The 283445-nt window shown below is 51.7% G+C and overlaps 5 protein-coding genes across 8 annotated transcripts in view; 3 read left to right on the forward strand and 2 right to left on the reverse strand.

Annotated features, from left to right (window-relative positions):
- RPS7 (ribosomal protein S7) overlaps positions 1–2559 on the reverse strand; it is a 6598-nt gene extending 4039 nt beyond the window's left edge. The window contains exons 1-5 of the mRNA XM_036873273.1: positions 2417–2559; positions 2130–2213; positions 1960–2031; positions 1633–1776; positions 201–265 (exon numbers count right to left, since the gene is read on the reverse strand). Of these exons, the coding sequence (XP_036729168.1) occupies positions 201–265; positions 1633–1776; positions 1960–2031; positions 2130–2204 (356 nt within the window). The 5' untranslated portion in view covers positions 2205–2213; positions 2417–2559. The remainder of the gene's footprint in view (positions 1–200; positions 266–1632; positions 1777–1959; positions 2032–2129; positions 2214–2416) is intronic.
- Positions 2560–33366: 30807 nt separating this feature from the next.
- On the forward strand, positions 33367–46674 carry RNASEH1 (ribonuclease H1). The gene is given in 8 exon segments (XM_036873598.1): positions 33367–33553; positions 34764–34879; positions 38001–38165; positions 40165–40261; positions 41084–41138; positions 41500–41584; positions 42079–42203; positions 43331–46674. Coding segments are annotated over 8 exon segments (828 nt in total). The 5' UTR covers positions 33367–33422; the 3' UTR covers positions 43385–46674.
- Positions 46675–60050: 13376 nt separating this feature from the next.
- ADI1 (acireductone dioxygenase 1) lies at positions 60051–72043 on the forward strand. Its single transcript, XM_036872750.1, has 4 exons — positions 60051–60559; positions 62318–62437; positions 69650–69829; positions 71034–72043. The coding sequence occupies exons 1-4, from the start codon at positions 60440–60442 to the stop codon at positions 71151–71153; spliced, it is 540 nt and encodes a 179-aa protein (XP_036728645.1). The 5' UTR covers positions 60051–60439; the 3' UTR covers positions 71154–72043.
- An 8225-nt stretch (positions 72044–80268) lies between these two features.
- Positions 80269–144791, reverse strand: TRAPPC12 (trafficking protein particle complex 12). Of its 3 annotated transcripts, none has more exons than XM_036872747.1 (12): positions 144678–144791; positions 135236–136453; positions 127881–127997; positions 117186–117299; positions 115872–116010; positions 103323–103435; positions 95363–95435; positions 93219–93292; positions 89680–89778; positions 84965–85065; positions 81403–81490; positions 80269–81262 (listed from the first exon to the last, which is right to left on the reverse strand). In XM_036872747.1, exons 2-12 carry the CDS (start codon positions 136445–136447, stop codon positions 81020–81022), a joined length of 2373 nt encoding a protein of 790 aa, XP_036728642.1. In that variant the 5' UTR covers positions 136448–136453; positions 144678–144791; the 3' UTR covers positions 80269–81019. The 3 variants fall into 3 exon arrangements, with proteins under 3 accessions (XP_036728642.1, XP_036728643.1, XP_036728644.1); XM_036872748.1 differs by lacking the exon at positions 144678–144791 and adding an exon at positions 144236–144655; XM_036872749.1 differs by lacking the exon at positions 144678–144791 and adding an exon at positions 143382–143564.
- Positions 144792–148536: 3745 nt separating this feature from the next.
- Positions 148537–237846, forward strand: EIPR1 (EARP complex and GARP complex interacting protein 1). Of its 2 annotated transcripts, XM_036873761.1 has the most exons (10): positions 148663–148717; positions 153944–154027; positions 163042–163174; positions 179476–179638; positions 203754–203913; positions 219056–219155; positions 230930–231066; positions 233517–233684; positions 234895–235062; positions 237149–237460. In XM_036873761.1, the coding sequence occupies exons 3-10, from the start codon at positions 163088–163090 to the stop codon at positions 237321–237323; spliced, it is 1158 nt and encodes a 385-aa protein (XP_036729656.1). In that variant the 5' UTR covers positions 148663–148717; positions 153944–154027; positions 163042–163087; the 3' UTR covers positions 237324–237460. The 2 variants fall into 2 exon arrangements, with proteins under 2 accessions (XP_036729655.1, XP_036729656.1); XM_036873760.1 differs by lacking the exon at positions 179476–179638 and having other exon boundaries at positions 148537–148717; positions 237149–237846.
- The last annotated feature ends 45599 nt before the right edge of the window (positions 237847–283445 follow it).

Consider the following 283445-nt stretch of genomic DNA (forward strand, 5'->3'; position numbering starts at 1 on the left):
CCTCCAGAGTCACTTTTAAAACATTTCGCATGTAATTATAGAAAAAACTAAGTCACTTGATGAAAATTCCCACGTGAATGGATCTCCTATGTTATCAATGTTTAATTTTAGAAGCCTACTGCAACCCTGACTGTAAACAACACACGCCAGTCAAGAATTGTTGACAAGAGTGGTACGCTTTTCATGCTGATAAAACTTACCTCCTGGGACGTTTCTGCTTATTTTTTGTACGGCTTTTTCGAGTTGGCTTAGGCAGTATTCTCCTCTGTAAGGTAAAAATTATCACGCAACAACAAAAAAAAAGACCGTAAGTAAGCTGGCAGAAAACTAAGCACGGTCAACCTGCTTTAAAAACCAAAGGACTCAGTGGCTGAATAAATTCCAAGCCCCCGAAAGCCGAACAACCCAGACCCAACAAGTTACTGAGAAATCCTCTCCAGTACCCCGACTTCTCAGTAATTCTTTCAGAATCCATGGCTCACATTAAAACGGAACTGGACCGTGGTCATTTTTAAGTCTTTTGTCATTTACAGACAGTTCTGGGTGTACTCTGATGATTTTGCAAATATGTTCCTATAAAAGGGTTTCATCTTCAAGAAATTCATGGAAAAGACTCTGACAAGTACAGGTTTCTGGTAACTGACTGTACTGCTGAACTGAATGAATAAGCATTTTCAGAACTCTAATGAAAAACTGATGAACTCCTAAAAGTGCTAACAAAAGATCAAGATGAAAAAAAAAATTAATTACATGGGACTGAGTGAACTGATGAGGATGAGTATAATTTGTGTGACTTTCTGTCTGAATTTAAAAAAAAAAATCCCACAAGGACACAGAGGCAAAGAATATACAAGTCAATTTTCACTGCAAAGTAAAGGAGCTGTTACAGTGGAGGATTACTGGACTGAATGTCAATATTATGACATAGTATGAGTGTGTTTCATGTTTGGTAATTGCAATCATTGTTGCTTTTGTTGCGGTCATCCATGTACAATGCTTGGTGTCAGTCTATTTATCTCTTGTAAAAATAAAATACAGTGTGTGTGTGTGAAAAAAAAAAAAAAAAACGGAACTGGAAAAAACCGCTTGCTCCGTAATACGACGGATCTCCCAAAGATCACACCCCTTTTCACGTTCCATCTGGCCCACTACCCACTACAGGTACTAAGCCAGGAAACCACTCCGTAATTCCTCATCAGCCGGGCACTTAATTTCTACAGATTTCTGTTTGCAGCAAGGCCAGACCTAACTTTAAAAACAACACGACACAACACGAAACCCTCTCGGCCGTGCTCCGCTCCCCGCGTACCATCTCTTCGCACCTCTCTTCCTCCCCACACCTACGTCTGCCTCACCAGGCAGGGAAATCGCGCCGAGTCTCAGACAGGCAAGTCCGTCAGGCTGAAAACTCAGGCTCACTGCAAGCGCACGTGTCACCGCGGCCACCCGTGTGCACCCCCGGCGCACCGACGGCGCTGCACACACAGAGCCGCCCTCGCGGTAACAGCAGCCGTGCGCCGCCTCCCTCTAGCCCAGCGCGAGCACCCTAACCTCCGGGAACAGCTTCTCCACGCTCGCGAGGGACGCTTAACGGGACTCGCGAGACGGCGCGTTCAGCAGCCGCACAGCTACCTGCGCGATAAAGACAACGTGCTTCCCGCTGAACTTCTTCTCCAGCTCCCGCACGAGCCGGACCTGGATTTTCTGGAAAGACTTCAGTTGAGGAACGGGAACGAAGATTATGATAGCTTTCCGACCGCCACCAACTTCAATTTCCTGGGGAAGAGAGAACAGAGAGGCGCGCGCTCTCTGAGGCCCCAGGCGCCGGCCCTCCCGGTCTGGCCCCGCTGAAGCGGTAACGCGCCGCGCCGACCCCGTCACACGCTCGACACCCGAGTCGCCGGGGCGTCCCGACAACTGCACGTGCCCCGACGCCCCCCGGGAGGGACCCCACTGTACCTTGGCGGCCGTGATGTTCAGCTCCCGCAGCTGGGCCTTGAGGTCCGAGTTCATCTCCAGCTCCAGGAGGGCCTGCGGGAGAGGAGGCAGGAGCGCACCCTCAGCGCCCGGACCCCGGACCCCGGACCCCAGACCCCGGCGCGGCCTCTGCGCTCCGCCCGCCCCCTCACCTGGGAGATGCCCGACTCGAACTCGTCCGGCTTCTCGCCATTGGGCTTCACGATTTTCGCGCTGGAACTGAACATGGCCGGCACCTGGAAGCACAGAGCGCTCAAGCCGGGCGGCCCGCGACCCCGCCCACCCGCCCGCGCGGCCCGGCCCCGGTCCCAACCCCAGCTCTCCCCGCACACGCCATCGGGGCCCGCGGGCCGGGTAATCGGCCGCATCCCCACCCGGGGACCCCAGAGGTGTGCCCCTCAAAGCCGTCGGACCACCACGGCGGCAGCGGACAACATACCTTGACCAAGCGGCCGACGCTCGCTGCCGCCGCCGACTCCAGTAGGCTTAGGAAGAGGCCTAGGTCTCGCGAGAGTTCGTTAAATCCCGGCGGCCGAGGGGAAGAGGCGGGAATACCGCGAGTCACCAAACCGGAAGAACCACTGAGAAACGGTGGAAGCCTAGAGAGTCCCAGGAAGAGGCTCCGGAGGACCAGTGCGTTGGCTACGCTCTTCCCCCGCGAGAGCCTCCTCTTCTGGGCGGTTCGCGGGAGTTTTTCTGCGTTCTCTGGAGGTTCGAGGCGGTAGCCGGGTGGCCGGGCCGGAGTGTGGGCGGGAGACCCGGGCCCGAGAAGAGCAACCTGGGCTATCCCTGAGGTTAGGACGTTTAAAAAAGGCTAACCTAACACGAGGAAGGGGCTTCTCTGGCGGCTCAGTGGTTAAGAATCCACCTGCCAATGCAGGATACATGGGTTAGAGCCCTGGTCAGGGAAGATCCCACATGCCGCGGAGCAACTAAGTCCGTGCGCCACAACTACTGAGCCTGCGCTCTAGAGCCCGTGAGCCACAACTACTGAAGCCCACGTGCCTAGAGCCCGTGCTCCACACAAGAGAAGCCACAACAATGAGAAACCCGCACACCACAACTAGACAAAGCCCACACGCAGCAACAAAGACCCAACGCCACCAAAAATAAATAAATAAAACAAATAAATTAAAAAACAAAAAACACGAGGAAGCTAAAGTCCCTGCTGAAGCAATGGGAAGGAGTCACAGACTTGGATGCCAGTTCTGCGTGTAGAGAACCCAAAGGATGACATTTGTGAAAGCTCTTTGGAAACGAAGTGCTTTACGAATAAATGTGATTTTCAGGCCACACGTGGCTCTCGTATTGACCGCTTGGTGCGGCCGACAATTCTGAGACATCTGCGAATGGCGGTGGTGGGGCGGCCTGACGCTGGAGGAGAACCACCCCAAGGGGTGAAGACCTGGGGGCCAGATGCAGGACGCGCGATTCCAGGAAGAGGGCCAGAGCGGGGGAAAGATGATTGGGAAGAGTCGGGGCTCGAGCTGGAGAAACGGATGTGGTCAAGGTGTGGTGAGAGATGGCGAATTGCTTTAGAATGGGCCAAGAAGTCAACAGAAGAATGTTTTGTTGGAAAAGTGCCTACCGTGTGTGTAAAGCACTCCCTGCCCTAGACAGGAGCCAAAAATGCAATTCACAAATAATTGTTCATGCGAGTGTTCCGTGCTAATACTGCCCTAGGTGCTAGTTATAAGGGAAACCCACTGGATCCTTGCCCTCGCGAGATTGCAGTTTAGTGAAGATGGCATCCCATAAATTGTATGGCTAAATATATAATGATGAATTGTAATAACACATAACAGTAAAATGAGTAAAGGTGGCCAGGAGGATTCATGCTTTAAGAAGCCAGGGAATTCTTTGGAAGAGATGAAATTAACCTGCAAGGTGGAAGAGTAGTCACCAGGGAGAAGGGCATTTCCGACGCAGGGAACTACTTGTGCCACATTATCTGGCAAAGGGGAGATAACTTAGTCTACTTGAGCTTCAGTTTCCTCACTTGTCAAATTTAACAGCAATTATCTACATGGGCCGGGCGCTGTGGAAAATGCTGAAAACAATGCACTAGGTGATCTCTAAGATTTCCAGCAACTTTAAATAAGCTAAGATGGTGTTCATCTCAGATTTTTAAAGCTATATATGCTTCTCTAATAATGTTTCAAAAAAAAAGGCAACTAACTATCTCACTGGAAAATTAAGAGTCAGCTTGGGACTTATTCAAGAGAGAAAGTATAGCTGCATCTGCAGTCTTATCTGGGCAGCCATTCTGAACCCCCTTGATGAACCATTTCCATCTCAATGCTCTACATGCCTTTTCAGTCCGGCTTCAGTGTCAGCCACTCCACCAAAGCAGCACTCCAAAAGTGCCTTCAGTAAAGTACTTTCTGGTTTCCAGTACTTTGATGAGAGGAGTGGTGAGAGAGGACATCCTTGCCTTGTTCCCCATCCCTCGGGGAAAGCATTCTGTCTTTCATCAGTAAGTATATGATGTTCACCTTAGGTTTCCATAGATGTTCTTTATTTATTGAGGAAGTTCCCTCCCATCCCTATTTTCTAAGAGTTTTTATCATAAATGGGATTATGCATTTTATGCATTGATTAATCACGTGAGTTTCTCTTTTTAGCCTGTTAATATTGTAGACTACATTAATTGATATTCAAATATTGAACCTACCTTGAATGTCTGGAATAAACCCCAGTTGGAAATAGGATATAATTCTTTGTCATATTACTGGGTTCCATTTACTAACATTTCTTATGAGGATTTTTTTATGTCTATGTTCACAAGGGACATTGGTCTGTAGTTTTCTTTTTTGTACTGTTTTTGTCAGGTTTTGGTATTAGGTTAATACAAGCATCATAAAATCAGTTGGGAAGTGCTCCCTCGTCTTTTATTTTCAGAAAAAAATTGTGTAGAATTGGTGTTAATTCTTCAAGCATTTGGTTGAATTCTGCCATGAAATCATCAGCACCTGGAGATTTCTTTTTCCAGGGTTTTTACTATTATGAATTCAATTTCCTTAATAGTTACAAGGTTATTCGAATTATCTCTTTCATATTGGATGAGATTTGGCAGTTTGTGCTTTTAGAGGAATTGGTCCATTTCATTTAAATTGTTGAATTTATGCAAGTAGAATTGTTCATAATATCCCCTTACTATCCTTTTAATGTTCATAACAGTAAAAGATACCTTTTTAAGTAGGTTTCATGGGGAACCTTCAAGTCAATACATTATTTCCAGTTCCTGTAAGAATGAAAGTACTACCTGGAAACAGAGCATGTACCCCCAGGGTTAGTTTAGCAGAAGAGCAGGGACATGATAAATGAGGTATAAGAGAACATTTGGGCAGTGATTGGGAGAGTGGAGTCTGTTAGGGAGGACAGCAAAGCACCCCTTCTTTAGGAAGATTTGACCTTCCAGAGGTCAGAGGAAGGTCACTCCATACCTAGAAAGGAGAGGTTTTCAACAACAGGAGAAAAGAAATATAGAAAAAGTATAGATTGGAGGCACTGGAGTCAAATTTTGCTTAGGCCTCTGCCTAACTGAAATACAGTTCTAAGTTGTTTATTCAGGAGAGGTGCCGTTATGAACACAGAGTCCTTGCCATACTGGAATACAGCAACACCTTCGTTAGCTAATTGAGCATAAATAGCCCACATCTACCTTACAGTTGGTTATTAAATTGGCATCACTGTCAATATATCAACTTCTAACAAGTACCTCAATCCATTGTCTTGTAAGCCCTTTGCAAATGGAAATAACCAAAGGGCGACCAAGGGAGATGAGGTCATCCCCGCTTGCTACATCAGTATTAGATGTAATTGTACTGCATTGTTCATCCAGGCATGAAGTTAACTCCATGTCCACTCTGAAAGGCACAGCATGTGCAGAGGCTTAATGACAGCCATTTTCCTGCACACTCAGGGCCCTGCTCAATTGCTGGCATCAGTCACAGAAGCAACATAATGATGCCTTTCTTCCCTCCTAGCCTCAGGCTGCATTAGTTTTCCTGCAGGGGAAAGCCTTGGCTGTGGGAGGAATAGGCACATTACAACTAAGACATGCCTGCTGACCAGGAAGGTCAGGAAAGCCTTAAAGTGGTGCAAGTAGGTGAAGCATGCAATGAAAAATGGCTGTATTAGGAAATCCAGCTGCAAACCCAAATGTTAAAAAGGTATTTTGTCCTTTCTTCCTACCCCCAAGAATGCTACTGAGTGAGCATCTGGACAAGGGCATGAGGGAGAATTGAGGGGCCCCAGGACACCAACCCAGGCTGACCTGGACGCTGTGAGCAGAGGTCGAGGTGGCCTCTGTCCAGTGGCCTGTGTACAGCTGATGAGGAATAGAGTCAAGTGCCCATATTTCAGGTTGTTCCTCCTTCTTCCAAGGGAACAGATGCAGCATCTTCGTCACTTCAAGCATTTCTTTTAGTATTTCAAGAAACAATCGTGTAACAAAACTTTCTTAAAACTAACAACTTCTTGTAAATCCAATTAACATATATTAAAGAACCTAAAGCTTTCTTTAGATATACCAATACTAAAACTAGGTTTCACCTAAAAATCATTAGTCTAAATCTATTACTCAGATACATATTTCAAATAACTGCCAATGGGCTGTCACTCTAAACAGACCAAACTATCCCTTACATATGGTTATGAGAGAAAGACCAAGTATGTACTCTTTCTCCCTTGACTGAAAGTTATTTGTACAATGGGTCTAACTCTCATAGACATTTCTATACAAAATTCTAGATCTTCCCGGACTGAAAACTACTTACCAACCTGAAGACCAGTTGATTGATTTATCTACTAACAGATTTAAGACAGAGGCTGCCTAGATTCTTATTCATAACCCTCATGGCATGTGCTGAACTTTTAAAACTTGGAACCTGAGAGAATGTTGCATGTGTACGTTTAATAGGTGTTTTTAATGTAAAAAACACAAACACATGGAGGCTAAACAATACATTACTAAATAACCAAGAGATCACTGAAGAAATCAAAGAGGAAATCAAAAAATACCTAGAGACAAATGACAATGAAAACACGACGATCCAAAACCTATGGGATGCAGCACAAGCAGTCTAAGAGGGAAGTTTATAGCTATACAAGCCTACCTCAAGAAACAAGAAAAATCTCAAATAAACAATCTAACTTTACACCTAAAGGAACGAGAGAAAGAAGAACAAACAAAACCCAAAGTTAGTAGAAGGAAAGAAATCATAAAGATCAGAGCAGAAATAAGTGAAATAGAAACAAAGAAAACAATAGCAAAGATCAATAAAACTAAAAGCTTGTTCTTTGAGAAAATAAACAAAATTGATAAAACTTTAGCCAGACTCATCAAAAAAAAGAGGGAGAGGACTCAAATCAATAAAATTAGAAATGAAAAAGGAGAAGTTTCAGTGGACACCACAGAAATACAAAGCATCCTAAGAGACTACTACAAGCAACTCTATGCCAATAAAATGGACAACCTGGAAGAAATGGACAAATTCTTAGAAAGGTATAACCTTCCAAAACTGAAACAGGAAGAAATAGGAAATATGAACAGACCAATCACAAGTAATGAAATTGAAACTGTGATTAAAATCTTCCAACAAACAAAAGTCCAGGACCAGATGGCTTCACAGGTGAATTCTATCAAACATTTAGAGAAGAGCTAACACCCATCCTTCTCAAACTCTTCCAAAAAATTGCAGAGGAAGGAACACTCCCAAACTCATTCTACAAGGCCACCATCACCCTGATACCAAAACCAGACAAAGATGCTACAAAAAAAGAAAATTACAGACCAATATCACTGATGAATATAGATGCAAAAATCAACAAAATACTAGCAAACAGAATCCAACAACACATTAATAGGATCATACACCATGATCAAGTGGGATTTATCCCAGGGATGCAAGGATTCTTCAATATACGCAAGTCAATCAATGTGATACACCATATTAACAAGTTGAAGAATAAGACAAAATTCAACACCCATTTTGATAAAAACTCTCCAGAAAGTGGGCATAGAGGGAACCTACATAAACATAATAAGGGCCATACATGACAAACCCACAGCAAACATCATTCTCAATGGTGAAAAACTGAAAGCATTTCCTCTAAGATCAGGAACAAGACAAGAATGTCCACTCTCGCCACTATTATTCAACATAGTTTTGGAAGTCCTAGCCATGGCAATCAGAGAAGAAAAAGAAATAAAAGCAATACAAATTGGAAAAGAAGAAGTAAAACTGTCACTGTTTGCGGATGACATGATACTATACATAGAGAATCCTAAAGATGACACCAGAAAACTACTAGAGCTAATCAATGAATTTGGTAAAGTTGCAGGATACAAAATTAATGTGCAGAAATCTCTTGCATTCCTATACACTAACGACGAAAGATCAGAAAGAGAAATTAAGGCAACAATCCCATTCACCATTGCAACAAAAAGAATAAAATACCTAGAAATAAACCTACCTAAGGAGGTAAAAGACCTGTACTCAGAAAACTATAAAACACTGATGAAAGAAATCAAAGATGACACAAACAGATGGAGAGATATACCATGTTCTTGGATTGGAAGAATCAATATTGTGAAAATGACTGTTCTACCCAAAGCAATCTACTGATTCAATGCAATCCCTATAGAATTACCAATGGCATTTTTTACAGAACTAGAACAAAAAAATCTTAAAATTTGTATGGAGACACAAAAGACCCCGAATAGCCAAAGCAATCTTTTTTTTTTTTTTAATTTTATAGCTACTTTTATTTTTATTTATTTATTTATTTTTGGCTGTGCTGGGTCTTCGGTTCGCGCGAGGGCTTTCTCTAGTTGCGGCAAGTGGGGGCCACTCTTCATCGCGGTGCGGGGACCGCTCTTCATCGCGGTGCACGGGCCTTTCACTATCGTGGCCCCTCCCGTTGCGGGGCACAGGCTCCAGACGCGCAGGCTCAGTAGTTGTGGCTCATGGGCCCAGCTGCTCCGTGGCATGTGGGATCTTCCCAGACCAGGGCTCGAACCCGTGTCCCCTGCATTAGCAGGCAGATTCTCAACCACTGCGCCACCAGGGAAGCCCAGCCAAAGCAATCTTGAAGGGGAAAAAATGGAGCTGGAGGAATCTGACTCTCTGACTTCAGACTATACTACAAAACTACAGTAATCAAGGCAATATGGTACTGGCACAAAAACAGAAATACAGATAAATGGAACAGGATAGAAAGCCCAGAGATAAACCCACACACCTATGGTCAAGTAATCTATGACAAAGGAAGCAAGGATATACAATGGAGAAAAGACAGTCTCTTCAATAAGTGGTGCTGGGAGAACTGGAGAGCTACATGTAAAAGAATGAAATTAGAACCCTCCCTAACACCATACACAAAAATAGACTCCAAATTGATTAAAGACCTAAATGTAAGACCAGACACTATAAAACTCTTAGAGGAAAACATAGGAAGAGCATTATTTGACAGAAATCGAAGCAAGACCTTTTTTGACCCACCTCCTAGAGTAATGGAAATAAAAACAAAAATAAACAAATGGGACCTAATGAAACTTAAAAGCTTTTGCACAGCAAAGGAAACTATAAACAAGATGAAAAGACAACCCTCAGAATGGGAAAAAATATTTGCAAATGAATCGACGGACAAAGGATTAATCTCCAAAATATATAAACAACTCCTTCAGCTCAATATTGAAAAAACAAACAACCCAATCCAAAAATGGGCAGAAGACCTAAATAGACATTTCTCCAAAGAAGACATACAGGTGGCCAAGAGGCAAATGAAAAGCTGCACATCACTAATTATTAGAGAAATCAAAGCTACAATGAGGTATCACCTCACACCAGTTAGAATGGGCATCATCAGAAAATCTACAAACAACAAATGCTGGAGAGGGTGTGGAGAAAAGGGAACCCTCTTGTACTGTTAGTGGGAATGTAAATTGATACAGCCACTATGGAGAACAGTATGGAGGTTCCTTAAAAAACTAAAAATAGGACTTCCCTGGTGGTGCAGTGGTTGAGAATCCACCTACCAATGCAGGGGACATGGGTTCAAGCCTTGGTCTAGGAAGATCCCACATGCTGCGGTGCAACTAAGCCCATGTGCCACAACTACTGAGCCTGCGCTCTAGAGCCCATGAGCCACAACTACTGAGCCCATGCACCACAACTACTGAGCCCATGCCCCACAACTACTGAAGCCCGCGCTTCTAGAGCCCGTGCTCCACAACAAGAGAAGCCACCACAATGAGGAGCCCGCGCACCACAACAAAGACCCAACGCAGCCAAAAATAAATAAATAAAATAAATTTATTTTTTTAAAAAAACTAAAAATAGAATTACCATACGACCCAGCAATCCCACTACTGGGCATATACCCTGAGAAAACCATAATTCAAAAAGACGCATGCACCCCAATGTTCATTGCAGCAGTATTTACAATAGCCAGGTCATGGAAGCAACATAAGTGTCCATCAACAGACAAATGAACAAAGAAGATGTGGTACATATATATAATGGAATATTACTCAGCCATAAGAAGGAATGAAATAGGGTCATTTGTAGAGACGTGGATGGACCTAGAGACTGTCATACATTGTGGATAAGTCAGAAAGAGAAAACAAATATTGTATATTAACGCACATATGTGGAATCTAGAAAATGGTACAGATGAGTCGGTTTGCAAGGCAGAAATAGGGACACAGGTGTAGAGAACAAACGTATGGACACCAAGGGGGGAAAACCATGGCAGGGGGAGGATGAATTGGGAGATTGGGATTGACATATATACACTAATATGTATAAAATAGAGAACTTATAAGAACCTGCTGTATAAAAAAAAAAATAAAAATCAAAAAAAAATAGGTGCTTTTAGTCTCACAGTCACAACTTATTCTACTGATATTTATGTTAGAAAATACCTGCTAACTGGTTTTTATGCATTTGCTAGTTTCTTTATTCTTTAACTGTACAATAAGTAGGTCAGTAATACGGTGATTGAGTAACAAGCCTCAAGAGAAATATGATGTGTCTTATTCTCTGGCTTTTAAGGTACTTTGTTAACCTTTTTCTGGTGTATCATCATGGACTCCTGACTTGTATTCACTTTATAACAACCAACCTCAACCACTATTCTCCTTCAATGTTCAAATTGTCTTACTCAGTTTGGGCCAGAAGGAGCCCCTTTTAAATCAGTTCCCGTGTCCTGTGATTGCCATTAATCTCTAAGCATCTTCTCACTTTCTGGCATAAGGAGGTGTTCCAAGCTCATTTTGTACTATTCTGTCTCAGACATGGGATTAGCCTTTTCTCCAAAAAGCCTTGCTTCCTTTTATTAAAAAATGATATTGGAGGCTGGAATTTCAGTACTAGGGTGCATCATGGAGGTCCTCTTACACCACTTCAGTAGACAGGGCTAGAAAAGATGCATTTTTACAATAGTTTTTTTCCTATAAAGCCATGAGTTCATATTGATATTTCCAGTCCAGTTCTAACAGAACAGTTCCTTTTAATATCCTTGATTATATAATTGTATCTCCTTTTATAATAAACATCTTAAACATGAAAGCACAATTTACCTAAACATGTAAATACAATTACTTACTTGCTTTATCTGGCAGTATGAGAGAACAAATTCAAAATAACAATTCAGGGCTTCCCTGGTGGTGCAGTGGTTAAGAATCCGCCGGCCAATGCAGGGGACACGGGTTTGAGCCCTGGTCCGGGCAGATCCCACATTCCGTGTGCACCACAACTACTGAACCTGCGCTCTAGAGCCCACAAACCACAACTACTGAGCCCACGTACTACAACTACTGAAGCCCGCACGCCTAGAGCCCATGCTCCGCAACAAGAGAAGCCACTGCAGTGAGAAGCCCGTGTACCGCAATGAAGAGTAGCCCCCGCTTGCCACAACTAGAGAAAGCCTGCACACAGAATGAAGACCCAACGCAGCCAAAAATAAATAAAATAAATTTTTAAAAAATAACAATTCAATATTAATATAAATCATACAATTGTTACTGAACCAAACTTGGGTCTGCTCAGCTGCGTGCAGCAAAGCCAATTTACTGACCCCTGGTTGTGGTGAAGGAAAGTACAGCATTTATTGCAGACACCAAGCAAGGAGAATGGGTGGCTCATGCTCAAAAGAACCAAACTCCCTGATGGCTTTCAGGGAAAGGTTTTTAAAGACAGGCTGAGGGAGAGGGTTAAGGGGTGCATAATCGACTCATGCATGTCCTTTTGATTGGTCGGTGGTGAGGTAACAGGGTGGCATTTTAGGAGTCAACGTCATCAACTTTCTGGTTCCATTCTATCTTGGGGCTGCATGCCGGCAGTCAGCATGCATGCCAGTGGTCAGCATGCAGTCAACTTCCTCCACCTGGTTGGGGTTTTAGTATCTGCAAAACAACTTAAGAATGTGCGTCAGACTTATCTTTACCTTTGAAACAGAACTGGGAGTTCTTGTGACTGATATATTTTTTAAGTTATGGATGTTCTCCTGCCTGACTGTCCTATCTTTGTTTCTGCATTCTTTACTTCCCCAAATATTAACTGCTAGGGCCTGTTCTTTGTTCCACATGTAGGAGCCTAGGAGGTCACAGTGTATTTCCATAGCCTCTTTTCCCAATTAATAATAAGCGAGGACACAAACAGGTCTGTCATTGGGAACGCCTCTACTGGGCCTGCTCGGTTTCAGTTCCCCCTTTTCTTTGACTCTTTTCCATCCTGAAGGGAGCAGGGGATGGGACAAAAAAGAGAATAAAGTTTTAAATAAAGAGGTTAATCATAAACTCAGCAGGGGAACTCAGTTTTGGGGGAACTTAATTTCACAATTGCTTAATAAAACTCAAAAATTTTCTAGTAGGATTTGCAGTTTGTTTGCTTTGTTCCACATTATGTCTCATTCTGGTGTGTATTGAAATTTCTCTGATAGAGAGTTTGGGTCAATCATTTGAGATTGTTTTCACTTTGAGGATCTTTTTAAAAAATATTTATTTATTTATTTGTTTGTTTACGTATTTTGGCTGCGCCAGGTCTTAGTTGTGGCATGCGGGATCTTCGTAATGGCATGCAGGGTCTTTAGTTGCGGCATGTGGACTCTTAGTTGCAGCATGCATGTGGGATCTAGTTCCCCGACCAGGGATCAAACCCAGGCCCCCTGCATTGGGAGTGCGGAGTCTTACCCACTGGACCACCAGGGAAGTCCCCACTTTGGGAATCTTGACATCCTAACAACTAATAGTTCTAAGGTCATAGAACAGGGTAGTTTTCAGCTAGACAGAAGACACAAGAGTTTATTTTACCTCCAGTTAATGGAAAGAACTTCAACAACTCAGTCTCCAAAATTCTTTAAATGTGTTCATTTAGCTATCATCTAACATCTATCATTTTGTCAGTATACCAATGGCTAAATGCATGTACAATGATGAGGAATGGGAATTTTATTTTTTTTTGGCCGTGCCACACAGCATATGGCATATTATTTCCCTGACCAGGGATGGAACCTGTGCCTCCTGCCATGGAAGTGCAGAGTCTTAATCACTGGACTGCCAAGGAAGTCCCAGGAATGGGAATTTTAGAGTCTCTGGTAGAACTAGGTTGTTATTTGCTCCAAACCAGAACTTTATCTTTTTATCAAATCAATAATTGTTGAATTTCCTATCTTGTTTTTCCTTTTCTGAAGCCAACTGTTGGGCCTCTCTAGCCAGTTTTTCTAAATTATCATTTGGGGAAATAGCACTTTGGACCATGACAGAGGTTTGGCTGCTCTTGCCCTTTTAAGGGCAGCATTCATTGCAGGAATACCAGCAAGGTGTTTTCCCCTAGCTTCCAGAGAATCAAGTTTATATATACTACATATTCTTTATTCATTGATCTACCAGTGGACAATTAAGTTGCTTCTTTTACGGAACCAAACTTGGGTCTGGAGGCTGTCTTTTCCACATTGTGTATTCTTGCCTCATTTGTCATAGAGTCATTGACCATATAAGTGTGGGTTTATTTCTGGGCTCTTTGTTCTGTTCCATTGATCTACGTGTCTGAATTTGTGCCAGTAGCATCCTATTTTGATTACTGTATCTTTGTAGTATAGTTTGAAATCAGGGAGCATGATACCTCCAGTTTTGCTCTTCTTTCATAAGATTGTTTTGGCTATTCAGCGTCTTTGTATTTCCATACAAATTTTAGAATTGTTTCTTCTAGTTCTGTGAAAAATGCCAGTGGTATTTTGATAGGGATTGCAGTGAATCTGTAGATTGCCTTGGGTAGTATGGACAATTTAACAATATTAATTCTTTCAAGCCATGAGCACAGCATATCTTTCCATTTGTTTGTGTCATCTTCAATTTCTTTCATCAATGTCTTATAGTTTTCCAAGTACAGATATTTACGTTCTTAGATTTACTTCTAGGTATTTTATACTTTTTGATAAGATTGTAAAATGGGATTGTTTTCTTAATTTTATTTGATAGTTTGTTGTTATTGTATAGAAACACAACAGATTTCTGTATATTAATATTGTATCCTGCAACTTTACTGAATTCACTAGTGAGTTCTAGTGGTTTTTTGGTGGTGTCTTTATGATTTTCTATGTATAATATGATGTCATCTGCAGACAGTGACAGTTACTTCTTCCTTTCCAGTTTGAAATCCTTTTATTTCTTTTTCTTCTGTGATGGCTGTGGCTAGGACTTCCAATATTATGTTGGATAAAAGTGGTGAGAGTGGGCATCCTTGTCTTGTTCCTGATCTTAGAGGAAATGCTTTCAGCTTTTCACCCTTGAATATGATGTTAGCTGTGAGCTTATCATATATGGACTTTATTATGTTGAGGTATGTTCCCTCTCTACCCACTTTGTTGAGAATTTTTATCAAAAATGGATGCAGATTTTGTCAAAAGCTTTTCATGCATCTATTGATATAATCACGTGATTTTTCTTCAGTTCATTAATGTGGCCTATCATATTGATTAATTTGCAGATATTGAACCATTCTTGCATCCCCTGGGATAAAACCCTCTGATCATGATATATGATTGTTTTAATGTTTTGTTGAATTTGGTTTGCTAATATTTTGTAAGGACTTTTTAAAAATCAATGTTCGTCAGTGATACTGACCTGTAATTTTCTTTTTTTGCAGTGTCTTTGTCTGGTTTTGTTATCAGAGTGAGGCTGGCCTTGTCGAATGAGTTGGAAGCCTTCCTTCCTCTTCAATTTTTTGAATGGTTTCAAGAAGATAGGTTTTAACTCGTTTAAATGTTTGGTATAATTCATCTGTGAAGCCCTCTGGTCCTGGCCTTATGTTTGTTGGGAGTTTTTTGATTACTGATTCAACTTCATTGCTAGTCATTGGTCTGTTCATATTTTCTATTTCTTCTGATTCGGTCTTTGGAGATTATATGTTTCTTGGATTTTATCAATTTCTTCTAGGTTGTCCATTTTATTGGCGTATAATTGTTCACAGTAATCTCATGATCCTTTGTATTTCTGTGGTGTTGGTTGTAACCTCTCCTCTTTCACTTCTGATATTATTTTGGGAGGGGCTCTCTTTTTTATTTCTTGATGAGTCTGTCCAAAGGTTTATCAATTTTATTTATATTTTCAAGAAACCACCTCTTAGTTTCATTAACCTTTTCTGTTTTTTTAAGTCTCTATTTCATTTATTTCTGCTCTGATCTTTATGATTTTCTTTCCTTGTACTAACTTTGGGTTTTGTTTATTCTTCCTTTTCTAGTTACTTTACATGTAAGGTCTGGTTGTTCATTTGAGATTTTTCTAGTTTCCTGAGGTAGGCTTTTATCATTATAAACTTCCCTCTTAGAACTGCTTTTGCTGCATCCCATAGATTTTGGATTGTTGGGGTCCATTTTCATTTGTCCTCATTGATTCTTCAGTGACAATTGGTTCTTAATAGCATATTGTGTAGCCTCTTTGTGTTTGTGTGTTTTTCCAGGTTTTTCCTTGTGCTTGATTTCTAGTTTCATACCATTTGGGTCAGAAAAGATACTTGATATGATTTCAGTTCTCTTAATTTATTGAGACTAGTTTTTGTGGCCTACATATGATCTATCCTGAGAATGTTCCAAGTGCACTTGAAAAGAATGTGTATCTGCTGCTTTTGGATGAAATTCTACATATATATCTTCACCTGGTCTAATGTGTTGCTTATAGCCAGTGTTTCCCTATTGATTTTCTGTCTGGATAATTTGTTCATTTATGTAAGTGGGGTTAAAGTACCCTACTATTATTGTGTTACTGTTAATTTCTCCATTTATGTTTGTTAATATTTGCTTTATGTATTTAGGTGCTCCTATGTTGGGTGCATATGTATTTACATTTGTTATATTCCATGTTGGATTGATCCGTTTGTCATTATGTAATGTCCTTCTTTGACTCTTGTTACAGTCTTTGTTAAAGTCTATCTTGTCTGATTTGAAGTGTTGCTTCTCCTGCTTTCATTTTGTTTCCAGTTGCATGGAATACCTTTTTCCATCCCCTCACTTTCAGTCTGTATGTGTCTTTAGATCTGAAGTGAGTCTCTTGCAGACAGCATATAAATGAGTCTTGTTTGTTTTTTTTTTTAAACAAGGACATTTTAAATTTATTTATTTATTTATTTTTGGCTGTGTTGGGTCTTCATTTCTGTGCAAGGGCTTTCTCTGGTTGTGGCGAGCGGGGGCCACTCTTCATCACAGTGCGAGGGCCTCTCACTGTTGCGGCCTCTCTTGTTGCGGAGCACACGCTCCAGACGCACAGGCTCAGTAGTTGTGGCTCACGGGCCTGGTTGCTCTGCAGCATGTGGGATCTTCCCAGACCAGGGCTCGAACCCATGTCCCCTGCATTGGCAGGCAGATTCTCAACCACTGCGCCACCAGGGAAGCCTGAGTCTTGTTTTTGTATCCATTCAGCTACCCTATCTCTTTTGATTGGAGCATATAATCCATTTACATTTAAAGTAGCTATTAATAGGTATGTACTTATTGCCATTTTATTGTTTTCTTGTTTTGTAGTTATTTTTTGTTTCTTTTTCTCTTCTTTTGCTCTCTTTGTGATTCAATAACTATCTTTAGTGTTATGTTTGGCTCCTTTTCTCTTTTCTTGCATATGTATCTATTGTAGATTTTGGTTTGTTGTTACCAATAGATTTATGTATAGCCATATATAGTGAAGTCCCTTTAACATTTCTTGTGAAGCCAGGTTGGTGTTAAGCTAAAGTCTTTCAGTTTTTTCTTGTCTATAAGACTCTTTATCTATTCTTCAAATCTTAATGATAACTTTGCCTGGTATTCTTGTTTTTGTTCCTTTCATCACTTTAAATACATCATGCCACTCCCTTCTTGCCTGCAAAGTTTCTGCTGAAGGGTCAGCTGATGGTCTTATGAGAGTTCCCTTGTACATAACTAGTTGCTTTTCCCTTTCTGCTTTTAAGATTCTCTTTTTATCTTTATTTTTTGCCATTTTAATCACAATGTGTCTTGATGTGGTCCTCTTTGGGTTGATCCTGTTTGGGACTCTCTGTACTTCCTGGACCTGGATGTCCTATTTCTTTTCCCAAGCTAGGGAAGTTTTTCAGCTATTATCTCTTCAAATAAGCTCTCTGCCCCCTTTTCTGGCATTCCTGTAATGCAAATTTTATATGCTTGATGTTGTCCCAGAGGTCTCTTAAACTGTCCTCATTTTTTTAAAATTCTTTTTTCTTTTTTATGTTCAGCTTGGTTGGTTTCCACTACTCTGTCTTCCAGTTTGCTGAGCCATTCCTCTGTATCATCTAATCTACTGTTGTTTCCTTCTAGCGTATTTTTTATTTTAGATATTGTATTCTTCAGCTCTGTTTCTTTCATTCTCTTTTTTTAACTCTTTGTTAAACTTCTCACTGTGTTCATCCATTCTTCTCCAAGTTCTTTGAGCAACTTTATGATCATTACCTTGAACCTTTAAATAGGTAGATTGATTATCTCCATTTTACTTAGTTCTTCTTCTGAGATTTTATCTTGTTCCTTCATTTGGAACATATTCTTCTGTCACCACATTTCTCCTAATTCTGTACTTTTATTTCCATGTAGTAGGTAGGTCTGTTACATTTCCCAATCTTGGAAAAGTTGCCTTATGAAGGAGACGTCCTATAGGGACCCTTCCTATAGGACCCTCCCCTCTGTTCACTAGAGCTGTATGCTCGAGGGGTGCCTCCTCTGTGGGCTTGTGGGCTCTTTTGTTGTAGCAGGGCTGACCATTGTCAGCACACTGGTAGGTAGCGCTACCCCCTGCCCTGTAGCCCTACCTCATGCAGAGGCTGCTGGTCTGCTGGTGGGTAGGGCCTGGTCCTGGCACAGCTGACTTTGGGGATTGGGGGTCCTCAGGCTGGTGCCATCCCACTGGTGGGTGGGGCTAGGTCCTGGGGTTCTTGCTTGTAGGGCTCAGAGGGTCCCAGGACTGATGCTGGCCCGCTGGTGGGTGGGCAAGCCTCTGTTGCTAATAGGCTAGAGGAAAGACTCCAAAGTGGCTCTTGTCAGCACTAATGTCCTTGTGGTAGAATGAGCGCCCCAAAACTGGCTGCCACCAGCATCTTTGTCTGCAGGGGGAGTCTCAGTTGCCTCTTGCCTCTCTGGGAGGCTCTCCAAGATCAGCAGCAAGTGGCTTTGACCCAGACTCCTTTCAAACTACTGCCTCTGTTCTGGGACTTGTAGCATGTGAGCTTTTGTGTGTGCCCTTTAGAGTGGAGCCTCTGTTTCCTATAGCCCTCTGGCTCTTCCTGTACACAAGCCCTGCTGGCCTTCAAAGCCAGATGTTCTGGGTCCCGGTGCGGACCCCAGGCTGGGGAGGCTGATGCCAGGCTTGGACCCCTCGCTCCTTGGAGAGAACCTCTGTGATTGGATTATCCTCCTTTTGTGGTTGTCTACCCAGGGGTGTGGGTCTTGACTGTACCACATCTCCGCCCCTCCTACCAGTCTCACTCTGGCTCCTTCTTTATTTCTTAATTGTGGAAAATCTTTGTGCTAGTCTTCAGGTCATTCTCCTTGACCGTTTCTCTGTAAATAGTTGTGATTTTGCTCTTCCTTTGGGAGGAGGTGAGCTCAGGGCCTTCCTGCCCCGCCATCTTGGCCGCACTGCTAGTTCTCCCCTTCCTTTTCATGTAGAAAAAAGGAAAGGAGGGGGGGGATCTGATAACTGGGAATGCCCATGGGCAGGTGGGTTCTGCAAACTTTTCTTCATGGCCTTGAAGACCATGTCATCTGGTTCTTCCCATAAAATTGGGTCAGGGTTGTTATTGTTCAGTAAAACATATAGAAGTTTGGCCATAAGAGAGAAATTTGGAATCCATTTCAGCTGTAACTAGCTGGCCCAAGAAGACCTCTCAGCTGGTTAACTTATGACACCATGAAGCCTGTCTGAATCTAAGTGTAGTCCTTGCTCTGATATCAGATGCCCTAAGTATCGAAACATGGGTTTGGGAAAACTGCCATTTTTCTTGGCAGTCTTATATCCCTTTCTGGCAAGTAGATTCTATCTTCCTGTGAAGAGGCTTGAAAAGGAGAGCAAAGAAGCAAATCTACATATTGCAACAAAGTAGAACCTTTAGGGAACTTTTATTTTATATCATCCAGATCAGCCTTAAGGATTTGTGAGAAATAAGGACTCTCAGTAAAACCCTGAGGCATTCCTGTCCAGGTGAATTGTTTTTTTCTTCCAAGTGAAGGGAAAAGGGATTGGCCTGTTTCATTGACTGGAATACTAAAGAATGCACTTGAGAAATAAAATATTGCCTGCCATATCATAAACAAATGATGTCACGTCATCAGCCATTGCAGCACACCTCCGAAGGTGAGCAGTGAGTCCCTGAGGGAACTCGGGAAGGAAACAAAGAATACCTGCCATCTAGCAGCCATCGACTGCAGCCACTCCCGAAGGTGAAACTCAGCATGGTGAAAACAGAGGATACTGGACCCAGGTATCTGAGGTAGCTGAGGTGCATATCAAAGGAATGATGTCAGTTAGGCCCAGACTCTTGCATCTTCCCATGCATAGAAAAAGTGCTAAATTCCTTAACTTGAGATATCGTTTTCTTTTATTATCAGTAATCTTTTGTTCCTACACGTGCCCTTTGTTGCAAAACTCCTGTATATCCTAACTCCCCCTCACCTCCTTGGAGCAGTTCTGTCAGGGTTACTTGAGATGCTGCCTCCCGGGCTTGAAGTCCTCAGTATGTCCGCCAACTAAAACAGAAACTCTCAACTTTTAGGTTGTGCAATTTTTTAGTTGATACACTGCATAAATCAATTACAGTAAAGGATTTACTTCTGGTGGGAATGGATGTATGAGGGTAGGAGCAACAGGATGTTGAAGGATAACAGTGTTGTTTATTGCCTGGAGGTCCTGGGCAAACCTCCACCCTGGGCCTTAGGGAGTGTTCCAGGGACCAGTACAAGGGATAATGAAGTCTTGAGATTTGTAATGCGCTTTGGGCTTTATGCCTCGAGGCTTCTTTACTTAGAATATTGATCAATTCTGGGAAGAGTTTTTTTTGAGGGATCTATTTTGATGACAGATTCACTGTGAGTTTTGCCAACATCAGTTGGAGATTTTGCCCATAATGAGGTTGGTAGCTGATTCATAGGACAAACGATCAGTGTTTTCAGGATCAGCTCTAGTATCATCAGAGAGGGAACAAATAAAGACGTCAAAGTGTCAATAATTCTCCTGATTGGTTACTGTGATGACTACTGTCAAATTCTAGAATTATTCCCACCTTTGAGAGAAAGAAATTCTGGCATGATACTTCTTTAAGAAGTCTCCACAGAATAAATAGATAGGAGCGGAGGAACTACGATTGAAAGGGTATGTATTTCTCAAAGAGTCTAAACAAGAGGAATAGATTCAGACAACAGGAACCTGTTGAGGTCATTAGAGATTCCACTATTTGAACTGTTTAGTGCTCCGAGGCAGGGGCTGTTTAAGTAGTGAAGTTTGAGCACTGAGCGTGTGGGTCCAGCGTCCTTTAGGACTGGAAGTAATTCATCCCGAATCTGCAGAAATGTTTCTCAAGCTGATTAAGAGGGAGGATTGGGAAGAGCCCCTGCAGTTCCTTGGAGCCCCCCATTGGAACTGGGAGGATGTCAGAAAGACTGAGGAGGGCACCTAAATGCTTTAAATTTGTAATAGTCTCCTTCCAATGTCCTGGATCTTCGCATAATAGCAGAAACTAGAGTATTTGGTTTTTGTTAAGGAGCCTTCATTTGCTGCAGTTGAAGATGAAGAATTTTGGGGTCCTGCTTGGACGTGACTCACCTAGTGTGAGAGAGCTGGTCTGCAGAGTAACTAAATCTGGAGTAGACATGGTTCCCCATCCCATCCTGGTGCTTTTTACTAGAAGGGAAAAAATCCCAGTCAGCCCATTAATCAACATAGAGCTAAAAGCTACCCAGGTGGAATCAAGAGATCTGAAGGAAAACCAGAATTTAAAAAAAAAAAACAATCTGAGGGCTTCCCTGGTGGCGCAGTGTTTAAGAATCCGCCCGCCAATGCAGGCGACAACGGGTTTGAGCCCTGGTTCAGGAAGATCCCACATGCCGCAGAGCAACTAAGCCAGTGCGCCACAACTACTGAGCCTGCGCTCTAGAGCCCGCGAGCCACAACTACTGAAGCTGTGCGCCTAGAGCCCGTGCTCCACAACAAGAGAAGCCACCGCAATGAGAAGCCCGCGCACAGCAACAAAGAGTAGCCCCCGCTCGCCACAACTAGAGAAAGCCCGCGCACAGCAACAAAGAGTAGCCCCCCGCTCGCCACAACTAGAGAAAGCCCACGCGCAGCAACAAAGACCCAACGCAGCCAAAAATAAAAATAAACAAAAAAATAAATAAATAAAACAATCTGAAGTTGATTGTAATACTCATGAGCAGATTTATCAGATTTTTGTGTGCAAGCCTGAGTTTTTGTTCCATTAATAGGCTTTGGGAAAGCCCTAGGAACTGCTCAGTGAAGTCGCCTAGTGATTGCTCCAGCCTGACCATGTAAGTTAGTGGGCTGATACCTCAGCTGTAATTCTAGAGACCTGTCAGGATTTTCCCCATCAGTGGTCCTTCATGCAATGCTGGGCTGGCCTTCACCGATGAGCTTATGAAGGAGCTGATGTAAGTCAGGAACCAGGTTGATAAATTTGAACGACTATATTAAATTCCTCAGCAGATCTGTGAGAACCTTCAGTTACTTTGGGAAATCTTTGACCATGGCTCACCGTTCAGCCTTAGTCCAGGGAGTGTATGAAATTAAGGGTTTAGACTTTGGCTCCTCAAAAGCCTTAATTTCAAAGGACGTTTCTGACAAGTTCAGAGGAGAGGGGGTGGGAGAGTTTCAGAGCAAAAGAAAAGTTCGAGGAGAGAACTAGTGTGAGGGAACTGAGGTGTAGAGGAGGGTAGGTGGCACAGAAGGGAAGGAGGGAGGTGGAGGCAGGCAGTGTGGCCACGAGGAGGGCCGAGGGAGAGACACGAGATGGGTGCCAGAGGGGAGCCTGAGGCCAAGAAGCCAAGAAGAGGAGCCTGAGGCTTCTGGGCCACTTTCTCTTCCTCGAATCACTGTTGCCTCAATTGATCATAAAATCTTATTTTGCAGAGAGACAATTTAGACCCATGATAATGTTGGGAAGCCGCAAAAATGCCAATTAAAATAAGCTTTCCACTCAGTTTTGGAAAACTTGAGCTATTTTAGTCCAATTTGGTTGTGAGGAAATTAGGTTTGGATTCAAAAGTTTCCCATAAGGGCCATTGACATTCTAGACTGCCTTTGGTCAGATCGGTCCATTTAGTTAGAAACACACATGAGGGAGGCATGCGGTTTTTAAACATAAACCAGTGGAGTCCTGTACAGGGGGTTCCTCAAAATACTCAGTTACATAACTGGGATTCCATTCCTAGAGGTTTTCCTCTCCAGTAAAGGACAATTTTCAAACAGCTTAAATGGTTTACAGCACAAACTGCTCAATTCAAACAGCTTGCAAGCCAGTCCCAGCCAGTCGTAAGGAGACAGCGTGGTCCTGGAGGAGCCAGCTGAGGTCTGTTCTTCAGCCCATCTTCAGGAGGCCGCCCTTCTGAAGGACAGGCCAAAGGCTGAAAACCCAGCACTGCTTCCCCTGAAGCAGTCCCTTCCCAAAGGAATGGGGGCAACAGCATTTTCAGCCAGCTTTGGTTGAAACAGTCTGACCTCAAGATTAGACCGAAGAGCCAAATGAAAACTTATACAGAGCAAGGCCTTAACTGGAGAGATGAAACCTTTAAATAGATCCTGAATAAAGCCTGGAGAGCTTCAAACACAACAGGCCGTGAGCTTGGATGCAGGAGAAGATGTACCTTCAACTCCAGGGTCAGCAAGAAAAGCAGTGAGCCCAATGGGGCAATGTGGGTACCACCCTCGTCTGCTCACCCAGAGGTGTTGGGAATCTTCTCCAGTCCCTGTAAGGGCAAGAAAAGTGATGACCTGAAACAAATAGACTGCCAGGTATTTCTCCAGCAAAGATGGGTTTATTCAGGATCAGCAGAGAGGTGGTGCGCCACGCGGAAGCCCCTGCATGGTGAGGGAAAGAGCACTTTTATGGAGAGGAAGAGGGAGGCGGGAGGCTGTGGTAGGCAGTCTGTGGCTTTTCGTTGGCTGAGTCCTTGCCTGGAGAGAAGGGGAGTCCTTCTTCCTGTTGGGCTCTGCCATTGTTGCAGTGCATGCGAGCTCCCCGTTCTGGTCTCCCAACTCTATTTAATTCTGCCAATTAATTCTTTACACTGGGTAGTTCTGGTCCAGGACAGAATACTGCCAGGGCAGGGAGCACAGTTAAACAAGCAAGATCTGTTCTCCTTTTAAAAAGTTACTTCTTTTTTTTTTTTAAATTTATTTAATTAATTAATTTATTTATTTTTGGCTGCTTTGGGTCTTTTTTGCTGCACGCGGGCTTTCTCTAGTTGCAGCAAGGGGGCCTACTCTTTGTTGCAGTGCATGGGCTCTAGGCACGCAGGCTCAGTAGTTGTGGTGCATGCGTCATGTGGGATCTTCCCGGACCAGGGATCGAACCTGTGTCCACTGCATTGGCAGGCAGATTCTTAACCACTGTGCCACCAGGGAAGTCCCTAAAAAGTTACTTCTTTATTGTATAAAAGTCCCCATGAAAAAGGATGCTCTGTTGGGAATGCTTTATCTCAGCTCTGTGAGGCAGAAAGCCTAGAGGTTGGTTGGGTGAGAAAGCCTGGACTTCAAAGTCATTCTTTCCCCTCCAAATCACACCTCCCAATGTTAATAATAAAGTGACAGAAGGAGAGTTACCAATGGGTCCTTGAAAGTAAAATGAATTTATGGACCTGCCTGTCTGATCAAGAATTAATGGATTGAATTTAACCAGAAGGTTTTTCTCTCCCCTCCACTTATTGCTGGCAGGGTTTTTATTATTATTTTCTATCAGCTAGCGTAAGAAGCATGTGAGTGAAATAAATGTGCAAGCCTGAAATGAATGTGAGAATATTATGCATTTAATTGAACCAAGGTCACTGGCTTCTTCTGGAAAGTCTCAAGGTCACTCTTCCTATATAACAATATGTGACCTTTAGACATCGGTGACCTATCAGTAGATAGAAGGTAATTGCTCACATATTACTATTTAAATTATAGAAATATTTACACTTTTGACTTTTATCATAAACTGATAATTTGCTCATCTTCAATATATTTCATCAAAAGCAACATCATTCTTCCCATTAATCTTCATGAAACATGCGCAGGATGAAAAGCATTGGTGTGCCGTTGAGGACATGCTGTATTTCGACCATGTCAGAGGGGCACGTGCAGTCAGTGGACATGCAGAGCCACCGTGCACAGCGGCATCATCTCCATTTTTTTTTTTTAATCTGTGCTAAGTTGGCTAGTTTTAGTAGCCATTCTTCATCCTCTAAGCACTTAGCAGAATATGGCCTGCTGTGTTTGTGAAAGTACCCCTGCGGTTCACCATTCAGCTCGGACACCCTGTTGAGAATTCTTCATCTGCTAAGCCCTTGGATTTCTTTTTTCTTTTTTAATTTTTATTTTATTTATTTACTTATTTGGCTGTGTCGGGTCTTAGTTGAGGCATGCAGGATCTTCGTTTCAGCATGCGGGATCTTTTGTTGCGGCGCGTGGGCTCTTTGCAGTGTGCGGGCTCTCTAGCTGTGGCACGTGGGTTCAGTAGTTGTGGCATGAGGGCTTAGTTGCCCTGTGACATGTGGGATCTTAGTTCCCCAACCAGGGATCAGAACCCGGATCCCCTGCATTGGAAGGCGGATTCTTAACCACTGGACCACCAGGGAAGTCCCTGTCATCTCCATTTTTCAAAGCACAGAACAGAGACGTTAAGCAACTCACCAAATTTATACAGCTAGAAATCGTGCAGCTGGAATTTGAAGTCAACATATGTGAACTTCATAGCTCAGGGACAGGAGAGCAGCAGGATTGGGGACTGAGTTGCACCTGCAATTCCTCACTTCCACCACCCAGGCCCCCTCAAGTGCGCTGACATCCAGCGCCCCACAAGACCCCCACAATTCCACACTCAGGGAATCTGACCCCCACTTGCCAAGGGACTGAGGTCAGGAAAGCTGCTTGACGAAGCCTTGCAGAAATGATCCTCAGTGTCACTCTGTTGCTACCACTGTTCTCGTCTACAGGTCCCTGTTAGGTGGACCTTGGTGACCATCTTCAAGGGCATCACGTAAATGGGTTAAATAAATAACAAAAGTCCATTGTCTCAGGAAGATTGCAGGTAAAAAAAAAAAAACATAGATCAGTACTTGATCTATGTTTTCTGGGCGACAGAGGTGGGGGGGCGCATTTTGTACTGCTCTTCAAGCTGAGGGACAGGCTGGTAGACTGTTTCTACAACTAGTAGAAACCCGGTAGTGTGGTGGGCAGGGGCTCCCAAGGGCATTTGATGCCCAGGGTGGGTTATTATCTTTACACCCTCCCCTAGTCGACAGAAGTATTTCTGATTATAATCATGTGATTATCATTAGTAATCGTTAGTTTCTTTTTTTAAAAAAAACCATAAACTCTTTTATTATTTATTTGGCTGCGTTGGGTCTTTGTTGCTGCGCGCGGGCTCTCTAGTTGTGGTGAGCGGGGGCTGCTCTTCATTGCAGTGCGTGGGCTTCTCATTGCGGTGGCTTCTCTTGTTGTGGAGCACAGTCTCTAGGCGCACGAGCTTCAGTAGTTGCAGCACGCGGGCTCTAGAGCACAGGCTCAGTAGTTGCGGCACACAGGCTCAGTAGTTGCAGCACGTGGGCTCTAGAGCACAGGCTTCAGTAGTTGCGGCACGTGGGTTCAGTAGCTGTGGCTCGCGGCCTGTAGAGCGCAGGCTCAGTAGTTGTGGCGCACGGGCTTAGTTGCTCTGCGGCGTGTGGGATCTTCCCAGACCAGAGGTCGAACCCGTGTCCCCTGCATTGGCAGGCAGATTCTTAACCACTGCGCCACCAGGGAAGTCCTTTTAAAACTAATAATTAACATTCAAAAAGATGAATAAATTTCAATTTTAATGATATTTATCAACTTTAGTAAAATTTTTAATGTACAAACTAAAATCTGCACTTTAACAAAAATACTTCACCTTGTAGTTCTCACTGCTCTCTTTCATTGTTTTAAATTTTAAACATAAGTGCTGACGTAGAATGACAAGTGAAGTAATGGAAGTTCAGTCCTACTTCTTTGTGTTTACAGTCATGGCTTACAATCATTTTTTTTACTTCCAATATACTTTTTAAATGCAGGAGGACACAGTGCCCCAGGGGTTGGACCGAACCATGCTGAAGCAAGATCTATACTTCTAACCCACGTGAACGTATTATAGCTGAGTGTGCTTGCGTTGGAACCAACTGTATAACTGGGAGAGGTCTGGAATTAACTTCCATGTAAAATATAATGTTTGTGAAACGTGTTGACCTTAAAACAATAAAACAGCCAGTTATTTTACCAGCAAAACGCGTTTATTTGGGAACAGTAAAGAATTGCAATTCAAAACTTGCAACCCTTGGGGAACTAGAGGCAAGCCCTAGGAACAGAGGAGGGGGAACGTATTTTATAGAGAGTAGGAGAACTGGGAAGGGGCTCTTCTGAACTAAGAGCCCATTGGAGGAAACTGGGAGTTTGAAGTGTAGTGGCTTCTCATTGGCTGGGCTGTTGCCAGGCAAGGAGGAATTCTTTCCTCCCTTCTGCTGGGTAGTAAAGTCACAACCATCTTCCTGCTGGAGTTGCAAGGTAATTCTCTTCCTGTTCAGGCTGCAGTTGTTTTAAATGAGGGTTCCTGTTTATTCATTTCACAAAAGGTAGTAGTGAAAATGGGAAACTACACCATTTCTAGACCAACAAGAGAGGTTTTCTTCTGGGAGGAGTATCTGCCACTGACAGCGTTTGGAAACTTTGGTTGGGTTTTATTATCATTTTTAAAATGCTCTACAGAACAGGCGCCTGGGTGCTGCCTGCGCCCAGGGCGAGGCTCCCCCACCCAGGCATTGGTGTCACGGTGGGGCGCGGGGGTTGTGTGCTGTGGGATGACGAGAAATGTGACGAGGTGGAAATCAGAAGGTGACACTATGGTAAACCACATCTGCGTCCAGATTTTGTGCGTGTCTAACTCCTGTGGTGGTGAGGGAAACTCACGGTCTCAGGGTGTGAGCAGTAAGGTCCTGCATGCCCTGGGGATCCTAGCACACCGTGAGTGGGCTGCCATCCAGTGAGCGTCTGGCTACGATGGGCAGACCCCTGGAGGGGGACCCGTGCTTGTTCTCTCCCCCTTGACTAAAGGCAGCAAAATGAGGTCTCCGGCTACTGCTCTGACCTTACTGCCCCTGGATTCCCTGTTGGTGCTACTCGTGGCTTCAGATAAGAGCCAGAAGATTTGGGTTCAATGTCCAGTTCCAAAAACTAACTAGATGGCTTTGGGCAAGTCATTAAAACTCCCTGAGCCTCTTGTTTCTTCGTTTATTAAATAAACATAGATCTGCCTGTTGACCTCACAGGGTGCGGTGAGAAGAAGCTCACAGAGTAGCAGAATGGAGACGCGTGGCCGGCTCCGGGGGGGAGGGGCGTCATTCAGCAGTGTCTCAAACCTGAGCGTGCATCACCGTAACCTGGCGCTTGCTAAACCACAGCGTGCTGGGCCCCACCCACACCGTTCTCATTCTGCAGATGTGGTGCAGGTGCATCCGTCCTGACAAGTTCCCAGGTGATGCTGTTACCAAGGGCCGCTCTTTGAGAACGATGCCTTAGGGTTCCCAGGGCGGGCGTTGGACTGCGGTCTGAGCCCTGGCTGCACCCTTTCTATCTGCATGGCTGTGGCCAAGGTACTTAATCACTTGAAATCTCAGCTTCCTTCTCTGTAAACGGGATAATGTTAGTGTTGGGGTCGGTCATGGCTGTGTGTACACTACTTAGTACAGGGTTCCTGAATGTCACTTCTGACAATGTGAAAGCGATTCTATGGCGTCTGTATACTCCTGGGTATTAATAAACAACAAATACTCATTTCTGAAGCAAGAAATGGCTTCAGAGAGTTATTATCCAAAATCAAACATTTTGGGAACACCCTAACATGTTTTACAGAAACATGATATGTAGACTGGTAGAAATTTTTTATTCAACAAATATAATTTGCAGGAAAATGTAAATTGGAGTTACAAGCACATAGTTTGAATATATGATGTTACATGTGTTCCTAGTTGATCTATAATTTTGCTAGGTGCATGCAGTTCTAAGATTTTGGCCTCAGGACTCTGCACTTTTTAAAATGATTGAAGACCTTGAAGAATTTTATTTATGTGGGTTATGTCTATTGATATTTACCATATAAAAAATAAAACACAGAATTTTCATGCCCTCTCTGGGCACACCACCCTCCCAGCACCTCCACGTGTTCAACAAACCTGACCAGCTCTCTGAACTCCATCGCTTAAGTATTTGACAGAGGCTTCCTCATGTGGGCATGATGGATTATTACCTCAGTCTCCAGCCCCCTTCCCTCCCCAGAGAACAGAGGATGGAGTTGAAAGTTCCAACCCTCTGACCACGGCTTGGTCTTTCTGGTGACTTGAATCCATCAAGGAACCCACCAAGAGTTGTCTGCTTAGAACAAAAGACGTCCTATCACCCAGGAAATTCCAAGGGTGGTGAGATAACAAGGTATAAAAATGTTTAACTTTCAGAGGTAATGTCAAGGACATAAAGGTCAAAAACAAAACTTTAAAACTCTTAGTGAAACATACAGGGGAATCTTTTTTATGGGCAGTGGTTCTCAAAGCGTGGTCCCTGGGGCTTCCCTGGTGGCGCAGTGGTTGAGAATCTGCCTGCCAATGCAGGGGACACAGGTTCGAACCCTGGTCTGGGAAGATCCCACATGCCGCGGAGCAACTAAGCCTGTGCACCACAACTACTGAGCCTGTGCTCTAGAGCCCGTGAGCCACAACTACTGAGCCGGCGTGCCGCAACTAATGAAGGCCACGCATCTAGAGCCCGTGCTCTGCAACAAGAGAAGCCACCTTAGTGAGAAGCCCGAGCACTGCAACAGAGTAGCCCCCGCTCTCCGCAAATAGAGAAAGGGCCACGCGCAGCAAGGAAGACCCAACGCAGCCAAAAATAAAGAAATTAAATTAATTTAAAAAAAAAGTGTGTTCTCTGGCCAGCAGCGGCAGCAGCAACTGGGATTTATTGAGCAGGCACGTCACAAAAAGAACCCAGGTGAGGAAACGCTTTTGATGAAATGTCCATTGTCACTGGTGATCAGAGAAATGTACATGAAGACCACAGTGAGACACCGTTGACACCCACTGTCATAAATTAAAAGTCTGAAAACTCAGTTATGGGGAGAGTAGGGTTCTGCAGGCTCTCTGAGAATTTCCTGCTGAAAGTAAAAACTGGTGCAACTACTTTGCCAAAGTGTGTCACAACTTCTAAGTCCCCTTCTGATACATCGAGAATTGATACCCTTTAAAAGCTTGTTCCTGGGCTTCCCTGGTGGCGCAGTGGTTGAGAATCTGCCTGCCAATGCAGGGAACGCGGGTTCGAGCCCTGGTCTGGGAAGATCCCACATGCCTCGGAGCAACTGGGCCCGTGAGCCACAACTGCTGAGCCTGTGCCTCCGGAGCTTGTGCTCCGCAGCGGGAGGGGCCGCGACAGTGAGAGGCCGCGCACTGCGATGAAGAGCGGCCCCCGCTCGCCGCAACTAGAGAAGGCCCACACACAGAAACGAAAACCCAACACAGCCAAAATAAATAAATAAATAAAATTAAAAAAAAAAAAAAGCTTGTTCCTGATTGACCACTTGAGGAAGAGGGCTCCCTACCACATTACGACTGATGTCAACAGAGCAAAACGACATCATGTCCTGTGATGACTGGTAGACAAAACCCCACTAACTGTTATAGCGCACTTTCTTCGACATCTCTTACCTGCATACTCCTCTTTCCTATTGCCCACGTTATTTCTTTTTATCCCTTACGACAATGGTCAAGTACCTGTCTCATGTGTCTAGTAATTCATTCCCCTTCCTAGAGCAGAAGCTCTGTGTCATCTCACCCGTGTCTACAACAGTGCCCTTCACGAACTCAAGTCACAAGAGCAATTTAAACTTTTCTAGCTGTCGCATTTAAAAAGTAAAACAAAAAATAAATAAAAGTAAAATGAAACAAAACATAATTTTAAATATATTTGTTTAACCCAAGATAGTCAAAATATTATCAGCTCAACATGCAATCAATATGAATCAATATGAAAAATTAATGACTTTCACCTTCTTTTTATTTTTCACAGTCTTCAAAATCCAGTGGAATTTGGATTAGTCCCCTTTCACATGCTCAGCAGCCACATGTGGCCAGGTCTAGAAGAGTGCCTGGTATATTGTTGGCCCTCAGTAAATGCCTATGGAATTTTTCAGTGGACCCTGAGAAACAGCAGGTGGTTCCGTTACCCCTCATGTACAGACTACAGTGGAAAATGGCAATAGCTATTTCCATACGAGTATATGTTATATGCCATATGTTACATGCCAGGCAGTAAACTATCCACTTTGCAAACTTTATATTTCACCTAATATCTCAATTTAAAGAAAACCCTTTTGCAGTGGGAATTTTCATTCCCATCATTCCCATTTTTCAGTTGATGGAATTAAGTCTCCAAGGGCTATGGATTTTGACTGAGGGCACATATCCCCTGGTAGGCATCTTCTGACTCTGGTCCAGAGCTCAGTACCTTATTGAGAATGGGCCAGTTTTTGCCCAGGATAAGTAAAAATCACACACTGCGAGCCAGAGATTAAGACAGAAAACATTTTCATATGAGTAATCAGTCAATGAAATGCCAGAAGGAACAGTTTTGTAATTGTAGAAAGCCGCATGGATGATTGTCTGAACATACTCAGATAATTCCAAACTACAACTTTGTAGGGACTGTGAGTATTCTGTGATAAGGGACCACAGGAACTTCCCTGGTGGTCCAGTGGTTAAGACTCTGTGCTGCCCCTGCAGAGGGCACGGGTTCAATTCCTGGTCGGGGAACTAAGATCCTGCATGCAGTGCAGTGGGGCCAAAAAATAAAATAAAATTAATTAATAAAGGACCACAGCCAGCTAATTTACATGAAAAAGCAAGTCCTAAGTAGGTCTGACCCCAAGGTCAGGGGGATAGGGTCAGGCAGCACTTTTCCATGGGCCCAGCCTCTCTCCTCCCCCAGGGAACACTGCGGTCGACAGCTATGTCTATACCCTACACAACTGTCATTGTTTCATATCTGGCTGAGGATCCCAGGTCTTTCAGAGCTTTGAAGTGAAGACGTTTGCTTTTGGCCCACTACCCTGACTTACTTCCACTTCAGCTTCCTAATCAGAAATCAGTGCTTCCAGGTGCCACCTGTGTCCATAACTTAACCTGTGTCACCAGGAGAACATGAGCTAGTGATGCCTCTAAAGAAAAGCAGGTCAGAAAGAAAACTTCCAAGGCCTGGCGTGTGCTATACCGGAGGCTACAGGAGCTCCAGAGCCCCGGGCAGAGGGGGAATGAATGACCGTCAAAAGAGGGCTGCGGTCATCCTGAGAGCAGTCACGGGGGCATCCCTAGCTTTCATCATATATCTGCAGGAGAAGAGGTGAGATGATCTATCATTAATTGATTTTTAAGGACAACCTTTTGAAAGAAGCTACCTTGAAGTGCAATAAAGATAGGGATGAGGAATGGACTAGAGCCAATTTAAATTTAAATTAGGAAAGTTGAAATCTTTCAAATGGATGTTCATTGAGTTCACAGGCAAGAACACACTGACCACACCTTTGCTGTTCCTTCTTCCTGGAATATCCTACTTCCTTCTCTCTGCCTAACTCACCTGAATGAACTCTCCTTTATCCTTCAAAGCCTTACTCAGGCACTATTGTGTTCCCTGGCCCTCCAGGCAAGGGTGCTCACTCTCCCCTGCCTGCACACACTTTGCTGACGTCCTCTATTTGTTCACAGGTCTATCTCGGGATTCCTTGGTGCTCAGACTGCCTTAGTCAATTCTGCATCCCCCAGGGCTTGGGTAGCACACAGTGCGTGTTCGATAACGTTTGTTGAACTGCAGACTTCAAGAAAATTAAGTAAAGTTAGTTTGAAAAGCAAGACGTGTCAATGGAGAGGACTTGGAAGTCAGTTTGCTTACAGAGCAAAATGTGAAATACTGGGCAGAATTCTAAGACACTGCCTTTCCAACTAAATTTTCCCCTTGGGTCGTAGCGCGTTAAGTATTGGACATCCTACTGGTTACACACCGGCCTGGGTGGCGTGGGGAAAGGGCCACCCCCTTGAGCGGAGCACCGAGGCGGCGGTGGGATGCAGCGCTCACACCCCCTTCCCCCTCTCCCTCAGCGGCACCCACCCCTCTTTTCCCTTTGTGAACCCCATTGTCTTTCCGGCCACGACAACAGCGAGCCAGTAAGCCAGCCCATCCGCGTGCTTGGCCAGTCCTGAGTACACCCCGCACCGCGGGAGCGCCCCAGAACCACGGGAGGCCGACGTCGGGGCCCGTGGCCGGGCGTCCGATGCCCACCGCGCAGAGCCTGCAGCGCCACCGACCGCGGAGAGCCACCCGAGCTGCTGCAGGCGGCGGAGACTGGGCGAAAGCCGAGCCGCTTTCCCACCCAGCCCGACCGGTCCTGCCCACACCGCCCAGACCCCCGCCCACCCTGGGCCCCGCCCAGGCGCCCCTATCCCCGCCTCTGCCCTCCTTAGGCCCCGCCCCCGGGACCCTCCGCCCAGGCCCCACCGTCTCACTGATTTACAAGAAATTGACGACAATCAGAAAAGCGCGACTCCGGGCCCCGCCCCCTAGTTGCGTCATCTCCCTGCGCCGCCGCCGGAAGTCCGGCATGAGTGATGACGGCTTGTGGCCGGCCTAAGGGGATCTCACCGGTGGGCAGTGAGCGATGACCAGGCTCCTGGGCGTGGCGCACAGAGTGGCTTTGGCTGCCGTGCGTTGCAGTGGCCGCAGCTGCCGCGGGCTCGCCATGTTCTATGCCGTGAGGAGGGGCCGCAAAGCCGGGGTCTTCCAGACCTGGTGAGGGAGCCGCGCCTCCCCGGGAGCGGGTTAGGGTGGCCGTCGGCGGCCCCGCGGCGGGGAGGCGGCTGCCACCCCCGGAGCGCACGGCCCTCGGCCTGGAGTCGGCGCGCGGGGGCCGTGACATGGGAGGCCTCGACTCCGCTTCGTTTTTGCTGGGAGTGTCAGAAACGCCACTTACAGTCTGGGGTGGCCAGAGGCCTCTACTTAATCCTTTTTCCCATCTGTCACAATGAAAGAGTTTCCACAGGGTTACACGTGGTGGAACTCAATGCCTCATCTAATCTTACGGGTGTTTTTAGAAAGGGAAGGTTTTTTAAAATTAATTAATTTATTTATTTTGCCTGCTTTGGGTCTTCGTTGCTGCGCGCGGGCTTCTCATGGCGGTGGCTTCTCTTGTTGCGGAGCACGGGCTCTAGGTGCACGGGCTTCAGTAGTTGTGGCTCGCGGGCTCAGTAGTTGTGGCTCGCGGGCTCAGTAGTTGTGGCTCGCGGGCTCAGTAGTTGTGGCTCACGGGCTCAGTAATTGTGGTGCATATGCTTAGTTGCTCCGCGGCATGTGGGATCTTCCCGGACCAGGGCTTGAACCTGTGTCCCTTGCATTGGCAGGCGGATTCTTAACCACTGCACCACCAGGGAAATCCTAAAAAGAGAAATTCTTGTAAACTAATGTTTGTATCCCTATAACAGTCCTTTGAGGTGGGTGGGATTATTCTCATTTTTGGGTGTAGTTACCGTGGTCAAGAAATTCTTGGGGCTAGTAAGTGGCAGATGTAGGACTTGAACCAGGTGTTATGACTCCATAACCAGGACTCTTCCCACTGTATGATATCAAGGTTTATTATCAGTCTTTGTGAGTGTACGTGAGTGCATAGTGTTTCCCTGTGCAGCTAGGCTACTGAGGAAGAAGCATCTCAGAAGCTGGCCTTTCTGTTGTAATGAAATGATTGAAGACCCCCAAATTCTCGTATGCTTTGAGGAAAGCCTTACGGTGCAGGTGTATTGTCTAGCTGGCACCTAGCATGACACAGGGTGAAGGGTTGGACGTGCAAGATAAGACTACAAACTGTAAGGCGTGACCCTTTGCCCCCAAGGAGCTGACGGCCTCAGCCCTTGTCACACTGTTCCCAGCCTAAGACAAGGATCCGTGAAAAAATAGGGTGACAGAGGGAGGCAGGAGCTTAACACTTTGTTTTGTCACTTTGTTTCAGGGATGAATGCAGAGCCCAGGTGGACCGGTTTCCTGCAGCCAGATTTAAGAAGTTTGCCACAGAAGAGGAAGCCTGGGCCTTTGTCAGAAGCTCCGCAAACCCTGATGGTTCAGAAGGTAGTCACGACTCACATCATTGTAACATTTTAACCTATTCAAAGCCTTTCATATCCCAAGTGTCACTTGATCTGTATAGCTACTCTGTCAGCAGATAGAGAAGAATATGATTGTTTCCATTTTTCCATTTTACAGATTAGGAAACAGGCTGAAAGCAGTTTAGCGTAATGACTCCTGTTGGTAACGGTATTGGGGACAAGCCAGGACTCAGATCTCCTGTTCCATTCAGTGTCCTCACTATACTTAATTCCATCTTTTAAAAATACTTATTCTTGGGCTTCCCTGGTGGCGCAGTGGTTGAGAATTTGCCTGCTAGTGTGGGGGACATGGGTTCGAGCCCTGGTCTGGGAAGATCCCACATGCCGCGGAGCAGCTGGGCCCGTGAACCACAACTACTGAGCCTGCGCATCTGGAGCTTGTGCTCCGCAGCAGGAGAGGCTGCGATGGTGAGAGGCCCGCGCACCGCGATGAAGAGTGGCCCTCACTCGCCACAACTAGAGAAAGCCCTCGCACAGAAACGAAGACCCAGCACAGCCAAAAATAAAATTAATTAATTAATTAATTAAAAAAATACTTGTTATTGGATTGAATGGGCTCTAGTTGTAAAATGATCAGTGTAGTTCCTTTCACAGCATGCACCTGTATGGTGTTTCATCTTTACCTAGGATAGAGTCACACAATCGGAATTTCCTCCAGTTTCACATGTTACCGGAAGTAGACTTAATTGAAGTTTAGGGCCCAATATAAGGGACATCAGGTAGGCAAGACTGAGGGTGGCTGCTTTAGAGCACAAAGGTTTAAAATGTAGCCTACCTTGAAGAAGTGTTTTTCATTAACTTTACTCACAGACATTTTTTACTACAGTGGATGAAGAGTGAGAGGAGGATATTTTAAATCAGCTTGTTTTGAACAGTCTCTCGAGCCCACTGAGATGCTCGAGCCCTGAACAGGTGCTCCTCTGGGGTGTCATGACACTTCTGGACAAAGCAGGATTCAGGGAGAGGCAGATCACGCCAGGAATCTGCCCTGAAAGGCAAGCTTCCGAGGCAGAGGAGACACTCACTCCTGGTGCAGCTGCTTCACCCTCCGTTTCCCAGCAGCTTTTAAAGGGGGTGTGATGTGACAGTTCCGTTTTCTACCCAGGCGAGAAATCAGCTTGGGATAGAAAGCTAGTGTGCAAGTACGACTCTTGTCTTGGTTGGGTTCTTAATACTTCTTTTCACGGGTTTTTCGTTTTAACCAATTAGTAATTTATTCATATCTCAATTCTTCCAGTATCAGTATGTTTCTGTTTATTAAGTTCTCCAAGTCTCAAGGCAAGGTCGTTTTTTGTATCTGTGAATCTGCTTTTCTTAAAACTTTACAGAGATCTCCAGTTAGTGACTTACATAATGTATATAAATGGGGTTTAGCATCGTGAATGTTTGAGAGCCGTACCAGAGCAAACCTGTTAGCCTCTTTCCCAGTTTTTCTCTTAACATTACATTTATCCTTATTTGGGGATTACAGAGCTATTTGCTAGTTATTGTGGTTTATATAAGTTGATTTTAGGTTAATTTACTTAAGGAAAAACCACAATTTTGTGAAGGAAAAATTATGTGACAACCATAGTATCCTTTTCCTTCAAAGTCATATCTGTTCTTCAACAACTTTCATTTCAATTTAACTTTCTCTGTTATAGTAAATAAAACCGATTATTTATATCAATATTAAAATTCTGCAAAATTGCACTTCAGCCTGTACCTCTGGGGGTGCTTCTGCAGAGCACCTGCGGGAGTATTTTCAAGGTCAGTATGAGGTGACACCAGTACAGCAGAGCGGACATGTCAGTACTGCTCTGGACCCTCGAGCTGTGCCTGGCTGACCTGAGCATTCTTCGGAGAGGTGTGGGCTGAGAAGCTATGCCAGGCGAGAAGTTCCAGCTTACGCCTGCCTAGTCGGTGCTCAGTAAATGCTGGAGCACCGTCCCTCCACCCCTGGTTTAGGGGTTTAGAGCAGAAAGTGCGCTCTGCAGTGTCGAGTTGAGGTTGTTATTTTGGAGATGCAACGAGTTGCTGCTTGTGTGTTTCTAGTTCCACTCCAGAAAAGGGTAGCGTAGGAAAAGCTGTTTCAGATCACCTAGTGCTGGGCCTCACTTTATAGCAGCTGAGCGGGGTTAAGTCAGTTGACTGAGTTCACAACTGATAAAAGGTAAAGCTCAAATTGAAACTAGTTTTTTGAATCCTGGTCTAATTCATCTTCTGCGTCAGCTGCCGTAATTATATGAAAGAGTGAGTGAGACGCAACCTGAGTGGGTGTGAGAACCCCTTAGGGATTACCCTCAGGTCCACCCCGGCGGGGCCACCGGAGGGAAGCTCTCCAACAGTGCTGTCCCTGCAGGGACCCAGTCCCGTTACCTGTTGGTTTCTGTTTCCCTTTTTTAATATGTCCCATTATCTGTTCTCACCTTAGATATGAAATTTGGACCCTTGTTTTCTCTGGAGAAAGAGCCCCTCAGATTTTCGAACTGTCTGTGAGCGCTGAAGGGTTCAGCACCCTTGGTATCTGTTCTGTCTCCATCGAAACCAGATTTCTTTTTTTTTTTTTTTTTTTAATTAATTTATTAATTTATTTATTTTTGGCTGTGTTGGGTCTTCGTTTCTGTGCGAGGGCTTTCTCTAGTTGCGGCAAGTGGGGGCCACTCTTCATCGCAGTGCGCGGGCCTCTCACTATCGCGGCCTCTCTTGTTGTGGAGCACAGGCTCCAGATGCGCAGGCTCAGTAGTTGTGGCTCACGGGCCTAGTTGCTCCGCGGCATGTGGGATCTTCCCAGACCAGGGCTCGAACCCGTGTCCCCTGCATTGGCAGGCAGATTCTCAACCACTGCGCCACCAGGGAAGCCCCAGATTTCTTTTTTTAACAGCAGCTTTGCTCTAGTCTTCGTATTGCCCTCACTGAGCTTATTGTGGAAAATTTAATTTCCCAGGACGTCGGTGTCTGAGGTGGTGTGGCCTGTCTTAAGTCTTTCCCTCTATAGAGCCACATACGGGGGTATTTAAGCCTGACTTAGTGAAGTTCTGGATTCTCAGTCATTTCATGTTGTGTCCATTGTTTCTGGCTTTTGAGTAGACTCTACCTTTCAGGGCAGAAAAATAAACGTGTACAAGAATCACAAGTGAAGGCAAACAAGCGACTTCATGAGCCCTTGGATGAAGGTGAAGGTGAAACCACAGAGCCGTGTGCAAAGCACGTGAAACAGAATGCAGAACCGCTGCCTTCAGTGAGCAAGGACACGTTTTCTTATATGGGTATGTCTTTCTTGGATTTTTAAATTTTTAATACAGTAATCATATAAATATATTCATGTGTAAAAACTTTTCCCACTTTCTTAATGAGGGAAATTTGAACTGATGTATAACATGCTTTTTTTTTCCCCCTTTCTTTTTACATATTTATTTGGTTGTGTCGGGTCTTCGTTGCGGCATGTGGGATCTTTCGTTGCAGCACGTGGGCTTCTCTCTGGTTGTGGCGTGCAGATTTTCTCTTCTCTAGTTGTGGTGTGCAGACTCCAGAGCGCGTGGGCTCTGTAGTTTGTGGCACGCGGGCTCTCTAGTTGAAGCGCGCGAGCTCAGTAGTTGTGGTGTGGGCTCAGTTGCCCCAAGGCATGTGGGATCCCAGTTCCACGACCAGGGATCGAACCCGCGTCCCCTGCATTGGAAGGCGGATTCTTTACCACTGGTCCACCAGGGGAGTCCTAAGGTCACTATTTTATAATTGATCTAATGGTGTAGAATTATTAGAATTTTGGACGTTCATAGGAAAATCGTTATATAGGCTATGCATGAAAAACTCTTTGATCTTTGTAAACACCAGTATTCCCTGTGCACAAGGTATTCCTGGTCACTAAGAAAATGCCAAAACTTCAGCTCTTGAAATAAGAAAGGCCCTGGACAGAGCTCCTTTATATAATTGGTTGACACCAGCATCTTAACCTTTTACATGTAACCTTTGCAAAACAGAAGTGATCCTACCTTATCCTGAGAAACAAGATAGTTGTGAATTTCTCCTCTGCCTTTAGCTCCAGGAATCCAGTGTTTATATTAAGTAATTTGATGGTATGTGAGTCTCCTTTTTGTCTTCTACATGTATGAATAGAAGATAAGAATAAATAGCATTTTTTATATAAGTCAGTGTATTTGTAGGTTCTAAGTTTTTCAAGGAAAACCAGAAAATGTTTGGTCAAACCATGTGAAAACTGTATAAATCAATTTTTGCAGTTACGTGAAAAGCAAAACCAAATGGTCTTGATCTGATTATTTACTGATAGCAACTGAGGCAGATGTTTGTGGGGCGACTGGGAGATGGTCCATTTCCAGTGCACTGACAGTTGCCTGAAGCGCGGGGGCACCTGGCACGGCGCCTGACGGCCACTGGCAGTCACACGGGGTCAGGGACCAGGAAGGGCTCGTGTTGAGCGTCACGTTCTGTTGAACGGAGGAGCCCTGCCCGGCGCCCGTGTTCTCGGACTCCCGGCCCCACTCCGGTTAGGAATGTGCTCCGCTAGCATCTCACCTCCTCCCCGCTTTGCCTCTGCCTGTTCACTCCGCCCTCCTCTTCACACGTCCCTCACGGAGCACGGCCTCTGTTTGCTCCGCAGCCCCGCTCGCTGACCTCCGGCACCCCGAGTTCCCCTCCGCCCTGCCGGGTGCTCTGCCGCTCAGCGGCGGCCTGAGGATGGCCTCGTGTCGCTCCTTCTCTGCCTTGCTTTTTACCGCGTTGGTGTGTTGATCAAACTCTCTGTCTTGATGGAAAGAAGCAAAGGCGGGACCACAGTTCACTGGTTGCAAAAGGACCAAGAAAAAAAATTAGGCCAACATTTGTCGGAGGACTTGACCTTCTGGCAGGCAGGTCATTATCAAGGCACTGTTGTCTGCAAGGGCAGCTCCTGGGGGTGAACGTGGCCTTCCCGCACTGCCCCCCGCACACACGTGAAGAGACGGGCAGTGGCTTTGTTCGTTGGCCTCTGTAACAGGGAATGTAAACAGCAGCGGGGTCTGGGTTTACAGAGCGATTGCCTTCACCTTTAATTCCTCCCGGCAGGCAGAACCGAAATAGGAGTGGATTCCAAGCAAAAAGCGTCAAGTGCCCCCATATAAGGCATTGGTAATGTTTTCCTGCACGGAAAGCTTCCAAAGCATAAACAGTCTCTCAGTTTAAAATGCTAATTCAATCGTAGTAAGTTTTTAGGTGAATTTCAGCTTTTAGTAACGGTGATCCGGTGGCGCTCACTAAGTTTCCCGCTTGCAGGGCACTCTGTCGTCGTCTACACGACGGCTGCTGCTCAGTAATGGGCGGAGAGGGCTCGAGCAGGAATCGGTGTTTACTGGGGGCCGGGCCATCCTTTGTAAGTAAACCAGAAAAGCTGGCTTTTATTAAGCTTCACATTTAACCGAATCATATTCCAAACTTGGGAAAGACTGAGGCAGGATCCGCTTACTGTTTGATTATTTGGTAGCATTGGCAGGGGTAGTGGAAGAGTCCCACGTCCCCGGGAGATGGCTTTGGCAAGGATGCACGAGGGCAGGTCACCATACTGGGACCCTGCGTGCCCCTAAGAGTCTTGGAGATGAGTGAGCTTAGAGGTGGCCCATGTTTTTCAAAGGCACAAAGTCAAGGTGATGTTAGACGTGAGATCATTCAAATACACCTGCCCCCAAGTATGCAAGAACTTGAGTAGTAACTGACAGCCGCAGAATTCAGTGTGAAAGAGGGGTTGGGTCCCTGTGAAGTAACCACTTACCAGAGTCCAGGGGCCTGTGCAGCCCTGGGCGAGAGCAGGGTCAGCTGCACACCACTGATGCTGTTCTCGAGCCTCCTGGCCTGTAAGCCCTTCTGCCTTCACTTCGATGTTCGCTTAGCTGGAACCCTCTAAGGGGTGGCCAGCTCGGGTGGCATGAGTGTCCGCGGGTTTAGTGCCTGCCCAAGACCACATGCTAGTGTATTTCAGGTCCAGAAATTAAACCTGGCTTTTGCCTTCTGGTCAGAGTTCTCCTACAAGACCACACCATGGAACTTTTCAATAAAATGTTAGTATTTTGGTTTGATTTTTGTATGATTTCATATTCAAGTAAAAAAGTATACAAGCCTGTTATCATTTAAGAGACTTAAGGAATCACTTTGAGAATTAGCTTATAATTTATTTTCTTTTGTACTGTTTTGAAACCAGAAATGTAGGAATTAGACTTCCTGGGCGACAAACAAACCAAAGAGCAGAGATTCATGTAAGTTATCAGAGGTATTTTCCACTAAAATGTAAGTTTATCATTCTTTACTGTTGACTAGAACGGTATCAATGTACTTTCTACTCTCTGTGTGTATGAGATACTCCGAGTCCAGAAGAAACTTAGTTTGGGGCTAGTAACATTTCTGAAGAACAGGAGTTTTCCTAGAAAAATTATAAACTTGTTTCAAATAGATGTCTAAACGGAGAATTGTATGTGTAGCGTTATTTCACATAGACAATGTTATCATTACGGTTAGCACAGGAAAAGGATTTAGATTTTAAATTTTTTGGTAATTGTGAACATCAGTGTCGAAAGTTGAACAACTTCTGCAGCATGACAACTGATTTGTGTCTTCAAGGCAGCCTGCAAAGCCATTGAGCAGGCGAAGGCTCAGAACATCAATAAGCTGGTTCTCTACACAGACAGCATGTTTACTATCAATGGTAAGCGTTTACATTGGACTTCTTCTAGGGTTTTTTCGAGTACATATGAAGGAAGTAGGTATTTCCTTCCCCTGGAAGAGGCGCGGCATCAGGGCAGGACCCAGACGGCGAAGGGGCTGGCGTTGGGTGTGTCTGGTGCCAGGGAAGCCCGTGCTGCTCTGGTATGGTGCCGCGAGGCATGCTTTGCCAGGCGCCGAGGGCGTGGCCGCGAGGTAGAAGATGTGTGCTCCCTCTGGGGGTACCGTGTGTAGGGCCCGTGGGGTGGGGGCCTGGGGGCGCTGATGAGGCTGGAGGGGGCGGTGCCTCAGCCCGACGGCCTCAGGGCAGACACGGGTGAGAGTTACGGGACGGGGCGAGCCAGAGCACGGCCCCAGTAAGGAAGGAAAAGTCCAGAAAGCCACTCAGGTACACGTGGAGCAATGGTCAGAGGGGAGTCTAGGGAGGAAAAAATACCAGAACGTTCGAGAATAATGATCTGTGAGTGTTCCTTCCAGGCATCACTAATTGGGTGCAAGGCTGGAAGAAGAGTGGATGGAGGACAAGCACAGGGAAGGAGGTGATCAACAAAGAGGACTTCATGGAGCTGGACAGGCTTGTCCAGGGCATGGACATTCAGTGGGTGAGTGTTGTCTTAGGTGTCACCGCTGGGGCCGTTAGGACCAAATGAAATAACTAGCCAGACAGTTTAATGGTTTCTGTGAGTGATTTGATGACTTCAGTTAAAATAGCAGGGTCTGTGGAATTGCCGTCGTAGCATGTGTTAGAGCACAGTGGAGTCTTTCGACCGTCCTCTGAGTAACGCTGCTCTAACAGGCGGGTCCTGCGTGCAGAGCGCTGGGTCCCGGCGCTGAGACTGAGGGGCTCCGGGCTCTCCACGTCGTCCTCTCGCCCAGCCACACCTCGCACTGTTAGAGTGACCTGTTGTTCGTCAGCCTCCTGGTTTCTTTGGAAGCAGCCATAATGTCAGTTCAGGCTTATTTATGATGTATCCTCTTAAAAATATAGTTGTGTGATTAGACCTTAGTAACATGATTTTTTTTCCCCAAAATGGAGGTATTTTTCTTACACTAGGTCACTTTTATTAAAATTACCTTTTCGAAAAATACAGAGCAAGTTAACGGCAGCCATTTTCTTAACCCTACCTTGCTCTCCCAGCCCAGGACCCCTGATGACCGTTTGGCAACCTGACATTTAAACATGCCTTTCAGGGAGTTCCCTGGTGGTTCAGTGGTTAGGACTCTGCCCTTTCACTGCCAAGGGCATGAGTTCGATCCCTGGTCGGGGAACTAAGATCCCACAAGCCATGCTGTGTAGCAAAAAAAAAAGCAAACAAACAAAAAAAACCCCCAAAACTTGCCTTTCAGCAACATAAGTGCAAACAGTGGTTAAATCACATGAGCGCATCCCTTTGTAACAGCACTGAGGGAGAATCAGGTGTGTGTGTATGTCGTATATGTATCCATCCACACGTCTGCTCTGTCCAGAAAGCTTGCCAGGTCCCACTGTTAAGTGGGAAAAGGCAGTACAACAGTAAAATCCAATTTGTGGAGAACGAAACGGGATTTCTGTCGGCGTATCCAGCGCCCGAGTGCGTTGTGCTGTCAGAATTGTGCTCAGGAGGAGCTGTGAAGGGGGCCTTCACACTTGTCTTCTCTGAATGGTTGACGTGTTTTACAGTGAGGATGTAGTCATGTGTTGCTTGTGTAAAAAATTAGTAAAAATAAAAGGAAACGTTTTATTTAACAGATGCATGTTCCTGGCCATTCGGGATTTATAGGCAACGAAGAGCTGACAGATTAGCAAGACAAGGCGCGAAGCAACCTGAAGACTGACCAGGTCCTTTAATTCTTGGAACAACTTGAGCCAGTGGCTGTTTGTCACCTTTACTTACTGGTGTGAAAATAAAACCGTAGGCTGGACCACTGCAGTCGATGGGCAGACACAGCTTTCAGACTAAATCAGAAAGGCAGGGTGGTGGTCCGTGGCATGTGCCTTAAAGGTGGTTAGATGTGTCATAACTGAACATCCTTTGAGATTTGAGAATTATTTGAGGTTTTGTTAGAAGTATGCTTTATTGGGCTTGATACTGTTCTCATTAGTTTGATTGCAGTCTAGACAAAAGTGTTAGGGCTTTGATTTAATAAGGATGAGTAGAACATCGGTTTAAAAATGCAGGCAAGAAGCCTAGAAGTGTTCTAAGAGTTCATTTACCCTACAGTTGGCAAGACTGAGTCATGGTTTTTAGGTGGGCTTGTGCCTACGGGCGGATTGGAGGAAGGCACGGCTCCCTTGCTGGGCACAGGGCTCTGCAGGGCCCACGCCTGGGCAGAGGGAAGGTGGGCTGGTCTTACCTGGTGGGGCACTGTGATAGGGCCGCCTGCACACGGGCAGCCCTGGCTGTCCGACCGTTAGATAGCAACAGTCGTAACTTCTAAAGGCCAAGACTGTAAATAAATGTTTAAAATTGGGAGTGCTATTTTTGTTAAAAGCACTATGCAAGTTAAAAAAAAAGTTTGACGTGACTATTTTATCTTTTATTACCTTTTTGTCATAAAAACATGCAGAAAACGATACAAAACAAATGTATAGCTTATTGAATTGTTATTATAAGGTGAGTACCCTTGTAACTACCACCCAGGTCAAGAAGTAGAACTTTGCCAGGTGCCCAGAAGGCTCTTCACGTGCTCCTCCAGTCACAGCACCCCCTCCCTCCAGAACTAATCCCGACTTGTACAGAAATGACTTCCTTGCTTTTTCTTTGTGTCAGTTTTTAGTCTAGTCTACTCTTTTTTTTAACTTGGTATTCCTTTTTTTTTTTTTTAAACTTGATATTTCGTAAGTCTCTTTAATTTACAGGTTCCACCTCAATCTCTGTTCTCCTTGCGGTTTATCTGTTGAAGAGCCCGAGCCATTTGTCCCGTCGTTTCCCACTGTCAGTTTTGTTGCCCGCGACCCCGAGGCGCTGTCTAGTGCTTTACTCTGTCCTCGGTGTTTCCTGCAAGTTGGCGGCTGGATCCAGAGGCTCGATGACAGGCAGCCTCCACCCCTGGGGCGCGTGTGTTACATGCTTTCGTCAGAGGGCAGAGCGCTTTTCATCCTTTGGATGTTGGCGGCTGCCAGCGCTCAGGGCGCAGGCCCATGAATTAGGTAGCAGAATGCTGGTATGCTGTCACTTTGCTTACGTTTATTGGCTGGAACAGTTTTAGAAGATACTTCCCCTCACCTAATGCTGGCGCTCAGTGTAGAATTCACGTACAAAAGGCGGGATAAATGCTAAGATTGGCTCCCGGTCATCCTAAGAAGGTAGCCCAATTAGGGGTTTTTATTTATATATTTTTATAACATGTAAACATATGTATATGTCATGAACTCATGTACTTAAGCCTGTTTGATGGGTTTCGGTCCATCGCAATTTTCCTCTTTATTGAACCCAAATTGCAGCGGCTTTGGCCTGTAGGAGGGAGCCTCTTCAAGTGGCTCTTCATTTCTTTTGAAATTCATATATGTACACATGCGTGCATGTGTACTGACCACACACAGACACACTCATGCACAGACTGTGCACACGGTCATAGAGAGCTTTCTTGTAGTCTGATGTGTCAGGGTGTTCTAGACCCATCTTGTACCTTTCCTGCTCTAGACCTGGAATTGGCTTTTTCTCTAAGGAGCTGTAGTTTCTTTTAATGGCAAAAAGAGGTATTTCAGATCCTTGGTGCTCATTGCTACAGGGTTGGTTGTTGTTTCTAGGCCTAAAAAATACACACGTGTGCGCACACACATTTAAAGAGAAAGTGTTTTCTGAGCTCATGTTGACAGTCGCAAAAACAAACTCAGGATTCCAGGGCATTCAACCCTTTCCGTGTTGCAGCTGTGTCTCCTACACTGAGATCCTGGTTCTCAGGCTGTGGGACTACGGAACAGAATATTCCGTAATTACACACTTGCTTGTTCTGCTTTAACATGTGCTACGTGGATCCTAACCCTAATATACCATTAATTACAATGAAAACAGCACTGGAGCCACATCGTCAGCTGTTACATAGTAAAATCTCTCCCCGCTGCCCTCATTTAGTCTTATTTCCATGTACTTAATGCTCATAGCCAGTGTTTAGGTCAGTGTTAGCCTGGGAACCATACTCCCTGGGTTTCTGTATGTTGAATTCAGCTTGTGTCCTTTATACTTGAAGTTTTGCAGAATATGAAATCCTTTCCTACGTTTTCTTTCCTTGAGTGTCTTAAATATTCTGTTTTCTTCCAGCATAAAGTGATGCATGAAGAGCCTGATGAATCTTATTTTTCTTCCAGTCACGTACTCTTTTTGCTTAGATGTCCAAAGGGTTTTTTCCTCTTTCTCAAGTCAGCAGTTTTATTAGAGTGTGTCATGTGTTGGTGGCCCTGGGTCAGTGTTTGCAGGTATATGGTGCGCTTTTTCTGTATGTATTTTCAAATCTACTGTTTCAAGAAAGTTTCCTTGAATTGTGGCCTAGTGCTCTGTTTTATTTTTTGCTTTGGTTTTCTTTCTGCGGGGACCCCTGTTTATCTGTATGTTGAAATCTGATTTACCCATCTTCAGTATTGCCACTTTATCTTGAATGTTTTATCTGTCTTAGATTGCTTCCATGTCTTGGCTGCTGTAATAATGCTGCTATAAACATAGGGTTGCACGTATCTTTAGAGGTCTGTTTTCAAAGAGGGCAGTTAAGGGAAGGGGTGTGCTGACCTACGGATTCCCCCTGGCAGAATCCCTGGGTCCAGGAGGGTCCTTGCTCAGCTGAGGCTTTTGAATCCCACCCTCTGTCCTCTCAGTCCACGTCCTCTATAGCCAAACATGGACCTTCTCCAACACCACGGTGTCCTCTGTACCAGGGGTCTATATGATGAGCAGGGTGCCCCATTCAGGTAGGCGACATGCTTCAACCTAACACTTTAGAACCCGGGGGCCAACTGAATGTTAATGTCCCCAAATTCCTGTGTTTGAAGCCCTGACCCCCAGTATGGCTCTATTTGGAGATGGGGGTGTTTGTCTCTTTCTGTTATGAGTGCTTGTCTTATGTTTTGTTCTTGTGTGTTTATTAAAGTCTGATGGGCAAGTCCTGTATTGAGATTATTGGGTAGCAAGAGGATGAAATGTAAAAAGAAGTTGGATTCAAAACAAGAAAGGATAGAAAGGTTGTCTGGTTCTTCTCCCCATCATACCCCAGAGAAGCTGCACCCTTTATGGTGTTTTTTAAAAGGCTCTGGAAATCTTGGATCATTCAGTTACAGCCCCTTGGCCACCACGTTATCGTGACACAATGTGACGGGTCTTTTCATAAGGCCATGTAGCTTCGCCCTCCGAAGGGCCTGTGTTCAGGGCTCGTTGTCAGTAGCAGTGAATCTGCTGGGCCTCCCCCGGGACCTCTCTGTGAGCAAAGTCACGGATTAGCTTGAGTTTGGGAGCGCGACGCTGTCCCTCTTCCTGCTAAACCCCCCGTGGCATTCACCCCCAAACCCACACAGACACATGCAGGACAAGGGTGAGGGCAAGAGAACATTTCTTCCACAAAGACAGAGAGACCACCAGCTATGATGCAACCCATCCTGAGGTTTGACCAAGATGCAGGGTGAGGCTGGACATCTTTTATAAATTTATCAGCCGTTTGCATACATGACTTCCCATCTAAAGAAGGTGATATCACACTTTATTCAGGCCTCCTACTGGGTACTTCAGAAGAAGCAGATGCATAGCATGGTGACTCTAGTTGACAGTACCGTATGGTATACTTGGATTTGCTAAGACAGTAAATCTCTCATACACACACACATTTAAAAAGGTAACTGAGGTGATGGGTGTGTTAATTAACTTGATTGTGGTGATCATTTCACAGTGTAGACATAGATCATCACATTGGCCCAAAATAGAGCCCCATAAATAGAGTCAAGTGATCTTTGACAAAGGAGCAAAGGAAATACAATGGGAGCAAAGATAGTGTCTTCAACAAATGGTGTTGGAACCATTGGACGTCCACACGCAGAAAAGTGGATCTACACTTCTCACAAAAATTAACTCAGAATTTTTCACACACCCTAAATGTAAACTATGCAGAACTATGAAACTCCTGGAAGATAACATAGGAGGAAACCTAGATGACCTTAGGTATGGTGATGACTTTTTAGATAAAAAATCAAGGCACGGGACTTCCCTGGTGGCACAGTGGTTAAGAATCCGCCTGCCAACGCAGGGGACATGGGTTCAAGCCCTGGTCCAGGAAGATCCCATATGCTGCAGAGCAACTAAGCCCGTGCGCCACAACTACTTAGCCTGCGCTCTAGAGCTCGTGAGCCACAACTACTGAACCTGCGTGCCACAATTATTGAAGCCCGTGTGCCTAGAGCCTGTGCTCTGCAATGAGAGAAGCCACTGCAATGAGAAGCTGGCGCACCAATCAATCAATAAATTTATTTTTTTTAAAAATCAAGGCATGATCCATGAAAAAGATAATTGATAACAGACTTCACTAAGATTTAAAAGTTCTCTGCAGAAGACAAGGTCAAGAGAATGAGAAGATAAACCACAGACTGGAAGAAAGTATTTGCAAAATACACATCTGATAAAGGACTGTTAACCAAAATAGAGAAAGAACTCTTAAATTCCACAGTAAGAAAACATACAACCCAATTGAAAAATGGGCCAAAGACTTCACAGACACCTCACTAAAGGAGGTACGTAGATGGCAGCTGAGCACATGAAAAGCTGCTCCACGTCATATGTCATCAGGGAAATTAAAACAACAGTGAGAGACCACCACACAGCTCTTAGAGTGGCTGGAATCCAGGCGCCGATAGCACCAAACGCTGGTGAGGTTGTGGAGCAGCAGGAACTCTCATTCGTTGTTGATGGGGATGCAGAATGGTGCCGCCAATTTGGGAGGAAGATTCTTACAAACTAAACATACTCAGCATGTGATCCAGCAACTGTGCTCCTTGGTGTTTACCCAAAGGAGTTGGAAATTTCTGTCGATACAAAACCTGCACATGGATGTTTATAGCACCTTTATTCATAATTGCCAGGACTTGGAAGCAACCAAGATGTCCTTTTGTATGTGAATGAATAAACAAACTGTGGTCCATCCAGGCAATGGGATATTATGTAGAGCTAAAAAGAAATGACCTATCGAGCCATGAAAAGCCATGGAGGAACCTTAAATGCATGTGACTAAGTGAAAGAAGCCATTCTAAAAAGGCTACCTACTGTATGATCCAACTCTGTGACACACTGGACAGGCAAAACTATGGAGACAGTAAAAAGATCAGTGGTTATGGGGGTGGGGGTGGGGGATTGTGGAATAGGCAGAGCTTAGGATTTTTAGGGCCGTGAAAATACTCTGTACGAAACCATAATGATGATACGTGTCATTATCCATTTGTCCAAACCCACAGGTTGTACACCACCAAAGTGAAGCCCAAGGAGAACTGTGGACTTGGGGCGATGGTGCTGGGTCAGTGCAGGTGCATCGATGGTAACAAACGTCCTGCTCTGGGAGCGGGTATGGACAGTGGGGCGGTCTGTGGGGGGAGAACAGGAGAATTCTCTGTGCCTTCCTCTTTGCTGCCAACACACAGCTGCTCTAAAAGCAGGCTTGTACACTTCACTTCAAATGTATACAATTTTATTTGTCCATTATACCTGTGGAGGGGGAGCTGCAAAAAATGCAAACAACGTGTTAGATGAATGAAGAAAAACGGAAAAGAAACAGTATTCCCACAGCGTCTTCAAAATTGCTAGCAAGTCTGTTCCAGGTGAATCTCCTTTTCAATGCAGTTATTAAGACTGATTATCATTTTTGTATAGAAGAGCCACTGTCTTCTGAAACGTTAGGAATTCCAGCTTGCTAGGCTCTTACTCTGTTTAAAACTGCTCCCATTAACTTCCTCGAGTTGTCCGGTATACAGTCCCGTCATCTAGCAGTCATCTCGTTTCTTCTTTCCGGTGCGTCACGTCACTTATTACAGTCTCGTGTCTGATTGCCTCTCCTGGCACTTCCTGACTGTTTCCCGTTCAGGTGAGAAGCGGCGGGGAAGGAGGGCATCAGAGCAAACGTCTTCAGTTACGTGTGCTTTCAACCTTGTCAAGTGTGTGGTGCCGTCTCACACTTATTTATCTTTGGCGTATCCCACCATCCAAAAGCACACTGTCGAGTTTCTTTCCTGTAGTCGATTTCACAAAGGATAGTCCCACGGACGCCATGGCCCCCAGCCTGTGGCCTCTGCCTGTCCCGCCCCCTTGGTGCCCAGGTTCTGCACACGGCCAGCCCCCGCCTCTGCTGCCTGCCTTTCCAGATGCTGCCGCGGCTCCTGCTTTCTCCTTTCTCACTGTTGCTCATCCAGGAGGACTCCTTTACCTCAGCCACCCGGCCCGGAGGTGTGCACCATGGTGGCCCTGGCTGAGTGGCTGTGCTTCCCAGTCTGTGGGCGGAGGCACCCCACTGGGCCGCAGGACTCTCCGGGGAGCTTAAGGTTTGGAGGGAAACACAGCCAGACTCCAGCCTGGGGAAGCTCGAGTTCTGCGTCAGGCCACGCCTCCCAGTGACTCGCCCCCTTGCCAGGCGGGCGTTGGAGTGGCTGCTGACAGAAGGAGCCAGTACTTGCCAGGACCGACCGAAGGCCACGCGTCCACCCTGGGAAGGGTCTGCCGGGCCCACGTCCCGGTCGTCCGCAGGTGTGTTTGCTAAGGAGTGAAATAGAAATTTCTTTGGATATATGTGGATTCTCTTTCTAATGACTAAGTTGCTGGGCATAAATATTAGTTGTTTAGACCTAACTGTTCATCCAGGAACTGTCAGGTATTTGTTTTGGCCTGAGGGGGGCCATGAAAACATTTACTGAGACATTAAGGATGCAGTGAATGGAGAGAGTTCCAGAAGCTGTGGGCTCTCCTGGTAGTTTTCTTACTGTTCCATATAAATCATTTCCTGCTTGTCTGTCTTTCCAGTTGGAATGTGAGTTTCCTGTTTGGGGGAGATTTTACATTTTTGCGTCTGTAACAAGGGCCTCTGTCGCACCTGTGTTCCCTCTGGGGTTTAGACGTGTCCTGTCACATCCCAGTGCCACGTGGGCCCTGCCAGCGTCGCCTGGTTGAGGGCCATGGAGACTGAGAGCCCCCAGGGAGGGCGATCCCAGCACTGCAGTTCAGCAGCTTGAAGACGCTCGTTATTTGAGGTTTCAACATCTCTGAATCTGGGGTGTCTTGTGGTCAGGGGTGTGTCTCTCTTTAGCTGTCTCTTCACTCCTCAGGGGCCGTGAAGTAACTGCACTATTATGGTTGGGGGGTCTTAGATGTGTTGGAATAGGCGACTCAATCCACAGGCAGTGTCTCGGGTTTGGGGCACTGGGGTCTTCCCGCAGCCCACCCTGCCCTGAGTGTGGAGGAGCTTCAAGCAGAAAACAGACCCAGCCGCTGCGCATCTCCTGGAGGGTGTCCGGGTGCTGAGAGCTCCCGGGTGCAGAGGCCACGTGCTCTGAGTCTGGGAAGCAGGCTGGGGTCAGGGGACAGGACACGCGGGAAGAACTGCCCCCACCTGGGGAGAAGACAAGACGGGGGGCCGCAGCGGCTTGGTCAGGGGCAAACAGCACTTCTTAGACAAACGTAATCAGGGCCCGGCTGGAGGACGTGGAGCTGCATGTGTGCACGGGTGCTGCCATGGGCTGAACTGTGCCCCAAAAATTGTTATGTCAGAGCGCTGGTCCCAGCACAGAATGTGGCTGCGTTTGGAGACTGAGCCTTCAGTGAGGTGGTTGCATTATAACGAGGCTGTTTGGGTGGCCCTCGTCGCACAGGGCTCGAGATGCACTTGCAGTGGGAGGACCGCGTGAGGACACAGCCAGCAGGCGGCCGTCTGCAGGGCAAGGCGAGAGGCCTCCCAGAAACCAGCCTTGCCGGCATCCTGATCTTGGAGCCCCAGCCTCCGCGACTAAGGGGAGGGAAGCCTCTCTGCTTAAGCCCCGGGGCTGGGGTGTTCTGCTGCGGCAGCCCGAGCAGACGGGGGCAGATACGTACATGAACGTTTGGAGGATTCCATTCCAAAACAGAAATGGCGACCGCAGGTGGTGGGGTCGTGATGACTGCAGATTGTTGACTGAGTTATTGTTGCTAAGTTTCTCAACTAACTTGTGTTACGTGTTTAATACAAACACGTACAAATTGAACATAAACATTGAGGAAGAATCACCTCACACCTGTCAGAATGGGTCTCATCAAAAAGAACACAAATGGGGACTTCCCTGGCGGTCCAGTGGTTAGGACTCCAAGCGTCTACCACAGGGGACACAGGTTCGATCCCGGGTCGGGGAACTAAGATCCTGCATGCCGCGCAGCCCAGGCCGAAAACAAACAAAACCCCACAAATAAAAAAATGTTCGCAGGGCTTCCCTGGTGGCACAGTGGTTAAGAATCCGCCTGCCAATGCAGGGGACACGGGTTCGAGCCCTGGTCCAGGAAGATCCCACATGCCATGGAGCACTTGAGCCCGTGTGCCACAACTACTATGCCTGTGCTCTAGAGCCCGCGAGCCACAACTACTAAGCCCGTGAGCCATGACTGCTGAGCCCGTGAGCCACAACTACTGAAGCCCGTGCGCCTAGAGCCCGTGCTCCGCAACAAGAGAAGCTACTGCAATGAGAAGCCTGCGCACCGCAACGAAGAGTAGCCCCCGCTCGCTGCAACGAGAAAGCCCACACACGGCAATGAAGACCCAACGCAGACAAAAATAAAAAATAGTAATAATAAATTTATTTTAAAAAAAATGTTGGCGAGGGTGTGGAGGAAAGGGAGCCCTCCTGCACTGCTGGTGGAATGTAAATTGATACAGCCACTATGGAGAACAGTATGGAGGTTTCTCAAAAAACTAAAAACAGAGCTCCCGTGTGTAGAGCTGGAATTCCGGGCTTTGTGCCCCGGCCTCTAGTCTGCCAGCTCTCAGTTGGGAACTTGTGCTGGGCCTGGGCGGGGCTTTGGGTGGAGCTGGGAGGGACCCCAGAGCCAGCAGTGAACAAGACCCGGGCGGAGCCTAGAGGAAGCTGGGCCGCAGCACAAGGCGGCGTCCCCCTGTCCCCGACCACAGCAGGGAGCCGCCCGGGCTCAGGACGCGGCCCGCTTCCCGCCTGCGCTCACCCTGGCTGGCTCCGGCGCCTGTGAGACACAGACAGCTGCCCGACGGGCACGGGGTTTCCAGCCTGGACCCTTCCCAGGCCCGGGCCGACTCTCCTTGGCATCTGCCCTCGGACCCCTGGCAGACCCGTCAGGCGTGCGCACAGCCGGGCAGTCGGCTTTGCCCGCGCCCAGCCCGCCGCGCCCAAGCCTTCCCATCTGAACGCGGCGCATCCCCTCCCTCCGGGCGGGCGCTCCGGCCGAAACCCTGGGAGCAGCCCTGACCCCATGCCTGGTCCGTCCCGTCACATCCTGTTGGCCTTCGTGTAAGACGGAGGCAGAGTCGGGCCGCTGCCCCTCTACCACAGCAGGCCCGCCGGCCCGGGACCCAGCTGGGTCCTGGCTTCCTCCTGCCTCCCCGCAGGCTATGCTCAGCCCCTCGCACGCGGGGCCGTCCTCCCCCTCCCCTCCCCCTCCCCTCCCCTCCCCTCCCCTCCCCTCCCCTCCCCTCCCTCCCTCCTCCTCCCTCTCCCCTCCCCTCCCTCCCCCTCCCCCCTCCCTCCTCCCCTCCCTCCTCCCTCCCCTCCCCTCCCCTCCCTCCCTCCTCCACGCCCCTCCCCCCTCCTCCGCCACGCCCCTCCCCCTCCTCCCCGCCCTCTCCTCCCCCGCCTCCCGCACCGCAGGCCCCTCTGGGCGCCGGGACCCCGCCCTCAGGCCCTGCCCCTTGCTGTTCCTCAGCGGCGCACTTTCCCTCCACCAGCCCGCTGACCCCCTCCCTTGCCTCCTCCCTACACCTGTTCAGAGGTCATTTAACCTGGAGCCTTCCTGGCCACGCCTCAGACGAGTGCAATTCTGCTTCCCTGTCCCCTGTGCCAACTCTGTCTCCCTCTCTGTCACTGTCACACACGTGTGCGCATACACACATGCACAGGGCTGGCACTTTTTCTTCCTCTTCAACCTGTGTCGTGTTCCTGCCACCATCTGACCCACAGGCTGTTGCTTTTCGCTTGTCCCCCTTATTCGGAACTTACACTCTGTGAAGCCAGGGAGGTTTTTTTCCTGTTTGTTACTGTTGCATCCCAGGGCCTAGGACAGCGCCTGGCACAGAGCAGGTACCCGGTAAAATATTTGTTGAATGAATTGCAAAACAGCCTTATCTCAAGGGTCTGAGCAGAGCAGAAAAACCAGGGGCAGGGACTTCCCTGGTGGCGCAGTGGTTAAGAATCCGCCTGCCAATGCAGGGACACGGGTTCGAGTCTGGTCCGGGAAGATCCCACAGGCCACGGAGCAACTAAGCCCGTGTGCCACAATTACTGAGCCTGTGCTCTAGAGCCCGTGTGCCACAACTACTGAGCCTGCGCTCTAGAACCCGTGCACCACAACTACTGAGCCCAAGTGCTGCAACTACTGAAGCCTGCACACCTAGAGCCCGTGCTCCGCAACAAGAGAAGCCCACGCACCGCAACTCGCTGCAACTAGAGGAAGACCGCACGCAGCAGCAAACACCCAATGCAGCCAAAACTTTTAAAAATAAATTAATTAATTAAAAAAAAAGAAAACCAGGGGCAGGCTCTCGGCGGAAGTAGGAGATTCGGAACAGGATGCAGCAGGCAGACTGAGGATGGGGGAAGGGGTGGGGAGGGGCTGGGCCGGCTCTGAGAGGACACCAGCTCCCCCGCTGACTCCTTCAGGACAGCTGGACCCAACCCAGCGTTTAGGCGATCAGCTGTTTAAGGGCCCAGATGTGCTGAGTCACTGCATACTTGACCGGTGGGAATCTGTCACTTCGGCAAAAGTTTTACTTTTCATCAGAGTGAGATTTGCTTTCTGAAAATTATCCTTATAGTTCAGATTTCAGTATCTATTATTTATACAGTCTTGTGGTTTTTATTACTAAGAAGATTTAGTTCTAATACTTACTTTACTCAGTTGGCCTTCTCGTGTTTCTGCTTCCTACCCCCAACATGGGTGGGGTTAAAATCAAAAACAAACGGAGGCCAGCCCTGAAATTCCCCTGAGCAGACAAAACGACTTTGGCCACACAAACAAAGCTTAATATAGCTTATTTTGCAAGACCACCTTGACCTGGGTCATTTCTTGCTTAGGCCTCTGCAAATCACGGGCAAAACTCAAATGGTTTCCCCCAAATTGGTTATGAGGTAACCACTGACCAACTCCCTATCTTTTAAAAAAATTCTAGTATTATAGCCAGTCACTGTGAAGAGTCAGCAGTCACGGCCTCCTTGCTACACCTGCTCCTTTATAACCATACACCCCAGCTTCCTTCTGTGTTTGTTTGTTTGTTTTTAAATTTTTATTGGCGTATAGTTGATTTATAATGTTGTGTTAGTTTCAGGTGTACAGCAAAGCAAATCAGTTAGGCATGTACATATATCCACTCTTTTTTAGGTTCTTTTCCCATATGTGTCATTACAGAGTATTGAGTAGAGTTGCCTGTGCTATACAGTAGGTCTTATTAATCTAGTTTATATATAGTAGCGTGTACATGTCAATCCCGATCTCCCAGTTTATCCCTCCCCACCTTTTGTGCTTTGGTTGGAGTTCTCCTGGTTTTCAAACTCTTTTTGGTGTGTGCACAATAAATTTTTACTAGTTACCACTCTGGTGCTGCATTGGTTTTACTTCTGATATTTCTGAACTTTTGACAGTGTTTACCAGAGAATGTTCTGTGGAACACATTTAGAATTAGTTGGATGCCACTCTAGAGTGGGAACAAGTTTTGTCACCATTAGACAATTTCTCCATGACAAACATCACCAGTTTTCAGAGAGAGATAACATCAGCAGAGGTTTCCTCCTCAAAGTGTTGACCTCAAAACCCCTTTTTTTTTTGTCATTTTCCTCAACATATGTGACTTGGAACACATTTGGGAAAGGCTTTATTGGAACAAGTGTTTGGGGGACAGTAGGATCCCAAAGATGACAAGTGAAGACGGGAGAGGTGACCTCACACTGGAATAAACATTCGGTTTTATTTTCATCCTGGAGGCACGAAGGTTTGGAATAATTCACTGACATGCTGTAAATACGCCTGCATTTCCCCCCCAGGAAAAGGAGGCTAAGGCTGTGTGGATGTCTTCGACCTCATTTCAGAGATGTATTAAGATCAAGAGAAACGTTTTCCTTTTAATTAGTTTGAACAAAATTTTGCTGACTGGGGCCTCTAGGCAGCTGGTCCTGAACATTCCTTCTTTGTTAAGAAATCCAGACTCGTGCTCCCTTTTTCAGCTGAAAAAATTTACATGCACAGATGGCTTGTTTCTCAGTTCAAAATACCAGAACTTTTTGTAAAAATTAGTATCAGAATTTTTCAAATATACACACAAAAAGGAACAGTTTCACAGGCGTCCAATTCTCAGTCACCCAGCTCCATTCTGGTAAAGTTCTTGTCCTTTTATGTGCTGAGTTAGTGAACTTGCCAGGTCTTCTTGACTTGTGGGATCTGGGGCCGTCCCACTCATTTCATTCCGTAGGTCTTACTGTTAACCCTACAGTTATTGATGGATGGACCCTTGTGTTTCACAAAAAACTTTTATTTCTAGCTCTCGCTTTTAAAATGCTCTTGCAACAGTGCTTTTCGCCCAGGTGCTCTTTTGTAGCTTCTAGCTATTGCCATGTCCTCCATTATTTATTACACCCAATCTCCCTGAACATTTTCTATATTTTCTGGAAAGCCTTCCAGGTTCTTCCATTTAAAGACATTCACTCAAGTTTGGCCCTAATGGGAGAGGAGTTTAGACACAGCCTCCCGCCGTGGAATTGGGTTTGCTCTGGCCTCGCCCGGACTGGGCTTAGCCTGAGGGCCCGGGAGGGACGGGTGTTGAGCTGAAGACAGGAAGGATGAGGAGCGGAGAGCCCTTTTGCTCGTCTCTTTTATTCTCTCTTAATTAGAAACTCTCCAAAAGTAGGAGAATCTGGCAGTTTGTATTTGTCGTGAGCATCCGCTACGCCGTCTGCCCAGCTGGTCCTTCTTTCCTGGGGCCACGCTGTCTCCCTGCCCATCCTGAGGCTGTGATGGGGCTGCCAGGCTCGGGGCTTCCCTGACGGCTGCCCACGTGGCCACAACCGGGCCTCGGGCTCCCACAGAGACCCACGGCATGGACACGTGGCTCTTGCTGGGCCACCTGGAAACTTCCATGAGACCGGATGTCCAGACACTACATCAAGAGCTCCTTTTCCCTGAATTACAAGCAAACCGTTTCAGAGCTACTGGTGGCTGTTTCCTGACATGTACAAACAGCTCATCCCGGTGGATGAGAATTAAGCCAAAGCACAGAGAAAAGCTAGCTGGGATGTGGAGAGAGAGACAGACAGACAGACACAGGCAGAGACAGACAGAGCTGTTAAGTTCCTCCGAGCCCCAAAGCCAGTTGCGCTCAAGGCAAGGGATGCTCTAACCTTTCTCAGTATCGTGAGCCAGGACCTCTGTTTTGTTTCGTCTGCTTAAGCAGCTTGTTGGATTTCTGTCACCTGCACCCTAAACAACAGAGCTGAGGGCTGCATTTTTTTTTTTAATTATTGAAGTATAGTTGATTTACAGTGTTGTGTTAGTTTCAGGTGTACAACATAGTGACTCAGCATTTTTGCAGATTATACTCCATTGTAAGTTATTACAAGACAATGGGTATAATTCCTTGTTGCTTCTCTATTTTACACATAGTGGTTTGGGTCTCTTCCGGAGAGCTACGTTCTTAAAGGGCAAGTGAGCGGAGGAGAGCAGCTTGGTGAGGATGCCAGGACAGTACCCGCTTCCTCCTGGGCTGCGTGCTGCAGGAACGGGGTGAAGCCAGGTGGGTCACGTTGTTGCTGCCTGAGCGTGGCTTGGGCTGCAGCACAAAACTACCAGCAGTGATCGTGTCCTTCACAAGACAAAGCAAAACAAAGCCCCGTTTCTCTTAAGAATGTCCTGATGAAGTAGTAAAAATTATTAATTTTATTAATCTTGACCCCCCCCTGAGTAGACATCTTTGTAATAGCCTCTGGGGCAAAGCAGGAAGCATACAGAAAGCATCTCTACTGTTCGCCAAAGTTCCCTGGTTTTTTTGAGGGAAAAAGCTCTTGTATGATTGAGCTGCAAGCCGAGCTTGCCACCAAATAACTATGGTTATTCCACCCAGGGTGTTTGGCAGACATTTTCCCCAAAATGAACTGAGCCTTTTATATATATATAAATTTACTTTATTTTATTTATTTTTGGCTGTGTTGGGTCTTCGTTGCTGCGCGCAGGCTTTCTCTAGTTGGCGGCGAGCAGGGGCTACTCTTCGTTGTGGTGCACGGGCTTCTCATTGCGGTGGCTTCTCTTGTTGCGGGGCACGGGCTCTAGGTGCACGGGCTTTAGTAGTTGTGGCGCGTGGGCTCAGTAGTTGTGGCGCACGGGCTTAGTTGCTCTGCGGCACGTGGGATCTTCCCAGACCAGGGATCAAGCCCGTGTCCCTTGCATAGGCAGGAAGACTCTTAACCATTGCACCACCACGGAGGTTCCGAGCCTGTCTTTTAAGAAAACAACTGACAGGACTTCCCTGGCGGTCCAGTGGTTAAGACTCTGTGCTTCCAATGCAGGGGGCACGGGTTTGATCCCTGGTCGGGGAACTAAAATCCCACAAGCTGCACCATGAGGCCAAAAAAAAAGAGGATATTTACTCTGAAAAATGGAAGTACGCAGGAGAAAAGTGCTTGGAGAAAGGCAGAGCAAGGAAGGAAGGTGGGACAACTGCATGTCAAAGCCTGGCAGCGAGGAGGAGCGGGAGATGCAGGCGGAGGCCCGGGCACGTGGAGGGCAGAGAACAAGAGGGAGAGGTGGGCAGGCGCCAGCCACACGGGCCGTGGAGCCAGGGCAGAGTTAGCAAGGAGGGTTAGAGTCGAGCAGTGACATGATCTGGTTTGTGTTTTTAAATACACGCTCTGCATAGGATGGACTGCAGTGGGGCAAAGATGGAAGCAGGCAGTCAATTTCAGTCGTCAGTTCCATGAGGCAAGAAGACAGGCAGGAGGAGCTGGGATGCAGGGATGTGAGTGGATTTGTGGTGTGTTTGGAAGGTCAGATCCACAGGATTTGCTGGTAGGTAGGACTGGATGTTGAGGGTGAGGGAGAGGAAACAGGAAAACCCCTGGGCTTTTGGATCAAGGCACTGGGTGGTCGGTGCTGCTGTTTACGGAGTCGGCAAAGGACAGAGAGAAACATGTTTGGATGCGCGGGACTCGAGAGTTCGGTTTGGCCACGTTAGTTTTGCGGTACTTATTAGCCCTGGGACACTCCACAATGTAGTGGTCATGCCGAGAGGAGCCAGAACTGGGTGGTGGTGGGGGGGAGTTAAGGAGCGAGCTGAAGGAACAGGGAGTGGCGGCTGTGATGAACTGGCTGATAAGAACAGAGGCTGTGATTGGATCTGGGAACCTGAGGGAGTGGTGAGAAGGGTGAGGAGGGGAGAAGAGAGCAGTGAGGGGCAGAAAGAAAGTGGGCAGTGATGTCTCACGTGGAACCCTGAAGGATGGGCAGTAATTGTCAAGTAAGGTGCTGGAGAGGCAGGCTCTCTAAGAAGGATGTGGGCACACACGTGCCCACACGTTGCATCCTGTATTTGCAGTCAGGGTGCAACAGAACAGAATGGAAATAAAAGTGTGCCCTTCGCACAGTATTTCTGGAGGTTCTAGAGTCAGCTGTATGCTTTGGGGATGTGCTGTCTGAAAGCAGTCCAGCCTAAGTCCCACACGTGTTCTAGTTACCTGATTCCCTGTTAAAGACACTGGGGTGAATGGCTGAGATAAGCTGATCTCTTTGATTGATCGATTTGAAGAGATAAACCTAGGCTGATTGAGCAGCTGGATTTTTTCCCCCCTTGTCAGCTAAACTGATTAGAAATTCAAGGATTGGGAAGCTTGTATTTATTCTAGGACATGACATTATATAGGAAAAGGAGATGAAATGAAAAAGGAAGCAATTTAAAATTATAGGGTGGTATTGCAGACTGCTGATATTGTAAACATGGGGGGGGGTGGAGAGTACAATATCCCACCCTGAATGATGCCGGGGGTCCTCTGTGGTGACTTGATCTGGCTTCAAGCCACAACTGTGCACCATCTCAGCGGCACGGGCTTAACAAAAATCACTCTTTTTTTTTGGCATTTGCTTTCTTCGCTGTAAAATACGAACTATTTAATCTCTGTATAAATTGCTTCACAAGATGGCGTCTGGATGTTCAAGGAGACTGTAGCCCTCACCCCGCGAGGCATGTGCGCGGTGCTCGAGGACGCTGAATTTTACCCGATCCCGCGCACCGGGAACACAGTGCCGGCCAAGCAGCCCCTCCCCCGGCCGACTGAGCTCACGCAGGGCCGGGCCACACTCGGCCTCCTGCACGAGGAGCTGATTGACAGCCACGGGTGGGCGGTTGGCCCCGCTCAGGTTCGGCTCCGTGTGGTCACCGGGCCTGAGCCGAGCCGGCGGACAGCCCTCGGGGGACACCTGCCCCGCGCTCGGAGCCCATCCGCCGGCCCGCGGGAAGGAAGCCCTCGGCCCGGGGCCTTCGGAGCGCGTCCCGCCCGCTTTCTTTTCCCGCGCCGCCCTCCCTCCCTCACTCCCTCCCTCACGGCGGCTGCCGGGGGAGGGGTCCGGGGAGGGGCGGCCCGCGCGGGTCCCGGGTGCAGGTCCCAGGCTCAGACCGGCCCGAGCAGGTTTGGGGTCAGGCGGCGGCGCCGCTCCCGGGCCCGGCCATGGTGCAGGCCTGGTACATGGACAAGTCGGCCGACGACCCGCGGCGGCCCCACCGCGGGGAGCCCGCGCGCCCGGTCGGCCTGGAGCAGCTGCGCGGGCTCGGGGTCCTTTACTGGAAGGTACGCGGGACCGGGGGCGCGGTCGGGGTGTCCGGGGCGGGGTCGCGGGCGGGCGGGAGAGGCCTCCGCTCATAATCCCCGAGTTCCCCCGCGCCCCGGGGAACGGGGGCCGCCGCCAGGATGGGGCCCCCGCCATGATGGGGCCCCGTGCGCCCTGCGCCCTGCGCCCTGTGCCCTGTGCATGCCCGGCGGCGGGGCCGGGGGTCGGCGCCCAGGCCGCGGTGCGCACTGCGCATGCTCAGTAGCGGGGTGGGGGTGGGGTGTCGGCGCCCGGGGCGAGGCGGGGGGAGGGTGTGAGCGTTCGGAACGCGGCGGAGGGTCCGGTGCCGGCGGGGTCGTCGGCCGCCCGGGTTGAAGGCGGGACGGGCGGGGCGGGAGGGCTTGGGGTCCCTGCAGGGCCCGCGGCGAGGCGCCCCCCACGACCTCCTGGAAGGCGGTTTCTTCAGGGCAGTATCATGTCTGTTCTGAGAAGAAAATAAGTTTGTTTTACTGCAAATCCCTGCCCTTCGGGTTTCGCGGTACATGTGACAGTTTAAGAGCAGGTGTGAGACAGTGGCCAACTTCTGAATGTACCCAAAGGATACAGTAAGACGCTGTAAAAGGCATCTTTGCGGTTTCCAGGAGATCAGACCAGTTTCTCCTGCCTTCTCGGTGTGCTCTGGATGGTGAGGCAAAGGGCTGTCGACATTAAACTTCGTTTACTCGTCCTGTGTATTTTCGTACCTTTCTTAATAATCACCGCGCTTGGGCAGCGACAGCAGGGGGAGCCTTTTTGTCTGCTCTGTTGGTGCCGCCGCAGGGCGGTAGGAAGCGCTCACACGCTCGGGGCTTGAAGGTGGATGGAGCCCTAGTGCACACTGTGTGGATCTGCTCATCTGGGGAGTCGTCTTTAGCAGCTAATGTATCGCTGACTAGTACTTTGAGGTGTTCTGAGTTTGCTATTCAGTAGTTGGGATGCCACGCGAATTTTATTGCAACATAAGGCAAAATATGTGAAATTCTTTGCCAGTAGTTTTAAGGAGGAGTTCATAGTAATGGTGCCTGGGGCCCACGGGGTGTGGTTCATGAAGAAGATGACATTAGAATTGGACGTTAAACAATTGATAGGATTGTGATAAGTGGAAACAATGAAAGACCGTTCCAGGCGTAGGAAGCTGTCAGCAGCAGGGGTGTGGGGCTGTGAAGCATCAGGTATTTTTGAAGAGCAGCCCATAATCGCATTTGGTTTAGAAGGTAGGTGTTTTAAAAACAGGGAATAGGGACAGAGGAGTAGAAAAGGCAGTCGGGGCCAGGTGGTAGAAGGCCTCTTGCCTCTGTCTAAGGAATTTGCCTTTTATTTGTAGGCTCTGACAGCTTCAGGTGTTTTGGCCCAGGGAAGCAAAGTAACCAACGAGATGCCATGGAGAGATCAGTCAGGCTTGCAGAGTGGATTGGTGGCAGAGGAACAGGACATGGCGGTGTGGACAGGCTGGAGGCGATGAGAGCTTCCCCTGGGCTCCTGGCGGTGGGACTGGAATCCCCCAGGCAGGACCGTTGCAGAGAAGGGAGGTGGGAATTAAACACAACTGCGTAGTTTTTAGCTGTTATGGAGAGTGGGAAAACCATTAAAAGAAATAGGGAAAGGAGGGGGAGAAAGGTTGGTTTAGTATGGACAAAGGACTAGATGATAAATTAGGAGTATCATCATATTGGAGATCCAGAAAGAGAATGTTTTGCTGTATTCATGTGACCTCCTGTTTGTATTTTAAACTCTTTTAGCTGGATGCTGACAAATATGAGAATGATCCAGAATTAGAAAAGATCCGAAAAGAGAGAAACTACTCCTGGACGGACGTAATAACCATATGCAAAGACAAGCTACCAAATTACGAAGAAAAGGTAAGGGAGCTCTAAATTATTTGAAAAGGGGAATCATTATACTTGCTACTAATAAACACAAGCTTTTCTTTCTTTTTTAATATCTTCATTTTGGTTTTATATCAGAGTAATGCTGGCCTCATAGAATAGGCTGCGAAATATTCCCTCCTTTTCAGTTTTTTGGAAGAGTATGTGTAGAATGGGTTTAATTTTTCCTTAAATGTTTGGCAGATTTACCAGTGAAGCCATATGGGCCTGGAGCTTTCTTTGTAGGAAGGTTTTTAGCTACAAATTCAATTTCTTTACCAGATATAGGGCTATCCAGAATATCTGTGTCTTGAATAATCTTAAGTAGTTTGTGTCCTTCAAGGCATTTGTCCATTCCATCTGAGTTGTCAGATTTATTGGCATGAAGTTATTCAGACTATTCTCTTATTACCGTCAAAATATCTGTAGAATCTGTAGTGCTGTCTCCTTCATTCCTGATATTGGTAATTTGTGTCCCTTCTCTCCTTTGCCCAAGTCCTGCTAGAAGTTTATCAATTTTATTGATCTTATCAAACAGCTTTTGGTTTCATTGATTTTTCTCTGTTGTTTTTCTGTTCTCTATTTTCTTGAATTCTGCTCTTGTCTTTATTTGCCTTCTTCTACTCACCTTGGGTTTAATTTGCTCTTCTTTTTCTAATTTTTTAAAGTGGATGCTGAGGTCATTGACATGAAGCCTTCCTTCTTTTTTAATATAGGTGTTTAGTTCTGTAAATGTTCCCCTACGTGCTGCTTGAGTGGCATCACACAAATTTTGTTTGGTATTTTCATTTTCATTCAATTTAGAATATCTCCTAATTAACTTCCTTTTTGATTTCTTCTTTGAACTATGTAGGTTTCTTGACATATGTTAGTTTCCAGTTATTTGGGGACTTTTCCAGAGATTTGTCTTCTATTAGTTTCTGATTTAGTTCCATTGTAGTGAGAGAGTGTATTTTGTATGACTTGAGTCCTTGTAAATATGTTGAGTCTTGCTTTGTGGGCCAGAATATAGTCCATCTTGGTGAATGCGCCATGTGAGCTTGAGAAGAATGTGTGTTCTGCTGTTGCTGGTTGAAGTATTCTGTGAATGTCAATTATTTCCGGTTGATTGATGGTGCCGTTCAGTTCAACTATGTCCTTCCTGTTGTTAGAGGCATACCTGTTCAAGACTATTATGTCCTCTTGGAGATTCGACCCTTTTGTCATTACATAGTATACACCTTTATCCCTTATGAGTTTCTTGCACTGAAGTCTGCTTTGTCTGAAAGTAATGTAGCTCCTTGAGCTTTCTTTTGATTAGTGTTAACATGGTGTTTCTTTCTCCAGATCTTCACTTTTAACCTATTTGTGTATTTATATTTAAAGTGGATTTCCCATAGATGGCATATAGTTAGAGGGTTTTTTGTTTGTTTGTTTTTTGTTTTTTATCTATTCTGACAGTCTCTGTCTTCTAATTGATGGATTTAGACCATTCACATTAAATTGATTATTGATGTGGCTGGATTGATATATACCATATTTGTAACTTTTAATTTATTATACTTGTCCTTTATTATTTAAAAAATATACCCCTCTTTTTCTTCCTTGTCTGATTTTAATTGAGCATTTTGTGTGATTCTGTTTTCTTTCCTCTTAGCTTATCATTTAAAAAAATGTTTTAGTGGTTGCCTTAGAGTTTTATATTCTGCACCTAAAACCCAGGAAACTCTGGGGCTCCCCTTAATACTGGGCTTCCCATGCCAGTCCACGCTTATCCTCCTGCAGTTCGTCAAAATGACCCCATAGGTGTTCCTACCAGCTTAGGCTTCAGAGGCTTCTGCTCTAGGTAAACTGATCTCAGCTGTGACTCTGGGTTCACCTCTGTCTGAGAATTCAGGGTAACGCTTTGCCCTGTGACGTCAGTCCCCTGATGGATCTGAGAACAGTCATTGATTTCAGTTTGTTGTTTTCTTGTTGTGAGCGTGGGAGTGACAACTTCCAAGCTCTTTACCTGTCGAACCAGAAACCAGAAGTCCTCTCCTTGACTTATCCACCTGCCTTCAAGAATTGTTACCACTTCATGTGTTGGAAGAACCTTAAAGTCATATGCTTCCTTTTCTCTCCTCCCTATCTTTGTGCTATTATTGTCAAACATTTTACTTTTATAAACCCCACACTCTATTGTTTTTATTTTCAAGTAGTAAATTATATTGTGAAGAGGTTTAAATCATATTTAAAAATACTCTTTAGTTACCGTATAGTTAGCATTTCTGGTGCCCCTTACTCTGTTGCATAAGTCCATGTTTCCATTTGGAAACTCAAGTCTGAGTTGGTCTTGGTTGATTGATTTATCTTCTGGTTAAAGGTCATGTTTTCTCGCTTCTTTGCATGTCTGGTAATTTTTGATTGGATGCCAGACATTGTGATTTTGTTCCCTTGGGTGCTGGATATTGTTGTATCAGTATAAATATTTTTGAGTTTTGTTCTGGAATGCATGTAAGCTTATTGGAAACAGTTTTATCCTTTTGGGTCTTTCCTTTAAGATTTGTTAGGTAGACCAACCTATAGCTAATTATTCCCCACTAATGAAGCACAGTTCCTTTGTGTACACCACACAAAGCCCCGTGCATAGTGAGGTTTTTCCAGTCTGACTGGTAGGACAGACACTGTTCCTGGAGCGGTGTCAGTGCCAGGAAACTGTTCCTTTCAATCCTGAAGAATCGAATGGTTCTTTTCCCAGCCTCAGGTAGTTTTCGTAGGCACATGCGTGTTCTGATGCGCTCTCAGAAGAATACTGGAGGGAGATCCTGTGCGGGTCTTTGGGATTTTCTCTGTGAAGTTCTCTCCTCGGGTACTCCCGTCTTGCATACTGGCTCCCTTGGTCTCCCCAGATTCTCAGCTCTGCTCTTCAGCCCAGGGTGCTCTGCCTGGGTCCCCCGCTCCCTGCACCACCGCCTGAGAACTCTCTCAAGGTGTAACCTAGAGCAGGAGCAGGGTTCCCTCTCTTGTTTCCGTCTCACGGGTCACTTTCTTCCCTCTCCTGGTGTCTGGTGTTCTGCAAACCATTATTTCTTATATTGTGTTTGTTTTGATTGTTGGAGGTGGGAGGGGAAATCCAGTTTCTGCTACCCCACCTCATATGGAAGTGAAGTCAGGGTTTTTTTAGGTTGTTAGTTTTATGGTAATTCCCGGGTGCCCGTTAATAAAGAAACTCACTGATCCTTGGCAAAATGAGAAAACAGATGTGCAGAGTTTTTAATAAGTTAAACGACTGCCTTGTTTTTGAAATTGTTATCTTTGCTTTCTCAGGAATAAGGTGACTCCTTTATGAAACAATAGCGACAATAATAGTTGTTTTAGAATTTTTCTTTCTTGACAAAAGTTGGCAGCTGTGTTGGTCCCAAGACTTTTTCTTTCATCGTGCTGAGCTATGAACTGTGAAGCTACGGCCTTAGATCACTGAGCTTTAGCCTCTTAATCTTATCATTGGACACCTGGAGGGGACCGCTTCCCATGGTCATGTTGATAAAGCCAGGCCCAGAACCCAGGTCCTCCTCCTGGTCTCAGGCTCTCTCTGCTGAACCCGCCAGGAAGGCTCCCTTCCGTTAGCTTGTACGTCTTCTGTGTGTTCCTGAAAAAGAAAATAGAAGTAGGTGAACCAACACTTAACACGTTGACCGAAGAATGAAAGTGGTGCAGCGACACCGAAATTGTTTAAAATAGATGTGTTTTGTGTTTTTATCTCCTTACTTTGTTCTATATCAAATTATTCTTGTCACTCAGAGTACAGATACTATAACACCTTACAAAATGATGGAAGTTTTCACCAAGTGCCCTGCTGAGTCATGAGATCCTCCGAGATTTAAATGGTGTTTTCTAACTTGGAATTTTAGACTTCCCATCTTCCACAGAAGGGGCTCATATATTGTAAATGCTAGTAGTTAGACTATTTTTATCATTACCATCTTGTAGAATAGCTTCTCTCCTGAAGTAAAACCCTGTTCCTAATATAGGCTTATCTCTCTTGTTCTTCTAAAACAAACTTCTTTATTATCTGATTATCTCGTGTTTGCCTTCGGTTTCCTCGTGGTTAGACTCAGGTTATTCTACAGAAGTGGTGTTGTGTCTGCCGGGGTGCCCTGTCAGGAGGCACGTGCTGTCAGAGGGTCGCGTCACCGGTGATGCTAAACTTGGTTAGGCTGGTGCCCATCACGTTTCTGTGTTGTGAAGTGACCATTTTTTTTCCCTGTGTAACGAATAAGAAATTTGTGGAGAGTTACTTTTCGACTGTGAATACCGTGTTTTCTATCAAACTTTGACTCGGCGATTTTAGTAAATCCTGATGATTCCTGCCTGAAACAGTATCACTGTCAGGGTAAAAACGGTGGCCTTCCAGCCATCGTCCTCCTGTACTGAGTTGGCCTCTCCGTTCTCTGCTGTTGATTTACGTCAATACGGGCTTATGGAGTCTTATTTTCCTCATGGCTCTGTAGTCCATTCCTGCCGTGATCCACTTTGATGTTCAGATTGTTCCAGACTTGGCAAGTGGGCACCCCTCTCAGTGGCCCCTGCCCTCCTGACGCGTCCCCTCATGTTTATCAGCACCTCCGTGCTTTCTGGGTCAGCGTGTTCCAGGCTTTTCCCCTGAGCCGGCCCTGGAATCGGCTGTTCTTCCAGGGGACTTGGAAACCCAGACGGTGCTTGGTGCCCTCATTGCTACTCTGGGGTCAGTGCCCCAGGTCCTTCCGCCAGCTGGATGAGTACAGAGAGAGAGAGAGTGTGTGTGTGTGTGTGTGTGTGTGTCTACCTGTGTGTGTGTATTGTGTCCGTGTGCATATGTGTGTGTGTCCGTGTGTGTATGTGTACTTGTGTGTGTGTCCGTGTGTGTATTGTCTCTGTGTGTATGTCCGTGTGTGTATATGTGTGTGTCTCTGTGTCCATGTGTGTGTCCATGTGCATATGTGTGTGTGTTTGTGTCATCTGTGTGTGTGTCCATGTGTGTGTACATATGTGTATGTATGTGTGTCCGTGTGTATATGTGTGTCCGTGACTGTGTCCGTTTGTGTGTGTGTGCACGTGTGTCCCTGTGTGTCCGTGTACGTTTCCATGTGTGTCCGTTTGTATGTGTGTGTGTCCATGTGTGTCCGTGTGTATGTGTGTGTCCCCGTGTGTGTGTCCCCGTGTGTATGTGTGTCCGTGTGTATGTGTGTGTCTGTGTGTGTCTGTGTGCGCGTATGTCCCTGTGTGTCCCCGTGTGTATGTGTGTGTCCATGTGTGTCCGTGTGTATGTGTGTGTCCCCGTGTGTATGTGTGTGTCCGTGTGTATGTGTGTGTCCCCGTGTGTATGTGTGTCCGTGTGTATGTGTGTGTCCGTGTGTGTGTGCCCCCGTGTGTGTGTGTGTGTCCATGTGAGAGAAATCGTTGGTTCACGCTGATGTCTCAGAGTCCCGGCACGCTCGTCAGGACCGCTCCTCAGTCTGTAGAGAGAGACTCGGCTCTCTGTCCTCCCACAGCAAGAACGCGGCGCCAGTCCCATCGCTCCTTCTACACACCCCGTGGTTCCGGGATGGCAGCCGCACCCACACCGTTCCGAACAGCAGGCCGGCCCCTGGAGTTCCAGGCTTGTTTGTGGTCCTGTCTCAGACTGAGGATGTTGTCAAAGTAATGTGTTCAGAAGGTACTTAGATGAGTTTTCTCTTCCTTCTTTGGTTATGAGCATATCGCTTGATTTCAGACTTATGGCCCCCCTCCCCACCCCCAAGCTTGTTTTCACTTTATTTATGTCTCTGTACAACATAACTAGGTTCTGAAGCCAAAATTATACAACAAGGCAGATCCGTCTCCCCGCCGCCTCCGCGCCGTCCCGCCGACCCTCTGTCGTGAGCCGCGCTCCTGGTTTCCGGTGATCGTGATGGCGCTCACGGACGCTGTGTATTCTCCCGCTCTCTGCTTGGGCCTTTGAATTGTTTCCAGTGTCTTACAGCCAGTACGGCAGGGCGTAACGTGTGCATCTTGTGTGTCGCCAGGGCGTCTCTTCAGGGTGAACCCCACGAGGGGTGCGGGGTCAGCGCATGCTCATTTGTGCTGACCCTCCAGGGGCTCTGGGCCCCGAGCAGTGGGGGGCCCGTCCTCGCAGCCTCACCAGCCCACGGGGTTGACAGGGAGGTGTTCATGTGCTTTACTCTGTCAGTGGTGATTTTCTAAACGTCTGTGGATTTTCCAGAAACGTGCAGACATTATTCGAGGAAAGCTTTACAACTCCTGCGCAGGAGGGGGAGAGATGGGAGATCATAACCAGGCAAGATGGGCGTTTACTGTAGAATTCCTTCAACTTTTTTGTGTATTTGAATATTTTTATTATAAAATGTTAGAGGGATAAAGATCTGAAAAACACAAAAGTACATTTGGACAAGTGGAAAGTGTTTGTTGAGATGGTGACTGCCTTCCTCAGATGTACACGTGGCTTCTGATCTGCCCGTGTGATCAATGCGACTGCCGTGTGCATTTGATCTCGTGATGGTGTGTGCGTGTGATCACGTGATGTGTGTGATCAGCATGATGGTGTGTGCATGTGATCATGTGATGTGTGTGATCAGCATGATGGTGTGCGTGTGATCACGTGATGTGTGTGTGCGTGTGATCAGCGTGATGGTGTGTGCGTGTGATCACGTGATGTGTGTGATCAGCATGATGGTGTGCGTGTGATCACGTGATGTGTGTGTGCGTGTGATCAGCATGATGGTGTGTGCGTGTGATCACGTGATGTGTGTGATCAGCATGATGGTGTGCGTGTGATCACGTGATGTGTGTGATCAGCATGATGGTGTGCGTGTGATCACGTGATGTGTGTGTGCGTGTGATCAGCGTGCCTGCCGTGTGCGGTGCAGGAGCCAGGATGTCTGCGTGGGAGTCTAGGCTCTACACACCCAGGCTGTGTGATGTTGGGCTGGCGACCTAGCCTCTCTGAGCCACACCCTCATCTGTCAAACGGGGGTGACAGAGAGCTCCTGAGTGAGTTGTTAATATAAGCTACTGAGAATGCTGCCCGGCACGTGGTAAGTGCTGTGTGCTCATTCTTTCTTTTCCTGCTCGTCCACCGGTAGGTTTCATGAAACATTCTAGCTCCCGCCCCCTCGTACGTATGATGATATTTCTTATCTTGTGGAGCGCGTGTCTGGCACCTCAGTCCTGGTCTTCAGGGCTCACGAGAACCCCCTCCTGCTCTAGATTAAGATGTTTTATGAGGAGCATTTACACCTGGATGATGAGATTCGCTACATCCTGGACGGCAGTGGGTACTTCGACGTAAGGGATAAAGAGGACAGGTGGATCCGGATCTTCATGGAGAAGGGAGACATGATCACTCTCCCCGCCGGGATATACCACCGCTTCACGCTGGACGAGAAGGTGGGCCTGCGGTCCTCTCTGCTGGGGCCTGGTCTGTGCGCGGACGTGGACACACAGCCCTGCCGCCTGAGGCGAGGACGCCACCTCTGAGCGAGTGGCCGGCGCCGCGGGGACCCCGCCCGCCCGGGCCGTGCACGCAGGTCAGCGGGAGGCATCCGTCCAGGGGTCCGGCTTTGTGCGGGTCTCAGGGTCGCTGCCCCCTCGTCATTTTAAGAGCATTCCAGTTGGGCCTCAACAGTCGTGCACTAGAGCCATCGAGAGCAGCCACAGAAGCAGGAATAGGGCGGCTCTGAGGGTCTCTGGGTGTGATTCGGACGAATCTGAGGTTTAGCAGGATTTTTGGCTAGGAAATGAACGCACTAGGTTTACAACTCAGGATTATGAGGCGGTGTGTGAAGAAGAGTCGCCTTGTCACCCCTGTTCCCAGCGCCCAGTATCTCTCCCTGAAAGTAACCACTATTATGTCCTTAAAAATCTGCTTAGAGCGATGTCACCCATATCAGGCGAATGTGAGTATTCTTTCCCTTTTCCTCAGGAGGTAGCCGACTTCTATAGGTGGGGCTGCATTTTCCTTTTTTCTGCTCGCGGTGCTTTGGGATCGTTTCGTTTCAGGATGTAAAGGGCCTCGTTCCTGTTTACAGCTGCCTGGTGTCCACTGTGGGACGTACCCTGATTTATCCCATTGACGGGTGACCCCTAAAGATGGGTACGCCAGCTGTTTGCAGTTTTTTGCTGTTGTAAACGGTGCCGTAATAAGTAACCTCACACATTCGTCATTTTGTACTTATGTGAGTGTACCTGAGGGATAAATTCCTGCAAGTGAACCCTGGATGGACAGGTGCGCACGTTTCTATCGTGATGCAGGCTGCCCTCCCTTCTAATTCATGGGAAACCGGTGCCAAAGGAAGCAGGAGGGGCGGAGGGGCACGCGCCCAGGCGGGGTCAGCGCTCTCGGCTGGTGTGTTTGCCGAGGGAGTGCAGGGTCAGCGCTCACGGCTGGTGTGTTTGCCGAGGGAGTGCGGGGTCAGCGCTGAGCTGGAGCTGCAGATGCTTTGGCCGCCCGAGCACGAGGCCTTCTCGCCGTGGCACCGACACTGCCTTTCAGAAGATGGAAGAAAGTGCTAAGACCCAGGGATAAAACAGCAAGGAGCGTTAACCTCCGTAGCTGGTCTAACCGTTGCTGCTGTGTTTGCTTGTTTTCTAGAACTACGTGAAGGCCATGCGGCTGTTTGTGGGAGACCCAGTGTGGACGGCGTACAACCGGCCGGCTGACCACTTCGAGGCCCGTGGGCAGTACCTAGAGTTTCTGGCACAGACGGCCTAGCGGTGCCCTGGGACCTGGTGCACCCCGGCCTCCCTTGTGAAGGTCCCAGACCTGATAGCAGCAGAAAATCAGTCGTATTCTCTTTGCTTTTGTGTTGTAGACTTGAGGGTAGGTGAGCTTTCCTCTGCAAGATTGTTGGATCAGAATATGTTTTAATGGGAGCAGCTGTAGAACCGGTTTGTACGTGGAAGCACCTGTGGAGATCTGGGCAAATCCGCTCATTTTCTCTGATTCAGGATCAGTGGTCAGTGGCCCTGTGTCAGCTCGTGCCTTCAGCTGTGACCCAGTGAGTTTCAGCGCCCCAAACGCAGCCACTTAGCTGCCCCATCTGGACCCGATTCTTGGACTTTAAGCAGATACCAGGCGAGGCCACGCCTGCCCTGTGCGGAGGAGTGACAGTGGATGACAGGAGTGGACAGAGAGAAGACGCTTTTCTCCCAAAACACGGGGAAGCCTGGGTAGGGGGTGCTGTGGGGGACGAGCTGGTGTGTTAGGGGGACCCTCGCTTGATTATGCCACGTTCTTGTTCAAGGTAGCTGCCCTAATGTTAGGCTTGTGGCTTGGAGTTACCTTATATTCTGGTACATATGGTTCCTTAAAATCATCCCATTTAGATCCTTTGTGGGATTGTATGTGTGTATAATTAATTTTTATTTTATCTGGGTTATTACTTGTTCCAGGTGAGATTTCTAGGTTAAACTCTTACAATCAAGCCTTTGAATTTTAACAGAAAAACTTGTACCTTTTTTTTTTAGTTAACAATTCTGAGATACAATTATACCTAATTCGTTATAATCATAGAAAAACCCTAAATTAACCTCATATTTGAAGGGCAGTTTGCTTTAAGTATTTTTTTTAAACTGGATTAAAAATGTTTATGTTAAAAGTGATCTGTCGGGACTTCCCTGGTGGTCCAGCGGTTAAGACTCTGCGCTCCCGATGCAGGGGACACGGGTTCGATCCCTGGTCTAAGATCAAACTGGGAACTAAGATTCCACATGCCGCGCAGCGCGGCCAAATTAAAAAAAAAGAAAAGCGATCTGTCATCACTTCCACATTGTTCTTGGGGGCGTGTGTCCACGGCACAGAGGAAATTCTGAATTTTAGGATTAACGTGTGCGCTGGCAGCACGATGATACCACCACCAGCCCCCCAGGGCCCCGCGTGCTGCACCTCCCCGTCCTCCCCTTGACGGGGCTCCGGGGACGCCTCGAGCAAGGGCGGCTCCTTCCGCAGGCCTGGCTCGGCGCTGGAGAGCACGGTCCTTCGTGCGTCAGTCAGGACGCTACGTCGGGGTCTCCCGGGCGCTCGCGGCTGTGAGCTGAGCTGGCCGTCTGGAGCCAGGTGCACCCGCTTGCTGCGTAAGACACGTCTCCACGTGTTGTTTTACAAACGTGTCCTCTCTCGAAAGGCATGTAGCGCTTCCTGGAGGGCGGCGTACGGCTGGGATGTGATGAGCCAGAACGTGAATTATTGCCCTTGGGTGTAGCTTCGCACTGGTTCACGTGTCGGCACCTTCCCCTTGTTCCTACTGAGGGTGTCTGCCGTGCACCCCGACCGTGCGAGGAGACGGCCCGGTTTGGGCCCGTGCCGTGGCTTCCCTCCAGAGGCCGGCGTGGCCAAGCCAGGAAACGGCCAACCTTGTCCTGTCGTGATCCAGATGAAACACGTAGCAAACTGACGTTTTAGCCGCTCGGTACTTTCCCTGCTTGAAATCCAGCCTTCAAGGCTCCTGCCTTCCTACGGTGTTCACGCTCTGTGTGCTTCGTCCGCGGCTCCTGAGTGGGCGCGGCCACGTCGTCTCTGACGTTTATCCAGAAGGAAGGGTGGTGGGCGAGCAGGGCAGCCCCCGGCCTCTGTTGGAGAGAGCCTCCCGGCCAGGTGCTCCACTGATTGTCGCTAATTAGAAGCAGGTAGAGCTTTGCGGGTATTTAGCTGTTTCTGCCCTTCAGATAAGCGTTCTCATTTCCTCGTTCTGTTCACACCCACAGAGAAGTTGTAAGTATATTACAGCGAATTTCCCTATATTTACTTTCATCTGTGTTCACTCACGTACCAGTGATATTACTGTATACGTTTTGAAATGTAAGCTATTTATAATCTATTGAGAGAAAAAATGCAGTCTCCTTTCGGTAACAATTTATCTACATACATTACACAAAGAAAAATATCCTCAGTAGTTTTCTCTGGATAGTAAAATGATAGATTACTGATTACGTTTTTAGTTTTGTCCATATATAGTTGATCATTTGTCTACAGAGAACACAGTAAGCTACTCGTCTGAACTCTCAATGTTAAGACTCCTAAGTCGGCCTCCAACAGAGAGAAGGGAGTGTGGTGGTCTCGTCAGGACTGGGATTGGGGTGAAGCAGGAAGGGCTGCGGGGGGCTTGGGGCGCAACCACCCCACGTCTCTCTCGGTTTGCTTTCTGGGTCCCTGTTTCTCGTGTCTTGTCCCCGGGCCCCGTGTCCTAATTTTTGGTTGAGAAAACATGGCCGCTAGATTCAATTCTTGCATCAAAGTAGTGCTTTAAAATATGAAAGTGTCGGATGCCGATCTTGCCAGAACGAGTCAGTTGTATGTACGAAGCCCAGGTGCAGCCTCCTGTCTATCTAGTGTGGCTTCCCTGCCACTCGGCCGCCTCCCACTCCCCACCCTCCGGTTCCCACCAGGCTCAGGAAAACCAGACGTTTACACCCAGAAGCTGGTGGTAGTCCTTAGAGAACTGGGAGGAAGCATTCGTTTGGACCGAATTGTTGGTAGGCCCCAGACGGCTTTTCGGTTTCCTTGGGAGGAGTTATCCCGAGTGGAGGTGGAGTCAATCTTTGTTTAAGGAGGTACTGATGGGATGACCAGCAGAAACGCGAACGAGGGCGGTGCTCAGCCGCACCAGGTGTGCTGATCTGCCGGAAGTCAGGAGCAGAGCACCCCCGCCTCCCCCGTCCCTGCAGGCAGAGCCAGAACTCAGACAGGCGAGCAGGGCAGGAGGAGGTGGTGCCCGGGTCGAGCATCCCGGGGCTGGCGCGGGGGGGGGGGGCACGTGGAGGCTGGTGGGCAGGCGCTGAGGGGAGGGCTGACGCCTGCTGCCAACGAGGCGTAGGCCAGGTGATCGGCCTCGTCCCACCGGGGACCCCGATCCTGTGCTGCTCCCAGGAGCTCAGGCCTCGCAGGGCCGGCGGGAGTGCATCCGGGCGACGGGCAGGTGCCTGACCCTCAATCCCGCAGGTCGGCTTCATCCTCTACCCCTCCCGCCGGGGAACTCGGTGCAGACGGGTTTGGGGCCTCGCTCCTCGCAGCCCACTGCCCGGGACGGGTGGGTCTCTGCCCAGCTCTTGCCGCACGCTTCCCGGGGCTGGTGATCCGGGTCGGGAGCTCAGGGGAGGGGCGGCGGGTGTCGCCCACGTGCGGAAGGAGCAGCGCGGTTCCCGGATGTGGGGCGGGGCCTCTCCGGCTCCACGCCAGGGCGAGAAGCCGCGGCCTCTGTCGCTGTGCGAGCGAGCCCGTCTCCCTGGGCTTTAACACGCCTCCCCGGCAGCCGGGGGGCGAGGGCAGACAGCCCCTGGAGGCGGATCGGAGCGGGCTTCACGCGTGCTTTGCGGGTTGCAGCTCCTCAGAAGTGAAGGCAGCCGCAGGCCTTGCTGCAGGGAACGGCCGCTTCGGAGCCGCCTGACGCGGGCCGAGCCCTGTGTCTCCGTCCGTTCCCGCCACCAGCGCGGGACACAGCACGGACCCCGAGTTCCCGCAGCAATGGGGCAGCAGGTGACCGGGAGCAGGGGCCGGCAGGTCGGGTGCTGCGGGGCCCCTTCCTGGCGCAGAGGGAGAGCCAGCCCTGGGGTCTGCGGCACTGACCCCCTCGGGGGCCCCTCCTGACGCCACCCCACTGGGGCCACTCGGCCCGTGGCACACTGACAGCGGAAGCTGAAGAGCTTTCCCTCGGAAAGTGAATTCAGGCTCCTTGTGTTGGCGCAGAACGCCAGCCTCCCACGTCCAGGAGCGGTGGCGAGCCCTCCGCTGACCAAGGGGCCCCCCTGGCTGCCGAGGCCGACAGGCAGCTCAGCACCGGTACTGAAGCAAACAGCCCTAATCCTGCTGACGAAGATGGGAAATCTGTTTCCAAAGACGTTTGAGCGTGGGCGTGTGTGTGCACCCCACCCCGGACAAGGGTGCTGCAAGCTCCCAGCGTGCGTCCTCCCCGTCTGCTTGGGGGCCCTGAGGCGGGAGGGGCCCTTCTGGAGGCAGGGGAGGAGCCTGGGGGGCCTGGGGCCACTTGCTGGCGCAGCCGGGCCCTGCTGGGTTGGGAGAACTTTCGGCAGCTTCCCAGGGAGCAGGTGCTGCTTCTCTGAGTTTCCAGGTGTTCTCAGGTCTCTGCCTTAGGACGTCGTTATATTTCAAAGCATCCCCTGAAATGCGGTGGCGGCCAGGGTACTGCTGGGAGGAGGGCACCCAGGTCGGTGGGTCTGGGGCTGGCTCGTCCTGCAGCTCAGCACCCTGGGCCTGTGTGCACAGCGACCTGCTGTGGGATGAGGTCTGCTTTTCCAAGGAAAGAAGCCCTCCGCTCAGACCTCCTCCTTTGTCTTCGTTTTGTTACTGTATTTTAATGCGTTTTATTTTCCAGGTTTAAGATGCTTGTGTTTGTTTTGCACAAACTCTTCCAAGAAATCCCCAGTTCTAAAACCCAAAGGGGATCTCATCGGAGTGATACAGGAGCCCAGCAAAGGCTACAATGAAATCAACGCGATTCGCTTTTGCACCCACGTTTTCGGGCCGCTCCATCGTTAGCTAACCCTGAGGCTGTCTGGTGAGGCAGGACGCGGGGCGCCCCGACGCTATCGATGGCCCCGGCGGGGCACGGAGGGGGCACACAAGGACACGCTGGCAGAGCCACGCTCCCTGGGGGCTGTAGAGGGTGTAAGGCAGAGGGGCCGCCCGCGCGGGCCGGAAGCACGGCAGGTGGTTTGTTCCCAGGTATCTAACAAATCCGCTTTAATCCTCCGAGAGTGCTGCCAGCAAAAATTCACGTCAGCTGGGACCTCAGAGCGTGACTTTATTTAGAAATGGGGCCTTTGCAGGTGTGATTGGACAGGGCTCTCGGCGAGGTCCTCCTGGGTGAGGGCGGGCCCTGAACCGAGGCCTGGGGTCCTTACAAGAAGAGCAGCTACGGAGGCAGGCGTCGTGTGAGGACCCCTGAGGAGCGAGGAGGGGGCTGCAGCCGGAGCCCCCAGAGGAGCCGGGCTCGCGGACGCCTGGGGTGCGCACCGCTGGCCTGCACGTGAGATGGGGCACTTGGGTGGTGTCCAGCCGCCCCGTCCGTGGTGATTTGCTGCGGCAGCTTCGGGAAACTAACCCAGTCTTGTCCCCGATCTTTCAGATGAGACCCCGGGGCTGGGAGGGTTCAGCTTCCCGCCCACGGTCGTGCAGGCGGTGAGCAAGAGGCTGGCTCCGGGCCGGCTCCCCGGTGCTGGGTGTGGGGAGGACCCGGCACACCCGTGGGCCAGGAGGGGGCCCCGGGCACCGTCCCCGCTGCTCCCAGGAGTCCCGGGTTGTCGTCCTGGTGGACGGCGCCCGTCTCTGAAACCAGAACCCTTTCCCCATCGCCGCCGGCCCTACCGGTCCTGCCCCAGGAATGTGTCCGTCGGTGCCCCCGTCGCTGTCCCGTGGCTCCGCTGGTCCCCGGACACCCCCGCACGGGTGCACCCAGGTCACGTCCTCCCGGAGGGATCCTTAGTTGAAGGCTCCTGACTGGTGGCCGGAGTCCACCCTGCTGTCCGCCCGCACGTGGCCACCTGGCATCGCAGTCACCCTGGGCGCCCGTGTTGTCTGCCGGCCACATCGGCGCCGTCTCGAGGGGACGTCCTCCGTGGGCTGTCCCGTCGTCTTCCTGGCTGAAGCGAGTCTCTCCCGCGCCTTCTCCCACCTTGCCCAGCACCCGCCAGACGCCCTGCTGTCGGGAGTGACTGGGGTTGGCCGTGAGGACCAGGCGAGGGGACCCAAGGCCGTGGAAGCTGTGCTGAATCACGGCGCTGGTGGCCCAGCCGACCTCGCTGAATGAGCGGCCCTCGCGCCCAGGTGGCGGCCGGGGTCTCGGGGTCGCAGCCCAGCTCCGTGCCGGCCGGGCCTGGTCCTCACGCGCATCTGGCAGCGTGCGCTGCGTGGGGTCCAGGGCGAGTGGCCGCTCCGGCCCTGGGCGAGCCTCACGGGGACGGAGGGACCGCCCCGGGCTCCACAGGTCTATTTGAGGGAATCGTCCTGCACACCCCGTCCTGTGTGTGTGTGTGTCTGCGCGCGTGTGCGCATGTGCACACGCAGGTGAGCATCACAGTACATGAATACACGCGTCGCTAACCCTAACAATTCCGAGGCAGCGTGTGAAGCTGTCGCCGCCCCCTTCCCCCGAGGGGCCCCGGCCACACCCCTAGAAAACAGCACTATAGACCTCGTGTGCGGCCCCAGCACTGCTGGGTGCAAGGCTGCTTTCCTGAACAGCACGTCTTGTTAGCGACAGCGTGTGGAAGGAAGGACTGACTTTCTCAGCGGCTCTTGAGTATACGGTATGGATTGAAGTATTTGTATTCCGGATGGGGGGACACTTAACGCTGTGTCCCGGTTTTTGGTTTGGCTTTGCTTTCCGTGACCGCGAAGGGTGCTGCACACCCTTGTGGGTGGTGGATCTCGGGCGCCTGCGCTCCGGCAACACCAGCGCCCCCGCCAAGGCTGTTGGTGAAGACGACCCTCCTCCTCGCTCTGCTCCCCCCACTCCCGTGTGCTCCCTCCTCCCCGGGCCCTGAGGGCTGTGGAGCCTGGAAAGCCCTGCGCTGCGGCTCCCACCGCCAGGCCGGGCTTCGCCTCTCCCGGGGCACTAGCGCTGTTCCCCGCGGGCCGCTGAGGCCCCGGGATGACGAGGTTGTCTGAGTGTCCCTGTGTCGTGACACCAGCTGGCCTTCCGTGGCAGCAGTGGGAACCATCCTCAACCAGGCGTCAGTTACATTGTATTTCCAGAAATCGAGAGAAAACATAAAGGATGACATTAAACCACCTTTGTAAAAAAAGGACTGGCCCTCCGCAGACACTGGTGAGTCTCCCAGGACCAGCCCCCAGCCCCCTCCTCGCTCCCCTGGGACACTCACTGAGCCACGTGGTTCCTGCACCTGTTTTTCTCCAGTTCTGCAAACGTGTATCTACAAACAATGTTTGTACTTTAAAAACAAATGGCATTTCATTGTCTATACAATCCTAATCTTGATTATTTGAGCAGGTTTTGGATACGTCCATGTGAATACATGTCCAGACCATTCCTTGTAATCGCTGTATATACTGTTCAATTATAGAGCATGTCACACTATCACTATGATTTTTAAATCACTTTTTATTTTTTAAAGGCAAGACATTTACCAGTTTTGATGATTTTTTTCCCTCTGGTTATAAAAACAAAACACACACACACAATGTGGAAAAATGTGAGGTTCAGAGTCATAGAAGGGCAAATAAAAATGCCTTTGTGCCCATCCTTGCTGTGACTGTGATTTAACATCTAGTATTACTTTTCAGTCCTTTCCGTTAACATATGCACATATTATGTAAATACACATTTCTTTTGAGTACTTTTCCATGTCATTAACTTTTTAAACACGATCTTGCATAAACGCGTCTTAGGAATGTGGGGCAATTAGTGAAACCACTCCCCTACTGTAAAATTTTGACTCAGTTGCAAACTCCTTTTCCAGAAAAGCTCATCTCTTTCTGCTCCTACAAGCCAGGTCTGGGCGTGCGTCCCGACGAGGTTCATGGACTGTCAGGTCTCCCGCCTGGTGAGCATTTGGCTGGGGGCGGGGGGGCGCTGGCCCCGTCTCGGACTGGCTCGTGCTGGCTCAGTCACTCCTGGGCTCACCGGCCGCAGACGCCGTCCCAGGCCCGAGGGTGCCACAGCGGACAGGCCGCCCCGCGCCCTCTAGGGCATAGGTCACGGAAGGGCGGAGGCGAGCGGTGGCAGGGGCCCTGCTCCCCCGCGGGCTGCCCACAGCATTGGCGCAGGGACCGCAGGGAGGGGAGTGGGTGTCTTGCCAGCTCAGCTGCTGTGACAGGTGCCACCGACAGCGGCTCTGGGGGCGGGAGGTCCGAGCTCCAGGTGCCGCAGGGCTGGCTGCTCTCAGGCCTCGCCCCATGGCCGAGTCCGCACGTGGCCTCTCCTCCCCACCCTGTGACTTCATCTCACCCGTGTCACCTCCCTGAAGGCCCATCTCCACAGACGGCCTCGCTGGGGTGAGGGCTTCAAACCGTGAGTTTTGGGGAGCCTCTGGGGGAAGAGCTTTCTGGGCGCTTCCCAGGAGTCTGTGTGATGGGCGGAGGGGTCCTGGGTCTGGGCCCAGGGCGCGGGTGCAGACCCGGCCTCGTCCCCTGGGCCAGACCTACCTCGTGGGGGTCGGAGGAGACCACACACGGCGCTACCTGATGCATTTACTCTTTTAAGAAATTAAGGTAAAGGAAAACGGACTGTGAACTAGATAAAGTACAGCCGTTACCCCAGACCCTACAGACACCCGGGGCGCGCTTCCCTCGCTGCCTCCGAGGAGCTGCAAACGTGCGCAGCCCCAGCGAGCCCCAGACGGCAGGGGTTTAGCGCTCGCCCTGCCTGTCTCGACGCCCCCGGAGGGAAAGGGGGTCGGGGAGGGTGTGTCCAGGATGCAAATACCGATTTACTGGGGAACCTGGAGTCCGGTGTCTGACTGGCTTGGTCTCCGCCCCCGGGAGCCTGTGCAGTGTTACCTGCTCTGTACACAGCGGACCCGGGAAGGACGGTTCCGGAATCCGAGGGGATCCGAGCGGGAGCCTCCCGCCCCGCCCAGGTTCAAGGTGGAGGCCGAGCCTTGTTTACCAGCACCTCCCACCCCCTGCCGCCAGATTCAAAGGAAAACCCTCAAAGTGAAGAAATTAAAATGGCGTATTTTGGGGCTTTTGACACATAAGGAGTTCTGATTTTTCTTCTTGAAAAGAGACGATTTTAGAACCTCCTTGGTATCCCACAGTCCTCTTGGTGGTCTCATCATCTTTCTCTCCTATTTTAATGTGTAATGAATCCGTACTTCAACAATTGCATTGGGACCATCTGCCCAGTAGACGCTGCATTTGTGTTTTTACTTTATTACAAAAATGACCAGAAATACAGCTTCGCTTTGCTTTACGCAATAGATGTTTATCTCAGAGTCTTTAAAGTGAGTTCCATTTTAAAGTGTATTAGAATAGCTGGCTATTTAAAGGACCCTGGCCAGAGTTCTTTAGTGAAGAAGCACTCACGTACTTCAGAGACTTCAAAATCAGGAGTGACCATGTAGACAGGACCGCAGACGCCCTGACCCTCAGACCTGAGAGAACACGTGTCCGCACTGTGAAGCCCGCCCTTGTTCTGTGCAGTAGGGCCCGAGTTCTCCAGAACCCACCCCCAGGCGTCCCCACCCCCGCTCCCTCTGATGTGCAAATGCAGGAGGAGGAAGGACGGGTTCGTTCACCCTTCACCAGGCCCGTCCGAGGTGACCAGCACAGGCTGGGAAAGGATCAGAGGCGTGGACGCGGTTAGCTTTGGGACGTGGGCGGGGACGAACGATCTCTCTTCCCCCTTATCTATCTATGGATCCTCTAGAACATTCAGGCTCGGAGCGAGAACGGTTTGTGTTACGTGGCTCAGCTTAGCACACGAAGCAGGTCAGCTTCCAGGAATGCACAGGAGGGGCCGAGGCGCCCTGGACCCCCTCCCTCGGGTTACGTTCACCCCGCGTGTGCAAACGGCCAGAGCGGCCTGGGCCTCGGCTGGATGGAGAAGGCCGGCTTGCAGACGCCAGGGCGGGGGGTTTGTCGGCTCGGGCGTCAGGCGGGAACTAGGCCAGCTTGAGGCACTGCGTGTTGAAGCAGTCCCCCTCCTTGCTGGCCACGGCCTCGAGCAGGGCCTGCTTCTTCTGCAGACTCCGGGACGACTCCAGCTCGTACATGGTGGTCAGGTTGAAGAGCGCGCTCTCGTGCAGGCAGCGCCGCGGGTCCTGCTGGGTCATGGCCTCCAGCTGCCGCAGCGAGTCCTTGAGTCGGCCCAGGTAGAGCAGGCACACGGCCGCATTGTTGTTGGCCTGGAGGGGGACACGCGGCACTGGATGCGGCCTCATGGGGCCCGAGGACCTCCCTGGGCCCCAGGAGAGCACCCGATGCCGGCGGACTTCTCGGGGGGGCGGGGGGCACGGGGGGAGCCACCTCTGCTCGGGGGTCTTACCACCGCATTTGCTGGGTCAATCTTTAGAATCTCTGTGAAGCATCTGTGGGCGTCTGCAAAGTTATTCTGACCGAGGTGAAGGAAAGCTCTGGAAATAAGCGATACACAGAGGATTAACCAGGAAAGTCAGGATGTGGGCAGGTGTGTGGCAGCAACACCAACAGGGCAGCTCCCAGAACTGGAACCCCACGGGGAGGACCAGGCAGCATTGGCCCCTCAGGCGTCACCCGAGCCGGGTGGTGTCAGGGCTTTCCGGATGTGGCAGGGGACAGTGCATTCTGGGGATCAAACTGCACTGGGTCTAACATCTGTTAGTTTAATTCAATCCCTATCAAAATACCAATGGCATTTATTCACGGAACTGGGACAACAAAATTTTAAATTTGTAGGGAAACACAAAAGACCCCCAATAGCCAAAACTATCTTGAGAAAGAAAAGTGGAGCTGGAGGAATCATGCTCTCTGACTTCAGACTATACTACAAATCTACAATAATCAAAACAGTATGGTACTGGCACAAAAATTGACATAGATCAATGGAACAGGATAGAAAGCCCAGAGGCAAACCCACACACCTACGGTCAACTAATCTATGACAAAGGAGGCAAGAATATACAATGGAGAAAAGTCTCTTCAGCAAGGGGTGTTGGGAAGACTGGACAGCCTCATGTAAAAGAATGAAATTAGAGGGAATTCCCTGGCAGTCCAGTGGTTAGGACTCGGCTCTTTCACCGCTGGGGCCCAGGTTTGACCCCTGATCAGGGAACTAAGATCCTGCAAGCCCCGTGGCATGGCCCCCTGCCCCGCAAAAAAAAAAAAAAAAAAAAAAAAAAAAAGAATGCAATTAGAACATCCCTTCATGCTATACACAAAAATAAATAAACTCAAAATGGATTAAAGACCTAAATATAAGACCAGAAACCAAAAAAACTCCTCGAGGAAAACATAGGCAGTACACTCTCTGACATAAATAGCAGCAATATTTTTTTGGATCTGTCTCCTAAAGCAAAGGAAATAAAAGCAAAAATAAACAAATGGGATCTAATTAAACTTAAAAGCTTTTGCATAGCAAAGGAAACCATCTATAAAATGAAAAGGCAGCCTACTGAGTGGGAGAAAATATTTGCAAGTGGTGTGACCCATAAGGGGTTAATATCCAACCTATATAAACAGCTCATTCAGGGACTTCCCTGGTGGTCCAGTGGTTAAGAATCCGCCTTCCAATGCAGGGGAGGCGGGTTCAATCCCTGGTTGGGGAACTAAGATCCCACATGCCATGGGATGCTTCAACTAGAGAGCCCGGCACTGCAACGAAGAGCCCACTCGCTGCAATGAAGATCCCGTGTGCCACAACAACTAAGACCCAAATAAATAAATAAATACTAAAAAAAATAAACAGCTCATTCAATTCAACATAAAAAAAAAAGATTAAAAACTGGGCAGAAGACCTGAATAAACCCCTACTTGCATGGTCGATTAATCTGTGACAAAGGAGGCAAGAATATACAATGAGGAAAAGACTCTTCAATAAATGGTGTTGGATAAACAGGACAGCTACATGCAAGAGAATCAGACTCCTATCTCACACCACACACAAAAATAAATTCAAAATGAATTTAAGGGCTTCCCTGGTGGCGCAGTGGTTGAGTCTGCCTGCCATTGCAGGGGACACGGGTTCGAGCCCTGGTCTGGGAAGATCCCACATGCCGCGGAGCAACTAGGCCCGTGAGCCACAACTACTGAGCCTGCGCGTCTGGAGCCTGTGCTCCGCAACGAGAGGCCATGATAGTGAGAGGCCCGCGCACCGCGATGAAGAGTGGCCCCCGCTTGCCGCAACTGGAGAAAGCCCTCGCACAGAAACGAAGACCCAGCACAGCCAAAAATAAATAAATAAATTTAAAAAAAAAAAAAGAGGCTTGGGTTTGAGAACTGCTTATATTTCTGAAATGTAACAATAGAAGCATTAACTAATTAATAAATAAAAGTTTAAAAAAAAATGAATTTAAAACTTAAATGTAAGACCTGAAACCATACAACTTCTAGAGGAAAATATAGGCAGCATTCTTTGACATCAGTCTTAGCAATATTTTTTTCGGATATGTCTCCTCAAGCAAGAGAAACAAAAGCAAACATAAACTGCCAGGACTACATCAAACCAAAAAGCTTTTGCACAGTGAAGGAAACTCAACAAAATGAAAAGGCAGCCAACCGAATGGGAGAAGATATTTGCAACTGATATATCAAATAGGGGTTGACAGCCAAAGAGCTCAAACAACTCAACATCAAAAAAACCTGATTAAAAAATGGGCAGAGGACCTGAATACACATTTTTCCAAGGAAGACATACAGATGGCCAGACACATGGAAAGATGCCCAACATCACTCATCATCGGGGAAATGCAAATGAAAACCACAATAAGATATCACCTCACACCTGTCAGAATGGCTGTTATCAAAAAGAACACAAGGGGTGGTGGGGCTGGGGAGAAAGGGGACCCTCACACACTGTTGGTGGGAATGTAAACTGGTGCAGCCACTGTGGAGAACAGTATGGAGGTTCCTCAAAAAACTAAAAATAGAGCTGCCATATAAGCCGGCAATTCCACTCCTGGGTATTTATCCAAAGAAAATAAAAACACTAATTAGAAAAAATACATGCACCCCTATGTTCACTGCAGCATTATTTACAATTGCCAAGATATAGAAAGCAACCTAAGTGTCCATCAACAGATAAATGGATAAAGGGGTGTGTGTGCGTGTGTGCACGCGTGCATGCATGGAATATTACTCGGCCATAAAAAAGAATGAAATCTTACCATTTGTGACAACATGGATGGACCTAGAGGGCATTATGCTAAGTGAAATAAGTCAAAGAAAAACAAATACTGTACGATTTCACTTATATGTGGAATCTAAAAACAAATGAACAAACACAGAACAGAAACAGAGTTACAGACACAGAGAACAAACAGGTGGTTGCCAGAAGTGGGGTGGGTGAGGGGAAGACAGAAACAGGTGATTAAGGGAGGGAGATTAAGAGGGACAAACTTCAGGTGAAAAACAAACATGTCATGGGTCTGAAACGTACAGTGTGAGGAATACAGTCAGTAATAGTGTGATAACTTTGTGTGGAGACAGGTCATAATTAGACTAATGGTGGTGATCAGTTTGAAAGCTATAGAAATATCAAGTGCCTATGTTGTATAACAGAAACTAACACAGTGTTGCAGGCCAATTATACTTCAAACAAACAGAAAAAGATCAGATTTGTGGTTGCCAGTGGAGGGGAGGGGGGAGGGGCGATTAGATGAAGGTGGTCAAAAGGTACAAACTTCCAGTTATAAATAAGCACTAGGGATACAGTGTGCAACACGATGAACATAATTAACACGGCCGTATGTTATATATGAGATGATAGATGTTCATTAAACTTACTGTGGTCCTCACTTCATGATGTCAGTATGTAAATCAAATCATCATGCTGCACACCTTAAACTTACACCGTGCTGTAAGTTAATTATATCTCAATAAAACTGGAAGGAAAAATAAAGAAAAATACATACCTGTTCATTAAAACCATTATTTTACCCTGCAGTCCCTCCAGTTTCTGTGTTACTTTCTCTACATCTTGAAAGTACTTTTCAGCTGTCTTTATGTCTCCGACCTGCTTTGACAAAATTATGTAGTCAGTTCAACTGACAAATGTTAAATCTACACCCACATATATAGTTTCCTAATGTTATGTTATGTTAGGATACTGAAGACATTTATGTATCAGGCAGGGTAAAACTTTGGTATAACCATTTACTAGTTATCACTTTTTGTTACCAAAAAAAAAAAAAAAGCCATTTAGGATACAGTGGGATGTCAACATGTATCTCTATGTCAGAAAGTGAGTGGTTAATACACCTGCGTGTTAACAAGTCTCTTACAGTTTTTAATTTGTACCCTTCAAAAGGAATCCTGGCATAGCATTATGAAAAATAAAAATAACCCCCGACTCTGGCCAGGCCCCGGGCCCATTCTTAACCCTGCCCGTGGATCATTTCAAGAACCTCTGTTTGCTGTGTAGCACCAGGCAAAACATGCTCCACAAGTCCAACTTGTATATTTGGCAAATTAAACTTGGTATTATCGTTAAAAAAAAAAAAAGAAAGAATGACTAAAAAACTACAACATTTACCTTTTGGTATAATATTACAGTCTCCCAATCAATTACTGGGGGGTTATTTGCGACCATTAAAATGATAGAGATCATCAAACTAACAAATTTCAGTCATATTTTGACCCAATAATACAGGATTCTATTGTACAAACAAATGACCGCACGCTTATCAAACGGTTAAGGAAACCTCCTCAGCTCCCTCTGTAAAAGGAAGCCAGAGCCACTGGGGGTCCTGATGGCTAAACCCCCTCCCCCGTCCTGCCATCGCTGCGGACCACAGCCTGGGGGGCGGGGGTTAAGAGGGAATCAGGTCTCCTTCTGCATGAGGAAGGAGATCAGTGATCTAAGGCTTAGAATGCCAAATACAGGAAAAATGAAAATCCTGTGAAAACAAAAACCTTACAACCCGGGGGAGGGAAGCACAAAGGCCTCTGTGCCCCAGGCCTGAAGGGGCGGCTCTGGAGCAGCTGACTCCAGGGCATCTCGTTACACAAACCACGAGATGTCTCTGCATCTGCCGAGGGGACAGCATCGCAGCCGCAGCGGTCAGCGCCCTCTCTTCCGCACACTCACCCCCATCCCGATCCCGGGGTCCTCCAGCCACCTGCCGGGAGCGCTTGTGCCCTTCCCTTTCCTTCCAGGGAAGCCCGCGGTACCTCCCTGCAGCCAAGGGCAGGCGTGCCCACCACCCAGCACCAAGGGTCTGCGTTACTCTCCACGGTGAGACCCCTGCAGGCAGCACCCGGCCCCTTCACGTTACCCTGGGAAACCAGGGCCTGGTGTTTGGTGACACAATGACACTGGCTGCACTGCTGTTGCTGTGAGTAATGAGTGCCCTTCGTCGCCGACCCGGGGATCTCGAGTCCTCGGCCAGCGCCCATCAAGCTGCCCTCACGGTCTCCGGCCCCTCTCTGTTGTCAACGCTGCCCCGAAAAACACCCCACCAGGAGGAGGACACAAAGTGGCGCCACCGCGCATCTACCAGCCCCACCCTCCCGCGCACACGGTGGGAGCACCCGGGGTCCCCCCCCCACCCCGAGGCCTGAACATCTGCGTTCCCTGCAGTGCGCTCACTTACCCTGCATCCTCCAAGGGCCCAGGCGCACACTGATGGAGAGACTGACGCTCACCAGCTGACAGCAAAGGTGCACCAAGCCCTGAATGCCTGCCGGGTGCTGTGCTAAGTGCTTCCCACCGCTCACAACTTCTAACAAGCTGTGCTCTCGATCCCACTCCTTTCCTCACTCCCCGGAGTAAAAAGATGAGGCTCAGAAAGGCTGGCGGCTTTCTCAGGTCACACGGCTAACGTAAGAGAACGGGACTGTCCCACTCCCAGACCACGCGCTGGCCCTCTGCACCACACGGCCTCAAGGAGCTGGTGCGGGACTTGCGCTGAAACTGTTTTCTAGTGGGAGATAACGAAGGAATCTTAGAATTTTCTTTGCCACCTACTGATTTTTCTGATCACTAGAAGGTAAGTTCACATCCTTATATTTCTGGGTTTTTTTCCTTAAAGAATCTATTTATTTATTTATTTTTGGCTGCGTTGGGTCTTCATTGCTGTGCACGGGCTTTCTCTAGTTGCGGCGAGCGGGGGCTACTCTTCGCTGCGGTGCGCGGGCTTCTCACTGCGGTGGCTTCTCTTGTTGCGGAGCACGGGCTCTAGGCACACAGGCTTCAGTAGTTGTGGTGCATGGGCTTAGCTGCTCCGCGGCATGTGGGGTCTTCCCAGACCAGGGCTCGAACCCGTGTCCCCTGCATTGGCAGGCGGATTCTTAACCACCGCGCCACCAGAGAAGTCCACATCTTCATAATTATTAAAACGTAATTAGGATTTAAAATCCTACTGATTTTCTAAGACTTAGAGGCAGCTTAAAAAATTAAACAATATAAAAAGGCAGTTAAAAGTATTGCAAAATATCTAGTAAGCAAATAAACAAACCCAAACTAGTTATTTGAAGAAAACAACAGATAATAAGTGGATGAACTAATCAAGGAAAAGGAAGCATGAGTAAACAATTATAAATGTAAAAGAAGAAATAACTATAGTTAAAATGAAATTGAAGTAATTATGAAAGAAGACTGTATTTTACAGAACTCTAAGCAAAAACATATGTGAATACACAGACCAAACAGGTGATTTTTTGGGCACTCTAAATGGCCAAAATTGATCCCAGAAACAGAGAGAAAAAACCTCATGCGTGGAACACTAAAGCCATTAGTAACAATATTAAGTTATCCGACAAATCCTAGGAGGGTGGCTTAGGCCTCTTTGAGGTCAGTTATTCAAATCTCCCAGGAACATATAATTCCAGAGTATCCAAAATATCCCAGACAACAGAGAAAGCAAGCAAGCAAGCTATTTTTATGAAGACAGAACACAGATACCAAATGCTTTTGAGAAGGGCACGCTCACACACACACACACACACACGCATACACATGCACAAACCCAGACCAATTTCACTTACAACGATAACTGCAGAGATCTGGGGACACTCCCCCCGGGAGCCCAACGTATTGGAGGCGCAAACGTGAGTATTTCTGTGGCCAGAAACGTCTCCAGGGAAGCACCGACCAAGCCCCAGTCTGACCATCAGGGTCCCTCCCCAGGGCCGTCAGGTCTGTGACTGCCACAGAAAGACTGTGCTTTCACATTTCAGGGTTCCTAGATGGGTCTCCAGCATACATTTCTCAAATTATGCAAATTAAGACTCAGAAATGAAGTTTCTGAGATTGTCCAGAGTAGTGAGGAATTAGAGCAGATACAGAACATTCTTTTAGCATGAGAATCAGGATAATGACCGGGCACCACGAGATGCCGGGCACAGCACTGCATTCTTTACACGGCGGTCTCGTTTCATCAGCACAAGGACCCCAAGAGGCAGCCACGAGCGTCCCTGGTGCCCAGGGGAGAGGACGCAGCTCAGGCAGGTGGCTAGCCCAGGGTCAAGGCTAGGTAAGCACCAAGGACAAACAGAAACCCGGGTCTTTCAGATGCTATAACACGCGTTCTCCAACATCCATGAGGTACTCAGTGAAGGTCAACCTTCAGAGCCTGGGGCAGGGACCCCGGGCGTCCTGGGAGGGACTTGGACGACACACAGGCGGCCTTCACTGTTGGGCTGTCTCTGGACGCCCCCTCGTGGGGGAGCGGCGTGTGTGCGCTTGCGTGTGTGCACGCGCTTGCGTGTGTGCGTGGCGTGGAGGACGGGGTGGAGGTGGGGCGTGTGTGTGCACGCATTCGTGTGCGCAGTGGCCAGGAGGTGCGGGAGGACAAGACCAGCATCAGTGAAGAGAACCTGGGCTCTGGGTGACCTTGTTCAAATTCCTCCTGTGGGCCTGACCTCTGGGACCTCGGGCAGGTCACTCGACCCCTGGGAAGCCTCAGTCTGCTCCTCTGTAAAGTGGGCCGGTCACACGGCAGAGGAGGATGGCCCAGCAGGGCACCCGCTCAGGGCCAGCGCCTCCCCATGTCCATCCGCCTTGCTTCGACCACCCCGGACAGCCCCGTCAGGCTCCCGCCCAGGCTGCGGGTGCTACGGTCGACACCCTTAGAGACTGAGGGTGCGGGGACGAGGCACCCGCGCTCGGCCTGCGAGTGTGGGCCTGCCGTGCTGGGGCGGACAGGAGCGAGGACGGGCGCCTGGCACCCCGGCACCACACGCGCCCCGGCTTCAGCGCCATCCCTGGCAAAGCGGGTACGTCCCGGTTTCCCGCACTGTCGGGACCATGGGTCCAAGCGGGACCTCCTTTATCCACGCACGCGGATTCAAGCGCACTTTCCAATAAAATATCAACCACTGGCTACGTTATCAGCCAATTAAAATAAGATTACTGATGGTTTTGTCAACAGACTTCTACCTGCAACAGGGCAATTTCTCAAGGAATCCATCTCGGTGCTTCCCAGATGAAAATCTACGAAAATGCACGTCTAGCAATTGGCTTCCTAATCACGTCAAAGCCCAGAGCACAGTCAAGCCAGGACCAAGGAAACTACCCCTCCTACCGTCACAGAAGTCTGATTTGATGTATGTCCTGGGCTCTTTCTTAAATCTACAGCATCCAGGCCCAGGCAAACCCCGCCCACCCTGCCTACCGCGCGGCTCGCACCTGGAGGAAGATCCGGCCGATGCAGCTCAGCAGCTGGGGCTCCTGCTCCGGGAAGTACTGGACGACCGAGCGGTACGCGTCCACGGCTAGCACGTAATCCTGCGGGGGACGCAGAGAGCGCGCTAGTTAGGAGGGTCACGCCCCGTCTACACGTTACAGGCGCCCAGGCTCCTGCAGACTCGCACGTGAAGCGGGAGCACGAATGCGTGGGCAGGTGGGACGCGGCACCGCCGTGAGGGCAGCAGACGGCCCAGCGAACCAGGCTCTGGGTTCTGTGTGTAACTATGGTCCTGAGGGCCTTCCTCTCCCCGGGGGGCTCTGGTTGTGCACTTAGGGCAGAGGGGCTTTCTTCTTCCATCTTCTGAGTAGCAGTTAGTATGTCACCTGGACTCACTCTCTTTTCTGACAAAATCCTTCACTGGTGAATTTTGTCTTGCCTCCATCTGCCAGACACAGAAACCGAATTTATTAATAGCGTCTCTTAAACATTTTCTTTACTAAAACTCGAGGTGAAGTTCTTACACGTAGACACACGAAGCCGGGCCGGGGGAGCTGGCTGGCTCTGGCGGGAGGAGGCCGTCCGGGGCCCCCGGCCGTCTCGCCAGGGTCACGAGGGCAAATCGCCAACAGCCCCGAGCTCCGACGGCAGCGTCGCCGTGGCGCCTGCTGGTGCGAACGGCTCCCCGCGTCTCCCGGTCAGCGAACAGCAGGCCGCGCGGCAGTGTCCTCCTCCCCGAGCCTTCGTAAATCCCCAGAAGGGACTTTTCTTTCTTCAATCGCCTACGTTTTCAATCTCATGAGAACTGGGACAGGCGTCACCAGTTCGCTAGCTGGGATGTTACGAAGACAGACGACAAGGAACACTCCAGTTCAGCAGGAAGAAAAATGGAGACTGTCCAGTCCGGCAGCTTCAGGGCAGCTCACCACAGCGAACTGGCCTCGCTGGCGCAGGCGGCCAGCCGGCAGCACCCGCCCGTCCCCGCGGCTCCTGGCTCCGCTGCCCGCGCCCTGCCCAGGCGGGCGTGCGGGTGAGGCTGTGCCGAGAGCCCTCTCTCGGGGTGGAAGTGACCCCCCACCCCGGCGCCCGGCTCCGCTGAGCGCTGGACTTCTGCGGGGACACGGGGGCACCTCGCCGCATCTGAGGACCACCCACTGTGCTGCAAGCCTACGCCTCACTTCCGGTTCAGGGCGAACTAAAGGCCACCTCGCCGTCCGTGTCCGGCGGCGCCCAAGTGCCACCGGGTCAGGCCAGTGCACACGCCCCGACCCCGGCCCGCGTCTCTGGCCGGCGAGACGCGCCTCCGCGGTGGCTCTGTGGCCGGCGTCGCCGCCTGACGCCTCCACGTCTCGGCGCTCCGGCCTGCTACGGAGACGTATGCGGCCGCTGTCCCGCCGGAGCGGCGCTCCTGGGAGAGCGCGCCCGGGCGGACACAGCCGTGGGGACCCCGTGCGGAGGCCTTCAGACGAGGCGCCGGGCCCGGACGGGAGCCCCGGGCGGTTGCAGCCTCGGGCCCGGGCCCTGGCGGTTCCAAGGAGCCCGGCCTCCAGTACACCAGAGCGGAGCGCGGCCCAGAGCTTGTCAGCGGACGACCATTTGACGAAATCGTTTCTTTACCGGAGGAAACGAGGAAATGCGGCCCCGGCTGAAGGGCGCTCTTGAGGGTGAGCGCCGTCCAGGCCGCGCGGTCAGGCGGGCGTGGCCCGCTCGCAGGGACCGACTGCTCTAGCCCCGCCTTCCCCTTCTTCTTTCAGCAGCTGCCCCGTCCGGCGAGGCGAGGTCAGCAAGAAGGCGGCGTGCGGGCGGCGGGGGGGGGGGGGGGCACGGAGGCGGGCGGTGCGGCACCCGGAGTCTCCCAGATGGGCTGGGGTGCCCAGGCTGCGACAGTGTTTCAGGCACACGTTCGGGCTGAAGCGTGTGGACAGACTGCTCATCATTAAAAAGGTGAATCAGCGTTCACGTCGCCGTAGCAGAAATGTTATTCAGAATAAGAAGCGGCTGCTGAAGTAACCCAGCGTCGCCCATACGCGGCACGGAAGGGACGGGACGCGCCGGTGAGGCCGACGCCGCTGTAATGCCGGGCTCGCTCGCTAGGTGGCGATAGGATGCGCACGCGTGCTGGCGCCTCAGCCGCCAAATTTTTCATTCCTTTTAACTCGTGGAAATGAAAGCATAATCTAAAATCTCAAATTAAACTGCACTTGTGGTTAAAGTATTTTTGAAGCACAGTGATCTGTTCTGTACTGAGTCCCGACAACGTAGGTACAAGACTTAGTCTGGCGCCTGGTGGTATCATCACTCCAGCGGTAAACAAAAGGTGTTCTTATCCTACAATTTTCTATTAATGTGCCTTAAAAATGCACATACAAACCCACCAGTGAAACAGGAGACCTTCCTGAGGAGTCCCAGCCCGTGACCAAGGAGACACCGATCGGCCTGTGACTTTACGATGTGTCCTTTGTTTCTGCACGTGAGCCGGCGAGCTCCGCGGAAGGAAGGCGGCAGTGGCCCTGGGCGACTCCCTCCACCCGCGGGAGGGACGGGGCGCCGTGTCGGGGGTCGGGGTGGCAGGAAGGGAGGAAGGGAGGAGCTGAGAGAACCAGAGCGCCTTAACCCCAAGGCGCTGCCCAAGGGGGGCTGCAAGTGCATCCCTTCCGGGCCTTCGTTTCAGGGGAGGTCCCCGGGGCTCGGGGGTGGGAGGGGCACGCGAGGCAGTCTGCACCCTAGGGTCACAGCGACGCACAGAAGGCAGGGCCCTGGGGCAGGAGCCGAGTGCACACCCAGCGTGGCCTTCCGCACGGGACCCACAGCCGGCCCGGGACGCGGTCCCCTCGCGGGGCTGCCCTGTCAGGGTTAGACACCAGCTCCCGGAGCCCGCTTCTCCCCTCGGCCATTTGCCTGCTCTGCTCTGCTAAAACCAAGCTCAGGAATGACCCTGGGCTGGCCCGGGGGAGGGCCACGATCTGGCCTCTTAATGGCCCAGAAGATGTTAACGGAGCTGCTCTGGGTGTCTGCGGCTCACTGATTCGGGCAGCAGCCTCCAGCCCCTGCAGCTGGGCCCTGCCAGGGAGGCACGGATGGAGGAACAGAGGAGCGATGCCCTCGGTTCCGCCTCCTCGTCCCCAGCCGCCTCCCCTGGGGCTGGCAGTGGGGGCGCGGGGCGCCTGTGGGGGGCGGGGCTAAGGAGCAGGTCTCGCGGGAAGCCTGTCCCCAGATGCCATTACCATTGAGCGCAAGTCAGGGCAGGACGAGGGAAACCACCTCCGCTAACGGGGGGAACGGAGGCCAACTCCGGGACTGAATCCAGAGAAAAACAGGAGGGAGAGAGAACTGAGAGCATGAGGAGGATTTCAATTAAATCATCTCGACCCCTGTTTGAACAACTAAACTTGGCAGTGTAAGTTCTGCATTCTATTGACATTTCTTTCAGTAGAAATTAAAGCACGTTTATCCCGAGTGTCTCCCTGGCCTCTCTGCTCGATAACCCCCCGCATGCACACCACCTCGAGGTCCCAGCGGTCCCGCCCTGAGAACATCATACCTTCATGAGCAGCAGACAGTTGGCCATGGAGCACGTCACCCGGCCCAGGCGGGACCGCCACAGCTGCACGGAGGCTGCAAGAGCGGAGTACGGTGAGTGCATGGGGAGCACCGCCGGCCTGACCCAGACAGACGGACGCCCCTGGCCCCGGCCCCGTCCCCCAGCCTCGGCCACCGCTCCCCCTGTGCTGCTCAGCCCACACCTTGAGCTGTGCTCTTGGCGACCTGCTCAGCCTCGGGGAGGACAGACCCCGTGACCCGACCAGGGCCACGTCCCCAGGCTGGCACGCCCAAAAGATGGGAAAAGCCAGCCAAGACGACAGCCCTTGCCCTGCAGCGGGGCCACTCCTGGTGTGACCTGGATGGGCCGGAGGCCTCCCGGCTGCAGGGCTGGTGGACGGTCACACCCCGGTGTCAGCAGCGCGGCCTGCCTGCCCAAGGCCTAGGTGTTGTGACCTTTTAAGGGGAAGCAACAATTCCTAACCCATCTGCCTCAGCAGGCTCTGAGGGCAGGGGGAGCGGAGCGGATCGGGGCGGGGAGGCTGGAGAGGCCGGTGCTCTGTCAGGTGCTGAACCTGCCATCCAGCTCAGGCCCAGGAAGAAGCACGTCCCAGACACACGTGAATGGTGACCACTGGGCGAGCTTGCCTTAAACTGACCTTCCTCCCGCTGCCGGGACCAAGGGTCAATTTTGGGATAACAGTCTCCTAGAAATGACGCTTATTCCTGGAGTGCTTGAGAAAAGGACAAAAAACTTAATTGTCAGAATTAAGAACGTAACTCACTTTGCCTTTCAGCAATTAAATGTACATTAACTGCTTACATTCCCCTTATGACATCATTTTTGTGAAAAGAAAAATGCTGAATATCTTTTCTTAACGAATGTAAGATGTGGATTCTCAGTGAACTGCATTTTATTTTGATTATCTTTGAGGACTTTCAAGTGCTTTCTTCCCCTCTTTGCCTTATAAATCTGTTGATCTGCTGTGAGTTGTCAGGTTTCCGGGCACTGCTTCCTGAGCTCCAACAACTACCTGCGCTTTGCCACCAAAACACGGAGCCCTGTGGGATGACATGGCCAGAGTCGGAGAGATGCTGAGGGCGGGATGTCCCAGGGCACGGAGACGCCCACGCCAGACCCGTCATCTACCTGCACTTAAATCACTGAGGACGCGTGAACATCACACCTACAGACCTGGTCCCCTGGGGTTTCTCGAAGAAGGGATCTGTGTTTAAAGCACAAATGCAGCCAGAGCTGCTGGTCCTCGAGGATGGACATCTCCTGCCTGGGACGCTTCCCCCTTTCCCACAGTCACGAGCGCGTCCGGGGTGCACGGCGCCCGGGGCCCCGCTGTGCCCGAGGCATGGGCACAGATCTCTGCCCCGGGGGTTCTCCTCTCAGGCCACCTCTCCTGCTTCTGGCACATCCGTCTCCTCACAGTGTGGCTTCAGAGGAAGCCCACCCTTTGCCCACATCATCTGTGCTCGCCTGCGGTCACCGACAGCCGCTCCAAGTCGGGCGCAGAGCGGGAGACCACCGAGCCCCTGAAGACCACATAAGCCCACAGGCTCATGTGCAGAGATGCCAGCCTCTCAGGGAGGTGCCATCTGAGCTGGGTTTTGAAGCATGATTAGAAGTTCTTCTCTCTAATGTTCTCAAGAAATCTCAGCCAGGATAATCTTTTCAAAATGCACTTCGGCCCCTGCCCGCCCAGCACTCACATAAAGACCCGTTTCCACGGCCTGGCCCCCGAGGCGCTACACTCAGGGCCCCATCTTCCTTTCCTCTCCAGCTCCGTGCAGGCCTCAGGCTCCCTCCTGCCACTCACGGGCTGAGGCCTCTGGCTCCCCACGGGCGGGCGGGCCAGGCACCCACCTTGCTGTGGACGCTCACGTCGATTTCTGGGGTTATTTGCTGCAGGTGGGTCTCGGCCCGACGGGGCTCCCCGAGAGCGGGGTTCATGCCTTATGCCAGCACCAACCACGGTGCCTGGCTTGGTCCAAGAAAGGACCGAGGAGGTGAAGGCATGAGAGGATGAGTGCATTACGGAGTGAGAAGGAAAAGAATGAGACACAGAAACCCTTGGGGCCGAGCCCTCTGACGATGCCGGCTGATTATTTAAGGCAGGCAAGTCCGGCACTGACCTTGTCTGTTCTCCTGGGCTGTGCAGTTTATGCTGCCATCCTCTGCCAGGCCCTGCTCCAAGTTTGTCAGGATCTGTGGGAAATGGAAGGAAGAACAACAGAAATGAATTTGCTTCTAGACGTTGTCACAGTATACTCCAGGAGAAGCAGATTTCTCTGTATGGAAACCCATTTGTCAAGGAGCGTTTCGCAGGAACACATTTTAAGCTTCGCTGCTCACAAGGCACGGAGGTGATGGCAAGCAGGGAGCTGCTCTCTGACTGGTGGGGGGTTTGGGTTTATGACGCTCGTAAAGCATCAGAGACCCCAGACGTGGGGCAGGTATTCTCTCTCTCTCAGGAAAGCATTAGGAATGGTATTACACAAGAGGATGATTATTAACTTCTGTGAAAACATCAGTCTCATTCCTCTAGGGCACCTGAGATGTGCAGCCTTTTTAAATGTATCAAATAAATTCTGAGCATCTGTCACTTTACATAGTTTTTACTGTTCGGCTAATAACCTTGCGTTGCTTCCTTCCTCTGTGATTTGGTTTCCCTGAAAGGAAAGAAGTTGCGACCACGGTGATCTGGGCAGAGCCTATATTCTTTTGGAGGGCAGGATGAGGAGAAAAAACGTGTTAATAGTAAACACTGTTTGCAGGGAAGGAAAAGAAAGACGTGCTAACTGAAAATGCGGGTCTCATGCTTCCGTGATGGCCGACTTCGGGCCACGTGCTTTGGGGAGACACCCCCTTGTGTAGTGGGCCACCTTGCCAGGCAGCACTGCCCCAAACGGCCCACCCTCAAGAGGTGAAGTTCACGACAAGCGAAGCAGCTGCTCCGGGCTTTGACCGGCCTCGTCCCATCCACACAGAGACGGGCCAGCTGGGCCTCCTCTGCTGCCAAGGGTCAGCGCTTCACAAAAGGTGGACGACAGTTCACTGTGAACACGGAGGCCTGTCCTACCGTGACCACTCAGGACACACCCGGGCTTCAAAACTGTAAACTCGAAGATGAGCTAGTTGGTCCAAACGAGGTCAAAGGACATTTTTCAGCTAATCGGTGTTCTGATAAATAATCATAAAAACAGAAACTGACCAGGAAAGAAGGTCTCGAAGGTGCCATTGAGGAGGGACAGGAACAAAGAGAAGGGCTAGGAGGTTCCGAAGAAGAAAAGCGGGAGGCCTGGCTCTTCCCAGCCCCGGGAGCCACGCACAGTGCAGAGGGCCCGAGGCCTGGCCTAGACTCACGGGTCCACGGATGGGACATGGGGGGAGGGGCAGGCCTGACAGCAAAACCAACCACAACAAAAGAGCACGAGAGAATCAGAAGCACAGACTCCAGGAGGGCGGGGTTGGGGAGTGGTCCTGGCCCCCTTCAGGGCATCTCCACGCACCTGGGCAACCCACCTGGCAGGGGGGCACGGTTACTGCCAGCCTGAGCTAAATCGCAGGAGAACAGTGTCTGGGGGGAGAGAGTTCCCACCCGTATGACTTCACACAGTCACAGTAACAGCACGCTGATCTACCGAAGGTTGTTTCTGTAGAGGAAAGTGTAGAAACGCTCCCACCCAAAGCCTGAGCTACTCAGACGGCAAACGTGGCCGCATGCCCCTCCTGTCACTCCGGTCCAGGTGCAGGTCGGACGCCCGTGAGCGATTCTGGGTCTGCTTCCCAGAACGACCAAGGCGGGCCGCGCCCACGGCACCCATTCTGGAAGAGGCTCCGGAAACGCGAGCGTGGGGTGGCGGGTCGGCAGCAGTCGGGCGCCGCGCGAGCCACGTACTTCCGAAAGTAGCTACAATACCGACATGACAGCGGCTTTGAGCGTGTGAAGATGCTGCTTGGACATGAACAGGGAGCAGCCAGGAGGAAATGTGGGCCTGGGAGATGGTTCTGGACCCGCTGTTGTGTCAGCCGGTGGGTGTGACCGGAGCTGAGAGGCTGCATCGACACCCCCCGCCCCACCCGCGGGTCCTGGGCTGTCCTGGATTGGTTCTGGGACGGGCGGTGTCGCTCCAGCAATGCAGACGCCGTCAACACTCTGGACAGCAGTGGAGGGAGGACAGAGGACTCAGAAGGCCCGGGCTCGGCTGTTTCGTCCAGGGAGAAAACTATACGCCTCGCATGAATATCCCAGCTGCCTGACTCCACATGTAACCAAGACCACTTGATCTCAGGGCTTCCCTGGTGGCGCAGTGGATAAGAATCTGCCTGCCAATGCAGGGGACACGGGTTCGAGCCCTGGTCTGGGAAGATCCCACATGCCGCGGAGCAACTAAGCCCGTGCGCCACAACTACTGAGCCTGCGCTCTAGAGCCCGTGAGCCACAACTACTGAGCCCGTGCACCACAACTACTGAAGCCCGTGGGCCTAGAGAGCCCGTGCTCCACGACAAGAGAAGCCACCGCAATGAGAAGCCCGTACACCGCAACGAAGAGTAGCCCCCGCTCGCCACAACTGGTGAATGCCCGCGCGCGGCAACGAAGACCCGACACAGCCAAAAGTAAATAAATAAATTTATATATATATATATATATATTTATATATATATATATATATATAAAGGACCACTTGATCTCAAACAGGCAGTGCGTCACCTACTCATATTTAAAGGGACCAAACCCATGCCCCGACTTCTCTGCAGTTACCCTGGGTTTGGAAGATCACTTACAAACATTGTTGGGTTCCCAGCGAACTTGAGCAGCCCACGAGAAACACCCCATTTACACCTCTCCAGAAATCCCAGAAGTTCGTGGGCCCTGGTGCATACGCGTGACCTTGGACTCCGGTATTTTAAACTCCAGGTTCTGAGTCATATGCGGGGTGCAGCCCAAACCATGCCCTTCTGACGGGCTCCAGGCAACACCAGTACGGGTGGCCTGGGGACCTCGGTTTGTGGGAAAGCTCTCGGGGAAGGAGCCCTGGTCCTGTCCTTTGTCGGCCCGTCACGGGCTGTGGGTGGGGAAGGTCTAGGGACCGGGTTTATGCACAAAGCGTCCAGTCTTTGGAGCCCTGGGGGCCGGCCCTAACTCAAGGACCCAAGGACTCACTAATGACCTGCGGTGTTCAGACTGAGGTGAGAGCAGGTCTCCCTAGAGGGGCTTAGATTTCTCTGGAAAGTCCTGGGACCTTCTCAGCCCTACCAGGTCCTAGGGGACCTTCTGGAAAAGAGGCTTTTCAAAGTGAAAAGAGGCTTCTTGGAGTTGCTCCAAGCCACTGCAGGAACATTAAACACTCGCCTGGACCACGCATTGGGCCAGGTCGCTGGCCATCTAACCCACACGGCAGCCTGGTGGTGGCTGGCGACACTCCTCCCCAGGCTTCCACAGGCTGGTCACCCCCCCAGGAAGTCAGGGTCACACCTGGAAACACCCGTCTGCCTGACGCCAAAGCCCCTCCAGCCACGGCCTGTGGACATCCCCCCGGCAGGGCGTCACACCTTGAAGCAATGCTCTCTCTTTCCATGCAGGTCAGAGAGTGAGAACCTTCGATGCCAAGGTAAACAATGCCAGGATGGAGATTCCAGACCTCTCTGTTCCACCGAGGGCTGCCTGTTGCTGGGCTATCACGCAGGTGTCGGGCGGGACCGCCTGCCAACTCGGGTGACCTTACGGCACACTGTGGGTCACCTCTGGCACATCAGATCTCACACGGGGCTGGGGCTGCTGAGGGGTGTGGTCGACATTCCCAAGTCTTTGTTCTGGGATCTGCAATGATGCAACCTGGAGTTTCCAAAGGCGCGAATTTCCACCGTGAGCCGAGTCAGGATACAAATCTTGCAAACCCTGACGACGGGGACGCTCCTGTCACCTCCTCCTTCTGGGCCCTCTGAGCACACCCGGGCCCAGGAGCGTGAGTGTCGATGGCAAAGGGCACAGATGCGGCCTCGACCAGGGAGCAGGAGCCATCACCTCCCTTCACTTGCCAGTCACTCCCATCTTATCTAATGAAGCCTCCATCAATTTGTTCTCTGCTGGAGCAGCAGACAGAGGGGCATGGGGACCACGGGCGTCAGGCGAAGCCGGGCAGCGGCGGGCGTGGTCAGCACGCCGATGGCCAGCCCAGCTGGGTGCTTCCCAGAGCGGCTGGCAGGGGGAGGGCGGACAATGTCTGCTCTCTCTTCCTTTCTTAACTTCGTTTACAAGTAAAACAGCATAACCGAGCAGGTCCATCTGTTGGAATTCCTTTTTAGTAAAGATATGAACCCTTCCTAGAAACGCCCCTCTCACTTCTGCCTCATTAGGGTGTCCAACCAAGAACAGAGCAAACCGACGTCCCTTCCCGAGGGGCTCCTTCGGCAGTGAGGGTCTCTAAAGAGGCACTTCCTTACCTGGCGCCCCGAGCCGGGCTCAGGTGGGGCGGGCGGAGGCTGCAGAAATCGAATTGTCGGGCAGGGCAGCACTGAACTTAAACCCACGCGGCACGTCCCCGTCAGCGGCGACCCAAACCCCACGCTGATTTGGCATCGTGCCGTATGCAAACGGGCTTAGAAACGTGTTCCCTGGCTCTTTGCCGACGGGACCCAGAGGTGCAGTGGCCCGCGGAGAAGCCGAGGAGCAGGGATGGTGGGCAGAGGTACCGCTGCTGTGGCGTGACAGGGATGGCTCTCCTAAGCCACGGGGCACGTTTATTTTAAGTCGAGGTATATTTTGTTCTTCATCGATACCACTACCTCTGAACCAACCATTTACTACTTCACCACGTGGTTCTTACTTGTCACCTCCTATTTCAAAGACAGCAGAGAAAACCCTGGACCGTTTCGTAAAGGTCAGAGTGACGTTCTGCTAGAACTGGGCCGCACCTAAAACATCCAGACAGCGCTCTCACCAGGCTGAACACACAGGCTCTAACCGTTCTCCAGTGAGTCTTCCGTGTAAGGAAAAGCTCAGCTTCTTCTGAGCAAACGATACCGGGGGTTCCATAACTGGTGTTATGTCCCTCTCTGCTCTGCGTACCTGGACCCTCAGCGCCAACCTGTGTGTGGCATAAACCTTGTACGTTACCAAGCGTACTGCTGTCTGAACTCTATCTTCCCTTTGCCCCGTAGTCCTCATTTAGTTTTTTTTCAATAGAAAAAAATTCTACTTATATAACTAACACGTGCATTGTCTAAGACCTGGAAAGAGAATAAAAATGACCTTTAATCCCATTACGCACACCACTAACATACTGGAGCGTTCTTCCTTCAGGGCACATTGCTTCCTTCACAGAGGCCATCCTGTAACTGTAATTCTGCAGTCTGGCTTTGACAACGGCCGCCACATCCTAAACGCTCCCACGTGGCGGCCGTGGGGACGAGACATCCGTCTGGAACCCGCGTCATGTCCCCGCACCCCAGCCCGGTGCCCTGGGACTCCCCAGCCCGGTGCCCTGATGCTTTGGTCGGGGCGGCACAGACCGGAAGCGGTGGGAGACCTCTATCCCAGTGTGTCCCTTTGCAGAGAGGACGCCGGCTGACCGGGCTGAGGGCCACCGGGTGGCAGGTGTCCGCTCCTCTCCCACCCCGGCTGCCCCGGGCCCGCCCGCATCTCACTCTAGCTGCCACGCCAGGTCGTCCCCTTTCACTTGGGAAACCCGCGCTGGGGCTGAACCTGTGAAGACCTGACGTGCGCGAGAAAGGCAGCGACCAAGAGCGGGCTCCAAGCACATCTGCGCACACACCTGCACCCGCGGCAAGCGTGCGCGCTTCCCAAGCGCCGAGAGGGGCCTCGGCCGACTTTCTCACTAAGGATGGAAGCCTTCGTGCTCTCTTCTTTACCCCCTTCCCAAGCGCTGCTTCCACCTCCACCCCTGACCTCCAGCTGGGAAGAACCACCTCCAGAGCAACGACGGACGCCACACACGCGATGAAACCGACGGGCACAGAGCGCTTCGGGGGTGTGGACCGCACCGCTGCTTTCCTTCTGGAAAGGACGCCCTGGTTTCGCTGCCTGCCCGGAGCGAAGCCCTCGATCGCCGTCAAGGCGCTGGCCGGTCGGCGGCTCCAGAGGGCAGCCCCGGCGCGGCCTCCTGCCCGCCCCAGCCCCCGTGACAACTCCAGGGGGCGGCCCAGGTGGGCCCTGCTCGACCCTGCAGCTGCACCCCAGCAGGCAGTTGCGTCTGGGAGGCCTCGTGGGCGCTGGCTGAGCCTGGGCCCCCTGGGTCTGGGGCGGGCAGGAGGCCAGGCCCGGCGAGCAGGCTGGGGAAGGGAAGCCAAGGCGGGGGGCCCGGGTGCGAGCGTCACCCTGGGAGAGACTATTTCACTGGCTGACTCATCTCCTTCCCTGCTGGACTCGCCCCCCACCCCCTGACCCGCTGAGAGCAGCTCTTGGCAGAGGAAGTGCGGCTGGCGCTCTCTGGCACTGGCAGGGTGACGCGTGAGGCCGAAGCCGCGTTCCAAGGCTTCGGGGCGCACGCTGCACGTGCGGGGAACAGGGCTGCGGCTGGGCCAGCAGAGGGTGCAAGGCGTGGGCGGGGGCCGGTTCACAGCCGGCGACCTGCTCTCGTGCAGGCCCCTCGCGGCCGGACCTCAGCTGCACTTAACCCTCGGAGGCTCCGTCTCCTTGTCTGTAGATCAGGCATGACACCGCCTCGCACAGCGGTTGTGAGCATTTACGGAGCTCTAACGTAAAGCACGGACCACAGCACCCGTCGTGCGGGAGGGAGCACTGAGCACACCCCCGTGGCCACCGCCGCCATCACCGCCACCCCCGTGTCCGACCTCCGAGCCCGTGGCGTCAAGGGCAGCACCACGTGGCAGCAGGCGTGGCGGGCGGGCGCCGAGGGACGCAGGGAGAGCGTGGAGCCCGCCGGGAGGGCTTGGGAGACAGCCTGAGGGTTAAAGCCTTAGAACTCACATGCACTTCCCCGTGTGACACGGAGGTGAGTGAAGAGCAATAAAAAAAATCATCTGTGTGTGATTTAGAACATCGCTGATTTAGTATCAATTACAAGTTTTGTTTTCCTATTTCTGGAAACAACTGTATTTTAACCATGCTTTAAGAGTCAAGGAAAGGAGTGTTAGACTCTAGCTTAAGAGTGTCAGGTGGCCTGCTGTGACGTCCACTCTGCGAGGGCGGAAGCCCTGCCACTTCCCTGCTGGGAACACAGATGACCCCCCGGGAGCTCCAGGAACATCCACCAAGAGCAGCTGGGGACTGAAGCAGGAACTCGACAAGTACAAATAACCTCGTTTAAAAACCTGTCACATGCTGCCGCTCCTAACTGCTTGCTGTTACAGCTTTGGAAGCCCTTCCACAGACGACGCTGCAGCTAAGCTACACAGCAAGGCTGCCAGGCGGGTAGGAAAGGCAGGCTCACTTCCAGTCTGAAGACGGAGGCTCTCGGGGGCGCGGCTGCCCGCTGCCTGGAGATGGGGAGACTCTGAACCCCACATCTCTCCCTCCCATCACTCAGTGGAGTAATCTCATCTTCTGTTGATACAACTTGATGCCTTCCACGTAATTGTTACTTTACAACCCAGAATAACTCGGGAAGCACTTCTGAACCTTATCTGCCTTCGGAGTCAGTATTACGAATGACACTTGTCATGATACACTATAATTTGCTTTGATTCTGGAACATCTTAAACCATTATCTCTTTAAATACTGCTCTGATGCCTCTGTTTGACATGAAGCAGGTGCACGTAGCCTTTGCAGGATGCGTGAGTGGTCGGGCAGCCTGGCACATGTTCACGTGTGTGATTTCTACACAAGAGGAAACGCTCCTGCTTTTCATTTACTAATAATACCGGGAAGATAGATTTCAGGCTTCAGGCTTTGCCAAAAACCACCCACCGCCCCCCCAGAATAATTCAGCAAGAACAGTGAATTGCATGGTCACAAGGAACTGGGCCAGCCTGCCTTTCAGGAGGGGGAAGCAGAGTGGTGGGAAGGGTACAGGGTGGCGTGATGTGCTTCTCGTGAGGGCGGGAAAGTCTGGGTGAGCCCTCCACCAGGAGAGGAGGCGACAGCGGCCCACCTTGGAGCGATGGTTACCTTGCTGCAGACGGCCTTCACCCTGTGCAGCCGGTCCAGCGACTCCTGGGGGTTCCCCAGGTACTGCTGAAGCTCCGCATGCAGGATCCGCATCGAAAAGGGGACCATGGAGCCTAGAACCAAAGTCAAAGCAGAGTGAGTCTGTTTGCATAGCTAAGCACAACCAAGCGCCCTCTCAGGGTGAGCGCCCACGCAGCAGGGACTCTGCAGGTGTTCTAGCAGAAGCGATGACGGAGTCCCTTATACCTTGGTAAAGCGTGCGATGATGCCAATTATAAAACGTGTCTTGGTTTTCTCTGTAAAGCTGTATGTTCTAGACAATGACCAAAGGAGAAAGCTGGCTCTCACCGCTTTTCCACAGTTACGCCACAATCGTGTAGAAATTATCACAAAATGAGTAGAATGGTAGAGACCACTGCCTGCTCCAGTAAAAGAAAACAGAACACTCATGGATTCTCTGTACTTCTCTGGGATGTCGAGCTCCTGTAGAAGGTTGCGTAGGTCGGGTTACCGGGGAGGGAAATGAGAGAGGGTACACCTCAGGCCCAGGTCCCGAGGACGGAGCGTCAGCCTGACTCCGGGACACGTGTGTGTGTGTGTGTGTGTGTGTGTGTGTGTGTGTGTGTGTCTGTGTGTGTGTGTGTGTCTGTGTGTGTGTGTGTGTGTGTCTGTGTGTGTGTGTGTGTGTGTGTGTCTGTGTCTGTGTGTGTGTGTGTGTGTGTGTGTGTGGGTGTGTGTGTCTCTGGAGTGAAAGTTCTACCTCAGAGCTGTCCCAGCGGAAGGAAGGCATGGCAGCTGGCCTCAAAGACTCCACTGCCTAGGGCTGCCCCGGAAGGAGTGAGTTCTGGGCAGTGCCACCTCCATCAGCGTGCCGGGGGCATGAGAGCAGTGATCCGAAAAGGACTGCAGTTGAAATGAGCTTTTACACAGTATCTGAATGTGGCTGTGTTCTCTCAGGGTGAGGGAATCTTTCTGTTAGTGTCACGTTCCCCTCTGACATGACTTGGACATGTATCTGTCCAAGTATATATCGTAATATGGTATATATCGCAATATAGTAAGTATGTAAGTATATAAATGCCATCAAATAATCAAACAGCCTGTGCTGATTATGAATGGCTTAAAGGATGTGACAATGCCAGCACGGGGCAATCACACAGATTCAGAAGGGACCTCTCAATACTTAGCTCTGGACTACACTTTCTTATTAGTTTACTTTTTGGCTGCGTTGGGTCTTCGTTGCTGCGTGCGGGATTTCTCTAGTTGCAGCGAGCGGGGGCTACTGTTGGTTGTGGTGCGCGGGCTTCTCATTGCGGTGGCTTCTTGTTGCGGAGCATGGGCTCTAGGCGTGCGGGCTTCAGCAGCTGCAGCACACGGGGCTCAGGAGTTGCGGCGTGTGAGCTCTAGGGCACGGGGGCTTCAGCAGTTGTGGTACGTGGGCTCAGTAGTTGTGTCTCGCGGGCTCTAGAGCGCAGGCTCAGTAGTTGTAGCGCACGGGCTTAGTTGCTCTGTGGCATGTGGGATCTTCCCGGACCAGGGCTCGAACCCGTGTCCCCTGCATTGGCAGGTGGATTCTTAACCACTGCGCCACCAGGGAAGTCCCTGGACTACACTTTAAAGATGGTTAGAAGCAAGCTGTGTGACAGCTGCAAGCTGCTCAGCCTCTCTGTGCCTCAGTCCGTCCATCATCCATCCAGCAACCATCAGCGAGGGTCTACCATGTGCCACACTGAGGTGGCTTCATGTTTGTGCTTCTTAGCTTGAAAAATTGTACTATGCTCTATGGTCTTCAGTAAGGATAGGAAGAAGAAAGGTCAAAAGGACAAACAAAACTAAGGAATACTATGGAAAATAGTTTCTATTGTGATTGTGAGCCTAGAGAAAAGAAAGATGACAATTATTGAATTTAAATGTTTGAATTTTGTGTTTTTTTGATGACACTAAATAATTGCCACGTCTGAAGAAGACAGATGACTGAGTTGACATCATGCTATCAGTCATTTCAGCTTCCTAGAAAGAACCATTTCTTGACCATCGGCATCACTAAAATGGGATTGCGCTAACATGGTAAGTCACACGTAAGTTGTGTCTTTCATCCCAATACATCAAACAGAGAACAGGCAACAGTCGTTCCCACATGGTTTAGAATTTACCTGCAGGGAGAGAATCTCCAGAACACTTTAAGCTTTATAAGATAAATGCAGAAACAAAACGTCTGTGGAAGTTCCCAAGCCCAATTTATAAATGAGCTGAATATATGACAAGGTGGCCAGGAGTTACTTGCTCTTTGCCCTGGAAATTGCCCATGGACCTGGGGAAGTTTCTGCATTTAAAAGAACATATGAAGATATTTCAAACTAAATGAAAATGAAAATACTACTTATCAAAATTCGTGGGATGCAGCAAAAGCAGTGCTAAGAGGGAATTTTACAGTGCTAAATGCATATATTTAAAAGACCTAAAATTAATCATCTAAGCTTCTACTGTAGGATACCAGAGAAAAACAAGCAATATAAAAGCAGAAGAAAAGAAAGAAAAGTTAGAGCAGAAAGTAATGACACTGAAAATGGGAAATCAATAGAGAAAATCATCAAAATCCAAACCTAGTTCTTTGATAAAAATCAATAAAATTTATAAAACTCAAGCCAGGCTAACCAAGAAAAAAGAGAGAAGACATGAATTACTAATATCAGAAATGAAAAAGGGGTCATCACTACTGATCACATGGACATTAAAAGGAAAATAAAGGAATATGATGAACAAATCTATGTCAACAAATTTTATAACCTAGATGAAATGGACCAATTCCTTGAAAGACACAACCCACTTACTAAAACTCATACAAGGAGAAACAGACAATCTAAATAGGCCAATATCTACTTAAGAAATGAAATCGATAAATAATAACCTTCCAAAAGTAGAAGGCACCAGGCCCAGGCCCAGATGGTTTCACTGGTGAATTCTATAAAACATTTAAGGAAGAACTGGCACCAATTCTCGACAATCTCTTCCAGAAAACAGAAGTGGAGGGGACGCTCCCTAATTCATTCTATGAGGCCAGCATTACCCTTATAGAAAAATCAGGAGAAAATCAGTATTATAAGAAAGGAAAACTATAGATGAACATAGATACAAAAATCCTCAACAAAATTAGCAAGTCAAATCCAACTAAATCAAATCCAACAAAAAATTAGCAAATCAAAACTAACAGTGTATAAAAGAAATTATCCACCATGACCAACTGAGATTTATTCCAGGTATGCAAGGTTGGTTCAGCATTCAAAAATCAATTAACGTAACCCATCACATCAAACAAGCTAAACAAGAAAAATCACACAATAAATCAAGAGAAACAGAAAAAGCATTTGACAAAATATACCACCCATTCATGATTAAAACTCTCAGCAAACTAAGAATAGAGGAAAACGTCCTCAATTTGATAAAGAAACATCTATAAAAACCTACAGCTAACAACATAATCAATGGTGAAAAACTAGATGCTTTCCCCCTAAGGTCCTGAATAATGCCGAGATGTCCCTCCCCTTTTTACCACTCCTACTGAACAAGGTACTGGAAGTCCTAACTAACGCAGACAGAACAAAGACCTTTTGGAAGACCAAAAGAACGTGCCTGCAGTTCTGTCTGCTCTGGGCCCTCACACCGTCTTCTCTCCAGGCACCGTCTTCTATGGAGTAACAGACATCCCTGTCCCAAACTGTCGAGCTTTCCACCAGAGCCTGTCTGTGCTGGACCAGACTCCCGCAGCTCTGGGAGGTGGACGCAGGCAGACGCCGGCGACAGGTGACGCTCCACGTGCCTCCCTGTGACTCGCATCTGGAGTTGGGACTCTATCCAGATGGCCGAGAGCAGGAAGAGGAAGAGCCAGCACCGGTCCTCCTTAGCCACGTCCCCCTTGCCCGTGGCTCTCCTGGGGGTGTCTGGGAGAAAGCCAGGACTAAAGTGGGAAACAGCTTCCCCCGCTTCTCTCTTGGTACCACTGGGAAGGTCTCATACTGCTTAAAAATCTCGAAGAGCAGAAATCGAGAGGGAAGCACACACACAGCCTCATGACACATCAGAAAGAGAAATGCCCCTCTCTAGAGAAATATACTGTCCATACAGCCAGAACAAGAAAAGCAGCTGGAGAAACGCTGTCTATTAATCCCAGCTTGAACAGCTTAACAGCCAGTTACTCAGCGGCTTTCAGGTGCCAAAGGCAAGCACAGGCGCTGGATGTACACACGAAGGGGATGTGACCACTGTCCCCAAGCAAACGCCACACTCTCACCAATAAAACAGCAGAAACTGCTTTGACGTAACTCAGGCCTTTCCTGTTTTTGTTTGTTTGTTTTAAAGAAATGCAAATAAAAGTACCTTTAAACTGATTCTCTCAGTCTAGCAAACCCAGCCTTGCTGTGTGTGAAGAGTCACTGGGAATCAGTGAAGCCCTTCATGCCAGAAGAATCCAGCGACATGAAATACATACAGCTCCACACCAGCCAGAAGCCTGTCTCCCCTGCGTGGAGAGCACGCCTCGAAAAAGAGGGCAAGTCAGAATCTGGAAGGAAACGTGTTTCCCCGTGGATCTGTTTTTCTGGAAAGTTCCCACATACAGTCACGACCTGCCAAAATCTAGGTTGGTATAAATACGGTAGAAGTGCTCTCATTAATCATTTAGAAAACATTAAATGAAAACACTCCTACACAATTCATGTTACCGAGTCCCCTGCAGTACGGCAGACCCACTCGGCAGCCCCAGAGAGTCAGAGCGGGATGCACCAGAAATCACGCAGGCCCCGTGCTGGGCAGCGAACTTGAAAGAAGCAGCAAGAGGAGGAATGTCAGCTTGACTCCCGGGGGGCACACAGGCACAGGACTTCCCTGGCACGGAGACGGTCTGGACCTCCCGCCACCCACTGGCCTGTGTGCTGGGCGGGTGGCGTCCTCTCTCAACTTTCCTGGCCGCCCGCCCAGCAGGACAGGGGGCTGGGAGGCCCGAGCGTGCCGACGCGATGGCGCATGGTGCCTGGTGGACGCCCAGCAGAGCGCAGGCTCCGCGGACCCTCTGTCCACGGTCGGCAGGCTCAGCTCTCCCCCTTGGGGCCTGGCAGATCCTCGTGCCGTCAAGGCAAGCAGGACCCGGTGCCTGACTGCTGCTCTGCACTTGCTTCCCTGGACCCGGCGCCCACCCCCGTCCTTCCCCGACCCCTGCGGCCCGGCGGCACGCGAGGAGCGGAGCCCCTGCTTCCTCTGCTCTGCCATGAGGACACAGGTCGGGGGACGCCCGTGCCTGTCGGAGAGCACAGAGTCCCTCACCCGCCACAAAACAACCCTCAACGAGACACTTCCAACTCCAAGGCTGCATCTGAAAACAAAAAACCAGCCTGAGCGAGTCCTAGACGACTTATTATTAAAGGGGTAATTCGGGGCTGCCCCAGAGCCCTGAGGCAGGAAGGGGAATTCAGGATGGTCCATACTGCCTCTGCACGAGTCTGAAACGCTGAGTCTGATGCAGGTGGCGCTGGGAACGCACGTCTCTCCCACGTTTCTCGCCTGAGACGGGTTACAGGAGGCTTCACTCGGGTGTCCTGACGATAGAGGTGGCGCCCCGAACTGAACATTTTCGTCTCTCTTAACCTTCTGTTCCGGGAAAGACTGGAAATGCCAGAGTTCATTAGGGGAGTGAGCAACGTGAAAAGCTGTAGGATTTACTAACCAGCCTTCTCAGATCGAGGAAAATACGCTTGAAGTGATAAACTCTGAAGAGTTCTGGCACCGAGGAAAGTAAACTGGAAATCTAACCTAAGCAGCAGATGTTAACTCTGAGACGTGAGTTAATTTTCTCATGGAAAACAAAGTAAGACATTTGAAATGTGCTAAACAATTCTGAACCACCATGTATGGTTATGTGTTGATAAAAAGTTTCTAAATTTAGTCTGAGAACTAGAAACGTGAGTTGCATGACTCTGGAGGGAGGGCAGAAAAGGACTGAAGACCCAGCGACAGTTCAGCTTTGCTGACCCAGGCGGGGAGGGAGCTGATGGGAGCCAGAGGGTCAATCAGAGTGTGTCTGTCTCATCAGCTTTAGTTTGACTCGGTAATTCATAAGGATTAAGTTCTGAAATAAGACTTCATATGAAATCATTATAGCTCTAATAACTTAAACTAAATACACAGATTTGAATTTAGTATCAGAAGAGGCACTGCTATCTGTGCTTTCTTAAACAACAATCAAAATGTTTTTCATTTCTAACAGAGAGATCTGTGGCTTCACAGTTTTCCTCCAGGTGCAGAGAAAGCTGGAGTGAACCGTCCTACGCAGAGGTGCACTTTGACAGCCCAAAGCTCACTTCCAACATTACGCTTTCTTTCAAACAGGAGACAGAATTCCAACGGCAGACGGAAAAGATGGTGCTGGGATGGGAAAACTTAGTGTCCTACAAGAGGCTGAAAAGAACTCCATCAGGAATGGGTATGTTAACGACATCAGGAACGGACATTTCATCTGTTTTGAAGATAAAATTTCAATGAATATGCATAACTTAAAGAGTGAACCCAAATGTAATGTTAATAATAATGTATCAACACTGGTTATCAACTGTAACAGGGGCACCAGACCAAAGCAAGATGTTCATAAAAAAACACAGTGAATGATCTCGTAATATTATCCATGGATATAATCCCTCTCAACACTTCTCAAGAATACAAAGCCAATAGAAGAAGAAGCAATCTGTTTTACTGTAACAATTACAATATCAAAAATAATTTGATTAAAAGCAAATTAAAGGGAGAAGGCTATTATAAACATATGGAGAATGGCTCTCAAAAAATAAACAACGTGAAGGGTTTTGAGAAGGTACTTTAAAGCCTTAACAGGAACAGTAATTCTGAACTTGTCAACATTAAAGACAAACAAAACCCAAAACACTTAATTGGGGAAAAGGCTGGCATCCGTGACCCTCCTGCTTCCTCCCCGGGCGCTGAGGTGGGAGCAGGCTTCCAGGGAGGGGTGGATGCCCCACGGGCTGTGTAGGGTGGTACAGGGGCGTCTGTCTTCAGGGCCAAAGACGACGTGGGCAGGGAGCGTGGGGCACCCTTGCTAAGCTGACAAAAAGGTTATGTTGGTATTTTTTTAGGGTTAGAAACAATATTTCCCAGAATGGGAGAAGATATTTGCAAGATTCATAACAAATAAAGGATTAAATACCTAAAATATGTAAAGAACTACAACAAATCAATAACACAAAATAACCCAATGGAAACGTGAGCAAAGATTATGAAGGAGTGGGTCCCCTCAGAGGAAACTGCAACAGCCAGTAACACACAAAAGCCATTTAACCCTAGAAGATGTAACGAGAGAGAGAATTTCAGACCCACCAGATAGAAGTCTTATTGACAAGACTTATTCACAAGTGGGGAAACAAAAACTTGAATACACTGGTTTTGGGAATCTAAATTAGTATAACTACTTTGGAAAGTAATTTGACCACTTAACACTGGAAATACAACCACCACACAGCCTGGCACTGACACTTTTAATTTATACCTTAGAGAAATGCAGGAACATGTGGCCAAAGAGAAACACGCACCACAATGCATCGTTCATTAGGGTCTGGAATCGGAAAGATCCTACTTGCTCACCTTATGGATACAAATAACGTTATGTGGGAAAAAGAGGCAAAATGAAGAAAGATACGCTCCTCATGTACATTTCAAAAGCCTGCAGTTCTCTCTGTATTGTGTGTGTGTGTGTATATGTGTGTATGCAGTGGAAATGTCAAAACATGATATGGAAACACAAATTCACGCTAAGCTGCTTTATGAGGGGATGGAAATGGGGAGCTTTAAAGGCTGAATCAATAATACTTGAGTTTATTACAAAAAATGTCTGAAGTAAATATGAAAAAAATATTAATATTTGTTAACTATCTGAGTGCTTAATAAAACTCTTTTTTGACGTTTAAAAAAATTTAATTTTTGTTGAGTAAAGAGTGGATTCAACCAGGAGGCATCCCAACATAGGACTTCTCAAAAGGGACAGAACTGGATGGGTGAGAGTACACGGGACGTGAGTGACAGAAAAATCAAGCGTCTCCACCTGCGGGAACCATTCAAGCCGCCCAGTGACATATGGTTCCGCGAAACTGTGTGTGTGAGGACCCTGCTGGAAGCACAATCAGAGTTCCAGACAGGGGCCTGCCATCCCTCAAGCAGCGGGACGCCGACAGGAAAGACAACCTTGCCCGGCAGAGGGGACAGGTTCTCACGGTGCCGCTGAGGCTCCGGGCTCAGGCCACTGTTCTGACATCTTCTACTGGCACGACCGGCGCTGAAGCTCTGGGTTTCCTGAGCTGTGTGACAGCCACAGGTGGAGAAGCTTGGTGGCCGAGTGTCACCCTAGCGTATCACACCTGGGTGTGTCCTGCTGGGGTGTGGGGACCACACGTCAAGGAGGAGACGCGAGCTGTCTGCTCACAGCCCCCCGCCAGGGCTTCTAAACCCCACACCTGAGAATGAGCTCTGCTCACCACGCTGTGGGCAGCCTGAGGTGCTTGATGCGAGCAGCTTCTGACCCCACCTCTCGGGCCTGGAATTACGGGGAGGCACATACAGCAGCTTCTGACCCCACCTCTCGGGCCTGGAATTACGGGGAGGCACATACAGCAGCTTCTGACCCCACCTCTCGGGCCTGGAATTACGGGGAGGCACATACAGCAGCTTCTGACCCAACCTCTCGGGCCTGGAATTACAGGGAGGCACATACAGCAAAGAGGAGGGGGCAGCAATCGACGGAGAGCGCGAAGAGGGAGGACACAGGTGAGGGACGAGCAAGGACAGAGTTCAGGGAAGGGGGCTCCGCCAGCCTCCGGTGGCCTGTTCAACAACCACTGCTGTCATTCTTTCTTGCGAACAAGGGTGAGAATTCCAAACAACTCATTAAAAGGTGGCCTGAGTGTGTGGAAACACACACTCCCTGAAAGTAACTCCATGCAAACTGCTAGAAATGTCAGAGGATATATAAGACCAGAATACTCTTCCTTTCTTAGATGAAAATTAAAAAAGAAAATTTCATGATTTTTACTCATGATTCATTACTTGTTATGAATATTCTGAATGGGTAAAAATTATGCCCAATATTTAAATAAAATATATTAAAGCTCATTCATAAACGTTATTTATTTGTTTGTATCATTATAGCTTCCTTTTAAAAAGCACATTTTAATGACCTGCTTTGCTTATATACTGGAAGCTAAAATGAAATGAATGAATCAAAATCTCCCATTTAGGCTTGTTACACCACAAAATGAGAAGAAAAATGAGTAAACATTCAGCATATCATTATGGATGAATGTTAACACACTTTAGCGCAAATGTACGTATGATTTACGTCTACTTCATAATTTAAATTAGCCGCTTAATGATGCAGGGCCACCAGCTCCTCTTTATCCCTACCCCAGTGCAATTTAATTCCAGGCAGAAACAGAAGCCTGCGTTCAGTGTGCACATCCTTAGGACGAGATGTTCCAAGAGTTGAGGGGAAGGATGACAGAGTTCTACAGCTGGACCCAAGGACCCGATTCCTCGTTTCGCAGGAAGCTCGGCCTCACCTCCATGAACCCCCGTCCGCGAGGAGAGAGAGCAGGGCCGCGGTGGCCACAGGACAGAGTACCTGTAGTTTAGAGCCACTGGCCGATGGCCTGCGCGCTCAGAGTTCTGAGTTTTTGTCAGCAGCAGACAAAACACCTGTCGGCACCAGCTGCCGATCCCCGGACCCGGCGGAGGGTCCCGCGCTCTGCCGCGAGCGTAACCAGGCCCGGGGGTCAGGGGGAGGCCGTGGGAGCCGTCAGGCCACAGTCAGGCACAGAGGGAAGAAACATGTTTTTCCTATGCTGAAGGGAAACATAGCTGCTCCTTACCAGAAGCATGGGAACAGCCGTCTCTTGATTATCAAGGCTGCCAGGGAGAATTTACTGAACAGGAATACCCCCACACTTCCCCATGCAACACGCCTTTAGCCTTTCCATCGAACACCCTTCCACCATTAAGAAGTGGCAACAAAGACACACCCTCATTTGGGGTGGAAGCCTGCTAATCGCCTTCTGCGGAGGGGACGGACCACAATGGCTAGGAAGTGCAGGCGAGAAAGGAGCGCAGGACCTGCCACGCTGGGGGAGCGGCCCCCGGACAACCAGGGGATGCTGGGCCTCTCCAGACGAGCACGGGGGGACGTGAACTCCCCTACAACGCCGGGCGCACGGACGAGCCTTACGGAGCGAGAGGGCGGAGACAGCCCCGCTCCCCAGCGCTGCGGGCTTCCTGGCACAAGTGTGGGAGGGTGACCTTCCAAGACAGGAGGCGGACAGGTCTGCCTGCCCTGTGCAGACACCACGGGGCCCCAGAGCAGGAAGCGCGGGCGGGTGAGCAAGGCCCGGGGGCCTCCCACCCACATCTAAACCCGTGGAGCCACCACTGCAGCTGGGGCCACACCCCTGAACGCTTGCTCACCAGGGCTCCTGGCTTTGGGCCCTTCTCGCCTGGTCCTCCGGAGACTAGCTGGACCCAACAGGCCACTGGGTGGTAAGAAGTTTCACAAATTTGGGACGGGGGCCCTGCCGCCCCCTTCCTGACTCTGAGCGGTATAGCACGGCTGGTTCACTTCCACTCAGTCAAGCCAACCTCATCAAGACAACCGATCTGATTTTTGCCCTGTTGTAGGTTTTAAAACCTACTTTTTTCCCCACTTTTCTACAAGGGGTGAGTTCCTTTAGTCAAAAAGAAGAAAAAGAATTTTTACACTAGTGAGGCTAAAAGTCTAACAGTAACTCACGTTGAAAATCCTCCTTCAAGGGCTTCCCTGGTGGCGCAGTGGTTGAGAATCCGCCTGCCAATGCAGGGGACACGGGTTCGAGCCCTGGTCCGGGAAGATCCCACATACTGCAGAGCAACTAAGCCCGTGCGCCACAACTACTGAGCCTGCGCTCTAGAGCCCACGAGCCACAGCTACTGAGCCTGTGTGCCTAGAGCCCGTGCTCCACAACAAGCCACCACAATGAGAAGCCCACGCACCGCAACTAAGAGTAGCCCCTGCTCGCCGCAACTAGAGAAAGCCTGTGCACAGCAATGAAGACCCAATGCAGCCAAAAATAAATAAATTAAAAAATAATTAAAAAAAAAAAGAAAATCCTCCTTCAAGCCTGGGAAAACTCAGGGCAATACAGACCAACTCCCATTACGTGAAAAGTGAAGATGACGAAGGATAAAGCACTGAGGACTAAGAAAGCCTAACCCCCCAACCTTCCCTGTGTCCCCCAAAGAAACAGGATCTGAGTTTTAAGGAAAAACAACACAAAAAGAAGTTGAGAAACGTGTTTTCACTTCTAGTCTTCTTAGTTCATCATTTACCTACCAAGTTAAAGAAGATGTTGATTTGATTTTTTGAAACATCTATAAAAATTACCATCTTTATTATTAATTGGGCCTTTGTAGTCTCTTGTCCTGTTTTTATATTTTCTGCCTCAATCAGGCTCTGCATTTCCTGGCAACCAGGACCTTTCTTTGTCGCTCCACTGCTGCATCCAACAGACGCTGACCAGCCAATCTTACAAAAGATGGCAGCGATCTACGGTGTGTCACTCGTGAATTAAGAACAGATAAGAAAAACAGCCAGTGCAGTGATTACTACGTGCGGCCACTTCTAAGCAACTTACACATATGACCTCATTTACTCTTCATGACTCTCCAGGAAGAAGCACGGTTACCACCCGTGTTGTACCGATAAGGACACTGGGGCAGAGATGCAGAATCACTGGCCCAAGGTCACACACGAGTAAGAGGAGGGGCCAGGATTTAACAGGGAGTCTGGCTCCAGAGCCCGGGCTTTCAGTACCCATGCTTATGCTGCCTCTCAGAGGTCCTTCCAAATTGTTTTACATTTAATACAAACATTTGATGGGTTTCAAACATATTTACAAGGTTCTCCACCAAGAGATGTTCATTCTACCTCAAGGCTGCTCCAGAAGGCTCTTTGTAACCGGCCCTCTCCCTTCCTCAAGTCTTATTTCTGGCCACCTTCCGACAACTACCCCACGCTGCAGCCCAGTGTTTCCAAATGATGGTCCTGACCCACTGGTGGGCTGCAACCAGACTTTTAAATAAATTAAATAAATCAGAATGGAGATTAGGAGAAAATGGCACAGAATAAGAATTGCTGCATGACTGTCTGTCTCTGTTTCATTTCTGTGTGTACGTTTGCACTAAGTCATGATACGAGATTATTTTTTACTCCGGAGCACAGTCTGAATGTCACCACCTAATCCTCATACCAGATCTTAGTGCCATGGCACAGCAGGTGCCCGAGAAATGGCTGCGGAATGGGCAGACGTATGCGTCAGTGAGTCTGTCCAGGTCAGTGTGTTCAGGAGCCAGAGCGAGGTCACCCTGTAGGTCAAGGCTCACTGCGGGCCGCTCATCTGATGACCAGGACTGGATACGTAAGCGCAGGCAAAGCGAAGCGCATGCAAAAGCACTGACGTTAACCCCCAGCCTTACCCCTACGCCCAGGGTACACGTGAGGGTAGTACTCGTAATAGAGATCTGGTTGATCCAGGTTTCCGAAGGGCTCAAACTCCATCTCGGCATTCTGGAAAAGGCCCAGCTTCACCAGCAGTGCCAGCCTCACAAACCAAAGCTAGAAACACAAAATGTAATTGAAATAATAGGTTATCTGTGTATCGCAGGTTCAGAGGTTCCTATTCCCTTTTAAATTGATATCAGAGCTCGATTTCAAATACATTAAAACAAGGGCTAAATTATCTATCTTTCTTAGCACGTTTGCGTAATTACAGGTTTATAAAAATGGATTTAAAAAGAGACACCCCCTCCCCGAAGGAGAGCAGAATCCAGGGGTTGTGGTGAAGGAGGAGCCAGTACGGACCGAGGGGGTCGGCCGGCGAGGGCAGGGGGAGCGGGCGGCGGAGCTGTGTGTGTGGGGGGAGCGGCGAAGGGCGTGGCATCTCCGGGGTGAGGGGCATGGGGGGCGCAGGCGGTTCCGGTGGCCAGAACCCACGCACCTTCAGGAAACCAGCGGAGGCCACGTGAGAGGGCAGGGTTGGGGCCTCGGAAGTGACCCAAGTCAACCTCGTTCCACCACGGAGAGAAACGAGGTGTAAAAGCAGTGACCACGTGGCAAGGGCCGGACTGAAAAGCCGGGCACCGCGCCGAGCAAAGGCCGCCCTGCTCCGGCCCGCAGTGCACGGCCGTCGGGGGCGCCGCCTGTAACCTGGGGGCGGCGGGCGGGGCTCGCAGCTGCAGAGCAGGAAGGTGGCGGCAGTCTGTGGGACGACCATGAAGAGGGAGCGGGGGTCGGCTCACGCGAGAAGCGGAGCCGTGTCCGGGGAGGGCCACCCTGGCCGTGGGGACGGGCTTCAGACATGAGCAAGGAAAACCTCCTCCGCCTGGGCCAGAGGCCGGGGGACGCGGCGCGAGTAACGGGGGCCGTGCGCTCCTGACCGCCCCCCGCCAGCTCCCGGCTGGCAGACAGAGAAACAGGAGCACGGCCCAGACCGCTGCGCCCGGAGGTCTCCAGGGTCCCTCCTCCCACCAGCTCTGCACGGACTTGGAGCATCTGGAGGCTGGTTTGATTTGGGGGGGGGGGTTCCCATAGAATTTCGAATAAAAGTTAGCAAACGCCCCGTGGAGAGGTGGGAATTGAAGGGCTTCTGCAGCTGCTCCTCGTGAGAGGAGCTTCCTGTCGTTCAGAACTCTACTCTCCGCGCTCCTCCCTCTTGAAGAATTTAAGGCCCTTCCAGCCCCCAGACGCTGCGGAAGCCGGAAGCCGGAAGCCGAGAAGCATCAGGGCGGTACCTGCAGGGAGTCGGCGGTGTGGCTGGTCGGCAGCCCGCTCTTGCCGTAGCCTTGGCCGTGGGCCGTAAGGAGCCGCCCGCACAGGTCCACGGCTGCCCTCCAGTTCTTGCAGCTCTGAAAGACACGGGGACACGTCACCAAGGGCTCGGCCGCTCAGACGGAAGGCCGGACGGGCGTTAGGCAGGAGGGGGCCGAGCCGGAGACGCGCTCCCAGACGAGCGACAGAGAGTATCTTCGCAGTTAGCCCCTGCCAGAGCGCGGGGCAGAGCGCTCGTCGAAAGCTCCCGGCCACAAACCCGTAAGGCTGCTTTCCTTTCTAGCAAGACGCCTCTACCTTGTGATTTTTATCAAATTACAATCAAATACTTAATTTTAATCTGTGTGTTGGATGTATCTGTATCTAAGGTCTGTGTGTGACTGACTGTAGTGGTTTATATGTTTAACATGATTCTGTGTTCTCAATGTGAAAAACAAATCAATGAACTACGCCGACGCAACATGCTCTAGGCCGTGTATCCACACGCAGCGCTTCATGTTACAACTAGAACCACAGGAACGCTGGCTGACACCGACACACGGGCTCAGGGACTCGGCCTCACTGTGCCTGTCTCTGCCCTGATGCGACACAGAAAGGAGGGCCACCAGGCAAATGGGTGGGGAAGCATCGCCAGAGGGAACGTCTGACCCTTTAAGAAGCTGGAAGTGGGTGCTGGACGCAGGCTCTCCCAACAGAACAGGCACCACCCGAGCTGCTTCGGGGCACGGCCCAGCCCGCAGGGCAGAGGCGGGGCAGGTCTGCGGGGCAGGGGCCGGAGCAGGGGGTGAACACACATCTTTGCACCTGTTAACCTTGGCTCCAGCAAGGAAGGGGGACAGTAAACTGCTGTTTTCAAGCACACACTGAGTGATTTTATGTCTGCGAAGTGCTTCTTGAACAAGAAGCCGGGGGTGCGGGAGAGCGTGTCCAGCCTGTTGTTTCCTCAGTCAGAATTCACATTTCTTTCTATGACGCAGTCAGCAAGGACCAGCTCCTCGTGGAGGAACCCTCCTTCCTCTTCTTCCTCTCTCACGTGTGTGCACGTGTGCATGCCCAGCCCGCTTAGTGCAACCGGGGCGGGAAGGACGTTGGTGCGGCACGAGTCCAGGCTCCACGGTGAACTGGTCGTGTGCCCTAGCGCAAGCCGCCTGCCCTCCCCAGCCACGGGCACCTCGGGCTCCTCACGGCTCCTCCTGACCCGACAGGTCATGGCTTTTTAGTGCCGAATGATATTCCAGCGTCTGGACGAACCACCGTCACCCATTCACCTGCTGAAGGGCACCTTGGCCACGTCCAGTTTTTGGCCACGATGAATAAAGGTGCTATGAGCACGCAAGTGCGGGCTTTCATGCGGACGTGAGCTTGAAATCCTCTGGGCAAGCAGCAAGGAGCAGGACTGCCGGACTGGATGGCAGGATCCTCTGGCTGTACACGGGCCCTCGAGGCAGTGCACACCTCCTGCTCTCACCAGCACAGAACGGAGCCTGCTGGCCGCACGCCCGCCAGCACCTGCGGGGTCGGAGTCTGGGTTCCAGCCGCTCTCAGCGGTGTGCAGTGCGCTCTCAGCGGCGTGCAGTGCTCTCTCAGCGGCGTGCAGTGCTCTCTCAGCGGCGTGCAGTGCTCTCTCAGCGTTGCATGGGCTTCTCAACACTTTCCTCTCGCATTATTTTCCTCACTGGCCCGACAGCCGGCGCCAGCTATCAGATTCCTGTCAGCAAGCTGCAACTGTCACAGGATGACGCAAACCTGATTTCTTAAAATACATCCTGCAGCTTTTTCTTTCCACCATGAGAAGACTGGCACAGAAACAGCGCAGTGGCAGGCCTCCTGCTCCAGGGCCATATGCTGTCCAGCTCTGAGAGCCACTGGTCCATCCTGAGACCGGACTGGAGCCACTTCCCTCGAAACGGTCCAAAGTACGACAAACGATTTCCAGGAACACAGGACTTCCACGTTCTGGTGGGTAGCTCAGAAATATTTTTAGGCCGGTTAAGATAATTTATACTAAAACTATCTTCAGATGCTTTCTCCGGTCTAAATTCAGCACAATAATCCCTTTCGATGGTAACAGCGGCCGTGTATATCCTCCTTGGGCTGCAAACGTGGAAAGGGACAGGGAAGGGTGTTCTGCTGAGTTCGGACCAGCTCTGTGTGTACATCTCAGTGGGTCCCGTGTGCAGGGCTTGGTGACGGCCTCTTCCTGCCCGCCTGCGTCACACACGCTGACCCCTCCTGCCGGTGACACTAGATCGCAACAGAGCGCACGGGGCAGTCTTCCCAGGAAAGGACTTCAGCTGAGAGCGAGTGACGGATGACCCAGTGAGGAGGGCAGGTGTGAGCAGTCGGGAAGCACAGGAGCAGGAGGGAAGGCCCTGTGGCCCGAGGGAGGGGGGCAGGGGAGGGTGGGCAGCACAGGTGAGGACGGGGGCAGGGAAGGCCAGGACCCTGCGCAGGCTTTCAAGAGCATGGTGACATTCTGGAAACAGCAGCCCCTGCCGTGATGAAGAGTGAATCTGAGGGGCCACGCAGATGTCGCCGCAGCACTCGGGAGGGTACCCAGTCCTCCAGACCCCGCGTCGGCCTGTGGACCACACCCACCGCCGCTTGGCCCCTTCCGCAGGCTCCAGGCGGCTCTGTGCACCCTCCGAGGGGGGGGGGCGCTCATCTGCTGCCGGGGGACCGAGCGGCCCGCAGGGCCCAGGATACTCCGTGGTCCTGACAGGACACGTGGCCGCTGCCACCTTGGAGGGACTGTGGACAATGCCCCCTCAACGGCTTGTGACTGGCCCACAGCGAGAAAGGCCCAGAGGCTGAGAAACTTCTACAGGATGAGATGTCTATTGAATAAAACAGTAACAAAAGGGGGCTTGTATGTGGTACATCTAATTTTTCTCATTATTATTAATGGATATTGAATTTTACAAGAGTTTTAGTCTGCTAAGGACTGGAAAGTCAAAAAAAAACAAAACAAAAAAACCCAAAACCCAAAACCAAACCCCACTGCCCTCAGTGCCGAGCCTGAAAAGCACAGCTGCAGGTGGCCTGTAGCAGCGTGTGGGCTGCAGAGGGCAGGGGGACAAGACTGGGTGACCATCTGGGCCTCTGAGAGAGTCAGAGGGAAAGAAGCATAAGCAGCTGGCGTGTGGCCTGTGCCCGCCCGAGACGGAACGTGGGAGGACTGCCCGTGGAGGGTGTGGGCAGCGGCCGGGGCAGGGAGGAGGGGCCGTCCAGTCGGCCAGGCGGGGACGCAGAGCCAGAGTGAAGGAAGGTGGCGTCCTGGGAGCAGGGAGGAGACGCGGGCGGGTGGAGGTCGGATCCACGAGATGGGAGGTGAACGAGCCGCGGCGGGCAGTGAGGAGGCAGCCCCGGGGTCTGCGAGTCGCCAAGCTCCCGGGGGCAGCGCCAGGGACAGCGAGACTCGGTGCTCGTTTCTAACCAAATACTCGGAGCCTTACACAGCAAAGGCGGACCAAGCTGGAGACAGGCCGACTGCCCGCTGGGAAGGAAGGAGAGAGCTGTGGTCGGGGAAGGATTCTGACCGCAGACCTCCGGAGGCGAGTGCCCGGCGGGAAGGGAAGGCTTCGGTCTGGGGGTGGGGAGGGGAGGCCATTCATTGAGGAGTAGGGGGAGGGGCGGGGTCTGAAAGAAGCAGGGATCCTTTAAAAAGGCACTGAGAACAACCAGAAGAGCCCACGGGCACACACACACACAGGGGATGGGACTTGGGTCTTCGGGACAACGGGTAACCCAACCTAAAACCTGACTCCCTAGTCTTTAGCTTCCTGCGGGCTCAGGGTGGTGGTGAGCAATTAGGGAAACGTCTAACAACGTCCCTCAGGCGCCAGTACTGAAAAGTGGGTTGGGAAACACTGCTCTAGGGTGCGGTCCAGCTCACCCATCCTGCCCGCATAAAAGACAGCCTCGCATTCCAGGTAACTGTCAACTGCGACTGTGTCCTGTCTCCTCCTCTGGGTGAGGTCCTGGGGCAGTGGCCTTGTCTAGGGCACTGGTTTTAGCCTCTAACAGTATTTCTTTACTGTGGCCCTTATCACATATATATGCTCCAAGATTTGTGAAACATGAAATAGTAAAGTCATAGAACTATAAAAGGCAGTAAAAAAAATAATACATTAGTAATGGAAGAGATGCAAATCACAATTTACTAGTGAGTTGACCTTCAACAGCTCCCACTGTCCCCCCCAAAAAAAAGAAAGAAAAAAGATTAAAAAAAGCAAATGCCATTGCTAGCATAAGAAATGAGAAAAAACAATTTTTTAAAAAGAACAAGTCAGGGCAGACAAGGAGACATGAAAGCAAGTACATGCACATGGTACTGGTAAAGGTGCACTGCTATCCTGTTTCTGAAAAATATGTATTAATAGTCTGTATTAATACGTCTCAGAACTGTCCCTACTCTGACCCAGTCGTTCTCCTCCTAGGATCGATCCTAAAGAAATAATCCAAGGAGGACTGGGTCCAGGACCTGCAGGAAAAAATCCACGTGTAAGTGGATCCACGCAGTTCACACCCGTGTTGTTCAAGGGTCAACTGTAATACGGAATTGTGTTTGTATAACACAAATACATACACGTATCTATCCACATTCACACAGAGACACACTGCATGTATACACACACATACTAAACTAAATGTTAGTACACAATGCCATCATGGTATCACTTATATGTGGAATCTAAAAAAAAACATGATACAAATGAACTTATATACAAAACAGAAACAGATTCACAGACAGAAAACAAACTTATGGTTACCAAAGGGGAAGTGGCGGGAGGGATAAATTAGGAGTTTGGGATTAACATATACACACTACTATACATAAAATAGGTAACCAACAAGGACCTACTGTATAGCACAGGGAACTCTATTCAATATCTTGTAATAACTTATAATGGAAAAGAATATATATACACACATATATATGTGTGTATATATATATATATATATATATATAACTGAATTGCTATGCTATACACCTGAAACTAACACAACACTGTAAATCAAATATACTTCAAAAAAAATGTTAGTACATACTAACTAAGATGTTAACCAACAGTGGTTTACACAGTCAATTTCTCTTCCATTTTTCTGCAGTAAGAACATGCTGTTTGTAAAATGAGGAAGAGAGGTTTGGGACTCAAGGACAGGCTGAACACCCACCCGGTGGGACAGCAGCCTCGCAGACGCAGCCTTTACGTCCTGGTCTAGGAACGGGTGGCGGCTTGTCCACCTCTGCCTCACGTGATGGGGCCCCGACTCTCACCTGATGTGCAGGAACCACACTAATGCCTGTAGAAATAACACATCATTTTTTCTACCCAGTACAGATGTGTACCAAGTACTAAGTACGGCAGCTAAAGCACGAGGGGAGAGGGTTTTTTCTGGGGTGGGTGTGCGGGGGACTTTAGCTCTAGGAGATAAGGAGCCCGTTGACACCGTCCCAGAAAGAAGGTGTCTGGGAGCAGAAATATATTAATGAGACTATCTGATCATGGATATTTATGTATTTTTGAAACAAATAAGAAATAGTTATTACACAGCAAAGACTCCTATCTTATTTTATATCCACTATATATATAGGTACCCACCACTAATAAAGCATTTAAATGTGTAATAAAATCATTTGCAGTACTTTGCAAATATGAAGTGCTCCACAAATGATTAAAAATAGTAAAATGTATCACATAAAAAGCCTTCGGCTCTTGCTAGGATTCTTATACTAAGATATGTTTTCTATATTTCAAACCAGATCACCATTAAAAATGAAGCCAAAACCTACCATCTTAATTATTCATTTTTTTAGTAAATGTAAGTCTTTTCAAAAGTGGCTTCTTTCCTAACTGAAAATAGAAAGCAGATCTGTTATGCTCCTGTTAGCTTCTCCCCACTGATGACTGAGTACAGTCGCTCCCACTCCCCCTTCCTTCCCCCCATATACACAGGTTCCGCATTCAAGGACTCAACCAACCTCAGACTGAAAATATTCAGAAAAAATTCCTGAAAGTTCAAAAAAGCAAAACCTGGACTTGCCTTGCACCGGCAAAGAGTCACGTGGCACTTAGATTGTATTAGCTGTTGTCAGTGATCTAGAGATGGTGTCAGGGACACGGGGGATGTGGGCGGGTTACATGCCAGTACTACGCCCTTTTATACAGGAGATGTGAGCGTCACGGGTCTCGTATCCGCGGGGGTCCTGGAACCAAACCCCACAACACTGAGGGACGACTGCCAAGGAAGACTCACGCTGATACGTGCCACTCTTGACGGCACGTGCCTTTCTTAGGCTGAGCCCTCGTCTGGTTAATATCACCGGTCGGTAAGTGACATGTAGTCATTTCTAAGCACACTTACACTAACCCAGCAGCCAAACTTCTAGGAGTCAGAACGACCTACTTCCTGGGGACAATTAGTAACGAACAGCACGTGGAGGGAGCCCGGGCGCCTCCTGCCCACCGTCGGCAGCCTGTTTGGGGACTCGTCCTGCTCCGCTCTGGTCACTGCGGCTCAGGACCAGAGGTGACCAGGCAGTTCCTCTAATCTCTACGTTCAATCTGATTATCTTCTGGTTTGAGAGTCAGACATGGTTGCAGAGGAAACGGAGAGATGAAATGAATTTCTTTGTATCATAATTTAAAAAGAAAAAAAGAAAGAAAAAAAGGGAAAGAACAGAAAGAAGTTGCTAGAAAAGCTGACCATTTACAATTTATGATTCCCCAAATAATATCCTTCCTGACAGAATATTTACGTGGCTAAACTACAAGTTTACTGTGTACTTCGAAGACACTTCCAGGCACAGGAATATTTTTGTTCACGCCGAGTGGGATCAACACAGACTGTCTTGTCCACCAGAGGCCTGGCAGCAATCAGGGGCTACTGACTGTTCCCGGGGGTTCCAGGAGCGCTGGGTGAAGGGGCCGCTGCAGGAGTGTGGCCGAGGCCAGGAGCACCTCGCAGGGGCGACAGAAGCAAGCGCAGGCCAGAGGTGGCGGCTGCGGGAGCTGTGGCCGTGGGACTGCCACCAGGAAGGAGCTCGCCCTGCCCCCGCCCCCGCCCCAGCTCCCAGTGCCCCTCTCCAACGGGGAAGCAGGAGAGCAGGGGCAGGGCAGGAAGGGCCGGAGGACAGACGCAGAGAACGTCCAGGGCTGGCACCGGGTGAACCTGGCCAAGGCAGATTTTGCGGCCAAAACTAGTTCTAGGTTTGCAGGGCTCCCCTGGCCTCAGAGTTGAGGCCGAGGGATTCTCAGCTCGTTCTCAAGCACGAACGCGAGCCGGGGCGTTCCACGCAGCCTTCGCGCTTCGTCCGTCTTGCTCAGCACTGTTCTGGAAATTTACCCATACTGATGAACGTGGCTCTTGTGCACATATTTCAACTGCTCTGGATATTAAGGTTTTTAATAAAGTTTTTGGCCGATACAAATCATACAGCACATTCCTGAACATATCTTCATGAACATGTACAGAGGCTTCCTAAAGCATGTGATTAAAAGCGGCACAAGCCATGTATTTTACCAGCTGCTGCTAAACTGCTCTGCAAGGCGGCCCTTCCGGTTCAGGCGCCCCGCACACGCACCCCTGCTGACATCCGGTGCTCCCAATTCGATGGGGCTGACACGCAGGACACTCTTGTCTCACTGAGATTTCTGTGGTCCCAGCGAGGCTGAGCATTTTTTCCATGCTTAGTGGCTGTTTGGTTTCCATGAACTGCATCTTCATATCTTTCGCCTGTTTTTCTATCGGGCTGTATCTGTTTCTTATAAGTTAGATGAAGGTCTTGATGTATATTTCAAACATCTTGTCTCATTTTTTAATGCTGTTTATGGTGTTTTTGTTAAACACGGTTTTAAATTTCAGAGTAGTCAGGTTATCGATATTTCCTGGAAGGTTTAGTTTTTTGTGTCTTGTTAAGAAGTGCTTCTTTGGCCTGAGTCACTAAGAGTCTCTTCTATTTTTTGAAATTACTTCACTTGGAATCCCTTTCTGGGTGTGCTTAGAAGCAGCGGTCTTTTTATTTTCCCACTTGAACATCCAGTTAATGCCATGCCCTTCATCCGTCAGTTCATTCCGCTCTTTCCCCAATAACCTGCCACGCGGCTCTTCCCACACACGTCCCCCGTGCCAATCCTGCACGGCCCCTCGGTGTGGGGACCGTCCCTGGCCTCCATCCCGCTGCTGTGGTGGGCAAGCGGCTCCTGCTGCACTTTCACTCTTTCCAGCGCTTGTCCTTGTGTGTTTCCAGTGAGCATGCAGGGTGGATGTCGCCTCTATCCCACACGTCAAGCGTGCACGTGTGTGCATGCGTGTGCATACGTGTACGTGTACGTGCGTGCGTGTGCGCGTACGCACAGACATGCGCGCTGGATGCAGGGAGGCGGGGGTTACTTCTCCAGCATCGAAAGAGTGAGCACTGCCTTCAGCTTTCTGACGCTCCTTCGCTCTCCGGACTTGCCTGAGAGGTGAGGTAGAGCCGGCAGGGCCAGGGTCTCTGTGCACTGTGTGTGTGTCTCTCTGTTCCCAGAAAAAGGCTGGAGGAGACAGGGCTGGCCTCTGCCCGCTCCTCCCCATCTCCCTGCACAGCTCTGGGTGGCCTGACGGGCGAGCCAGGTAGCAGGTGTGCAGGAGGGGATGAAGGAGACCCGAGGACAGGCGGGGGCGACCACACAGCATTGGCTCTAACGCCCGGCGCCCCCTTCCTTCAGGACAGCGGGACCTCAGCTCCGCAACCGCGCGAGCCGGGGCTTGTGATTACAGGCCGCCTGCTGCTTGATGATAATTACGGATTTCTCCAGAGTGTCTTGTGCTATTTCTATCTCATTGTTTTCCACCTCTAGTTCCCATTCTTGGTGGTCCTCCTCCATTTTCAATAGTAGATGTCAGAAATGTTTTGGTAAAAAAGTTGTTTTTAAAATTAGAATTTAAATATACCATGTTAATCTTTAAGTGCTGTGGGGAAAATCTTAAAAATCTCATAATTATTGTATATGACATGTAGAACTCTGATAATGAAGGTATTTAAATATGGGAAAAAGATCTAAGCTTAAATAAATATGACCTTTTTTAAACTAGGAAGTAAGATATAGACTCTATTTGAGAAACGGAACATAGGCATTCCACAACTTCCAAATGAGAAAAATAGTCCAATAAAAATCACTCAAGTAACTGATAGTACGTACATAACTTTTCCCCACCTACGACTCAAAGGAAATCATTAACGCCACATATGACACCACTGAAGTGATTAAAACGTCTTTCTCCAGAGGCTGTGACATTCATTTCCCTGAATACTCTGACATTACTTAGGAAAATACACTGAGAAACTCTTTCCTAGTCTTAAAGACGAGAGCAATTATTTTAGGACATAATTAAAGTGCCAGGGCAAGGTAACGGTCTTTTTATGAATACGTTTCCCACCTTACACAGGTCTCCTTGTTAGGACTGTTAATAAAATTTCTACTGGCCTCAAGTATTTTCAATGTATGAAAAACAATCAAACCACCGCATACATTTATTAACAGCAGGAATAATCAAAGGAGGTAAAAAGATGGCCTGAGAATTAATGACACCGACTGTGTGTGGCTCTGTGTGTCCTCTCTAAGCGTATCATTACAAGTCACACTTTGGGTACGGCCGACTGCTCACGACACTGGCCAAGTAAAGGGAACGACAGCGGCCCACTCCACAAGGGAGACCTGTTCATTCCACCAGATTCACATGGCCGTGGACACAGTTACCTTCTAAGACCTGTAACTTCATCAACAAACGATAATGCATACAGACGCTTAAAGGTTAGCTGTTCCCTCTCCCTTTTAAAAATAGAATATCTCCACTAGAATATCTCCAATATCTTTCCTTCCCAAAGCTTCTCATTCATTGGAATAAGTCTAGAATCACTTCAGTGAAAGAAACTCAGTGAAACATTTGATTTACATTTACTAAAAACTAAACTAATTGGTTTCAACGTGAAAATGTCAGCAAACCGCCTAAGCAAGTGTTTCTTTCTTCTTCTTTCCTTTTTTTTAGGTCTCTCTCTCTCTCTTTTCTTTAAGCAAGTGTTTCTTACTGACCTTACTGAGGACACAAGCTTTTGTAACATCATAAAAGACGCTGCGGGGCAGACAGTTTCCAGTGGCTCACAGGCCACCAGAAGCATCTGCCCCGCCCAGCTTAAAATGCCTGCAGTGAGTTTCCTATTTCAGAAGAGCGTCTCTGTCTGGTGTTTGCACTTACTCCTGTTAATGAATAAAGAAAGGCTTTTGTGTGCATTTCTGGGGAATCCACTCATTTAATAATAAACCTTCTATGCCAAGTGGAGAAAACAGAGTATTTTAAGAAAATCAACATAAAATTATTTCACTCCAGTTATTTTTGATGAAGCATATTTAATCAAAGTATATACTGCTTCAAGTAATTTGATCATTTGAAATAATGCTTTTTAAAAACTGGACTTAAAAAATAAATAGTACGTTAACATGATGCTCTTTGCCGCACAGGACTGGTTATCTGATCCAACAAAATTCTACTTATGTGCAAGGGCTTAGGATAAAATACTCAAAGTAATTAACTCGAGGGAAAATATTATGAAGGGAAGCAGGACTTATCAAAAAAAAAAAAAAACACAGAAAATCAAATACATTGTTACTTACAATGAGCTGTTTCAATCCAACAAAAGACTGTTCTACCGAGTTGGCGTTTAAGACCTGTCTCTTTGCTGCAGCTTTTTCACCCAGGAAGCGAAGCATTAAGTCTTTAACTGCATCTCCCTTGAAAGAATATAAGAAAAACATGTCAGGACAATAAAATGTTAATTAAACTCAGCTAACCAGAACCCATAGCTAACCAAAATTTCCTTTTTCTCCATTGGTGTATGGAGATCAAAATGTGGTTACAGTACAGTCAAACTTCAATAAACCAGATGCTAAGGTATCACGATCTTTAATAAAATGTGCAGTTTAGAATGGCTCTTTCTTTTGGAGAGGATGCAGTGAATCACCAGCGCCTGTACCAGGCTTATGTAAGGGGCACACCAAGCCCGGCGGGGGGCCGGAGGCGCGGGGCATGGGGGGCGTGAGCGACACCGCCCCTGGGAGAAGCAGCGTGCACGGTGGGACCCAGGCTGGGGCGGGCAGGCCTGAGCGCCCTCTGCCCACATCCTGCCAAGCTGCCGGCCGTCCTGGGCCCCCGGGAGCCCCTAGGGCCTGGCTAGAGTAGTTAGTGGTGGCCCAGGGCACTGCCTTCCGGCCAGGGCTGCGTCTCTCCCGAGCCCAAGGAGAGCAGGGGTCCCTCCCTCTGCCGGGCCCCCCGCTCGGGAAGCGGGCTGCTCCGGAAAGGCCCCCGTCAGCCTCCACACAGGGGCCCTCTCAGCCCCAGCCTCGGGTTAGACCCGCCTGCACCTGGGCCGAGTGACCGTACGGGAGGACAGATGGGCGAGGCCAGGGGAAGAGGGATAATCCATGGCCAAGTGACCCAGGAGAAACCTGGGAGGAGCCAGGACGGAGGCCCAGGTGCTCAGAGACCAAGCCGCACGTCTTACACAGGGGCAGAGATCTAGAAGCTGCAGTTCTATGATTTTTTTGCTTTCAGAGGGTAAGGTGAAATACTTCAGATGCCAGAACCACAGAAGTGGCTAACTGATCTAGGAGGGATAATTAAAGGGCGGAATAAAAAGAACTCAGCCATCTGGCTCCATAAAGCTTTGCACAAATGTAACTCCTATCAGACGAGGAGCTTTATCTGAGCCAGAGGAACTGCGAACCAGGAAAGGGCAAAATCACATCTTAATGCTGCCGAGGGAAGACCCATCTAACTTCTCCATCCTTGCAACCTTCTAAGTTAATAAGACCACACTGCGAAAATCTCCTGCCCTTTAAAATTCTCTGTTAGTTAACACCTGAGTTAGCAGGGAAGTCCCTGAGACATGAGCGTATGTAGAACTGACAAACATCTCACCCTTGAAAGCCCAAAGACGCGACAAAACGCCCTAACGTGGACCGGCTCTCTCCGTGTCACTCAGCTGAAGGCAGTTCTGACACGGGGCTCACAGCGCCTTTGCCACAGACCCTCCGTGCTCACTGAAGCGAGGGGAGCAAGCTTCCTCCCCAGGATGTCTCGTGAGCTATGCGGGGTGGGATCCACCTAGAACCCCAGGGACCCCTTCCAATCAGCAAACCTTCAGGGGAGGGCACCCAGGGCAGGGGAGCGTGGGGAGACTGAGCGTGAACGAGTCAGGTGCTGGATCTCAGCTTGCAGAGGAACTCCCCTCCTGCAGTGTGGGAACGGCTTCAGCAGTGCCGTCTAAGTTTTAATGGACGAAGTCAAAGCAGAACCCAGAGCAGCTGACTCCCAGAGCACGGGCTTTGGGCTTTACGGTCTGGAAGCCTGACGACACGCGCGGTCACAGGCAGTGGTGCTGAAAGGACAGCGGCCCAGCCTCGCCCGGCGCTCCGCCCGGGCACCAACGAGAAACGTGGCTGCGCCTCCCGGGAGGGCTCTGTCCTCCTAGTCCGGAGGGAGTGACGCCACCCGAAAAGACAACATCCCAACAAACAAACACAAAACAAACTCCAAACTCGAGGCTGTGGAGACCTCGGAACCCGCATACGTCGCTGGTGGAATGTAAGACGGTGCAGCCGTTTTGGAAGACAGCTTGGATGTGCCTCAAAACGCTAACCACAGGTTTACTATGTAACCCAGCGGTCAGTGGACCCGCACAGCTCAGACCGCGCTGTTCACGGTCAACCGTAGTTGACAACAGAAAGGAATGATGCGCTGACACATGCTGCAATTCGGATGACTCCTGAACACGTTTCAATGAAAGAAGCCAGTCATGACAGACCACATGTCGTGTGATTCATTTGTATGAAGTTTCCAGAAGAGGAGGATCCAGGGAGATGGCAAGCAGGTCAGTGGTTGCCTGGAGCTGGGGTGGGGTGAAGGGATGGGGCTTCCTTCTGGGGTGATGAAAACGTTCCACAAACTGACTGTGGTGATGGCTGCACAACTGTTAGAAATGCTAAACCCACTGAACTGTACCTTAGATGTGTGAATTACATGGCATGTGAACTGCATCTTAGTTAAGCTGTAAAAACAAAAACAATCTAAACCCCTTTCGCAGGGGGCCCTAAACAAATCGGTATTTAAGGGAAGCCGTTGACTGATACGTCAGCTTTAGGACGGTTACAAACGGCTTGCTCCGGCCACGCCAGACCTTCCCCATCTCACACACATGTTCAACGTTGGTCAGCACCCTTCACATCAGGAACCTAAGAAAGGGGAGCCAGGCCCACCTGTGAATGCGGCGAACAAACGCAGCGGCAGCAACGTCTGCTTCTGTCCATCACAGAGGGACCCAGCCTGGGCTTATCGTCCTAACGTAAACAACTAGAACACGGAAAACACACACAACAAGTGTCTTCCGACACAGAGAAGGATGTGATCTGAGACAAGGGAGAAGAGGAGTTGAGCTCCTGAACCCAAAGGCAGTTGTAGACCACAGTGGTGCGGGGGGCACACCGAGCACGGGGAACTCGCCGAGCGGGGACTGGCTGGGAGCTGGAGGGCAGCTGGCTGGACCTGGCAGTCAGAGCACCAGACAGGACGGAACCGTACAGAGAGCAGGGCTGGAAACCCGCGTGGGCCCTCGAGGGTACCGCTGAGCGGTGAATGGTGCGTGCACAGGGTGGATGCTCTGGGGACGGGGCGCAGGGACAGGGCAGCTGTGAGGTCACTTGGGGCTGAGACGTCCAGTCCAGGCCAACCATGCAGAGCGCTCTCGGACACACAGGCACTCGGTACAGGCGTCAGAAAGGTCACCCAAGTACACACGCTACTCTAAACTCACCCTAAGAAGCTAAAAAATAAACCTGAAGAGGATCAAATACATCTGCTGGCCAGAACAAAATACAAGTCTTTTTGAAGGAAGATGACAAAATATAGACACTCAACATTAGGAAATCCACAATATCCACCTTCTAATAAAAAATAACTAGACATGTGAAAACGCAGGCACACGTGACTCATGACCAAAAGAAAAAGTAAATACAAATAGACTCTGAAATTACAGAACTGATGGAATTTTCAGAATAGAACTGTGCAAGAGCTATTATAAATGTGCTCAAAGATCTAAAGTAAAACTTGCACAGAACGAGGAGAGAAAACTATATAGAAAGGAACTAAATGGAAATTATAGAGACAAAAAATATGAAAAATTTACTGACTAGCATCAGCTGCAAACTACAAAGTGCAGAAGGAAAGATGGACAAACTGAAGGACAGAATGACAGAATCCCAAACTTAAGTACAAAGAGAAAAATGATTGAAAACAAAAACAAAGACAGATCCTTAATGACCTCATTAGTAGTATCGAGTAATATGTGAAACTGGAGTTCCCAGAAGTAGAGGAGAGAGAGTGAAAAACAGAAGAGCTAACTGAAGAAGTAATGACCAAAAATGTTAAAATTGGTGAAAATAATAAAGCCACAGATCCAACAGGGTGAATGAAACCTAAGTAAGATAAACATAAAAGAAAACCATGGGAAGGCACATCAGAATCAAACTGTTGAAAACCAATGATAAAATCTTAAAACCAACCAGAGGAAAACATATACACTAGGTACAGAAGGGCAAAGATAAAAATTACTACAGACTTCACATCAGCAACGACACCAACTGGAAGACCATGGAAGGACACCTTCAAAGTGCTGAAAGGAATAAAGCTGAGTCAACCTCCAAGTCTACGTGTTGTAAACACACTGCATTTCCAGCAAAAAGAGCTTTGATAGTGAAGATGAAATTTCTTCAGACTCAAAGGCGAGAGACTTCGTAGCCAGCAGACCTGCAGGAACAGGTACATCTTTGGCCATCCGCAGGTTTCCAACACAGGGACTTAGCATGGCCCAGGAAAGGGGTTTTCACAAACTGTGGGCTTCCCTGATGGGATTCCCGTCAAATCCAAATTGCAGGAAGGGCCAGGGGAAGGAAAGAATCAGGGAACAGAATCAGACAGGGTGGTGGAAAGGCCCAGTCTCAAGTCTGGATGTTGGGTTTCCAGATCCACCAGCAAGGCCACAGCATTCTGAGCCCCCACCCTACTATCTTCCCTTCACGATCTTACTACCTTTACCACTGACATTCTGCTGCTTCTAGTTTACTTATCTCTTCTGTCTCTCTCCCTCTCCCTCCTTTACTCCCTCTCTCTCTCTCTTTACTGAACAAGCTTCATACAAATATTCTCCAACTTCCATTCTTCACTGGTTCTGAAAATTTCTGAAAGATCACTTCCCCACAAACTTTCCATTTCTCTCTTTAAGCACACAGGCCATCTAAGACTCTAATTAGTTAAAAATGCCGACATTCCTCTTTCGATGCTATGTGGTTGGATGAAGTGTTACACGCTCACCTTCATGGCCTCTAACTTAACTCAGACTGCTATAGAAGTCACTTCATAAGGAAACAATTTAACAGTTTTCCCCCCAAATTTTATCCCATAGGAAGGAATTTTTAATTAGGCACCAATAGGTGAGCAATTTGGAAAAATTTCAAAGTGTTTTAGAAAGCTGACTTAGAACAATGCTGCAACGGTTACAGTGGCACAGGGAGAAACTTGTGAACAGGTAAATCCAACAAATGCTTGGTTGACCTCTTACAAGCCTGGTGTGCACAGTGAGTTAATAGATGTGTTCTACCCCGATCTTAAGTCCTCTGGCAAATACACGCAGCATTTCCAAGGTAAACCACACGGTTTTTCTTTTCTACCCTGGGAATGAAAAGTTCTTTGAAGGATAATATACAACTGAAGAGACACACGTGAAGAAACAACCAGCACATTTGTTCTATGGAAAAGTCAAAAGACATTTTAGGAGCTATTCTTAATTCATATTTCAGTTTACCATGAGGTTTCCAAAACAATCACTGTGAATTATAAGAAGTACAGAAGACACTGCCTTAGGATTTAAAGGAAGCAGAAAGGAAACATGCTGTCTCCTGGCTGGCCGCTAGCGTGGGTCCTGCCCATGCAGTGGGCGCCCTGACCCTGGCTGATTCACCCAATGCCCTGCTTATTTCACAATTAGCCACCTGGAAGCTTCAAAGCTGCAGAGGAGCTATCACAGAACCCGTGCTTCTCACTGGTAGAAAGGGCCTCCACGCCTGATTCAATCTGGGTTAAACTAGCAACGAACATCAGCACTTTGTGTTCCCCAACTCAAGAATGACCGACACGCTTCACTGCAGGAGACCACCCAGCCACCCCGGGGCATTCAGCACCCCCGGCCCTGTCCACGGAAGCTCATGCGCTCAGCCCAGCCCTTTAGGCGACCACAGTGAAATACCTCTACGTGGTTCTAAATGCACCCTAGGAGCCCTGGGCCTCAGCACCCTGTTGGGAACCACTGGGTTAAGTCACCAAATCCTGAACATCAAATATCCCTGAAATCAGAGTCCATAACTGTGATTCACTGAAAAGACCGTGTGAAGGTAAATCCACGTTCGGTACATTCTGCTTGAGAGGGTGGAGAAGGGGGCTGAGGACGGTGCCCGGTGGGCAGCAAGCCCACAAGGAAGATGCGCTTAGTGAGCAAACACGCTGCAGAGGCGGACGCGCAAAATATCTGGAGCCTGCAGGCTTTCACTCCAGTTACGGAGAAAACGGCCAACTGGCCTCACTTCTCCAGCAGCCACTCTACTTCTTACGGGATTCGGCCTCACTGCCTGCACCGGGCTTTCTGGCCCTGCCGAGTGTGTGGGAAGGGGGACTCCTTCCCCCGGGAGGGCCTGCTGAGGACCGCAGGGTCCTCCTTCAGCTCCCAGAGGAGAGACCACGCAGGACCTCGTGTGGCACAGACACTGCTGATCCCACCTGCAACCCGGGCGGGACAAACTGCACGTGACGTGCGACCGAGCTACCTCACGTGGACGTACACACATACCTACAAAAACAGTGTCACGTAAGGCAGGCTGCATGCCATCTTAGAAAATACGAACCTCATTAAGTATTTTGCTAGAACATCATTTTTCTTTTTTCTTTTTTTCACGATAAAAATATTTATTTCAATATAACATCATTTTTAATACCTAAGTAAATATTCCACTGAAAAAACAAGATGTGTCAAATGTATTCAACCAGCCTTCTGATAATGGACTTTCAGATGGTTTCAGGTTCTTTGCAATGATAAGCCTCACTCTGAGGGGCAGCCCAAAAGCTGGGTATTTGTACATCAGTGAGATTATTTCCTTACAAATAATTCCTAAGGGTGGGATTTCTGGGTCAAAGGATATGCACATTTGGATGTGCGTTTTACAACTTTACTTAAGAAAGTTTGTACCAAATTATCAGTTCCACCAGGGCTGCTTAAGCAGGCTATTTTCTCACATTCTAACAAACATGGAATAATTATAAATAACTTAGACAACAGAAAATGAAAATAACTTTATCCCCTTTGATTACTGGTAAGATTGAACTTTTTAATATTGGTATTTACTGTATGTAAAATTTATATATTTTTATGCTTTATTATTTTGAGGGGCCATTCTTTTTTTTTTTTTTTACTGAATCTATAAGAACTCTTTCTACATCAAGCACACTATACGTAATGCAGATATAGTTTTCCATATCTAAAAAAAGGAACGGGGATTTATCATTTACTAGAGCTCAAATGTCATAAATAAACTGACCACGCAAAGTTTAGAACTACTTCAGAGAATTGTGACGCAAATACCTTGTTGGTACTTATTTCTAAGACTCTGATTAGTACCTAAACCACATTATATCAGAGAAATCAGCAGGGTTCCAAATTACCTAGTGACATCATAACAAAGATTCTCACAATCAGAATCTTTGGAACTGCTGAAAAATAAGGGTTTTTCAATCCTCGAAAGGTTTTCTACACAGGTACATACATGAAACAGAAACAGATGAAAAGGAATGAGCTGTGGACACAGAATCACCAGTTTCGCTGAGAAGCACCCACCGGCCCGCGTTCGCTCCGAAGCCCCTCTGCTCTCACCTGGATGTTGTCGAACTTGAGGCCCGGCATGGTGAGGCCCTCCTTGTCCACGAACACCGTGCTGTAGTGCTGGGTGGTGACTGAAATCAGCACGTTCCTGGTCGCCTCCCCGGGAAGCCAGGCGTCGTTTCTCCGGTCCATCTCGCTCATGCTCAGGGCGGTGGCAAAGGGGTCCTCGCTCCCGGCAAACACAGCCTGGATCTGCGAAAACGGTTTTGGAGACTGAGGAATTTCCAGAGAAGCTGTGGAAACACCTGACTCCGATCTTTCCGTCCCTGGGGAGTAAGAAGGGTCGGCAGAACCCAGGGAGTTTTCTCCCACTGGGGTAGCGGCGAGTGAAGACAAGCTTTCTGGAATCGAAGGGCTGGCATTGGGGTTACTGACGGAGATGAAGGTGGAGGTTGTGAAGGAATCAAAGAAGTCCGAGGCCAAGGAGCTAGTGCTGGTTGTATCGCCAAAAAATTTGCTCAGGCTGGGGCTCGGCTGGACCACCTGAGGAGGGGTCCTGGCGGCCGCTTCGCTCGCGCCGCTGAAACTGGGCGATTTCACCATCTGGGACTCGAAGCCATCGCGCGGGACCTGGGGCTGCGAGCCGGCAGGCGGCGGCTGGCTGAAGATGGTGCACATGGGCACCGGCTCGTCTTTGGGGGACGGCTGCCGGGGGGACAGTCCTGATGCCGGCCCCGCTGCGGGCGCCCTCGCGTCCCCTGGGCCCAAGTCCTCTGCACCCTCGTGCTCACAGGTGGGCAGGTCTTTCACCTCCTCTTGCTCTGGGTCTTGCTTCAACGATGCTCTGCTGTCGGAGGTCATGTCCGAGACGTCTTTAGGTGTGTCCTCTCCGTCACTTTCACCGTCATCACTCAGAGCGCCCAGCGCTTCTTCATCTACGACGCTTTCCCGTCTGTGATCTGCGCCGCCTTCCGCAGTCTCCACGACATCCTGCAAACAACCCAGGTCCCCCGCGCCATCGTCGCTGTTGTTCGGGGAATCAGAGATGAGGACGCTCTCCATCATGGGCTCATCGAGCTTGTCCACCAAGTTATTTGAGTCTTCTGACCCGAACCCGTCTCCACCGAGATCAATGGTTTCCTCGTGGTAGAGGGGCTGCCCCTGGTCTTCCCGGGGCCCTTGCGGAGCCGTGCTCTGGGCCGGCCCCGCGGCTGGACCGCTCCGCTCGGGCGCGTGCTGCTCGGCACCTTCAGCACTCTCCATGGGCGCCTGAGACAAAGACAAACACACGTCAGCCTCATCAGCTTCCAGCTCGGTTACCATTACGATGGTTTTAGCTTATTGAAACTGTTTTCTGATTTATAAAAATGGTGAATTCGTGTCCTTGCAACGGTGGATACGCATCATTATATACATCTGTTCAAACGCACAGAATGTACCACACGCAGAGTGAGACCTAACGTAGACTGTGGACTTCGGGTGATTATGACATGTCAACGCAGGCCCATCAGCTGTAACCAGCGCACCATCTGGCGGGGATGTGGATAATGTGGGAGGCTCTGCCTGTGTCGGGGCGGCAGGGGGATGAGAAGTCTTTGCACCTTCCTCTCAGTTTTGCAGGGAATCTAAAACTGCCTTAAAAAATAAAAGTCTGTTAAAAATGTTTATCAGTTTATCAGCTATATATTCAAATGGTTTAAAATTCAATAGCCTCCATTTCTCCAGCCATTTATTTATTTATTTTTGTGGTAAAAGACACATTATATAAAATCTACCACCGAAATCACTGCTAAGTGTATAGTTCAGTGGCTTTGAGTACATTCAGTTTGTTGTGCGACCATCACCACCACCCATCTCCAGAACTCTTCTCATCCTGCAAAACTGAAATAAATAATACAGTAAACACTAACTCCCCGCCTCCTGCTCCTCCAGCCCCTGGCAACCACCATTCTCGTCTGTCTTTATGAATCTGACTACGCTAGGGTAGTATACCATACCCTAGATATGGTATTTGTGGAATGACGTGGCATTTGTCCTTTTGTGTCTGGCTTGTTTCACTGAGCACAATGTCCTCAAGGTTCACCCATGTTATTGCATATGTCGGAACTTCCTTATTTTTTTAAAAAGATTTATTATTATTATTTTTTAAAATTTATTTTCAGCTGCGTCGGGTCTTAGTTGCGGCGTGCAGGCTCTTCACTGCGGCGCGCGGGCTTCTCTCTAGTTGTGGCATGTGGGTTTTCTCTCTCTAGTTGTGGCGCACAGGCTCCAGGGCGCGTGGGCTCTGTAGTTGTGGCACACGGGCTCTAGTTGAGGCGCGGGAGCTCAGTAGTTGCGGTGCGCAGGCTTAGTTGCCCCGCGGCATGTGGGATCTTAGTTCCTTGACCAGGGACCAAACCTATGTCCCCTGCATTGTAAGGTGGATTCTTTACCACTGGACCACCAGGGAAGTCCCAGAATTTCCTTATTTTTAAGGCCGAGTAATATCCCATTGTATGTACATACCATGTTTATCCATTTATCTGTTGATGAACACTTAGATTACTTCCATCTTTTGACTATTATGAATACTGCTGCTGTGAACATGGGTGTACAAATATCTCTTCCGAGACCGTGCTTTCCACTCTTTTGGGTAAAAACCCAGAAGTGGGATTCCTGGATCATTCATGTGGCAGTTCTATTTTTAATCTTGTGAAGAACTACCCAAACTATCTTCCATTAGTTACACCATTTTACATCCCCACCAAGAGTGTACAACAGTTCCAATTTCTCCACATCCTCACCAGCACTAGCTAATTTTCTGTCTTTTTGACAGTAGCCATCCTAACGGGTGTGAGGTCTCAGCCTTTTAAACCCTACTTATTTCTTTAAGACGCAGCTGAAGTTCCGCCTCTGCCCTCAAGCCTTCCCAAGACACTTCAGCCTATAGTAACACCATATACAAAAATAAACTCAAAATAGATTAAAGACCTAAATGTAAGACTGGATACTATAAAACTCCTAGAGAAAAACACAGGCAGAACACTATTTGACATAAATTGCAGCAATATTTTTTTGGATCTGTCTTATAAGGCAAAGGAAAAAAAAAGCAAAAATAAACAAATAACTAAACTTAAAAGTTTTTGCACAGCAAAGGAAACCTTGACAAAAGGAAAAGACAACCAACTGAATGGGAGAAAATATTTGCAAATGATATGACCGATAAGGGATTAATATCCAACATATATAAACAGTTCATACAACTCAACATCAAAAAATTAAACAACCCAATTGAAAAAGGGCAGAAGAACCAAATAGACATTTTTCCAAAGAGGAAATGCAGATGGCCAACAGGCACATGAAAAGATGCTCAACATCGCTAATCATCAGAGAAATGCAAATCGGAACCACAGTGAGATACCACCTTACACCTGTCAGGATGGCTATCATCAAAAAGAACACAACAGGGGCTTCCCTGGTGGCGCAGTGGTTGAGAATCTGCCTGCCAATGCAGGGGACGCGGGTTCGAGCCCTGGTCTGGGAAGATCCCACATGCCGCGGAGCGGCTCGGCCTGTGAGCCACAACTGCTGAGCCTGCGCGTCTGGAGCCTGTGCTCGGCAACGAGAGGCCCGCGATGGTGAGAGGTCCGCGCACCGCGATGAAGAGTGGCCCCCGCTTGCCACAACTAGAGAAAGCCCTCGCACAGAAACGAAGACCCAACAAAGCCATACATACATACGTACATAAATAAAAAGAATGTAAGCAGACAAGAATAGCATTTAAAAAAAAAAAATTAAAAAAAAAAAAAATCCCGGAGTACGTAATTTATGCACAAATGCCATCCTTTAAAAAAAAAAAAAAAAAAAAAAAAAAAAGAACACAACAAATGTTGGTGAGGGTGTGGAGAAAAGGGAACCCTCCTGCACTGTTGGTGGGAATGTAAGTTGGTGCAGCCACTGCGGAGAACAGTATGGAGGTTTCACAAAAAATTAAAAATAGAACTACCATATGACCCAGCAATTCCACTCCTGGGTATATATTCAAAAAAACAAGAACACTAATTCAAAAAGATACATGTACCCCAATGTTCATAGCAGCATTATTTACAACTGCCAAGATATGAAAGCAGCTTAAGTGTCCTTCAACAGATGAATGGATAAAGAAGATGTAGTATGTATGTATGTGTGTATATACATATATACACACACACACATACACACGTACACACAATGGAATACTACTCAGCCATAAAAAAGAACAAAAATTTTCTATTTGAAACAACATGGATGGACTTGGAGGGCATTATGCCAAGTGAAATAAGTCAGAGAATGGCAAATACTGTATGATGTCACTTATTTGTTGAATCTAAAAAATACAACAAACAAGTGAATATAACAAAAAAAGAAGCAGACTCATAGATACAGAGAACAAACTAGTCGTTACCAGCAGGGAGTGGGAAAGAGGCAATACAGAGGTGGGGGAGTGAGAGGCACAAACCACTGGCTATGAGACAGGCTACAGGGATGTACTGCACAGCACGAGGAATAGAGCCAATATTTGTAATAACTGTAAATGGGCTGTAACCTTTAAAAATTGTATAAAAAAGAGAAAAAACAACAAAAAAAATAACTATACTCAGCTGGTCTCTCGATAAGATTACTTTTTCCTCTGTCAACACTTTCATCACAGTATTCCAAATTAGCTCTCTTTCCCTTTTATAGCCTGGACCACCCTGAGATCCAAAAGCAAGATTACTTTAAAGTAGGCTCAAAGTTAAACATTTTGGAGAAGTTTCTTGACCAACATAGTCAGTTACTAATTCCCCACTTACTACATATTCGCTTAATAATTATTAGCTATAAATAACTCAAAAATACAATGAAAAGGAACGAAAGCCCCTTTACTTGTAATGTTTCCCAGCTCCAATGCGGGGTTGCCTCAGGAACATCAGAGTGGACGCACCCCAAGGTGTAAGGCTTTCCCTGGTCCTCCCCAGGCAGGACACGAAGACTAAGCATGAAGACCAGGGAACGGCAATGACTTTGTTTAACCTTTGCAACAGCCAGACGAGACAGGCATGGGCTGCCCTAAAACACAGATGAGGACACTGAGAACCAGAGAAGCGATGGGACTCATCTGACCAGGAGTGGAAGCAGGCCCCCCTGACTAAGCCCCTGGGGACTGAAGTACCCCCGCGCCCAGCACAGTGCCTGGGACCCGGGAGATGCCAGGAACTACTGCTGCTTAACTGGGCCCTTCTCGGAGTAAAAGCAGTGCAGATGATAATGCCAGATGCCCCGTTACTACGTTAATGGACACCTGTGAAAAACCATAGGATATAAGAAAAGGTCCAATACATACAATTACAGGAAAAGGTGAAGAATACCAAAACTGGCAAAATCACATAGATACTTTCTTTATATGCAGAGAAAAGTGGAGAAAAGTCTACTCTTAAAGCAAGCAGAAATCACTGCCAGGTTAATTTGTGTGTATTACCAGATATAGAGAAAGACAGACTAAAATGGGGGGACCTAGGAAAGACTGCACAGATGACCTTGAACTACTTCTCACAAGGCAATAAGAGAAGACTCATCACTATCGAGACCCATTCATTATGTGGACTGGATCATTACAGCAAGTAACAACTGCTTACGCAATAATTAAAGAAACCCAGGTTAAAACTATGATTTTAAAAAATTTGACCTGTGAAATAGGCAAAGATTTTTAGAAGTGACAGTTCTGGGGAATTTTAGGGAAACTTACTTATTGATAAGGGGAATGCAACCTTTCTGAAGAACAGCTTGGCAAGGAATAAAACTCTGACAAGCAATTCTGCGTTTACCAGCTCACCTCAAAGTCTTGTTTTTAAAGAAATCATCTTCTGAAAGGAAGAAAGCTAAGAGGAACACTCTTTCAAGTCAATGCTTAAGTCTGTAACTATATTTTGATTTTCTCCGGTAACCCTGTTTCTAATCCAATCTAATTTAGAAAATCAATGTCACCTGTTTCCTAGTGACACTGTTTACACAGATGTTACCCAGCCCAGAGTAAAAATTAAATTGTTTACCTTAATTTCTGAATGGAAACTACACATTTATTAGAAACACCACCAAAGGACTGGGCTGAGACGCCCTGCAAGTCAGGGATCATTGGTCGCCGAGCGCCACTGTGTCTCAGACACCAGCTACGTTAAGGCCACGTTACTGGCTCTCAAGGAGATGACAGAGAGGAAACTAAGTAACTGTAACACACACGCTGCACTGGCCCCAGGAAAGAGGGCTGTCTATGGAACAGGACAGCGGTGAAAGCCCCCCCTCGGCTTTCTGACTCCTTTCACCAGAATACCTTAGAAGGTTCTTGCTCCTTTCCCTGACTCTTCTGAAGGCCCCTTTTCTATAAACAACTTTTATTAAAATGGAGTGGATACAATGTTTATAACACCTACTTCCCCTCCTTTTCTGGGCTAATATTCTGAGATTTGTCACACCCTTGTTTTTCCTTAATTTTCCACGTTTGCTTCCTCAGACATGTTAGGTTTCTCAGTTTTTTCCTTAGTTTCCCCTCCCCACTTCTAACGTGAGACCCAACCCTGTTAAGTGGCGTGAAGCTGTGATTCACTCATCTTTGCTGACGATGCTCTATTGCGTGACGGTTCCACAGCCTAATATCTATTCTTCTGTTGATGGATATTTGAGGTGTTAGGTTTGTGAATCTACAGACAGTGCTGTTATGGATATTCTTGTACATGTCTCCTGCTGTACGTGTGAAAACTCCTTCATGACATTATGAAAAGTTAAGCGTGTGCGGTGGGTCATTCGTAGAGAACACACCTCTTTATCAGATAACGCCAAATTGCTTTACTAAGTGGTTGTACCAATTTACACACTTAGTAGCGGTGTGTAGTCTTCTTGTTCAACACATTCACCTACACTTGATATTGTCAGACTTCATAATATCAAGACATTAAAAATTCCTACAAATCAATAGGATTACAGATGATCCAAGAGAAAAATATTTTGAACAAAGATTTGAACAAGGTGAAAGGGATACACATTTCACAAGCATGTGTCCTGTGACTTCAACAGCCATACAACTCGATTTTTCTAGAATGATTCCACTTTATACCCATGGTTGCGGTAAAATTAAGCACCTCTTTTCACTCTCAAGAGCCCTGGTTGAGACAAAAATGGTCCCACTACTTATGTATCACGGAGAAACTCTTGCACATGGGCACCATAAGCTATGACCATGAATGTCACAACAGAAAATACAAACAAAATACCGCCCCCTTTTCAAAGCTCCCAAAATAAAAAATCTGGAAACAACCACTGCCCATAGGCGCCATAATAAATACACAGCAGTATATTCCAAAAATGGAATACTAAACAGCAGTGAAAACGAATGAGCCATCCTATAGTGAATGCAACAACGTCTGAATCTCACAAATCTAATTCTGCACCCAGAACCGGTAGAAAAATAAACAGTATGATTTTCCATATAAAGTTCAAAACATGAAAATTAAACAATATACTATTTTAGGAATACAAACACAAAAACAAGGTGATAATAACACCCAATTCGGTTGGGGAGGAGCTTGGAAGTGACAGCAAGGGGAGGTTTGATGGGGGAGGGACACATGAGAGTCTAAGCCGCTGGCAACAGTAGTGGCAGAAGACGCGTTGGGTCTGCACTTGAACTTCATGTTTTCCGTGTATGTTACATGCAGTCTTTACATTTCATAATCTAAAAATGGAAAAGCACGTGAATCTGTTCTTGATTTGCATGTGATATAAATCTTTGCTTCTCTTACTATTGATTTAATAAATTTAATGAAATCATAGACATGGTTTTAAAGCCTATGTCAGCATCAAAATTCTAGCAAAGAAATCAGACTTTCTCTTTGTCCAGTTGAGTTCTTTGCACAATGAGCTTAATTAATGCCTTAAAATATTTTTAAAGTACTAACTTCAAGTGATTTAAATTCACTAAGAACAATGAAAACTACTGCTGTTCAGGCTCCCTTTCTGGACATAAGACTCTGCAATTACAAATCTTTTACCAGATTGCAATAATGTAAACCGTATTTCCATGAAAGAACTATGCCACGAGGTAGGAATCTAATTAGCACATATTTATAAAAGCCCCACGTAAAGAACACCCACCACAGATCAAGCATTTTACATGAGTTATCGTATTTAATCCTTAGGATCAACTCACAAAGTATTAGCTCCATCATACAGCAGAGAAAGTCAAGTGATTTGCCCAAAGCCACAGTACCAATACTTGATGCTGACAGGATTCCAACACAGTTTTTCTGCCTCTGCTCTCCTTGTAAGGCTCCTAGACAGGTCGTGACTGAGAGCAGCAACCTGAGGCACAAAGAGCTCTGAGTAACTGCTTGAGTCTTAGCTTCGCTACTAAATAAGGTGACCTTTGAAAATGATTTAATCCTTTAGCCTCGGCTTCCTCATCTGTAAGCTGGGATAATGAAGATTAAATAGCAACGGATGCACAGGAACTTTTTAAACTGTGATAAGCTGCACACAAACATAGTAATTATAAGTTTAATGACGAAGCAGAGTGGTAACACAGTCTTGGAACGGTGAAGATCCTGTCTGAAATCACAGGATGTGCGGGCTGGTGAATATTATCCTATTTCCAGTTCTCAATCCCTTCTCCCAGCCCATCACACAGGGGCCCTAACTCGCTGTGTGCCACCCAGTACAACCTTCTGAATTGACGAAAAGAGACAAGAAGTATTTAAATACAGTGTTTTCCAGTAGCTATAAAGAGATATGGCAGGTCCAAGGAAATGTTTCATTGGGGTCAAACTCTTTTGTGGATGAGGGTGAGGAAAACAGGCATATTTTAGAGCACATCTTTGAGCCTTATGCTGTTTTACAATAAAAGTGCTTTCAAATCTTCCCAGTATATGCACTCTTATCAGTCAGCTCTGTCCTGGAAGGAATCAGCCAACATTTACAAGACTTACATGCTTTTACACAAACCACCGCATTTTGCCCTCACAATACTGAGTCTGGTCAGGCGAGTCACTGTGAACGTCCACCTACCGAAGAGTAAACCGGGACTAAGAAGTCACTGAGGGCCACAGCTGGGATCTGGGCCGCAGACCCCTCCCCAGCTTTCGGTGCCAAGCGTTGGGGGCCGCCCCCGGAAGGGAAGGCCCGCGCTGCGGACCCGGCAGGACCAGCCTGGGCTTGGCGAGAGGAGGAACAGAGACGAGACCCCGGGGAGGAGACGCCCTCGGAGAGGAGAGACCCCCGGGGAGGAGACCCCGGGGAGAAGAACTCCCGGGAAGAGAACCCTGGGGAGGAGACACGCCCGGAGAGGAGAGACCCGTAGAGGAGAGACCCGGGGACAAGAACCCCCGGGAGGAGACCCTCGGGGAGGAGACGCGGAGAGAAGACCCCCGGGGGACTGTGTCTGAGGGCCGGCGGGGCTGCGGTTAGGGACAGCACGACTCCCTCCCTACAGCCCGGGCCCTGTCCTCACCTGCCACCGGCCCCCTGGGGTTGGAGAAAGGGTCACCTACAGCCGTAACCCTGGGCGCAAGGAGAAGGCAGAGAAAGCCGGGAAGGAGGAACTGGAATCGGCACCTCCTACGGCTTTCTGCGCCTGCGCGCGCCTGCTCCCGCGCATGCCCAGTGCAGGAGCCGAGCGCCCGGCGCGTTTCCGGTTCATGCTGCGGTGGGCGGGGCGTGGGCCCCAAGGTGGGAATCGGGGGCGGTGAATGCGCGGGGGGAGTCCAGCCCTTCCCTAGGACTGGGGAGGGAAATCGTTGTGACCCTCAGAGGCGACAGACAAACCTGTGGCAGAGGGGCAGATGGAAGGGAGATGGTTAAGCTCTTTTTTTTCTGGCGAAAGCACCCTAGAAACATTTATTTTCAGGGATTTGTCTTTGTGCCTATCTGTATTTTCAACTTTTCCTGCCATGTATCTGTACTACTGTGTAACCACATTAACGATAAAAATGGTAATAATAATAATACGAATAATAGCTGGGTGGATTTAATCCAGCAGTATGAAGATCCTGCATTCCTTAGCGCCACAACTTAATCTTAGGCAAACGGTGCCGGTGAATAGGATGCCCACGTCTGTGCCTCTGCTTCCTTGATTTCTGGTGTAACCACCCGGAGCTCTTCGTTCATCCAAGGATTCCGATCCAGCTTAAGTGCCAGGCACAGCGCTAGGCGCTGGAGCACAACTAAGCCAAACCAGACCCAGCCAATTCTTTATTCTTATTTATTTATTTATTTATTTATTTATTTTATTTATGGCTGTGTTGGGTCTTCGTTTCTGTGCGAGGGCTTTCTCCAGTTGTGGCAAGCGAGGGCCACTCACTATCGCGGCCTCTCTTGTTGCGGAGCACAGGCTCCAGACGCGCAGGCTCAGTAGTTGTGGCTCACGGGCCTAGCTGCTCCGCGGCATGTGGGATCTTCCCAGACCAGGGCTCGAACCCGTGTCCCCTGCATTGGCAGGCAGATTCTCAACCACTGCGCCACCAGGGAAGCCCTATTCTAATTTTTTAATGATTTAAAATATTTTATTTTTGACAAATAAAAATCGTATATATTTAAGGTGTACAACGTGATGTTTTGATATATCTATACATTGTGAGATGATGACCACAATGGAACGAATGAACTTATTCATCACCTCACTTATTTCCCATTTGCTGTGTTTGTGGTGAAAACATTTGAAATCTACTCTCCACAAATTTCAATTATAGTATATTTTTTTAAAATTGGAGTATAATTGCTTTACAATGTTGTTAGTTTCTGCTGTACAACAAAGTGAGTCAGCTGTATGTATACATATATCCCCTCCCTCTTGGACCTCCCACCATCCCACCCACCTAGGTCATCACAGAGCACCGGGCTGAGCTTCCTGTGCCTTATAGCATGTTCCCACTAGCTATCAAGTATAGGATACATTATTATTAACTATCTCTCCGGAACTTATTCATCTTATAATTGAAAGTTTGTACCTTTTGATCAATAGCTCCCCTTTCCCCCAACCCTCAGCCTCTGGTAACCGCCATTCTACTCTCTGTTACCTGCCATTCTACTCTCTGTTACAATGATTTCAACTTTCTCTTTTAGATTCCACATGTATGTGGAATCATACTGTATTTGTCTTTCTGTATCTGGCTTATTTCACTTAGCACAATGTCCTCTAGGTTCATTCATGTTGTCACAAACGACAGGACCTCCTTCATCTTAAGGTTGAATAATACTTCATTATATATATGAAAAAGCACGTTAAAAAACATTGACCAGGGGCTTCCCTGGTGGCGCAGTGGTTGAGAATCTGCCTGCCAATGCAGGGGACACGGGTTCGAGCCATGGTCTGGGAAGATCCCACATGCCGCGGAGCAACTAGGCCCGTGAGCCACAACTACTGAGCCTGCGTGTCTGGAGCCTGTGCTCCGCAACAAGAGAGGCCGCGATAGTGAGGCCCACGCACCGCGATGAAGAGTGGCTCCCGCTTGCCACAACTAGAGAAAGCCCTCGCACAGAAACGAAGACCCAACACAGCCAAAAATAAATAAATAAATAATTAAAAAAAAACAAAAAAAAACCCAAAAAAACATTGACCAGCTTAAACTGCTTATTCTCCTTAAATTGATTAATCAAACCTTGAGTTATTTTACAGACAGCACTGCACGTGTCTCCAGGGTGACCCCCAAAGAATCTTCAGTCTACAGAACTCAAATAGAAATGTCGCTGGAGCCCTTTATGAGGCAAGAAATCTTTCAATAAGGAAAATCTGGCTTCCAGCAGCACCGGTAGTTTATATGGACTGATTTGAGGCTAACCAATCAGCTTCCAAGTTTGAAATTTCCCTGACCCCTTAAATTTCACCCCGAACGTTGGACTGGGGAGACAGACTTGAGACCTGTCTTCCGTTTCCTTACTGGTCAACCTGACAATAAAGCTCATTCTTTTCTCAAAAGCTGGTACCATACTATTGTCTTCTATGGGCATAGGGCAGTGAGCCCTTGCTGAGTGTGTGCATACACACACACACACACACGCAATTTAGGTTGTTTCCATGTCTCAGCTACTGCAAATAATCCTGCAGTGAACATGGAGTGCAGATATCTCTTCAAGATAGGAATTTCATTTTCTTCGGATCTCAAAAGTGGGATTGTGAGATCATATGGTAGCTCTATTTTTAATTTTTTGAGGAATCTCCATACTGTTTACCATAGTTGATGTATCCATTTACATTCTCACCAGCAGTGTACAAAGGTTCCCTTTTCTCCAATCCTGCCAACACTTATCTTTTAACCTTTTGATGACAACCATTCTAACAGGTGTGAGGTGATAGCTCATTGTGGTTCATCTGCATTTCCCTGATGATCAGTGGTATCAAACATCTTTTCATATACCTGTTCCAGACCTCGTTATTTGAAACGAAGATTAAGAGAAGAGAGAAAAGTTAAATGGTCACACAGATGGAGGAGAGGTGCATGGTCCTGGAAACCTATGGGACCCAGGTTAGTGAAGGAGGTTCAGCTATGGGGATTTTGGGACTCCATGCAATGTCATTCCTGTCTGCCAAAGGCATTGCCTAATGTCAAGGCAGGCACTTTAGGAGTACTGCCTGAGCGGGGCAACCTCTCCAGCATGACAGGCCTTGGAGATCCAGGGACCCCAGGATCTTCCCACCAGGCTCCCTACAGAGGCAAATGCTGCCAAACAATGCCAGTGGTTCGATGCCAGGCATCACCCCAGCCCTGGCAGTGCGATCCCTTGGCCACTCCACACACACCGCCTGGCGCCTGCAGATATGAACTAGCCCGGTCCCTGACTTTAAGGATCCTGGTCCCGGCCTACCTAAGTCTGACAGGCCAGGCACATACCCTAGCCCCCCAACTTAACCCCTCTGTGCCCTCAGCTGTCACTGAAATTTGCAGCGGCCCATCTGTAAAATGTAAGAATGATGCCTTAGCCGTAAGGCTGGAGCGAAGAACTTAACGACAGTGCCTACAAAGCATGCGTCCCGGCGCCCAGCCGTCCAACGACAGCGTCACAGCCCCAGGGGAGCCATTCCCTCTGGGGCGATGGAGCAGGGAAGGCCCCGAGCTGCAGACCGCCGGGCGGCCGTAACTGCGAGCCGGGCCGGGCCGGGCCGGGCCGGCTCCGCTCCGCCCCGCCCCCGCCTCCCCGCGGGAGTCCCCAGGCCGGGCCTCCCCTCGAGGTCCCACTCTCCGGGGCCTGGGAGCTGAGAGCCCGGATGGGAGCCGAGAGCCCGGATGGGAGCCAAGTGAGCATGCGCACGAGCCCGGCGCTGCCGCCATTGGCCGCCGGCGAGGAGCGCATTGATGACTCATCAGGAAAACACAGGAAGTGAGCCCTACGGAAGCCGGGGTGGGCCAGAAATAGTTCCGGTTCGGCGCCGCCGGGGCTGGAGGGAATGAATGGGCCCTGAGGTGGGGCGCGCCCGCTCCGGGGACCGGCCTTAGGCGAGTGAGCCGCCGCAGCATGGAGGACGACGCGCCGGTGATCTACGGCCTGGAGTTCCAGGTGTGTGACAGGAGGGCCCCGCGACGCCGGTGCAGCCGAGGTCACTGGGGATTCGGGGGCCAGAGGCCGTGGTCATCCAGGACGGGCCAGGGGCCTGCGTGACACACGGGGGGCGCAGCGGTTCTGCCCGCGACCCCCGGGCTTGGGAGCCCCCGCCGCCTCCCCTCAGCCCCGGGCGTTCCTTGTGGCCTGATTCTCACCACTCACTTCGGTGTATTTGCTTGTGTACCTTTCCTCCAGCATTGGCGTTCCTGGAAGCAGGCACTCCATTTTTTTGGGGGGGGGGCGTTTAATTTTGACACAATGTTAAATCTACACTAAGAGTTGCGAAGATACACGGAAAGTTCCTGTGTCCCCTTCACCCAGCTTCCCCTAATGCTGACGTCTGCTGGAATTTCACCTGTCTCCCCTGCTTCTTGTGTCCTTCTCGTCCTGTACTCTCCAGTGCCTGTTTGCCGTGACCGTGGCACAGTTGGTGCTCAGCGAAGGGCTGAGATGAGTGGACCCCCCTAGTGTAGCAGTGGCTGTCCTAGGGGATGCACGTGGCAGTCTGGAAGGACAGGGAGAGAGCCTGTGTGGACAGAGTGAAGGAGAGGGGGGGAGCGGGGTAAGGGATGAGCTAGAAGGGCAGGTAGGTCGCATTGAGCTGGGCCTCTTTCAGCTCGGTATTGGTTTCTGTTTATTCAAATGACTTTTGAGGACCTGTTATGCTTGAGGCGCTGAGGGACAGTTACAGAGAAATAAAAACACAGTTCATAGCTGTATAAGTACTTGATACTTAATTGTGTGCAGCTAATGTGTGTTAAAACCATACATGATTTCTGCTTTCAAGAAACGTACAGTGAGAGAAGCAGCAGTGTTAGTTACTAAAAGCCTGGACACCACTGAAACTCCTGAGGTTTAAATCCTGGCTCCAGCACTTACGGTGTGACCTTGGGCCTCAGTTTCCTTGTCAGTAAAATGGGAAAATGAGCATCTCCCCCTTGTGGCTGTTATGAAATTAAATGAGTTAATACATTTAATTCAAGCACTTAGAACACTACCTGGCATATAATAAGCATTCAGTAAATGTTGTTCTGATTATTATAATGAGACAAAATTCTTACAGATAAATTCCACACAAGGCAGTGTCTTAGTGTCCTATGAGTCATGAACTGTTACAGGGCTTGACAGCTGGCTCTATCACACAGACTGGTGCCTTAACGACCAGTTATTGAGAACTTAACTGTGTGTCAGGCACTCTGCTTAACACCGTACATATATTTTGTTTAATTCTCACAGCAATCGTATCGGTAGATGCTCTTTTTCCTGTGGTCTATGGCTGCTTAGCTAGGGATTCTAACCTAGGTAGGTTTTAAACCCAAACTGACTTCAAAGCTCCTTAACCACAAAGTTAAACTGCTTTCTCCTTAACAAGGTACACCTGTGGGTACATCCAGATGGTGCATCCAGAGGGTGCACAGGGGGAGAGAGAAGGTTCTCTGACCTTGTGCTACCTAAAGTGTGCATCTTCTTCCAATGCTACTTAATAACTTTTTGATCTTCTTAAGTAATCTCCTAAGTAACCCGGAGGTTTTGATCTTCACTGTTGGATCTTTGAGGTAACTGAAATGTTGTTTCCTGGGATTTTGACAAATCAACGGAGTAGATCCTTGCCTTGGGCATCAAGCATTTTATCTGAATCTCTTTATCTTTTTTTAAAATTTATTTTTTATGTTAAAAGAAGGAGCTGATTTTTGCACTTGTTTACTTTACACAGCTCTGTGGACCATGGCTTTGTTGAATTTGAAGAACCATTACTGCAGTAAACATAAAAGAACCGTAAGTTATAGTGGAGGTTTGGTTGTCAGTGATGTTTAAATCACTGTGGAGAACAGTTTACGTAGAAGATGGGGATCTGATTATTGACCACTGACTGAAGGTGATGAGGCTTGGAGGGTAAAATGAGGCACCACTGTGCAAATAAGAGGCAGAAGACCGGCCTAGAGGGGCCGTTAAAATGAGAAAATGCCAAGCACATCTGTGTTTCTGCAACGTTTTGACTTGTGTTCATGATTTTAGTTCTTTTTCTTTTTGTGTATTTAAAACTTTTAAAACAAGTAATTCTTACGAGTTGTTTAAGCAGTCAGGGGCTGAAAATCTGATTAAAATCAGCCAGCCCTAAGCACTCCCTTTCCATCTTATCTGAGTTCTTGAGAACAACCACTTTCAACATTTTAAAGTGTTTCTTCTAGTCTTTACCTTCTTGCTTTTATCTCTCGATATAACCTGGCGACAGGATGGCATGGCACATGAGGATTTTTGGCTTTTTCTATGCTCTCATGTCTTCCTTCAGACTCCCAATATAGTTAATTACAATCTTTTGCCAAATCTGTACTCAGGTTTCTCGTTTTTCTAATTACATTGTTGACTGCTGATTCAAGTAGGGTTCTATGACTTGTTTAGCCAGCTTTTCAGGATTTTTGCGCAGAAAAAATTTGAATTTTTTTTTTTTTTTAATTTCAAGAAATATTTACTTTTCTAATTGCCAACATGTTTCAAACTTTCTAACTTGGAGACACAAAGTCCGAAGAACAATTTTGCTGGCCTTAGTTATGTCAATGGGATTCACATCAGCGGTATCAAAGCATTTATTTCATGTTTCTTACCAGACTTGTAGCACAATGAATATCTCCTCTGGTTAGTACAGATAAAATTTTTAAACTGAAATTGTCATATAAAACAAGTCTAAGACAAGAATGCCCCTAAAGCCATCCCCTTTCTGGGTTCCTAATTCCAAAGGCAAAAGTTATATTTACATAAGATCTGATTAGAAAAAATTAGGAAGTGAAAAAGCTAACAGTTCCTTCTGTCACATGTCGAGCACAACATGTGCTCGACATGTGAAAATTTGAATTTTGAGTTCAGTACCTTACCTTATCTTTGTGTGCGTGTCCTGGATTGCCTGGTTAGTGCCGTACGTACTAGCTGTGCACCCGGTGCTGGTTTCTCCTCCTGGAGTTTCCACTTCCTTGTTCTGCATCCCTTTGAGCCAAGTGCCTAAGTTCTTGTGTTTCTATTACCATAGCCTCTAGATGGTCTGGGGTGTGCTGTTCCTATGACACTTGCTCTGCAAAATGATGACTGGAAATCTGTTTACAGTAGTAAGACAAGTAATATATCAAATCTTGGGTGAGTTCTAGGACCGTTTTTCTCAAAGGGTGGAAGATTATTTTATAGGATGTACAATAACTGTGATCAAGTAGCCAGTGGATCTGCTGCTTCTAACCCAATGTACGAAGACACTGCATTTTAACAGTGACAGATTTAAGCACAAAGCCATCTTGTAGCTTCATTCTATGGATTTGTTGTATCTTCAGATACTGCATACATTATTCGTTGGGGTTTCTGTCTTTGCGTCCTTCCAGCATCGGGTCTGGTTTTCAGTTCCTCGAGCTGTGTCGGCTCAGGTTCAGTTGTCTGGGGTTGTCTTGCCTTCCCTCTCGAGTCTTTTCTGGTTTTCTCCCTCGCTTTTGAAGAGGTGATTGCTCCATTGAGTTTTGTAGGTGAGTGTCCGTGTGTATAATCACGGGTTCTGGCTCTTCTGCGGCAGCATCCGCCTAATGCTTGCATCTTCTGACGCCTTTTCCCGTTGTCTCCTCCCCCTCCCCGGTCCCTCCTCGTGGTGCCCTTGCAGGGCTCCCGTGCTGGCGCCCAGATCATGTCTAGGGCTGAGCCGTCGCGTGCAGCTCGCTGTAGGCTCTGTAGGTGGAGGTGGGCCAGGCCCACGCCCAGGCCGACAGGAGTTCTTGCAGCTCAGGGCTTTGTTGAGTAAACCCTTTCGCTGCCATTTACCCCGAGGCCAAGGAGTCTGGCAGAGTCCGGCGTCCCCGCTGTGCGGCCTCCCACTCGGCCCCACGGAGCCCAGGCTGCTCCCGAGGAGATGCCAGCCCGTCCCCAGCCCTGCTCTTGTTCTTGCCCCAGTGTGTGCAGGGCACCTGTTTCTGCCACCCGCTCCGGGCGGTTCCTGGTGTTGTCCCCGCCTGTGTCTGGGGTGTCGCTGCCTGCGTCCTCTGCAGCGTCTTCTCTCAGCTGGGGCCTTCGCCGCCTCCGAGGCTTTGTTCTCAGGGCGCGTTTGGATTACAGATGTTTCCGCGTTTCATTGAAGGCAGAGTTTGTGTTTGCGCTCTTCATTCTCCTTCCTGCTTTTGTATGGTTTCCCAGAGTCTGAGAAGAGAGGAGAGAAGCCTTCGCCTCTGTTTGAAAAGTGAGCTCCAGACTGGGCTGGGCGAGGTGTCCGGGGCAGGCGGCGGGCGGGCACAGGAGCGCCGTGGGCTCAGGTCACCTGAGATCCACTCCAGGGCTGAGGTGACCTGGAGCTCCAGGCTGAGCAGGTTCATCTCATGCTAGTTCACCCTCGCGCCTGGCCTGTGACCGGGGTGGGGAGGGTCCCAGGCCTGTGACCGGGGTGGGGAGGGTCCCAGGCCTGTGACCCGGGGTGGGGAGGGTCCCAGCCCTGTGACCGGGGTGGGGAGGGTCCCAGGCCTGTGACCGGGGTGGGGAGGGTCCCAGGCCTGTGACCGGGGTGGGGAGGGTCCCAGCCCAAAGCCTCGGGGCTCTGCTGGCCCCTCCTCCCCCAAGGACCCTGCGCTCCGTTCGCCCGGCTCTGGGAGCCTGGAAGCAGCTCTCGTCAGCCTCACCGCTCAGCCGCCGGTGCCAAATGGACGAGGGCCTCCAGGTGAAAGTGGGTAGGAGGTCAGCCCTCCTCTAACTTCTCTCCTTTCCTGGAGCCTGCATTTCATGACTGTGGCAGCTTTCTGAAGCCTTGAAACAAACTCAGGCTTTTTGGTTTAGTTTTTCCAGCTGGCTCTGCAGGAGGCTTGGCTTAAACCACCTGTTCTGCCATCACCGGGAGCCATTTTCTGCTCTGTTATTGAAGAATAATTTGTTCAACCAATCAATTACTGTTGAAAATAAATAATGGTTTTGTTAAAAAACACAATTTATATCTTTATCGCTTAATTTTTGTGCCCACTTACAATTGTTTCCAGATATACTTTGGAAGTGGAATTGTTGTGTCACAAAGTGTACAAGAGTTGAGGGCTCTTCGTGCACGGTTCTAAATTGCCTTGCAGGCGCTCTGTACCAGTTGCTACTCCATCAGCAGTAGAAGAGGCAACTGCCTTTCTAATCTGTCTGTTAGATCCACCTTCATACATGTGTGTGCATTTTCCTTCCCTCCTACAGGCACGTGCTCTCACACCTCAAACGGCAGAAACAGATGCCATTCGGTTTCTGGTTGGGACGCAGTCTCTAAAATATGATAATCAGGTAACTATTTTTGACAAATGTATACATGTTAATTACTAAGCCTGTTCTTAGTTTTATAACCATTTCATTCTTGATTTTTCAAGCAACATTTGAGAAAATTAATGCCACACAAACAAAATAAACCTTTCATTGGGATTTACATAGCCAACTGTATGTGATGATTGAATTAAATAATTTAAACTTATTCTGTGTAGCATTACTGCCGTAGTTTCGTGTTTTGGTTTTGTGTGTGTGTAGGATTCACCGTGTAAGTGGTTGAGAAGCAACGCAGGGTACGAGGTCAGCATTACCCCTTTGACCCCAGCCCGTGGTCGACTGCTCTGATGGCTCACAGCACTCTCTCTAGCTGAGCCTGGACGAGGCCATAATCCCATCGCAGCATAGAGTTCCAGGCTGTCGCTGCCAGTCGGTCCAGGGAGATATACAGGGTGTGACCCATGTGCTGTCCTGGCCACTATAGTGGAAAGGCTGTTGGATACTCACAAGGTTGAGGTTCAGTCCACGGCTTGACACAGAAGCGTGACCTTGAGCGAATGGATTAACCTTGCCGGGCTTCGTCTTCCTCATCCTCGACTAGAGGTAGGGCTGTCCACAGGTGCCGTGGGTGTTGTGGAGATGTGCACTGCCTTTGATCTTGGGGAAACGCACATCAGGCGGCGTCACGTGGTGCAGCCCCCATCCAGTTACTGTTGTCACTGGGGGGATGGTGTTAAAATCGCTGTCCAAGAGTATTCGGTGCCACGTGGGGTGTGGTGAAATCCTCACTCTCCCATGCTGATGAGGGACTTTATGTTGGCATAGTCATTATGGCAGCTAATTTGATGGTACACACCTAGAGCTTCATAAATAAATGTTCGTATCATTGAACACGTAATTCTTACACTCAAAACATCAAAAAAGCTTTATATACAAGGGATAATATCGTATTGGTGCATAGAATGGTGAAAGCACGAGAAGCGATCACATCGTGCAGGTAGTAGGTTGGACCCTATGGCACTCCCGTCCATGATGGCAGATTCCCATGATTAACCTGGCTGAGCCCGGCCACTGGGCATAGTGCTCACTCCCTGCACGCGTGAAAAGCTGAGTCTCCTCAGAAGCGTTACAACCTAAAAATTCTTAGGTGATTCTGTGAAATGTTAAGATTGTATATACTGTGTGATCAGTATTGTGTAAAAAAAAAAAAAAAAAGGTAGATTGTTTTGCAATATATACAAATATCGAATCATTCCATTGTACACCTGAAACTAATGTAATGTTTTGTCAATTATACCTCTATAAAAAAAGTAGATAAAGTACAAAATTGAATCTCTGCATAGAATAAAGACTAGAAATAGGTCAAAAGGGCTCGAAATTTGAGCCATGGTTATCTTCAGGGAATGTGAATGTGATGTAAATTGTTTCTTTATAATTTCCAGTTTTCTGAACACGTGTGTATGTGTATGTGTTACTTTCCTCCTGGAAAATGTCGGATGGGAATGATTTATTTATAAAGACAGTTAGCGTGGCTGTCTCAGGGCAAGAGGAAACCCCGTGACGGCACCGTGAGGCCTGGGGGTGCTGGTTGGCGGGGAGAGGGGAAGGCTAACCAGGTGACAGCACAGGGAGCTGGTGACAGGAGGCACAGCTGCTTCCTCTGGGGATGGATGGGCGCAGTTTGTGATGGGGGAGGTGTTAGAGGCCTGGGGACAGAGCCAGGTGGACGACTAACTGCCTTTTTCTCATCTACTTGGGTTTCAATTCCACCCAGCTCCAGGCCTGTACCGTTGACCTTCTTGGTAGAACATCAGTTTTTATTTTTTTATTTTTTGGCCGTGCCGCGCGGCTTTCAGGATGTTAGTTCCCCAACCAGTGATTGAACCCACGCCCTCAGTGGTGAACACTCAGAGTCCTAACTACTGGACCACCAGGGGATTCCTGATCATCAGTTTTTAAACTTCTTAAGACAAGAAAGAAATTGTTATTATTATTTAATGAGGGATGCTTATAACTTTTTTCTAGAAAATATTAAAAGCTGACAGAAACACGTGAATTAAAAACAAAATGAGGTAGTGTAAGGCATTAATAAGTTACATTGTACCTGGTTTTATCAGGCAAAACTGTATACCATTTGGTTACGATAGTAAGAAAGGATCAGCCCCAAATGACATAAAGTGCTTTAATCTTCCTGAAATCCTTTGTGAAGCAAGATAATCTCGGGGGCGGGCCCAAGCATCTGCATCGCTAACCAGTGTCAGGGAGCACCTCTTATGTGGCCCTGTCCTAGCGGATTGTAATTATCTAAGCCAGAGGGGACATCAGCCTCCTGACAAACGTAGTTTACGGCTCCATATGCCTGTTTATCAAATGTACTCTCTACGGGAACAGTCCCGGCTTTTAGAATACGGGCCGTCGGTCTGTGGGCCTAGTGAAAGAAACATTTTCATATTAGATGAGAGACTTTGGTTCTTCTTAAAAATCAGTCTTAGAAATCCAACTTTCCAATGGTAAGGTCCAGAAAAGTTCGGTAGTTAATGGTAACAAGTGCGTAACTCTTGGTAACCTCTGCCACATCCTCCAGTGTGTAAGGCTCCTTGAGTGCTAGGTGCAGAGCCACTGTGTCCTCTGCCGGCTCTTTCCTTTCAAAGCCCTCCTTAAGCTGCTGATTCAGGCTTGTAGCCTCTGGCTTCAGTTATTTTTTTCTGGCCACGGTTGAATTAAAGGGCGGAGGCTGAGGTTTATAACTTTCTCTTACACTCTTCACCTGTGGTGGTCTTTTGGCTGTGAATCCAGACGATGGGAATGAAAGAGTGTTTCTGACCTGCTGGTGTTTCCTTTTCTGTTTCTGGGAAAGGTACGTGGCCTTGTTGGGACAGTCATTCATTCACTCACTCACTCATTCATTCATTTGCTCAGCAATGCGTATTTAGTGTGGTGACAGGACTCTGATTCCTCTCACTGTGTTACGTGTGAGACTCACAGAAGGAACAGATACATTTGTGCCCCGAGTTCAGCTTCCAATGATGCGATGACATAGATGTGCAGATAATTGCAGTGACACTGAGGAGAGAGGTCCAGGCAGAGTGGCACGTGGCCGGAAGGACACCTATTTCTTCCTGGTGGCATCAGAGCCAGCGTCACAGAGAAGGGGGCGTCTGAGCTGAGGCCTTCAGGCTGCGATGATTGTGTCACTTGCCGGTGGGCCTGTGTTTTCATAGTACTTTGGCTCATTCCCGGGGAGGGAGCCCAGGGAGAAGGGAGAGGCGAGAGGGAGCAGGAGGGCCAGGCCGCGTGCGTGGACACCTGTGCCGCCGGAAACAGCCCTCACGCTCGGCGTGCATGTTTCATCTCAAACATGCGTGCCTGTTCTGCTCATGTCACATGTGTGTTCCTCTCACACGTGACAGTGCTTCCCCTCACATATAGTATGTTTCCTCCCACATGTGACGTGTGTTCCTCTCACACATGACAGTGCTTCCCCTCACATATGTTTCCTCCCACACGTGACATGTGTTTCTCTCGTACGTGAGACACAGGTCTCGCATGTGATGTGCGTGGTTCCCTACATGTGTGCCACATGCTTCTTCCCACGTGTGCCACGTGTTTCCAGAGGCACCTGCCCCCGGGAGAGGATGCCCTGTGGGAGGGGAGCACAGCCTCCCTATTTCCTTCTGTCTCCAGAGGAAGTCCGGTTGTCCCTCTGGTTTCCCACAGTGTTATTGTTATCACACCATTACCACCTGCGTTTTAAAATGGTGACGGCCTTCTCGCTGACTGCCCCTGTCTCCTTTGCCCTGTCTCCGGCTTCCCTGCAGTGAGGGTGGACAGGGGCTTCCCCTCTGTGTCCTCTCCCGTCAGCGGTGTCGTGTGTGTCCCCGTCTGCAGTGCTGTGTGCTGTGTGTCTGTCATTCCCCTCCTTGGGACGTGCTCTCAGCCGCCTCCAGCCGTGAGCTGGTGAGAGAGAAAGATAATGATGGGGGTCCTGGCCTGTGGGCCACGGGGGACTGAGGGCCAGACAGGGAGTGCAGGCGGGTGGTGTCCGCTGCGCCCTCAGTGGGCAGGGCGGGTGCTGTTGGCCCCAATTCCAAACGGAGGGATCGGCTCTGAGCAGCCACGCGGTTTCTCCCGGGGGCCCTGCTGAAATGCGGCAGGATGACCACTAAGCCCCCAGCTCCCCTCCCCCGCGTCCTCCTCGCTTGCACGTGCCGTGAACCGTAAAGCTCGGCTGGGCGAGGGCGCGTCCTGGACGCTTGCTGTGGCGCCCCCACGGCTGATGCCCCTGTGGGAGGAGGTGCCGCCCCTGCCCCGAAGCACCTGCAGTGCCAGCTGTGACAGTGACAGTGGCGTCACGTGACCTCAGCCCAGCTCTGAAGCCCCGCCCTCCGGAGCTCCGCCCTGCCTGGGGAAGGAGGGGTGGCTGGTAGGGTTTCTGGGCCCCGCCCCAGCTTTGCCTCAGGCCATCAGCTCCTCCCTGGCAACTGTTAATCCCTAGAAAGCGCCCCTCACCTGAGTCAGTGCTGCTTAATTCAGCTCGGCTGTTTCTGTGAGGCTTTGAGGACCTGTCACAGTTGCCGGCCTTTCTCTGTCCCATGAGCTGCTTTGTTTTCTGTGCCTTTGATTCTGCCCTGCCTGTGTTTGCAGCGGGACGGGCACTTCCGGGGTCTTCCCCTCCCTGAGCTCTCCTTTGTGACAAGGTGGGCTCTCCGGGGAGGCTGTGCTCCTCTGGTCCAGCGGGAAGCTCAGGCAGAGCCCGGGGCAGGGCGTTCGCATTGCAGGGGTTGATTTGCTTCCGCGCCGTGCTTTCCCTGCAGAATCTCTCTGCGTGTTGCTTCTCCCCGATTTGTCGCATAGATGGGTGAGCGCCAGGGTGGCCGGCCCTCTCTCAGCAGTCACTGAGAAGGCCGACATCCCCCAGGGGCTGACAACACAGCTGCCTTCTTTCCCCGATGGCTCTTTTCCTTTGTAAGCTTTTTTTTTTTTTTAATGTGTCAGCTCCATTGTTCTGTATTTGTATTTTGACTGAGGACAGCTTTGCTCATGTGCCCCCTCTGCCTGCAGGTCCTGTCTTTGGCCACCCTCAGAATCACCGGAGGCGTTTGTTAGAAATTCAGGTTCCCAGCCCCACTGCAGACTGAGCCTCCATTTCTCCCCCTTCCCCCTCCTGCCCCTCCTCCTCCCCTCCCTCCCTTCCCCCCTCCTGTCTCCCCCCCTCCCCCCGACCCCTCCCCATCCTTCCCCCTCCTTTAATGACTACAGGAACTTACTGCTCCTGTTAAGGAAGCATCAGGAAGAGCTGGGTTTCTGGTGAGGCTGGATCCAGGGCGGTTTCTGGAAGCGAGAAGGGAGGATCCTTAACCTTACCCCGGAGGCGAGCTTTCGCTTTTTCCTTTCCAATTTTACCACATTTTTTTTGTTTGTTTTTGAATTTTTAAGAGTTTACCTTGAGTTCAGTAGGAAAGGAAGCACACAGAGGGCAGCGGCGTGGAGTCACGTGCTCCGGTGACGGGTACTGTGGACAGCGACAGCTTTCTCTGAGCCCTGATTCTGCGGGAAGATGAGGGGGCTTGATTAAGATCATCTTTACAGGCTTCCTAATAAGTTTTATAACTCTGGCTTCTAAATTTTTATAGTGTCATCTGTGCCCTTAGCCCTGCACTGGTAAGTCCAACTTTAAAATTTTAATAATGGTAATTCAAAATATATGACCTTGAGCTTCATTACAAGCTGTTGGAAGCATTTTAAAAGCTCAGCAATTGCGTAAAGAATTTAAAGTAACATTTACACACTACCCAGACAACCACACGTCTTCCCCACCCTCTGAGCCAACACTAAATGTTCTGTCTTTTGTGCCCCCATAATCTTTTGCACTCACCTTAATTACAGTGTTTTCTCCACTATAGTACTTGTTTTTGTAATTGGCCTGTGACTGCATATGTTTATGCAACAACATTTCTGTGTACTTATGTGAGCTGGGCGGAGGGTGGTGCCCTGAGAACAGGCAGTTAAGTTACAGTCTCCTTCTTCCGAATCAGGAGCTGCCTGCGACTCTTTTGCTGCCCTGCTGCAGTGCAAAGCCCAGTGTCGCGGAGGGTGGGGTATCCCGTGCCCCGATGGTGTGGAGGCTCTTAGCACAGGCTCTGGAATCCCGTTTCGTTTCTTTTTTTTTAAAAAGAGCTCCTGACTTATTTATTTATTTATATATTTTTTTGCTGTGTTGGGTCTCCGTTTCTGTGCGAGGGCTTTCTCTAGTTGTGGCAAGCGGGGGCCACTCTTCATCGCGTTGCGCGGGCCTCTCACTGTCACAGCCTCTCTTGTTGCAGAGCACAGACTCCAAACGCGCAGGCTCAGTAGTTGTGGCTCACGGGCCTAGTTGCTCCGCGGCATGTGGGATCCTCCCAGACCAGGACTCGAACCCGTGTCCCCTGCATTGGCAGGCAGATTCTCAACTGCTGCGCCACCAGGGAAGCCCCTGGAATCCTGTTTCTAACCGAATGAACCGTGATGCTCCAACTCTGTAAACCTCGGTTTCTTCCCCTGTAGTCGTGGCTAATAACGATAGGTTATCATATCATCACAGGGCTCTTTTTAGGATGAAAGGAACCAGCGTGTGTAAGATAGCTCGGTGCCTGTCGCATTTTGCATGTTAGTCATTATTCTTTTGATCCCTACTTGTTTGTGGTGATGATGTCCTACCATTCTCTCCGAGCGCACCCACATTACAACATCTCATGAAGATGTATCCTTTGGACCCGTCCATGAGCCTACTGTAGGTGAGGACGTGGAAGAATCCTAGGACTCCCAAGCTGAATGATGAAGGTTAAGGGCCACCGTATCAGAGTATCAGGCTAGGAGAGGTGGACCTGGGGGGTGTCTTGGACTCCTCCCAACGCCCAGCCGTCTAGGGCAGAGGCTGACTTCTGTGTGCCTGAACGTGTAAGAAACGAGCCCGGAGGAAGACTGGCCAGGATCACGTACTAGAGCCTGGTTGGACTCCGCGTGCTTCTGGTCTTCACAAGAAGGAAGAGCCTTCCCCAGATGGGAGCAGGTCCTCCAGAGGAGAACAGAGTGCGGGCGCAGAGGTCAGAGGTCCGGCTCGCAGGGTGGCTCCCAGCCAGGAGCCGCAGGTGTGCAGGGGGCTGTGCGCTCACCTGGCACCTGGGTCCACAGAGCCAGCGGAGGAGGAGCCAGAGCTCTTGTGCTCCCCCGTGTGGTGGTCCCGACGCTTCAGGGCACTGCAGAGGGAGAGCTCTGGGGAGAGGAAGAATGGTACATTTAAGTGCCTCCTTTTTTAAGTGTTCATGGATTTTCTGATAAGGAGGAAAGGTGTCAAATACTTAAGAAAAAAATTTCCTGTTCACTCTAACAACACAAGAATTCTGCCTGATTTTGTGTATTGCCTTTTAGTCTGTGTTCACATATAACTTTTAGAATGTGGAAGCTGTCCACCAGGAGTATTTCCAAACCCACTGTGAAAACTACAGTGGGCTATGAGTGCTGGGAGAAACTGACTGAAAGTAGTTTTAAAGGTAAAAACAATAGTCATGGTTTTTAATCTCCCTCCCCCAGAGAAGGGCGGGAGCTAGTGTGTGTGGCGTCCCCCATCAAGGTCAGCCCTGCACGACCCCTTGGTCCCAGCAATCCCAGGAGCTTTGTCCCTTCACCTTCATTGTATTCTCGGGGACACTGAGGCTCGGGGTCACACAGGCTGTAAGTGGGAATGGCGGGATTTGAATTCTACTCTGAGTCCAAAGAGACCCCTTAAGGTACCAGGGGTTGTTTTCACATGAGGACACTGTTCAAAGGAAGCAGCCGAGAACGGAGTGAGAGTCCCTGAGCAAGTGCAGAGTGGAGATGCTTCGGGTGTCATGGAAACGTTTTTTAAAATAGCATTTAATGTTTGTCTGACTGCAAAGTAGTGCATATTAATCATGAAAACTGTTAAAAATAAAAACAAACCACAAAGAAGTAAAGGAAAAGCCGCTATAATCCCACCACCCAAAGGTAACTGGTCACTTTCTGGTTCTGTCATTCAGATGTGCTTGCTTTTTAACAGAAAGTGTGTGGTGCGTGTGTGCAGTTCTTTTACTGGTTCTTTTCCCCTTGGGTATATGTTACGGACCCTCTTCCCTGGCACTAAATAGTTTTTATAGTAGGATGGATGGCTTCATAGTATTATATTACAGGCAAGTACTACAGTTTATTTGAACAATTCCCTGTTGCCAGACATTTAGGTGGCTTCTAATTTTTCATTATGACAATCGGTGCCACAGTGAACATTCTTGGCTATAAATCTTTGTGCAGATCCATGATTACAAGTATAAATTTATTTTTAAAATGTTTAATTTTATTTTTCCCAGTGACTTGGCTGTTGATAAGAGAGTGAACGTGGACATGATTTCCATTCCTCTAAAAATTATCCAGAAAAGCATGGCGATAGCACGTGTAACTTTTCATTTAGTGGCTAAAATGTCATGTTATTATAATCAGTGTTATATGATCAGAAGCGTTGACAGCTGTTGGCTTTGTTTTTAAGAAGAGGTTTAAGATGTGCTAACATGCAGTGCTTTCTCACCCCTTCCTGCCTCAGTTGTTTCAGACGTGAGTTGAATTGTGCCCACTACAGAGTGGGCAGAGCAGGGCTAAGACTGGGCCTCCTCAGGCAGCAGTGCCCTGCCCCGTTCTCCTCCCACAGCTGTGCAGCAGGTCTGGGACAGTCTTGGCTGGGTGGCACCATCCTGGACGACTCTGGCCCTGGCACCAGCCATGGCCTAACCAAGCGAGGCGGGGACGCAGCTTTTGGTGTCTTGTCTCTTTAGGAGTTGATGTGGTGGGGGGCAGGGTTCTGTAGCTGCAAATCGTAACAATACTTTGTGGGGATTTCACACTTGTCTTAAGTGTATACTGTTAGTGTAGTAAGAATAACTGTTAAGTAAAGATGTGAAAGATGCATTTGATTATTCCTGTAGTCACTGTGTTCCGTGAAGGCATGTGGAAAGTGTGTGAGGTTCTGACATTCTCTTTCCTTGTGTTCGTAGATCCACGTCATAGACTTTGATGATGAGAATAACATTATAAATAAAAATGTGCTCCTCCATCAAGCGGGTGAGATCTGGAACATTAGCGCCAGCCCTGCAGACAAGGGAGTGCTGGCCACCTGCTACAACAAGAGTGAGTATCCCTAGGGGTCTGTGTGTGCCCGCTGTTGGGTCGGCCCGTGATATATAAGATGTGCCAGTCAGGGAAGTGCTGCATTCACAGAGAAGTTGTGATACTGTGGGTAAATGTGGATTATACTAAGTGGTTATTGTAATCCAAAGCCTAAGAATTGAAGCTGGAATCATGGCTGTTCCAGGAGCGTTGACCCCGGGAAGCGGGAGTGATGTGCCCGAGGGTCTCCACGGGTGGACGTAGCTGCCCTCATCCTTAATTAACTGCACCCTCAGGAGGGCAGCTGGACTTGCATCTTCCTCATCACCTATCAGTACGTGTGATAGCAGGACCAGTGAATCACAGCTTCTCAGTGCGCACGCGTGCTGTATGGTCACGATCCTTCATAGGCTTCTGCCCAGCCTACCGTCCGCCTTCCCGTCTCTGGGACCTTTTAGCGTTTGTGTCAGTCCAAAGTCTATGGTGCTAAACTGGCCACATGACTTCCTTAATTGTTGTTACTCTGTTGTTGTCAGTAACTAGCATTCAGATTCTGGCTTTGGGAGGAAAGGAGAAAGGAAGCACAGAGATGTGGGCTTCCACACAGAGCATCTAGAAACTGTTTGCTCTTGAGGAATCTTGGAATTGATTTTTGTTATAAATAACAATGTTTAAATTATGTCTGTTTATTGCAACATGCAACCCCCCCTGCAAATCAGTAGAAGTCTGCACTATGATAGATGCACACATGCGTGTGCATGTGCGCACACACACACAAACACACACACTCTGGAATAAATATCACAGTGGCCTTGTAAATAACTACAGAGAATTGGATTAACTCACAACTTATGTTTATAAATACAGGTGAGAAAATCTCCCTCCACACCTTTTTTTTCTCCTGCTGAGGAGGGGGGTGTGAATAAAGCAGCATTAAATCCTTTTGCACAGCCCAAGTAGGCACTACTTGCAGGCAAAAAGCTTCTTGCAGAGTCATGTTCTCTGTCTTGAAAAATGATAGTGAATTTGCTGTAGGTTAAAGTAAACTAGACATTCAAACTCCTTTTCCAAGCAAGCCACACACCCATCTATCCGAGCTTATGTCTCTGTCATTGGAGGAGCAAGTGACAGATGTAGCTTGTTCCAGATTATCGATAGGGATCTATAACTGCTGTCCATCTGACTTTAGCCATCTCCTGGATTTTTGTGAAAATATGTTTTCAGAGTCCAGGTGCTGGCAGGGAAGCTGTATTAGTAGTAAACTCTTTTAGAACTTATTCTACGTGGATGAAGATGAAAAAAAAACCCTGTAGCTTTTCTTTCTGATAATTTTACAAGAAAATGCATCACTGTGGAAGCAGAACGAGGGCACGAGGGCACGTGGGCGGGTGAGGCTGGCTCCGCGGGCCGTGCGGCCCAGGGCCGCGGTGAGTGTGCGCGGCGCCGAGCGGATGGCTGGGCGGACGTGGGACGTGGCCCTTTTGGAGGCTCAGTCACACAGCTGTGTAATCACTGCTCAGAAAACAGTTACGGATGGAATTGGCTGATTTACACTGAATTGAAAGACTGGTCTCCGGGATTTCAAAAGATGTGGTGAGTTTCTTTGGAGTGAGGGCGCTGAGATGTCCGAGCAGATGAGCAGGAGACCCAGGCCCAGGTGCCACGGACGCTGAGCTAATCTCAGCGTTTGCGCCCTGAGCGGGGAGAGCGCCGGAGACCAGGGGGCGAAGGTGACCCCTCCGTGAGAGCCTCTCTGTAGCTCACGCGTAGTTAGTGAGGCCCAAGGCCACGGGACTGAACAGCTGGAAAGGGCACTAGATGCTGACGGTCCAGTGATTTCTGCCAGATCGTCCCCACTTATTTTCCAGCGTTTCCCCGTTAAGGTGGAGCCGGGACGGCGGTGAGGAGAGGTGGCCCCACCAGGGATGGGCAGTGGGCCCTGCTTCCCAGCCGCTTCCCAGCTCTCCATCCTGACCACTCTGGTAGCCTCTGGCGATTTCGCCTGTAAAATGGGTGCAGTTCGACCCACACCATTATTTGGAAGCAAGGAGCGAGGAGGGCTCAGGCTGGGTGTGTGAGGGTTTGGGGGGCCCTGGCGGCCCAGGTCCTCACGGGCGCCCGGGAGGCCGCGTGTTCTGGGTGCCCGGCCTGGTCCTGCTGAGTCTCGCTGGGAGCGGTGGTGGCCCTGGCCTGGCACAGCCCGCAGGGTCCCTCAGGAGCACCTCAGCCCTGCTGCCCCTTCAGCCGTCCCACCACCACGGGAGCTCCTGAGTTTGGGGCACAGAACCTTCGGGGGTAGGTGCTGGGGTGCTCGAGGCCACGGGATCAACGTGCTGTCTCTCTTGAGCGTCAAGTTTGTTTGCTTTTCTGTACCGAAACCGTCATTTATAGCCTCCAGTGGGTGTTGTGGTTCTGAGGGGAATGCAGACTCGCCTGCCTCTCCTGACCATCCGAGACTTGCGGGGGCCTTTCGGACAGCGCCCCGATCCCATTAGGCAGACGCGGGCCAGTCTGCAGGTTCCCGTGCAGGATGGGCCGTCTGCCTGGCTTAGGCGTGGCCCGGGGAGGACGAGGCGGGGGCTCTGTTCTAAGCGGACGGAGGCCCCTAGTGTAGCAGGAAAGACTTGGCAGTGACACGGCCCTTCCCCGGCACCCCTCCGGGCGGGCAGCCTCCCAGGTCCTGGCACCGTCTCCTGCCTTCACCTCCCTGGCCAAGTCCAAAGGCCCCAGACGGATGGGCTGGTGTTCCTCTCCTTAGGCAGCGTCCTCTCACCTCGGCCTCCCCCTCCAGTTGGAGGATCCCCGCCTCTGTCCCCGCCCGACCCGTGGAATGAGCCACGGCGGCGCCCTAGGCCCCAGTGGGGTCCTCTGAGGGGCCGGGTTGGGGCATCGGGGGAGCCCGGCTGGTCCCAATGCCCTGGCTGGTGCAGTGAGCCGTTGCTTAGGCCTGGCCCTTCATCTCTGGCTCCGTGCCATGCCCATGTGGGACGGTTCCGACTACGGGAGGGAAGCGTGCCCTCTGATCACTGTAAGAGGTTATTTGTGGTCTTCAGTGGCTGGGGTTCCTCCTTCTCCTTTTAAACACCGAGAAGAGCCGAGGTATCACTTAGCCTGTCCGCCAATTTCTGGATCCCCGGAAGGAGCCAGAGGCTTTAATCGTCTTGGTTTTCTGTTTTTGCTTTTGTTTTTTAGTTTTTTATTGGAGTATAGTTGATTTACAAAGTTGTGTTAGTTTCCGGTGTACAGCAAAGTGTTTCAGTTATCCATATATATATATATATATATATATATATATATATATATCCTTTTTCATATTCTTTCCCATTATGGTTCATTGCAGGGTATGGAATACAGTTCCCTGTGCTATACAGCAGGTCCTTGTTGTTTATCTATTTTATATATAGTAGTGTGTATATGTTAATCCCAAACTCCTAATTTATCTCCCCCCACACCTTTTCCCCTGTGGTAACCATAAGTTTTTTCTGTGTCTGTGAGTCTATTTCTGTTTTGTAAATAAGTTCATTTGTATCATATTTTAGATTCCACATATAAGTGATATCATATGGTATTTGTCTTTCTCTGACTTACTTCACTTAGTATGATAATCTCTAGGTCCATCCATGTTGCTGCAAATGGCATTATTTCATTCTTTTTATGGCTGAGTAGTATTCCATTGTATATATGTACCACATCTTCTTTACCCATTCATCTGTCGATGGACACTTAGGTTGCTTCCATGTCTTTGGCTGTTGTAAATAGTGCTGCTATGAACAGAGCGGTGCATGTATCTTTTCGAATTAGGGTTTTTTCCAGATGTGGCCATTGCTGGATCATATGGTAGCTCTATTTTTAGTTTTTAAGGACCCTCCATACTGTTCTCCATGGTGGCTGCACCAGTTTCCATTCCCACGAACTGTGCAGGAGGGCTCCCTTTTCTCCACACCGTCTCCAGCATTTGTTATTTGAAGACTTTCTAATGATGGCCATTCTGACTGGTGTAAGGTGGTACCTCATTGTAATTTTGATTTGCATTTTTCTAATAATTAGTGATTTTGAGCATCTTTTCATGTGCCTATTGGCCATCTGAATGTCTTCTTTGGAGAAATGTCTATTTAGAACCTCTGCCCGTTTTTTGATTGGGTTGTTTATTTTTTTGATATTGAGTTGTATGAGCTCTTTGTATATTTTGGAAATTAAGCCTTTGTCGGTCGCATCGTTTGCAAATATTTTCTCCCATTCCGTAGGTTGTCATTTTGTTTTGTTTATGGTTTCCTTTGCTGTGTAAAAGCTTATGTTTGATTAGGTCCCATTTGTTTACTTTTGCTTTTATTTCTGTTGCCTTGGGAGTCTGTAACAGTCTTGGTTTTAATGGATTTTGCCACTTTTGGTTTATAGACTTGGTTTGGTGAGTGACGACTTGCATTTAAGCTCATGACAGTCATTACAGCACAACCGTCCCTGCTCCATCAGCAGCCATGAGACTGGCAGTAGCTGCCGTGTGCGTTGCTGGCAATGGGTGTCAGACACTGTTTAAACACTTGGAGGAGCACCCGCTCATCAAGTTCCCATTTTATTGATGAAGAAACTGAGGCCTCGGAAGGCTGAGTGCCTTTCTCAAGGTCATGCGTCTGGTGGGGGCAGAGTTGGGATTTGAGCATTGGATTCTGGTTCCGGGCGGTGCCCTTGACCGCCAGACAGCGTCTGTTTGGTCGGAGTTCTACGCATGAGAGGGCTGTTTAGAACCTGCTAATCCATCCTGAGGCCACACCAACGTGGTACAAGTTTCTGGCTCTAGACATTCACTCCCATTTCATATTTTTAAATCATTATTTCTTGGAGTTTCTGTCGTGCTTAAGACATTGCGCTAAGAGCTGAGGGTGGGAAGATGTGAGACTGAGTACCAGGCTCCGCGAGCCCCAGCACGTCCCACAGCGCAGGTGCAAGACGACGCTGACGGCAGCCCGTTCAGTGGGCGCAGCTGGAAGACCACGGCGGGGTCCTTTCCTCGAATGCATAGTCAGAAGTCTGTGCCCGTCCTGCAGCCAGGGCACCACGGAGGGCGGGGGGAGGGGGGGAGGGGAACCGTGGCGGATTCAGAGCCCGACCCGGGCCTGGTCCCACCGTGAGCTGCCCTGCGGCCCGTCTTTGGCCGTCTCCCATAAGTGAGGGTGGGATTCACTGCTGGCTCCCCTGTCAGTAACTGCCCGTGAGAACACTTAAGTTTTAAGAGGAATCAGTATCCTTTGGGCTTGTATGATGACTCCCCAAAATACGGCCCAGGATGACGTGGTGGGGCTTCGTTGAGAAGCACGTTAGTGAGTGTGGCTTCTGTCCACCACGTCCCTCGGGTGATGTTGGGAGCCCTCCCGGCTCGCGTGTCACCGTTCCCATCCTCCCAGACTCCACGTGTCACCCGAGCAGTGAGGTGCTAAGAGTCCCTGTAGCTGCCCGTCTGGGGGTCTCCGGTAGCAGCAGATCGGAATGCGGTTGTTCCTGTTTACAGCTGCAGTTTCCCATTGATCTCTGAGTCAAATAAGAAAATGGCAGTTTTTGAGTTTAAATGGTTACTTTGTGAAAATAAGCGAAGGGAGGAAGTAGGTTTTCCCTGGAAAAGAACGATTTAAGGCCCCTCCTTATGAAAGCATAATTGAGAGATAAAATGGTTGAGGTTCCTAAGAAGAGTGGCGTGCCCGAGGAGCAGGGAGAGAAACTAGAATGCCCGACATCGTCGCGTGCTCTGCTGAGTGGAGGCGGCCCGGGAAGGACCCTGCCCCTCACGCCACCTGGTCTCTCCCCAGCACGCGGGCTGCGTGCCCCCAGCTGACACCGCTTGTGTTTTCTGTGCAGATGTGGAAAGACTGACGCCTTCTTTCAGGGTGTAGGTGCTCAGCTAGGCAAGGGGAGAGGTAAGTTTTCTCATGATCCCGGTGCCGAGGAAGAGCGTGTTGAAAAGAAGGAGGTCAGGAAATTCTCTGGGGGAGCAGTCTCTTTGGGGAGCCCCGAGGAGCCCTGTGCCGGGTCGACCCCCGGCCCTGCAGACATGGGAGGTCGCGGCAGTGCCAGCTCGTCTTTCCTCCTCACACCAGGCCAAGAAGAACGGGCTTGGAAATGGAAATGGTTTGTACTCCATTTAACGCTTATAGATTTTGTGGGCTCTCGTTTTTTGTGACTGACAAAAATAGAACTGATGGGCCTCTCTTCACTGGGATAGCTGTGCGCTGACCAGTGTCAGATGGAGATGATTTCACTGGGGGGTGGGAGCCCGGTGGGTCTGCAGTTGAATGTGTGCCGTGCGTGCGGGATGCGTGTGCTGCATGAACATGAGGGTGTGTATTTCGTCACATCCTCTTCGGTCTGGGGTTCAGGTAGATGTACTTCACTGGGGTCACTTTGTCTGGTGAGCGATGGGAAACCAGCCACGTGGAATATTGACCACAGAGGCTGTTGGTTGTGATTTTGGGGATCAAGTTACTGTTTCGTTGCAATGCTGTTTCCTTCAGGGTATGGATGTGATGAACTCTTTTTTGCCAAAAACTGCGCATGTCGTTGCTGCCTGTTCCCATGAACAGCTTGTCTGTTAGTGATGAGTATGAGGTGGCCTGGCGAAGAGAAGCGCCCTCTACCCGCCTCCGGCTCATCTGCCACTTGCCTTCCCGCGAAGAGGAAGCAGAGCTTCTGGACGGCCTGGACTGAGGGGTGCAGGGGTGAGGTGCAGCCCAGCAGAGGGCCTGGCCGGCATCGGGTGCGTGGGGAGTGGGCTCGCCCAGAAGACGGGTCGAGCCCCCCGCTCCTCGGCTCACGGTGCTTACTGGGAAGCCGCGCACTGACGGTGGCTCTCACCGGCACTGTTACTGTTTTACCCATGAGGAAATGTGCTGGTGATGTTGACCATGACACCTGCCATTTAATGCTAAGCGCCAGGCACTGGCCCAAGTGCTTTATGTGAACTATCTGGTTTTCTATTATTAGAATTTCTTCCAGTTTGTTGAGATATCGTTGACATATAACATCGTGTTAGTGTCAGGTGTACAATGTAACGATTTGATACCCCTAAGGTTAAACATATAACATCGTGTTAGTGTCAGGTGTACAAGGTAATGATTTGATACCCGTACGGTTAAACGCTCTCGGCGACTTTCAAATGTACAACACAGTATTGTTAACTGTAGTTGCTGCGCCGTACATTCCATGCCCAGGACCCATTTATCTTGCAGCTTGAGGTTTGTACCTTTTGACCCTCTTCCCCCAATTCTCCCACCCACATCCCCACCTCTGGTGACCACCCATCTGTTCTCTGTATCTGTGAGCTCGTTTTCTTTTTTTTTTCCAGATCCCACATACATGTGAGATCTTTCTCCTTCGAACTCATTTCACTTAGCATGGCGCCCTGCAGGTCCATCCATGGTGTCGCTGGTGAGGATGTCCTTCTCTTCACAGCTGAATGATACTCCGCTGTGTGTACTCACCACATCTCCTTTGTCCATTCACCCATCGGTGGGTGCTTGGGTTGCTTCTGCGTCCTGGCTATCGTGGGTAGCTCTGCAGTGAGCACGGGGTGCGCCAGCTATCTAGTTTTTCGTTTAATCCTGCTTTATGTGCACTTTCCCAGTGAGGACTTGGTTGCAGTGATTTACAGGCTGGTGGTCCTGTTAGCAGTGGAGCCGGGATTTGAATCTGCGCAGCTTGGTTCCGGAGCACCTGACCCACAGGGCTTCCGGCTTCAAGGATGTTGTTTCTGGGCAAGGATTTCACAAACATTCCTTGTTATAAAGATGTTTTCTTCCTGTTGGTTTTTGTCATAAAGAATAGAGATATAGTGGCCCCCACTTTTGAGTGATGTTTGTAATAATGTTCAACTATTGGGGTTTAGAGGCCAATGAGGTCACAGATCTTAACACAGGCCCCCGTTATCCCTTTAGAAGTGGATTGTATTTTATAGACCCAGTATTCAGTTGCTCGTCACAATGTCCCAAACCCGCTGGTGTTATTCCTCTAGGCACCGAGTTGTGTGACACGTGCCACATCACCAGAATCTGTTTTGGCTTCTGAGTTTTGGATAGCAGGTGAGGAGAGTTCTGACTGCTGGGGGTGCATCTGAGCCTTGCTGAATTCATCAGGTTCCTGATTTTGGATACTGAGGGCTTGGGCAGTGAGAGTTTAGACAACAAGGGCCGCCTGCATTGTTCTCATACAGTCATCTGATAGAAATTAGATGGAATTCCAGAATATAGGGGAAGTTTTTGATTAGCTTCTTGTTTTGGAATCAGAATCCTGGATTGTTTCTTATACTCCCGACTAACCTCTTTGGATCCCATCTGTACTGTTTCTCTGTCCTCATTGACTTTCTGTAGCACCTCCAAATTTAGTATCATCTGGAAATTTAATTAATGTGCTGTTTACTGCTCCTTTCAGATCACTAATGAAGATGTTAAATAAGATGTGGTCCCCAGGGCTCCCCACTGGACACCTCCTCACAGCTTAATACTCTGTCATTTATCAGTGCACTTTGTTTATGGTCCTTTCTCCAGGTTTCAGGCCACGAGGGGGTGCTTAGACAAAGCCCAATTTGAATTAATTTTTCCAGTAAGACTGTAAAAAACACTGTGCCAGATTCCTCCCTCAACCCCAGATGTGTTGTTGGCTGCGTTCTTCCACGGCCTGGCGGTCTGCTCCATGCCCTTGGCCCCCGCCCTCTCCCCCTGCCCGGCTCTCCCCGGAGATGCAGGGAAGGGCCCGCCAGCTGCCCCGGCTTTGTGAGGCCGGGACCCCGTCTCGAGGTGGTTCCTTCCACGGTGCTGTGCCCTGGCCACTGTCTCCGTCTGCTCTGGTCTCCGCGACAGACCCCACAGATGGTGGCGTGAACAATAGAAATGTATCCGTCACAGCTCTGGGCTGCGGTCTGAGATCCAGGAGTTGAGGGCTGGTTCCTTCGAGACCCCTCCCCTTGGCTTCTCCCTGGTCCCATGTGATCGTCCCTCTGGGTCTGGCTGTGTCCCAAGCCCCTTTTCTTATGTGGATGCTGGTCCTGTGGGATCCGGGCCCCACCCTAATGACCTTATCTAACCTTAATCACTTCTTTCAAGGCCCTGTCTGCCAATATAGTCACATTCTGAGGTGCTGGGATTAGGGCTTCAGCGTGTGAGTTCTGGGGGACACAGTTCAGCCTCTAAGAGCCGTGGATCCTTTGATGCGTTGATTTATGTGAGAGGTTTGGGGAGGGGGTTCTATCCTGATGAGGTTCGCAGGCCGAGGGGTGAGTAACCAGCCTCCATCACTGGGCACGTCCCTGGTGTTTCAGGAGTAGATCCACCCGTCAGGCCGGACGGTAGGCCTCCCCGCACACGCTTTGCGTTGTGATTTTGACTAGAGGTGAGACCTTGAAGGCCTGCCATCTATTTTAAGGAGGCATTTTCTCCGACTTGCTCACGTTGAGGCTGTTTGAGACGTGGCTGGGAGGGGTGTGGCCAGGGAGGGCGTGGCCTTGAGGGCCGTGGAGGGGGGGCGTGGCGGCAGGCGCTGTGCACACGTCTGTGGACAACCGGGCTGGGGCGGTGACGCCGCTTGTGCGCTGGGTCCCCAGGAAGAGCAGGATTTCCTGGGTGGAAGGCTTTTCAGGCTGGTGCTGGGTGTGGGGAGCAGCCACTGGAAGGGCAGGTCGGAGCGACGCACCCGAGCCCCCCAGCCAGGGGGCTTTTGGGGTCAGAGCTGCACTTTCACGGGACCCCTGAGGGACGGGAGGGGACGGAGAAGGGGGCCGTGGCACTGAGGGCCGCGGCAGGCCCTGCTCCTGCTTCTCTCTGTCAGTGTCATTCGTGTCACTGTGTGGTCCTGTGACTTGCCAGACAGAAAACTCTGTGAAAATAGCCTTTAACAAAAGGTGCAAGTACCCTGAAATGAGAAAAGCCTTCTCGATATGCTGGTGAAATTTCAGGAAGACCAACACAGGCTCTTTAAAAATAAAAAAAAAGAAAGAAAGGTTAACCCAAGATGGAGAACAAAGGTAGAAAGACACGCACGGGGTGATGAGTTAGGGCTTTTAGAAGACTTCCATGTAATTGGCGGCCAGGTTCACTCATCCCGCGACCCCGTGGAGGAAGGGCTGGGTGACTGGCAGCTGGTATTACCGGCAGCGGAATCAATCTCGCTCCCCCGCGCTCGGGAGAGAGCATCCCGCATTAGGACGGGATGAATTTTTCAGCAGAGGAAGGTGAAATGTCAGGAAGACTGTAGATCACGCCAGCGCAGGGTCCTTGGGAAATTAGAACAGTGAAAGGCTGACAGGGTGGCGGTGATGAAATACGGCTGCCGCATCCACCCTGCTCTCCCGGTGAGTGAGCTGAGGAGGGACGGACAGACGGACGGCAGCCGCGCCTTCCAGGGCCCAGCATCTCAGGTCCATCGCCAGGCCCGCAGCTTGGAGACGGCCCAAGCTGTTGCTGTGACTGTGTGTGTGTGTGTGTGTGTGTGTGTGTGTGTGTGTGTGTGTGTGTGTGTGTCGGGGGTGGGAGTGGGAGAAAGCCCCAGTAGCCCCGTGGCGCCTGCTGACGAAGACCCCAGGGTAAGGGTGAAGGTCAGACTCTCACGATGACCTCTCCTTGGCCTCGCCCTCCCTCCCCACCCCCCAGGAGCCCACTGTCTCCTCTCTCTCCCTGGCCAGGCCGAAGCTTGGGCCTTCAGTTCTCACCTTGACGACTGTAATTTGACTCCTGTAACTAATTTTTCTAAAGCACAGATGCAGGTTCTCAGCTCTTGCTTCCCAGAAGCTGGCAGAACTTTCCGCGAGCTGCGCGGCCAGCCCAGAGCACCAGCTTTCAGTCGGGGCCCTGGGACCCTGTCCCGGCCCTCCCGTTTATCCCCCTTGTCCTGGAGCAGTTAGGGGCCCTCTCTGGGCCACCGTGTGCATCTGTGAAGCGGGGGTGTAATTATGGGATCGCGGTGCCATGCAAAGGGCCGGCCCACCTGTCCCACGTCTTCTGTGCGCTTGCCCCAGCCTGCCCTTCTGCCCTGCGGTCCCACTGCCCGGCCCAGCCCCAGGGCTCCACTCACGCCCGTCCGCCTGTACTTCTCCAGCTCTCTGGCTGGCCTTCGTGCTGATGTCTCCGCCTCAAGCATCCTTCCTCCAAATCTCTGCCGTCGCCTCCGTCTCATCCTGGGCCGCCTGTCCCCTCCACCGCGGGGCGCTGGGCTGTGTGTCGGGAAAGTGCTGCGGCGAGGTCCCCGTGGGGGGGGACTCCTGGACGAGCGGATGCACAGAAGACCTGTGGAGAGGGCACAGAACCGTGCATGGGAGTGTGCATGTTATTTTAAAATAAACATGCGTTATTGCTTCCGGAAATGAATATGCAAGTGCATGAATCATCCTAGGTTCCAGAGTGAAACCTCCCTCATTCCACGGGAGGCTTTAAGGATGGCACATGCCGCTGGGTGTGAGTGTATAGCAGAAACAGAGCCCACAAAACTCCGTATCTTTCCAGTGGCCCCTGGGCCCTGGTGAGACGGGGCAGGCAGGTGAGGCTGGAGGTGATGAGACCCGAGGTACCAGGGAGACCCCACGGGCACCAGGGCTTTTCCACCGTCCGTCCTGAGAGCTCAGCCTGTCACCATTAGCAGGCCTTTCCTTGGAGTATGGAGGCAGACATCCTGGCAAGGGGTCACCCGGGAACGGATCTGTGCGCCTGGTCCCACCTGCCCAGAGCTGTGGTCAGTGGGTGCCTTGGTGGGGTCGGCTGTCACTTCATCCTCAGCTAGTCCTTCCAGGGAGGGGGAGGGAAGAGGGGCTGCCGGGAAGGTGGGGGGCCGTCCACACGCCCCCGGTCCCCGCTGCGGCTTGGCTGGTCCTGCCCGGCCCTCCGCCTGCCCAAGCCCTTCTCGTCCCTCTGTTCCTTCAACATGCATTTCTTACGGCCCCTGGTTTTAGGCACGGCTCTGGCCATTAAAGATCTGAAGATGGACGGGGTGTGGACCCAGCCTTCAAGGGGATTAGTCAGTAGGGACTTCCCTGGTGGTCCAGTAGTTAAGACTGCGCTTCCACTGCAGGGCGCATGGGTTCTATCCCTGGTTGGGGAACTAAGATCCCTCATGCCGCGCGGTGCAGCCCAAAAAAAAGAAAAAGAAAACAAAAGGGGATTGGTCAGTAAAGGAGAGAGAACCCCGATGCAACGGCCAGAATACGAGGAGGAGGTGGTGGACGAGGGTCTGACGGGGGTCACGGGGTGGTGGGGCCTTCACCCGGAGGTGCCCTGCCTGCCCTTCTGCCCCTGTGTCTGCCCGAGGGGGAGCCAGGGTGCTGGAGGCTGCTTCCCGTGGGGCCCGGCGTGGCGGGCTGAGCGGAGCGACGGATGCAGCAGACGCGGCACCTGCCTCTCCATCAGTTGACGTGTGTGTCTGCCGTGCGGCAGGGCTTGTGACTCGCGGACCCTTGGTGCTCTGAGGGGCGCTTTCTGCCCCTTGGACGTGAGGCTGCTTCATGGGGTGCAACTGGCTGTGCTCACCGTGTCCGGCTCCTGGCCTTGGTGTTGGGACTCGATTGTCATGGCCCTTCTCCCTGAGATCCTGTGGTTCCCTCCCTCTTATCTGGGCCTCACCTATAATCTGGGGATAAAACTTCAAGTTTAATAGTGCGTTACAGATATGCACTGAAAAAGGTGAACACGCCCTGAATGGCAGAAGTTAGCACTTGGGAGGATCATGGGAAGCTGGGGTTGGGATCTCACAAAGTGTATCCTCAGGGGGTTCCTGAAAAGGCCCATAAGTGGGTCCAGAAAGTGAACTGGAAAGAAGCCTCCCCGCTCAGCGGGGACGTGGCCTGACCGCGGGTTTCTCTTCCGTGAACTCAGTTGTACGCCACAGCCGCCTGAATGTCAGTGCCACCTCAGCCTCTGTCCCCGATGCGTGGTGGCCAGGAGGGCCTGCGGAAGTCCCTGCAGAGGCCCCAGCTCTCTTCATGGAGGCAAGACCCGGAGGGCCCGGGGACTCGTCTTTGGGTTCGGAGGAGGGAGCGGCTGTGCCTCGCGGCCCGAGCAGGGCGCTCGCTCTCGGGCCAGTCGGTGGGAGTTGCAGGGCGAGGAGTCACAGCGGCTGTCAGACCAGAGACCGCGTGGACACCCCTGAAGAAGTCAGGTGTCCGTCCCTGGGGGTGCCAGCGGACACTGGTGACCGCACACACCCACGCTACAGGGGTCCCGGGTCTGGCGGGTGACCGGCCTCGTGGTCCTTCAGTTCCTGTCCGGCCCTGCAACTCTGCGAGTTCCGCGTCGTGCCATCCCCTGGGCGTGACGGAGGGTGATGGTTTGGGAGGCGCGTCTACCCTGTCCTGAGGCTGGAAGAAAGAGGTGAAACGTAGAGAGTATCAGGTTGTTTCCGGATCTCAAATACTCAACTGCCTCCTGTGCTCAAGGTGTGAACAAAAGCAGGTCCTTGGCCTCCTGGGATTATCTGTAGCTAGCCACCCACAAAACAAAACTAAACAGTGTCTGTCATTAATTTCTAAAAATCTTTTTTTTAAATGTTAAAACAAGTCATTTCCAGATCCCAAAATTGTGGAAAGCATGTTGAATTGGCCAAATTCAGTAGCTCATGCGTTTGGTAACTGACCTATGTCAGAATCGCCAAGTTGCTTTCATAGGAAATTTATGACACTGAAGAATTTAGGGTCCCTGCATGAGTTTTCCATTTGCTTTTGAAAGAAGAATCAATAAAGAATCTTACTTTATTATCTTATTTATGACAGACTCCTTGACTGTTTTACGGGACCTGATCCTAGGTGGAATGGCACCAGGATAAGATCTGTATGGATTTCCAAAATCTATGCACGTTTTCTGCAAAACTCGATGTAAATTTCAGATCCCAGATTATTCTTCCAATAGGGAAGAGTTTTTCTGTATCTAAAAGATACAGAATTAGTAATTAGTGTATTTTTGAAAATCATAGATTCTTTTTGAAAATCAGACTAATCTGAGAGTGTATAAGACAAGACCAAGGAGAATAAAATCCTTTGCTTCTTCTGGTCTGTCAGCTATTAAAGCACAGAAGGCCAAGAGCCTCTCCCTGTGTGACCTGACGCTTGTGTAGTGCCATGCAGCTTCCAAAGCACTTCTCATGCTATTTCAGCTGATACTTCTGGTGGTCTTGTGAGTGTAGACATCGTCATAGAACCGTTTTTTTTTTTTTTAAATTAATTTATTTATTTATGGCTGTGTTGGGTCTTTGTTTCTGTGCAAGGGCTTTCTCTAGTTGCGGCAAGTGGGGGCCACTCTTCATCGCGGTGCGCGGGCCTCTCACTGTCGCGGCCTCTCTTGTTGCGGAGCACAGGCTCCAGACGCGCAGGCTCAGTAGTTGTGGCTCACGGGCCCAGTTGCTCCGCGGCATGTGGGATCTTCCCAGACCAGGGCTCGAACCCGTGTCCCCTGCATTGGCAGGCAGATTCTCAACCACTGCGCCACCAGGGAAGCCCCCTAGAACCGGTTTTATAGGTAAGAAAGTTGAGAGGAATTCATTTGCTCAGGGTCTTGTAGATAACTATATCACAATCAAGTTTCCAAGAGAAATCTGCTCCCCCCCCTGATTATTTCCCCCAATGTATAGAAAACGAGACTGATTTATTTGAAAAAGAAATCTGATGCTTTGTGGGGGAAAGAATCGTAAAACATTTAGTAGTGTACCAAAGTTTAATAGATAGAAATAAATTTTAAATATTTATATACTTATGAGAGGCATCGTACCCAAGGGCAAGTGTACCCTACAGACTTTTTTATGTGTTCTATGTAATATAGTACAAAGTTACTCTAAAGTTCAGATTAATTTATTATTTTAAAATTATCAAGACTTTAAAAAACCTTTGAGGACTTACTGGTATTTTTCCTCTTCCTAACAAAGACATTAAGAAGGAAAGATTTCTACAATATCCTAAATATCCTATTCTTTGGAAACTGTTTGTGTTCTTCAGGTTCTAGGGAAGAAAACATAACAAACACCTATTTGCTATCGTCAGTCTTCAGTGACCCCTGAACCTCTGTTTTCTGACCTAGTTCTGAACTAACAATGTACTTCTAATCTCGTCCCCATTCTCCGACAGAATGTGGTGATCTGCTGCTTGACACCTGCCCTCAGTGGATGCTATTACCTGTGTGCGTAGGGTGGTGGCGGGGTCCCCCCCTCTCCCCGGTCCCCAGGGGGGCTGTGCTAAAGACAGAATATTCTGGAGCTTCCCTGACCTCCCAGCGCAGTCCAGTTCAAGGGAGCAGACTTTTCCAAAAATGTGTCTGTATCGATGCTTTGATCCTCTCCTGGTTTGCTTCCACCATTTCCGTCACAATTCCCCTCCGGCTAAAAAGCAGGACGGGTGTTATGAGACAAGGAGGGAGGTGTGAGCCGATAAATTTCATCCGCACGCCCATGGGAGGTGTCTGTCCTGGTCCTGGGCAGGCACTGGCCATGGGGAAGCCCCTCCCTGTGGTTTTGGAGGTGAGTTGTTTTGTAGACGGTATATAGTTGGGGTGTGTGTGTGTGCGGTTTATTCATGCTGCCGATCTGTCTTTTAATTGATGTATTTAGACCATTTAATTTATTGGTGTGTTAGGGCTGAAACAGGCCATTTATTATCTGTTTTCTGTTTCTTTGTTTCTCATTGCTCTGTTTCGTTTTCTTACCTTCCTGAGGGTTACTTGAACATTTTGTAAAATCCCATCTTGATTTATTTATGATGTTTTGAATCTACTGCTGTGTATTGTTTTCGTGGTGTTTACTCTAGATACTACACTTCACATACATAACTTCTCAAGTCTACTTCCAGAGAAGTACAGAAACCTTCTATGCAGAAAGAAGAAACCTTCTTTGCCCTCCCCACTTAAAAAATATAATTATCTTGAGGTTTTCTCTACATACATTGACATCAGATGTGTTATTTTCTATATATGTATATATTTTTATTTGTTTGTTTTTTGTTTTTCTTTTAGTTAAAAAATATAAATTTATTTTCTCGCATGGTCCTCCCTCTGAACCACTTTACCTTCAGCGCCACCTGCCCTTATGCTCTGCGGCTGCTTTAGCCATTCAGGTCGTCGTTGCTACCTCTGCGCTTGTGGACATTTCCTTACGTCAGAGTTACAGAGTTAGAAAAACCGGAAAAGTATGGCAATTCAGAAAGTCTTCATTTTAAACCATGATACTGTTTCTGCAAATCGGTTTTGAATGATGGGGTTTTATGATAATTATTCTCCGTTATTCAATACAATGTAATTATATAAGATTAAAAAAATCTTCCATTTAAAAACAAGCAATAACTATTTAATTGGGTCTCGTACTTGCCTCGTGTTTCCGTCTAGGCTAAATCACACCATTCTGAACCAGAAGGAAAGCCGTGTCCGGTAATGGGATGGTGGGCTTGGCCAGCAGAGGGCGAAGCTCTTCCGGGATCCCGAGGCCGTGGTTTTCATCGCTTGTGTTACATTGTTTCCCTTGTGCCGGGACAGAACACTCAGAAATCAGGTCAGGGACGTCTGACTTCTTTGGGGCTGCTCATCGTCTTTTGAATGGTCTTCTTGTATTTGGGGGAGATTCCTAGGTGATTGTCCCACTTCCCCTTATGGAAATAATCAAGTTTCCAGTGTCCCTCGGGGCAGGGACCCAGCAGGTGACCCAGGCTCCTCGGGTCGAGGTGGCCACGTCGGGGGACAGCGGGGGCGCCCTCTGTCGCCGGGGTGGGGCTGCAGAGCCGTCGGCTGGGGGCTGGGGGTCGGCGGCAGCAGTGCTGCGGCCTCCAGGTGGGAGCAGGTCCCGGCCTGGTGTGGGCCGGCCTGCGCGATGCCCGGTGACCGTGGAGGCTCCCGCTGGGCCGGTCCCGGTGGGGTTTCCGGCACCGCCACATGAGGGCCTGGTTCTCCGTCACGACCGCCGCGCCCTCTTGTTCATCTCTTCTTTCAATCAGCAGGGTTGGCTTGGTGGGCGCAACCGAAGTCAGACAGGCTTTGTCGGTGGCGGGAGGCCCCACCCCGGGGGTGGTGACAGTGGCCTCTTCCCGCAGCCGAGCTGGGCCGTCTCCAGTTACCACCCCAGGCCTGCAGGGCAGGACACGGAGGCCCAGCCTGTTCCCCTCCCGGTCGGGCCACCCAGGCTCCCGCGTGCTGGCCGCCTGTGCACCACGCAGCCCTCACCGCGTCTGGAGGAGACCCCGGCCTGCGCGGAGCTCACGGGCGGGCGGCGAGGACGGGCCCTACCCGGTGCCCCCGCAGCGGCGTTGCCCGGGCCAGGTATGGGGGTCGGATATGAGCCGGGGCTGCGGGGCCAGCACCAGCTCTCCCGGTGGCGACCACTCGGCCACGACACAGACCTGCCCCTCCTGGACGTCCCCTCGTCGTCCCCGTTCCTGCCTCCAGCGCCCGTCGTTTCCCAGGCTTCACAGGACCAGCTTCCTGTGGCCCGTCAGTGCGCTGAGAAGATGGCCATGCAGAAAAAACTAAGGGACAAAGAGGAAAACTCTGGGCCGGGAGGAGGACGGGGTGGCCTGGCCAAGCTGAGGGCCTGGATTTAGAGGAGGGAGGCCTTCTAATTCCTAAAGCCTAAAGCCTTGTAGATGACGGGTCACCATTTACCACACGTGCTGGAATGGTTCATTTTCGTGAGTGACTTGAGAGGAGACAGGTCCTTCTAGGAAGAACCGAATCCTCCGAAGTGTTGGTTTTTATTTTTTTCTCTACTTTAAAATCAGCTTTCCCTGTGATCCGGGAGTGCGGCGCCGTCCTGATTCCCCAGCAGGTGCAGGGTGTCAGGCAGGAGCTCCCTCCACCCCTCGGATCCCCCCTGCTCCCACCGGACGCCCCGGCACCCGAGTTGGACTCCGGCTGATCGAGTTCAGGGAAATTAGTTTCTTTTGCCGTGTGCCAAGAAGTTTCTAAGTGCCTGGATCCAGAATCCCCCTCGAGTCACTGTGGGGTTATTCTGTGCAGGGGTTTTTCCTTTCCTTTTCACCCGGAGGGCCCGCGCAGCCCGTGTGGACTCAGGAGCCCTGTTAGGAAGTCCTCTTGGGTTCTGCTCTGTCACTCCTGGCCGCCTCCCCGCCCTCCGAGCTCCGTGCGGGTCTCGTTAGCTCCTCAGCGGCTGCCTCTCCCTCCTCCCCCTCCCTTGGCTCAGAGTCAGGGGTTCCGACTGAGCTTCTGCCTTTGTCTTTATTCCCTCGTGCTCCTCGTGGAAGCGCCCGCCACATCCAACGCCCAAGATACTGTAAATGGTGAATTCGAGTATCCGAAGATTTCAGATTGTTCATCATTCTTTGCCGCTTGTAACTTCGTTGTTGTCTAACCATCTTACTGTATCACTCTGAGCTTACATTTGGCCAGTCTTTGAACTGAAAGTGAGAGGTGTGAATTGTCAAACCAATATAATGTGGCCAGAAATATTTCTCAAGAGTTGTTTGGTTTTTAAGCTAACAGGGTTCAGGTGTGTTTGCTCGAGGGCCTGCAGGGCGTCGTGAGCCTCGGGGTGATTATGAATCACTCGGAAACGAGCTGGCGCAGCTGGAAGGAGTGAGCTTGTCCCCGGACCCAGCGGCCTGGTCAGGAGGGTCCCCGCATCCAAGTGGCCGCCCCTTGGCCATCCGTGGGCGAGTCTGAGTGACGCGCCTCTGCCTGTTGAGAAAGGGGCCCTGTCTCCATCGCGTCCACTGCATCTTGCTAGGAGCCGAGTTGCTGATCCCAGAAGGGGTGCGTAAAAACGAGGTAATGTATCATCTTAAACAGAGTAGAAGCCGCTCATCCCGAGGGGTGCTGACCTCTGCTTGTCCCAGGAAACCACCGCACCCCGAACGCTGTGGGAACCCGACAGAAATTGCTTTACAATTAAGTCAGCTTCCCTGCCCTCTCAGACTGTCTCTCTCCAGACCTTGTACGGGATTCCTGGCTCCTCATGGTCTTGTGCTGCCGGGTTGCCCTTCTCATTCATCAGGATGGACTCGGAGGTTTTCCACTGTTTGAAAACTCAAGTGTGCCGCTGGAGACCAGGATCTCGTGATGAAGGATAATCAGGAGGATGTTCCGGGGCGACGGCAGGAATTGCCACGAACTACGGGCTCATGTTGCCACCAACTACGGGCTCGTAGGCTTTGTTTGCTCGCTCAGTGCTGTGACCTGTGGAACAGGTGTTTGCACGGGAGGTATGCCCTGCTGACACCTGGCTTACAAACACACCGTCGGAGCACCAGGTGCTTGTATGCAGGGACTCTCTACCTTACTCCTGACATAAGTGGGTGACATGCAGCTTCCTGTTTTTGTCTCTGAGTGACTCTTTCTTCGATGGAGCTTGGTGTTGGCAGGCGGGGGCTGTGACAGGGCGTCGGGTGAGTTCACAGAGTCCACTTGACCTTGACCCGTGGGAAGTGGTTAGAACACTCATCGGAGTGTGAGGGGGGGCACAGCCCTCACCCGTTGGTGACGCCTGGGCAGACTTTCTAGGTGCCATGGGGACCATCCGTCTGACCGTTCCGTTGTGTGTTTGTGGGACTCGAGCCCCGAGCGCCTGAGGGGCGCCAGGATCACCCACAGTCAGAGCTGGACTGAGCTGGGGCCCACGTCCTTTTGGCCCCTGCTCGCTGAGTGACATCTCAGGGACACGTAAGATTTCCTGTAAGCTCTCAGGACGTCTTTTGTGATTTGGCAAAACCAGAGAAGAGCTGGGCTGCAACCGCTCTGTGTGTGTGTGTGTGTGTGTATGTGTGTATGTGTGTGTGTGAGAGAGAGAGAGAGTGAGACAGAGAGAGACAGAGGGGGAGAGGGAGAGAACATTTCCGTTTCTGAAATTGAAAGCCTGTGCACAAATGGTGTTTGTAAGTGGGCTGTGGGGTAAAGCTAGCAGTATGCTTTGCCCACTGGGGAAAAGAAGCGAATATGTCTTTGGGCTCTGTTCCTGGAAAAGGAGCTGCACGTGCGAGGAGAAGCTCCGTGAGCTGCCTGTGCCTGTGGCGCTGGGTCTCGGAGCTGTTGGAAGAGCCCGTGGAACCAGAGCCACGTGGCAGGACCACGCCGCGGGCAGCGCCCTGTGGGGAAGGCGGAGGCTCGCGTAGCTTCATGGGGAGAGGATTCAGGGCAGGGCAGAGCTCCGTGGCCGTGTGCCTGGGGACGATAACGACGAGGGCTCGTGTGGCCCGCAGGGCTTCCCTTCCCGACTCTGGAGGGAAGGTCCGGATGCAGCGGGGGAGGGAGCGGCTGGCACCGGGTTTGAGGCTGTCCTGCACGAGGGGCGGGGCCGTCCCTCTCACCGTGGTCGGGGTGGGGTGGGTGCGTTTGTGGGCTCCTCTCTCCCCCTGGGGCGCTAGCCCCATCTCCACTGCTAGTGATGGGATGGAGCAGCCTGACCCCCGAGTGTGCCCCCCGTAGAGCAGATTGAGGGGTGCGCAGCTCTGCGGAGGACGCAGGGTACGCGTCACAGCCCTTGAACAGTGACGGGAGGGTCCTTAGCACAGAGCCAGTCTGCAGACACAGCCAAGACCGTAAGACCCTAGGTCGTATCGGGATGACTTTGGAAGCCGTCAGTCCCTTCGGATTAATTTTTCCTCCCAGGACACAGGGAGAGCCTGACGAGTAGATGCAGGGAAGCAGGTGTCACTTGACGTTAGAAAGACTGGGCGCTGTCCCGCTTGCCAGCCGCCAGTGAAACCGTCACAGCTAGTCCTGAGCAGGCATTTCCAAACTTTTCTTTTTTAAAGACACAGAGCCCATTTTTCATATATGTATGTATGTGTGTGTGTGTGTGTATGTGTGTATATATATATGTACACATATATATAGCACTGTAGTATGCCTGTGTGTAGAGTGGCCAAGACCACAGCTGCTGGCCTGGCTGACAGGGTGGCCTCTCTCTGCTTGGAGTCTGTGATGCTCAAATAGCCACTATTGCATCTGATTAAATTCAAAGAAGAAACATCTTACCGAGCGCTCTGTGTGGTTTCTGTTAACTTCCCACCACGTTGCAGGAGCTCTGGAGACATCAGAAGGGTGGGGTCTGGGCAGAGTCAGAGTCGCCTGTGATAAAGCTGCCCGTGACCTGACCACTGCCTAGAGTAACAACTGATTTCTCATGGCGTGGGTAGCTCTTACCTGGAGCCGATAGCAAAGTTGACCCACTGCCTGGAGACACCTGTTCTAACACCTGTGAGGGCCGCGCTTCGCTGTAAACCTGGGAGGAAGGGGCAGTGAGTGTCTGGGGTGTGAGAGGGCCCGCAGAGGTGGTAGAGCAGCAGTGCACGTGGTGACCAGTCCAGGAGGTGCCCACGGACCAGGCTTTCTGCTGCTCTTCTCGGAGCCCAAGTGGGTGTCCAGGTGGCAGGACCCCAGGCGGGAGCCGATGGCTCACCGTGGAGCGTGCAGCGTTGCTGAAAGGGAGGAGCCGGGGCCACTTCCCGTCCAGCCGGGGCCCTGCTCGTTGGGCGCTGCATGGGCTGCGGGGCGATTCCATCCCTGTCACCAAGCACTCTGAAGGCCCGCCCTCACCATGGACACCACGGAGGAAGCCTCTGACCCAGGGCACGACGCCCTTTTCCCAGCGTCTGCTGAACGGCCCTGGGAATTCTCGTTGGAGTGGCCTGGCGGGTGGCGCTGGGGGCTGGTGGCGAGGCTCTATGTGTATCAGAATGTTCTGGGCTAAAGTCATTCAGCAAATCATGTCATGAGTCTGTAGATTCATGATGTGGTAATTTCTCAAAGATTGTTCTGTGATGGAATGAAAGGAAACAAAAGAAGTGCTGAGAAAGGAGGGCACAGGACTCAAGAAAACTCATACAGTGGAGGAAGAATACGTTTTTTTATTCACCTGGAAGCCTGCATTGAACTGTAAGTTTTTATATAATTGGTTTAGAATGGCTAATCTTGTTTAATGTGAAAAACGAGACTCTTGTGGGTTTTTTTGTCCTATTAATGGCTATATTTTTCTAGATTTAGCCATTAAGGTTTATATTCAGTTTTAGTTTTTTTTGCAAAACATTTCCCCTCCCATCTCTGCCTCAAATTTTATTATATTGACATTTGGTAAGAGTTGAATCCTTGTCTTAACCCATTGGGGCAGCTATATAAATACTGTAGATTGGGAGGCTTATAAACAACAGACATTTATTTCTCACGGTTCTGGAGGCTGGAGGCCCGAGGTCAGGCCTTGGGCCTGAGAGATTCCATGTCTGGTGAGGACCTGCTTCCTCATCCGTAGACGGTGTCCTCAGATGGTGAAGGGGTCCGTGGTGTCTTTTACAAGGACACGGACCCCATCACGAGGCTCCGCTCATGACCTGACCACCTCCCAAAGGCCCCGCCTCCTGATACCATTGCATTGGGGGTTAGGATTTCGACATCGAATTTGGAGAGGGGTGGGCGGGACACAAACTTGTAGTCTATAGTCATCTGGTATAAAGAAATAGGCACGACTTTAATCTGTCCCCACTGTTGGCATCATCTTGGCAGAAGTCGCCATGATGCAGCTGAGGCCTTTTTGGAGGTTGTTATCTGTTCATCACAGGAGCCTGGGTGGTGTTGGCAGCATCAGATGAAACTGGGTTTGAATCCCAGCCCTCCACGAGGCTGTGTGACCTTGGGGAAGTTTCTCGGGTTCTCTGAGGCTTAGAATCGCTATTTGTAAAGGAGGCGTAACACACCTACTTGTCAAGATCGTTGTGGTGACGAGAGAGATGCTTGAGGTGGGTCTCACAGTAGCCAGCTGTAAAGGAAAGCTCCGTTCATCACCATCGTGGTGGTGTGAGGAGCGTCCCGGTCATGTTAGGCCCGCGATCTTTGTCAGCCTGGCCGGACGTCAGGGTCCCCCAGGTTCCCCTTGCAGGTCTCAGTCCTCGGCCTTGCCTGGAACCAGAATACTTCGCAGTAGGGCCAGGCGGCAGGAGTTTTGAGCCATCCCTGAGCGGTTTTAGCAGGTAGCTAAGACCTTGTTCAGAGAGCAGGACACAGTGGGCCCAAGGCCACCGCATTGTCCAGCAGTGGGTGCCCGGGCGGTGCCCCTGGGGTGGCCGCAAGACAAGGGACAGACGGCTTTGGAGTCGGGCAGAGATCTGTCTGGTTCCCGACTGTGCCCTTACCAGCTGTGTGCCCTCGGCTCTGGGTACGTGGCCACACCAACTGTCCCGCGTGATAATATCCAATTGTGTTCTCGCCAAGGAAGTCTGGGAAATGGTTGATACTTAAGAACTTTGGTTTTGCTGTTTGTAAAATGTTAATAATGCCACGATACAAAAAGATAATAACCGGCAGGTCTGTCGTACGGATTAAAAGAGAGGCTGTGGACAGGACCTGGCCCAGCTGCTCACCCACATCCCCTCGTGGTATCTTCCCACATGCGTTTTAAACATGTTGCCCACTGAATATGCATTCATGCTGGTTGTTTTTAAACCTCTTGTCTTAATGGAAGTATGCATTGTATTTAGATAAAGCTATTTTTAAAATACATCCTTTTTATAATATTATTTTGATCTATATCATCATGCATTTAGCAAGTAGCCATCTTTCCTAGATCCTTTTGAAAGCAGATGGGTTATAAATGATAAATCTTCAGTGCCTAGCAGAATCTGATACAGAGAAGGCATTCAGGTATGTAATGAACTGTGTGCTATTCACATAAGACGGCATCCCATTTTGCCTCGATGTGAATCCTAATTACAGAAAAATTGAATTCTTGACCTCCAAGTGTCTGTGTAGTGACGCTGGGTGCGACTGTGACTGTTCCCTGAGCTGTGTCCCCCGCCGTCCCCGCCGCTGCGGGCACTGGTGCTCAGACCCAGCGGGAGCTCGTTCCTCAGTGTGGACACCGGGTTTCAGGGCCGTTGTCCTCATCGAAGCCGGAGCTGCGGAATCTCGGGAGCTCGAGCAGAAGCCGAAGTTCAAGCCTGTTTTCCCTGCTGATCAGAGAGCCGAGGGCCGCCTCCCCGCGCGTGGAGAGGCTCAACAGCCGTGGCTGCTTCCCTGCTCCCCGGCCTGGCCTGTAGCCCTAGGAGATGAGACGGCCTTTCTCCGCCTCCCTCTTGCTTAGAGAAGCAGACACACGTGGTCCAGTGGCCATCAGCCTGGTCGGTCCCAGCAGGACCGGGGACGTGGGCTCTGCCTCCCAGGCGTCCTGTGCCTGCATTTTGTCCTCTTTCCATCCCCGCTTTCCCTGGGTCCTGTTTTGCCCCTGCACCCATCACCTTCCTCCTTGGCAAACCCTGGGGCACCTTAAATTCAGTACGGATGGCCAGATGGCAAGAGCTGTGATAAAGCCTGAGTCGGAATTAATGACCTTTAGGAAATGTTCCTAAAGAGGTTCAGCCGGAATTGATTGCTGTGGCCCCGTCTTAGGGGAAAAGATTTTCTCTTGACTGTGTTTTAGGTCCCCGGGAACTTTTAACTTTCCAAATCACAGCCCTCTGTACCTGATTCCCTACCACATGTTAGCGGCGAAATAGCATCTTTACTATAAGGGGTCATCATTTTGTATCCTTTTGCATTTAAAGAAGGGTTTTGCGTCTCTCACCATCTTTCAAGTGCTTTATACGACACGATGATGACCGCTCGGCACTGTCCTGGGCTGTTTCCACCTGCTGGCCCTGGCCTAGGCCTGTGGGTGCGGCGCTGGGCCGGACGCATGAGGAAGACCGCCGCACAGGGAAGCAGGTGCAGACCCTAGTGGAGAAGAGCGGCACGCGGGCGAGTTAAAATGAGGGAGGGTGTGGTTTTGGTTGGGGCAGGAGAGGGGAGAGCGTGCGTGTGTGCGTGTGTGCGTGCCACACGTGTGCACTGTGCAGAGATCTGGGAGAATCCCGCTCCAGGGGCTGCCGTGGGCCTGACACAGGCAGTGTCCGCGTGTCCAGGTGCAGACAGTGCGGAGGCCAGGCCGGCCGTGCCGGGAGTGGGAAGTAGCCGGGCTGCCTTGTGAGGTGGGAGGCTGGAGGGCCCTGCAGGCCCAGCTCTGAGGACAGTGGGACGTGTGGCCAAGGGCAGGGGAGGGGCGGCTCGCCCATCCATCCTTTCCGCGGGTATGTATCCAGCTGCTGCTTGCGCAGCGCGTGCGGGGCTTGAGGGAGCACAGGTGCTTGCGGCCTGCCCCCGGGGACGGGCCTGTGCCTTCGGGGGCCAGGGCTGTGGGGCGGGGGCGGGGCAGAGCTGGGGCGGAGTGCGGCGCCGCGGGAGGACTTGGGGGCCGTCCTGCGAGAGCTGCTGGCGGTGCCAGCTGGGGGTTCTGGATGCCCTCATGCCTGGGGTCAGAGGAGCAGCGACACTAGTGCTGTTGGTGGAGATGGGGCGCCTGGGCACCTGGGTGACGAGGGGTGCGGGTTCGGCGCTGGACGGGAAGTGTGCCCCGCCTCTGGTCAGTGGGGCTGCCCGTGAGCACTGGGCGCGGTGGGCACCTCTGCGGGTTCAGGGCTGAGGCCCCGGCCTTGGGCTGGGGGCGGGCCCTGGGCCTGCAGCGCCTGCCGGCCGGGGATGGGGAAGCTGAGGCGGCGGTGAGGGTGGGGAGCTGGCGGGCTGGTTCCTGTGCCGCCCGTGACCGAGCCCAAGCTCGCTCTGCTCGCCACGCGACAGGCCGGTGGCCGAGAGGTGAGGGACCGGGGCAAGGAGTAACGGCTTTGTTCGGCAAGCCAGCGACCCGAGAAGACGGTGGGCTCATGCCCCAGAGATCCGTCCTGCCTGCGTTAGAGTTCAGGCTCCTTTTGCACTGCAGGGGAGGGGGTGAAGTCGGACACTTCCTGGTTCCCGTCGGCCTCCGGAGGGGAGGTGTTACTTTCTCGCTCCTGCCATCGTTCACAGGGGGGCCTGGGCAGGATGCTTCCTGGGAGCCGGACAGGGGTATTTTAGCTTCACGCTCACTGCCTGGGAGGCAGGGTCCCCAGAGGTGGGCCATCATGGGTCATTTAAGCTCATAGGCAGCAGCCCTTTAATGATGAACTTGTGGTAGAAGACAGAGGGTTCTTCCCTGTTACACCAAGCGCCCAGGCCGGGGAGGCGAGGACCCAGGGCCGCCCGTGGGCCTCGCCCGCCTCCTGGGCCCTGCGTCTCCCGCCCCGGTTCCTGCCGTTGGTTGTGGAGGCGTCACCTCTGGGTTTTGTCAACCCGCTCCCGTCTGCACGGAGGGAAAGGCCACTCTGAGGCTGGCGTTCTTTGCTTTAAAACTCCAGTCTGGGACGTAACCCACCTAGAGGGCAAGAGTGGCAGAGGAGTGGCAGAGAAGAGAGGCAAAGCAGTGGGCACGCGGAGGCGGGGGGAGGGCAGCAGAGGGGCTGTCCCCTGTCGCCCCGCCCAGCCAGCCCTGCTGCGGGAGAGAGCAGGTGGGCAGCTGAAACTGCAGAAGCGGGGCAGTGTGTGAGAGGCGCGGGTTTGGAGGGCTGCCTTTAATCGGGGGAGACGGTGGGTGGGGAGGGCCCGGGGGAAGCCCTGTGACCTCAGCAGGGTGGCTGCCTTCCCGCCCGTGTGCCGGGACGCGGTGGCCTGGGGGGACATCCAGCCTGCGCAGAGGGTGGCGCCAAGGTGACGCCGCGCTCTGCATTTTGGAGAGAGTCCCTCCCCGCCACCCCTCTGCCACTCTCGTCCTGTGAGAGGACAGCCAACTGAAGGCCCTGGACCCTCCTTTGAGAAGCCCCCTCCCCATAGATGTTCCGTAAGTGCGGGGCCCTGTGTCGTGTGTATTGAGTAAGATGCGTCTCTTTTTAGAGATTGGGCTCCCAAGGTGGGTGTGTCTCCGCCATCCTGCAGCGTCTGACCCTGTCTTCAGTGGAAGCTTTTCTCCGAGATGGTGAAGGGTCGGTCCTGTCCACTGGGATCTGCGCCTTGGGACTCGAGTCAAGCGTCTGCCACCCCGGCACTGGCTGATGGGTCCAGGAGTGACCCTTGAGGAGCCCGAGGGAGGGAGGGGAGGGGAGGCAGGTCCTGTTGCCCAGCGATGACTCCAGTCAGCACGTGTTTTTCCGAGGACCACAGCAATGGCCTGGCTTTGTAATTGTCTTGTTTTTTATAGTAGTATTCCTGCATCATTAATGACTGTAATTTGCTCGATACTGCCACTCAAAGAAGCAAAAGAACTTTCCAAACACCCTAGCAGACCAGTATTGGAAAACCTTTTTTCAGCTGTAACATGTGGTGTTTCATGGTCATCTGTCTGTTTATCCCATGGTAACTTTTGGAGGAGTTCGGTAACTTTAATGAAAATTCCTGAAACTACTAAAGGGTCCCCAAATCTGCTTCAAATTCAGTGTTTGAATTCCTTTTCTGTTTTGGGGTGAGATAGTGGTCTGTAGTTTAGGGGACCTCTGTGTCCCTTAGTTGAAGTAGAAGAGCATTTGGAAAAGAACGTCCCTGGTTTCCAGTGAGGGATCCGGGTCACGCGTGGCCCGCTTCTCCTGCGGACTCCCTTCCCCCAGCACCGCTCCTCCTGTCCAGACTCACCTCCCAGGATCCTCTCTCTAACCCACATTGCAGGTGGTGGGGGGACAGCCCCAGCGCGTTAGAAAGCCTGGGTGGGGACGCTGCTGGTCTTCTAGGGGCCAGCGAGGTCCTGTCCTTAAACCGCACAGACTGTGTGTCCAGGATTTCACAGGAACAACTCCTGGGAAAAGGAGACTAACAGTCTCAGGAGTGGCCCTGAGGGTGCAGATAATGTTGTGGAGCCTCGAGGCTGGGGCAGGTGGGTACAGCCGGCATGAGCAGGAGACGGATTGGAGCTGTCCCTGCGGGAAGGGCCTTCCTGGTCTTCTCTTCCTCTTAGGAGACCAGGGAGCCTGGCTGATGATGGGCACACAGTGAATGGGTGGGTGGGTCGCACACGGGACGGGCACCAGAGCACATGTCCACCCGTCCATCCATCCCTCGGTCCATCCACCCAGCAAGTACCGTCGAGCATGTGCCACGTGCCGGGCAAGTCTCTCGTGTTGGGAAGACAGGCGTTACCTAGACACCCCGCCCACGTGGACTGCGTTTCGTGGAAGCAGCTCTGTGTCTCTTCAGCAGGCCCAGTGCCTGGTGTCGGGAGCTTTGTTCTGGAATCAGGCCTGCGGTCCGTCTGCTTCTCCCTGCTGCCGTGTCCTCGGCCGTGTCCTCGGCTGTGTCCTGGGCTGGCTACCCCTCTCTGAGCTTTGGTTTCCTCTCTGCATGTGAGATGGGTGAGCCGTTGTGGGGCTGCTGGGCACACGGACGTGGTGCCTGTGCCCTGCGAGGGGCCCTGGGGGCCGCGAGGCGATGCAGGGCACCCCTGCCCTCCAGAGCACACTGCCTTTACCGTGCGCTGACGAACGGGCTTCCCACTCCGTGAGGTGAAAGTACAAGACCTCTCAGAGGACACGCCTGGAAGCTTGACAGCCACGGCAGCTCCAGACCGAGCTCCAGACTCTCACCTGGTGTTCCCACGTTCCCAGGACGCCCCCGGCAGGAAGGCCTCCTGGACCACCCTTCTCCTGTGCGCCTGTCCTGGGGCTGAGATCCAGCTCTGCCATGGAGATGAGTGGAAACTGTGTCAGGAGAGGTGTTTTCAGGGTCAGTGGTGCACGTGGACTTCACACACAGGTGTACCTGGTGACAGCAGTTACGACGTGCCCTTGGGGTTCGCCTGGAGCTTCTGGAGGGATGGTGCCGGGGTCCTCGCGAGGCCCATCTGCTCCCACGTGCAGTGGTTGACACTGGCCCTCGGCCGGGAACACTGAGCAGAGCGGCTGCAACATCTGCGTGGCCTCTCGACGTGGCTGCTTGGCTTCCTGGTGCCCGGGCGCTGGGTTCAGGGGCGAGAGAGCTGAGAGTGGGTGCACCTCTCGGTCATTTTCAGTGGTGGTATGAAGTGGCTCTTGTATGTAACCAGTTTGCCTTTGGTGGACATTTATTTTCAGTGTTTTTCTCTTACAAACAAAGCTGTATTGAAAATCTGTACATACTTATCTTTTGTTCTTGTTTGAGCTCTTCTTCTGGAAGAAGTGCTGGGTTGCTGGGGATTTTCCCATGGCCTTCACAGCTCCTTGGTCCCTCCATGGCTGAACTGCAGGGGCTCCTGCCCTGAGTCCCGCTGCATCCCCCGCCCCCTTTGCTGCCTTTCTCTCCCTCCCTCCTGCCGCCTGTGCTCCGGTGAATGTCCCTGCAGGTTGGCTGGGCCCTGCTCCTGTCTCCTCATCCTGCTGCCGAGGCCGAGGGAAGCCACCACCTGAGTGTCACCTGCAGTACAGGGGACAGAACTCCCACCCAGAGGTGACAGGCATTGCTTTTACTCACCACTTGTGGTGGCTCCCCCAGCCATGAAGGATGCTCCAGGGAAGGAACCAGGTTCCCATGTGCAGCACTGATTGAAGATGCCACACGCCGAGGAGGGGGGGAAGGGGAAGCCGGGAAACCGAGGAGGAGGAGGGAGAGGGGGAGGGAGAGGAGGGGAGGGGGAGGAGGACGGGGTGGAGGAAGGAGGCAGGCAGGGCAGGAAGGAGCTGTTGTGGATGACCAACCCTCGGGCACAGGGCGGGCGAGGCGGAGGGAGAGCGAGGGCTGATGCGGGAGCTTGCAGACCCGTTGCCCAAGACCGTGTTGGTGGACTGGGGTCTGTCAGCTCCAGCCGTTTGTTTCTCTGTCGCGTTACCCCTCGTCCAGCAGCTGGGCTGTGGGGTGCCGGCCAGGTGCCAGGAGGGAACGTTATCGGGGGTCCACCGTGTACACACCCGCCACCCGCCCGCTTCCCAGCCCTCCCTTTCAGGAGCTTTCCAGCAAATGGAAATGGCACAGTAGGACCAACTTCAGCCGCCTTCGGGATTTGTGAAGATCTGAGCGCTTGGAGAGTGTCCCGTGGAAAGTGCTGTAAATGTGTAAGATGTTGTCAAGCCTTCCAAGCAGCTTTTGTGTGTGTGTGTTTCGTGGAAAGATCCAGAATTTCCAAATAGTGGCCAGTTCATTTAAAAAAGATTGATGATCAGGCAGACATGTTTTAAATGAGTCTTTTACTTTTGTGTTTCAGAATCCCCCGCTTCACTTCCTGCATCTTGAGCCATTTTAAGTAGAATAAAGAGAGGAAAGAGGAGCACTTCCAATAAGAAAAAGGAAAAAGGATTATCATTCCGCTCTCATTTCTAGTTGGCGGGGATTGGCTCCTAAGAGCGCGTCCCTGAGATGGTTCTTTCTCTCCGCTCCGCACTTTATTGGGTGGGTGCGGGATGCTGTGCTCGTTAGCCAGGCCGCCAGATAAGCCTGCTTGTCAGTGGGAGGACCAGGCTTCTGGAGCTGGCTCCGGCCCACCACCCCGACGGCAGTAATGGGCACCAGCTGGGCTCCCGCGCCTGCGGAGGGGCACACACTTCAGTGGCCGTTCCCCGGGCAACGGCATCGCGCAGCCAGCTGGCCCTGTCCCCAGCCCGTCAGAGCGCACCCCTGCCGGGCGCCTGCGCCGCAGCCGCGACCGTCCGTAGGCTCTGACGGCAGAGCGTTTGCAGTCGGGGGTCAAGGTTAAACCCAAGGACCCCCTGCGCCGGCAGTTCTTAGGGCGCTGGCCCAGGCACACAGCCACAGCTTTGGGGCGCGCGGTCCCTGGAAGGAGCCGAGTCTGTACAAGTCGGGTTTCCGAGACGGGCAGACCCTCCGTGGTCTGACGCTGGCCCGCTGGAGGGAGAGCCGGCGCCCCCTTAGAGGTGGGCAGGGAGAGACCTCTGCGGGAGCAGCCGGCCCAGCCGCAGGGTCGGCGGTCAGGGAGGGTGGGCCTGGCCGACCTGCTCCCTGCCGGGCGCCGGTGCGCGGTCTGTGGGCAGGGGCTGCAGGGCGAGAGGCAGGTGGCCTGGGCGCGTTCCTGCGGTCACTCGGAGGAGGCTGGCGGTGGTGGCCCCAGCGCCGCCCGCAGGGCCTGCCAGAGAGACTGGGGGAGTCTGGACAGCGCTGGGGCCACAGGTGTGAACGTCTTGGTGGTCTCAGGAGTAATGGGGCGGGTGGTCCCAGCAGAGCCGGGAGGGCAGGGCTGTGCTGGAGCTCTGGGACGAGGGCCGTGAGTGGGAACCTGTGCCTTTGTGCCCACTTGGTTCCGTCCTGGCTGGTGCAGGGGCCACACAGGGGCCTGAGGGAGGAACCAGAAGGCTGGCCTGGGTGTGAGGCCTTCCAGAGCTGGGTGGGCCGCCGGGGCTCTGGGCTCGGGGCTCTGGGCTCTGGGCTCTGGGCTGGGAGGCTGTTGAAAGGTCATTACCAGGCGGAGAGAGCAGGGCCCCAGGGGGACGAGGGTTCTGGCCCACTCAGGGTCGAGCTCCCTGGACACCCTGGCACCGCACCACTCACGGGACCCCTTGCAGAAGACTTCCCCCTGCAGTGCCCCCAGACCCCCGACCAGGCAGGCCGACAGGAGGGTGCCCAAGGAGCTGCATGTTTGTCGCAGAGCAGGCTGTGGCCAGCGCCTGTGGGGCTGAGGTGGGGGCACAGTGGTAACCCTTCCAGCTTTGTGGGCCGTGCGGACCTTTCTCAGGCTCTTCCTGTCTCCCTTTGTGTCCCTTTTAAAATGCAAACCCGTCCTCAGCTCGTGGGCCATGCAGAAACAGGCGGCGGGCCCGACTGGGCCGGCGGGCAGGGCGTGCACACCCCGGAGGGAGTTCCGGTGGGTTCAGGACCCGAGAGCAGGTGCGGCCGTGCCGGGGCCGGGAGCCGCTGTCTTTGCTGGCGATGGGACTTGGCTGCTGGTGACCCTTCCAAGCTGCTCTTGTGAGCAGAAACCCTCCATCGATACCCGAGTCTGAAGCCGAGGCTGCGTCGTCTTGCCTCCGTGACGGCAGCACACCGGAATCGCGGCTGCAGTTGGCGTCACCTGCCCGATGAGCTTTGTGATAATCCACTGCCACCGTCCTGGCATCTGCTGCCTCCTCGCAGGTGCCCTGTGGGTTTGGTGGGGACGGGAGCATGCTCCGTGTGCCAGCTCTTTCCCAAGGTCAGGGCCATCTGGGCTCTCGGACGCCCGTGTGTGATGCTGCCTCTGGCTCCTGCTTTGATGGGTGGGGACGTCTCACCACTGGCTCTCGCTGCCCCTGGGGTGGGTGCTGTGTGGGGTCCTGCCCCGGCCTTCCCCAGTACACCTTCAGGAGCTGGGCCCGCTGGCCCTTCGCGGGGGGCCTTGGCCGCCACCCCATAGGTCTGACGGCTAGACGGGGGGTGTGCTGAGCCTGGGGGCTCCGTCAGCTCTCACGGGGCCCTTTCCTCGTGGCACAGCTGTCCTGGAAGGCGCCTGGCTTCTTTGGGGGGAGGCTTTGAGGAAACTTACAGTATATTCTCGTGGCTTGTGCTATCGGGTCTTTCCCCAGGGGGACCTGGGTTTCCCTAAAGGCAGGGGCCCTGGGCTGTGAACTGTCTCAGGAACCGAGTGAGCGGCTGTGACTCTTCACCGTGGGGACTCAGGGCAGGCTCCACCCAGACCCGAGTCGGCCGGTCACACAGGTCAGGGGCGCTTGAGGACCCGCCCAGATCTCCTCTCTCTCTTCTCCGAGGCCAGAGCCCCCGGGCTGGCGTGCTTCCTTCCTGGGCCCACCCCGTCTGTGGAGCTCGCGGCCAGTGCCCCCTCCCCATCCTGTCCCTGCGATGGCGTCTCCCCTGCGAGGGGCTCCTGCACTAGTGCTGGGGTGAGGCACCTCTCTCTCCTTTGTCCCTCACTGCAGGCGCCTTCCTGCGCCGCCGGGCGGTGTAGTTCATGCAGTTCACGCAGGACTCTCTCCTCAAGCACCTAGAAGGCTGAGGCTGTTACAGGCGGGCCTTGGGGCGCGTCTCCGGGCTCACTGGCGGGCAGGCCGAGTTATGCCTGGTCCCGCGGTTGCTTGGTTGCCTCATGGAGCTGGATTCTGCCTCGTTCACCCTGCTCAGCCTGTGTCAGACTCAGAGCCGAATGAAGTCTCTGAAGAGAGCCTGGGATTCCGAGCTGCAGCACCTGCGGCAGCCCCTCCCCTCCAGCTGGGGATCAGACTGTGTCCCCAGCCAGGCACCGCTAGCCCTTGAGCCGAGCCGACCGGCGCGGCTGCTGAGGCTTACAAAGGCTCTGATCTCCTCTGAGTCCCCTGAGCCCTGGACTCGACATCCCTGCAGCAGTCTGTACGCTGCGTGGGCTCACTGGGCAGCCTCAAGTACGCCTTTTCCACTCGTTTGCCCGATTATCTTTTTATCTCACTAAGTGCCTTTAGCTCGTGTGTTTACATGTAAAGATAGACTGGCATCAAATTGGCCTTTAAGGCACGGCTCGTATTTTCCCTTTCAGAGCGGTGGGCTGTTCTGGACCCAGGAGGCTTCATCTTATTTCTGACTCTGGTGCTTATGAGCCATGTGAGCCAGGGGAGGCAGTTAGGTCCCGGAGGCCTCGGTTTCCTCGTCTGTAGGATGCACAGGCATGGTGCGGAGTTCCCTTCCCGCGGACGTCCTGGGGTCTGAATCTGCTGTGTGAAGGCTGGGCTTGTTCGGAGGCAGGCCCTGCCCTCTGGGGGCTCCTGGTCACTGGAGCAGTAGTTCGGGCAGTTACATTGCAGGTCCTAACTTGAGGATAGCTTTGAAAACAGAGATAAAAGAAGAATGCCTCAGTGGTTATTACAGCATTTTCCTTCTAAAGATCGCGTTTTCCTTCTTAAAACCACCTTAGTTTCTTTGATAGCTGGTGGATGTGTGTTGAATGCTGTTGAGATTCATATAGATATGGAAATCCTTAGAGTTTCAGAGCCAATTTGCATGTCTCGATGGGTATACCTCCAGCGTTTCTCATTTAGTACTGTTTACCTTCCATTTCATCTGCCTCTGAGCATTTGGAGAGTTTCTGATAACGCCTACCGTATTCCTAGGACCAAAGGCACACTCTGATGCAGCGTGTTTTGCAGGTTTGCCCATTTCTAGGGTAGGTGACGTTGGCAGGCACCTCCCGTGGGCACCGAACTCGGTAACTTTCTGGTCTTCCTCAGGATAACTCCTAGCGTGTACATTTTCCAGTGAGGGGCTTCGGACTCACCTTGTACCTTGCACTGACTGAATTCCTGCTTTCTGCCAGGCGCTTGTGTCCCGATTCAGAACCGCCAGCCTCCACCCGGTGTCTGGAGCAGATCCTCCACACTCCTCATCTGTCCTCAAGGCCCTTCCTGGTCTGGCCCTCAGAGGGCTTCAAACCTCATTTCTCCCAGCTCTAATTCACCTTTACCGTATCCTAAGTAGAACCTTTGGCCATTCTCCATCCTCCGAGGTCCCTGGGCCCTTAATCCTGCTTCAGAACGCCTCTGTGTCCATTCCATGTGCCCAAACCCTCCTTGGGGCTGAGCCAAGTAGCTCCTCTTCCCAACACCCTTTCCTTTGGTCCCCTCCCCCCCTCAGGGAAGGCGTCTCCTTCCTTTAGCACCTCCCTGGATCTCTCAGAGCACTTGCCGATCTTGACCTTGTATTACTTAACCATTTTGATCGTGTTTTGCATCCTCGTGGGCAGCGTCTGTGTTGGAACTCGGCTCCACGCCTCAGGGTCTTCCAGTCATTCTCTTGGGGGCTTCTGACGGGTTGCCTCTGGCCTCGGGTGCACACGAGAGGAGGGGCAGGGGCGGCTCTGTGTGTCGCCCACCCCCCCATCGTTTCCCAGCCGCCCTGAGGGCAGCTGCTTTGTAGCCACTGCCCATAGTGGGCTGTGCCCGCCCAAGCCCACCCTTCTGTAAACCCGCTCAGGCTCTTTCTCCCCTGCAGCCAGTTGGCCCATCGGTGTGGACGCAGGCGGGCGCTGGCGGGGGCATGTGTGTTCTGTGGTCTGTGCCCTCGGGCCTGCCTGCCCTGTGCCCTGGTGGGTTACGACTGAGCTCTTGCAGGAGTGATGCTCGGTCAGTTGGTGCCCTGCGGTCCATACACAGGGCCCAGAAACACGGTCGGAGCAGTTTTCCAAAAGGCATGTGACTCGCCGGAAGCTGGGTCCCTCCGTGAAGCCGATGCTCTGCCGTTCCTGCCACCATCTTCCACACCAGCAGGTCCCCCAAACATGCGTCCCAGCCCGACCTTGCTGAGAGCCCTCTGGCCCTTACACCGCCGGCAGGCGGCCGCCGCGTCCCCTCGTGGCTGTGCGGGCCCAGCTTTTCCGGGCGTGGAGGGTGGAGCGAGCGGGGGCAACCAGCGCAGCTCTGGTGAAACACCCAGGTTCCTCCTCACCGAGGCGCAGGCGGTTCCCAGGCCTCTTTGTTCTCTGGGCAGGAGAGAGCGTTCGGGGCAGCGTCCACAGGTCCTGTCCCTGAGGCCGAGGGGAAGCCGTGAGCAGGTAGGGCTCCCCCGTCGCTGGGCTGGTGGCCGTCTGCGCTTGCCCGCCAGGGCCCACGGGCTTTCTGCAGAGGCCAGAGAGTGGATTAAACAGGGCCCCAGCGCTTCCACGCCCTGGATCCTTAAAGTCGGCGCACGTCTCTGCTGCCCTTTGATGGGGGTGGAGGGGCACTTTCTGAGGCTTCCACCCCCTGACCGCACAGGCCATGGGGCGGTGGGTGTTCTACCCACTGCCATGGTCAGGTCCATGGAATGACATATGTCCGGGTGGGTCTTCAGGCCCACTGGGTCTGCTGAGACCTGGCTTTGTCCATTTGGTTGCCTGGCCCCCAAATGTCCCCAGTGTAACAGGGGACATGGGACGCTTTGGGTTCAGTGGACCTTGAACTGCCAGGGTGTGGCCCTGGGCCCGGCGTGTGATCACCAAGTAAGCAGCACGAGGGTCCCTGGGCGAAGACTTGGGGAAATCGTCTCAGTTACACACCTGCCCTGGTGTTGCGGGTTCCTGACTGCGGGCATCCGCCGTATTTCCGACCGTGGGTCCCGTGACTGAAATTGGCTCAGACCAGGCCTGGGGTAAAGGATCACGACTTTTAGTGGGTTACTCCCCTCAGCCTCCTGCTCGCTCACTCTTGTTTCCTTCTGCAGTCGTGTGGACTCCTGCCTGCGTGTACGGCAGCCAGGGCTGGGTCGGAGGGCCATCTGTTTCACTCCTTGCAGCACCGTCTCCTGTTGTCTATTGGCCAGTTGGCCTTCCTGGCTGGTAACCTGGCCTGGTCGGTCATTAGGCTAATTGCTGCCCCCTGGCTTCTGGCAGTTACATACATACCATCACCAGGCCACTCTTGGCTTTGGGGCCAGGTTTAACTGCTGGAGTCAGAGAGCGGCCAAAAGCCCGTTACCAACAGGCCACGCGTCGTGACAGCCTCTCCTGAGAGGTGGAATTGCTGGTCACCTGGTATGTGGATGTCCAACCGCCAAAGTGTTCGAACTATTTTACGCTCTTTCCAGCAATCGTTTGAGGGATCTGGTTGCTTCCACATCTTTGCCAGTACTTGGTGGTGTTGATCTTTTTTACATTAAATGTTAGCCGTTCTGGCAGGTACGTAGTGTATCTCATTTTGGTTTTGTTTTGCATTTCTCCAGTTACTGTTGATGTTGAGCATCTTTTCTGGTGCTTGTTGACCGTTCATATGTTTTCTTTTGTGAAATGTCTGATTCAGTCTCTGCCCACTTAAAAACTGGGTTATTTGTCTTATAAGTTGTTAGGAGTTCTTTATATATTCTGGATACAAGCCCTTTATCTTGATACAGACATATGTATTCTGATATTTTCTTCAAGTTTTGCTTCATTTTTAAAGCAGTGTCTTTCCAAGAGCAGCAGTTTTTTTTTTTTAACTTGTTCTTTTTTTTAAAGCCGTTTTCTTTTTTTTTTATAGCTACTTTATTATTATTTATTTTATTTTTGGCTGTGTTGGGTCTTCGGGTTCATGCGAGGGCTTTCTCTAGTTGATGCAAAGTGGGGGCCACTCTTCATCGCGGTGCGGGGACCGCTCTTACATCGCGGTGCGCGGGCCTTTCACTATCGCGGTACCCCTCCCGTCGACGGGGGCCACAGGCTCCAGACGCGCAGGTCTAGGAGTTGTGGCTCACGGGCCCAGCTGCTACGTGGCATGTGGGATCTTCCCAGACCAGGCTCGAAACCAGTGTCCCCCTGCATTAGCAGGCAGATTCTCAACCACTGCGCCACCAGGGAAGCCCGAGCAGCAGTTTTTAATTTTGATGAAGGCCGATGCCTTTTGTGTGAATAGACGTTCTAATTATAAAGTAGGTGTTATCAGTCTTTTCCTTTGTGATTAGTGTTTTTTCTGCCCTGATTAAGAAATCTTTGCTTATTGAAGAGTTATGAGGATATTCTACTATATAGTCTAGAAAAGATTTGTATGATTTTATCTTTCTCATTTTGATCTTCAGTCTATCTGAAGGTAGTTTTTGGGTGTGTTGTGAGGTAGAATGCAGCTCGTTTTTTCATGTGGATATATTGATAAAATTGATCCAGCATCTTTTATTGAAAAGACCATCCTTTGTCCACTCCAGTAAATGGCATTTTGTTGTAAATCAGGCGACCATCTCTGTAAGGTCTATTTCTGGATTCCATTTCTTTCTCTGGGCTATTTATCTATCTGTGTATCAGCAATAAGTTAATATCAGATTGTAAACCATCCAGTTTTGTTCTTCTGCATGACTGTCTTGGCCATTTGGGCGGTTCACGTTTCCATGTAAGTTTTAGGACTTCAGAATCAGGTTGTTGATTTCTAACAAAAAAAGAAAAAAAAAAGCCATCTAGAACTTTGGGTTCAAGGGCTCTTTACAGTAGTGAAGCTTCCCTCCTTGAACATGGTATGCCCCCTCCATTTACTGAGGCCTTTGCTTTCTTCAGCAGTATTCTTCATTTAGCACCTCTTTAGTTTGAGATAGTATTGGATATTTCATTTTTAATTCGATTATTAATAGTTTTCAAATTTTGTTTTTAAAATTTTTGTTGTTAATCTATAGATACCATCGAATTTTATATATCACCCTTGTGTCTAGCAATTTTGCTAATTCCCTGTTTTTATTTCTAATGTCTATACGTGTAAATTTTCATAAGTTTTCTATACATATAATCATTAGCAAGTAACAGTAGTTTTTATTCTTTTCATGTTCTCCTATCTTTATTTTTTTTTCTTGCCATACTGAAGTAGTTAGGACCTCTGGTGTACATTAGCTACAGGTGGGTAGCACAAAGCATTCTCGTCTCATTCCTCTCTCACGAGGAAAGCATTTAACTGTTCACCACCCTGGCATAGTTATGTTTGCTGGGTGAGCAGGCAGCTACAGGAGGAGTTACTTTCCTGACACCTGCACAGAATTCTCAGAAGAAGGAGCCGTTCAGTGGGAAATCCGCCACTAGTTTGCTTCTCCTGCGCCACTAGTTTCCCGCACACTAGTTGCTTCCCGCCACAGTAGCTGCTTCCCGCACACTAGCTGCTTCCCGCACACTAGTTGTTTCCCGCACACTTAGCTGCTCACCGCACACTAGCTGCTTCCCGCACACTAGCTGTTTCCCGCACACTAGCTGCTTCCCGCACACTAGCTGCTCCCGCACACTAGTTGCGCCCGCACACTAGCTGCTTCCCGCACAGTAACTGCTTCCCGCCACACTAGCTGCTTCCCGCACCACTAGCTGCTTCCTGCACACTAGCTGCTTCCCGCACACTAGTTGCTTCCCGCACACTAGCTGCTTCCCTGCACACTAGTTGCTTCCCCGCACGCCGGCTTGCTTCCCGCCACAGTAGCTGCTTCCCGCACGCCAGCTGCTTCCTCCCGCACGCCAGCTGCTTCCTCCCGCGCACTAGCTGCTTCCCGCACACTAGCTGCTTCCCGCACAGTAGCTGCGTTCCCGCACAGTAGCTGCTTCCCGCACGCTAGCTGCTTCCCGCAAACCAGCTGTTTCCCGCACGCCAGCTGCTTCCCGCACGCCAGCTGTTTCCCGGCACGCCAGCTGCTTCCCGCACGCCAGCTGCTTCCCGCACAGTAGCTGCTTCCCGCACACTAGCTGCTTCCCGCACACTAGTTGTTTCCCGCACACTAGTTGCTCCCCGCACACTAGCTGCTTCCCGCACAGTAACTGCTTCCCGCACACTAGCTGCTTCCCGCACACTAGCTGCTTCCTGCACACTAGCTGCTTCCTGCACACTAGTTGCTTCCCGCACACTAGCTGCTTCCTGCACACTAGTTGCTTCCCGCACAGTAGCTGCTTCCCGCACAGTAGCTGCTTCCCGCGCAGTAGCCGTTTCTGCTGTGTCATCTTCTGTCATGCTGTGCACTGCAGCCACAGTTCAGTTCTCATGTTTTCAGTCCCATCACTTTTCAGATTAGAAATTTCTTTTCTGTCATTTAGGGAGATTAGTATAATCTGTGCCTCTGCTGGGTGAATGTTTCGGGCATTTGCTTATTCTTTCCGGCTTAAAGTTGCCAACTCTCTCTTCAGTTAGTTGTTCTCCTGTTTCAGGAGTTCCACTGCCAATCCCATGGGCTCTACAGCAAGACTGTGGAACTGAAAATCTCAGCAAAAAAATCAGTTTCTCTCGTAGACAGAAACTGTCTTGCACTACTTTTTCATGGTTAAAGGTGGATGTGTTAACATTAAGTTTATATGTAATATACATGATTCTTTTTTCTTTAAGCTGCAATTCCATACTCTCTCAGAGCCAATGAGGTGCGTGGCCTGAGCCCTGAGATGGGGATCAGAAAGCCTTGGTTGAAACCCTCATCCTTCTACTGGCGATTTGATCATGGGTAATAACGGTATTATGATAATAGTACCTGGGGAGCCAGGCGTTTTGCCCGTTGTGTTCACTGCTGTATTTCTTGGTTGATTAGTTGGTGTTTAGATTGGAGGACCATGTATCTAATGAGAAGTGGGACGTTTTCAAATGTACTCTAAGGTCCTTTGTTTTTTTGGGTTTTTTTTCTTATTTCTTGGGGTATTCTTTCTTTTTCTACAATTCTTTCATATTCTTCACATGATACCAATTGACGATTTAATGCTGAAGCCTGTTCATTGTTTTATTATCATTTATTAAAGACCATTTTTAAAGGGGAAGGTGTTAGCACATATGGCCATTTAGAACTAAATGGAAAGCAAATTTTGAAAGGGTTTACATTTAGGAATTTATGATTCAGTTTTTAATCGCATAATGTTAAATCTGTGTCTTTTTGTTTGTCTTTTCATCTTATTTGTGTCTTACTGAAAAATTGTTTTAAAAAAGACAAGTTGTTTAGAGGGCAGAGACCTAGAGCCAGACAGGCTCCTGAAAAGAGGTGGCCCGCCTCTCCTGTCTGTGCTCAGTGCCTCTGACCACAAAGTGGCTTCGCGTCACCATTGGGCGCCGGGCTGCCCTCCACCAGGGCTTAGCCTGTGCCATCCGGCCCGCACTCATCCCCTCAGCGGACGGGGGCCTGCGCCACCACTGACACCATTTAGCACGTACGTGTGAACGCAGCGTGCGCAGGGCACTCAGCCCTGTGCAGTGCCCTCACAGAGCTTTCAGGGAAAATCCATTGAATGCCCGCTCTTAGACCCCAGCTGCACCCGTGGTGATTATATCTTTAGCTGCGCCCCACCTCACTTCACTCCCTTTTTTGAAGAACTGTTGAAGAAGAGAACGGGAGGAAATCGATTTTGAGGAACTGAAATTTTCTCTAAAGCAGGATAGATGACTGTGTTGGAACAGGGCAGGGGAGCGGGGGCTGGAGCCGCCCGCCTGGTCGGGCCTTTCGAGGGGCAGGGGTTGCGGGCCCGGGGCTGCGTCGTTGTGCGGGCGCCGTCGGCAGGGGGGCGGCCCGCTGTGCTCACGTCTCCCTGTCCTCAGCTGCAGACGGCAAAGTAGTGACGTGCGCCGCGGGTGTGGAGGATGCCAGCGGAGCTGGAGCCGGGCGGGGCCACGAGTCCCCGGAGACGCAGCGAGCCCTGCACACGCCTGGAGCTGCTCTGTCACCTGGGCCCCCGTCGGCCCACGGCAGCACCGCCTGGTAGGTTCCGCCCCCTGCGTGCCCAGGCAGGCTGGAGGCAGGTCCCCACCCAGAGGCCTCTTGCTCTTGAAGAAGATGGCGTAAATGCTTGCGTTCCGCTCTCTCCTTAGTGCCAGTTGTTTCCCAGAGAGACAAATCTATGGAGACCCTGCTGCACACGTACTGAGAAAGCTGCGTCCAGATCCTTTCCTCTAAAGTCAGTCTTGCCGGGTACCTGCCGGGAGGATGGCAGTCAGGTGCCGTACAGCACTGAAGCGCTGCATTGCTTTTTGCCTCATGAATACACCTTCACTCAGCAATCCTATGCATAAATTAATTTATTTGTTACCTTGGGTTGAAGGCTTATGATGTCTTCTTCTGTGGACCAAGTGTGGATGCCCCGTGTGCAGGTCGTGCTGTGCCCCCAGCCCTCCGAGGCTTCGTCCTGCATTTATTTCCCCAAATGTCCTGTGCGGTCTCAGGACGGAGAGACGCCGCCGCCATCCCTTAGGGCTCCCAGGCCCCTGGCCGCCCGCGTGCCCTGAGCAATCCCGCGCGGGATTGCTGTGCCCTCCGTGGTAACGCACGGACCCCACTCACAACACTCACGGCTCACATGAGTCGCCGAGTCGCCGACGCCTTGGTAAACTCAAGAAGCCGTGCTTTCTAGAAGGGAGGGTGGGAACGTACCCTTGTTATGGGTGTTTACGGTTACAGCGGTAATTGTTTTACTTAATACGGTCACACTCCCACGTGTGCGTGTGTGTGCATGTGTGTGCGTGTGCTTGTGTGTGCTTGTGCGTGCATGTGCCTGTGTGTGCATGTGTGTGTGTGTCCATGTGTGTGTGCGTGCGTGTGCGTGCGTGTGCTTGCGCGTGCTTGTGCATGCATGTGCGTGTGTGTGCATGTACATGAGAAAGAGCCTCCGTGTAGTCACTTCTTATTCACCCCTACCAATTAAACAAATTTAATCCAGCAGATGTTTATTAAGCACCTGCTGCACATGCCTGCCAGGCTCCAGGGACCCAGGGTGATGGGTCAGGGGACCTGGCCTCAAGGAGTCACGATCTCTCGGGGAGGCCGTGGTGTAAACATCTAACTGAGACCCAGGGCAGGCGGGGACCACGCTGGAGTCGTTATGAACCGTGTGCCGTGGGCCCGCCGAGGAGAGAGTCCCTCAGTTTTACTAGAGGAATTGATGACGGAGTCTCTGAGGAGGTGACGTTTGGAGCTGGCAGTTATCCTGGTCCCCACCGTCAGCTGCGTTTGGAGCGGGCTGGGGGGCGGGGGGAGCAGAGCTGGGGCCCGCGTGGCCAGGGCCCTGGGGGGCCTCCGTCTGTCGATCTGTGTGTGGAGGTGGTTAGCAGGCGCCAGGTCGGGCTTGTTGCTTTTTCCCAGGAGTCCGCCCGTCTGCACAGAAGGGGTTGTCCTGCCCCCTGAGAAACGACCCATGGGTGCAGAACAGCACCGCAAACCACACAGAGCTGTTCAGAGCCCACGTCTCAGGTGGCAGCCGTGCTTCCCCAGCAAACATTTGCACGTGTGTGTGTGAGTGCAAGAGTGTGTGCACATATGTGTGTGCATGTGTGTGTGCACGTGTGTCTGTTCCAGGAGCCACCCCGGCACTGGGGAGCGGGTGAGTGAGACAGTGCAGACCCGCAGTCATTTCGGGCGAGGCCGGCATCTACAGGCGGCGTCCATGCCTTTGGCGAGTGCAGAGAGGGGTGAGCGCTGGGAGGGGACCTGCCCCCTGTGGACGAGGGGACGAGGGCTAAGGGAGGGGCCGTCGTCTGCTCCCCGCCCCCCCGGGCCCAAATGCTCCATCAAAGCTGCCGTCGTAGGGGGAGCAGGCCGCGCCTGCCCCGGGCGGCGTCGGCGGTGGAGGTAGTACACCCGTGCTCTCACCTGTGAAAGGGAGCGTGTCAGGAGGTAAGTGTCGATATTTAAACCCATCCTCTCAGAGTCACCTCGGAACGCTGTGATTCCCAGTTTGCTGCTCTTGTTCAAAGTACTTCTTGAAGTCTTGTTTGTTGTCCATTGCTTTGCTCTGTGTCTTTGACCTTTTCACCCGTGGCGGCAGGTGCGGTTGTAGCAACAGCTCAGAGAGACCCTGCGTGCCCGCCCGTCTCCCCCAGCGGGGGCCGTGCACCGCTGCCGTCGAGGCGGCCCACAGCCCCACGCAGGTTCACGTGTTCCGCACCCACGCCTGTGTGTGCCCTGAGCTCCCTCCATCTCATCACGCGTGTCAGTCTGTGTGGTCACCACCACGGTCGGGACCCAGAACCAGGATCGCTCGGGCCGCCTGGTTACGGCCACCGCCGCCCCCGCACGCCCCGCCCTTCATCCCTGGCCGCTGTGAGCCTGCGCCAGCCGGTGCGCCGTCACCGGGAGAGCATTCTGCACGTGGAGTCACGCCGCGTGCATCTGAGGGCGGCTTTTGTATCATCGTCCCTCCTTCCTTCTTACTCTGAGTAGGAGTCCGGGTGGGGTGGACACAGTCCGTGTAAGTGTTCCGCTGTGGAGCGTCTGGGTCCCCGGCTTCGGGCTGTTGTGCGTAGAGAGCCTCTGAACAGCACCCTGCGCACCTGGGTCTCCACTCTCCTGGCCAGGCGCCTGGGGGCAGCTGCTGGGCCATGCGGCGCAGGGCTTAGTTTGGTGGAAACGGCCGCGCTCTGCTCCGGAGGGGTGGTGCCGGCCGTGGCTGCGGGTCCGGTCTCGGCACCCTCGTCGGCATGTGGGGCTGTCGTGCACGTTCTCTTAAGCATCCTCAGTGGTGTCCAAGTGTCAGCAGTAGATAGGGAGTGTGAGTTTTGGAGATTTAAGTCTGGTGGATCCGTGGAGGTGAAGGACACTGTCTGTGGTCAGACATGAGGCAGTCGGTGTTCTGTGTTCACTTGCTTGCTTTCCTTTTTGGCTTATTACTTGTGCTGAGAGCGGTTCCAGGAGAGGGGCTCCCAGATGCTCTGACCATCGGCTGCTGCCGGCCTGACGGGAGTGTCCAGGAACGCCACACGGTCCCAGTGCCCTGGGGTCATGGCTGCGCTGACTGGCAGAGGCGTGGGGCTCCCGTCCTCAGGGCCCCTCAGCCTCTCCTGTTCTGGGGCGGCGGGGGCATGGGGTGGACGGCGCCCATGCCTGCATCGCAGCAAGCAGGGTCAGCTAGTGCACGGTGGGTCTCTTGTGCTCACCTTCCCCGAGGTGGCCGTAGGGTCACTGGAAAGTCACCTGTTTCTGTAGATCAGGTCTCCATTCCTGAAAAGGAGGTGACATTTCTGGTTGTGCTGATGGCTCCGTGGCGGGGTCTCTGGAATGCGGTACTTTGCGTGGGTAGATAAGCAGTGAAGGGGCTGGTGTCACGTCCCCCCCAAGACCCTTCCGGGCCTGCCTCCCCGGTGTTGCCCTGTGGGGACACAGGCCCCGACCTGACCCGGAGGGGCCGCCCCGTGACCTGCTGCGCTCAGCTCCCCTGGGCTCAGTGTCGCCTCCCCAGAGAGGTCCTTCCCAGCCGCTGTCTCCGGAATGATCACTGCTCCGACCCCACTCACGCCTTCCTGTCATTTTACCCACTTTTATCTCGTCACAGCCGTCACCGCCTCCTGACCCTGCCCTCTCTGCGTTCGTGCTCCTGCGTCTTTCTCCGTAGCCTGAGCTCCCTCCGGGCAGGGGCCTGTCAGGATGCAGGCTGTGCGCTGTCGCCTGCATCGGCGCCAAGGACGGTGCCTGGCACACGGAGCACTGCACGTGTTGAGTGAGCAAAGGGGCTAATTGGGGCCGCAGAAACGATGCTGAGTCGTGACTGAGACCCGGGCCGTCGGGGGCTTGCGTGCCTCGCCTTGTCATTTCCCACAGTGACCCTGTAAAGTGGGGACCACGGTAGGTAGGGTAACTGTGGGCCAGAGAGAGGAGGAGGTTGCGTCCAGGGCCGCTCGCTCCCCGGGGCAGCGACTGGGCCTCCCGGCTGGGCAGTCTGGCTGCAGGAGGCGCCTGCGGAACGGGGATTGGGAGCCGCCTGTGGCCGTCGCTCCGCGGCTTGGAAGTGGTGTCAGGCGCTGGGAGTGTAGACGCATCTTCATCAGAGTAAGTTTGGGGAGTGTTCACGCAGCTTCCTGCTGGTGCTTTCTGCTCTCGAGGGGACCCCCTCATTTTGCAGATACTAGAGTCATCGTCTTTCCCGGCATGCTTCTCCTCTCCCTCCCGGTTCGCTCCTGCAGTCAGCGTGGCGATTGTGGAAGAAACGGTGGGCCTGGGGTCCGTGGCCCTGGGCTCTGCCTGCAGATCTGTACCTAATTCACGGCATCCCTTTGGCGAGTCAGGTCAGTTTGGGCCTCATTCCCTCGTGTGTCGAATGGGTTGGATTCAGGAGTCAGCTCTAAATTCACTGGATGCAGCGAGCTCTCTTTCACACCTGCTCGGCGCCGCGTGCCTTTCCCTGAATCTAGTCACAGCTCATGGCCCTCTTTCCGCTCTGCCTGTCGCACTGAGGTGAGGGGCACTGGCCGCCCTGCTGCTCAGCAGACACGCGGCCGTGGCCACGCCACTCACGTGAGCTCCTCCTGGGTGAAGTCAGCTCAGCTGGTGGCGGGCTGCCCGCAGGGCTTGGACTGAGCCGTGAGGATGCTTTCACCAGACCGTGGTCTTTTCACCATTTTCAGGGCATCTCATCCCGTCCTGCTCCAGGTTATGTATATCAGCTGCCTTAAATCCTTTTGGAAGGGTATGGGATGTAGACACGTAAAATTAATAAAACTTTACCTTGTTGTGTTAGACACTGAGGTGAGAGTCCGTCCTAGTGTCACAGTGTAGTTGACCCTCTTCCCCTTTCCGGGGGTAGGTGAGGAAGGGCTGCTGACGACTCCCCCTCCGTGTGCTGCGTGCTCGTTCTTCTCTGGGGTTGGGTCTCCCAGGGTTGGCGCCGACCCTGACGGGCGATGCGTGTTATCAGCACGTGCGGTGTCTACACGGACAGCGAGCTGGGCGCGTGGGGGCTGCAGACCCGCCGAGCCCTCTAGGGCCTCCTGGCGTCACCCCCCGTCTCCCGCGTACGCCGGCGTCTTTTGGAGCCCCGATGAAGGGGGGGTGTTCGGGAACGCGGCAGCTAAGCAGCTAAGAGGAAGGAGGTGACGGTCCTCTGGCACCGGCTCCCTACGAGATAGGGGCTGTATCACCGTCGAGATTGGCCCGGGGCTGATTAGCCACCACAGTGTAATTTGGTGGCTCTCCGTCTCCATCTCATGATGAAGAGGCTCTCCAGCTGCTGAGGAGTTACGCACCTTGGCTGTGGATTAACGCTTCCTGCTGGAGAGTGGAAGCAAAGTCAAGATAATGGAAACACGCTCCATTTCCCAAGTGGTGCGTCGGGAGCAGTCATACAGACTGCAGTGTTTCACGGACGGTGAAAATCTCCTTAAGGGAGAAATCACTGAAATCGGAAGCCAGCAGCTTTGGGGGATGGAAGCGAAATCAGTGGCGGTCAGCTGCAGCCCATCCCCCCGCACCCTGCCCCCCAGATTGTGGAGGGGCCGCGACGGGCTGGGTTAGCCTCACTACGGGGGACGTGCCGGGTCTTTCTCTCATGTCCTTGCAGATGCCCGTGGCACTTGCACAGTGACCGCTGACCTCTGCTTTCTGGGGAGAAGATACCTCTGCAGTGCAGATGGAGGTAAATATCACACTGGAATGCCAGGCCGGCTGAGAGGGTCAGGAATTCCTGGGAAGCGGGTGTGCATGTTACCGTTCTTATTAGAAGAAGGAAAAAGGGCCGTAAGCTTGGGTGTTGAGCTTAGAGAGGAACTAGAAAGAAATAAGCTTGTGCAGGTCTCCAAATACTTGAGGTGGTTTGGCCAGAAGAAAGGATTTGGCCTCCTCTCTGATTTTGTGTTTCTTCTTTTCACTTCAGTGTATAGAACAGTGTAAGTTGACTTGGGTGAATGTTACAAAGAGTAAATTCAAAGTTATCCTTAATATCTTTCCAAAGTTGTCTCTGAGGATACATAAGAAAAGATGTTTGAAATTTTCAGAGATCCTACAGTATGATTCTGCTGCCAGTGAGGCGGTGGAAAGGTCTCTGTGATTATGACAGTGTCATCCTGGAAGATTTATCAGATTTTATAAGGTCCAGGTTTATGCTTTCTGGTTTCATCCAACCTAGATGTACTTAGGCGTAAGGTTTTTAAACTGGAGCCCTGAAGTTGCTTCCCTGGTTACTGGCTCACTGCTAAAGTGGTCCGCTAGCTTTAAGAGAAGCCTGGAATGAGGCCTCGCATCCCTTATGTTGTAGGAAAAGAACAGTCTGTGGTTTTACAGGACAATATAAAGATGTCTTCCTCTTTCACTTTGGCTAAAGTCTCCTTTGTCAAACGGGGATGGTCGTCAGAGCCACCCTGGCGCCTTGTGAGGGTCACTGAAGCTAAGTATTAGGAAGTGGGTGATGAGGAAAAAATAGTAAAATGCACTGTACAGATACAGCTTATCTAGGAAGAGTCAAAATACGAAAATCTGAACGTACGGTGCAGAGTATAAATAATTATTTATATTACAGGATAAATTCATATTCTTTCTGAGATTGTAGTTCAAGTTTCCGTTAAATACTAGGGTTCAAAGTGTGTTTCAGTTGGTCCTCTCATGAACCCGAAGGGTCTTTCCCAGAGCATGCAGGGCAGACATATACCGTTGTATCCAGTGGGATAGTTTAGGAGAATGTATGTTTTGAAGTTCTGTTTGTGATTATTTAAACTTGAGGTATAAATAATTTAAAAATGTAAACCCGAAGGACCACTAACTCTACCTGGAGAATTTTAAACTATAGTCGATTTTTCTTCTGCTATTTGAGAAAGAGGGTGTGGGAGGAGGAGGAGGAGGAGAACAGGGACAGCCAGGGCTGCTGCTTGGAATTCGGGGGGTGTTTCACGTCATAATGTGTCACGGCTCCGAGCCGACCCTGAACTTGCTGGTGAGACCCAGGAGCAGAAGCCTTGAGCTCCCTGGACGCGCCGCCAAGCCGCGCGGCGCCCACCCTGCCCTGCACTTGCCCTCTTCTCCCTGCCCTGGGTGGAGTCTAAAGTGAGCGGCCGCAGTGGGCCTGTGTGAACCTGGACTTCAGGGCCGGGGAGAGTCAGCCGTTCCAGGGCTGAGGGCCTGCCCTGCCCCCTGGCTCTGCCCCTCAGCCCTCGCTGGGGCACAAGGATGGGACAGGAGCCTCGCCCCAGGAGGGCCGGTGCAGCTGTGTCCATGGGCTCCGCATCCGGCCCGCGTTGTGATAGGCTCTGGGCCTCGGACGTGTCCCGCCCAGGGAGGTCTTTCTGCCCACACACTGTCCATGGCTGGATTCTTAGTGGGAGGGCGTGTTTCTGTTGAGCCATGCACATGGCTGATGTGAGTGTGTAAGTGTGTGCAGGTGAGCAGTGTCAGAATAAACACAGACTTCCGATAACTAAGTCACCCAGTGCCCAAAGTTCCACACTCGTCTGTTGTCAGAAAGGGGTACCCGGCAGTGCATAAGCATGATTCTTTCACTGCACGTATCTGTGTGTCTCGGCCACAGGAAACCTTGCATCCACAGACTCAATCAAAGCGGGCTTCCTGACTTAATGGTGTAACTCTTAAAGTGATCTTTTTTTTAAATCCTTGTAGCATTTATGAAAAGCTATCTTGTGTTCTGCTGTGATTTTTTGACTTTTGAGCAGGAAGAAATTAACCAGATTGCCAAATCTGTGTATTTTAAGAGAGAGATGTATAAACTGGGGAAATAATATATTACATTCTTTTTGTAAAGGGTTTTCAAAATTTGACTGGTAACCACTCATATAATCACCAATGACTTAATAGATTTGTTTCTGCCTTGGGGTTTTCCCTTTTTCAGTAAAGTAGTGACTGTGCGTTTCGGAATGCCCTGGGAACTAGAGGTCCTGGCCGAGCCCTCGTGCGCTGGATCTTTGGTTTCCGCAGCATGTGGCAGCCGTCTCCCACCTGTCGTGTTGGGGTGGCTTCTGTCCTCTGGGCAGTTATGCTGCCCTGACGACCCCACTTCCCACCCGAAGAGGCTGCAGGGAATAGGTAGGATACGTCAGTTATGTGAATGAAAATTAATTTTATATTGAGGTTGTTTTAAGAGTTTCTCAGTGTCCTTTGAGTGTCCTCACCCCAGGTGCCAAAACCCAGAGTGTGAATCATTCATTTTGGAGTCACTTACCTGAAGAAGAGAAGTGTGTGTTTTGTTTGATCAGCAAGAAACCTGCCAGATGAGAACCATTGTTCCTGCCGTTAGGTCCGTGTTAACTGCCTCAAAGAAGTTTAGATTTGTTTTTAATTTGGGTATATTTGCAGAAATGGCCGTTTTCTTGCGTTTTTTCCCAGTGATTACGAAGGGACATAGAGTACGTATATTAGGTGTATGCTACTTTGTTCAGGACTTGTTAATATAATTTTATGTCCGCTCACATTCACGGGTAGAGTGGGATGAGGCCGAAACGTGGATGATTTTTGTGAACAAAGAAGTAAACTTAGTTTGGAGTAGCAAGTATGGCAGAAATTCTGGGTTATTTTCTTATGTTTATAGTGCTAGTTTCATGGTGATGAACCGTGATGCAATAGAATTTCCTTTTTGTTTTTGCACTTTGCATACTCCACTTATTCCAAACACTCGTGATCATAGGGGTTGCTCCCTGTAAACTCACCACACTTACTTTCAGATGTGTCGCCCTGGGTAGACAATAAATAGCAGCTTTGCTCAGCAGTTAGGTCCCATGTGATACATGGCGTCTCATTTGGCGGCAGTGCTATGTGCACCTTGGGGACCCTCTTCTTTAGGAGGGATCCCGCTCCCATGGCTGTGTCGACTGTCCCGGGTTGATCCCACCCGGAGAAGAACACACAGAATTGGTTTGTTGCAGCTTCCACGGGAGCAGGAGTTATAGGACAAAAGGCACATATATGAAAGGAACGAGGTGAGAGAAACTAAGAGCTGGGAAGCCAGGGTGAGGCTGACAAGGCGGGAGGCAAGGGTCTGGGCGCATCTCGCTGGCGGTAATCGTGCGGGACTGTCCACATCAGGGACTGTCACCGATCGGGACCCACCATCACTTAGTGCACTTAGTTTTACTGGTTCATCCTCAGTCCTGCTTACGCTTGATGCATCTTTCAGTCACCCCCTCTTTGTGTACGTGCGGGGTTTCGTCTGTTTTTTCTTATCATTCTTAATAGTGAGCTGCCCAGACTCACCCCTAACGTTGGGGTTGGCAGACACACATCCTGATCAGAGCCTCCACCAGACGTGCCGGGTACTGGGCCCCCTGGACCCCCTCCTCGGGTGTTCAGAGCGCCTCTCCGGGCTCTGTGGTGGGGGCTGGTGGTGCGGCAGCAGTGAGACTCGGGAGCGTGTCCCATACCTGCAAACGGCGTGTTTACCCTCCCCTTCCGTGCTCTCCCCGAATCCTCACACCTGCTTTAGACGGATCCCAGGGAGAAAAATCCGTGGGCTTTCTCACCATCCAAGGATGGTTGCTGGCTTTCTCCTTAATCTAGTCTTTCTCAAGGCAGGTAACAAACTGTTAGTGACATAACTCATGTAAGTTTTCTGAAGTACCTCTTTTTCCCTCTCCTTTTCTACTTTGGGCATCTCTGGTCATCCAAGTAAAATATGGCAAGGTTAACTCCTGTAGCAGGGAAAGGCAGACATGTGCCCTTTCCTTTCAACTGCACGTAAGTCAGAGATTACACACTTAAATCCCCTCAGAATAAATGGCAATGTTCAGAGGCACGCCTAATTCCTGAAGATTCTTCCGTGTGGATCTACCTTCCTCAGGACACATAGAGGCTGAGCATGAATGGCCCAGCTCAGGGCAGATGTTGCATTAGTTCCCAAAAAGGCCTTAACTCCAGCTTGCCCAATGCTCTTTGTGTGTGTGTGTGTGTGTGTGTGTGTGTACGTGTGTATGTCTGTGTGTGTGCCTGCATGTATGTGTATGCGTGTGTGTGTGCGCATGTCTGTGACTCAGAACGAGTGAGACGAGCTTTGGAACAGACTTGGGCATCTTCTTACTCATCCCCCCCTTCCCCCTTTGTCCACTTATTTTGAAGCTTAGACCCGAGTCCCGGCTCTGGGGTTTGCCTGGTCTCTGCCTCACGCAGCCAGGGCTCCGTGGGGAGCAGCGCGGGTGCCCGGAGCCACAGCTGCCCGGGGGCTGGAGAGGGCTGACACTGCCCGGCAGTGGCAGGGACCTACGCCGTCCTTGAGGGGAGCAAAGTTGGGGCTGAGATGCTGAGAGACAAAGAAATGAGAATATGGGGAAGGCTTCCCATTTCGTGTATTGACCGTAACACAGCGCCGAGCAGAAGCCCTTGGTGCAGGGCCTGGGCACTGGGCTCTCGAGCCAAGTCACTGGTTTCCTGGGTCGGTAACTGCAGACCCTGGAAGGTTCTCAAGACCCCGAGGGCGGATCACGATGCCTGGCTCACTTTGGGACAGAGACCACCAGAGGAAAGCCTGGGCGCTGCGGAAAGTGGGGCTGGTGACTCCGGGACCCCAGCTGCTGGGAGTGAAGAGCAGACAGTTGGGCACCGTTACGTTTGGGCGCCTTTCAGAGCAGGTGGAGAGCTGAGCTTCTGAACTCTCGCGCGAGGATGTTTTTTTCCCTTAAAATAAATCTCCGTGGAGTTATTTTTGTGCATGTAAGGGTGATCATTTTAATGTTCCAGGCAAATTTCAAAGTAAGCTTTATGGTTTTTCGAAGGGAAGCTGTTGCGTTTGGGGTGGACAGTCTTTGTTGTGGAGGGCTGTGGCACACGAGGGCACATCCAGCAGCCCTGGCCCTCCCGGGTCGTCATGAAACCCAGAAGTGCCCCCCCCAAATACCCCTGGAGGGCAGTGCGGCCTCAACTTAAGAGGCTCAGCTCTAACCGCATCTGATAGTGTGTATCTAGACTTAGTTCAGCACCTCCTGTGTGCAGGCACTGTTCTGATATCACCCTGATCTTCAAAACCAGTACTGTTGACTACTTGTACACTCCTGTTACCCCCACTGGACAGATGAGGAAATCAAAGCACTAAGAGATTACGGCACCCAGAGCTGGGACTCAAACTCCAGCAGGCTAGCCTCAGACTCTGAGCTGACCCGCTGCACCTCACTGTTCTGGGCCATCTACCTTAGACGCCGTCTGTGTTTTTAGTTGTGTGTATGTTTTGTCTGAGTGTGTTTAGTCTTTAAAAATCCTTAATTCTGAAAAGTGAGATGTTTCTTTGGGTTAGCAAGTCATCACTTTACCTTTCTGGAAGGTTCTTCCTGTGGACAAGCTTGGGGGCTGCTGCATGGAACCACTTCGCAGATGCGTTTGCGTGTGTCTTGGTAAAGATGCGTGTGTCACGGGGACCAAGGCACCATAAGGGAACAGTGATGATCTGCTTTGTTTTCCCAAGTGTGTCAACACAGTAAGTCAGTATGATTAGCTGCTTTAACTCGAGGTGTCAGGCAGTGGTCCTTTGTCACTTTGCCTAATGGTGATATTGAAGCTAAGGAGCTGCTTAGAAATGATGAGCTCTCAGGCCTGGTCGTGACCTGTGGTTCTGGAGTCAGCCCTTGGTTGGAGCTCTCAGGCCTGGTCGTGACCTGTGGTTCTGGAGTCAGCCCTTGGTTGGAGGCTCAGCCCTAGCCCTTCACAGCCACTGCACTTGGGGCAGGCCACTCAGCCTCCCAAGTCTGTCCCCTCGTCTGTGAGATGAGGAAGGGGAAGGGGACTCCCGTCGTCGGTGTGGTGCAGCGGACGGAGAGGAGAGCGCCGGCACCCTGCCCCGGGAGGGAGCTGCCCGTCGTGCTGCTGGAACCCTAGCCCCGGGACCCAGGGCTCTCTAGGCAGGACAGCACCCTTTCTCCCCACACGTCCTCACGGGAAGTTCCGCTGGAGGAAGGCCTGCAGTAAGACTTCAGCTTTCCGGCAGGGCTGGGACGGTGTGGGTCAGACAAGGGCTGTGCCCAGGCACTTCTGTCTCATCGAGGTCCTTCTCCACATCCGGACCGAGCGCCGATGGGGCCGCATCTGCTAGGGGCCCAGATTAATAGCTCCGAGTGATGCTCAAAGGGAGGGCTCTGGCTTGCCTCTGGAAATTTTGTTCATGTGTATTATAAGCCTTACAATTTTTACTTTATAGTAAATGCAACAAATCTTTACTTAAGATTTCTTATCATTTGGAGTTGAAACAACAAGTCCATTTTGAGCCTTATTCAGAGAGTTTTAGTTCCAGCAGCACTTAGAGTTTTCTGTTATTATCAGGTGCTTTCAAGAATTAGGCAGGTCCATGGCAGGGACCTGAAGAACCTTCTCCCTCTTGCCAGGTACCTCCAGAAGTCACGGAGGGGTTTTGTTGCTTGTGTGTGTGTGTGTGTGTGTGTGTGTGTGTGTGTGTGTGTGTTTTCAAAGCATACTTCTGATGAAACATCCTCTGTAACTAAAAACGAACTGCTGATGTGCGCATGGTGGTAGCTCCTGACCTTCAGACTGGGAACGGCTGGAGTGATGCCACCGTAATGCCCTATTGGAACCATCTTTTAAAGTCATTGTGATGCTCAGTCTGCTTATAGGTCTTTGAGGAGAGAAGTAATAGGTAGATGGTCCCAAAGATTTTCCCTTTTTCCTTTTTTGATATACATTTCCCAAGGAGAAGTGTTTGTTTTTTTTAACATCTTTATTGGAGTATAATTGCTTTACAATGGTGTGTTAGTTTCTGCTTTATAACAAAGTGAATCAGTTATACATATACATATGTTCCCATATCTCTTCCCTCTTGCGTCTCCCTCCCTCCCACCCTCCCTATCCAAGGAGAAGTTTTGACTTGCGTGTCAGCCTTAAGATGTTCTAAGTTACTAGTGGAAAACGTACACGTACTTAAACTGCCCAAGGATTACTTTGCTGAAATTCTTAATTCTCATTTTATGAAAGAAAAAGCTATTTTTATGACGATTCCAGTTCCTCAGGCCTGGTACCTGAGGCCAGCTAAACTCTGAGGTTTTAGACTTTTATGGAGCACGTGGCCTTGTGGCTGTGGGATGGCCCCCTCCCCTGGGGTGGGGCTGTCTTCTCCCGAGTCAGACGTCTTTATTGCTGGGCAGAGCTTGGGAAGAGGTGTGCAAGCTGGGCCTTCTCAGCTGTCACCTGCCCATTTACTGGGACAGGGCCGTGGGTGACCGTCTACCAGGACAGGGCCGTGGGTGACCATCTACCAGGACAGGGCCGTGGGTGACCTTCTACCAGGACAGGGCTGTGGGTGACCCTCTACCAGAACAGGGCCGTGGGTGACCTTCTACCAGTACAGGGCCGTGGGTGACCCTCTACCAGAACAGGGCCGTGGGTGACCTTCTACCAGGACAGGGCCGTGGGTGACCTTCTACCAGGACAGGGCCGTGGGTGACCTTCTACCAGGACAGGGCCGTGGGTGACCCTCTACCAGAACAGGGCCGTGGGTGACCTTCTACCAGGACAGGGCCGTGGGTGACCCTCTACCAGAACAGGGCCGTGGGTGACCTTCTACCAGGACAGGGCTGTGGGTGACCCTCTACCAGGACAGGGCTGTGGGTGACCTTCTACCAGGCCAGGGCCGTGGGTGGCCCTTTTCTTCCCTCTCTCCCTGTTTTGCATTTTTCCTTAGTGTTCATTGTCAGTTGTCTGAACTCTACATAAGTGTCCCCATGAAAACAGGCTACCAAGAGAAGTTCAGTCAGCTTGCTCCAAAGATGTGTCTTCAAAATTAGAATTGCCATTATCTTAACAAAATAGGAGCCACAGATTTCAGTACCAGATTTCTTGGTGTCTCTTCCAGCTATGGTGTTTCTTGTTTACTAGATATTGTGCATTTTTCTTTGTTATTATTAGAAAAGATACAGTAAGCTCTTCAATACAGGAGTGATGTACTGTGAGAGCTTTGTGTGTGTTTTTAAACTATAAATGAGAAAGAAATTGTAGTTTTGAATTACATTATTGTTGTGATAAAAGTAATAACAGCTCATTGACAGTCTTGAAGAATGGTATTAAGGAGGGGCACCCAATCAATCAGTATTGTATTCTGTGTGAAAGAGAAATTGTGAGGGTCTCTATTGATGTCTTCAATACTCACGTGTTGGAGGACGTGAAATGAAATGCTCCTCTTTATAAGCACTTAAGAATTTCATCAGGGAAGACAGAAATTCACACTTGTGATCAAACTGAAAAATTTTTGATCTCTTCATGGTTTTATCACAGAGATGATGTGATTTTTGTCTTTTGTTATTCAAATATGTATCAGTTAAGAAGGTTTTGGCTGCAGGTAACAGGACACTGTGGCTCACATAGGCTGAAACAGAAGGCTGTTATCTGACATCTCAGGCCTGGTGGGTACTTCAGGGCTGTGACCTCCCCACCCCCCGCCCCACACTGCTCTCAGCTCTGCCCTCCCAGGAGATGGCAGCGAAAGACGTGGGCATCCTCTCCAAAATCACACTGTCCACCTGTGCCTCTTCAGACCCAGCGCCCAGCAGGCCCCCTTGCGTCTCTGTGGCCAGAATTGGTCAGCTCTCCATGCCTCGGGCTCTGGGAGAACCTGTCAGCAGTGTCTCAGCTCCAGCTGCCATGGCGAAACACCACAGCTGGGGGCTTACACGACAGAAATGTTGATTTCTCACAGTTCTGGGGGCCGGAGGTCTGAGATCACGGTGCAGGTGAGGGCTCTGTTCCTGATTTGCAGACAGCCGCTTTCCCACTGTGTGTTCACATGGCAGCGAGAGAGAGACAGAGATATAGAAACGAAGACAGAGATATATAGGGAGAGAGACAGAGAAATAGACAGGGAGAGACAGAGACATACATATATAGAGAGACAGAGAGCTCAGGAAACTCTGGTGTCAGTCTGTACAAGGGCACTAATCCCATCACGGGGCCCCACCCTCCTGACCTCATTGAACCCTAATCACTTCCCAGATCACCCCACCCCCCCAACACCAGGTGACTTCGGGAAAGGACACAGACATTCAGGCCACAGCAGAGTGGTAGCCTGGTACGGCACCATGTCATTGCAGAGCTGTTGACAACACTGCTGGTGACAAAGGGCCAGGCAGAGGCTTTGCTGAGGGCCATGTGTAAGAGCTCTTGGCCTCAAGGTGGGACTGTCACACGTCATGTAATGCTTGACCCCCTCCTTCCTCAGTGTCGCGTGGGAGCCCGCGGGAGACGGGAAGAGAGTCATCTCGTTGGCTGACAACCACATCCTGCTGTGGGATTTGCAGGAAGGCTCCAGCCAGGCTGTGGTAAGTAACAGGAATTACACAGTTTTGGTTTTTTGTATTTTTTTAATTTGACCTTTCAGCCAAATTCAGAATACATTTCTTGATCATATATGTTTAGAATTTTGACATTGTTTGTGAAACAATTAATGAACAGACTGAATCTTCAGTCAAAGAATTGAGTGATTGTCTCTTTCAGGCAAAAGCTGTTTGGGATTCAGGCCTCAGGGCCATGTACAAATAGGACACAGAACCCTGGACGTTGACAAAACTCCCCCCTTTGGCCATAATTTGTCCAAAAGAGTTAGCAGGATATCCAAAGTTATAGTCTTCTGTTTCAAGTATAAGTCTTTTTAATGAATGGATTTTCAATGTGTATTTGGTTAAAATCACCTTTCAGGTAGGAGCAGTCATGTAGGCAAATTTCCTGGTTGTGAAAATAATGGTTGACTGTGACCCAGTGACCTTTCAGCCTGCCCTCCTTTCATTCACGTGTGTGCCCGGTCCTGAGGGTGTAGCCGTCAGGCACATCAGCCATCTGTCCACGGGGACGCTGGAGCCCTGGCCTGCACACAGGCTGTCTCTCCGTCCCGTCCCCACCCGTCCTGTCAGGCACCCACATGTCACCCTCAGATCCTGCCACCGAGGCTGAGAGTAGCTGTCTCCACAAGTTCCCAACCAGAAGGTTACGTCTCTCTCAACAGGCCTTGTTCGTTCCCAGACCTGTTTAATATTTAGCAGCAACCTTCTTGGGAACCGGTTTGGCTTTCAAATATTCATCACTTTGAATGCTTTGTCCGTCATAGAGTAAATACTCTGCCAATTGGTATATTTTCATATATGATCTCTTAAAGTTTCCTCTTATAAAATGTGTTTTTTACATGCATTCATAATTTCATTGCATTTGCATGTCAAAGCGACAACTTTAGAGAGAAAACCAAGACATTTGAAATGAAAGCTTCTAACGCAACCCACTCAGTTGGGCCTGGGGCCCAACTGCCACGGGCTCACGGATGGTGTCTCTTGGACAGGTTTCTTCAGTGAGCTTGCATCTCACCTTATCCACTTGTTCCCGGGATGCGTGGTCAGCACTTTCCAATCGTGGTACCCACAGTGTTCGTAAAGCCTGTCTTCACCCTCTGGGTGAAGAGATGCGTGAGTGATGATTTATCACTGTCGACACGTGACCAGAAGGCAGACCCTTCACAGTATGGGGTGTCCTGTCGGAGTCTTAAAGCTGCATCGTCAGAAGCGTGTCTCCCAGGCTTCAATGTGAGCTTAAGAGTATAATACTTCAGAAAAGAAATCACTATTTTTATTAAAATTAAAAACAAAAAAAAAAGGCACATCTCTGTATCCTGGAGTAGAACACAAATTTCACCCAGACTTTCAAGCTCAAGCAGGGAACTCGAAGGAAACTGGGCTGCCTCCGGTTGTCCTCGTGGTGGCCCCGCAGGTCTGGGCAGACACTGCACAGTCCCCCACCTTCCAGGGGGACTTGCGAGGGCCGTCTGGGCCAGAGTCCAGGGGCCCCTCCCGTTCCCTAACTCCAGCCTACCTCTCGGTGGGGTGTTCCTCCAGAGCGCACCTGAGGACAGAAGGGACAGTTTTTTCCTATGGAAGTGCCGGGGCTCGAGGCAGGCTCGGGGCGGGGAGCCTGGGCCTGGTCCAGAGGATGCTTGGAGCCGCTGAGCGGCGGCCGCCCCGCCCAGCAGGAGGCACCAAGAGGAGCCGCTGGCGTTAGGATCGGTGGCTCCGGGGGCCCCGACTTTGCGGCCCCGTCCTGTCATCAAAGCGTGAACCCTTCTTTCAGACCCTCAGTCGTCTCAAAATGATTTTATGGTGGGGTGATTAATCTGTACCTCATTTCTGCAGAGACCAATTTCGTTTCTCTCCCCCTTTTTTATCTGCTGTCAGCAGTTCTGTCGATACCACTTGCGACCCTCGGCTGGAGTATTTAATACTGAAACCTTCCTATCGATTTCGACCATCTTCATACCGGCTCCTCAATTTTTTTTCTTATTGTCTGAGGATATTGCCTTCTGCGGTGAATCTAATCTTATGCTCACTGCATCATACCTTTTGCAATTAAATTGGAGGCTCTCTGCCATTTATAATCGTTAGTGGAGCCCAGGGGAGGCCTGGGGCGGAGGTTCCATGGGTCCTGGACCCCGATGAAGGCCAAGGCAGAGCCTCCCTGTTTGGGTCTGTGCGCGTGCATCTCTGGGTTCTAGCTCCTTTCACTGGCTGTGGAAAGAAGCAGCTTCTCCTGAGGTGCAGGGACGGCGGAGCAGGAGGAAGGGGGCCCGGTGTCACACACTCAAGGTGCAGGCCTGGGGGCAGTTGCCAGAGGAGCACTTCTTTGAAGGGAGAGAACGGGTTTCAAGGACACAGTGTATTTTCAGAAATTTCTAGTCCAAGGTTTACAGCGTACCATAGGAGGCCCGAGCACCGGCAGATGCGGCAGCAGGTGGTGACCGGAGAGTCATTCCATGCAGCCGTGCCCGCTGAGCCCGGAGCACAGAGCGTGCTTGCTGTCTGGGGACAGAGCACTGGGCGGAGGCTGAGCCCCTCGGGACCAGGGCAGGGGCGGGGCGGGCCTGGTGGTGCGGCCCGGGCTCCCCGCTTCCTTGCCCGTGGCCCTACCTCCCCCGGCTTCCTGGGCTCTGAGTGTGGCCACAGAGAGGAGGGAGGCTTGCTCAGCGGGCCCCCGGTCAGACCCTGCGGCGCGGTCCCGGCAGGCTGGGTGCCGGCAGCGCAGCCAAGGCCGCGTGGCCCCGCCTGGGGGCTCGTCTCTGCCTCGCCCTGATGGTCGTGGACACGCCCATCCTGCGGACGCCCCAGGACCAGGGCCTCACTCCCGCCCCCCAGACAGCAGGGGTCTGGACAGAAGCCCTAGATGAGGGTGCGTTTCTGTCACTCAAGCCCCTGGTCCCGCTGGGGAAGCAGGTCCTGGTGTCGCCTCCCTTCTTATTTGCAGGGCTGAGGTTTTTCTCTTTTCAACAGACTTTATCTTTTAGAGCAGTTTTAGGCTCACAGCAAATCTGAGGGGAAAGTGCAGGGATTCCCCATCCCTCCCTGCACAGCCCCCGGCAGACGGGGCAGTCACTACAGTGACGAGCCCATGCTGACCTGTGGCCGTGCGTCTGCGGATTTGGACACGTGTGCTGACACGTATCCACCATCACAGATTCATACAGGGTGTCTTCACTGCCCTAAAAATCCTCTGCTCCACTAGCCCTCCCTCCCTCTAAGCCTGTGGCAACCACTGATATTTTTACTGCGCCTGCAGTTCTGCCTCTTGAAGAGTGTCCTAGAGCTGGGGTCATACAGGGTGTAGCTTTTACAGGCCGGCTTCTTTCTCTAGTCATTGCATGTAAGGTTCCTCCGTGACTTTTCATGGCCTGACAGTTCGTGTGTTTTTAGCGCTGAGAGATAATCCATTGTCTGCAAGCTTCTTCATTTTGATAAAGTTCAGTGTGTGAGTTTTACAGATTGTGCCTTGGGTGTCAGGTCTGAGGACTCTGTGAACAGCCTTGGATCTTGAAGGTTTTCTCCTGTGTTTTCCCTAAGGGTTTTACAGTTTGCATTTTACATTTCAGCCATGGTCCATCATGAATCGGTGTTGGTAGACAAAGGCTGTACCCTCTCTGGGGGCTCAGGCGAGGACAGAGTCTCGGGGCCTTCGCTGTCCTGGGTGGGGTGTCTGTCTGGAGCAGAGCAGTTGTCGAGAAGTTCCCTGTCTCTCGGGGCTGCCCTTCCTGGCCCCTGGGCTGCAGGGAGCAGCGTTCCTGGAGCTTTGGGGGTCTGTCCCCAGGGGTGTTTCTGGGTTGGGGCCCATGCGGGAGAGAAGACACAGACCCTCAACACTGTGTGTTCCTCGTGCCCCAGGGCCCTCCCTGGTCAGCCTGTTCCCCACCTGTGTTTGTTCTGTGTATAAAGGCCCGGGTTTTTGCTGCACTTGGTGGGAGCTATAAAGAAAAGTGCATCCGCCCTCCCAGCCGCAGATGTCCCTGAAGGGAATTTGAAGGTCACAGCCCTCCTCTGGGCTCTTCACTTCCCTCCCCACGATGTCTGTGATGCCCGAGGGCGTGACAGCTCTTGCCTCTAACGAGAGAGGAAAGTCCTGCCGCCCCAGGCGCCTGGGGGACATCGCTGGCTGGGGGCTGACGAGGGGCCACGGGGGCTCCCTGGACCCACTGGGCAGGCGTAGCCAGGACCCACTGAGGCTGCAACAGCCCGCCCTTGCTCACTCATTTTAAAGTAGCTCCTTTAAAGAGAGGCACAGACCTCGGATCGTGTAATCTGACCCCTCGCTTCACAGGTGAGAAGAGTGAGGCTCAGGAAGCAAGGGACTTTCTGAAGGTGGCCTGGGTGACAGATGTGGGTCTGCAGTTCAGGCCCGCTCTGCCCCGTCGTCCCACAGAGGCGTGTACTGAGGGCCTCTCGTGCACACGTGCCCAGCCGACCCTCCTGCAGAGCTTGCGCTTGGAATCTGCGTGTCTTGGCTGGGCAGCAGCATTTTGTCCTGTGAGCGTGGATTAGATTTTGGGAAACAGTCAAAAGTTATTTGGAGCAAAATCTAGTAAATAAGATAGTTAAGCAAGCTTTATAATGTAAAGCTAGTTAGTGGAAACCATGTTCAAACTCTCTGAAAACTGGTTTTCTTTCTTTTTTTTTTCATTTTTATTGGAGTATAGTTGATTTACAATGTTGTGTTAGTTTCAGGTGTACAGCAAAGTGAATCAGCTATACATATATCTACTCTTTTTAAAATTTTTTTAGATTCTTCTTCCATATAGGCCATTACAGAGTATTGAGTAGAGTTCCCTGTGCTACACAGTAGGTACTTACTAGTAATCTTTTTTTTTTATTGGGGTATAATTGCTTTACAATGTTGTGTTAGTTTCTGCTGTACAATGAAGTGAATCAGCTATATGTATACATATATCCCCTCCCTCTTGAACCTCCCTCCCCTCCCATCCCTCCCATGTAGGTTATCACAGAGCACCGAGCTGAGCTCCCTGTGCTATACCGCAGGCTCCCACTAGCTATCTGTTTTACACATGGTAGTGTATGTATGTCAATCCTAATCTCCCAATTTGTCCCACCCTCCCCTTCCCCCCTCCGTGTCCACATGTCTGTTTTCTACGTCTGTGTCTATTCCTGCCCTGCAGATAGGTTCATCTGTACCATTTTTCTAGATTCCACATACATGCATTAATATATGATATTAGTTTTTCTCTTTCTGACTTACTTCACTCTGTATGACAGCCTCTAGGTCCATCCACATCTCTACAGATGACCCAATTTTGTTCCTTTTTATGGTTGTGTAATATTCCATTGTATATATGTACCACATCTTCTTTATCCATTCATCCGTTGATGGACACTTAGGTTGTTTCCGTGTCCTGGCTATTGTAAATAGTGCTGCAGTGAACATTGGGGTACATGACTCTTTTTGAATTATGGTTTTCTCAGGGTGTATGCCCAGTAGTGGGATTGCTGGGTCATATGGTAGTTCTATTCTTAGTTTTCTTTTTCTTTTTTTCTTAGTTTTTTAAGGCACCTCCATACTATTCTCCATAGTGGCTGTATCAATTTACATTCCCACTAACAGTGCAAGAGGGTTCCCTTTCTCCACACCCTCTCCAGCATTTACTGTTTGTAGATTTTTTGATGATGGCCATTCTGACTGGTGTGAGGTGATACCTCATTGTAGTTTTGATTTGCATTTCTCTAATAATTAGTGATGTTGAACATCTCTTGATGTGCCTCTTGGCTAGCTGTATGTCATTTTTGGATTGGGTTGTTTGTTTTTTTGATATTGAGTGCATGAGCTGTTTGTATATTTTGGAAATTAATCCCTTGTCAGTTGCTTCATTTGCAAATATTTTCTACCATTCTGAGGGTTGTCTTTTCGTCTCGTTTATCGTTTTCTTTGCTGTGCAAAAGCTCTTAAGTTTCATTAGGTCCCATTTGTTTATTTTTGTTTTTATTTTCATTACTCTAGGAGGTGGGTCAAAAAAGATCTTGCTGTGATTTATGTCAAAGAGTGTTCTTCCTATGTTTTTCTCTAGGAGTTTTATAATGTCTGGCCTTACATTTAGGTCTTTAATCCATTTTGAGTTTATTTCTGTGTATGGTGTTAGGGAGTATTCTAATTTCATTCTTTTACATGTAGCTGTCCAGTTTTCCCAGCACCACTTATTGAAGAGACTGTCTTTTCTCCATTGTATATTCTTGCCTCCTTTGTCATAGATTAGGTGACCATAGGTGCGTGGGTTTATCTCTGGGTTTTCTATCCTGTATCATTGATCTATATTTCTGTTTTTGTGCCAGTACCGTACTGTCTTGATTACTGTAGCTTTGTAGTATGGTCTGAAGTCAGGGAGCCTGATTCCTCCAGCTCCATTTTTCTTTCTCAAGATTGCTTTGGCTCTTTGGGGTCTTTTGTGTTTCCATACAAATTTGGTATATAGTAGCATGTATTTGTCAGTCCCAATCTCCCAATTTATCCCTCCCCTGCCTTATCCCCTGGTAATCATAAGTTTGTTTTCTACATCCATGACTCTACTTCTGTTTTGTAAATAAGTTCATTTGTACCCTTTTTTTTAGATTCCACATATAAGTGATATCATATGATATTTGTCTTTCTGTGTCTGACTTACTTCTTAGTATAACATCTAGGTCCATCCATGTTGCTACAAATGGCATTATTTTGTTCTTTTTTAATGGCTGAGTAATATTCCATTGTGTGTGTATATATACCACAACTTCTTTATCCATTCCTCTGTTCATGGACAGAAAACTGGTTTTCTTGTGCGACTCGTAAAAAGGTATTCCAAAATATTTTGAGCGGTGTCTGCATTGTTACCATAATAATACCTTTAGAGCCACAGCTCTCAGACAGCAGTCATTTGAATTTATGTTTTAGGATGTTTGTTTAAAAAAAAGAAGCCATGACCTCTAAGAAAACATGGATTTAGTAACATATCTTAATATCATAGCTTAATAGCTGCATATGCCTTTTGGTTTTGTAAATATTGGAGACAATGAGTAGTTTTTAATCTTCCAGGTGGATCTTGGAAAAAATCATTAGATGCTGAATGGGCTGAACGGAGGTGTTTAGCTAGGAAGTGTTTCCTGAGCTCGCAAAAGACTTCTTTCTATAAGAAAGAGTAAATGTACATTTAGAAACTAAGAGTGCGTGAGAAAAAGCAGCTGCTGAGCTGGGAGGGCTGACGTGCTTGTCACTGACATTGGGGTTGAATGCCTGCCGTGGCCACACATCTTGGGGTGTGACAAATACGGAGATATTGTCTCTGCTTTTTTGCAGTTTGCCACCAGTTACAGGGACTGTAGTGTGCAGATGAGCCTTTAATTCAGATGTTCAGGATTTCCTGGAATAGGCTGGGGCAGGCGTGGGCCAGCAGCTAAGGGGACGTGGGGGACTGGGGACACATGGACACGGGAGAAACACTGACAGTTGAGTCAAGTCCCACTCACAGTGTGACCTTGGGCGAGTTGCCTGGCCGTCCAAGCCCCAGAGTCCACATCTGTAGAGTAGGGCAGTTTAACAGTAACATTATGTGAGGACAACATCCCCCATGGTGCCTGGTGCGCTGGGAGTGGTCGATACAGGCCTGATGGAGGGATGCATGGATGCGTGGACGGATTAAGCGGCTAGAATACGCGGTCTCCACAGGTGGATTACAACTGAGCATCGGGCATCGTGGGTGTGTCGGTTAGAATGCATTTGGCTGCAGGACATAAGAAGTGACTTAGATAAAGAAGAGGTTTAATCATCTGCTGTAGCAAGAAACATGGAAACAAAGCCCCTCTGGGGTTGGTTAATTCAGTGTCTCAACAGCAGAGGGCCCAGATACTCTGCATGTTTCTGCTCTGCCATGTCCACGTGTCACTGCTGTCCCCCGTCATGACTGCAAGGTGACTGCAGCGGTTCCAGGCATCACATCCAGAGTCCCACCACATCCACAAGGAGAAAGCAGACTTCCTTCCCACGTCCCCCTTGGTTTGTAAGGAAAGCCTTTCCTGGAAGTCCCTCTGTCCCCTTTTCAGGCACGACTGTGTGTCCAGGTCTAAACCCGTCTTTGGCAAGGGGAGCAAGCCCGTCAGCCCTGGCTCAGGACCGTCTCAGTCCCCGGGGGCTCTGCGGGGTCTGACGGGAAGAGAGGCTCCGGTGGTGGTGGCGTCTGCTGTGTGACAAACTGCTGTCTCCCGGCAGCTTGGGCCGGGGCACGCGGTGGACTTGCCCGTGTGGACACTTTATGTCTCCTACGCTCAAAAAGCTGCAGCCCTGCTGTTGCTTCGCCGAGGCTCTCCTTCCAGAGTGGGTGCGGTGGCACTCGCTGTCCCCTCTGGTCCTGCATCACCCTCGGTGCTGAGGAGCACGTGCTCGGTCCCGCGTCCTCTTGGCCTGCCCCTCCCGAGGTCTGGTCCCCTGTTGGCGCCGTGGGGCTTGGTGGCAGCGGGTGCAGCTTTGGTCTTTGGAAACCTCCTGCCTCCCTTGAACTGCTCTGAAGCTTCCAGTCACAGCATTTTGTTCATAGAAGGCGCCTTCTCTCGCTCTTGTCCTGCACCGGTTACTCCTTCAGAGAGGATCTGGGGAGGCTTTAATCATTCCTTCTGGACTGGGAAGCACTGAATATTTCTCTTTAATGCTGGGAAGCGGAGTACCGTGTGCATCGCACCCTCTGCAGTTCTTGCTGAGTTCTGTCTCTGTGTCACCAGGAAACCAGAAAAAGTGATTGATTAACCTTACAACTTGCACCATGCTGGCTGCCCTGAGTAGCACCTTAAAAATGGATGGTGAGATCTCTTCCAGGTTTTCATTAAAATCTACCTTGCAGACCTCTCGGCACCTGTGGGCATGGCGTTTCGTTGCCCTGGTGTTTCCTGCACTAGGGTGTGCAGTGGAGCTGGAGCTGGAGCTGGTCCTGTTCTGCACCACGGCTGTGTGGCCCAGGGCGAGGCACCTACCCTCTCTGTGAAGTAGGGGGCTGGGCAGGGGCCGTCTCTCAGCTGCTGAGTTTATTCGGAGTCTCCGCTGCCTCAGGTTAGCACCTTATCAGTTATCTGTGCTTCCTAACAAGTGACCACCCAGCTAGCGCTTCCCGCTGCCCGCCGTGGCCCTCACGTGGTTTCTGCGGGGACAGTCAAGAGTCTGCAACCTCGAGTCTCTCGTGAGGCCGCAGGCCAGGTGTCGGTGGGGCTGGGGTCTCATCCGAGGGCTCTACCGGGAGGACCTGCTCCCGAGCTCACGGGCGTGTTTGTGGCAGGATGCGGTTGGACCCAGGGCCTGGCTTCCTCACGGGCTGTTCCTCAGTGTGGGTTCTGGAAGCAGACAGTGCTTGTTAAGTTTTGCTGGTTTACCTTCTGCTGGAGCCCTGATGGAGTCAGAGGAGAGCAAGTGCAGAGAGCTTTGCTGGCAGCGTCGTTTGTTAGGATTCGACCTGGGTGCTTCGCGCACTGTTACGGATCTTCCCCACTTGGCACACTTTATGGTGCTTCTCACACCAGCCTCTTCGAGAATTCACTCTGCTGGGTTTATAGCGCCTGTCTTCTGATGATAGGACCTTATGTGTTTATGCTTCTGAAGAGTTTGATAATGAATCCACGTGTTTGATAGAAAATTAATTAGAACACTGAATGTTGATTAGTTAGAAAATATACTGAACCTTTTTTTATTTAGGTATAGCTGGTTTACAATATAGTGATTCACAATTTTTAAAGGTTATACTCCATTTGTAGTTATTATAAAATATTGGCTATATTCCCTGTGTTGTACACTACATCCTTGTAGCTTAATTTTATACATAATAGTCTGTACCTCTTAATCCCCTACCCCTATATTGTCGCTCCCCTTCCCTCTCCCCACTGGTAACCCCTAGTTTGTTCTCTATACCCGTGAGTCTGCTTCTTTTTTGTTATAGTCACTCGTTTGCTGTATTTTTTAGATTCCACATATAAGTGATATCATGTAGTATTTGTCTTTCTCTGTCTGCATGATACCCCCCAAGACCATCCATGTTGCTGCAAAAGGCAGAATTTCACTCTTTTATGGCTGAGTTGTATACTCAACCGTTTTATGTACCTGATTGTGTTGATCTTACTAAACTAGTCTTCAGAAAACTGAAATGGCACCTGTACATGTTTCTTTTGGCTAGTTTTTTTTTCCTAAAGGAGAGGCCATAGAACTGTTTCTCGGTTGGTGCTGTCAATGTGGATGTTAAACGTCCAGCCACAGCTGGAAAAGCCAAAGCCCAGAGTGGAAAAGCTCCCCCTGTGTGTCTGATGCTCGCTTTAGGCCCATTTCAGGGTCTGGGGCTCTGTGCCGCCGCCCCTCCTTGGGAGGCTGTGCCTGTCACTGCTGCGGGCAGGGCCAAGATGCCCTCTGCCCACACCGGCTCTCACGGGCCCTCCCTTGTGGTTGAGAGTCCAGGTCCTGCGTCATGAGGCTCCTGCCACCGTCCCTTTCTCCTCCGTGGCTCTGCAGTGGCCGCGCCATGTGGTCCCCTCTGCGTCCTGCCTGGGGGCCGGGCCTCCTCCCTGTGACCTGTCCACGCTCTGTGCCCCCCACGTGCCCCTGAAGGCGACGGCACCCCTGCTCCTGGGCTGACTTGCCTCTGCTGCTCAGATGACGAGAGAAGGAGAAGCCGTGGCCCCTGATGCAGGGGAAAGGGGTGGGGCCCCTGCCTGTCATCAGAGGAGCAGCCCCTCCGCCGCCCCCAGCCCCTCGGCCCGTGCTGACCCCTCCCGGCGGGCTCCCCACCCGGCTGAGCCGGTCCACGTCCTTCGGGAGGTTGGGGGTGAGTCTGAGGGTCAGTGGGGTCCCCCGTGGGGCCCGCTCGTGGGGTGTTGGGTGTGGACGCTCCGTGGGTGGCCGTGAGGGTGCTGGCCTGGAGGGGAGGCGTTGGGACGGCCCTGGGTTTGGGTCCCAGACGTGGCCCTCTCCGCCAGGCTAGCTCAGGCCTGGTTCTGCCCAGGTGGCCTGAGCCGCGGCCGTGCCCGGGTCCCTCTCAGAGGGTCCGCAGGGCGAGGCTGGTGTTCAGGGTAAAGTGAAGTGAATCACGGAGGGTCGAGTGACCTGAGGACCACAGACGAGCCCGGAGCCCTCCTACCTTCAGACGCCACCGCGTGATAGGCCTTTGTGCATCAGATCGCAGGTGGCACGCGGGAGGGCCGGTGGGGCAGTGGGGTCGGGGGCGGAGGGGCCCTTCTCCCAGGCTCACACCAGGGCCCGGCCTCAACTGTGCTGGTGGTCTCAAGGGTCTCCGCCGTTCGTTACCTGCTGGCGTTTAGTTAACCCCCGAGTAACGGACGCCGAGATCCTCGCGGCAGGGAGGGGAGGGCACGCGTCTGAGCACACATCCGGGTGGGTCGCAGCCATTTGTCCTTCTCCACCCGGGGCGGGCCGTGCGGACCGGCTGGCCTCGCCCTTGTTGTTGGAGGAAGCCAGATGTTGGAGCTGCTGCGTGTGTTGTCTTAAGGTTCGAGCAGATTCTCCCTAATCCCACACTGGCCAGTCCTGTCTAATAGAGGCTCTATTAATGTGCCTTCTATTTTTTGCTGCGTTCAGTTTTATATATTTTTTTTCCAAATAAGATTCAAGCATTCTTGCCTTCTAAGGGAAGGAAACAAAGACAGAGCTTCCTAATTATTTTCAGTAATTATCTTCAGCGATAGCCTGTACAAGATATCCTCTTAAATGCTCTGAATAGAGTTCAAATTACTTGTGTTTTCTTCTTCCTTTGAAAACGTCGCCCAATTTGCAGCTGGCCGGTTCGGCGTCCCTGGAAGGGAAGGGACAGCTGAAGTTCACGACGGGGCGGTGGAGCCCGCATCACAACTGCACCCAGGCGGCCACGGCGAACGACACGGCTGTCCGAGGGTGGGACACGCGGACCATGAGGTCAGTGACGGCCCGGGCCCGGGACACGCCCCGAAGGCCCCTCCCCTCCTTGCCCCCCACGCCCATCCACCGGGGCTCGTGCGCTGAGGCCACGTGGCTTGTCTGTGTTGGCCTCGGTATTGTGGAAAGTCGTACGCCTCGTCCTCTTTCTCCGCCCCATCTTGAGTGCACCCGTGCTGTGGGTCTGCGCCCCGCCCCGGTGGTCTTGTTCCTGTGGGTGCCCTTCGGCGGCAGCGGTGGTCTCCGGTGGAGATCAAGGTCAGGCTTTTGTAGCAGCTCAGGCCTGAGGTGGTGACCGCAGCCTCTCGGTCTCCATGGTCGGCGACCACAAGGTGAGGGCTGCCGTCCCCTGGTTAAGCATGTGGAGCTTGACCATCTCTGCATCTTCAAGATGCACACCCATGGGGTAATCATAGTTTGTCATTTAAGTCATTATACACACGGCTAGCGCTTCTAATGGGACACAGGAGAGCCGCTTTTCTGTGCCAGGTGTGGCGTTGACGGCGAAGGAGTGGCGGTGTGCACACTGTTGTCATGGCAACAGGGCCCTGCAGTCTTTTTTAAGATACAGTTTATCCCCTCAGCACACCGTAATTTATCACTAAGCTGCAAAGACGGATGTTGTGAAATAGCTCATGTTGCCTTCGAGGGCGGGGGCCCAGCTTTAAATCTAGGTCCACGGCCCCTCTGAAAGCGCAGGGGGTAATCAGTATTTGGCGTGCGTGCGTGTGTATGTGTGTGTGTGTCTGTCTGTCTGTGGCGGAGGGGTGTGGTTTGTTGGGTTTCCTATCAGAAGCTGAAAGCTGTGGGCTTGGATGTGGGACTGGAATCCATTCCTCCAGGGCCTGGGGCTATCTTTTCCCGTTTTCATGGTTCTTTGAAGGATGTGAAGATTTCGGTATCTAGACGAGAACCTTGAAGACTGACATTACAGACCCCAAAGCCAGGGGGCAGGAGGGGCCCTGGGAGGCAGTGCCCTGCTGCCCCCTTGCCTGCCGTCCCTGGGGGGATGGGCAACAGGCGACCCGCGGGCTCTTCTCCTGGGCCTTGTGTCTCTTCTGCAAACAGCCTGGGTGTTGGTGCTTTCATTGCTGCTTCTGGAACGTACTGTGCTTTTGTATTCAGATCGCCGCCCCCAGAGCCCCAGGAAAGCCTGAGTCGATACTCTGTGCCTGTGTGACTCCCCCCAGCTCCCTAGGACCTCGCCGGGCTTAATTTTATTCATTTCTCTGTTTCACTCGGAAGATCTTAAGGTTCGGGTATCTTATTTTAGGAAAAAATATTAGGCTACTGGGAAGGTTCAGGATGTAAAAACCGGTTCAAGATTTAAAAGTGGTTTGGGGCCAGAAAACCCAACGTGGGAGAAAAGATGAAAAGGACTGAGGTCATCTGGCGTGAGATGGGACTGTGGAGACCTCGGTGCCAGGCGAGGGAGCTGGTTACGGGAGCAGTCCCAACGGGAGCCGTGCAGAGCACGAGGTCCAGTGTTTGCAGGAGAGGTGAAGTCACAGCCGAGGGAGGAAGTGGAGAGGGCAGAGTGGACGGGGTGTCTCGCGGGGCCGACTGTGGGCCTGGCGGGGGCCCCTGTCCATCCTGCTGGGACACAAGCTCTTCGTCTGAAGCCACTGTCCTGCCTCAGGTGACCTGCACCTCTGGTTTGCGTTTGTGATATCAGAGGGGGTCGCTGTAGGAGATGGAATATTCTGATTCCACACCCTGCAAGGAGCAGCCTGGAGGTGGATGGTGGGGCTTCAGTTAGGTCTGTGCGTGCATGTGTGCCCGCACCTCTGTGCACACTGGTGCACACACGTGTGGGTGTGTACACGTGCACGTGTGGGCACAGGTACCCATGCGTGTGCATGTGTGTATGGCCGGTGTGTGCATGCTTGTGCATTGTGTACACACGTGCAAGCACGCACATGTACGGGCACGCGTGGGCTCTGAACAGCGGTGTGGCCGATTCGGCCCCCGCGCCCGCCCCCGCCCCCGCCCAGTGTCGGCAGCCGGGTTGTGTGCGAGGATGAGGCCCAGGCCCAGCCGTGACGAGCACCGTTTCCTTCGGTGTTTCTATAGCTTTCCCAACTTTTCCTTCCTTGTCTCTATCTCCCGACACCACCAGCGCTGTATTCCACGTTCCACCCCCCTCCCTTTTCCTTCTCCTGTCTCGCTGCGTCCTTCCAGACGTTGGTCAGCCTTTCTGTCCGGAGTCTGTCTCTGCTTCTCTGTGGCAGTCTCATCCCTCCGGATCGCTCTCACCCGCAAGATTCCAGGTCACACCGCTGAGAGCCGCCGACCAGCCACCCTTCTGCAGGGTCGCAGGCGTGGCCTGCGCACAGGAGCGCCCCGCCCGGAGCCTGCGCTGGATGGGGGCCGGGAGAAGGTGCAGGGGCAGTCGCTGGCTTCCCTCGTCCCACCTCTTACCTGTGCCCACCCGCCTCGCCCCTGCACAGCCAAATCTACTGCATTGAGAGCGCACACGGCCAGCTGGTGCGGGACCTGGATTTCAACCCCAACAAGCAGTACTACCTGGCCAGCTGCGGGGACGACTGCAGGGTGAAGTTCTGGGACACCCGCAACGTCACCGAGCCCGTCAAGACGCTGGAGGAGCACTCCCATTGGTGCGTTCCTGGCGGGCCGCTTGGGGGAGGGGCTTAGGCAATGTATTTTGCTCATTACTTCACCGTTTGGAAAGGCACAAGCCAGCTTAGTTTGTGCTGCTGTGAATCATTCAATCAACCCCGTTTTATTTTTCCTAAAGAAACACTTAATTCCAAATCTGAATGTTTGTGATTCGTAAACATAGGAAAAGAAGAAAAACACTAGATTCTGTTTTCTCTTGAAATAGCGCCGGTTCAACTAGGCAAACGTGAACGTGCACAGACATTCACGTGGCCTTGTGCACGGTGCAGGGAGGCTGGGAACTGCCCAGCGCCTGGCAGCAGGGGATTGGTGAAGTCCGTCCAGTGGCGTCATTGCAGCGGGGACGCTGCTCTCAGAGGGCTGTGTGTAGGGACATTGCAGAGTGCCCAGGACTGGCCATTCTCCTGGAGACGTTGTTTTTATGTACATACCATGTGCTGGCTACTTCTTGCTAAGTGAAAGAGATCAAGTCACAGAAAATCGTGCGTAGTCTGAGCCAGTTTTCATTCAAATAAAGCGTGTTGTGTGTACATGCTTGTGTGTGCTTGTGTGTATGTGTGTGTGTGCTTGTCTCCATGCGTGTGCTTGTGTACGTGTGCATGTTCGTGTGTACTGGTGTGTGTATGCACGCTTCTTTGTGCATGCGTATGGGTGTGTATGCCTGTGTGTGTGTGTACTTGGGTGCATGTGCATATCTGTGTGTGTATGTGTGTACTTACCACCTGAATGCTGGAGTATGGTTTGGACAGCTTCAGTGAGTGGCTGTAATTCCTGCGGTCCGGGGAGAAGCTCCGTCCCCTGGCCCCGAGCGGCAGTCCGGCTCTCCGCTGTGCCCTGGGTCTGCTGGTGGGCGGCCCAGCTCAGCAAGCTCCTGGGCCTGTGGGTCAGAAGGAAGCTGGGCCTAGTGACCCGACCAGAGAGCAGCCCTTGGGAGGCTGCCCTGGGGTTTGACCTATGTCACAGGTTCTCTCTAGTCCGTATTTTGCCTCTTGGGCAGTCTTTGCCTGTAGAATTCGGGAAAGCCTGTGTGGCTCCTGAGTGGTAAACCTCCCCCCGGGGTCTGTGCTACCATTTGGTCTCCGTTAGTCGGGATTTTTAGGGTGTCAGAGCCGTGCCACGAGCCTGCCCCTGCTGGAGGCCGCCCAGGGACAGACGAGCGGCTGGGACCCGGCCTCCCTGTCCCCGCAGGGTGTGGAGCGTCCGCTACAACCACTCCCACGACCAGCTGGTCCTCACGGGCAGCAGCGACGGCAGGGTCGTCCTTTCCAACATGGCGTCCATCTCCTCCGAGCCCTTCGGCCACCTGGTGGACGACGACGACCTGAGTGACCAGGAGGAGCGCCGTCCGGAGGAGAAGTAAGCGCTCCCGGTGCGGGCGGCCCTCGGTGCGTGGGCGCGGCTCGGTCCCTGTGGCTGGTGTCGGGCGTGTCCACCCGGCAGGTGCGGGCTGCGGGCCGTGGAGTCGGGTAGGGCAGCCGCGCCGTCCGCTGTGGCCTCTAAAACGCGTCTCTGTCCACATTCTTACTGAGCGTCACACGTGAGGTTGTGAGGACCGTGGCCCGTCTGCAGCCCTGGGGAGTGAGAAGTGACCTCCGCCGGCCCTCGTGACGCCCTGTGGGAGAGGCAGTGGCGGGCGTCCCTCCTCGCCGTGCCGTCCTGGATCGGCTCGTGGACTGGCCACCCTCGCTGGCAGGTGTCAAGGCGGGGACCTCGGGCCCAGACCCGGCCCGGCGCCCCCGCACTGCTTCCCCCGAGACGCTGGGCGCCGTGCGGGAAACCTCGCGGCCTGTGCCCACAGCCTCACCGTCTCGGCTGAGTGTTTTCCACGCTCCCTCCAATCCTAACTGCTCTGCTCAGGGGCTCTCTCTTCACAGTGGGGTCGCGCCCCGAGACTTGTGGGGTCCTGGGCTTCGGGGCTCACACAGGGCGGCCTGGTCCAGGGCAGCGGGGGCGGGGTGAGCCCGTGTCCTTTGTCAGCAACGTGGGTGTAAAGGAGACACGTCTTGTTCCTGGAGCAGATGCACCTCCGTGTGTGGCGGCTGCTTCCTGCTGTGACTCAGCCACTACCGTGGAGTCGAGTCTCCCGCCTCCGGGGTTGGGGGGAGGTTCTGGGATAAAACCCTGTCGAGCCGAGCGGTCTGAGCCGTAAAATACGAGAGGGGTTTGTCGTTCTGTTCGGAGACTCTTCACACTGTTCTGCTGTCTGACTTCTTCCTCTGCCCACCTGAGTTGAGCCTAGAATTCCTGTGTGAGAAGCTGGCTGGTGACAGTCTACCGCCTGTCTCTCTTGACGAATCATTTTTCTGTTCAAACTCGGTATTTAGATACAGTTGCAGCGGCTTCAGTCCGGCGACCTGCCACGTGCAGGGCTTGGGTGTTTTCTACTGTCCTCGCTTCTCACGGCCACGCAGGCGTCCGAGCCCCGTCTGTACAGGGGACAGAGCTGGTGGCCCCTTCGTTGGCCCCGTGTGTTAATCCAGGGGTCCTGCCTGCACGCGGGCGGCTTCAGAGAAGCTCACTAGGAAGGAAGGCGCGTGTGGCCGGCAGGCGTGCCGGGCAACGGCACTGGCGCGAGGTGCCTCCACGGTTTCCCGCGGGCCTGCTCCCGGGGTTGGTCCCCATGTCTCAGTGAGCTCAGGAGAATGGGAGTCCCCTGAGGGCTTGCACGCGGTGTGTGTGCCCGGCTGCTCACTGACCACCGCAGGCTGGCGTCCTGGGAGGGTCGGGCCGTGGGATGCGTGAGGGTCCGAGCCGGGGGCACGTGGGGCGGGGTGTCTCCTGGGAAGAGTCCCAGATTGCTGAGAGCTCCTCCGGTAGAGGGAGTCACGAAATGGGGAGAAAAGTGCCGAGGAGGCCCTGCTGGATGGAGAAGCAGCCCGGCGCATGGCAGGCCTGTGATCTCGGAGGCCCAGGCGGGCGGCCCGGCTCCACGAGCTCCCACGCAGGGCCGTGCACGTGAGCACCGCCCGGACAGGCGTCCCAGGGAAGGGGCGAGTGACTCCCGTTTGAACGGGGTGCCGGGAGATGTCACAGCCCAGGCCAGGACCTGCCGGCCTTCCAGCTCCTCACCCTCGTCCTGAGCAGGGCTCCCCACGCCCACCCCAGGGGCTGTGCTGGCCGGTCCCCAGGTCCCTCTGGCAGACGTCACGGGAGCTTTGGCCGCTGTCCGCTTAGCCCCGTGAGCGTTCCCCAGCCACTGTCCCCCGAGCCGGAGCACGTCCTGCTCCAGAGCCGAGGAGGGAGGCGTCAGGCGGTAGGGGCTCCCCACGAGCCCCGGGGCCACGGCTGGGGACAGGACAGCGCTGGGCTCCTGCGGGGGCGCCCCCGTCGGCCCCTCGGCTCCTGGGAACCGCCCATCGCGCAGGTGAGAGACCAGGCCTGCTGCCACCGCCGGGCCGGGCGCCCGCCTCGCTCACGCACGCGTGTCTCTGGTGCCTTGCAGGAGCCAGGAGCCTCCGCAGGACAGCGTCATCGCCACCTACGAGGAGCACGAGGACAGCGTGTACGCCGTGGACTGGTCCTCCGCCGACCCCTGGCTCTTCGCCTCCCTGAGCTACGACGGGAGGCTGGTCATCAACAGGGTGCCCCGGGCACTGAAGTACCACATACTGCTCTGACCCGCCAGGCCGTCCTTGGGCAGGTTCCCCGCCGCCGGCAGCCGTGTGGCGGGCGTTGGCTTTCCAGGCGGAGCCCCGTCTGGGAGAACCGGCATCGCTCTCCCCTGAGGCGAACACCCGTGAATAATGACGGAGCGCCTGCCGGCCGACCGCTGACACCTGACGCCTCCCCTTGACGGAAGCAGCAACCCCGTCCCCAGACCGCGCTGGGGCCCCGCAGGCTGGCCTCTGCCTGGTCACTGCCCGCTTCCCCTCTCGCTTTTAGGGGTGTCGGGAGTCTCACTGCGATTTGTTTCCATAATGTTGGCTCGTCTTTCTCTCAAGATTGAAAATGAAATAAAAGGAGCAGGGCCACGCCGCATGGGCTCCAGCTCTTTCTCCAGGAGCTCTGCCCCCGGTATGGCCCCATCACCCGGTCTCTGTTCATTTTCTCCGTCCTGGCCCAGAACAAAGGCAGACGGGCCTCCCGTGCTTCGTCCTGGGCCTGACCTGCCCGCGCTCGGGCCGTGGCCTGGGGGAGCCCCGGCGCTGTCAGTGACCAGCGGTCTCCTGCCGGCCCTGGGCCCCGTCCCCGGGCATGGTGCCCCAGTGGGTCCTGCCGGCCCTGGGCCCCGTCCCCGAGCGTGGTGCCCCACTGGGTCCTGCTCCTCTACGCCAATGGCATCCTCGTCACCTGGAGGTCACGCGCGTGTTCCCGGGTCACCCGGCATGCTTACCTGTTGAAACCCCACGTTGTCAGGTGATCCTTAAACTCCGAGCACGGGACTCTTGCCTCTTCCTCCTCCCGTGGGTCCAGGGGTCTGTTCTGGGCGTGGTCTCACCTGCCCAGGTGTCGCGTCTGTACCGAGATGGCTGTCAGGCGTAGTCCTTTTTTCACAACGGACTTCAGCCTAAGAATGGACTCGTTCTAAGCGCTGAAGCCATCTGTCGTCCCCGGAGTGTCTGTGTGGTGGTTTCTAGCTGCACTGTGAGCCCAGAGAGGCGCATCTGGGTTTTGTTTCTTCTTTTCAGGGCTAAGAGTTTGTGGGCAGAGTGGGGACCGTGGGTGAGCAGAGGACAGACGGGGCTATGGTGGAGGGGCAGGCAGGGGGTGGTGGTGTTTAAGGCCCTTCAGCCTTTCTGCTTCCAGGGAAGACCTGCGTTTGTAAGGAGTGCAAAACAGCTCTAATGAAAGTCCTCAACAAACAGGTGTTTGTTGAGCGCCTCCTGTGTGCCAGGCGCCGTGCTAGATGCTCCAGCTCCGCAGCGACCGAGGCAGAGCTCTGGGCTCACGTGGGGTCTGCAGTCCTGCTGGAAGCCCTGGCGGCTGCTGTAAATCTTTGTGTATGGGTGTTTGTGTAAACAGAAGTTTTCGTTTTCCAGGGCAGGCGTTGGCAAACTATAGCCTGAGGTCACAGGGGCCAAATCCCTGCCACCACCTGTTTTTGTCAATAAAGTTTTATTGGCACGCAGCACCGCCCTTACTCATGTGCTTCGGCACACGTGCAGCAGGGGCCAGGCGACCTCAGCGCCTAAAATCTTTGCTGTCCAACCCTTTCAAAAAGGTTTGCAGCCCCTGCCTCAGGGTCAGTGCTGATGAGTGTGAGCGCTGGGTTCTATGGGAGGAAACGGCTGCACTGCTTCCCGAGGGGCCGCGCGGTTTTCGTTCCGAGGGGCAGGTGGGCGCTCAGCTTTCTCAGCCGCCCACGGGCATGGGGTGCTGTCATTTGTGCTTCCCTGCAATGATGCGGAACGGCTTTCCGTGCACTTAACCCACCATCTACCCGTGTGTCCTCTTTGGTGGAGCCCGTTTTTAAAGTTACATCGATTGTTAATTATTGTGTTTAAGTCCAGTAGATTTAGCATGTTCTTTACATATTTTGGATAGAAGTCCTTGGCCAGCTGTGTAATTTGCAAATATTTTCTCCCAGTTTTTATCTTTTCTTTTCATCCTTTTAACAGTGTCTCTGCAGAGCAAAAGTTTTGAGTTTCGTTGAAGTCCCACTTACCCAACTTTTTTTTTTTATAGATTGAAATATTGGAATCAAATCCAACGTTAAGAAGGTTTTCTCCAATGTTTCTTCTAAAAGTTGTATTTTCACAGTTTATATTTGGATCTGTGATCTATTTTGAGTTTTTTAAATAAGGTGTGAGGTTTTGGTTGTGGGTTTTTTTTTTTTTCTTATAGATATCCAAGTATTCCAGCACCATTTGTTAAAGACCGTAGTTCCTGCATTGAATTGCTTTCGCTCCTTTGTCAAAAGTCAGTTGGCCCTATTTGTGCAGGGCTATTTCTGGACCGTCCTGTTCTGCTAAGCTGTGTGTCTATCACTGAGGAGTTCCTGAACAACTTGATGGGGTGCTTTCACGAGCTCCTCCCTCTCTTGAGATCTTTCTGGTGCTTTCCTTTTTACACATCAGACTGCGTCTTTGTTCCCCCTGTTCTGCTGCACCGTCTCCATTGCCGGAGCCGCCCGGCCAGCGGTGGGAGAACAGAGAGAGGGAGCAGGGCCCCTCCCGGGACACAGCCTCCGGGCAGTCGGAGAGGAGGTGTCCCTCCCCCCGTCCGAGGCTTCTGCAGACTGTCCCACTTGCCCGCACAAAAACCGCCCGGCAGGCTGGGATGCCAGAGAACAAGCCTCTGTTTTCCTAAAATGACAGGAGAGAGCTGTTCATAAGTCCTGTCCGCGTGTGGCTGCATTTTCGGAGAGCCTCCTCCATCTTATCAGGGACCGGAACGCCCTGGAACATAATTTAATGTGTCGCTGTGGAGACGCAGGCGCAGAGCAGCGAGAGAGCCAGCATCGGGTACAGACATGCCGGTGACGCTGGCTGGGCTGGTGCAGAGATGCCGGCAGGTGGTTGGTTTCTGGATGGATTGGCAGATGGAGCCGTCGAATTTACTGACAGATTAGAGTAGGTGTGAGGCCGAGAGAGGAACCAGGGAGGGCCCAGGGGGTTGGTCTGAGCGACTAGGACGGTGGCCGAGACAGGAAGGACCAGAGGAGGAGGCGGGGGGGGGGGGGGGGGGGGGGGGGGGGGACGGGAAGATGAGCAGCCGGGTTTGGGCTGTTGAGTTTGAGATGCCTGTGAAGTGGTCAAGTGGCCCAGCCAACCAGATGCTTGGAGACATGAGACGGGTGGGGTAGGGTCCAGGCTGGGCGAGCGGAGGTGGGAGTCTGTGTTCCTGGTGCAGACGGGCGTGCGGAGCTCTGGGCCAACGCCGTCCCTGGAGAGAAGACCAGAGGCCGAGCCCCGGCGTGAGGTCGGGCGCAGGGGATCCAGCCTAGGGGAGGGAAGAGGCCGCCGGGAGCTGGGAGGGCCCGGTGTGGGGGGTGTTCTGGAAGCTGGGGAGCCCGTCTGCTCTGTCAGTGCCGCTGTGGTGCGTCAGCTGGGCTGAGAGCCCATTGGCCTGGCAGCATGGGGGTCACTGGGGAACCTGACACAGCAGCTCTCACGGGAAGCAGGCGGAGAGGGTTCAAGAGAGAATGGGGAGGAACAAGCCGGGCAGACGTGTCGACAGCCTCCGAACAGTCCCGCAGCAGGTAGGGGCCCGCAGAGCTGCTGTCCGCTTCGAGAAGGGGGACAGCTACGTGTTTAAACGCTGGTCGTTTGCAGGACGAGAGGGGAGAGAGATCGGGCTGCAGGAAGCGGTGGCACCAGGGGACCAAGCCCCAGACCCAGGGCTGCTGCTCTCACACCCACGGCCATCACATCATCCAGTGGGTCCCCTGTGAGTCAGTGCAGGTAACAGTCGTGTTGTAAAATGTGCACACTTTCAAGTACGTGACACGGTCCGCCTTGCTGACGTCTTTGTGAGGTAAGCAGAGCCGTCTCTGGGTGCAGGGATTCAGCCGGGAGTGGACGGGCCTGATGGCGCTCTGCTGGGGCCCGGGGCAGCCCTGGTTCCTGGTCGCCTCCCCGTCCACGCGGATCTCGTGGGCTCCCCTCCTTCACCGCGTGCAGCCTGATGGCCTTCGTGGCCGGGACCTGACAGAAGGGTGTGGTAGGTGTGACGATACAGAGAGAACGTTTGCATTTTTTATTTTTATTTTTAATGTACACATTTGGATTTATTTATCAAATAAATTTAATTTTTTCGTTTTGTCTTTTTACTGTACAAAAATTTATTGCATTTAGTCAAATGTGTCTTATCCTTTTTTAATTTTATTGGAGTATAATTGATTTACAATGTTGTGTTAGTTTCAGGTATACAGCAAAGTGATTCAGTTATACATATACATATATTTATTCTTTTTCAGATTCTTTTCTCATATATGTTATTCCAGAATATTGAGCAGAGTTCCCTGTGCTGTACAGTAGGTCCTTGTTGGTTATCTATCTTATATTTACAAAACAGAAACAGACTTACAGATGTCGAAAACAAACTTGTGATTACCAAAGGGGAAACGTGGGCTGGGGGGGATAAGTCAGGAGCTTGGGATGAACACGCATGTTTTATTTCCAGCACCCACGCGGTGCCCAGATTGTTTTCCAAGCTAGGCCTCTGGGCCTCCTTCCATGGAGCAGGCAGGAGGGCAGGGCTGGAGGGCAGTCTTGTTCATTCTTTGTTACGTTTAAGCCTCCTTGCAGATGAACCGGGCTTGTGATGTGGACCTCTGCCTGGAGTCGGGGAGGAGGTGCCTGGTCCCCCTGCCCGGCTGTGCAGCACCATTATCTGCCGCCTGCGGGCTGTCACGGCAGGGTCAGCGCTTGGTGCGGTTGATGTCACCCTGAGAGGTCGTGCTCCCTGTCACCTGTCCGGCTGCACGAAGCAGGGGCATGATTAGTGATCCGTTTCCCCCGGGCACCTACCAAGCCAGGCCCTGGCTGCACGGAGACCCCAGGGCTGTGCCAGGGGTCAGAACAGTGTGCTTCTGGACCTAAACTTTTCCACCAGCCCTTCGTGGCGTGTGCTGCCCGGGAGTTAGCTGCCCTTGGAGGGCTGGGGGCCTGGGGCCGGGGAAGGGGAGGGGGCATCACGTGAACGAGGGCGGAGTCCATCCTCCTGCTTGGCAGGGAGCTGCGGCAGCCCAGCCGGGGCCACGGGCGCGCCGAGAGCAGGCCCCAGTCTGTGACACGTGGCAAGAGCCATGTCGTCTGGAGGTGGAAAAGCTGGGGTGGGGGAGTAGGGCTGCCTTTAAGTGCTTGGTGGGCTCTTGGGGGGCTGCCACCGAGTGGCAGGACAGCCCTAAGGCGGACTCTAGCAGAGCAGCTTTCACTGCAGCAGAAGAAACAACTTCCGAGCGGAGGTTCGGGCAGGGCCGGGGCCCTCCCCCGCCCTCCCCCGACCCCGGGCCCCCTCCTTGCCTCTGCGGCCGGAGGGGCAAACACACGGCACAGAAAACGATGAGAAGATTCCAGGAAAAGGAGGAAGAGAAGCAAAAGGACCAAAATAAAGGAAAAAACAAGAAAAACAAAAGAATGACAAGAACGTGGGCAGAGACCAGATCAAGGCCCCGTGGACCGGGATGGGCAAACGGGCAGCGGGCTCGGCCTGGACGTGTGTCCGCCAGGGGGCTGAGGGGACACGGGGACTGCAGGCGCTGGGCCCTGGGGTGGGGCTGAGGAGAGCAGGGCCAGGTGGGGCTTCCGCCTGTGGCCCCTGCAGGGCTGCCCGCTCCCTGTCCTCCTGCCGTGAGGCCTCTTGCTCCTGGGTTCCCTCCGGCCGCACCCCAGGCTCGTCCCCTGGAGCCCCGGCAGCTGCGCAGAGGTCGCGGCTGACCCTGCACCCAGCCCCACGCCTCCTAAAACACGGTGCCATCAGGTCGTGAGCCGCTCAGCAGCCCAGCTGGGCTCCCTCCGGTGGGTGGGGAGGAGTGAGCGCGGCGCCTCGTGGGCCCGTGTCTGGAGCAGCCTTCGGGCTCCAGGCCTCTGCTGTCTCCCTGCGGACGGCCGCCCGCCCTCCACCCCACTGGCTGCACCGACTCCCCGAGAGGCCCGGGTCCAGCCCCGCATTGGCAACATCCTGTGTGCTCAGCACAGACTCTGAGGGTCGCTCCGGGGTCTGCTGGGCTCCGCACGGCCGGCCCCGCCTCCTCCAGCCCGGCCCCGCCTCCTCCAGCCCGGCCCCGCCTCCTCCAGCCTGGCCCCGCCTCCGCCAGTCGTTCTGCAGTTCAGGCCCAGCGCGTGCTCCCGCACCCCCAGCCGGCACCCCTCGCTCTGCACCTTCGGACCCCTCGCCTCCTGGGGGGCCCCTCAGAGGGGCCGGCCCCCCAGTCTCTGTCACAGCAGCTGCCCGTTCCCATGTGAGAGGACCAAGAGCTCCCTCTGCACACATTCGGTGCCGACTAAAGGCACGCAGGCTCTGCACGGACTCGCGCTGGGACGCCTGTCCGGGGCGGTGGGCCTCTCCCGTGCACTGGTCAGGCGGGCCCCAGAGGCCAAGGCAAAGTGAAGGTTGGCTACAGACCCTCAGTCCTCCAAACTCAAAAAATGAAACTCGTTCACTGGTGGATCTAGCCTGAGGTGGGCTCGTCCCCCCATTTTTTTTCTTGTTTTTTTTTGATGTTTTATGTTTACTTACTTTTTCACATTTATATATGTATGCTTTATAAACCGAGTCATTTTATTTTTAACTATAAATTTATTTTATTTATTTATTTTTGGCTGCATTGGGTCTTTGTTGCCGTGCAGGCTTTCTCTAGTTGCAGCGAGCAGGGGCCACTCTTCGTTGCAGTGCGCGGGCTTCTCATTGCGGTGGCTTCTCTTGTTGCAGAGCACGGGCTCTAGGTGCGCAGGCTTCCATAGTTGCGGCACACGGGCTCAGTAGTTGTGGCTCGCGAGCTCTAGAGCGCAGGCTCATTAGCTGTGGCGCACGGGCTTAGTTGCCCCGTGGCACGTGGGATCTTCCCGGACCAGGGCTCGAACCCGTGTCCCCTGCATTGTCAGGCGGGAGAGCGTGGCCAGCCAGGGGGCCCGAGACCCTGACTGAAACTCCGGGGACTGCGATGAACTGGCTGTGTACAAGTCTTGTGTGGGGAGGGCAGCTTCCCTGCGCGGTCTGCCAGTTAAGGCCTTTGACGTCACCCGTCCTCTGGCCTGAAAACGCCGACACAGAATCTTGGCTTGGAGCCAGACTTCTCAGAGGTTCCAAGATCCAGTTCAAATCCCACTTCCTTTGCAAAACTTTTCCTGAATAGTCCACTGGAAGGCCCAAGAGGATAAGGAAAAGCTCTTACAGTGTTTTTGTAACCTCCACATTGCCCAGCAGTATGTCTTGCTCATGATGTGAGTTATTTGAAAAAAAAAACAACACAAATTAAAGGAACCAAGAGGAAAAACAGACAATAGAGCAGAAGAGAACTTCAAAATCTGAAGAAAATAATCCATGTGAAGAGATGAAGAGTTAGACATTCACCCATAAAATAATTACAAGCTGTTATAAAATAGAATTACAACAGAAAGTGCTGCAATCAATGTGCATGAAATGAAAGTTGAGATGCAGGTGGAAATTTGGAGATTTGTCATATTGAAACCAAATTTCTCCTTGGCTATATTTCAAGACCCAAGATTAAGGGAGATTTTATCTCAGGCAAGCTCAAAGAAATAAGTTTGTTTCTCCTGTGATCCTTGGAATTTATGGGAATTTTCAGGGTCTACAAAGAAAATCTACATAAAATGGTTAAAAAGACAAAAAACAACAAAACGTGGCTACTGCAGAGCAGCACCTGGACCCGCTCCCACAGGAGGCGCCTTCAGGGAGCCCGTTGCCCCCGGGGTCCAGCAGTCCTGAGTCCTGCAGCGCGGTGACCCGGGACTTCCAGCCTTAGTCTCCAGAGTCACCAAGACCACTTGCTGGCCTCTGTCCGTGGCTGACCCCTCTCCTGGCGCGCGCCGCCCACGTCCACCTCCCCGACTCCGCCCCTGATACCCCTGCCCCGCCCGACACGCCTCTGATGTCCTCTCGTGGTTTCCGCCGGTCCGTCCTCTGCGGCCGAGCTCAGCTCTCGCCTCTTCCCTGAGGCCGCCTCCTGTTACTCAGCCCGTGTTCATCTGCCCCCTCGAATTCATGTCGCGCTCGGTCAGCCTCGAGCCTTTCCGCGCTGAGTTAAACTCCACGGTTCCTTGGACAGCCTGCCGCCCCCTGAGTGGCAGTCAGCTCAGCCAGCGCTCACTGAGCCTGCTGGGGTCCAGCAGGACGGGACGAGGGGCGCCCCTTCCGAACGCCCATGGCCCTCCCGGCCGCGTGGCCGAGCGGTGACAGCGAAGGCTCCCCAGACAGATTTCCAGGGCTCAGGCCTGGCTCAGCGCTGGCCAAGGCACGTCCCCAGGGATGCCTCAGTTGCCTCAGTTACCTGTGAATCGGATGACCTTCACAGGGCTTTGGGAGATTAAATTAATTTATCCTTATAGCCCACTTAGGACAGTAAGCGCTATATGGGTGTTAATGGTCATCTTAATAGGAACACATATACATTGGTCCATTTCAAAATAAAAGATCAGAAATTACATAATATGTTGCGGAAGGAAAATCTTTCTCTCTACCCTTTCTAGATTCTTCTGGCTGAGCCTAAGAATTAAATTGACCTGAGACAGACAGCCAGAGAAAATCAAATTTAATTATGTAGGTCCAGAGGCCCCATGAGAAAACTGAGACCCCAGGACAGGCTGGGCAGTGGAGGCCTGAGCCATCTGAGGCAGAGGGGAGGGTCTGGGACTTCACAGGGGAGGAGAGATTCACACGGAAGTGGAAAAATGTTTGGTAAACAAGTGTTTGCTGGGCCACGCAGAGACAGCGGGACGTGGATGGGACTTTGGTCTCCAGGCCCTGCAGCATACACCCCCAACCCCACCGGTATTCTTTGGACACCTCTGGTGATACTGCACCTCCTGGACCAGGCCCTTTATCTACACTCCTTTAGGCAGGAAAGGGGGGGATAAAAAGCAAGACTTCCTCCTGAGTCTTCTGCTTCTTCAAAATAATCAGCCTAAAATAATCCCCATAGTAAAAGGACACATTGTTGGGAAGCAGGAACAAAAAAGGAAAGAAGATGAATAGACAAAGATAAGTGACTCAGCACCGCTCCATGGATTTCAGTCTCAGGAGAGCTCGGCAAAAGCGGGCAGCCCCGGGGCGGGGAAGCCTGTAAGGAGACCGCACTGACTAAGCACTCCTTTGGAGGGACACAGGCTGGCGGTCCACAGGCTGTCAGGGCCGCGGAAAGTTTGGTGCCCAAGGGTGACATGGCTGAAGCTATATCACGGGAAGATGATTCCGTCTCTAGTTTCCAAATGAACCCTCTTTGAAGATGGGGTGTGCTCCTTTGTGATCAAGCCACGGAGAAGGTGCCCTTTTGTTTTTGCCTGGTTAGCTGTGCTCATCATTCAAGACTCAGTATAAATCCCCAGAGAGGTTCCCCGACCACTAGATCTAAAGTAGTTCCTCCTTGTTATTCTCTCTCACATGACTTCCTGCTGCGTGGCACTTACCCACGTGGGAAGTATTGATAAATGTTAGTGGTGCAGCAGACTGTGTCATGGGGGCCCGAAACCTGTTCTCTGTTCACTGCTGTCCCTCAGTGCACAGTTCAGGGCCTGGCACATGGGTGCTCAAAGATTGTAAGGATGGGTGGGGGGAATGGGGGGTGGGGGGAATGGGGGGTGGGGGGAATGGGGGATGGGGGGAGGGATGGATGGGTGGATGGGTGGATGCATGGGTGGATGGATGGGGGTGGAGAGATGGATGGGGGATGGGTGAGTGGATTGGTGGAGGGATGGGGGTGGCAGGATGGAGGGATGGATGGGGGATGGGTGGGTGGATGGGTGGATGCATGGGTGGATGGATGGGGATGGAGGGATGGATGGGGGATGGGTGGAGGGATGGATGGGGGATGGGTGGAGGGATGGATGGGGGATGGGTGGAGGGATGGATGGGGGATGGGTGGATAGGTTGCCCTGGCTCCCCAGGGTGAGAATGACTGGAGACAGGAGAGAGGATGGTACACAGAGCTCCCCGGACTGGAATTACCGGGAGGGTCAGAACGCAGACATTCCGATACGGCAGCTCGCTGGTGGGGCTGGAACCTGCTTAAACGGCCCAGGTGTCTCTTAGGAGATTCATGTGTGTGCTCATGCGGCGTGATCAGATTGCCGTGGAGGTGGGGGCACCCTGGGGGCTCTGGGCAGAAGCAGGAAGGAGGCAGGAAGAGTCTCTGGTCCCCTGGAAGCTCCACGTCGTGAAGGGTGAGGGGGCTGGGGGGGGCGCTGCAGGAGCGGGGTCCGTAGGGAATTTTATCACAGGCCAGTCAGGGCTGTGTTGGGCCACAAACGTGGAGGAGATCAGGAGCGCCCTCACTCTCCCGGCCGCCTGTGCCCCGGGTAAAGGAGGGGTGAGGCTCTCCCTCTGTGAGCACGGTGGGAGCCTTCCTTCTACGCTTAAATATCTCGATGGAGAAGACAGTGGAATTACGATTTTCCAGGTTTCACATGAAGCCGAAATGCATTCCCTGGGTCTAGCTGCACTCAGGATGCGCTGCATCCCAAACCGATGCGCCCAAAACTCAGCGTGACCCCCACCGCCCAGTGGGCGGGAGGGAGGGCTGAGGGGAGCAGTGGGCAGTGGGAGGCTGAGCTCGCGTGATCCGGTCACAGCCGGGAAGGTTCCAGGAGGAGATCGGCAGATTCACGGCACCTGGCTTGTGTGCGGCTGTAAATGGAGTCACCTTCACCCGGCGGCACAAGCGTTGGGACCGTCAGAGCTTATTGGCCTCTTTGCTCTGCCCATGGGGACGTGCCCCAGCGAGTCAGGCGACCGTCCTGTCCCCTGAGACCCTGACATCATCCCCGCAAGGCCCCCAGGAGAGGCACAGCCTGGGCAGAGCAGAGGAGGGCTGGAGTGTCGGGCGTGCCCGTCGCAGGTGTCAGGGGTGGGGAGGGTGTGCAGAGAGTCTGCTGGTCGGTTCGGTTGCCGTCCTTGGCCTTGCGTGTCTCTAGGGGCCAGCAGGGTGCGTGCACTGACCACTCGTGATCCAGAAGCTCTGTCCCGCTGCCCCCGTGAACCAGGGAGGACGTGGAGAGAATGGCAGCAGGAGGTGCTTAGAAAGCCTGGACCAAGGATGCAGGAGTCTCCTTGGAAACACCATCAGCGAGCGGGGGCAGGGGCGATGGAGGAGCCGGGACGCCTCTGGGTTTAGAGCTTGATTTCTCGCACGACTCAGAGGATGGAGGTGACTCTGACAGGATGGGACGGAGGAGACACGAATCTTTATTTGCGGCTGTGGTAGCGGTAATTCCGTTTCAGGCTGTAGTTTGACATGCTGGTGAGGCCTTCAAGGGGGGATGGGCAGTAAGCCGTGGACTGGGAGTGGGGGCCCAGAGGGGGGCTGGGAGACCCCGTACTCATCAGCGCCAGGCGGTGAGCCTTGCCCAGTGCCTGACCCCCCTCGGGCGGCTGTGACAGAGCTCCGCACGCGGCTGACGTCTCACAGCTCTGGGGCTGGACATCCGGGCTTGGGCTCTGGGGAGGACCAGCTTCCTGGCCTGCAGACGGTGCCTCCTGGTTGTGTCCTCACAGGGAGAGAGAGGAGGCAAGCTCCCTGGGTGCCTTTTATCAGGGCTCCAGCCTCGCGACCTCACCACCTCCCAGAGACCTCCTCCTTGAAGGTTTAGGGCTTCAACACGTGACTTTGGGAGGGAGACCGTCCGTCCACAGCACCCAGGACGGGTGACACTTGGAGAAGAGGACAGAGCATGGAAGGCTGAGGAATATCACCCCCAAGCGCCGTCTTCTGAAAAAGAGCTCCGCGGACCAGGATTTCCGGGAGGGTCAGAACGCAGACATTCTGTTAGGGCAGCTCGCTGACGGGGCCGGAACCTGCTTAAACGGCCAGGTGTTTCTTAGCTGGTTGCTGTCTCCTCGCAGGGAGGGACTGAAGGAGGCAGCAGCTCCTGCAGGCCGTGTGGCGGGGGAGGCCCGGCCCCCGGCCAGCGCAGGGTGTGGGTCTCAGTCCCGCAAAGCCCCGGCTCCCGGGCTGCTAGGTTCCCGGGGGGCCCGCAGCAGGCGTGTGGGGAGGGAGCCAAGCCCCTGGCTCTCCAAGGACGCGCGACCGGCGGCCCAGGCGGGGTGTCGTCGCCCGAGAGGCCTTCAGGGACCAGCTGCTGCTGGTCTCTGCTCGGCCACCCGTCAGGACCACTCGGGGCGCACGGCTTCCTCCCGGGGGACGGGCCTGCAGTCACACGCCGGCGGACGGGGCGCTTGTCTGCGTCGCTCCGGGCCCACGCAGCGCGGGGCCTCCGGGTTCCGAGACGGAGGGAGCTGCAGGCAGGGCGCCTCGCTCCACGGGCGGCCGTGCACACGCGTGCGCGTGGACTGAGGCCCGGGGGCGGCCAGTGGCTCCTGTTCGCCCGCGCACGACTGCGGGCTCCCCGGGGCCGGGCGGGCGGCGGCTCCCCGGGCTGCTAGAGCCGCGCGCTCTGGGCCTCCTCGGTTCTGCCCCTCCTGACACAGTGCGGTCGTCTTGTAAATGGCAGCGGTGGTGTCAGCACCTCCGACTAACTGCAGGCAAGCAGGGCCTTGCCGGCGCTTCATTCAGAAAATAACCAGGACACTTTGGAGGCTTGTAGTAATCAGCGGTTGTTAAAAGTGTTCGAAGCCAGTTACCAGGACAAGAGAGGCAGCATCGGGGACTTCGGCAGAGTCGCCCCGTGTCCCACCCTCTTTTCTCCAGCATCTCTGCTCTCCGCCAGCTAACGAACCCCGCGCTGGGCCCGCTGGGCATCGGCGCCGCCGGGAGCCCGGGGCGCTTTGGTGGGGCGGACTCCGGCCTCAGCGGCATTCCCGCCACACGCGGGGCGCGACAAATCCTTGGGACGTGACAGAGCCCCGTGTGGAGGCCTGGGGAGGGCCCCGGGGGCTGCGACCAGCTATAGCGATGCGAGGCCCTGTCTGCACCGGCGCCCCCCATGCCGGAGCCTTGGGCCTCGGGCCCCTCCTACACCTGAACCCGCGGGGCCTTTCTCTGGCAGCTTCCTCCTCTTGCCTTGTTTTTTAAGCACAGTACGAATCAGGATATTTATCTTCGTCTCCAGGAACAGAACCCAGACCCGAAGTGAAGAACTTGTAGGAGCTGCTCCTTCTCAGCAGCTGGCTTATTTACAGCTGTCGAAGCCGACGGCCCATCCGCTTTTTGATGTAGCCGTGATGGGTTTAGGAGATTTAGACATGATTTTTTTATGGCTTGAAAAAGAAAAATAGAACCGAATATATGATAATGATGAATCCTCCGACTTTTGCGTCTGAAATCGCTTCGAGGCAGGAGTTACTGCATAATAATTCACGCCCTGTTGTGTCTTACCGCTTAATAAGCGTGTGGAAGATGGTTACGTGGCGCTGCCTTCCTCCCTCCTGTCGTTCGGTGCCGGTTAAATTGTGCTTCGTGGTGGCTGCGGGGCGCCGGGTGCTCGCACAGGAGCCGGCAGGGGCCCCGGCGCCGGAGGCCAGACTAAACCCGCCACCTCCTGCCCACGGGGGGTCCTGTGGACGTGGAGCCTCCTCTTCCCTGTCCTCAGGCTCAGCATCTGCCACACTTGGTCAAAGTTGATGCCAGGTCTTGCGTCTCGGGTGAAAACTGCCACTGCCACTGGCCGGGGCGACTGCTGTCACCCGGCCCCGCCTGCCCCACGCGTGGTCTTGGGTCCGGCTCGAGTGCACAGGAAGCACCGCTGCCCGAGGTCCCCGCGGTCCTCTTTTCTGGACCCGTCCCCTCCGTCCTTGGCCGTGGTCCTCAGCAGCCGGAGTGGGCCTCACGGGCTCCTTCCTTCCCGGTGGGGACGCTGGTGCCCTGGCACAGCGCCTGGAACGTGTGCAGACACCGAGTCGGCGCCCCACGGTGCCTGAACAAGGCAGCCCGCGGGTCCACATGGCGCTCGTGGTCCCCGACATCCCTGGGAAGGAACCGGGCCCAGAGGGGCAGAGGAGCTCGTGGCCAGGAGGCAGTGGCATTGCCATCGTGTGGTCACAAAATGGCGAGCGGTCACTTTCTGGCCAGGCGACATGGGTGGAGTTCCTTCTCCCGTCCCGGCTTCGTGCACAACACGGGGAGGCTGACCTGTGACCTCAAGGCTCTCCAGCTACGACGCTGGCTCGTGCGCTCGGGGCCCCGGGCTCCTGGCCGGACACTCCGCGTCCTGCCCCCGGAGTGCTCAGAGTTAGCGCTAGGGCTGCTCAGGGCACGGCCAGCTGCCCCTCAGCTGCCCTCTCCAGACCACAGGGTGGCCTTCAGCTCTGGCCATGACCGAGGACATCGGATTGTTCCTGGGCGGCGCGGCCGTCCTGTAGGACCGTCCCGAAGCCGGGCCTTCTGGACAGCTGTACGTGTTTATATATGGGAGCAGCTCTGCAGTCGGCCACGGGGAAATTCATTTTGTTTAATGTTAATCAGACAGAGAAAAACGCAGGGCAGAGGGTGGCCGTGCTCGCGGGCGGGTCCCTGAGGCTGCTGGCGGGCAGAGGTGGCACCCCGCCCCCCGGCCGTGCAGCTCGCCTGGGTCAGGCAGACTCAGCGACGACCTCGGAGCCCGTCACACGCGCGAGGGATCCCCCCACTTCTCAGTATCGTTCAGAGCAGGAACCGGGTGTGCGGGATTTGCAGCCGGAGGGCCTGGGTCACAGCCCCTTTACTAAGTGGGACGTTTGGGGCATCTCCTTGTTCTGGGCGATAGTTTCCTCATCTGTAAAAAGATAATAATGCCCTCACCTAAAGGTGCAGGCTAAATCGTTGGACGCACGCAAGGTCCCAGGACGAGCAGGAGTCCAGTAAACTGTTAATCCCCTTCCTGTCTCCAGGAGAACTGCAGGCCAGCTCCTCTCTGGCTCCGCCTCCAGGCTGCAGAGTCAGAGTCTGGCTTCTTTGGTGGGTGTTGGGCTCCGGACACTTCTGAACACAGGCCGGCCGGCCGGGCACAGGCACATGACTGGCATGCAAGGGTCTGCGTCAGCCTCCGCGGGCCTATTCCTTTGGGGTTGGGACAGCCCTGCGACGTGGACTAAGTGGTGGCATCACTCAGAGCCATACCCGGGGCCTCCCTGGCGAGCCAGCGTTTTACCGCCTCTGCAGTGTGTCCCGACATCAGGCAGGGTGACAGAGTGACACTGGCTGGGCGGGGTTGGCATGCAGGCTGACCTATGTCTCCCCGGTGCCCCCTCCCCTCAGCCCCCAGCAACCGCCATTCTACTCTCTGTTACTCTGAGTTGGACTATTTCAGATTCCACACGTAAGTGAGATTACACAGCATTTGTCTTCCTCTGTCTGGCTTATTTCATTTAACACAGCGGTCCCCAGCCTTTTTGGCACCAGAGACAGGTTTCGTGGAGGATAGTTTTTCCATGGACCGGGGAAGGGGGGATGGTTGAGGCGGTGATGCGAGCGATGGGGAGAGGCAGATGAAGCTTCACTCGCTCACCTGCCGCTCACCTCCCACTGTGCGGCCCGGTTCCTAACGGGCTGTGGACCCGTACTGGTCCACGGCCTGGGGGTTGAGGGCCCCTCACTTAACATACTGTCCTTCCAGGTCCGTCCATGTTGTCACAAATGACAAGAGGGTCTTTTTCAAGGCTGCATAATAGTCCATTGTATGTATATAGCACATTTTCTTTATCCATTCATCCATCAGGGGACATTTAGGACATTTGCCTGTCTTGGCTATTACGAATAGTGCTGCTGTGAACATAGGGGTGCAGGTATCCTTCAAGACCCTGATTTCAATTCCTCTGGATAAGTACACAGAGGTAATGATTGCTGGATCTTATGGTAGTTCTATTTTTAATTTTTTGAGGAACCTCCATGCTGTTTTTAATAATGGCTGTACCATTTTACATTCACACCAACAGTGCACAAGAGTTCCCTTTTCTCCACGTCGTCACCAACACTTATCTTTTGTCTTTTTGATGATGACCATTCTAACAGGTGTGAGATGATCTCTCATTGTGGTTTTAAGTTGCATTCCCCTGATGATTAGTGATGTTGAGCACCTTTTCATATAGCTCTTGGCCATCTCTGTGTCTTCTTTTGAGCAATCTCTATTCAGGTACTTGGCCGATTTTTTATTAAGATTATCTGGGTGGTTTTTGTTTTTTTGCTATTGAGTGTACGAGTTTTTATATATTTTGAATATTAACCTCTTACCAGATATATGATTTCCATGTGTATTCTCCCATTCCGTAAGTTGCCTTTTCATTTTGTTGATTGTTTCTTTTGCTGTGCAGAAGCTGTATAATGTGATATAATCACACTTATTTATTTTTGCTTTTGTTGCCTGTGCTTTTGGGGTCTTATCCAAAAAAATCATTGCCAAGACCAATGTCAAGGAACTTTTCTCCTATGTTTCCTTCCAGGTATTTTACAGTTTCAGGTCTTATGTTTAATCTTTAATCCATTTCAATGTAATTTTGGTCATTGGTGTTGAGTCCAGTTTCACTGGGTGAACACCCAGTTTTCCCAACTCCATTTATTGAAGAGACTATGGTTTCTTCATTGTGTGTTTTTGGAGCCTTTGTCAAAGATTAGTTGACCATATACATGTGAGTTTATTTCTGTTCCATTGGTCCATTTGTCTGTCTTTTTTTAATGCTTTTGATTACTATACCATAATAATAGAAGTTGAAATCAGGAAATGTGATGCCTCCAGCTTTGCTCTTCTTGCCCAATGTTTCTTTGGTTATTCAGAGACTTTAAGGTTCCATATGAATTTTAGGATTGTTTTTTCTATTTTTGTGGAAAATACCACTGCAACTTTCACAGGAATTCTATTGAATTTCGAGACTATTTTGGGTAGTATAGACATTTTAACAATATTAATTCTTCTAATTCATGAATACAGGATACATTTCCATTTATTTGTGTCTTCAGTTTTTTTCATCAATGTTTTATAGTTTTCAGTGTACTGAGGTTTCACCTCCTTGGTTAAATTTATTCCTGAGTATTTTATTCTTTTTGATACTGTTGTACAAAATCGTGGGAAACAAGCCCATGATTGTTTCCTTAATTTCTTTTTCAGATAGTTTGTTTTTAGTGTAAAGAAACACAACTAATTTTGTATGTTGATTTTATATCTGACAACTTCACTGAATTTGTTTTTTAGTTTCTAACAGTTTTTTGGTGGAATCTTTAGAGTTTTCTATATATAAGATCATGTCATCTGCAAACAGAGACAGTTTTACTTCTATTAAGTTTAGATGCCTTATATTTCTTTTTCTTGCCTAATTGCTCTGGCTAGGACTTCCAGTAGCATGTTGAATAGGAGTAGTGAGAATGAGCATTCTTGTCTTTTTCCTGATTGTAGAAGGAAAGCTTTCAGTCTTTCACTGTTGAGTATGATGTTATCTGTGGGCTTGTCATGTATGGCCTTTATTATGTTGAATTATGTTCTTTCTGCACCTAATTTTCTGAGTTTTATCGTGAAAAGATGTTGAATTTTGTCAAATGCTTTTCCTGCATCTATTGAGATGCTCATATCTTTTTATCTTTTATTCTGTTATGTGGTGCGTCACATTTATTGACTTGCGTATGTTGAACCATCCTTGCATCCCAGGGATAAATCCCACTTGATTATGGTGCATGATCCTTTCAATGTGTTGCAGAATTTGATTTGCTAATGTTTTCCTGAGAATTTTTGCGTCTGTATTCATCAGGGATACTGGCCTATAGTTTTCTTGTAGTGCCCTTATCTGGCTTTGCTGTCAGGGTAATGATGGCCTAGTAAAATGAGTTTGGAAGTGTTCCCTCCCCTTCAAATTTTTAGAAGAGTTGAGAAGGGTTGGTGTTAATTCTTTTTCAAATGTTTGGTAGGATTCACCAGTGAAGCCATCTGGTCCTGGGAGTTTCTTTGTTGGGATGTTTTTGATTACTGATTCAGTTTCCTTACTTGTTATTGGTGTGTTCAGATTTTCAATTTCCTCTTGGTAGGTTGTATGTTTCTAGGAATGTATCCATTCCTTGTAGGTCACCCAGTTTGTTGGAGTTTAATTGTTGATAATAATCTCTTATGATCCTTTGTGTCTTTGTGGTATCAGTTGTAACATCTCCTCTTTCATTTCTGAGTTTATTTATTTGAGCCCTCTCTCTTTTTTTCTTGGGGAGTCTGGCTAAAGGTTTGTCAATTTTGTTTAACTTTTCAAAGAAACAGCTTAGTTGTATTGATCTTTTCTATTGTTTTTCTGGTTTCTATTTCATTTATTTCTGCTCTTACCTTTATTATTTTCTGCCCTCTGCTAACTGAGCTTAGTTTGTTCTTTTTCTAGTTCCTTGAGATGGAAAGTTAGGTTGCTTATGTGACATCTTTCTGTTTTCTTAATGCAAATATTTTATGTTTATCTTTGAATTATCTGTACCTAGCACAGTGCTGGGGCCATAGACCTCTAATGAATGTTGTTACTAAGTGAACAGATAGACTTAATTCCAAAAATGATCTGAACCTTATACAAAACTTTAAAAAATTTTAAGAGAATACTGTTAAACAATGGAATGACAACATTTGGGCTTATTCTTAAAACTTGGTCTATTGCAGGTGTTCAGGGCAGAGTGCTGTAGGATCTGTCTTCGCAAAGTAGTATTTGAGGTCATCACTTTAGCAAACATATATTGGGCTTCGGGCACTAGGGATATAAAGTACTAGGGATATAAAGCAAATGAAACATTGTCCTGCCTCAGAAGAGCTCACAATTTAGTCCATTCCTGCAAAACAACATGGAGGAGGAGGAATGTCAGTCAAGGGCACTCATATCCGGGGTACAGAGTCTGAGTCTAGGGACCCCATATCCCAGCAGTGAGGGTCCTCATGGGGACCCTGTCAGAGGAAGCGGAGATTGGAGCCCTGGGGCCCTGCTCCTCCTCCAGCTGCCTTGGGCCTGCCTGCAGCCCAGATAATTACTTGCAGCCTCAGGAAGGTTCCAGGGCTGATGCTTGGAGCTCCCATGCCCTGGATGATTAAGATAAGATTAACTGCTGTGCAAAATCCTGCTAGGAATGGAGGATCTGATGGGCATTTATGCCCCCTGAAGTCAGCGCGGACCCCACCTCAAGGGAATCGTGCAGACTCCCAGGGGACGGTGCCTCTCAGGCGTCCGCACTGCAGGGCACTCTGTCTTCACGACAGTTGGGCCGCATCCGTCATCCTGCTGAGGGGATAAATCTGTGTGACCTTCATGCATCCTTGTCTAGAAACTGTTAATGTGTGCTCCTTTTGAAATATTCAAGATGTTGGGTGTGATAAACTGAAGACAGGTTAAAGTGAGTTACTGCTTTATTTACACTTTAGCTTGTTGGGGTCGTCTCATTAAGGGAAAGGACTGAAAGTGCTTAAAAATCCAGTAGGGCAAAGAGCATGTGATGGTTCAAGAAATGATGTGTTGCAGTGTAGGGTGGAATCCATTACAGGTGCCATAAAGCAGTCGTCCTGGCGAGATCTGGACAGGAGCCTGGCCCATTATGTTCCCTCCCGAAGACAGTGACGCAGCCCGAGTACCCCCAGAGGCTCGTGTGGGAGCTGTGGTTGGCGCTTGTGGCGCCCGGGCACCGTCCAGGTGCTGCCGAGCCACCTTTCTGTCAAGCTCTTTGGACCCTTTCCTCCTTCAGACTGTGTCCCCAGCCGGCGGCCAAAGCGCCCGACAGACCAGCCTCTAAAGAGCAGACGGTCCTTCCACAGCCATCCGGGTTTTGTGAAGCCCTTCCCTTCAGCACTCCTGCCCATGCATCGGAAGCAGACCAGAGCAGAAAGCCTCAGCTCCCGGGGCCTCCTCTCCCCTGGGGCGACCCCTCCCCTGGGACATCCTCCCTCCCCCGGGACGTCCTCTCTCCCAGGACATCCGCTCTGAGGGTGAGTCCCCCGGGGACCCACTCCAGAGGAGAGCGAGGTGGATTAGGATGGAGGAGTCGTTGTTGGTGTCCTCACTGCGGGGCCCTCCGAGCATGCTTCTTCACCCATCGGGAGGGCGGAATTTGCTCTGCCCGCCAGCGGGGTCGCCATGAGGGTCGGGGCAGGCACTGCTTGTGCAGGGGGCCTTGCAGAGCTCGGGGCCTGGGCTCAGACCTGCCGCTTCCTGTCGGAGGATGACTCACCTCCCGTGTGCCTCAGTTTCCCCATCTGTAAAGTGGGGATAGTGGTACCTACTCACATTACAGTGTCCTCAGGGTGCATGTTATAATGTATGAAAGAGAACAGTGCCTGGCCCAATGCAGAACCCCAAGAGGTGGCAGCTTCTTACAGGTTGTCCCCATGACAGCAATGTCACCAGGACCCTCGCTGCCCCGTGCTCGGGACGCCGATTCCTGGGGAGAGTCCACCCGTCCTGACGAGGGCCTGTGTTACCCAGGACTGGCCACTGCGCTCTGCCACCTGTAGCCCTCACGCAGCGGCCACCCGGAGCTTGTTATACTGAGCGTCCTAAAAACTCCCCTGACTGGATTCCTCTGAAGTGGTGTGTGTAACGGCCCCTCCTGTCACCGAGCGGAATTCATTTCCAGATGGAAGCGACCAGGGCCCTCTACCCCGACTTCTCCTGAGGTGGGTGAGCTTTGATTTGCATTTGTAGTCACACACTGGCATATAAATGTGCAGGAAGCGCTGCCTGGGGCCCGGGCCGGGGCCCTGCTACACGCGGCTGCTCTAGGGAAACGGCCTTACAGCCTCCGACGGCCCGTCCACTCTCCCCGCTTATCTCAGCCTCAGTCCCTTAACCAGGTGTCGAGGGGTCAGTGATTCGTCCATTCCCTCGACCAGCATTTGCTCAGTGCCCGCACCCAGCAGCCCTGGCACCACAGCCACCAGCCGGGGCCCGGGCGCCGGGGCAGGGAGAGTGGGGGGCACGGGGTGCCTGCTCAGCCAGGGGGACACGCACCCCACGCGTCACCACCTGCCCTCGGCTCTGCTCAGCGCCCTGCAGCGCGGCGGGCAGGCGGGCACCTGTGCCAGGCACGGGGCGGCAGGGGGTGGCAGAGCCCCTGTCCGGGGGCTCACAGTCTAGCGACCAGGACTCTCTCCTTGACCTGCTCTCTGCAGGCCCCCCTCAGCTTTTCAACTAGCCCTCAACTTCTGGGCCTCTGTATCCACCTCCGCGTTGTCCGGGCACAGCAAGAGTCCTGCTAAGTTGGTCTAGCGGGAATCGCCCCATCTGCCTATCTAATGGGATGCCTCCTCCCGCAGGGCAGAGTCCCACGTCTGCCTGCGGTGAGAACGCTGCTGCATCCGGTTCCCCGAATTCCCTCCTCCTCCCACATCCCTGATGGTTCCTCTGAGTGATTTTCCAGCCACTGACCCCACCCACTCCTTGGCTGTGAATCCCCACGTGCTTCCGTTGTACTGCTTCTGTACTGATGCCTTTTTTCTCCCATCTTACTCCTGAATAAAATCTGTTTTTATCACGATATCCAGCTCTGGTTTTTCTTTGACAGTAGAGGCAAGCAACAGACTGGTGAATGTGTGATTTAATCCTAAGCAGAATTAAAATAAGAATAAAATATCAAGGGTTTCAGAAGAGGTAAAAGATTGGCAAAGAGGCCAGTGATGGCACTTGAAGAAGCCTGAGGGAAACAGGGAGCTCGAGAGACCGAGGCTGTGCTGGGCGCCGGGCGGCCTCGGGAGATGCAGGAGGACGGGTGGTGCCCATGGGGCCGTGGACGCCGGGTGGGCGGGTTGAGCTGCACCGAAGGCGGCCACCGGGGAGCAAACAAGAGGGCTGGCGTGAGTGCGCACCAGGCCAGGCTCAGGACGTGAATTTGAGGACATTCCCTGAGCAGCTGTTCAGGGTTGCCTGGAAAACAAGGAGACCAGCCAGAGGGCTGTGTTATAATAATGGGTAAAGTGGAGTCTATAGGGGTCGATTTGCAAGGCTGGAGAGGAGACCAGGTGTCCGTCCTGGGGGGCGGGGGTCAGGAGGCGCACGGGGGGCCTTGTCTCCGTGGAAGACACTCACCCCAGCTGCTTTTGTGGTTATAAAAGTGCAGCAGAATTCAGTCTCCCTTAACCCCCACCACCTGTGTAACTCTGATCACTGATGTTGGTGACTGTGGCCAAGACTCGGAAGAAGCACATAAATTAGTTTAAGATGTTTTAGTGAACATGTTACACATATTCATCCGCTAATTTATTGAAATCAGGAATTCGCACAAGGCCGCTGAGTTAACTGTCTTAAGATGATCCAATCAGCCGAGCTCCCTTCCGCCGGCCTCCCCAGTCACCAGAGTTTACTAACCCATCTTTAACATTATAACCACAAAACCAGTACCCACGTGATGTAAACTGTTCTCGTGTACAAATCAATACCTTTTTCCTTCTCTCCCCTTCCATAAGGAACATAGAGAATTCTGATTTATTTCCTTTTCCTTCTGTGTATAAACTATTTTTTTCTGTTTTTTTTAATAAATTTATATTTTATTTTTGTCTGTGTTGGGTCTTTGTTGCTGCGTGCGGGCTTTCTCTACTTGTGGTGAGTGGGGGCTGCTCTTTGTCGCGGTGTGCGGGCTTCTCATTGCAGTGGCTTCTCTTGTTGCAGAGCACAGGCTCTAGGTGCACGGGCTTCAGTAGTTGTGGTGCACAGGCTTCAGTAGTTGTGGCACGTGGGCTCAGTAGTTGTGGCTCATGGGCTCCAGAGTGTAGGCTCAGTAGTTGTGGCTCGTGGGCTCTAGAGCGCAGGCTCAGTAGTTGTGGCGCACGGGCTTAGCTGCTCCGCGGCATGTGGGATCTTCCCGGACCAGGGCTCGAACCCGTGTCCCCTGCATTGGCAGGTGGATTCCTAACCACTGCGCCACCAGGGAAGCCCCTTTTTTCTGGTTTTAAAAGAAAGAGAATTCTGATTTGCTGCCTTGGAACGAGACAAAGAATAGAACCTACAAATTTGGAGCAAACTCTGGAGATTATGGAGTGAGGTCGCCGACCTTGCGCGGTCAGTCCACTGAAGTACCAACAGTGACCTGAGCTCTTGTGTGGAAGGACGTTTGGGGTGGCGTTGGGTGGGACGGAGGGACCTGTTAGCGAGAGACACTCAGTCCATCACACCTGCTGCCCGTCCTGTGCAAGGATGGTGCCCACGGTGGTGACCCTCACCTTTCTCTGGCCGCTGGTCGGGGCTGGGGGTAAAGGTGATAAAGTGAAGGGAGCTGCCTTTTCAGAAATAACGTTAAAACTTTCTAGAGTAAGACCCTCTGCCCAGGGCCAGTCTCACCATCTGTGGGAAGTGATGTCAGTATCGGCTCCGTCTCAAAGCCTTGCTGTGCTTCCTTAGGTGGGTCCCCTGCTTGCACAGCTGGAAGTAAGTCGGGGACACGGGTCAGCTCACACACATAGTGGTGCATCTTCTGAACCCTCTCCGCTCAGGAATCCCCCAGTACTCCCCACACCCCAGGCCTTTGGCTGGAAAGTTCTGGTTGCTCTGAGCCTTAGGTTCAACCACCACCCCCCACCCCCCACCCCACCCCATGCACTGTATTGCAGTTTCACAGAACTGGGGTGGTTTCAGGGCAAATGGCAAAAGAAAAAGAAAGAGGAAAGATAAGCAGGATCCGCCCCCCAATCCTTTGGGACGCAGGGGCCCATCTTCCCAGCTCGCCCCAGAGAGGTGGGCTTTTCTTGGCAGTTTAGGAGCTCCCGCCTTGGCTGTGGCTGTGGCTTCATGACGGAGCCACCTTGGAGCAGGGCCGGGAGAGGGAAGAGGGAGAGGACCCCGGGCTCCCCCAGCACTCTGCCTCTCAGGTGCCCCTCGCTTATCCTCTGGCCAGGAGTTATGTCCTGCTCACCGAGAGTTCTTTTTTAAAAAATATTTATTTATTTTATTTCTTTATTTGTTTTGGCTGCGTCGGGTCTTCGTTGTGGCGTGTGGGCTTTTCTCTAGTTGTGGCATGCAGGTTCTCTCTCTCTAGTTGCAGCACTCGGGCTCTCTCGTTGAGGCGCGAGAGCTCAGTAGTTGCGGTGCACGGGCTTAGTTGCCCTGCGGCACGTGGGATCTTCGTTCCCTGACCAGGGATCGAGTCTGGGTCCCCTGCACTGGAAGGCGAATTCTTTACCACTGGACCACCGGGGAGGCCCCTCACCGAGAGTTCTGAGACTCAGGTTGCATTTAGGACAAAGCTGAGATAAAGGAGGGAAAGGACCCAGCAGCTGGCCCCTGTGCTGACCATTCCTCCAGTTTGGCTTCCCTCCCCAGTCTGCCTGCTCTTGGCTACGTTTCAGGGTCCCCAGACACTCTGTTTGGATTCTGTCTGAGCTTCCAGCTGTGGTCAGTGGAGGGACGGCTTGGGGTGGACCTACTCCATCTTGGCTGGCACCAGAAGTGACTTGTTGTCTTTGTTAAGAAGGAGAAAGGGAAGGGATGAAAGTGAGTCTGGGGGGTAAGTAGATTCTCTACAGAAACAAGTGGGGCTTGTTTCTTTCCTTGTGAGACTTTGAAGTTCCGTGTGGGTTGGCATGAGTTATTTTTCACGGCTTCCTCTCCTTCGACGTTCTTCCTGAAGCAGGTGGATGCGGTTGGCAGCACAAGCGTGGGGCTGAGACAGTGGACGTCCTGTTCCAGGTGCAGAGGCTCACCTGTGCTTCTGCACACCTGCATTTCTGAGCCTTTTACAGTTCCCCCGGCCGCGTGACTGGGGCCAAAAGCAAGCGCAGCCCTGCGTTGCGTTCCTCCCAGGACTCGCCCCGAACCCCCTGTGCTGTCCTTCCTGCCGTCGGACTGTGCTCACAGCCAGGTGAACACGGAGGTCAGCAAGGCCTCCGTGGCCACCCTGGCCAAGCCACACGTTGGAGGGGCCCCGGTCCCTGGTCCCTGGGCCTCGTGAGCCTGTGACGTGAGTGGCGAGCGGGTGTCACTGGGTTACGATGCTGAGATGTCGTCGTGCAGTCAGATTTTATATCCCGACAGACACAGTCTTAACGGGCAGTTGGATGCTCTCCCCAGATTGACACTGAGGAAATGTCGGACTTTTGATGCGTTACTTTCCATCTCTCGTCTTAGTTTAACCCCGACCAAGTGGGGTATATTAATCTGAGCCAATAGTCTTACATTTTTTCTTTGCACAGCAATGTTGAAAGATTAAGTCGAAGCAATCTCTGGAAGATTTTGAACTCTTTGGAGGAAGGACTCTATAAGACAAGGTATTATGATTATCGTAATTTTGAGCACCACTCCACCAAGTACACAGAGAAAAATTATTAATCATAGTTAATCATATTAACTTGAACAGAACGAGAATATTGTTTTTGCCGTTGAGATCTGCAGGTAATGAAAAAGCACGGTGCTCTGCCTCCTGATCGCTGCCCTCCCCCTTGATCACCGCGGTGCCCTTGAATCGCATCGTTCACGGGCACTGTGCCCGCGACAGCCGTCAGGACCCAGCCCAGGAGCCCGAGACGTGGATCTGCCTGGGGAGAGCACAGCGCACGGCCCGCCCCTGCTGCTGGGAGATGCAGGTTAATTAAGCAAGGAGGGCATGGTGGGGAAGCCCGCACCGCCCGCGATTTGATTAGTGAGACGGTTAAAATGTTTGGAAGCTCCTTAAAGAAACCAGGTGGTGCAAGTGAGGGGAGTCACTCACCCGCGCTGTCACATTAGAAGCAGCTACACACGCTCGGCTGAAGTCGAGGCGTCCTGGGAAATGTCTGCCTCTACCCTCCCACGATGAGAGGTCGGGAGGGCGATGCTGCAGGACGTCATTGCTCGTGGGGTGGCCCTCAGTCCTGGTGACCTCTAGGTCCCTGGGGAGTTCATTCTGTGTCCATCTCCAGGCCCAGCCAGACCTACTGGGTCAGAGTCTCTGGGGGTAAGTGAAGAAATCTGGGCTCCCCCCCTTTATTATTTTTTAGCTTTTTATTTTGGTGTAGTTGCAGATTCACACCAATTGTAAGAAATAACTCAGAGAGGGCTTCCCTGGTGGTGCAGTGGATAAGAATCCACCTGCCAATACAGGGGACACGGGTTCGAGCCCTGGTCCGGGAAGATCCCACACGCCGCGGAGCCCGTGTGCCACAACTACTGAGCCTGCACTCTAGAGCCCGCGAGCCACAACTACTGAGCCCACGTGCCACAACTGCTGAAGCCCGTGCGCCTAGAGCCCGAGCTCCACAACAAGAGAAGCCACCGCAATGAGAAGCCCGCGCACCACAACGAAGAGTAGCCCCCGCTCGCTGCAACTAGAGAAAGCTCACACGCAGCAACGAAGGCCCAACGCAGCCAAAAATAAATAATTAAAATTTAAAAAAAGAAATAACGCCGAGAGACCCCGCCATACTCCTTACCCAGCTTCCCTCAATAGACACATCTTGCAAAACTACAGTCAATCTCTTACCAAGGTGTTGGCATGGATATGGCCCCCCAGTCTTGTTCTGATGTCCCTGGTTTCTTTGTGTTCATCTGTGCTCGTGCGTATCCAGTTCTATGGGGTTTTACCCTGTGTGCACCCACCAGATACGGCACATTTCCATCACTAACTCCAGCGCCCAGAGCACCTCCGGGGCTGTGGGAAGGACCCCATAAGTCTTTGCTGAATGGACCATTTGGCGCCCAGTGGTGGGGACTGTAGCCTTCTGTGCTGAATCACAGTGATGAGGAAGCACTTGCCAAAATGCATGAGACCCTGGAGAAATCGTATCAGGACACACGGTACGAAACGACGTGTGGTGAACAGCGTCTGACAGCGGGCGTTGTTCTCTCTTGGAGTGTGTCTGCGTGTGCGACAAGAAACAGACATAGGTGGGTCTACGTTCAATCATTAAATTTTAAAACTATTCAAAGCGTCTCCAGGTAGCCCACTGGGCTACTTTTACTGAGTTACACTGAAGTAGGGGGCAGTGAGTGGACGTGTCCCCCCTGCTCCCAGGGAGGTGTTCTGGGGATGCTAGGATTTGGTCTCTGGTTGCCACTCACCAGGGAAGGGAACTCCTGGGACACGTGGGAGAGGCTTGTTCAGTCGCCCCGGCCTCATGTGGGTTTGGACCAAAACAACTCAAACTTGGGTCCTGTAGGAACAGGGAATGGAGCGTAGACCTCCGTGTCCTAAATGCGGTCAGTATTTTCCCAGCAATGGACTCCTTGTCTTCTGCAATTGAATGGGCAGCTGAAAGTAACATGGCGGCAGCGTGGCGGCAGCTTGGTGGCAGCAGGGAATTAGCATGGTGGCAGCATGGCATTTGGAAACAGCTCTGATGTGCTTGAAGGAGCGCTGCCTCTGGAGCCAAGCAGATGCAGGTCCCAATCCTGGCCACACCACTTGTCCCAAGAGTCAAAACTCTGTGCATCAGTTTCCTTGTTTGCATTTTTAACAATGACGCTCCTTCTTTCCTGAGGAGTAAGAAATGAGAGAATTTATGAAAATGACAGCACAGTGCTTGGTATATAATTGGATGAGTTCAACGAGTTTTTGACCCTCAACTGATGGAAACCAGAAGCTATGGCCCAAACATGGAGTGGCTGATCCAAAGCGGAGCGAGAACCGGTGTGAGTCAGCACAGGGGCCGCTGGGACGGAGTGGGCTCTGTCGCTACCCGAAAAGCGTAAGAACTTCAAACGTAGTCGGGATGATGGTGAAGACGGTCATTAATTCTTCTCTCTCAGTGAGGAAAAGGAACTCAAAATTCTCGGGGGAGGAACTCTGTAATAAGTACATGCCCCAGATACGGTTCAATAAAAACAAGGGCCGGTTTTGAATGCTTGGCTGCGTGAGAGAAGGGAAAACCAGTTGAGTCTGGCACTAGGAACCCTCTCCTCTGAGTGGAAGACGTCTGCCCAGAGGCGGTGCCGGCTCCGGGGTGACAAGGCTCACGTGCCCATGGATGCCGGCCTGTGGGCAGAGCAGGTGCAGGTAGCTGCCACTGGGCAACGCCCACCCTCCTGCATCTGTGCAGGCGGGTCCCTGAGAGCAGGTGCTGTCCGGTGTGAGTGAAATGATGCCACCTCATCCCGGCCAGGCCAGGCCACAGGACCACCCGCCCGGCTGGAGCCCAACTGCCACCGTGGCGGTGTCACGAGGGCAGAGCCTCACGATGGGATCCATACCCTTATAGATGGGACCCCACGAGCGCCCTGCTCCAGCTGAGGACACAGCGAGCACACGCCGTCCAGGAACCGGGAAGCGGGTCCTCACCAGATGCTGCTCTGCCGAGGCCTTGGTCTCTGTCCTCCAGCCTCAGAGCTTATGGTCCAGCCCCAGCGGGTGGTATCTTGTTACGGCCGCCCGAGCAGAAGGGAGGGTGGGAGAGGCTTTTATAATCTATCAAGACATGAATGTCAGCACCTTATTTCTAGTTTATAAAAATTATGTAATCTTTAGAATGAGGTATGAAGTTCCTTTTACAATTAATTTTTTATTCAAGAAGCATTACTCTATAGTTGATCTTGTGCATCAAGGCAGGTATTTTCCGGGGGAGGCAAAGCAGCACATGCCCGCATCCCCGCTGCCCAGGAAGAGCCCAGGCTCGGGCACACCGCCTGCAGCCCCGCCAGCCGCCCTCCCTCCCCCCTGGCCACCAGGGGAGCTCCTCCTGCCGTCACCGGGCATCCTGTCCTCTGCAGGACGGCGTCACACGCGGCTCCGTTCCTCTCCCCACGGGATGACAGTCTCCGCGAGACGGGCATTTCTTTGCACGTGTCCCAGTGCCACGCGAGCAGCAGTGTCACTGGCACCTCTGGGGCTGGTGCTCATGTACAGACGCCAGACATGCCGCCCTCCCCACCCCATCCGCACCCCGTCCGCACCCCATCGCCACGCCTCCCGGGCTGTGGCCTCCACTCCTGCTCCTTGGCCTGGTCCTGCCAAGTCCTTCCAACCAGCCGAAGCTCCCTGTGGAGTGACGTGGAGATGGGTGATCACTTCCAAGTCCTGTGGTTATTTAACAAGGGCTGGAGGGGTGCGGTTGACCTAGCAGCCCGCCGGACCAGGCCAAGGTCGCATCAGTGTGCAGAGGCCCTGACCCCGGGAGGGCCCGAGCGCTGGCGGTCACCGTCACACAGGACGGGGGGCCTTGGTGGCAGCGAGGAGGGAGCAGTGGTCTTTCCTGGGACTCCAGGACTGAATGCAGCAGGGAAGTCTTCAGAGAAGAGGCGGCATCCGAGATTGTCGCCTGAGGACAGGCTGGCGTCCCCAGGGAACAGACCCGGGGCTGGAGGAGCGGGCAGGCCGAGCGGAGGGCCCAGAGGCCCGGGTGAGCATGAGGCCCCCCGAGACGTGGTCCTCGCCTCGGGGAGAGACGGGAAGGGCCCTGGGCGCTGAGTCAGGCGAGGTCTGGGGAAGAAAAGGAGTTTTCAGGAAAGCTTCTTTCTATTGGCTGAAAACGCAGCTGTGTCCTTGTGATTTTAACTGAGAAAACTTGGGCTGGGGCCGAGCACGGGGCGTCTGCAGGGAACCCTGGCTGCGTTGCAGCAGTGGAGTGGAAAATCGCTGCCGGATGCAGATGCACATCTAATGAAGCCTTCTCTTCCCTTCAGCCGTCCGCCCGTGGCCTCCCCTGAGCTCAGAGAGGTGTACCGAGGCGCGTTTGAAGGTTACTTGGCTGTTGTTGTAATGGAACAGAAGAACGTGTATTTAGTCGTTAAAAATGTAAGAGGCAGGAAGGAGCTCTCGGAGGGCCCGTGCTGGTCGGGTGAGGGGTCAGGAGGTCGGGCCAACGTGAGGCCAAAGCGGGCGGGAGACAAGGGCGGAGGGGGCTGCCGTGTGGGCCCCTCCGCGAGGCTCCCGCGCTCGTGGGAGGACGAGGCCTGTCCTCCCCACCCCCCTGCAGGTCCCCAGCCGGCTCTCCAGGCCTGTCTGTGTGCAGAGGCCCCGCCTGGAGGAGCTGGCGGCCCCGGGCATCGATCTCCCTGCAAAGGCGCTGAGGCATTCCTGTTCCAGGGACGTTCGTTCCTCACAGTAAATCCAAGTCAGGCTCTGAGAGATGGAGCCCCAGGAACGAGGCCATGGGCAGCTCGATGTCCCAAGTGGCATAAATCACCAGAGCCGGTGACATTTGCCAGAGGGAAACCGAGAGGAGGGGCCAGCCAGGGAGGGGACTCGGGTCCAGCTCAGCGAGGTGCGTGGGCAGCGGGGAAAGTGCTGACTCGTCTGTCCTCTCCGAGGGCAGAGGTTGAGGGCCAGGGGTCAGAGGGCGCGGGGCGGCGGTCGATGAGGGGTCCGTGCACCTCGAGGCTTTATTGAGTGTCTTCACTTATCCATGCTGCTTCATCTCGCCGAGGGCTCACCCAGCTGATAGAAAATTGCGTAGAACGGCGCGCTGTGAATAAGTGATGAGGCCAGGTCTGGGGAGTGAGGGGAAGGGGGAGGTCGGAGGAGGGACGCAGGAGGAACCCTGCCATCTTCCTTGCCGCCTGGCGGCGGGGCCACAGATGTGTGCATGTGTCTGCCACGTGCCGACCACCCTCAGGGCTGTGCGCTTGTCCGTCTCATCCGCGCGCTGGTCCTAAGCGGCTGACGCTGCTCTCGCTCTCCCCGGAGGCGCAGGGAGGTCTACACCACCTTCCCCGTGCCAGCTCCCCAGGAGCCGGAGGAGCCGCTCAGTCCCCCATCCCCCCCCACCCCGCTAAGTGCCTCGCCAAGGAAGAGCCCACGAACGCTGGGCAGGTGACTGAGGCCCGGCGCCCTGGGGGTCAGGCGGTGAGTCTGGAGGGATGCTGCCGCACTGTCCCAGCACAGACGCGCCTCCACCACCGAGGGCCTGCCGTCCAGTGACTTTCCTGACAGCCCTGCGAGGTGTGCGCAGGCAAACTCCGTTTACAGTCGGGTCACCGGGGCGCGTAACTGACTCGTTCCAGGTCTCGTCACTGGCCGGTGCGGAGCTGGGGGTCGAGCATGCACGGCAGTGGCGCTGTCCTCGTGGACACCCTCCTGGGGCTGAGTCATCGAGAAGGAGCCCGTCCGGCTTCAGGCCAGTGTCCACGGCAGACGAGGACCGTGGGGACATGAGAAGGCCACATGGAGGCCGGCCTGCACAGGTGGCCGTGGGGCCCTTTCCTGAGTGCCAGGCCCTCCTCCCGTCCCGGGACGTCCTCTCCCTCGAATCTTGGCCGGCCTTGGGACACTTGGACGGCTGAATGTGCTGGAGTGACACGGAGCCAGCCTGGGCCTCACCATGAGCGGCCTGGCAGCCCCGCGTTTGCTCTGGGCGTCTGGCTCCACTCTGCCCGCTGGAGAATGACACCACGTGGACACAGGGAGACGCCGTCGGAGGAGGGCAGATGTGCTCCAGGGACAGACCCCACAGATGGGAGGAAGCCAGCCGGACCCTCCAGCCCAGTAAGCTGCCCGGCCAGCACCGTGTGACGTGAAGACGAGCCCCGCCCAGTGAGCCCGGCCGGAATCCCTGACCCTCGGCGTCTCGAGCGATAATCAGTCGTTGTATGAAGCCACTAAACTGAGGAGTAATTTGTAAGAGGCAACTTAACCCCCGTGAGTTAACTGCGGGAGGACGGCAGGCAGATGAGAGTCGGGTGGGGGCTGAGGCCGGCGTCCAGGGCACGGACGGACGGTTAAACCTGCTCGCGCACAGCCTGCTGTGGGTTCAGGGTGCATACAGGTCCTCACGGCTGACCCGGGGTGCTGGGAGGAGGGGCGGAGGGGCGGGAAGGGAACTCGGAGGAGCAGGAACTGCCTCCCCGTGTCTGTGCCTCTGAGCGCCGGGCATGGAGGGCAAGAGCAGGGTTAGGCTTCCGAGGACTCCCCATCGGAAAAGGAGAGCACGTGGCTCCGGGGCAGGGTCAGCGCTGGCAAGGAGCCCGGAAAGGCTTTCAAGCTGTCCCCACCCAGCCGCCTCTGCCCCCAGACCAGCAGGGGGAGGCGGCATCCCGGGGCCACAGAGGGACGACGGGCCAGGAGCGAGGGCAGGCCGGTGGCGCGGTCCGGACTCCCCAGCCCTGCCCGGCAGCGCGCGGAGGAGGCTTCGTCCCCCGGGACACGCGGGGAGCAGGGGAGACGCAGGCCCCCGGTTCCACGGAGGAGCTTCCTCGGCAGGAAGGCAGCGGTGTAGGCTGGAGACAGGATGCTCTTCACGTGGCTTTTACTCTTGTTCACGCACCGCGCCGCTGCCCCGGGAGGGGAGCAATCGTCTGCGTGAGCGATGCTCCCTGAAGACGCCGTGGGGTTCACAGCAGCGCTGCCGGGGCGTCTGAGTTAGGAGCTGCGTCCGTGCGAGGCTGCGGGTAGATCTGCCAACGAGGCGGGTTTGGAGATGGACTGGGTGCCGCCAGAGCCAGAGGATGACCTTGAGTGTGTGGGATTCGAGCTTCGCGGCCCTCCCTGCGGACACAGGGCGAGGCCGCTGACGGGGGCTTGGGGTGTCCCTAGTGCTCATCAGTGGCGAGGACGGTTTCAAAGGTAAAACTGAGCACGAAGCGCAGAGTCCTTGAACCAACAACCAATCGGTTAAGAAATTCTAGCTGCGGATCTCCTGGAGTTTCGGTTTTGTTTCCTTTTAAGGAGCTTAGCTTCATTGTCATCTTAAGGGTGTTCTACCAGCTGCCAGATGGGGACCTAGGCTGTGTCTGGTGCCGGTCACCGCTCCTCTCCTGACCTCTCTCCTGGGAATTCGGCTCCACCACCTCCCCGTGAGGCATAACTTCCTTGACAGCATTCCAGCAGCTCTTCCGGAACACTGGGACCTGCCATCTCCTGGGAGGCCAGGCCCCGAGCATCACATTTGACCCTGAATGCAGCTTCACCACCTCGAGCACATAATTTTTTAAAAAATATTAATTTATTTGTTTGGCTGCGCCGGGTCTTAGTTGCGGCATGCGGGATCTAGTTCCCTGACCAGGGATCGAACCCGGGCCCCCTGCACTGCGAGAGCTCGAGCGCATAGTGAACCTTCTGTTTCCTCATCTGTAAAGTGGGGTAATGATAACTACATAGGCTGTTTTGAGGTTTAACTGAAATTAAGTCCTCAGTAAGCCCGCACGACTAACCCTGACGTGTAATGAATACTCATCAAGGGCTCCGTCTTTCTTGTTGCCCTTCCTCCTAGCCTGTCAGCCTGCTGCCTCTGCCATGATGTTGCACACAAGCATATTTTATCCCAAAGAGGCCCTGTATCTAAACGCCACAGCGCTGACCTTGTTGGAGGAGATTCATATTGAAGGGGAAGAGGAGGGCAGGAAGCAATCTGCTGATCCCACACCCCCCGCGTTTCCATGGGCGTATCCGCCAGCTTCCTCGTTTCAGCCAATGGTGTGATTTGGGCTATAACTTTTGTCTCTTCTCTCGTAAAGTATGCATTTCACGTAACAGCCAAAAAGGAAAGAAAGAAAATCATCAGTGAAGAAGAAACGTTGAGACCTGAGGGTCCTGCAGGGCTTGGCATTTTCTCACGAGCCCTTAATGCGCCTACGAAATGAGTAGATTTCACGACTCTAGGTTTTATTTCTTTGCTGCTGTAGGGCTGATCCTCATGTGACAGAGGGGCGTGACAGTCAGAGGGAGGGCACAGGGTTGCTGTTAAAAACAGCTTTATCGACATATAATTTGCATACTAGAAAGCTCACCTGTTTCAAGGGTACAGTTCAATGAATGCCAGTATGTTTACAGAGTTGTACAGCCAACCCCAATCTAATTCCAGGACTTTGCCATCTCCCTGAAAAGTAACATCAGGCCGTTTATACTCCCTCCCCTGTGACCTCAGCCCTAGGCAATTATTAATCTTTTTTCTCAGTCTATTTGCCTTTTGTTTTTTGACATTTAGTATAAATGAAATCCCATAATATGTCTTCTTTTTTGTCTGACTTCCCTTACTTCACATAATGTTTTCAAGGTTCATCCATGTTGTAGCATGTGGCAGTATTTTCTTCCATTTTAGTGCCAAATAATATTCTATTATATGAATATACCACACAGGCACACCTAGGAGATACTGTAGGTTCGGTTCCAGACCACCCCAATATCATGAATGTTGCAATAGAATGAGTCACAAAATTTTTGTTTCCTAGCGCATGTAAAAGTTGTGGTTACACTATACTGTAGTCTATTAAGTGTGCAATAGCATCATGTCTAAAAGAACAATGCATAGACCTTAATTTAAAAATACCTTATTGCTTGAAAACGCCAACTATTATCTGAGTCTTCAGTGAGTCCTAATTCTTTTGTAACAGTAACATCAAAGATGCTGTTCACAGGTACCATAATAAATATAGTAATAATGGAACAGTTTGAAATACTGTGAGAATTACCAAAATGTGACACAGAGACATAAAATGGGCAAACGCTGTTTGAAAAATGGCACCTACAGACGTGCTCAGTGCAGGGTTGCCACAAACCTTCAATTTCTAAAAAACACAGTATCTGCCCAGTTTATTGAAGCGCAATAAAATGAGACCTGCCTGTATTTTGTTTATCAGTTCACCACTTGATGGACATTTGAGTTGTTTCTTCCACTTTGGGGACATTGTGGATAAAGCTGCTGCTGACACAGCATACAGGTTTTTGTGTGGACGTGTGTTCTCATTTCTCCTGGGCGTATACTTAGAGTGGAATTGCTAGGTCATATGGTAACTATGTGCTTAATATTGTAAGACACTGACAGAGTGTTCTCGGAAGCGGCTGCACCATTTCCATTCCCACCAGCAACGCACGAGGCTCCAATTTCTGCACATCCTCGCCGACACTTGTCATTTTCCACGCTTTTGGGTAATAGCATCCTGGTGGGCGTGCCGTGGTTGCTCATCGCGGTTTTGATTTGCATTCCTCTGATGGCCAGTGACGGTGAGCATCTCCTCCCGTGCTTCTTGGCCATCGGTCTGTCTTCATCAGTCACATTTCTGTTTTACAGGTCCCGTGAACAGGGTGCCCTTCACACCTCCCGCGGTGGCGTTTCCCAGCTGGCTGCCAGCACTCCTTCCCGGCGGGGCTCCAAAGAAGGCAGGGGGGCTGGGATGGGCGCTCCCGCCCGGACGCGCGCGGGGACCCTGTGGCTTCCCAGGGAGGCCCATGCGGCAGCGGGCATTCTCGCCGTTTTGTGCGGGAGGAAGCCAAAGCTGGCCCCAGTTTGCTCAGGGCCTGGGTGGTGGGCCCCGGCCTGGCCTCAGAGCCCACACTTTTCTCACGGCTGCGGGTCCAGAGGCCTCGTAAGGGCAGGCGTTCAGATGGCAAGAACGCCTTGCCCGCGGTTCTGCTGGTTAAGACCTGGCCTTCGTTTTCTTTTTGAATATTTTTATCACCGTAAAATGCACCTGATGAGATGTACCATTTAAACCGTTTTCAGACGTTACAGGTCCGCGGTGTTACGTACGTCCACAGGGTTGTGCAGCCCTCACCATCGTCCACCTCCGGGACCTTCCATCTTAAAAACCCGAGACTTTGTGCCCACAAACCCTAACTCCCCTCCTCCCCCAGCCCCGCCCCCTCCGCCCTACTTTGTGTCTCTGCAGGTGTGTCTCTTCTGGGGACCTCGGGTAAGTGGCACCACGCAGTACCTGTCTTTTTGTCACTGGCTTCATTCTCTGGGCATAGTGTCTTCAAGGCCCATCCATGTTGTAGCGTGCGTCAGATTTTCTTCCTTTTCCAGGATAAATACTATCCCTTGGCGTGGCCGGACTGCATTGTGTTTATCCATTCGTTTATCCGTAGGCGTGGGTTGCTTCCACCTTCAGCTGTTGTGAATACTGCTGCTATGAACACGGGTGCACAAATAGGCCCTACCTTCAGTTCTTTGGTGTACACTCAGGAGTGGAAATGCTGGATCGTTTGGCAGTTCTGTGTTTATTTTTTGTTTTAGGAACATCCATACTGTTTTCCCCAGTGGCTGCACCGTGTTGCATTCCCTTCGGCTGTGCATAACAGATACAGACCTGGTTTTCTTTTTAGGGGTGGAAGGAAAGGGTGGACGCAGGCCCATCCAGGAGTCCAGGAGCCACGGTCTGAGATCAGCCTGTGAGCTCCCAGGCTCCGGGGAAGACAGTGAGCGCTCAGAGGAGGGGAGGTGCCTCCTGCCCAGGTAGTGGCAGGTCCCAGGGTTGCAGCAGGTAAGGGAGCGGGGCGGTGTCGTGCAGCGTTCAGCGCCGGCCGTCTGGATCTGTCTCCCTGCGGTGAAGAGTTTAGTCCGTTGTGCGTGCTCGAGCGGATTGGTGGGGTTGAAACTAGAATCACACGGTCTCACCCGATCCCTTTTCCGAGCCCAGGACGAGGGGTCAGCAGCCCCCGGTGGGCAAGCAAATCCCGCTGCCTGGGAAGGAAGGCGCTTCGAGGCGCCCTCGGGGCCCCGGCCCAGGACGTGGCGTCTGAACCACGGTGCCTCTGTCTGTGGAAGGAAAGGAGGGTTAAAAGACCCGTGTCTGCTGAGAAGTGGGTTTGCCCTTAACTGTTTCCCAGCCTCAGTTTAGTAAGAAAGACAGACGCTGGCCAGCGGGGCTCGCTTGGTGCGGCAGGGCCGGCCTCCAACCCCGACGCTGCGCTCGGACCGCTGGCCTAGTCCCTGCCGCGACACGGCGACCTGCCAAAAAGCCTCGGGTCACAGCTGGGGATCTCGGATTTTGTTCACCTCTCCAAGTGAGGTGGGTATCGTGGGGCTGGGTGGCTTTCACTTCCGAGGAAACTGGAGTCGTTCCAGCGATCGGCTGGGCGCGCATGTGTGTGCGTGTGTGTATGTGTGTATGCATGTTTGTATGTATATGCGTGTACGTGTGTGCGTGTATGTGTATGCGTGTATGTATGTGTGTGTATGCATGTATATGCGTATGCATGTTTGTATGTATATGTGCGTACGTGGGTTTGTGTGCGTGCATGTGTGTATGTGTATGCGTGTGTGTTTGTATGTATATGTGTGTACGTGTGTGCTTGTGTGTGTGTGTGTGTGAAGTTTGTACTGACTGTGTTTGGACAGGACAGAACTCAAAGAGGTAAGTTTGTATTCTCATCTGACTATTTTCTCTCCATTTTCCATTTTACCGTTTCAACAAATCCCCGTGATACTCGGCTCCAACCCGGCCCGCAGTTTGGATCCCGACAGTAGGAGCGGGCAGGGGCCTTGTTGTTCTGGAGACATCACAAGGCAGACACAGCCTCGGCCGCCCCTTCCCACGGGCCCCAGGCTGCCCAGGGCTGTGGGCCTCGCCCCCGCCCCAGGGAGCGGCTGATTTTCTGAGGTGGAATTTCCTACACTGCGGAAACAAGAAAAATTTAAAAAGGAAGGGCAGAGAGAAAAGGAGGGGGTTGACTTCAAGGTTTCCAAGTTAACGAGCTTCCCACCGACCTCTGGTCGGGCAGAGCGTGTGTGAGGAGAGTCATCAGTGGGCAGGTCCTCCAGGGCTGCCACTCCCAGCAGCTCCCAAGCCGACCTTGTGCAAAGATTCTCCTTTATTCCAATTATTGATTCTTTACTGGCATCTAATGATGATGTAAGGAAGCTGCTGACTCAGAATTTCAGTGCCACTGATGGCTTGCCAAAGAGTCACATGACACCCAGCAGCCTGCATCCCCGTGCCTGAGCCCCGCCCACCCCAGGGCCCCGCCCCACCCCGGGCCCCCGCCCTTCCGGCTCTGCCCCCCCCCCCCCCACACCGAGGGTCCAGCCCTTCCAGCTCTGCCCCCTCCCCCAGGGCCCCCGCCCTTCCGGCTCTGCCCCCTCCCCCAGGGCCCCCGCCCTTCCGGCTCTGCCCCCCCACACCGAGGGTCCAGCCCTTCCAGCTCTGCCCCCTCCCCCAGGGCCCCCATCCTTCCGGCTCTTCCCCCCGCCCACTCCGAGGGCCCCGCCCTTCCGGCTCGGCTCCCTCCCCCAGGGCCCCATCCTTCCAGCTCTGCCCCCTCCCCCAGGGCCCCCGCCCTTCCGGCTGTGCCCCCTCCCCCAGGGCCCCCGTCCTTCCGGCTCTCCTCACCCACTCCGAGGGCCCCACCCTTCCGGCTCTGCCCCTCCAGGCCCCCCCTCCCCTCCCCCCAGCCCTGCGCCCCTCGCTCCTGGTCTGTGTCTCTGGTCTAGGTTTCCTGCCTCCGGACTTGTGTCCTTGCTCTCTGTGTACCCGAAGCACATTCCTCAGCCTTTTCACATCTCGATCCTGCCTGTGCTCTCAAGACACATCTCAAATATCATTTCAATGTCTAATAACAGAGTGATCTTTAAAAAATGGAAATCAGATCACATCACTCTGACGCTTAAAACCTTTGACGGTCTGCTTGCACTTTCAGCCCAACCCTAGGGTTCCCTGCGTCCAGGCCCCGCCCCCACTGCGTCCCCGCAGGGCTCCGTCCAGCCTGACCTGGGCCCTTGCTGTCCCTTCGCCTTGGGGGGGTGCCTCCCGCAGTTCTCGGCGTGGCCAGCTCTATCTCCAACAGCCAAGTCTGAGTTTCAGCGTCACAGGATTTGGAGGAGCCCTTTCCTGACGTAACCCTGCGGAAGGCAGACCAAGGCCCCGAGACGCCCACCCCCAGCCCCTGGGCTGTGAAGCGGCCTCAGGGTCTCTGCAGAGGGGATGGAGCTTCAGAAGGTGAGCAGCGATAACGTCCTGGGTTACCCGACCCGGCGGGACCACCAGTGTTCTTAGAAGTGGGAGGGGCAGGAGGGTGAGTCAGGGGCGCCCTGTGACGGATTCAAGCCGCGTTGCTGGTTTGAGGCTGGCGGAAGGGGCCACGAACCCCGGGATGCAGGCGGCCTCTGGATCTGGGGGCGGCCTCGCAGGGAACGGTTCCTCCGCAAGCATCCCGAGAGGAGCACTGCCCGCCCGCACTGGGGGTTCAGCCCGGGTTCCACACAACCGTGAGGTTAGGGTTTTGTGGTTTAAGCAGCTGCATCCGTGGTCATTTGCTGTGGCAGCAGCAGGAAACCAAGTGGTCCACATCGCCCTGTAATCCCATCCCTCGGCCGGCTGTTTCCTTCATGGCTCCTGCTTCCGAGCTAAAGGGGTCGTTTCTGTGCACGTGTCTGCCTCCCACCTCCACCGCAGCCCCCCAGCTAAAGGTGGATCCGGGAGGGTGGAGCGTGGTGACAGGGACCCCACGGCAGCCACGCACTGAATGAGAACAGGAGTGAGTGGCTTTTTTCTGATTTCATAGTGTTTCACTTCTGTAATAAACCTGATTCTTTAACATACAAGTACATATGATTTGTTAAATCCCTTTATGACGTCCCGAGTAAACTTACAAATGAAAATAATCTTTTTTTTTTTCTTTTTACAACCTGCATCTCAATTTTTGGCTCAGAAATGCAGTCACCTTGTGCAGGGGCCGCTCTGTGAGCTGTCTTGCGGGGGGAGGGAGGGAGGGAGGGTCCAGACTCTGCAGGATCCGGTCCCCGTGCCTGTCCCCGCACGCCCGCCAGTCGGCCTTCGGCCTCTGGGGGACAGACGCCCGGCTGTCCTCCCGACGCCCCATCGCAGGCTCCTCTGCCTGGTCCTGCCTCTGACCTGCTTCCTTTGGACGCTGCTGGTGGGGCGGGTGGAGGCTCCCATCCCGGGGCCGTGGCTCGGCCTGGGGACCTCAGCTCCCCGTGGGTGCGTCCGGTGCCCCTGTAAGGGCCCCGTGTCCCCCCTTGACAGCAGCTCCGCCCTCGGGCTCGGAGCGCGGTTGCCCGGGGAATAATTTCAGGGATAGAGCGCCGTCTGGGAGCTGGCTGGTCTCCGTGGGATTTAAAGGAGCAGACGGCTTGCAATTCAGGAGAGGGGGCGAGGCTGCCGCAAGGAACAGCGTGCCGTTTCTTCCTGGGAGACGCATCCTGTCAGGCAAACGCCAGCAAATCAAAAACCAGTTCTGCGGAGGGAGGGTTTTTGCCTTCCGAAAGACGAAATTACTAAAGCTAGGAAACATTCCAGATACAAGTGCTCTGCACAATGTGTATATGGTATGTATACAGTGTGCCCGTGGGAGCACACACGGAGCCGTCGTTATGGGCACGTGGAGGACGTCAGGCCCAACGTGTCCTTTTGCTCGCGGTCGCTCCCGCGTCTGTTAGAAACTCCACAAGGAACAGCGCTGTTGCTGTGCCCTGTCTGGGCACTGGTGCGGCCGGCATCTCCCTGGCGCATCCCTGAGTCCTGCAGGAAGGAGCGGGAACATGTCTTTATGACTTACGGCTGGAGGCTGTCGGCCCAGGTCAGATGCGGAAGGATGCTGTGCCTGCCAGGGTGTTTGGTTCCCGGTGTGGGTGTGGCTGGACCTGCTGAGTGGAGGCCACGTGCCCTCAGCTTGCCCCTCGTCACCCAGCGGCTCCGCCGACTGCTGCCTGAGCTCAGACCAGCCTGTTTCCAGGGCCGCCATCAGGCGTCTGTATCAAGGAGTCAACCTTTGTTTCCAATAAATCACATCCAAGGCAGCAGCCCAAGGACGTGGGCCCTTATTTCCTCTCCTAGGCTGATAACAATAGACAATTGATTTCCTGTCTAAAGCTGGGTACTCCAGCGAAATTAAAAGAGTCATATCTCTACGGAAAATAACATTGTAATCTCGTTCACCCAGTCGCCAGCAGGAATCAAGCATTGTATGTTTCTGGTCCTCCTGAAGCCTGAATCAGCCTTTCATTTCCTCTCTGCCTGTTCATACCCCGCTGCTCCCGGGATTCAGGTCGTGATCTTCACAGCCCCTGTGTATGACCCGCACAGCCTCCTTATTGAGAAGATACAGCGTAGCTATGTGTGTAGGCGTTGGCTCATTTTACAGATGAAGGGTTTTGATAAATTCACATAATCTGGCCGGGCCAGGATCCTTAGATGGTGGGTGGAAGGGGCAGGAGGGAACCTCAGTCCTCTTGTCCAAATCCTGTGACAGTGGGACACACCCCTGCCCCCCTCCCACTTCCTGCCATCTGCACAGTCGGGGCCCTGCCTCTCCGCTACCCTGGGAGCAGTGCTTGGCCCGGCCCTGCCGAGGCCCTCTGTGGTCCTGGTCGAGGGAGTGGCATGAGTGACCGAATCCATCATCCATGCTCGCTGCCTCGGCATGATGGTCACCGAACTCTTACCTGACGATAACGAGTCCTGACCAGGAGGGCGTTGATGGGAGCATCTGCCAGTCAGAGCAGGGGTCGGGTGGGGAGCAGACGGGAGAGGCCGTGTGCAGTGGCCCCTTCCCGCCAGCACCCAGGACCCGGGGCTCTGACCACCTCCCTGGAGCCCTCCACCCTGGGCCTCAAGCATGACAGACCTGGGCTAACTCTGGCAAGGTCGCCTGTAGAGCTTTCGTTTCCTTTTCTGAAAGGTGGGGCCATGGCTTCTCTCCGGGATGGCTGTGATCAGATAGCGTGCGCGAGCATCTTCCACGGTGTAACCCTTGCCCTCCTGTCACATCTTCAGTCACGCAACAGGCCATTTTCGGGACCAGACAAGCTGCTGCCTAGGTGGGTGGGGTGGGTGGGGAGAAACGGAGGAGGGAGGTATGGGGCGGGGGGGGCAGCACCAGAAACAAACGCCTCCCCCTTCTCTCTTTCGCCTACGGATAGATTTCCTGTCAGTTGCTGCTGTTTGGTGATCTTAAAAATCCTTCCAGCCCTTGCCGAGGGCACGGCTTCCTCTGCAGCCCCGGCCTGATGGTGCCCGCCCAGCACTCGCCAGAGTGTTTGGTATCTACTTGACTTTGGGGTCAGCATCTCATGGGATGAATCACAGCAGCCCTAGATCAATTGTCAAGGTTTGGCTGACTCATCTGGGAGGCTGGATTCATGTTGTGCCATTTCTTCTTCTTGTCGCCATTCTTTCTAAGGAATGTGGTGTCAGAATTTTAGTGCCTCGTATTTCCTACAAATGAGGGCAGTGAGCTCGCAGTGCGGGAGCGGCGGTGCTTCACGTCCTGTGGTTTGATTTGCTGGATGCAGCTCTCTGCCTGTGAAGCCGCAGCAGCGGGACTCAGGAAGGGGAACCGGGAGGCCTTCCCCCGTCACAGCTGCAGCACGGGGCCCGGGCGCAGGCAGGCACTCCTCTCGGACACAGCGCTCATTCTTTCGTATTCATGTGGATTCTGGAGCCCTAATGAGGAGATGCTCTTCCTTAGAAAATACTTTTTAATGTAAAAAAAAGGATGACATTTATTGGAGATAGTTTAGTTTTTCTGTTTTGTTTTCTGGAGGTTCCCGTAGATTAAAGGCTGGGGGTAGAGGAATTCCTAATCTTAGGCCAGAAATTATTTCTGCCCCAACCTGTTTATTTTCACTTGGGTTTGTGGAGGTGCTGTAGCCCATCGCATTGACCCCCAAATGGAAGCTGACCCCTCTCGGCTTTTTGAGGACTTCTGACTCTAAAAACTGCTGCCTTTCCCAGTTTTCCAGTTTTGCATTTCACCAGGCCTCCCACCCTCCTCCCTCTCCCCCTCCCTCTCTCTCCTCCCTCTCTCCCTCCCTCCCTCCCTCCCTCCCTCTCAGGTTAGAAACACTTTATTCCCTCAAGGTGATAGGTCCATCTACACTTTCGATAGCTACTTCACAATTGTGTTTTGAGACTTCACTCTGAGCCCTGCAGTGGGTGTGCATTGTGAGCACATGTGGGTCTCATTCATGGTCCCCCCCCCCCGCCCCGCCCATTAACTCATTTCCTTGCGCCATTCATCTGTGTTATGTCATGCATGCTTTTATAGGACTTCGCCTGCGCCAGGTCCTCTGCTGAGGGCTTTGCGTGTACTGACCTCTTTGATGTGTACAGCAGACTACGCGGGATATGCAGTCACCCTGGCTTTAGTGATGAGGGAATTGGAGAAGTCACACAGGCCGCTCAGGGCCACCTCTGTGAAGGTGGAGTCAGGGTCCCGCCCCAGCGGCCAGCCCTCACCTCTGGATGCCAAACCACCTGCGTGCTGACTGCTTAGACCCAGCTGGCCATGTTTCTGGGCCTCTCTGTGCCCTGGCGCCTCAGCAGGGAGGATCCTGTGTGCCTCCAAGTTATTAGTCTTTGCTTCCTTGCTTCTCCTTACTTTTCCTTCTTCCACCTTCTAAAGGTGGCCTTTATGATCAGCTCTACAGAAACAAGTCCATTGGAATTTTCATTGAGTTGCACCGAATTCATAAGTTAGTTTGGTGAGCGTGTACATCTTAACATTGGTCTTCTGATGTAGAATATACCGTATTTATCCCTTGGTCCAAATCTTTTCCTGTGTTGCTCTGCCTGGCTTGTGGCTTTAGTCCTTTGAGCCCAGTGTACATTTTGTGGGGTTAATTTCCAGATATTCAATTTTACTACTGTAAATAGGATTCTTTTTCCATTTTTGCCCTACCTGTTAAGGCTGGCATGTAGGAAAACTATTGCTTTTTTATGTTTATATTCATGGAATTTTAAAAATTGGTGCATTTTAAATTTTTTCAGGTAGACAATCATATCATATTTGAGTTAATGTCAGTTTTGCCTCTTCTTTACCAATTAAAAAAGGGCAAAATTATATATATATATATATATATATATATCTTCAATCTTTTAAGATCTGTTTTGCTCTTTCTCATTCTGTTGTGTGGCCACAGTCGGCTGCCTTGTCTTCCCCCTTGTTTACTGTTGGGTATTGGCCATTGGCTTTGCGGTTTGAGGATGTATTTTTAATCTTGTCAAGAAAGTATGCCTCTTCTTTAGCTTATTAAAAAGTTTTCACAAATGTTTTTCACCATCTATTGACATCATCATGGTGCTTTTCTCCTTTCCTTTGTATTTGTGATGAGTGATCACTCAATATGAAAGGACTCCTGCTCTGGGTCAATCCTTACTTTGTTTCATGTTTGTAGCAGATGTACTGTTGTTAACACACTGCTATCATATTTCACATATAATTTTTGTGTCTGTCTTCATAAAGGACATCTGCCTTTAGGTTCCTTCTCAACCTGTTCTTGCTCGTGTCTCTAGGATATGCTGGCTTTGGGAAATGAACGGTTGGGAAGCATGCCATCTTTTTGTGCGCTCTGGAAACATTTATCTAGCATGGAAATGATCTGTTCTGCAACAGTCAGAAAACCTAGCCTGTAAAATGTCTGGGGCTGGTAGCTTGCTAGGAAAAATTCTTGAACAACATGTTCAATTTCACACAGCTTTTTGCTATTGCTTATTGATTCAATTATGGTGACTCATTTTCCTGGAAAAGAGAAAAGCATATATTGTCTAAATATCAACATTAAGAATGAAACCTGTTTATCCATCTTGCCTACATAAATGGAGGGGATTGGTACATTTATTTTTTTGACCTCACCTTCTTTCTCCTGTGTGTCTCCCCCTTACATTGTCACCAGGCTGTTAGTTTTCTACATTAAATGTTTTCACTTTCAAGAAATACACAGGACAGGTGCATCTAATGTATAACAATGATCCAGAGTTGTTTGACGATGTGGCTCTAAGGCCTTTTGCCAGTATTTGAGGGACTTTCTCCTTATGTCTGTGCTGGCGGCCTGGCGTGCACTCCTGAGGACAGGCCCGTGGGTGTTGGCTCTGAAACCTTGGCTGGGTGTAGAATTTTGGGGTTACCAACTTTCCTTTTTACCCTTAAGTCCCTGCTTCACTTTTTTCTAGTATTTACTGTTGTGGGAGGAAAACTGAGGCCAGGCTGATACTTGTTTGTAAAAAGAAACCTATTTTTTAACATTGGATTGCTGAAGGAAGCTTTATCCACAAAATTCGAAAATTTCTCCATGTTCTGACATGGATTTCGGAATCAGTTGTCACTGATGTGTGGAATGTCTGTTAGGCGTCCAGATTTGTCTGTTTCAAGGACATTTTCTTCTGCTATAGCTGCCTCTGTTAGGAGGGTGGGGCGTGTGAAAGGGGCCCCGCAGCCCGGGTGAGCGTGGTGCCCGGTGTGTGTGAGCGCACCGCCCTCCTGAGCACGACGCCTCCTCCCCGCACCTGGCCTCTCGCCTTCCCGTGGGACTCCTCCCCACACCTGGCCTCTCGCCTTCCCGTGGGACTCCTCCCCGCACCTGGCCTCTCGCCTTCCCGTGGGACTCCTCCCCGCACCTGGCCTCTCGCCTTCCCGTGGGACTCCTCCCCGCACCTGGCCTCTCGCCTTCCCGTGGGACTCCTCCCCGCACCTGGCCTCTCGCCTTCCCGTGGGACTCCTCCCCGCACCTGGCCTCTCGCCTTCCCGTGGGACTCCTCCCCGCACCTGGCCTCTCGCCTTCCCGTGCGCCTCCTCCCCGCACCTGGCCTCTCGCCTTCCCGTGGGACTCCTCCCCGCACCTGGCCTCTCGCCTTCCCGTGGGACTCCTCCCCGCACCTGGCCTCTCGCCTTCCCGTGGGACTCCTCCCCGCACCTGGCCTCTCGCCTTCCCGTGGGACTCCTCCCCGCACCTGGCCTCTCGCCTTCCCGTGGGACTCCTCCCCGCACCTGGCCTCTCGCCTTCCCGTGGGACTCCTCCCCGCACCTGGCCTCTCGCCTTCCCGTGGGACTCCTCCCCGCACCTGGCCTCTCGCCTTCCCGTGGGACTCCTCCCCGCACCTGGCCTCTCGCCTTCCCGTGGGACTCCTCCCCGCACCTGGCCTCTCGCCTTCCCGTGGGACTCCTCCCCGCACCTGGCCTCTCGCCTTCCCGTGGGACTCCTCCCCGCACCTGGCCTCTCGCCTTCCCGTGCGACTCCTCCCCGCACCTGGCCTCTCGCCTTCCCGTGGGACTCCTCCCCGCACCTGGCCTCTCGCCTTCCCGTGCGACTCCTCCCCGCACCTGGCCTCTCGCCTTCCCGTGGGACTCCTCCCCGCACCTGGCCTCTCGCCTTCCCGTGCGACTCCTCCCCGCACCTGGCCTCTCGCCTTCCCGTGGGACTCCTCCCCGCACCTGGCCTCTCGCCTTCCCGTGGGACTCCTCCCCGCACCTGGCCTCTCGCCTTCCCGTGGGACTCCTCCCCGCACCTGGCCTCTCGCCTTCCCGTGGGACTCCTCCCCGCACCTGGCCTCTCGCCTTCCCGTGCGACTCCTCCCCGCACCTGGCCTCTCGCCTTCCCGTGCGACTCCTCCCCGCACCTGGCCTCTCGCCTTCCCGTGGGACTCCTCCCCGCACCTGGCCTCTCGCCTTCCCGTGGGACTCCTCCCCGCACCTGGCCTCTCGCCTTCCCGTGGGACTCCTCCCCGCACCTGGCCTCTCGCCTTCCCGTGGGACTCCTCCCCGCACCTGGCCTCTCGCCTTCCCGTGGGACTCCTCCCCGCACCTGGCCTCTCGCCTTCCCGTGGGACTCCTCCCCGCACCTGGCCTCTCGCCTTCCCGTGGGACTCCTCCCCGCACCTGGCCTCTCGCCTTCCCGTGGGACTCCTCCCCGCACCTGGCCTCTCGCCTTCCCGTGCGACGCTCTGGGACAGCCAGTCTCTGCTCTGTTCCTCACACG

This window comes from Balaenoptera musculus, chromosome 13 (genome assembly GCF_009873245.2).
Source record: "Balaenoptera musculus isolate JJ_BM4_2016_0621 chromosome 13, mBalMus1.pri.v3, whole genome shotgun sequence".
Lineage (NCBI taxonomy): Eukaryota > Metazoa > Chordata > Mammalia > Artiodactyla > Balaenopteridae > Balaenoptera > Balaenoptera musculus.

Bases quoted from the DNA above. Each gene is read 5' to 3' on its own strand.
- ADI1 (XM_036872750.1), top strand. From the start codon at position 60,440: ATGGTGCAGGCCTGGTACATGGACAAGTCGGCCGACGACCCGCGGCGG. The intron at 62,438-69,649 runs GTAAGGGAGCTC...CTCCTGCTCTAG, and splicing joins TACCAAATTACGAAGAAAAG to ATTAAGATGTTTTATGAGGA. The intron at 69,830-71,033 runs GTGGGCCTGCGG...CTTGTTTTCTAG, and splicing joins GCTTCACGCTGGACGAGAAG to AACTACGTGAAGGCCATGCG.
- EIPR1 (XM_036873760.1), top strand. From the start codon at position 148,676: ATGGAGGACGACGCGCCGGTGATCTACGGCCTGGAGTTCCAG. The intron at 219,156-230,929 runs GTAAGTAACAGG...CCCAATTTGCAG, and splicing joins AAGGCTCCAGCCAGGCTGTG to CTGGCCGGTTCGGCGTCCCT. The intron at 233,685-234,894 runs GTGCGTTCCTGG...CTGTCCCCGCAG, and splicing joins CTGGAGGAGCACTCCCATTG to GGTGTGGAGCGTCCGCTACA.
- TRAPPC12 (XM_036872747.1), bottom strand. From the start codon at position 136,447: ATGGAGAGTGCTGAAGGTGCCGAGCAGCACGCGCCCGAGCGGAGCGGT. The intron at 93,293-95,362 runs GTCAGTGCCGGA...CCGCTCTTGCAG, and splicing joins AGCCCAGGAGAACAGACAAG to CCTCCGTGCAGCTGTGGCGG. The intron at 81,263-81,402 runs GTAAGACCCCCG...GTCCCCCTCCAG, and splicing joins TTGACCCAGCAAATGCGGTG to GCCAACAACAATGCGGCCGT.